This window comes from Anguilla rostrata, chromosome 14 (assembly GCF_018555375.3).
Source record: "Anguilla rostrata isolate EN2019 chromosome 14, ASM1855537v3, whole genome shotgun sequence".
In the NCBI taxonomy this organism is placed as follows: Eukaryota; Metazoa; Chordata; class Actinopteri; order Anguilliformes; family Anguillidae; genus Anguilla; species Anguilla rostrata.
In genome coordinates this window covers 34,456,639-34,707,165 of record NC_057946.1, presented here as the reverse complement: position 1 = coordinate 34,707,165, position 250,527 = coordinate 34,456,639, and the positions used below count along the sequence as shown (strand labels likewise).

The following is a 250,527-nucleotide window of genomic DNA, read 5'->3' as shown; positions in this document are numbered from 1 at the left end:
TGATTTTTGTCCCAGATCTTTGACCTCAGCATTTTCCTCTGAACTCACAGCTATTAGCAATAGCAACTGTTGGCTACTTTTAGCCTACTTGATGGAAATGTTTCTAAATATGGCAGTGAAATTGCCAAATCAGCAATGCCGCGAAGGCTTAGGAAATACACCTTAGTTAGCATGCAGTGTTTGTATAAGCTCTGCATAGCATTGGAAGTTCCTCAAAGGAGGAGCTGATCATATTTCAACCATATTGAGCTAGTCTGCAACATACAGACACCAGAGCCTGGGTTATTTCTGAACTCTCCTTCTTGTTCTGGGCTCTTAAAAAAATTACAGTTGGCACAGTTTTCATAAGGTCAAACGACATTAAGCCAAATTAACACATTCACAAAGAACAATTGTTGTTGTTAATTCTCAGGGCTTTTATGTCAAAATGTTAAAAAATAAATAAATAAAAATTTGAAGGGGCAAGGAAAACACAATGAAATGTCGCTCTGCTTTCCACTGCAGTTCCATGAAAATCCCATGTGTTGCAGAGTTTACGGTAGTACAGTCCCTAATTCATGTCTGAAACTGGGGTGTCTCATAAACTGCATGCTGTCTCTGCAGAGATGCTTCTGTGGATTTGTGATGACTTGCTCTTAATAGCTGCTCTGCTCCCAACACATTGAATCAAAGGAGGATATTTCAGGAGAAAAGAAGGCCAGGCTTGACAACCTCTCCTGCATGTTCTGCTGTCGATACCGAGATTTATAAAATCCTTTGACAGCTCTGTTGAGATACGAGACAATGCCTCCCTTTACATGAATCTGAACAATAAGCCCCCATCAAAGGCTTCATGGATAGGCAAAAAACTTCATAGGGTCTTTGTGCCTCAATATACATATGAATATGAATGTAATATGATTGCAATTGCATTGTACTGAATGTAGTGAATTAATGAGATATTTTTCAATGAATATGTCCAAAGGATAAAGTGCGCTGTGAAGCTTTAACTGCATGCAGATCAAAAGATACCACCTCTTCTTTCCTCTAATACTGTCAATATTGTGTGGAGCTCCAGTATGAGATGCCTTTTGAGACTAGTACCAGCGATTTCTAATTTTTGGCAGACATGAAGTCTCGTCTTCCACAGTTGAGGTTTACCAGTATTTAATGTATTTAAGGACAAGCAGTAGAAGCTTCTGTCCACAGCTCGTATCGCAGTACAGTAATTCTGCAAGCCTTTCGCTGTGTAATTCAGGCATTAAACTGTTTGAGCCCATGTCCCATTTCATGAGCAGATTCTCTTTTCTGTGGCCTAACTTAAAATGTGGCATAAAATACACATCAACTATTAAATGCACGTGTTTCTAACTTAAGTGAAGACAGCTAAATGCAAACAGTAACTAGTGATATTCCTCAAACTGGTGCCATATTTAATTTGATTGCAATGTTAATTAAAAAGGGTGTCCTTTTCATATCTATCTAATTGGATCCTCCAGGGTCTTAAACCACTCCTGGGATTCTCCCTCTTTTGTCACTCCACAAATCTATGCCTTTCTTCCCTGTTATTGTCCATATCAGAGTTTTTCATCTCATATATGAATCTGAATCAGAATATATCCATATTTAATATGTACGTTTTCTTTTGCATGCAAGGGAATACTATGTGTGTGTTTCATTGTTTGATGTTGTGCTTTTAAACTCAGCAGCAAATGAATTAGCTGTCAGGGACTCTGAAAATGTATCGACTTCTTGAGTGACTCATGTCATGTGGTTGACTTTGAATGCAGCTCTTTCAAAGAACATAGAAGACCGTTTCAAGGACATTTTTAGAAAGTGCTATCGAACGGCGGTGCAGCAGAGACAGATGAGTGGGTAAACAGCGCCCTCTAGAGGCACGGTGGTGTTCAGCATCTTAAAACCCTGGTGAGATCAGTGCGGCTGCAGCAGCAGGGAAGAGCACTTGCTCTGTACTGGCGATTCACTTACATGTCTGTGCAAAGCCGAGTAATCTTCAGTGGGGGACCCAGCGAGGCAGATCCGGTCAGGGGGTCCCAATTCTGGCACTGTTGGTTTTGCAGCTGTCCAAATTCTCATCTGCCTGAGGGGTGAAAAAGGCATCAGGGTTGTGCAGCTTTTTCTGATACATGCATTTCAATTATGTATTTCATATGTAATGCAGGTTCCACAACTCATTTATGTTTGTTAATAAACCATCTGTGTGTATCCCACATTGCAAGCTATACCGCCACCATTTATATTGTAGTTTATATGCATCTTTGCGAGATATCCTGTATTTTGTATCGAGCCCCATCTCTGCCTCTCTGAAAAAGTTTCCTGAAAAAAAGGTTCATCCCCAATAAATTTGATTCATAAATAGAAGAATCACAGATGAATTGAGAATGTGTTGAGGACATTCCCTGCTTAAATCAGATTTATACAAAATTTATAGCAGATAACAGTCAGGGTGATGTAAAGTTATTGCAATGAAGGAAGATGTTCATTCAAACCTAAAAAATGAAGGCTCAACTGAAAACATCAGGCAGGGAGAAAAATGTTACTTCTCCAGACATTGTGGTCAACAGAGAATTACTTCAGGAAGATCAGTGTCTGAATCACACAGGGGTCGGTTGCATCCTTTTTTATATTTTTATGTGTTGCGACATTTTGATTCTTTTGGTGGTGTCCAGGGATGAGTAGTAATATAAATACATGCATTTTCCATATGCATTTTCAATGTATTTCACATGCCTTGGGATTGCTAGGCACTGTTTAGATGTGGTCCACACTTCTACCACTGTGCCATCGTCAAACCAACAAGCCCTATAAACCTCCATCATCATGACTGTAGTCTACACATATGTTTATTTTGGATGTATTTTGTACAAGTTACATCTTGGTTTATGCTGTCCCCCATCCGTGCCAGTTTCTGTGGAAGAAGGTGAAATGATAATGAGAAGGTCTGGATTCAGGCTGTAGAGGGAATGTCCTTTGTGGACAGACTTGCGGAATGGCCCGGAAGGACAGAGCCGGCTACTCTATGCGGTCCTTTAGGGCCACAACCATGCACGGGCCGCACAGTCCAGTTTCAAACAGCCCCCCCCCCATAAACATTTTCCACCGATTGCTTCCAGCTCCTGGCCCCAACCCCCCTCCTATTTAAAGCTGTCAGTCAACAGCAGTGTTTTAAAACATGTTTTGTTGGATGCGCTCAAGAGGAAAAGAAGAAAAAAAACACCAAGGTTTCCTGAAAAACTCAACAAGCGCAAAAACAAATGAGGAAAAAAAAGTAGAGGCCGTTTACATAGCCAGGTTTCTTCAGCAGAATAAACAAACCAACATATAATTTTTGAAAGCACTTGCGATTGCTGTATTGGCAGTGAGTTGAAATGAACGAAAAACAGCTTGTTGGTTTCGCATAATCGTACATCAGTGCCCAAGCACGTATCCTTCTGGCACAATGCAAAAGGGTTTATGAACACTCGAGTTTGGTACTCGGGGAAAACCGTCAAAGGCAAAAAAAACCGTGCCTGCTATTGAGGAGGATGAACTGACAAATATAGACACTTTTATAGCAAAGCTGGTATTAGAGGCTCATACGGTGCTCTATCATTTCATAAAAGTGCCATTTATTGAGTGCACTTTAGTGTTTAGTTAAGAAAAGCTTCACGGGCCAAAAACCTTGTTTTAGTCTGCACTGGCCAAAGCATTTTGTAGCATCACAGACCGCATGCTGTGATTAGACATTGCAAGAGATTTAGAGGGGGCTTACGGTCATACATACACACATACAAACTCACTGCCATCAGATTAAGAAAGAAAGTGTCAGGCTGGGTGCGGGAATGGACCCAAACGCAGAGTAAAAACCGAAAGTCCAAAATGGGGAAAACAAAAGACTTTAATGAACAGAAACAGGGAACAAAGAGCCTCGCAGGGCGAATCTTACAAACAACAAAAATCCTCAAAAACTAAGAAGACAAAAATACAAAAACCCAAAAACGAGGGAAAACAGGGCAGGCAGGGCACAGGCAGGCAAGCAACGGGTAATCAGGACATCGCAGACAGGTAACAAACAGGGAACAAACCAAACCAAAAGATTCCAGCGCCTGAATCTGGGGAGAGGGAGACTTAAATAGAAAGACGCAGACGAGACACAGGAGGGCACGATGAGCAATCAAGCCACAGAGAGGGAGGGGAACACGAGACAAAACGCAACTAATAATTAGATAATGAGAAACAATAAAACAATCAACTGAACACAAAACAGAGGTACCGCCATCTGGCGGCCCAACAGAGAACAACAAGGGGGAAGACAACAGAATCCTGACAGAAAGGCCTGGGTGTTTATAGTTATGGTAATAAATGTTTACAACTGGGGATTAGTCATAAGACAGCAAGCCAAGGTTTTGGTCAGGGCAACTGACTTCACTTGCAATGTTTTTCTTCTGGTATGTCTATTTAATTTAAAGTCATCAAAAAAGTAAAATTCTGTTTCATTGTATGGCTTTTACACCGATCAGTCACAATATTAAAACCACCTACCTAATATTGTGTAGGTCCCCCTCGTGCCACCAAAACAGCTCTGACCGGTCGAGGCATGGACTCCACCTCTGAAGGTGATCTCTGGTGTACTTGGATTTCTGCACATACTTCTGTACTATATATTTGTATCTACTGTATATTTGTATCTGATATTTTGTATCTATTGTATATTTGTATCTGATTGTGTTACTTTGTTGTCTTTGATGCTGCAACAGTGCAAATTCCCCCGGGGATCAATAAAGTACACTACTACTACTACTTATTACATTATTGGTTTTTGAGGAAACATCCAATTTATATATTGCCAGCTTGTTGTGCACATAATTATGAACGTGTATATTGATGAATCTACTTAATATCTCACTGACTACAATTCAGACCAACTTTGAAGCTCATTTTAACCAGCTTCTACATGATTCTACATTAAATGAAAGCTGTTCGGAAACTGGAGGATCCTTCCTCAGTATCTTGTACCTCTAAATCATTCATAAAGGACACGTGTCTACATGCCTACTGTATCACAAGTTGAAAGAAATGCCAGTCTACATGCGTATTGTATCCTGAGCTCAGGAATTCGCGTTCAAAATATCCTGGATTTGTAGGAGTATAATGAAATAGCTAAATATGTGTGCCTACTAGTTATTTGTATTTCAAATGCACGGGTTTGTCTACACTTTGTGTAGATATGCATTCTTCCTGTCAGTCAAAAGCTGGGAAATATTTCATTTTGAAATGAACCGTAATGCCCTTTTGTCTCACCAGACAGAACTTATTCATGCGTGAGAAAGTAACGGACGAGTTTATAAGACGCCCACGGTTTATTGAAGGAACACAACACTACGGCCAGGCTGGCAAGAGAAACTCACCACATGTGAAACTCGAGCCACCAGACCAGTTTCTCGCTCTCGCTCTCTCTCTCTCTCTCTCTCTCTTTGCCAGCAGCTCTACGCGCTTCTCTTTCTCTTTCTGAGTCCCCGGTCTCACCGCAAGCAGAACAGAGAAGGTTTAGCGCTGATTGTCTGATTGCGCACGGCTGTGGCCCCAGGCCACCTTAGCCACTTCTCCTTGCTCTCCACCTGCCTTAACCACGCCCCTCCCCCACACCGCGCACGTCACAGGACAGTAACCATCTTCATTACTGCGAATCCTAATGAAGACGGAGAACGGTTAGGTACAAGGGCACAAATTCCTCAAGGTATTGTTCAATGTATCGTTAACAGTATTCTTCCTTTCTATTATTTATAATTAGATGTCGGCCTCAGTATGCATTTTAATTGGGGAAGTCCAGACAAGAATGTTAATGAGCTCTGCTAATTAAATATTCAACAACGAATATAAATAGCAGTGGTTACTGGGTAACCCCCCGAAATACACCGCTTGACTAACACAGACTCTATCAAATGCACGGGCACACACATATATAGGCATACATATTTTAGCCAATGCAATCATTTACACCTGCATTCATAATGCACTGGCACTCATGAACACACACAGTGCGTACATGCATACACAAACTTGCATGTACGCACTCAAAATATTATTCCCTTGCTTACAAAAAAGTCCACTTTAAATGTCAACTTATTCTGAAATATATTCAGAGTTTTCTTTCAAAGTCACACTAAATATGTGTGCACAGACAGGGGGCAAAAGACCATACAAAGTCAATATCCAGAGTCCTTCATCTTAGACTATACTTCATCCTGAAAGTATCTTTTCATTTAGATTAGATGTAGCTATTTAATCTTTTTTTTTTAATGCCATATAGCTGCATTTATAGTTATAATTGTAACTGGTGTCATACCTTTGATTTTCTCTCCATTGAAGAAAAGCACAACAGTGGCTTTATACAAATCTTTTATTGCATGATAAAATACTGCAGAAGAGTTCATCCTATTTCTGAGCAGCGTGTACACTATCTATTGTCTGTAAACAGGAAACTCATCTATACCAAATGCAGTGTAACTTATGCCTTTATTTAATCACACATGCTGTCCGATACCATTTTAATGACCTATAAAACAAGCCAAGTATACAAGTCTTTGTCTAAAGGCATCTCGTGCCAGTACAGTAGGCAGTGTTATGAAAGACACCCCCAGAGCGTGTGGAGGCCTGCTTATTGGGGGCGCGTGCGGTCACAAACCAAGCTGTTCGATCAGTCAGGTGCTGTCAGAACGGCCTTGTGGTGCATCTGCAGTGAACCCTTTTTAAGGACACGCGAGGCAGGCGCTGTGTTTGCCCTGCGGCCTGGCCTCACCCAGTCACCTACTGCTAGAAACAGGAACTGTCACAGGAAGTGCCAAGCGTGTCCGCCAGCGGACGGCCAGCGTGTAATAACAAACAGCCTTCCTCGATCCGCTCCTCTGAGGCCAGTGGTTTATTTCCCACTCAAGTATTGTAATAAAATTCCTGACGTGCTCCTTTTTTGTGTCTTCCCGTGCTGTTGTGGGTGATCTTGATCATGACCCCGCATCCACCCCATTCTCCTCTTCCTTGTTTTCTGTCACGGTGCGTAAACACCGCAGCCGGGAGAACGGTCTGTGCGCTAGTTTCCGCGCGGGGCAGCGTGGCGGTGCGGTCACGTTTAACAGGCGGCCTGCAGAGGACCTCCTCTGCTTAACGCGCTCCGCCCACACGCAGCTTTCTCGGCCGTCCCGCGCGGAAACAGTCCCTGACCCAGCCAGCCCACGGCACAGACTGCCCAGCTATTTCTAACTGCAGACGGGCTAATAATTCACCGGGCAAGGATCCCGATTGCGGAGACAGCGCGCGGAACAAGGGCTGGCTTTTCCTCTGTTAATGACCACATCTGGTACACTCCACCCTGGTCTGCTGACGTAACTGCGCTACGTAGCTTCTCTGAAAAGCAGAGTGGGCAGATCCATTTTGGCTCGTTTCGCTGTGTTTTGCCCATATGCCTCGCTATTTTTCCGCTTGATGTCTGTTATTCTCTCTCCCGCCCCCTTCGTCCTTTTTCCGCACTTCTCCTGTGTCCTGATCGTCCGCCTGTTCTCTTGCGGTTGAGTCGTGATTTCCGCCTGTCGGCTCCAGGTGCGCCTCATTCTCTGACGAAGAAGGGCCGGGGGAGTCTCCGCCTTCCTCCCACCAAGGCCGTTTGACAAAAAATAAAATAAAGTAAATAAATACGCGAAACGAGTCTCCGAGCCACACGAGTTTACAGCCCTGACACTCTGGGTGCGCGGGCCTGTGTTAAGCTTGTTTAAATGGCTTGCACAATTCCATGACCCCCCCACCCAAAAAGGAAAGAAATTACAACATTTCCACAAAACTTATGCAAGACCACTTCTATGTCTATACTCATTTGTTTGGAGCTAGTCTGTGATTCTTTTATAGAAATTCTTTTTTTTTTTTTTTTTGTAAAAAAGCAAAATATTGACAGAAACTTTTTTCCCACATTTGCATGTCAGCCATATTACCCCAGTCATAAAAAATAAGCATTTTGCTCTGTGCCACTAAAACATTCACACATATTGTGTAGCCACATACCCGCCCACGCTACGTAGTTCATACAGTTAGCTTTGCATTTGCAATGAGAAAGTCAGCCAGCCGCATCTGTTTTCCAAGTTTTAAAGCAAGCGCTATGTGTTCATTAGCAAACATGAAAGGAGCTTGACTATCATGAGCTAACCGCAGCTGAAGAGCCGCATGGTGACTTCTGTAACAAGACCAGGTCAAAACCTAGTATATGGCTGGATCGGCCGACCAATGACGTAACTTCATAACTCAGCCAACCAATGGTTTAACTTCATCACTCACTGAGTCACAGACATTCGCATTCATAGGGCTGGCCCCGCAGTTGCGGTCCAGCCAAAAATGGATCACTGCACATGCTCACTCCCATGTTCTCCAGGCCTGCTGACCAGCTGACTGGGCAGCTAACTCCCCATTCCTCAGCGAGCCACTCGGTCATTGCCCATTTTCCGCCGTGGTGTGAAGATGCATCTCTTCCGACGGTACACTGATTAACTCTATCACTACTGCTCCGCAGGGTTACTCCCAATCCCCGATCACCGCCTTATATCACTTGTTCTTGATTTTCTAGCACTTTCATGTTCTCACACTTCTATCTTCATCTTCAGCTCTTTTGTGTTGCACTTGTACTACCAACTTGGTGTTGTAGCTCTTTATCATTTCTCTTGTAGTCATGCCACATTTCTAGTTTCACTTACCATAACTTTACTGTTTCTTTCTTCTGAAATTGTGATACGTTTTTTTTAAACAGTCTTCTGTATGATGTGAACAGAAATAAAAGAAAATCATTTTAATTTCATCTTTATTTCTTTGAATACCTGTCCCCCAACCCTGTATCGCATGATTCATTGTGCAATTACTTATAACAATTTAAAATCAGATCTGAGAGAATACTTGCCTCTAATGAAGAAGCTTAGCAGCTGTCCTGAATCCAGCATCTACCAGCATCTTCTTCAAACACAGCACAGTACTACCAGAAATGAGGGAGGAAAAGTTTTCTCATTTAAAGTTTACTCCACAAATAAAGTTTACAGTATTGTATTAACCGGGACATGCTGCATTTCAGCCAAAAATAGTCTGTCCCACATGGATTGTGCCTTTGTCTTGTATTTCCCTGAGGCCCTGCAGAGTTTACCTGCCACCAGTAACTTACTATAATACATCATGGGGAAAGTAACAGGAAAACCAAGAAAACTCAGCTGAATATCATAACAAATGCAGCCATCTATATGGTTATCTTGCTCATCAATGTTATTTAAAATAAATGTAAATATAATGTCATGTACTTGCCCCTGTGTTTTGTGCTCTGTGATTGAGCAATGCAATGTTTTTCTTGTTGGTTGTCTATTGGTTGACTAAGATGATATCACAACTGTATTATTACTGCTTCATTATCCCTGCCTTAACATTGCTTATCTATTTTTCTTAGCTCATTTGCATGGAAATCCTTGAATGCCATTGGTCAGAAAACGCTGCTGTTGACTAGGTCCATCTCCTATATGGTCCAGGGTAGCATGCCTCCCAGCTTTATATAAACCACTGATACTCCCAGGACTGAAAAAGAAGCCTGAGCTTGTCGTAGTTCAATGAGTTATAGGTAATGACTCACAGAATCAGGTTGTTATGTGCAGGCTCAACCATAGTTGACAGTGCCACCTGCTGGATAAGTCCAACTGCAAACTGATATGATGTGCCTTGGGTCTGATGCTACTGAACCAGTGTGAGTCATTTCAACACCTAAAACATATAGGTTTGTCATTGGGTTGTGAAGGACATTTTATTTTTATTTAATTTTTTGCTTCCATCATATCCTCCATATAAATTCCTGATCTTCTGGTTCTGAAGAACAAGAAAAAAGTTAAAGTATTAAATGTTTTTGATATAAAACAAGTGTCTTGGCAAACATTTGTTGCATATATTTTTATATACATAATTATATATTTTTTAATATCGTTTATTTTATTATTATTGGATATCCCTTGTAGTGTAGGTTTCGGCAAATTAGAATATATAAAACATTAGGGCTGTCAAATGAACGCATTCATTTTGATTAATTAATTATTTTTAAAATAACGCGTTAAAAAAATAATGCAAATAATATTATTTAATGTTTATGTTAATTCTTTGATGTACCGATGTTACTGTAAGTTGCTGCGTGTTGAATAACACTACCTACATTGTCTAATAACCCAACCGTCGCATTTCGCCACACTGCCAGCCATTATGGGGTTCAGACCAGAGACTGTATAAAAGGTTCAGACACTCTCACAAACCGGCCCTTCAGCTGGAGCGGTCGGTCTGGCTCTGAGCCTCTGAGCGCAGCACTAATTTCTAAACGACAAGAGAGCACTCAGGGTGCCACTGACACCACCGGAGTGAATTTACGAACGCACCCCTCTGACACCGTGCGTCGCAACCGGGCAGTGCATTAGTTACGCATTGTAAATAGTTAAACAAGCACGAAACCGTCCAGACCCACGCGCACCTGTACAAAGTGTCATGAGTAAAACTTGGCTAACTATATAGCTAGCTATAGCATGCCCTCACCTCTGTAACGTTATTTGTTGTCCTCCGTGTGTCCATACATCTGTATCGGTGGTACGCGCCAACTAGGTAAACTAAAGTAGACGAAACGCGAACATGTTAGCTAAAGTAACTTTAGGCGATAAAGCTGTGCTTAAAAATCTCGTGCCGTTCGAAGTGGTGATTTTGGGAGATGCACCTGCGTATGTGTCCTACTAAACGAAGCACCACCTGCACATGCGTCCCACAAAACGTCCAGTTCCTGCGCGCCGTGGGAATAACACTGGTATGGCCACATTGGTGCTTAAATGATAATCTCATGTCAACTAATTTTTTTAAAAAAAGAAAGAAACTGTTATGGTCGCATTTTAGGCTAAGTGATAGGCTTATGTTCAACGATAAAAAGACATGATTTTGGAAAAATGATTGGAAATAAAACAATTTATTGATTTCTATTGCCTCCTTTTGATATTTCTATTCAATGCTTTACTCATGTGCCACAATAATGTAATATTTTTGAGTTGAAATATCTTCATTTGGGGGCTTTTCCAAGTTAATATTGATATATGCGATTAATTACGATTAATTTGATTAATTAATCAGCATATCATGTAATTAATTCGATTAAAAAATGTATTCGATTGACAGCCCTATAAAATATATAAAGTGGTGAAACCTCATACTGTATCTTTTGCAAGCCTGAAAGTCATTACTCAAAGAGAGAAGGCGTATCAGTTAAATTTCTGGCCGGCTTGTCGATTCTTCTTAGACATTGTCTTTACAAGCAGGGCCAGACAGACTAACATTCAGCTTAAAAAGAGAAAAAAAAGTTCTTTCAAAAACATTAAACATGGATCATGCTTTAAATACTTCTTCATTGTCAGCTCTAATTATGTGAAGAATGGCTGAGCGTTCTCCTGGGGAACCACCCCGGTCTTCTCACTGTAATCTGGACCCCAGACAGGAAGCAAGCGTGAAATGCACCCTCTATTTCGTCCCATCTTCGCATCACCAGCGGTCGCGATGACAGAGGTCTGCATTGTTTAGGTTGCTGTTGGAGTCCCTTGTTGCTGTAGATTCTATGTGACCTGTGCCATGTTGTTATTGATTTGAGACATATTTGACAAGGTTTAACTGATTTCAGACTGATTTGATTTGGCTGTGGACATTAAAGGTAAGTCTCCTCCACTTCCATTTGCATGTACAGAGAGCCACCAGTTAAACCGCTTGTGCCCAATCAGAGCCCTGAGCGTCTATCTCCAAAGCTCAATCACTCTGGAAGAACCCACCATGACTGTGGTAAGTGCAAAAATGTTTATGCTCAGGGCTCACTGCCCCACTCAGCAATGCACTCTCGACCTCTGACTTTGACCACCAGCGGTCATGCTGGGTTCATCAAGCTAGAATCGGTCAATCCTTCCACATTGCGCTGTTGAAGACCATCTGTTAATGCAGCCGCAAACAATCGCAGAGAAAAGGCAGCATTTTTTCCCCCTCAGTCCAAAGGTCAACGCATTCAATACATGGGGGCAGTGGACGTACTCTATGGTGATCAGAAGTTCACCGTAACCCAGTGGCAACCCGTTACCTACATTCCTTCTGCTAGCTTTTAAAATGAGCGGAGCAGAACTGCTTTGTCAGCAACATCTACCAAAAGCTGAGAGAGCACCAGCGGTATGTCTTTAAGCTGGGTGAGTACCATCTCCCAGTGGATCCAGTCTAATGACAACAGATGCATCCCACACGCTACTGTTGTGGTGGGGAACCAGGCGCCTGGCAGCGCTATGTTGCAATGACTCATGGGAAAAGTGACCAGAGGTTGAAGGAAGTGAACGCGCAGGGCGCACACCAGAGACAGGAAGATGGGTAGGCCTAGTCACCGTGGAGACCGGGGGTGTAGACCAGGAATAATGCAGACAGTAAAACACAAGCCTCCGCACAAACACCGATCTGTGCACAGCCGCCTTCAAGCATAACATGAAGGGCCAGAAATAGCAGCTGAGCCAATGATGAAATAAGGTTTTCGGTAACTGCAGTTTATTTTTTCAGTGCTTACGGCCATTCCAACCTTGCCGTTGTAATTGTGACATTGTTTGCTTTATTACACATGTGAATGCATTTAAAGGCAAATTTCACAAAGAAAAATTGTTGTTTTGTTCACCTTTCCATGATCTATAAATAACGACAAACTGAAGCTAAACAAAACAGAGGCACACAATTTTGGTCCCAGAAACACACAATTTTGGGAAACGATTCAGGAAACAGACAGCTGTATCAGCATTTTCGTTTGACTACACATTTCTTTTGAGTTAGCTTCAATTCTGGCTTCTCCAGCATTGAACTTGGTTCCCTACTGAGTTATGAGAAATTCAAAACATGAGTGAATCTCAACCCATATCAACACCTCCCCACTTCCCAACTTCGTCAACTCTGTTTCTGGGGATTTATTGTCCTGAATGTTTTCTTTTGAACCGTAATTTTAGACATTCAATCCTATTAATTAGCAGCTCAATGAGATCTCTAGCTGTTGAATGAGATGTGGTTTGTCAGGTTTGCTGTGAAAACCTACAGGATGGTAGATATCCAGGAACAGGGTTGGGCAGCCCTGAACTTGGGTGACACAGGCCTGAATTCAGTCCTGCTTGTCTGTCCGTGTGTGTACACTGCCATCCAGAATTATTGACACCTTAAATTTACATGAACAAAAAGTGCTGTATGAAATTCACTTGATTGTTTATCAAATGTTTTCAATGCTCAGTAATATGAAAGAAATATATGCAGTATGATGATACCATTGCTCAGAGGGACAAAAATAAAAGAAAATAACTTTTATTCTGAAAAATGTGTTACAATTATTGGCATTCCTGTGTTTACAATCATTGTGTGCCCTCCTTTTGCCAAGATTCCATTTTTCCATGCAGAATTTCTCCAGATCCATCAGAGTCTTTGGTCGCCCTTTGTGGACTCTCCTCTTCAATTCACCCCACTGGTGTTCAATGAATTTTATGTTAGGGGACTGGGATGCCCTTTGCAAAAGGTTAATGCTGTAGTCTGGAAAACAGCCCTTCAGCATCCACCGCCATTCATCACAGTGGTGATGAGGTTCTTTTCAGCATGTTCAGCATGACCATGCTTCTTTTTGCACAAAACAAGCCTGTGACCAAAAAGCTCTATTTTCTGTCTCTATATCTGACCACAGAACCTGGTTCCAATCAAAGTTGCAATGACATTTGCAAACTCCAGGCACTTGTTTGTGGTTTGAGAGCAGTAGAGGCCATCTTCTGGCAAACCTTCCAAATAGCTTGTTGGTGGAATCTAATTGAAGTTGTGGAGAATTGGTGACCCCAAGATGCAACCAACTTCTGTAATGTTCTAACTGTGATGCTTGTAAATTCTTTTCTGCCTCTTGAATCATCCTCTTCACTGTGCTTAGGTGTTCTCTACTTGGCAGGAAATGGGTGTTTTCAAGCATTTAGCTATTTTTTATTGTCATTGTCTGGTCTATGAAGGTCAACAACCTTGTGTCTCATTCCATTTATACATATTTCCTCTTACCTTCCTCATGTTGAAGGATGAATGGGAGAGTTTGCCATGTTCGGCACTCCAGTGAAACAGGAAGCCTTGGATAATCACTTAAGAATTCCTGTCTATAGGTGGCAAATAATTGTGACACACATGTTTCAAGAGGAAAATATTTTGTATATGTACCTTCACACAACACATATACTTCAAACTGCAATCTCGCCCTTTACTGCTGCTAGTTTTCAAATGGAATAATACATCTGGCAGTTTCCTGTAGTGCATGCCCTTACAGAATGTGTAATATATCGTAAATATGTTGATATTTTGGAATAATGATGCACAAACACACACGCACACACACGGCATTGTGACTTCTTCAGAGGGATCACTTGTCTGCAAGAGCCACAGCCGCTGTTTTGGAGCTGATCAACCAAGATACCAGCTCACCGGACACTCTGTTATGCGTTCATTTATTCCTTTGTTTAATAGGTACCACAGTTTATAGCCTTTAAGCCTCAAATTAATTCAATATTTAATTCAAACAAGATTAAATATATATAATCCATATATGCCGGGAGAGAAAAGTTTACAAGTTATTTCCAAACTATATAACCACAGAGCTTAATGGCTTTAGCTGTCCTTCATATTGTAGCTCTGTGCAGGCTTAAACATTTAAAGATGACATCAGCTCCATTAAGCAAATTTATAGACACCAGTTTAGTTGAAATCGTGTTTTTTTATTATTTCCATTTTAGAAAACTAGACTGGGATTAGGGCACTCAAATTGGCCTGAGGAAGGTCATAAAAATGGCAGCCAACTTGTCTGAGGCTTATCTTTGGCCCAGAGCAACCATGGGACAACAGACATAGCCTATGGCCCAGCAATGAACCATCCACCACAATAATGCAGCCAGTCAATTTGCAATGAGTATGTTTGCTGTTTGAGGGTACTGTCTATATAATGTTCATGTTATTTTTAAGCCTGTTTTCCAGAGCGAATGGACTGCAGTTGATTCATGAACTACTGTAAGTGACACATTAGATTTTCAAGTTACATTATCATGATGGATGGTTTGTTGGTGCACCATAAGGGAAGCAGTTAGTAGTGTAATGGCTGGACTGATAAATCGGGGGTTGCAGGTTTAATTCCCAGATGAGGCGCTCCATGTCTATCCAAAACCATTTCAGTCTGACAAATAATTGTAATAATTGTAATGCAATATTCCCTTGAGTACGGTACTCATCCTGGGATTCTTCAAGAAATACGTAACTGTTTAAACAAAATTTTTTTTAAAATTAAGCCGTGTAAGTTGTCCTGGATAAGAGCAGCATCCACAAGGAGGCAAAATATAACTAAGTAGCAGTTAAGTAAACTTCTGTTTTTGATATGTTTTTGATATTTAAAGTATTAAAGCATACATTTTTTCTCTGACTCACACATACATAACCTCATAGGTAAGCCAGACATCTGTTCTGTTAAATGAGCCTTTATCCACTGCTGGTGGATAGCTCATAACAACAGATCCTTGTTGAAATTAGGGTAGCATGACTGATATAAGGGAAAAACAGATTTGAAGTGAAATCATGAAAGGTAAAATAAAAAAAATAAAAAACTTTTCATCTATTTTTCATATAATGGAAAATCGACAGAGACAAAGTGACCGAGCCAATTTTTCTGTCAACAGTTATATATTTTCTTTGTAATTAATAATATAATGATTTATTTGCTTAAGAATTTGCCTGTGTTGTCGAGGGCAACTGCATGGGCAAAAACCACCAGATTTAGACAAGTTTTCCATAATGCATAATCCATACTGGTACTTTTTGACATCTTTCAAGCAGTAATCCACTGACTACTGTTTATATGGATGGCCTAACATGGTGCACAGAGCCTGAAATGAACCGTGCGGATAGGATGCAGATCATGGGACTAGCACAGCCCTATCGTCATGCAATAGAAACACACAGATATGTGCACTGGTTCAGAGACACCTGGTTTGGGCTGATGCAATGAATGACCATATGTCTTTTTTGTTGATGCAGTTTTTGACATAAGCAAGGTTAGTGTCTATGCACTGCTTATGGAGTTGTCACGTAGGGGTTATGAGTGAGTTACACAGCTTTTATGTGTGACCTTTCATTGAAAGTGCTAGCAGAAATTATTCGAATCCGCTTCAAGGAATGAAGAACCGTGTAACTACCCTACACTAAACCGCATGCATGTACAGTAGATATTTAACTGAGTCATCGTGCCACATATGGTAAAATTAAAATGAAGGCAGAGAACTCAGTATACCCTATATAGTAAACCTGTCACATGACACAGGAGAGATGGGAGAGACAAGGCACAACTGTGTCTGCATTTAGCTGTAATGCATACCGATTATTTTCTAAACACATATTATTGTTATGTAAACCCATATTATTTTATGCACCCATATTTTGGCAAAAAGGTTGGACGCTGCTGTAGGCTGGGAGGCCACTGGAAATCCTGGCTGAGGAAGAGGAAGGCCGCGATGGACGAAGGACCCGGGGATCAGGCACACCACGGGCGGTTGCCTTCGGTTTCTGTTTCTGGGAAACAAGAGCAGGGGTTATTCTCTACGTCCAGGATGGGTGGTTCCCTGAATTCCCCCAACGGAGGGAAGGAGTCTTCTTATTTTGGAGCTCCGACGCTCCCTAGGCTGTCTGCAGCTGGAACGAACAATTGCTCACAGCCGGGAATACCACAGTGACCAAATAATCGGCTCTCTCACCAGAGCACTATCCACGGTGCTGCACAGTGGGAGAGATGACTGGGGAGAGAGATTGTCATTGTCATGCGGAAACAGGAATGGGCCTTTCCCAAATTGCTGGGGAAGCACAGAATTGTCTAGAATGTGATTATATGCAGTAGCATTAAGAGTGCCTTCACTGGAACTAAGGGGCATAGCCCAAACCATGAAAAACAGCCCTAGACCAAGGGGTGTCCAGATACTTTTGGTCATATAGTGTGGATTGTTCAATGTTGTTATTCAGGATAGTTGGTGTGAGCTTGAATACACGCCCTGTTATTAGAGTATGTTCAACAGGGAGGCGAAGTACATGTTTTAATCTTGCAAGCCACGAGAGAGACGTCCTAAATCATCTTCCCAAATCACATTCCTTTCATAAAGAAGAGGTGTCATTTTCTTCTCAGTGTTCCGTACAGTTTCATTGTGACTGAAAGCGGGGGTTGCTGGGTTTAACCCTGGGCGCTGTGATGGTATTACAGAGCATCTTTGCGCTAGTCTCTTCGGAAGCAGCTGGTGGTTTAGCAGCGGGAGAAAACTTCGCCATTTCCAGACAGAAGCTCCAGACTGCTCTGTTGTGACATGGCCCAAGAGAAAAACACACTTTTTCCTTCCTCTTTCGCAGCATCTAATGCAAAAAAACCGCAATGCATACGCCATACAGTAGACCTTTTTTGGCTTGGAAATATTTATTTTTTGTTTCCTGCTTTGTCACCTGATTCAGTGTCACGTGTTATCTTGGTATTAAAAAGGCACAAGATATTCGTCATAATATATGCTTTTATTTACAGAATGTAATACTATGCTCCACTGATTACGTCAGCTGGAATAATTTAATTAGAGTCTAAAAAGCTTTCAACATATAATGGTGTACTGCAAGATAAATCCAATGAAGCTATGAAAAGAACATAAAAATTAAAATGATGCCATTACGCTACACTACAATATTGAGAAAGAAAATTATTTTGCTTTTAAATAAAGGTGTTAATTGTTAAACGTAGTGACCTACAAACATAGCCAGACTATTTAATTGTTGGTAAGTTTTCTCAAACTCAAAACTAAAAAAGTATTTTGAGAAGAAATAAATCATGACAGTAATGCTTTCTTCGCGACTTTAGATCTGTGTATAACTGGGTTAATGCTTCTATACCCTAGATCGATACACCAATGTGCTGATGTGCTAGGGATGATTAATTCCTTGAGCCTCCAGTTCGGAATATCTCACTCGATTCATGCGTGACTTGAAAGTTTGATGCTTTCCCCGCAATATCAGTGTGCTTCACCCAGACGAGTGTCGCATGTGACCTTGAGTAACGGTGAGGATACTGGCTTCATTACCAGATGGTCATAGGTTTGTGACCTTGGACGTAGCACTATGGCGCAACATGCCTTAACCTGTACACATATGCCATGAGCATGTACACAACCATCCTGATTGTCCTCTTGGCTGTGAGTGGCACTAAAAGGGCGACTGGGATCCACTTTGCATTCTTTGCAAGCAGTGCACAAAATTACAGACAGGAAGTGGTGCCCACTGTTATTAAAATTATTTATTCATCCCACCTATTGTTTTCAAAGATGTAGGTTGTAGGATGACTTTGGGCAAAGATGATGCTAATCTGAGTAGCACTCAGGTTACTGTACGGGTCACCTTCCCGTGCAAAAGTCCTCCTGCAGCAAGAAAAGCATATCCAACGGTTTTTAGTTTTCTTTTTTACATGTAGTACCAATTGGTAAATGTTAGCATTGACTCGGCCACACTAACCACAGGAAGAGTGGGAGAGGGGAGGCGGGACAGCGGTGGTAAACCTCATGACATCCCTGCAGCCCGCGCTCCCATTGGCTGCTCCCACACGCAGCAGGGTTTAAAAGGCTGCCCCGTGGGTTTTTTCGTCAGGATCGTAACAACCACGGCAACCCTTCATCCGGCCCCTCAGGAGAGCATACCCAGCAGCCCAGCGCACTCCTATTTCATTCTTACCCACGAGGCCTTGGGGTAAAGTATTGGCTTTTTTTTCGTCTTTTCAGGAAAGAAATGCATTTCTGCGCACTCTTCTGAAAATGAATTATGTGAAAAGGAAGATCCCTGCACTGGAGTGCAGCGCACCTGTTACTTTAGTGCAGATGCGGTTTATTTTATCAAAAATATAAGCTTTACTGGCTCATTTTAATTTGATTTGACATTTGCGTCAGCATTTATCTGCATACTGTATGAACAGGGCGTATTTTTTAATAGGGTAATTTGATAACTGACAATTTTACTCTGGCCCTAGAGAGATGACATCTTTTAAAATAAGACTAATATTTGCTGGAAATCCTGTGTTCTATGCTCTGTGAGTGTGTGTGTGTGTGTGTGTGTGTGTGTGTGAATAGTACGCAAGACTTTCATATCAATGATGAAAGTTAGTGTACGGGTTCTACACACATAGACACACACACACACACTGTGTAAACTGTATGGCTCCTGGTCCCACATGTCATTATGATTATTTTTTCAGCTGTGAAATGAAGACCATATATGTTTTAGGTAGTGTCTGCTTGTGACACATATTGTCTGTGTCACAGTCAGCCCCCTGCCTTTTTTTGGCGTGGAACGAGAACGCTCAGCGTGACATTGGGGGGGAAGAGGAAGCTGTGGACGCCTGTCTATAAAACTCAGCAAATTTGTCAATCACTCCCCACCTCTTATATTCAAGATCAAAACCTCAAAATTACAGTCTACAGCAAACAAATAACAATAATAATAGCAACAGCAAACTGACTTGTTGACACATTCGTGTTTTTAAAGCCCAGCTTTCACAGAACTGTTTCTGGTGAAAGTGTTTTTTTTTTTTCCCTTTCACACTACACCCTGTGTTTTTTAGGGATTTTTCGGCAAATTTGAGAGCACACCATCCCTTTCTAATGAGAAGCCGGCCTTGAAGCTAAAATAAAGTGCGCAACTTTTATGTTTGATTCCTTAATGTCTGCGGTTTGAGAGAATCCATATTTAACTGTGCGAATTATACTCTTGAAGAGATCATTATAGGCAGAGATAAGTACATATAGCTGAGCTTATACTTAGTGTTACGCAGTTAGGTTTTACAAAGAAAACAACCGGGATATGAACAGAGAAAGCTGGTTGCATTTAGCAGTAAAACCATGTCTTTCCCTGCCAAGGATATGGACATTCTAGCCTCGTTCCTTTGGCTCCGATTGCAGTGCCTTCTGCTCAGAGCAGAAAAACACCAGTGTGTGGGTTTCCCCTGGTTTAATTAAAGCTTTTATTGATTAGACCATTATGAGGTGATGCGCAAAAGAAAATTTCTCTCTCCATTGCTATGAAACATGCATTTCCATGGGCAGCCATGTGAACCAATGAGTGGAACCTGGTTCCTCTATTATGAATTTCCAGTGCACTGCAGTCTTGACGTTGCTTCCAAATTTTCCATTATGTAAAAAAACTGGTTTTAATCTGCCTCGGAATGATGTCCCAAAGAAATTTTCATAGAAGGAATGAGGTTTTTCAGAACATTTGAAGGTCATTTGAAGGTCCATAGTTATTATGGATTTGCCACTTTGAGCTGTCTGTCTCCCTGTTAAAACAAGGTCCACTCAACAGGAAGTTGGACGTTTCCAGTAGGCAACAAAGATAACAGTATTCTCCCCATTCCTCTCTTTTTTTAGGTAAATAATAGACAATGAAAACTGTGATAGTGTTCCTCGTCCTTCTTGCCACAGTCTACTGTCATCCGGTGAGTACAAAGAAAATGATTAGCCTGCAAAGTGACACGATCAACAAACCTGTGGTTTATTCACAAACACCAAAGTATTACTTGAATGTTATAAATTGGAAATGGGATTTACTTGAAGGTCCATTTGCTTGAGAAGGTGAACAATGTGCTAGTGGCTTTATACCGTGGCCAACACAACTCATTGCAATACTTCACCCCGCTCAACAACCTCACGAAGACATAATGCAATATGATTAACATGTATGGTTTTGACTCCAGGGTTGTTGACTTTGCATGGAAGCTGTCTGAATTTATTTTTTATTTTTTCTCGTTTTATAAATCTGAGAACTGTGAGCCGAGATGTCTGTGAAGGCTAATGTCCACATCCCAATTCCCCTGGGGGATTTAGCTAATCTTATTTTATCTCACCGTATCCCTTCTGATCTCATATAATGTCTTAATGAAAAAGTGACGGGGTTTTCCTCTTGCAGGTAAAACGATCGGCCAGTAGCTCAGACAGCTCAGAGGAAGTGGTGAGTTCTCATTTTTAGGCCTTCCTGTTTGCTCTGTGGTTAAAAATTACTGCCAGATTTCCCAGGCCTCCTCAGTATGTCAGGTTACCAAGGTAACAAAACAAAAAGACAGGAGAATACACGTGGTTTGTTTCTTTGTCCAACAAACTAATCTTTCTTCCAACAGAAATGTTCTCAGAATATTTTTCTCAGAAGCAATTTTAAGAAAGTTTATCTACCTTTCTTTAGGTACAATAAGCACTGTATCAGATTTGTTTCCAAGTTTTGGCTATTAAAATACTTAGCTGAGCTGAAAATGCGGCTTGTCAAAAGCATTTTCCGAAACTCAGCTAAGGATTTGAATGGCCATCTTTCTTTTAGTACAGGAAGCACAGTATGAGATTTGTTTACAAGTGGTACAAACACCCTGCAACATGTGCTCACACTGGTCAATGTGCTAAAAGAGTGTTGTGTTCTACACACAGGTGAAGGTGCTTAAAGTATGTTGTGTCCTACACACAGGTGAATGTGCTTAAAGAGTGTTGTGTTCAACACACAGGTGAATGTGCTAAAAGAGTGTTGTGTCCTACACACAGGTGAAGGTGCTTAAAGTGTGTTGTGTCCTACACACAGGTGAATGTGCTAAAAGAGTCTTGTGTCTTACACACAGGTGAATGTGTTAAAGTGTGTTGTGTCCTACACACAGGTGAATGTGCTAAAAGAGTCTTGTGTCTTACACACAGGTGAAGGTGCTTAAAGTGTGTTGTGTTCTACACACAGGTGAATGTGCTATAAGTGTGTTGTGTTCTACACACAGGTGAAGGTGCTTAAAGTGTGTTGTGTACTACACACAGGTGAATGTGCTAAAAGAGTCTTGTGTCTTACACACAGGTGAAGGTGCTTAAAGTGTGTTGTGTCCTACACACAGGTGAATGTGCTTGAAGTATATTGTGTCCTACACACAGGTGAATGTGCTTAAAGTGTGTTGTGTCCTAATACAGGTGAGGACTCTTCGTCTGCAGCTGAAAGTAGCCCCCGTGCTTCGTAAAACTGCACCTGCACAGGTAAGAGGCACACCTTCATCTCTCTGTGCACACACTGTAAACATGCTCAAACATCAACAGATTTAATCAGAATGATTCATAGAAACCAGCTTATTATCAGTGGCAAGAAAATATATACATATATACATACAGTTATATATATATATTTATCAATCAGCTGCAGATGCTGTCAATGTTTCTGATCTCAACATCTAATCCATAATGGTCAAGTTCATTCAGAACCCCAAACCATAATTTTATGTTGTTAAATGGAAAAAAGAAAGTTTTTGAGATTTCCTTTTTTTTTTTTTAGAAATAATGGTACCTTTACATCATTCTGACAAAATCTTCCATTAGTGGAGTTAGCAAGAAGTCAGGTTAAAATATTTCACTTAACGTTTGGTTTATTTGGTATCTGATTATCATTATTGGTTCAGATTATTGAATTTATCAGATTATTTATCTGGCAATTTTCATCCTTGATCAGAATATAGAATGTAGAATGATAAACCTTGACCATGTGTTGTAATTGCATTCCAGACTATGACGGCAGAGTCAGACGATAGCTCCGACAGCTCAGATGAAGCACAGGTGAGAGGTCTCTTCCTCATCCTCTTCCTTCTCACTTGATTAAATGCAGAAATTTTAAAAATATATAATAATATATGTACCAAGGGCACAAGTAGAAGCATTGCATTAGCGTAAAAGTTGACACAACAGCAGGTTGTTAATTTAAAATATCTAATTTCTTTGTTTCAGCTGTCATACACTGCATCAGAAGATGAGAATGTGAGTAACAGATCTGGTTACCAAACCTTGTGAAGTCCCAACGCCTGATATGTGTGTGTGTGTGTGTGTGTGCATGTGCATGTGCAAGTGTGTGTGGAGCATCATCAGTGAAGAACACAGTATGGGACAGAACACAGTGATTACTATAATGAAAGTCTGAACAAAAAGCGTTTGTCAAATCCACCAGGGATAACGGGTCACTGTATCATTCAGAATACTGAAAAAAACGTAATGTTTTATTGAGATTCTGTTTGCCACTGGTTTGATTATTTGTTAATACAGAAAGAATTATAGCTGTAAGAGCATACTATTTAAAAAAGGTTACTAATATAAGTATTCAATTAGATTTTTTTATTTTTTATTTATTTTCATTACACCTTCAAAATTATAAGGATTTCTATGACCTTCATTCCCATTTTGTTCATAACCTCCTGAGACCACTTAATACAAGAGTCTTGGATAACAAAATGTTGCAGTGAAAACACTTTCAAAAATATAATTTATTTAATTTTTATTGAGTGTCACTTTCAGCATTTCAGTGTAAGTTTCAGCATAGTGGAATATATTGTTCTTGAGATGAAGTCCATAGACTCATGTCCCTTACAGGGGACAAAGATGAATTATCAGGACTTATGAGTCCGTGCTCTAATTAGACTGAAGGTCCGTGCTGAAGATCCGTGTGGTTTTTATAACAGGACACAGACTCTGAAGAGACAGAGGAGTCCGAGGAGCCAATCACTGAGCCAACCACAGAGCCACCCACTGAGCCACCCACAGAGCCACCCACAGAGCCACCCACTGAGCCACCCATCCCTTTCGAAACCACTCTGCCCCCCGTCACCGACAGTGGCCGAGGGGACAACCTGGGCTACCCCAGTGACTACAAGAAGTCCATCGTCTACATGAAGAGCAAAAAAAACGATAAGGGCTCCTCTCCGTACAAGTATTACGACGTGGACAAGGCCGTGGAGAGCTTGGGCCTGGTGAGCAAGAAGGCATCTGTCTACGGCAGCAAGGGCGGGAACGACATCGAGAAGAATCTGAGAGTACACAAGGTGATCACATTTCTCCACATTCAGTCAATCATTTTTAGGTACCAGTGCACATTGAAGATAGATAGACAGACAGAGAGACAGGCAGACAGACAGAGAGACAGGCAGGCAGGCAGAGAGACAGACAGGCAGACAGGCAGGCAGGCAGGCCGACAGAAAGACAGACAGACAGACAGACAGACAGGCAGGCAGGCAGACAGACAGACAGACAGACAGGCAGGCAGGCAGACAGACAGCAGCAGACAGACAGACAGACAGACAGACAGGCAGACAGACAGACAGACAGGCAGGCAGGCAGACAGACAGACAGATAGAACTACATCACTGCATCAAGCCTGGAAATGAACACCCCAAGGGTCTGTGGCTGTACTATATGACCTACCTGGCAAGCTGTTCTACACACAAGACAATTACAGAATACTTCCTCCATGAAACTTCCACCTTTGTGTCCCCATGTTCTACTGATAGAACGCAACCTGAACATTATTTTGTAGGTCCCATTTATGAATGTGAAAACCTCAAATCCACTCTTGGCCTTAGACAGACATCTTGGTGAAAATGAAAGCTTTTAAATGTGTGGCAGCGTTTCGAGAAATGTCTCATTTGAAGGCTTAATTTAATATAAAACCGAAAATGATCATCACCAATTTCAGACACAATATTTAACTTTTTTACAGGCAAACCATTGTCAAAGATGAATATCAATAAGAAAAAATGTATTAGCAATGCTTAGCAATACGTAGTTCTAAAGGACATTCCCACCTCATATACTGAACAGAGCATAACAGATTCATGTTCACTGTGACTCCGCCCCCTTCCCCTTCCCCTTCCTGAAACTAGGCCCTGCAGGCACATGACGAGTTCCTGGAGGAGGGCACCAGCACCCCCGAGGAGGAGAGCCAGGGCCTGGACACTGTTGGCGGGACGGCGGAGGGGCCGACCCAGCGGCAGGCAGAGCCTGAACCCGAGGCCACCACCGCCAAAAGCGTGGGGACGGAGGAGGAGGAGGAGGAGGAGGAGAGCGCCAGCACGGCGGAGAGCACTAGCGTCAGCATCAGCGAGGAGGAGGAAGAGGAGGAGTCCGACATCGACATCGACTCCTTAGAGAGCATCGAGAGCCAGGAGAGGGACGAGGACGAGGCGCCCGTCGTCATTACCGCCAAGTAAAATGCCCACGAATCGCGGAACCCCCGCCCCCCTCCCCACCTGCCCCTCCCACAAAGATGCTGTCGACAGTGAAGAATGCGAACTCTCTCAGAGGGGCGTGAGGCGAAACCGGGGCCGGCGTTTCCGCCACCGCCATTGGCGCCGCCAGCGGGCAGAAACCAGGACGAACTGAAAACGCGGGGAACAGGCTCTTTGTGCCCTGTTACTGCAAATATCTGTAAAGAGTGTTACCGTTTCCAGCCTCTAACACATAATAATCCACAATTCTTTTGTATTTTACTTTGTTCTTTGCACAATAAATTACACTATGAGGTTCTTTTGTTGAAAGGTGTTTTATGAGGGTCTTGTCTTATTTGATCTTTTAAACAATTGCGAGACAAATCCCTTCAACTGCAACTGTCTGTTGAAAATGCATCAACAGCAATAGCTATGTTACTACTGCATTAGTCATGAGAAGGTTTCATTTATTCACATTAGTACAACACACACACACCCTCACACAGCAACAGCACAACACCAATATATAAAAAGTTTAGTTTATCAACATGGTAAAAACAAAAATGCTGCTTACATATCCCTTACAATACAAAAGGTTCTGTGTTTATAATAATAGCAATATTATTAATTATTGTTAAAAATGTGTGTTGATTTACTGATTACACAATTCAAGTAAACAAACTGTTAAATTCCATACTTGTAATCAAATTACACACTCAGTGTCTGTATCAATTACTAATCTTCCACTGAAATGCATTATTAATAGCTCCAATACCTGCTGTCCCTTTGAGAATTTATTATTCCGCGAAATAATTGCAAGGTGCCATAGCCCTTCCTTCCATTTTTAATAAAGTGCACTAAAGTTTGAAGTGAAGGCGGTGTCACCATAAATATACACTCACCGGTCACTTCATTAGGTACACCTGTTCAACTGCAAACTGCACCTGTTAACGCAAATATCTAATCAGCCAATCAAGTGACAGCAACTCAATGCATTTAGGCATGTAGACATGGTCAACACGATCTGCTGAAGTTCAAACCAAGCATCAGAATGGGGAAGAAAGGTGATTTAAGTGACTTTGAACGTGGCATGGTTGTTGGTGCCAGACGAGCTGGTTTGAGTATTTCAGAAACTGCTGATCTACTGGAATTTTCACACACAACCATCTCTAGGGTTTACAGAGAATAGTCTGAAAAAGGGAAAATATCCAGTGGGCGGCAGTTCGCTGGGTGAAAATCCCTTGTTGATGGCAGAGGTCAGAGGAGAATGGCCAGACTGGTTTGAGCTGATAGAAAGGCAACAGTAACTCAAATAACCACTCATTACAGAAGAGCATCTCTGAACGCACATCACGTCAAACCTTGAAGCAAATGGGCTATAGCAACAGAAGACCACACCGGGTGTCACTCCTGTCACCTAATGAAGTGGCCGGTGAGTGACTCATTCCATGCTAGTTAAAATAAATCATAACTGCAGTTGCTGTGGGCGTTGTTTTAAAGTTGCTTTCCCCCTGAAAGAGTGCTCTACATGTTCTTCCCTGGTAACCATTCCCAGCTTGGGAAGTAGTCTTGAAGGACAGAAAAACACAGTCCCTCAGAGGCTGTGACTTCATAAAGGCATGGGGTAGCCATCCAACCACAAGCCAAGAAGACGCCACAAATGTTTATGGTCTTTGACCACCCAGATCGTATCCCACAAACGGGCTGCAGTGGGGTAACAGTGTAACTTTTTTGTAAAACAACAGAGTAACAGTGTCCTTGTGCTGAAGGAGATTTCTTGTTTGCACATAAAGAAGGTCCATCCCAAATGATATTCTTTCAATATATTGTTTTGAAGGCACAGTTTCACAATTTCATAGGAAAAATAACAACATTCAACAAATTTAATCTTGGATGCACCAGACACATATAAACCCAATAATGCCAAACTGTACAGTTGCTTCCGACAGGTTTGTTTTTTCATTTATAGTCTGTCAATTGCATTTTACCCCATTTGTAAACCTTTAGAATTGGGAAGTGCTGCTGTCGTCACGTAAGGTGATTGCCATGGCAACTAAACAGTCGTTGATTTTCAATTATCTACTCCTTGTAGCTCTTCCTTAGCTCAGTTATCACTTGTTAGCAAGTGGCTAAATACAGCTGTGTGTCATCACTGCTAATTGAGGAAAGCCCTCCAAAGGTCTGCTTTGTTGAGCCCTCTTTCAGCTCACTGATGTTAGCTATTAATCAAGGCTTCTGCATTTCTCATCAGAAACTACTGGTATTTCATTCATTTTACTGTGATTTTTGGGACAGAAGAGTCAGCTGGCCTTTTGGATTTATGCATAATTTCAGACGGCATGAATAAACATACATTTTGACAACTGAAGCAGTCATAACTGTGTTTCCTTAGCAACTAAAGATTTGTAAGAAATAATTTGGTAGATCTCTTATTTAAATTTTTTTTTTCTTTGCTTAGGGCACTAGAAATTTTCAGCTCATGTTCTGGCCATACATGGTTTTTGGTTTCTTTCACACTGAGTTGAGAATTCAAAATCAGATTGGAAACCCCACAAACTATCCATTTGTAATGCTGAAGTGGGCAATCAATGGCGATAGAGAAGTGAAATAATGCAGTACAGTTCATGTATGTAAATCTGTGCAAATTATTGAAAACTGAACACAAATCAAGGATTCATGCACTCCTCAATGAATAGAGGAACTCCCCTACCCTGGAGGCAAGTGGCTTACCACTTTAGTCCTCGTAAGTGGCCAACCTCAGGTGTTGGCTGCTGAAGGGGATCATCACAGAAACATCTTTTGCACTCAATTTGTAATATACAAGTTTAGTCATTTACCCTTTGGCTTATGAAATGCACCTGGGATGTTTTTTGTGGGTGATGGAATTACATCCTGTGAGTTTAACATGTTCATCACTAGAAGACCATCCTGGATAGGATGGACGTCCCGCCCAGCATTGAGACAGTTATCCAATGAGTAGAGAGCTGAATTAAAAAACGTACGGCCTCTCAGCATCTGCCACAGGCAATGTCACGTGTCACACAGGCGCAATGAAGATGAATTTAACAGGAAATGGAAGAACAACAAACACGAGACAGCGCCGGTTCATTCCATATGCTATAAAAGCAATGGAACATTCGGAAAGAAAGGCTAACAATCTGCACTGTCCACAGAATGTGCCCAAAACGCACCCATTTACAGGTAGGATCGGCTGAAACATTGAAAACACAAAGTATGATATGTTTGTCACAGTGGGTGTGAAGAAAGTCAAGGAGTAGGGGGGGCTGACTCTACTCTGTGGTAATTCTATGGCCATAGCTCTCTGATGTTTAGCAGCTGACAAGTAATAGTGATATAGTGCAGTCAAAGTTGATCTGATAATGGTGTTGTGCTCAACAATATCCCATATTTTTGCTTATCCCATAACTGATCAATGATTTATAAAATCCTGGTAGAACCTGGTAGAATTAATTCATGAATTATAACAACACATGCTAATACATTTTCTTCCATATAATTTGATCCAAAGTGACTTACCAATGTGCTTTGAGCTTTGACAAGATAGCGTTGCGTCCACATACTTAACAGGAAAAAAAACTTCTGGTTACGTAATTTTTTCAAAGGGATAAGTGTAATCAGGGTAAGGTAAATAAGGGTTAGGGATGTTTACATTTTATTGAGGATAAATGCAGGTTAGGTTAAGTGTTTAGTCCAGAAATTCTCTGAAAAGATGGGCTTTTAGTTTGTGGCGTAAGTTGTCGTGTGTCTCTGGTGTTCTGGCAGTAGCGGGGAGGCTGTTCCATGACTTAAGTGCCGTGACAGAAGAGTTGTGATGTAGAGTATCCACTAGAACCTCCCAGAGATGGAGTTGCAGGGGCGACCTGTATCAGCTGAACAGAGTGGTCGAGTCAAGGTGTAGGGCTTAACAACTTAAGACAGCCTAATGCCAAACATTATTAAACCATTTCTCCATTAGTTGTATCATTGTCTATTTGCACAAAACCCTGGCAACTATCTTGCGATTTGTGGCCATGTAGCAGTTTGCCGCAGTTTTACAGCTATATTGGCTACGTTATGTTTATCATGTCTGAGCGTCCACAGAAACTTAACATTGACATATGACTCAAAATAACCCTGTATATATTGCAAACCACAATGTCTGGGTGAGTACGCCACTGGAGTGTCACATGATCCAAGTGAAAGCCCCGCCCCTTGTCCTAAGGAGCCCTCACACTCACACTCATGCAGAATTTTATTAATTTTTTTTATTTTACTTCCCTTAATAAGAGACTTATTTCTCGGGGGAGTGGGTTCAATTTTGTTTTCACACACCCACTTTTCTTTTTTTCTACACTGTAGCCTACTTCCTAGAATTGTTTATCACTAAGCAACAATCGTTTCATCAGCGGCAATAGTTCTGGGTCCCTGTGCTTTTGCCTCATACTGTAATATGAGATGCTCATACACACACAAGCCCTCAAAATGGTATCCGGCACTATTTATCTGGCATGGGGAGCAGTGTAGCATAATGGTGGGGAATTGGGCTTGTAACTCATGATAATGATCTAATTCCCAGCAGCCGTACAGCTATTTCACCCCTGAGCAAGGTACTTAATGTGAATCACTTGCATTAAATATCTGCTTATATGAGTGTATTGTTTATAAAAAAAATTATAATAATAAAAAAGAAAGAAAGAAAAACCGTAATTCTGGATAATAGTATCTGAAAAATGCCTTAATATGTTCTAACTATGTATTTAATATGAAATAAATGCATGTCACTGTGACACTGTAACATTCTTTTTTTCATTTATTTAACCAGGAGATCTCTTTAAGGGATATGGTGCCTGTGTCCCTTTTGTAGCTGTGTGGCTTCGAATTTGCTCACAATCATAACTGTTGCATGCAGCGCTGTTGGTCAGACTGCGCTTTTGGTCATACATGTGTTTATGAAATAATCTGACAACCACATGAGCTGAACATTATGTTCGGCACTTCGCCGCACATCCTGTCTTCAAGGTAAATCTGAGCCCCGGGACGTCATGTGAGGTGCTTTAAAAGTAGGAGTGCATTTCAAACACGAGGCATTGGCATGTGAAGCAGCGAATTATGAAACCACATGAAACTAGTGGTCGGCTGACTCACCCCTAGTAACATACAGTGGAATTTTTAATCAGCCAATAATAGATTGTCACAGATTTGAATCAAAAAGTAACCCAACACAACTGGGCATGTGCAAAGACTATTTTTCTAAATTTCCTCAAAAAGTGTTGAAGTCCTGCCCTCTGTCCAAAATATCCCCAGCCTTGCTTGCATTTCCGCTGTACAGCCTGAATGGGATAGGAGGCTGAAATGACTGTTATTAAGAGAACTGGCATGGTAAAAGAAAACCATGCTTACAAAACATTGTCCTGAAGGAGAGGTGCCACAAAATCCCCAGTTGACTGGTGTGATCTTTCCCTGACATCACGAGCAGAAGAGAAAGGTAAGAAAAAGGTGGGGGGACAGGTGCAGGTGTGAAGGCTACATGCAGTCAGTTGCAAAACCGTCACAGTGCACAGACCGCACAGAGCTATGGATGGGTAAGCGATGATCAGAGGAGAGATGTGTCTCTCACTGACCACAACCTGTAGGCCCCACACCTGCTGTTGGGTCTAACAGTAACTATAGTAACCCTGGGCTGAATACTGAACCCACCCTACACCTATCTGTGTAGGGTCACCAACAATTCCTTGCTTGCATACTGGACACGGCACAACACACATGCATTATTTATGAAGTTAATTACATTTGTGGCTCACCCGTGAGCGTGCCACAATTTGGCTTTTCTGTCCAAAATGTGAAAAATGTGTGGAGTCTGGAGACAGCTATTTCCTACATTACTGTACGGCATCTTGTGCATAGAAATGCCACTGCATTGTACAACCCAAAGGTCTAAATTCCATAAACTGCTAAATCAAAAATCACTAATAACATAAGTTGAGCTTGAGAAATAACTAGCATGCACTGGGGTATCCTCAGACCAAGACCTACAGATACTGAGGTAAATTAGGTCATTGAGAGTCACAGAGAGTGAAACCACTCTGCCACCACTGTGCGCAGACACCCTCCATGTCCTGAGTCTGACACTCAGTAATAGAGGGTTTGAACTTTTCAACAAAAACACGTGGTTTCAGTGAATGTATTTACACACGAGTGGGTGTTACTCCTTGGACTCAACACTAGGGGTCACTTACAGTTTAGTGCAATTTTCTGGCTAGCCTAAGATTATTTCACAGACATTACTGTATACTTCCATGCCCCACCTACAGCTAACCCTTTCTCCAGATGGACAAAGTACAACAGCATCCTTCAACAACTTCTCCCTGAAGGCCAAATTGTTTTTTGAAACAATGTGCATTAGCCAGACAATTTAAATGTACTATATTATATACTCATTCATTTCCATTTCTTTTTACAGTTCTAACTGTATTGCACTGTAGCTATAGTTCTGTCTTTTGTTTTTTACTTTTGTGCCAATTTCACAAATACATTTTTGTTCATTTCAGTATGAATTAATTAAATTATGAAATCAATAATGTCAGCAAAAGTAAAAAACATTCAAAAATTTGTTATTTTGCAGTCTTGCAGTGCAGTAACTGATTTTGGCCCCAAATGCAATGTTTACTGCATTGGCAACTAAAACCAGAAAAGTATTTTTCCCTTTTCTTGATAAAAAGCAAGATTACTTTATTTTGCATTAGAGAGATAACTGCTCTGAATATGTGATGTTACATTTATGATATGTTGATGGTTTAGCACAAATTAAATGGCACCAGGTGATGCAGTGTATTTTCTAATGTAGGCTGGTTTTATTGAGCTGTAATACTTAAAGACTGTGATGTTTGGCAGAAGACAAAATCATTAAAAAATGAAAATCGACATCCATTGTGAGAGTTAATTTTTTTTTTTAAATAAGACAAAGAATCACAGCGTCTTCACTTTATGGCAAACAGCGGATCGTGGAATAAACTGCGACTTTTTAAATACCGGCTTCCCCTTACAGCATAGAAAATGGGAAATAGATGATTTAAACAGTAAACAGTGAAATCCCAGGGGCCTGCCTGCGTGTAATTATTGCTGAATCAGGCACTCATCACTGCACCGAAGCCGTTCCTCCTCCCTGACCACTGTGCCTTCACTGTTTGCTTCTCTTTGTCTAAACTCTGCCCGTAATTTCAAGCCTCTGAACGGCTGTTATGCTGAAGCCCACATGGGAGAGGTCTGTAAATTTAAACAAACCTAACCCTCAGGGATGGCCCATATTTCAAACACATCTATCTGATCTATATATATATATATATGTATATATATATCTGTATGTGTGTTTTGGGCATGAGGCGCATTATATGGGTCATGTGCCTCATCTTGTGTATGGTTAATACCTCCGTGTCACCTGCGCAACAACCCACAGCCTGCGTCATCTTGACTGTAGTTTATGACTGCATTTAACCTGGAGGTGTTTCGTGTATGTTATACAATGATTGTATTCCAGAAGCTACATATTAGTGCATTTATGGCCATCTCCGCTTACTGCTGGTACATTATTTTATGGTGTATTTCCCCTTGCGTGTGTTTCAGTATGTTTCGCGTTGCGCATATTTCAGAAAGCTCTAAAGTCGTTTTGAACTCGCATACAGACATCACAATCACAATGTTTATGCTTATGTTTAAGTGGAGCATTAGGGCAGCCAGTCGAAATTATGGTGCTCTGCCCACGTGTACTCCCAAGACATTTCATCCATTTCATCCAAGTTCCAAGGTTTAGAGGAAAACATGCCAGTGCCCAGCCAGTGACTAGTCTAGTGACAGGTCACAAAGTACTGCAGGAGAACCAGTTACTATTTAATACCCCACAGGCCACACAGTGCTGCAGGAGAGCCAGTGAATATTTAACACCCTACAATCCACACAACAGGACAGGAGAGCCAGTGACTATTTAATACCCTACAGGTCATACAGTACTACTGAAGAGCCAGTGACTATTTAACACCCTACAGGCCACACAGTACTGCAGGAGAGCTAGTGACTATTTAACACCCTACAGGCCACACAGCAGTACAGGAGAGCAAGTGCTATTTAACACCCACAGGCCACACAGTACTGCAGGAGAGCCAGTGACTATTTAACAACCAACAGGCCACAGAGTGCTGCAGGAGAGAACCAGTGACTATTTTACATCCTACAGGCCACTGTTAGCTCCACCCATTTTTGGTATCATGAAGACTCAGTGTCTTATCAGTACTGTACGGAAGAGCAGGAACCTGGTGTGTCAAACCCACCGTATCATCTTCATCTGGTGATTAATCTGATGCTGCACCGTGATATTCATTCACCTTCACTGGCTATTTAAATGCATATTTATTAAACATTTGAAATAATTTCTTTGAGTATATTCTTCTGCTTTAAGACCGAGAAACATCCTCGCATCTGTTGAGGATTTTTTTTTTAAACTTTAATTTGTTTATTTGTTCGGTTTCTTCCATGTCAGCCCATAAAGGAAGAGAGACCTGCTGGTCTTTCTGATGCATCTGAAGCCACCTAGTGGTGTGTACTATTCATTCTTTGTTTTTGCCATCTATGTCCCCTGCTCTTTAAAAGCGCATATATTGTTGTGGTATGTTGTAATTAAAGGGATGTATACTTGTTGTTCAATCTTTTTTAGCCTTTAGGCTGTGTGTACTGTAATATATAAACTGGAAGTGGCTTCTACATAATACTTAGACCAGACCATAGATTATTTATTTAATCACATTACAATCACATGTTCCCAAGGACCTGAATTTATGGGACGCCGTACTGCTCTAGTGTGGCCATTGTCTTCTGTAGATAAATGCATGTTCCGTTACAAATATAAAAGTGATTCTGCATTGACACGCCTTGTGTCTGACAGTTTTATTTAGCTGTCTGTTCTTCTATATGTAAATGCAGTTGTTTTCAAAGTTGTTTTCTGTGTATGTATGTGTGTGTGTGTGTGTGTTCCTATTTGCTAAAGGAATTTCCCTATTCTAGTATTATAGTAAAGAAGTTTTGTTTTCAAACAGACCGAGGTTAAATATCGATTTATGTGTTAGTAAGCAACATTTTTAGGGATCTGCCTTACTATTGTTAACTTTTACCAGCAAATAAAGATTTAAAATGGCTAAATGTAATGTGAAGTATGATACATGAGTCAAATATATACTTGTTGTTTGATGGTGACATGGCATAGTGACATAGTGGTCAGAAAAGAAATGGCCAGTAACATCTCCTAATGAAATCGGTAGCAGCTGTTCAGATACAAATACACTCAGACACTCTGGATTCTGGATACTGGCAGCACTAGAGAGGGAAGGGACCAGAGTTTGGGCAGAAGCAGGCAGACCTCTCTAATCACATCAGCAGGGGTGGCCAATCATATCCAAAAAGGGCCGGTGTGAGAGCAGGTTTTTATTTTATCCCAGCACTAATAGACCTGATTCAACCAATTAACTAACTGTGGTCTTCAATCAAGACCTTGATAAATAGAATCGGGTGTGTTAGTGGTTAAGACAAAGACCTGCACCCACACCGGCCCTTTTCAGATAAGATTGGACTCCCCTGACATACAGGCATTAGGCATCAGGCATGACAGGTGAAATTTAAAGCGTATTCCATGTACTGTAGGGGGCAGGGTTGCAGCTCTATTTAGAGGATGTCTCATGTTGTACAATGCATCTGAGTCATCAACAATCCGACCACTGAGAGGTGGGTGTGTACAACTGGTCTTACTCATTTGGCTTTGTCACTTCTTAATAGTCACTTGGAAGCATCTTTTAGTGCTCAAGTTCTTTCCATATGCAAACATTTGCATATAACAATAATCTGAGAACTTTAATAATCTTTTTTTTATTTGCCTGTCATTAATTTCAAAAGTGTCATGATCATATCATATGTGTTTGTTTTATATTTTGTTGTTAGGAAACAAGGCAAACCCAACAGGGAGCAATTGTGCTGAAGAATCTAGGTGTAATCACTGATGCAGACCTATACTTTCAGCCTCATCAGAAATGTAATTAAGGTAGCCTTTTTCCATTTTAGAAACATTAACAATGCTAGGCCTTTCCTCTCAAAATCTTATGTTGAAAGGTTAACACACATTTTTGTTAATATTAGATAAGACTATTGTATCTCTGCTCTGACCTCTGACTATATATGTATACACACATTTTTATTTTTATTTTAGAAATATATATATATATATATATATATATATGCACAATACAAAGACAACGTGTGCTCAACCCAATTGATTAACTAGAACCTTGTTCATAGAACAATGGCTAAGAAACTTTCCTGGATAACCAAAACTCAAAATGTAAAAGCAAACCCCTGTCCCACGCTGTTCCAAAATCTAAAAGCCCAGGTTTTACACAGAAAGCAATACACAGGTCCATCCAATAAGTCTTCAAAACCCAAACTCACCACATTTTCCCCTGAGGACAAGCAGGGATTTAAAACAGTGTTCTTGATAGTCTCTGATCGTCTGCAGGTGTGTGTAATTCGGCTCGTTAGGCAACTAGGAGGGCCTTTCTTGCCCCCACACACCAGCTGTCCATCTCTCTTTCCCTTCCCTATTTTTCACAACATATATGCATATACCCACACATATATACATACACACATTCTGTACAAACACACATACATACACGCACATACACATCCATACATACAGACACACATACTGTGCATACATACATAAATACAAACAGTTCAAATAAAATGTATTGAGTACGTTATGGAATATTTGTTTTTTGGGCTCTGTACTACAGCACATTGATTTGAAATGAAAATGAATATTGTATAATAGTATACAATATAGTAAATGTCATGTAAAAACCCTATATCTCAAAAAGTAGAATTCTCAGGAACATCTAAAAACTGCTTCAGTTTTCCCCTTTACCAAAATAGAATTATGGTTTGGCCATGTGGTGTTTTGAACCAACTTTATTAGTTGTTGAGTGATGAAACGCTGACACTCCCTAGAGCTCAATGAGAACTGAGAATGTACATAAAAAACAAAATTACGAAAAAATGTAGATATAAGGTTTTTAATAACACTAATGTTGTATTTGGAGCACCACCAAGTTTAGATCAGTGCTGCATCCTGGATGTGTCCTAATAAAAGCTGTTTCCTTTGTATTCTCTCTTAAGCCTCCCTTAATTCTCACAATGTAAGGCATCTTTCTTATAGCGCCCACTGAACACAATGAGAGAACATATACTAATACGATGCTTAATGTGGTTAAATCTTGGATTTGAATGTTTGAATACAAGTATGACACACACAGGCACAAATGCCCGTGCACACACAGACACGCACACACGCATGCACACAGCACTGTTTCAGGTTCCACGCCTTCCAGATTACCTTGAAATTATCCATTGAGTTCATGCGCAATATACCACGAAACAAACACAGAGTCTGACACCCATAATTATCGTTACTGAAATGAGGTTCTTGTCTGGTGAAAACTGAAATAGACAGGAAATGATTTAGATTGGAAGGAACATTTTAGTGCTTAAGCTAATGCAAGGGGGCGTATGGAAAATCTTACATTTTTTAAATTAAAACAAGAGCAGTAACATGGCTATCTGATAAGAATTTTTTGTTTTTATTTTAATATATTTATGTTTCTTCTCCTTCTTTTTTATCACATTGTAAGAGTTAGTGACAGTTTCATACTTGCTTCTCTGAGGGCCCAGTACCTCCCATTTTAAGGCCTAACAGTTTTACTTACACAAAGAACACACAACACATCAGTGTGTAGGTGCCTGTAAGAGACTTTAATTTGACTTTAATTTAACAAGCAAATACAGAAGGCAAAAATGACAGTGCCCAAGAAGGACAGTTTCAGTGGTGGATCCTAACACAAAACACTACGTAGATCAAAGAAGCACATTTGCACATTAATTTTCTGCATCGACAGATTGACATCTATTATAGTAACCCATCAGATGTGTTCAGCTGGACTAACAAGTCTTTAAAAATATAGCTCTTAAGGGCCCACAGCCTGAAATGCCAAAACGACATTCTCCTATAGCTTTATGTTTTTTGGTCAGAAAATTTAAAGTATATTTTAAACAGGCAAAGACATTAAATGTGATAAAATAAACAAATGATTATGGACTGGATTCAACCACATTTGTACTTAAATTTTGCAGACATTTAATTTTTTTTGCAGGCCTATTACAGCTAAAGACATCGCTCAGGTATTGTTTCAATGATCAGAAACACATAAATGACAGATGTAAGACAAGAATCAATGTCAAGCCGTGTTTACCAGCATGGTATATCAAAACTACTTAGAAGTCGTTAAAATAATACTGCTATCCCCTCTCCTGGAAGTGACAGCAGCAGTGGTCTTGACAGCAGGGGTGGTTGTGACAGCAGCAGTGGTCTTGACAGCAGGGGTGGTTGTGACAGCACGGGTGGTTGTGACAGCAGCAGTGGTCTTGACAGCAGGGGTGGTTGTGACAGCACGGGTGGTTTTGACAGCAGCAGTGGTCTTGACAGCAGGGGTGGTTGTGACAGCACGGGTGGTTTTGACAGCAGCAGTGGTCTTGACAGCAGGGGTCTTAGTAGGGATTGGTGCGGCTGTTGTTCTTTTTGGGGTTGGCGGAGCCTTTGTCGGAATGATTCTGGTCTCCTCAGAAGAATCAGAGGATTGGGACGATTCGGAGGAATCTGAGCTATGACCTCCACGATGGCCTTTATGAAAGCCTCCACGAATGCCTCCATGGTGGCCTCCGTGATGTTTGAATGGGGGACGACGCCATCCAAACTGAGATATCAACAAATGAAAGCATTTTAACTGACTTGATCAATTGACATGATCAATTGCAAATTTCAATTGAAATATGTTGGTTGAGTTTTATTTACTTTCATTTACTGTATTTTATGTTTACTTAATTTTCCAAAGAGAAAATCTGTTATAACTGAGATTTCATTTTGAAGGGGAATTTAATACCAGGTAGAGAAACTGGAGGGACCAAAAGAATATGTTCCCAATAGCCAACATTTCAATTATGAAATAAAATGAATCTTACTGGTTTTGAAGTCACCATTGTGACAATCAAAAGAAGAAATAGTGCTGTCTTCAAAATCTCCATCTCTTGTATCTTTCTGTAAAAAGATGCATTGTTCAGAAAGTAAGATATTGTACCAAGAGGGCGAATGTAACACAATATTACAATATAACTCACATACACCCTTCACACATAACTTACATTCACTTTTAGTTATTCAAAAGACAGTATTACCCAGTCATTCTGTTTCAATAACAACATTGCCTATAAAATAAAGTTGATTTGGAAGTTGAAGGCCTTACCTTGAGTGTCGTTTAATTTCTCGTCTTCGGAATGCAACGAAAGGCGATATCGAAATTGGCTGTTGAAATCTATGAGCAGGTCTTATTTATACCCATGTGTTAAATGTAATGTGTTTGGATTGTTAATCCGTTAAATGCTTAGATACCAATCGAGCCAGATATCGCTTCTCAAATGACTATGTATCTTGTGCAATGGTCACCTTACAATTAATCATTCTCTCAATTACCACGTGTCTACTTTTTCAGAATTAAAAAAATAATAATTCCTATTAGTATGCAGCTACACAAATGCAGCTTTAAATGGGGAAGTGTTAAGCCATGGGATTATGAAGAGAATGTTAATCTTTTGTTAAAACGAGATGCTTTTGCTGAGCCATTGTCTTTTGAGAATGCGAAAACAAGATTTATTTCAGATGCCGTTCAAACAAGTGAGGTGTTCAGTCGCAGTAGAGATTCGATGCTGGTGAAATTACTGATCTATTTACTTTTTAAATTAAACTTGTTAAACTCATATTGTGCTAATGTCTCAGTTTACATACTTGCAACAAACCTTCTGCAACCGTTACCAAGCAGCAAACAAGAAAGCCACAACATAAGCAGGATGTCACACCCTTAGGCACTAGATGCAGACTATGCACTTGTGTAATGCAATTCACATATTTGATCCAACTTTTGTATCATTGTGTCATGAACTGTGAACTAAGTGACCTGATTTTTGTTTTAAAAAATGTGATTTTTGGGGCTGCTGTTGTGATTTTCACAGTTTCTCACGTGACTACATCTGGATTCATAGCATCTACAATTGATCAATCACAGGGCATGCCTTTGGCAGACGTATCTGTTGAAATTCATGTGCATATTACTGTGCCTGATGGTGAAACCAAGGATTTTGTAAGAGTTAGCAGCTCTGATCCTTACAGACAGTAAACACACACAGTGATGCCAACCAGTCAATCTGTATTAAAAAAAGTAATCAAATGCTGGCCAAAAATATTCCACTGGGGGTGGGATAGAAATGGTAGGGATAATGGGCAATAGGAGTGGTATAAGATCGGGTGGATTGGATTGGGAAATTTGGACAGGATTGTTTCAGCAGGCTGAAGACCTATACACCTTAAAGCTGCTTCCGGGCTCCCCTGCCAACCCCACCCCGACACCTTCCATTGGTACTTCATCCCAGATTTTACTGTCTTTTTATGCTTTTGCCGGTTCAGAATTGAAATGGGGCCGGAAGTGAATAAATTTTTAAGGTTTTTGTTCCAGCTTAAATGAAAAACTAAGCTACACACGTTTTGGCTACATGCACATGCTACACACTTTTTTTTTTTTTTTTGGAATTAAAATAACAAAACCAATGCTGCTGTCTAATATTTGTTAATATTTCTAAATTTTGTTTTCTCATTTTTCATAAGTTATGGGATCTGGTGATAGTTTGACCTTTGCTTATTTTAGGAGCCAGTAAATCTTGTTTCTGTCTGTTACTCCTGTTTTCAGGGAAACCATTTCACTCGCACAAAACACAAAAAAACACAAAGGATACCATTGTGGATCTGACTGTAAGAGACTTTAATGGGCTGCAACTTCATACAGAAGACAAGAGGGTTTTTCCCTAAGTATGTGACAAACAGCACATTCATACATTTGTTCTCAACCTCCTATCCTTTACAGCCTGATAACAGAGTAATAACCCTTCAAAGGAATCTATGTAATGAAATGGGAAAAGGGGGCCTTGGTGATTTATGATGACAGAACATTTGCTACTGCTTCATTTTCAGAAAAGCTTCAAATATATTTCAAATGGACAAAGCAGTCTAAAATTAACTACTAATTATGGACTTGATTCAATCTGCATTTGGTAGAAGCTGTGAACTTACATTTCCACAAACTTGTGAAAAGAAGCAGTTATATCAACATGGCTAATCAAACCTGATAAAGCACTAACTTAATTAAAGTGCTTGCAGGTTATCCCCACGGTTGTCAGGGGTTACGGTTGAAGGAGAGGTTGAAATATCCACAGTGAAACATTTAGTGATCACGGTAGATGTGCTTGGAGGTGTGGTTGTGACTGCTTGGGTGGTTGTCTCATCGATGAGGCGTGCAGCTGTCGTTGGCTGAGCTGTTGTTGCCTCCTCTGATGAATCGGATGCAGAGGAATCTGAGGAGTCTGACGCTGAGGAGTCTGACTCTGAGCTACTGCTTCTACGTTGCCTGATTAGGTAACCACGCCGACCAGCCTGCCAATGAGATATCAACCAGTCAAAACACTTGAATAATTGCCATATGAGCTGACATTTCTTTAAGGGAATTTAATGCAAACTAGAGAAGTTCGAGAAGTGACCAAAATTTGTTCCCCAAGGCTATCATTTTCAATTTGAAAACTGAATGTTTCTTACTGGTTTTGATGCCACTGCTGTCACAATCAAAAGAAGAAATAGTGCAGTCTTCAAAATCTCCATCTTTCTGCAAAAAAATGCATTGTTTTATTGCCACGCAGCAAAATTTTTATTCAGCATGCCATGAAAACCTGTATTCAGATTAAGAATATAAAGTTTTTGAACCATAAGGGCCAATGCAATACTAGTTTACAGCAAACTTTTCACATGTTATTTACATCTACTTTTGGCAAACATCATGCAGAGCAACCTATAACAACATCATCTTTAAAATAGAGTTGATTTAGGATTTGAAAGCATTACCTTGTGTGTTGAACTTTTCTTCTGGATGCAATGAAAAGAGGTGAATTCAAAATGGCTGTTGAAACCTGCGTGCGGCTCTGAAGTCAAAATGGCTGTTGACACCTGTGTGCGGGGCTTCTTATACCCAAAGCCAATGAGTAACGCAATACTGTATGTGTTTTGAGAGGTAATCGGTTAAATATTGAGACAGCGATTGCGTGGCAGGTTGCTTCTCAAATTGGGGTGTTTCTTGTGCAATGCGCAACCAAATTGCTCAATTCCTTCATTTACTGGATGGCTAATTTTCCCAGAAAAAGGCTTTTTTTCCACTTCTCATAGACAAAAGACGTCATTAGCATGCTGCCATACAAATATAGTTTTAAATGAGAGGGTGATATAGCCATGAACCACAGACTTCTATTATTTTCTGTCAAAACAATATGCTGTTAATGATAGCCATTGCATGGTAAGAATGTGAAAGAAACATATTTCCGACTACATTTAACCAATGCAGGCATCCAGATGCAATAAATATTTGGTGAGGCAGAGTGGAGTAATATAGAATGACTGAATGACTGTTTTGAGTTAAACCTGTATAGTATAGTATGGGTGGCAGTGTAGTATAATGCAACCGGCCTTGTAAACTGAAAGGTCACAGGTTCAGCTCCCAGGTTGGACACTGTCGTTGTACCCTTGAGCAAGGTGCTTATCCTACATTGCTTCAGTACATATCCAGCTGTATAAATGGATGTAATGTAAATGCTATGTAAAATCTTGTGAAAGTCACTCTGGATAAGAGCGTCTGCTAAATGCTTGTATTGTAGTAGTATTGTAGTGTCTATTTTACTTCCTGCCACTGTTGCCAAGTACAGTAGCAAATGAGAAACATGCAACATAACCAGGAATTTGCACCCTAAGATACTAAACACTGCCTAAGTATTAATTGTGCATTTATTCTATGTAATGCAAGGTTTTCAAAAAGTGGTTAAATAGGACCTTTAACTGCAAACCAACTCAAATGGCTCCTTTGTTAATGATTCCCTTGATTTCATGATTTTATTAGTATTGCAAAATATCTTACATGACTGAAAATGTGTTTGTAACATCTTTTTTGAAACGGATCGATCACATGGCACACAGTCATCAAAAATATTTGTTTAGCTTAACATGTCAGTTCTTGTGCCTGATGGTTAATCCAGGTATTTTGTAAGAGTTAGCATCCTGAAACTTTACAGACAGTAATTTCAGTGATGACAATGCATCATGGTTCCCCTCTCCCCTACCCAAAGCACTCCTATTTTACATGTCAGGTTTTTAGGAATGTTACCTCCATGTATTTATTATAATTAGTATTTCGTTCTCTTGGTTAACACAGTTAACGTGCGTTAAGTGCTTTATTGATATTGCTCGATACTTAGATTTCTGGGAGTGTTGTAAGTCTGGCATTGTCACTTATATGACTCACTTGGAAGTGATTACGTTCCTTCCCTCTGGATAAGAGTTACTGCTAAATGAATGCGATGCAATACAATGGAACTTTGTGGCTGAAACAAAATCTGGGCCTTTGATTGGGCCAAACACACAGGAGGTGATCTCACACACCGGCTCCTGTGTGAACAGAGAACAGCAGGGTGGGATCCAAGGACGCCTTACTCAATTGCTTTGGGCGGGACTGCCTGGATAGTGAGAAAGCCAGCAGACCTCATAAACCTGTCTGCCCCTCTGTCTGTGTGGCGGAGCAGGATCAGTCACTACGGAAACCTTCATTAAGAGGGCGGAGCCAAGAGAATCCTCTGGCCAGATATACCTTGGATGGAGACAGGTAAGACAGGATGTGATGTCATCACTACTGGACAGACAACACCTGTGGTTTATCACCAGCAGATGCTTTGCGGTAGGGCAGGGGTGAAACCGCTCCCCTTACTGCTTCCGTCCCTCCCTCCCTCCCCCACCCCCCCACTTCCTGAAGTCCACGATCATCTCCTTAGTCTTGCAGACGTTGAGAGAGAGGTTATTGTCCTGGCACCATGTTGCCAAGACGCTGACCTCCTCTCTGTAGGCGGTCTCATCGTTGTTGGAGATGAGACCCAGGATGGTGATGTCGTCTGCAAACTTAAAACACGCTGCCATCCGCCCATTCATACTTTGTCTCTAGGCTTCTGGGCTGCGTCCCGGAACACTCTGCTGCACACTGTGCTCCGACCTGGTCTCAGAGACCACCAAGCAAGGATCTCACTGCACAGGAGAGAGCAGGCACTGGTTCCAGTCCTGGTCCGCTTTCGCCTATACCCCGGACTGCACCGCCACACCCCGCCCTCTGGCCCGGTCCTGATCGCCGGTACTGCCAAGCTGGAGACTCGCTGGGTTCACCACCCTCACGGGACCAGCACAGTCACCCCTCTCAGGACCAGTGTAGAGTCACCCCTCACAGGACCAGCGCAGAGTCACCCCTCACAGGACCAGCGCAGAGTCACCCCTCACAGGACCAGTGTAGCGTTCCTCCTCTGGGACCAGTGTAGCGTTCCTCCTCCGGGACCGCCCTCCAGTAAGCCACCGCCGGACAGATGAGACAACACACTCATACAAAAATAAAAAACGTCAAAGAAAGCAAAAGCAAAAAACCGAAGCTAAAAATCCTCTCATGAGGAAGCCTGTTCATTCATCCAGTGTCTCTCCTGTGTTCTGCCTCTTACCTCCCCTCTTTATTACCTGGCCCTTTAACTCATTTCAATGAGAATCAGCTGCACCGCCTCCCGGCCAGTGCAACCAGCAATCAATCAATTACCCCGGCGTGCATTCCACACGCCGATCCCAATGAACTGATTCCCCCGTGATTCCAGCACAGCGAAACCGGCAGCTTGTCAGGCTCACCTCCTGACACTCTTGTGTGTCCTGCCGACAGATGATACCCAACAAATTGCAAACTGTGCTGAATATATTGAATCTGTTTGTGAACAGTGTAGCAGGTGGATATTGGTGTACTTGTTAACTCACTTTTTTTTTGTTTTTTATCCTGTTCATGTTAGGGTTCCATTCATGTGTTATTTAGACACCTTTCTCTTAATAGGGTCGCAATTAACCACTGATTGTAACATTAGTCAGGTGATTGCGCTAAATCAATGCCTATGGGGACCCCAGAAAGAAATGATTGTGAAGCAGGTCTAAATCCCTATAGGTCACATACAGTGAAGACCCCAAAATTGATGACGCTAAATTATTGTATAGAAATGCTACTCTTGTCTGTGATTCACAAAAATCTAAAGTGTCAATCACAAAACTGGAGATTCATACACATTCAAATGATAAGAAATGTTTTTGGTTTTTGTCTTCATTAGCTATGCAAACATCCTGCTTTGAAGTTTTTCTGTCCCTGTCTGATGATGTAACTGTTTGCTTAATGGTTTATTTCTCACAAGCCGTAACAGACGTCGACATGTTTAGTCATTATGTCTAGTCATTATGTCTAGTCATTTATTTGTCAACCACAGCGTCACGTCATCTGTTGTAGAAACCAGAAACAATGGAAATACCCACCTCGACACATTAGCCGGAAAATACCAACATTTTCCTCCAAGGCACATTTTATAACATAATCAACTGTTACTCACAATACAGTATATTTATCTATATTCTGTTTGAATAAAGGAACAAATTATGATAAATTCCTGGTTTAGAAAGTATAGAGTACAGGTCCTCACCTGACAGAATCTAATATCTAGCTTTATAGTGTTTTCATTGTTGACTTTCATTGTGGAATTGAGTGACTGGGCTGACGCCAATAATAAAATAATAAGAGTCATGAACCAAGGGTGATACAACATCCCTGCGTTAAACTCAGGCTGCGCCCTGGGGCTGCCTGTGTAAACTGGTATTTGCTGGAATCTCTTGATCAGTTCAGGTTGTTGAAAGCTTGTGCTTAATTTGTTTTCTCTTAGATTAATTAACATGGTGCAGGTTTGGCTTGTTGGACTTTGCTTTGCTTTTGTTTTGAACTGTTTATTTGTCAGGCTATAATATGATCAATTTAAAAACCATCTGTCTGAAGTAATTATAAATATTAGTTGATCTAATTAATTTAAACTTTATTCATGCTATGTACAATCATTATTTATGCAATGTGAAATTAAATGAATTAACCATTGGACACTGGGCTTTGAAAGTGTCTATTAAGAACAACTAAGAGCTTGGCATAATTCAAGATGTGCAACTGTGGTTGGAATGAAGACTCGCACAAGGAGAGGGACATGTGCTGGAGGCTGGGCTCCCCCTACTGATCGAAAGCAGCATTACATGTTGGGAAATCTTCAGACTGCTACCACCTGGCAGACCGGAAAAAAAGAATACTGACCACTTCCTGCAAACAGGGCTCTGTGGCTCCTGCGCTTAATTTAGAACCCCATGGGAAGATCTGAAGGGCGTTTTGGTGAACATTGTAATGAGTGAGAGCTCTCGTTGTGGATCAGACCTGGGTCAAATACATATTTGTTTTGGATTCAAATATTTTTCTACGCTTTACTGATCTTGTCTGGTGAGTTGGAACCAATGAAATACTCTCAGAAAGTGCAAACCCCGCCTTCTGGTTATTTTGGCAGGCTCAATTACACCAGGCAAGATCAATAGAGGTATTTGAATGGAAAACAAATACATATTTGACCCAGGTCTGTCGTGGACTGATTTTGGGGTTGACAGCCTAACCCCCCCCTGCCCATGTTAAATCCCTGAGTTATCCTGTGGTGTTTTGTGGCTTGTTTGAGTATTGAACTTTTCTACTGCTTTTCAATGTGTATCGGCTCTTAACAACCGCAATGTTTTAAATTTGATATTTTACATTTTGCTGCTATCTGCAATTGCTTTCTATTTGGGGGTTCAGGCCTGGTGTTTGCTCTGTTTGCTCTTTTTGCTCTGTCTCTTGCCTTGCTACTCTGTAAGGTGTCTTTGTGACAGTTCTATACAAAAAGACTGAATTGAACTGAACTGAAAAGAAATGTACGAGTGTTTTAAATATAGTCCTGACGGCCATTAGAGCTCATTGTTGTGAAAGGCCCATACGCACGTCTGCACACAACTTCTCCATTTACATTGAGAACAGTCACAGTAAACAAGTGAAAAAATAAAAACTTTTGATAAGACACGTGTGCTTTGTGAAGCCCAAAGGAAAAAAACAAAACTGCCTTCTTCTTCAGAATCAGTGGGAGGATTACACCTCTTATAAAACTGTACTTGCATGTCACACCACAGAAACTCTGACAAAACATGTTTCATTTCTGGAAAAGAATGCAGAAATTTAAGCGATAGTAACAAAAGCATTTTCTTTGTCACCTCTGTGGAAGAGCAGACAAGCACAATCAAAAAGGGCAAGTGTCCTACATCACGTTTTGAAAGTATTCACCCCGTGAACTTTTTCACTTTTTGTCTGTTACTTCTGTTAAAATTGTAATGCGCCAAAATATGTTTTCCTTCGCCAACGCAAATTCAAATTTATGATTTTTTATTTTTTTTAATTATGTGTAAAAGCTTTTTACACATTTTTTGTAAAATTTACAAGAATAGGCCCTATGGACTGCACCACACATTACAGCTCAGGATTCTTATTTTCACAGTAATTCGGAAGCCATCTAAATATTCCCATTTTAACAAACAGCATTTAGATTTGACCTTGCCACACAACAAAATTTGAAATGTTAAATGCAGAGCCATTGTATGCATCCAGTTTATTAATTATCCTGTGAGTGTTGTTTTCCACATTTACACAGATTAACAGTGTTTTTTGTCACATTTCTGTCTGACACCATTTTGGCATAACCTTCCAGGTGTGGATTCCTTTATTAGCTGTACCTGTAACTGTGCCTAATTCATTAAAAAGCTACAGTTAGGTTTCATAAATCACATTTCCACTATTATGAGGATTTTTAACGTTTGTCACAAATATTTATTTTTACAAGTACTTCACACATAATTCATCATTGACACTCAATGTAAGCAGAAACAAGCCAGACCCTGCTCAATGAAAACCATAGTTTTTATAATACGTGTTTTGTAGTATTTTTACGCCAGATTACTTTTTGCTGAGTTTTCCCATATGAATGCAATACCAATACTTTTGTGATGCCAGAAATCTATCATCTTAATTTATTTATTTATTATTATTATTATTATTATTATTATTATTATTATTATTATTATTATTCATTAGCACCATACACATAAAATGAAGCAGCTATAGTAAGCACCAACAAATCAAGACTCAAGCCATCCAGTGTCCAGATGTACATATGAGTACCCCATCAGTTATTTGCATATGGCAATATTACTGTAAATATTAATCCTGCATATTGAGAAAAATCTGAAAAGAAGAGATGCACATACATGGCTGCATGGTCTACATTTTCTCAAAGACCTCTTCTTGCCCTGTTAGTGCTTCCATGGATATACAACTTCACTGATTGTTTGTTTGTTTGTTTGTCGTGCCTTTTGGAGGGATGAAATTGTTAGGGGGTAAGACTGCCACCTACTTTACATCAATCACTCAAGGCCAGTGAGCTCAAAATACTGGAAGGAGAGAATTAGTTTTTATTTTAATCAATATCACAAATCTACATAGGTAACAACCATATCAATATAAACGAGATTAACACATTAGATCCTCCTCTCTCACCCATTCTATCTGTCTATCTCTCCCTCTCTCTCTCTCATACACACCTGGCTTGCACACACATTCTCTCTCTCCCTTTCTCATTTCATTTCATCTCTCAGTGCTTTATTGCTGACAAATATAGCACTTGTCCAAACAGTTTACTACACTTATCATAATCCGTTATATAAAAAAATAAAATACACACTAAATAATTAAAATAAATAAAAAATTACAAAATATCATAATTGTTAGGTGTCTGTTGTTCTGACTATCCTCTCTCTTGTCGTCTCTTCTCTCTCTCACACACACATTCTCTCTCCCTCATTCTCTCCTCTCTTTCTCTCCTACACACTCGCGTCCTCTCCTCTCTCTACCAACACATCACCATTCTCCTCTCTCGCTCTCTCTCATACCAACACACACACCCACACACACATCTCTCTCTCTCTCTCTCTCTCTCTCTCTTCTCTCCCACACACACATACACACACACACACACTGGTGTCTGTGGGTGACAGCAGCTGGTTTGAGGGATCGTTGTGAATGCAGATATCTGCTCTTTCCCATGGCTGTTATTCGCCTTGCCGTTGAGCTGGTCGGGTTGCCAGCTGGGTAGAGGTCACATGACTCAAGATTTCATAAATCCTGCAGACAGCAGACGTATGGAGGACAACGTCTTCACTGCCAGCCTGGCATTGCATCTGGGTTTAGGGTTCTCTGTACTCTGTGCTCTGTGTCTTAAAGACTGCACTCTGTCTTTAAGAATTACTGCTACAAAGTACAATATTCACCTGCTGTAAAAAAAAAACAAACTTCACAAAAAAAACAAATGTAAAGTTACGTTCAGTATATATCGTTTTATTTTCCTGGCACCAGTTAGGCTTGCTGAATTATGACTGATGAATTGTTTTCATCGGTCAAAATTAGGAAGGAAAAATTCAGTCACTGTGGTGGGAGAAAAAATTCCCTTGTGACGTCATAGATAAATGAATGGATCCTCTTTTCAGAAGCTCTTGCATTATGAGAGTAGCGTCTACATATTGTTTTTCATTCTTATGTATTTAGCGTTTGCAATCGTGAGATGCATAACTCAGCGAACTGAAAGAGTTTTGCACAGATTTCCTTTTGTGCAGAAATAAATCCAAATATGAACAAGTGATATGTTGTTTTGTTTTTTTTTGGTAGCACAATACAGGCATTTAGCATCTATTGTGTTTCTGTGTTTTAAAAAAGGAGAGTGGGAAGTTTATTTAATTTTTTTTTTTTTACCATTTACTCACAGTTTATTCAGAGAAAGCTGAGAGGGTTACAAAAAAAACATTGGATCACAGTAAAGAAAGTGCCATGTTGGGCAATTAAATGCCCGACCACACGGAGGGTCAGTGTATAGGTTGAGAGTAGGCCACCCTAACAGGTTGTGCTACATGGTCTACCATTGCGTTTGATATTGTATCTTACTGCACTGCACCAGCACCAGGGCCCTTTGACAATATCGTTAAAAATAATACTGTTCACACCCACAATATAGCGCATATAATAAGAGAGATGTATTTGTTCAATGAGTGTGCATTTGTATTTTTATTTGTCGGTTCAATATTTACCCCTGCGGCTAAGTTTGTATGAGATTGTATGTTACAGTTGCTGGTTCAATATATGTGTGATCATGGGGGCCTGTAAAATCATGTAAACATATTTGCATTTAAATTTTATGATATTGTCTGCTTTAGTACTTCAATGTACAGTTAAATACCAAAGTATTGGGACAACCCTGGCAAATTGGTTGTTTTCCCCTGTGCTAATAACATTTGTATTTCAAATCAAACAATGACTGTGTGGAAAAATGTAGAATGTCTACATTTATTTCATGATTTTGTACTATGTACAATGCCATTCAATGAGTCAAGTCCCCTTATTTCAAGCAAGCATAAGTTGGGACAAAGTAAGTTTAGACAATTTTAATAAATTGCAAGGTAAATACTTTGGTAAATGGATTAAATGGACTGTATTTATATAGCGCTTTTATCCAAAGCGCTTTACAATTGATGCCTCTCATTCACCAGAGCATTTAGGGGTTAGGTGTCTTGCTCAGGGACACTTCGACACGCCCAGGGCGGGGATCGAACCGGCAACCCTCCGACTGCCAGACAACCGCTCGTACCTCCTTTCGTTGCACACCCCTTAGATTTGATGACTGCATTGAGTCTGTGACTCTTGGACAGCACTGTGTTCATAATGTGATCCTCTGAGGTGCTCTGGCGAGCCTCTTTACCACTGCCTCTTTCAGTCGCTAGCTTCGCTGAGGTTTCGGACTTCACTTTCATTTTGAGCAAGTGAAAAGCACGTCAAACCAATCTGACACAACTGTCCCAGTGCTTTCGCATTTATCTGTAATTGTGTGTGTGCAATAATATACTTGCTATGTTTGTGGTTACAAACATTTTCAGTGTAAAAACAGGGCGAGATTCTCTCACTACTCAATTTGGTGCCAATCTGGTAAGTATGAAGCTCTGTTAAAAGTTACATAATTGTAAGATTACTCAATCAGAGTTGTAAAAATGTCTTTTTAATAGGGACGTGAAATGTCCTCTGCATGTATGGAATAGATCCAATATAGAGAATTCATATACAGTAATAATACATAGAGCATATAATGAATAATAGAAAATAAGAGCCATAAATGAAGACAATGATTGTTTTAGTGTATTAAAATAATAATAAATGTTATTTACACAAGGTTTTTTAAAATCTCAACATTTTTAATGTGACTTTAAAATTATACAAGCATATATCAGATAAATACTGCATAAACTGTATAAAGGAAACAGGTAAAATGAATATAACATAAGAAGTTCCAAAAACAAAAAGGAAATGTCATAGGGGTCAGGTTGTGTGTGTGTGTGATAGAGAGCCTGAAGATCCAGACCGCAACTGCTAGGCCCCAGAGGTGTGGCTCAGACAGAGATGACCGGGCAAGAAGATGGAAGATCAACAGGAAACAGGAAGTGCACACACTGCTATGCTACACAGCAGAACCTCTTGAGGTGGGGAGAGCGGAGCAAAAGGGACGGCTGACTCCCCGGCTTTGACGTCCAGTCGGATTGCTGGATGCCGTGGGGGTGTGGAGGTGACCACAAAAAACTAGTAGAAATGGTGGTATGACACAAGCTTGGGACAGTGAGTGAGTGAGTGAGAGAGAGAAACAGACAGAGAGAAAGAGAGAGAGACAGAGAGAAAGAGAGAGATGGACAGACAGAGATAGAGATAGAGAGAGAGATAGAAAGAAGGAGAAAGATATATAGAGAAAGAATTTGAATTTGAGATAGACAGAGAGGGGCAGACAAAGGTAGACAGAGATAGACAGACAGAGAAAGAGAGGTACACAGAGAGAGAGAGCAATAGACAGAGAGAGCGAGAGAGAGAAACAGAGAGAGAAAGAGAGAGAGAGACAGAGAGAGCGAGAGAGAGAAACAGAGAGAGCAATAGACAGAGAGAGACAGAGAGAGCGAGAGAGAGAAACAGAGAGAGCAATAGACAGAGAGAGAGAGCAGAGAGAGCGAGAGAGAGAAACAGAGAGGCATAGACGGAGAGAGAGAGGAGAGGGAGAAGAGAGAGAGAGAGAGAGAGAGAGAGGAGGGAGAGAGAGAGAGAGAGAGAGAGAGAGAGAGAGAGGGGGAAGAGAGAGAGAGAGAGAGGAGAGAGAGAGAGGGAGAGAGAGAGAGAGAGAGAGAGAAGTTTCCGGGGTGCGCTGGGCGTGTGAGCGGATGAAAGCTGCGTGGAGCCTGACCGCAGTAGTTGTTGTGCGATGAGCAGAGTGATAGGGAGACCTGCAGCAGTGGCGTGTGGTTTAGGAGCTCTCGTCGAGCCGTGAGACTGTGACAGCGAGCCGACGGCACGCAGGGGCCCCACACACACAAAGCCCCCCTGCTGAGAAGATGGCGAGAGTGAGGCCAGGTTATGTGCCACTCAACCAGCGGGCCGAACATCGCGTCTCTGATTTTGTTTTGTGTGAAAGGTGACAAAACCTGAAGGAGAGTGCAAGAAAGAGGGAGGCACATTTTTTCCCTTCTTTTGACTTTCTCGCGTTCTTTTTTGTACGCCGGCGTCCTGACCACATCAGCCACCCACACGCGCATTCGAGAACACATCAAACCTCCGTCGCCTCCTCTCCCCCTCTCTCTCTCTCTCTCTCCTCCACCACCTTGCACATTTGACAGCTCAAAACTCAACATTCTCATCCTCACCTCTAGTTGTTTTCTGGCTGCCTCGTGGTTGGCCAACCAATGTCACCCTCTTCCCATCAGCCTCTGAAACCCACGCAAGTAAACAGCCACACCGCACGCTCCTGCTCTCCCCCCTCCAGCCGAGTGATTCAACATTTTCCTTCCCACAATTCCTTGCAGCTGCAGTCACTCTCTCACTGTAGGCCTGAAGATATAGAAGAAGACAACAACACTGGTCTGTTCTTCTAAGTTAACTGCAATCAACTGGTAAATTTAATCAATTTAGTGGTGTAGATCCGAAAACCAGCAGATCATTTGGTCCTCCAATATCAGGGCTAAGAACCAGCTGTTCTAGATCCTTTGATTGGATAATTTAACTGATTTTAACTGCTATCATTTGTATGGCTTTTATCTTCATTTCACCCCAAAGCACAAATTCAAACACTTGAGGTTCAATATGAACAGTATTAAGTACAGTAAAAAAATAAAAGCATGCCCATTTTATATGAGGACAATATCATTTTTTGTAAACAGAAGTGATTTGATATCTGATTTGTGATTAGATATAATGGAAAAAAAAAATCACCTCTCAGTCAAAACTCACCAGTGGCCTTAAGGGTCTTTTGTTGTGGTCGGAGGGAAGCCTGATGCTGAAACAAGCACTCTGCTGGGTGTGAGATCCATCGAGTCGCAGTTTCTCCTCACTCAGACCGTGGGCCTGTATCTGATGGGTAAACTGCTTGCGCCTCTACACACCTTTTCCCTCCATCAACTTCTCCTTTTCCACTACTCTCAGACAGCCCCTCAGACACGCAGCACTTAAAACCTGCAGTATATTTCAGTTTAGGTTCACCATTGTCCACCATGATGTCAATCAAATTTAAATGTTTTTTATTTATTTTTAGCTGGACAGACACCAAACCTAAATATGGCACACACTATCTGGTTTTGGTTGCACCATTATGGTGGAAGATGTGCCATTGCACAACAGATTTTACTTTCCCTTATGGCAAATACGTCACCCGCGGACCATTGTGAGCAAGCTCCAGATCTGACAGACAGCTGTAGGCCTTTCCTTTTGCTATTCATTTGATGGGCCAGATGACAAATATTAAAGGTACTTCTGAAGAAAAACCACATATAACATTTCTGAAGAAAGGGGCGGAGTACGTGACGTACGGTCGCCAGGAAAAACTGAGCTCGCAGTTCTGGCTGTCAAACACTCATAACACCATTGTACGTAGCACCTCAGTTTCGCTCATCATCGTTCATTTTATTCCACTTCTCTCGATCCTTAGGGCAGGGCGAAGAATGTGTATTATCCTTTTCTGTTCTATTACCCCCCCCCCCCCCCCCACAGCCCGTTTGCACTATCTCATCAGTGAGGTGTCTGTTATCACACATTGTTGTGTTCTGCACTGAGCAACTGCATCTTTGAAGTTCATAGTTCACGGCTGGCCGAGGCAATTTAGCTCAACTGCTAATGCTGGTACAACTGACGAAGGTCTTTTCCATGGTCTCCCTTAAATAAACAAATAAATGAAAGAAAGACACTTCCTGTTGTGCGTGGTGTGGCTGTGGGATCTGCAAGAAAAAGGCTTAATTTATAAAAAATTGACAGAATCTCCAGTCGCTCTACAGATCCCTGCCAGCGATTGAAATCGAAAGGCAGGGATAGTAGAAAAAAAAAATAAGCGGGCAAAAGTCCTGGAGAATGTGAAGAGAAATGCAGTCGTTTGCATCACTGTACACGGTGACTGTCGTTTGCAGTCGTTTCTGACGGACGTGTCGGTGTTTGACCGAGGCGTGCGCGGGCGATGTCCTGAACAGCGAGCGCTCGTGGCGGCGGCGGCGGCGCAGGCGAACGGTATCCAGGTCACTCGGGCTCCGCCGCTTTCTGCTCACGCCGCCGCTCGCAGCGCCGAGGCAAAATAATCGATGCTGCGCGCGCAGCGGGCGGCGTGGCCTCGCTCAAACCCAAACCACATCATCTGAGTTGCCAGGAAGTGGTTTGCAGGCTTCTGGTTTGTTTTCGTCTTATTTGTGCTCGGTCGTAGCTAGGTATTTACGGAGCAGGGGGTGGGGTGGTGGGCGGAGTGGGGTGTTGGGGCGGGGGGTGGAGGGGGTGGGGTGTTGGGGGGGAGCGGCAGCGAGAACGATAAGGTGTTAGGGCCTTCGAGGTCTCTCGAACCCTGACCCTCCCGCTTGGTTAGGGCATGCTGTTAAATAGCTTCGTTGCGGTATATTCATTTAGCAGGCACTCTTGTGCAGGGTGACTTAAAGTGAAAAAGACCGTAAGGGCTTAATACCGTATATTATTATACACATAATAAATACGGTGCTGGCCACTGGGTGGCTCATTTGGTTAAAGCACCAGCCTGTGGGGCATGGGTGAGCCCCACGTGCTCAGACCAAATCTGGGCCATGCCATTGCCTACCGTTTGCCGGTAGCTCAACAGGGCGATGTGTAATTGGCAATTGTGTAGCCCAGGGTACAAGAAACAAACTATCTATCCTATCTTTGTCTTTCTCAATGTCATGTTCTCGATTTGTGTAAATAAATATGTTTTGATAGGTTTGATGTTAGATTCCACGTGTCAGCCGAGGGATGAGCAGAAAGGTAGATGGGTCAAGAGAGGTGGAGAGTGGCTCTTCTTCAACCTTGTTCAGTCAGCATGCCTCATCCGCACCCCATACTCTGTGTAATCCATATTCATTGCACATTTATTATGTCGGCATTTCAATATCTGTCCAAAAATAGAATGTTTGTGAAATATTTCATTCATGCATTTCATGCATATCACAGGGTTAAATACAGTTGAATTAAGTTGATTAAACGTGGTACTTTCATTATTGTGCCCACTTGAGGGTACCCACTGTCAGCCTATTACTCACCAAGAGATATCGCTCATACATACATGCAGAACAATGAAGACACAACAAAGCCAGCCCTTGCAGATGAGAATGGAGGAGGTTAGCATGTGTCTGCATCTTTAATACCCATAGCTAGCCTGTGGACTGCATGTCAAAGCCACATTATGACAGGCCTTCCGTCGGCTCCACTATTGTGGGCTGCAGTGTGAAAAGAATCAGGCTGGCAGCACCACGCATTTTGGAGGGAGACCAGAGATGACTGCACTCTCCTCAGTCAGCAGTATGTACATACATACTGCTGATATATACATTTATATATAGCAAATAACAGTTTAAGGAAAACAATAATAAAACAACTTAAACACATGTGTTCGACAACCTATTTGGGAGTGTATTGATTTTCTTCAGTCCTGAATCTGTCCGGTTAAAAAAATTTTGTTGTCTTTTTATGCAGTGGTTAGCAATATAGCACAATGTGAACATGGGACTTTTATTTTAATGGCATGCCTAACTATCTCTGACATAATGTGGCTGAAGTGCGTAAATAATTTCTCTAAACATGAAAAGCAGTCTAATTTTTTTGTTTGTTATAAGGCTGGGATTGCCGGAATGAAAATCAGCATACACAGGGGACACCCAGGACCGAGTTTGAATACCAGTGATCTAGAAGAACGCTGGTAAATCCCTCCTAAACTGATTAAATCAGGGTTTTAGAGGAGTGAACTTCCACACAGGCCCTTTGCAGATAACAGGTGAATTCCCTTTTAGGGTTCTGGGGGGAGAAATGAAGTGGGATTCCATGAATTGGGGTCTCCTAAACAGAAGTTGTGGAGAGACTTTAAAGACACTCTTCAGCAAAAGGAGGCAAAGAGGAAACATGACTGATGCTTTTAAATCCATGAAAGGGGTTAACAAAGTGAACCACAAAAGAATTTATCAAGATGTGTTCCATCAACGGAACAAGGGGACTTTTTCAGCACAAGGTAAATTCCACACCAGTATAAAAAAATATTTATATATTCACATAGAGAGTTGCAGATGTGTGGGTTTGATGAAGGTTTCAGTTCAAATTTTAAACGCCTCAGAGCATGAAAGTGATCACCCTGGTTTGAGCGGCCCCTTGCATTCCAAATGTGGCCACTACACCTGCCAGAGCAGCGACCACAAAGCTCAGCTGGCACTGAAAATAGTATGCTTTTCCAGTTAGCATGATGGTATGCTGATCCTGCTGGCATGAGCTGCTCACATGAGAGTATGCTGCTCCTGCGAGCACGAGCTGCTCGCATGAAAGTATGCTGATCGTGCTAACATGAGCTGCTAGCATGAGATTATGAGAGTATGCTGCTCCTGCTGGCAGCATTTCAGCAATGTAGAGGAGTTCTAGTTTGACTGGTCATCACAAATTGTAAAAAAAAAAAAAACATATATGTGATTAAAAGATGGTTCTCAAGGGCTGCCCCTGGTTGAAACCAGTTCGTTCAGAGCATCTATGCTAGTTCCCTTCTCTATCGACAGCAGAAGTTGGGCTAACAGCAGCTAGCATCAAACTCAAATCTGAGGCCTACAGATACGGTCCAATGATGACAGGACTAGCCGTGCAGCTTATAAAACAAGCTGGAGAGGCCTTTGAGCTGGAGTGGTGCAGAGACCTTTTTTGAGTAGATCACAGCAGCACAGCTAGTGGGAAACATTTGGGCGCAAAGATTAAGCGTCTCCCAGGAGAAGAATTTCAGTTGCCAAGGAGAAGCAGCAGCATTATCAACATTGACAAAAATATCTTGAGCCAATGCTCATACAGACGTAATGAACACTCATAATAATATTCTTCGTGTCAATGCATGATACATAAAAAGTAACTGAGCGCTCATAATTTCATTTGTGGTACAGCTCAGTGCAAGCACCCTTGTACCCTTCCCCCCCACCCCCCTCCCCCTCCGTTATGCCATCCTGTAAATGCCCTCAGAAACTGCTAAATATGCATTCCTATGAGTCATCTCAAGCTCAGCGCTCACTCAGAAAATTTGATCAGAAGCACTCCCAACAGCTCGGTGTAAGCACAGCTCAGCAAGCTGTTCATTGCAAATTCACACATGCATTTGATCACTTAAGTGATTGTATTATTGCTCCTCAGCCTGGGGACTTCAGACACATATGATGAGACTGCCGAATTGAAATCGCTAAAAACTTGACAAGCCACTGCCATTGTGCCTTTAATAGTGAATTACATACACACATACTTTCAGTCAGTTGGTCTTCAACAGTGCATTGCATTATGAAAGTAGATGGTATAATACGTCAAATCTCCTTTCAAACTTCCATATGCAGAAATTGCTGTAACAACATCGCATATCGTGAGCCTGACGTATGGGCACTGAACATTTTTGGAATGCTATGGCAGTATGTGGGGTAATATAATGGGTAAGGAGTTGGTCTTGTAACCTCAGCGTCATAGGCTTGATTCCCAGGTAGGACACTGCTGTTGAGCCCTTGAGCAAGGTACTTAACCTGCATTGCTTCAGCATATATACAGCTATATAAATGGATACAATGTAAATGCTATGTAAAAGAGTTTTGTAAGTCACTCCGGATAAGAGCATCTGCTAAACGTAAATGCCTGTAATGTAAGGATGGGCATTTTTAACTGAGTGATTAGCATGAAGCCGGGTCAAAGATGGCTTTCTACCATGCACTGTGGTTGTTTTTAGACTGTATCCAGGCATGCATGGACCGTGGCCTCATGCACACACACGAGAACTGCGATTCTGCACTCTCTGCAAAAAGCCAGCAGTGCATGTGCAAAGGGAAGTGCAAGAGAGAGCGAAAGCATGCAAGTTTGCAAGCATCTTGACTGCTGCTCATGTTACAGATTCCTGGGATACAATGAAGAGAGTGAAGAGGCAAAATACTGTAAAGTGAATTGTTGAATCGGTTTTCCAAAAACCATGTTTGCCACTGATCAGATCAGTGGATGGGATTGTTACAAATGTGCAGCACTGAGAGAGTCCAATGCAAAATGGCAGTCTTTGGGAGGGGGTTTTCAACTAAAGCACACAGAGTGAACCAAGCCGCTCTGACAAGACATGACAGCTCATAGTGAGATTGTTGGAGGGGTGGGGATGGGGGGGGGTGAATGTTGTGAAACTTGCTAAATGTTAATATTAGGATGAAGCTTTTGTAATTCTACCTCCCTCTCTCTGTTAGCCACATATATGCCAGCAGCTCTGCACAGAAAACTCAGAACACTCCCCTGTTACCTCTGAGAGGAGGAACACAGAGAACCATCTCTTATTTCAGGCCCTGGGACAGTAACAACAGCCCAGTGGAGCAGAGGATAGTTTCTTGGTTGTATTTAGAGTTTATCGCACAATCAGAGGACACACACATATGCGTACACACATACACACAAGCACACACACATGCACACACACAGACACACACAAACACACACAAACACACACACACCCACACACAGACACACACACACACACACGCACATACGCATACACACATGCACTGAGCTGAGTAAAACAAAGACTTGAAAATGGGGGTGGAGAGTCTTGGGGAGTCTCTTCATTCTCTGCTACAGCTGTCAGTAGGACATTTTGATTTCACAGCTGTGATGAATGCTGATGAGTTTCTGAGCACGAGAAATGACCTGAGAACATGGCAAAGATAAAAGCATTTAGTGGCTTAAACTTCATTTTCATTGCTAGTTCACACATTGTTTGTTTCCTGGACTTCAGCAGCAAAAATCAGGTCAAATGTAGTGGTCTTTTTTTTCCTCCACAAACACATTTGCTCTTGCAGATTGCACCCGGAATAAAGTGCTGACTCCATTTCAGCTGAACCCTAAAATGGTGTTTATGTTCTTTGTTTTGTTTTTCTTTTCATCTAAAAAGAATTTCCTGTTATCTACAGACCTCCAAAACCAACCTCTCTCTCTGTCTCACTCTCTAGCTCTACATTCTGTCTCTCTCTCTCTCTCTCTCTCTCTCTGTCTCTCTCTCCTCTCTCTCTCTCTGTCTGTCCCTCTCTCTCGCTCTCTCTCTCTCTCTCTCTCTGTCCCTCCCTCTTCCTCTCCTCTAGACACTGAAATGTGCGCGCTCAGGGCTCAGAGCAGGTTGCCGAGCGACAGTGACAGCAGCAGCGGCAGGCGTGGATGACTCTGGCCGACGGCGTCACAGTTCTTCCCCTCTCGCTCTCAGCTGCCGGGATTCGGGGGGAGAGATGGGCTGCTGGCCGTGGGCTCTCCTCCTCCCACTCATGGCCCGAGCCCAGAGTGGCACAGACGGAGGTAAGTCACGCACGTGCCCAATTCTCTCAGTCTGTCCGTCAGCTGTTGTTTACATTCAGGTAACTTCACATTCAGATAACCTTCCTTTTGCACTGTCATATTTTCTAGGGCTGTTTATGTGGCTCATATATTCATTATGTATTCAACTCACACATGTACACACACATAGACACACACAGGCATACGCACACATACACACCCACACCCTAACCATGTTTCTTTTTTTTTTTGGGGGGGGGGGTTTATTCTGCCTTTTTTTAGTGATTTGTTAACTCTGCCAACTTCAGCGCATATACCTTAACTTTGAACAATGAATTCAAGTGATTGTTTTTCTTAATTTCAGTGAGCACTGAACTCATTAAAATAATACAGAATGTGTAATATTTTCTCAAATTCATTCCTTACCATTAAAAACTCAGTATGCTAGTTGTTAGATGAAATTACCCAGATGTTAATCACAATGCATTTTGTAATTATACCATACTATACTACAGAAGGTGATCGCAAACTAAAAATATGCTAGCTTTAGTCAAATTCTATCTCATCCTAAAATAATGCAATTGAAAACTTTAAAATGTAATAAAATGCAGGTTTGGGTCACTGGCATATTTTAACACTTTATTTTCCCAGTTTCCACATTTTCAGCTGTTTGGATCCCACTGATTTCACCACAAGTCTATTACAGTATTAAATCAATCAAAAAATGTGACCCATTTTTTGCACATTTTTTGAAAATGAAAGCCTGTGAAAGTAAATGTATTAACACAGACAAAACATAGATTACTCATAATTACATATGAAAATAAACGGGCGGACATGGTGGCAGAGCGGTTAGCACTGTCGCCTCATAGCAGAAAGGTCGTGGGTTCGAATCTCGGCTTGGGGCCTTTCTGTGCGGAGGTTGCATGTTCTCCCCGCGTTCGCGTGGGTTTACTGCGGGCACTTCGGTTTCCTCCCACACTCAAAGACATGCACGTTAGCTACGCTCCTTGACCAAGGCACTTGCCTCAGAACTGGAGTTGGTCCCCGGGCGCAGCACAAGAGAGGCACCTGCCCACTGCTCCTAGGTAACTAAGGATGGGTCAAATGCAGAAGACAAATTACCCCCACGGGGTTCAATAAAGTATATCTTAAACAGCGATTACTCAGAAAAACAAATGTAAATACTTCAAATGGATAGGACCTGTCATGATCTTTGACAAACTTTTTCTTTGCCATTTAGATAATTAGTGTATAAATAAATTAAATGTATAATTAGCTCAGTGTATAATTGGTTGCCAGATCATGCGACTATGTAATTTATATTATATTAATAGCTGTTGAGGAGAGGCACAAATCTGCTCAAATTTAAACTCTTAAACTCTGCTTTGAAACAAGACAACATTGAAAACTGTGCGAAAGAAAAAGGCAATGTAGTGGAAGAGTTTCATATGTAAGTTCAGGTTGTGTTGTACAGTAAAACAGTAAAGTTTTCTGAAATTTTCATCAGCTGAACAGGACAGGGGTCTCTGATTCACTGAGGAGCCTCAGGGTCTGTAGGTTTTTTACAGTTTCCTTTCAATCAGCAGTCATTCCTGTTGAACAAGGTGTGTGCATTCTTTAGCCAATGAATGACTTAAGTGATGAAACATGGCACAAACTAGCTTACACTGTGGCCCCCTAGGACTAGAGTTCGACACCGCTGGCTGAGGACCGGTTTCCTTTTGCAAATCGTGTTGTTCAAAAGTAGGGAAGAAGCATATAGTCTGTGGCCCAGGTAAATTGATTCATGTGGTCTTTGTATTATTTCACGCACGTGCCCAATTCTCTCAGTCTGTTCATCAGCTGTTGTTTACATTCAGGTAACTTTACATTCAGATAAGCTTCCGTTTGCACTGTCATATTTTAAGGGCTGTTTATGTGGCTCATATGTTTATTATGTATTCAACTCACATCCACACACACATTGACACACACAGTCATACGCACACACACACACACACCATAATCAAGTTTCCTTGATCCTCCACAGTGGACTGCTCATCGCACATCAGTGTGAAACATGAGAACACCTTAACCTGTCAGTTTGAGGATGAGGATGATGTGGCAAACATATCTCTATGGTAAGGAAGATCTTAGATCTATAATGGTTTACATTTCAAAAAGGCATTTTGTTATCATCTTGTATAGGTTGTAAGATTTTTTTTCGCATCTAAAATTTCTTCTCACCGTGTAAGATCATTTACAATATAACTGCACAGATTACGTCTACAGTATGACCCTTTTGTATACTGTGGATTAATGCCATTACCCATCTATCTACCAATCATTACTGTAGTAACTCACTGAATTTGAAACCCATTACATAAGTTTGCAACTCAGACCTCAAAAAAAGAAGGAACAATGTTTAATTCACAGGGAATGGTAGGAAACATGATTACAATAAATATTGATAAGCAGAAGACTCTTCAGAGGTCTGTATCACGAAGCAGCATTATTGACTGAGTTAGCTGGATAACTGCAGTGGCTAAAACCTGGAACAGCTCTTTTCACTTCAGTCCATGTTCCAGATTTGAGAGCGTTTGGAGGGTTTGCTCAGTGCAGTTACCCAGCCCACTCGGTAATCCTGCTTTGGGAATCAGGCCCATAAGTTGGCAATGAACAAGTGATTTTAATGTGGTTGGGTAACTACATTAAATGTACAGTAGTAATGTAGTTACATTAACTGCCAGGACTCTCCTGGCGGTGGCCCATAGAGCTGACAGGACTCTACCAGGGATGCTGGCACACTACACCCCCTAACACCCCCAAATCAAATCACTTCTTGTTTATTCTTCTTTACACTACACCCCAGACCAAAGCAGCTATATTTATGGGCATGGATTGGAAAATCTAAAACTCTATCCTCCATGTATAGAAATTATTATTCAACTCAATATTGCATATTTTTCAGTATATGGCAACCTATTTTATTGTGTAATGAAAGAAATAACTGCATTTGCTGTCTTTGTATTTCTATCACAATCGTTTCAATCATGGTATACTATGCAAAGAAGGTGTACTATGTAAGTACAGAAGTGTTTTATCTGATAACCCTCAGCACCTTGCCAGACAGGCCATGCAAGATAGGACAACTGAAGGAAAACAGAGTCATATTTCAGGACTTGGAAGTTTTGAAGAAATATCAGCTTCGTATCCAGTGGGTAGATGGGGAACCCACTCATATAAAATATGACCTCAGGTCTATAAGTAAGTTTAATATTTGTCTTTGCGATTGTCCTCTGTTTTCAAGATTATGAAATGTTGATGGAAATGTAGCAAGGTACAGACTATATCAAGGCCTCATAACTGAAAACAAGAAACTCAGAGATATCTAAACAAGAGAGCTGGATTTCTGACACACTGTCACTCATTGGCAACATTGTCTCCAAGACCAATAACAAATCTTCCTGTCATGGGCAGTATAACACCTCTTAAATGAAACAATACTGTCACATTATTTGATTCATTTGACTCTGCATGCATAATATAACTTAAAAATTGTTATTTTGATTGTTCAGGATCACAAAGATTACCATTTTAATCCCTACTTTTTAATTTATGCCTCTATTGATTTTCCCTACAGTAAAGCCCAAGGCACCATGGATTATAAATGCAACATTTTTGGAGAAATCAGGAACAGTGCCTATATACATAGGAACGCAATACCACCTAGATTTCCTGGATGGCAAACTCATGTTTGATCTGGACATCGCAAGTGCTGAAAACACCGGGGTAGGAGTCTTAACTGTCTTTCTCATAATCCATCGCAAAGTAGGCCCATATGTTCAACTGTGACAGAGATCAGTCTGAAATGAAACAGATTTGCATTTTATCAGACCTGGGTCAAATACTTATTTGTTTTGGATTCATATACTTTTCTGTGCTCCATTGATCTTGCCTGGAGTAATTGAGCTTGCCAATATGACCAGAAAGCGCGGTTTGCACTTTTTGAGAGTATTTCATTGGTTCCAATACACCAGACAAGATAAGTAAAGCATATAAAAGTATCTGAATCCAAAACAAATATGTATTTAACCCAGGTCTGCATTTTATTTTGAGAAATATGTTCACATACTGGATAACTGGTTGTTATGGGTTTCTCAGGCCCAGATGAACATCGTTGTCCCTTTGTGATTTCCAATAGCTCAGAACGGAGGTTCCCTACAGCTTTGTGATTATTGAGCGCTCACATCTGAGATATAACACAAACTACAGCGTCCGGGTCAGGGCAAAGCCCTACAGGGACTACTTTAAGGGCACCTGGAGCGACTGGAGCCCGTCCGTTAGCTTCCAAACACCTACTCTGCAGGGTAAGCGCACAAAAAATTGTTGAGTGTCAATTCAACACTGTCAGTGTTAAATGTATTCTATCAAAATTTAATTTTGACACAAACCATTCTTTTTTTTTTTTTTTTGGTTATTTATTCATTATTGGTCCCACACAGACCCTGCCGACTCATTTCTGGTTTATACGCTCATTGCTGCTGCAATCATTCTGCTGCTCATCATCACCATATCGATTCTACGGTGGCATAATGTGTACGTCTTTAGAACTGCTCCTCCCACCCACACGCACACCCAGCACATTGGGGATTTCTGACATTATGGCAGTGCATCTGATTCACTGGCAAAGGCGGAAATTTCACACTCATTTTTCTACCTCACAAAATGTGTGATAAACGTAATAGGAATACATTCAAGGAAATCTGCTCTCCTGCAGATTCGTAAAACACAAGTTTATTTTTCAAACATTTCCATTCGAAATGTTGAGGTGGAAAACTAAATAAAACGGACTAAGTTTCACCCATGCCTGAACTGAACGTAGCAAATTACGAGTGAATGAAGATTTATTTTAAATCTACACACCATAGGACCATATTTTTGCTTAGTGAAGATGACATAATTAAGTCAAAATTTGCTGTAGTGCATACAACTCGAGATTTGGTATATTTTGTCGGAGAAAGGCTGTCATTAATTGAATTTAACTGTGCCTCTCATGTTTTAAATGTCTTTTTTTAGTATCAAATCATGCATCTGGCCAAGAATTCCAAACCCGAAAAACACCTTTCTCCAAATGTACAAGCCAAATAAGGTAAATTAAGTTCTTTTTTAAGAAGAAACATTATTGAGTCCAAGAGAGACCTGCTATTTGATTTTTCGTAGAATCGATGGATGAAGTGTTTTCTTCTATTCTTGGCGCAATTCACCTACCAGGATACCAGACATTTCTATTTTATGGGTTATATATATTTTGTGGTCAGTGTTGGAATCAAAGGATTATTCCCCAATGAGTCATAGCACTTTTTTGTCTCCATAACTTCAGTCTAAACCACGTCAGAGTCTCATCCCAGGATCGAATTCTAAGGCATTCGTTTCCTGACGTTCCAATGTTTCCAAGTCCAAACATACAAGGTCATTAGTTCAAGATTGTATCCCTTGTGACGACACTGGAATAGTCAGTGTCATGTGATAAACTGAATGTGTTTGAAGACAAACATCAAGAAAATCACTGGCTGGCCATTTTTATTAGGTTTTGGGTGTAATTTCCAAAACTATCCACTGAATAAGGATATGAAATGGGAATTAAAAGTGCAGGACTACAAAAGAACAGAAACAAAAACGAGCCCACAAAGATACAACCAAAGCTTCCACAGCAGCAATATGGCAAACCAATATCCTTCCCGCTCTATACCAGCGGATTAAGACTCATGGAGACTTCAGGCAGTTGGTATCAGTGAGCGACAGCCAGATAAAGGAGGGAGAGAGAAAGAGAGAGAGAGCTGCTCCTTTCACACCCTTCCTGGCACTGCACCCCTAGGTTCATTCCAATTGCTTATTTTATACTTCCTCATATCCTTGGTCCTTGTCCGACCCGGAATTCGATCGAGGTCCGTCATCTTTAAGGACATTCCATCAGTTAAATGCTCCTTGGATGAACAAGGAGCTAGGAGGCTACCAGAGGAGACTTCGGTGAGGATACACAAGTGCAAAACAAATGACTGACTTGTGGATCCTCTCCTAATCTGCCACGCCTGTAATTGACGTAGCTTCAAACCGATGCTTGCTTGAGCAATGACATTCCATTTGTCGAATACGTGTTGCCTCGATTCCACCGTAATCGTAACTCATCCTTGCCTCTCTTCCTCGTGTCATCTGTTGGGGCGGAGCTAAGGAGCGTGGAAAGGATGCTAGGAACAGACGCAAGGACTGAAAACAAGCGATTAAAATGAAACCTCTATATTTCAATAGGATTTTCTGCTTAAATAATAGTTAGGAAAAATTAAATAAAAAATGTACCTTACAGATGAACAGGGAGGGGAAATCTGTGCTAATGTTTATTTGACATAATAATTTGTAAGACCAAGTTTGACAAATGTAAAAAATAAATGAGTTATCAGGACACTGGCTGTAACAATTTTTTCGGTTTCAGGCTCTGCCTATCAGCTTCAACCCTGAGGTTTTCAGCGACCATATCATCCACCTGGTGGACCACATCGAGGCCAAGGGCATCGAGCTGGAGATTCGGGGAGGTGGGTGGGGTATCTGCGAGGTCAGGGGTCGGGAGAGGGAGGGACTGACCGCGTGGAATCCTGGCGACCTCGAAGGGAGCAGCTTCCCGCTGAAGCTGAGCACCGGGGAGACGGACGGAGGGGTGACCCAGACGACAAGCCTGCTGAACGGGGTGGGGGGCGTCCGTGCCAGCAGCTGGCCCAAAACCCCCTCAGCCCCCCCAGCAGGACGGAGAGAGGAACCCTACATCACCATGTCCAGCTTTTTTAACACCGAATGAGAGAAGAGGGAAACGGAACGGCAGTAATCAACATGGACGCCAATTTCCTGTCACAAGGTCAAGAAGCAAGAGCTCAGGGATGTATTTGAACTATGTATCTGCATTTGCATTTACAGCATATATTTCATAACCAATATGCATTGCTAACCTCTTTTTTGTATGGTTTATACATTTATACCTCTCACACCTGTAACAGCAATCTAGCAAAGCAAGAACTCCACCATTCTGATTGTAGCTTATGGATACATTTACTGGGAGGTATTTTGGCCATCCCTAGTTGCCTGGGTGCACTGCCACTATTTCACACCAGTTTCAAACACACGGTGTGTGTGCTGCTACTTCTATAGGCGAGTTCCGTCTGGGCAAAAACCAATCATGGTCCCACACCTACTCTGTCAGATTCACGCTATTCCTCCAAGGATCCCACCACGCAACCGGACACTAGCAGTAACACTGTGCTTTTTCATTGCTGGGGCTTTGATACAAGAGGAAAAATGAGTGACCTGGAGGGAGGATTGAGGAAAGGAAAGAGAAGAGCGAGGAGAGGGAGGAGGAAGCAGATAAGAGAGGGGGAAGAGGGGGAAGGAGGAGGGAGGCGGGGACCCAGAATGCCTGCAATCCCATTTTCTTCACACTCATATACACTTTCCACATCAGAGTATGACCCTGGGGACACCCAAAATAAATGCTGCTAGGACCAACCTGGACCATCATGACTGATTAGTTACTCTCTGGGCCACTTAGGAGCTGGGACTTGCTCTCATGGCAGTTATGTTGATTTGTATTTTTCTGATAGTTTTAGACAGGGATGTTCAGCTCCAGTCCTGGAGGGCCCTCATATATACTGGTTTTCATTTCAATTCTGACTTAATTTTATAAATAGCTGTATTCACTTGTTTATCGGGCCACAGTAAAATGTTTTCAAGGGTATATAGCCTATAGCGCTGTGGCCTCTTACTTAATCAAAATGTTTAAATCTAATTAATTACTTGGCTAATTAATATAATTAAGAGCAGGAGTTGGCATGAAATCCTAAAATGGATGGACCCTTATTGTGCAACTATGGTTTGAGACAGAATACATATACAGGTTCCAGTGTGTGTAGCAGGGATCTAAAATTCAAATCCCGTTGTGTGTTCACCCATTTAAGCACTAGATTGGCTTTAGTTTCTGCATGCCTGGTTTCCACGGCGTAAATTGGCTGCTAACTTAAAGGAAACAACAAAAGCCTGCAGATGCTGTGGGACTGGAATTTGAGACCCCAATGGGTTTGTTCACAGAAGTACTCCCAATGTAATAGACTGTAGGGGCGACATAGCGACATAGCTCAGGAGGTAAGACTGATTGTCTGGCAGTCGGAGGGTTGCCGGTTCAAAACCCCGCCCTGGGCGTGTGTGTCCTTGAGCAAGACACCTAACCCCTAACTGCTCTGGTGAATGAGAGGCATCAATTGTAAAGCGCTTTGGATAAAAGCGCTATATAAATACAGTCCATTTACTGTACCCTAATGTGCCAGAAGAATAACAGAAGACAGTTGACTGAGCTTCACTCTGCACACCCGTGCGCTTACAGTAAAACCAGGAATGGAACGCACTACTGCATACTGGGAGTGCTGTTCACGCCCCAACCATTAGACCTATCCCATCAAGCCTTTACTGTTTACAGAGCAAGATATACCATGTCAAGGGCAGATGTCAACCCATTTAGACTTTCTATGCCTGGTATCAATCTTTATTTGACTATTTAAAAAAGATTTTATGTGGGTAGTCTGTTGTTTTTGTTCTTTCGGTTTGTTGGTTCTGATGTGTCTTCTTTCTTTATAAGCATTGTGGATGTACAATAGATAGATTTCAATGCACAGCAATTCTGAATTTAACTGAAAACCTCTTTATTCAGCATTAAACTGACTGATGATTACTTGATCTGCTCCACGCGCACTCCATGTCTCTCTTATTCTGCTTTTGGTGTCAGAAGTTGAATTAAACAAACTAAACTGTGGTCAGATCATACGAAAAATGACAAAACATGGTTTATGTATAAAATGCTATTCGTGAATAATTGCATGAAAATGAACTCAGCTAAGGTTAATTACCCCATATGTTTTTTCTTGATATGTAGCATCACAAAGTGCCTTATCACAAATTCAAAAAAGATTGTAAAAATACTGTATGTTAGTTCAATGCCCATGACTTTTCAGATTTAATAAAAAAGTTCCATCAGTCTGGTGGTGGTCTGGTCCCTGTAATACCCCAATGGTGGTCTGGTCCCTGTAATACCCCAATGGTGGTCTGGTCCCTACATCACATGATGCTGCTTTTACAGGGACAAAACAGGACTTTATAACCTAGGTTTACACAGAGAGAAAGCACACACATCTCAACATGACTTCAACATCTTCTGACCCAATAACCAAGGGACAAGCATGGTAGTCTAGTCCATACGTAGGCACTCAATGACCTATGTCCTATGATAGAACTGCTTACAACAGAATGATAAACTTTGGTATAACATGGTTAAAACTTTTATTTGGCATTTCAATTATATTAACTATAATAACAAGAACAAGAAGAATTGTAATACAACACTGAAACAGTTTGACAATGACAACAGTAAATGTTGTGGTTTAAGCCAGGTTGCACGCATCACAGGCATTGTGGGGCCAAATAATAACTTAATGAATATGAGGAAAAGGAAAGTCTAGGAGCAGCAGAATTGCTACAATTATGACTCAAATAGAAAAATTGCAAAGCATGCAGATGTGGACCTTCACTGGCTAAATGTCAGGTCTCCACATGAACCCCGTTGAGCATTTCGCTCTATTTCTGTGTGAGTTATTTTGAGTCATTTTATCAGTCTATGAGTAGTGAGAGGATTCCTGCCTGATTCAACAAGACATTTATTATGTTCCTGGAAAAATTACAAGTGCACAAACCCTCAACTGATTATCTGTAGATATGAGATTATATAGTCCTCTGCACATGGAAAAAAAGTGTATGGGTTCTGAAATGTTTGTCCTGGACGCAAAGCAATTTCTAAAAAAGTCCCTTTTTTTGTACAGGTAAATATAAGCAAAGATTTAAAAATTATGCAGGGAGGTCCCACTGTGCCTGAAATGATTCAAACCTACAGGTTACATGTCTGCTTCACAAACTGCTGTGCTATACTGCAATACTTTTTCAAATTTCAACTGACTTCATCTGTTCTTATTTTAAATGTCAACATTAATTTTAAATGTTAACATTAGTCTGAAAAAAAAAGTAAAATCACTTCACAACATATTGTGCTAACTCTCTTGGAAAAGGCAAGCATTTACTAAGACGTTCAAAACAGCACTACGTAATCTTATAAAACGTCCTATAATTTCTGTCAAAAACTATTAAAATTCCCCCCCATTTTAGATAATCAGACAATATACATGTTTATACAACAGTAAAAGGCCCTCAAATCAAGTTTCCAAAAAAGTATTCAATGCAACATTCCTTTTAGTACAATCTTGGTTCATTGTTTCCATGCCACTAGCATTTTGTGGTTAACACAATTAAATGTTTTTCTATATTTAGTATATTTAGACAGTTAACCAAAGTACTTGTATAGTGCACCATACAGAATGCCCATTTAAAAGCATCCTCTGATCATTCTCATTATTTATATTTATGCACAATTTTAGATTTTACTGTACAATAATTATGTATTTTGCAAAGAGGCTGTTTACTGACCACAAAAGGGATTACAGTAGTACTGTGTGCATCTACCTGCCATCAGTGAAGTTAAGAAAGCAGGTCTTAGGAAGACTGTATTCTTAGATTTATTGCACAGAATGGTAACTTGCATACTGGCCAAAAGAGTGCAATTTCAGCCATTTGTTTCTATAAATGTAACCCACATAATCACTTAAGAGGTTCCCTCTGAGAGAAAAGAAACAGATGAACTAGCACAGACCAAACTGCCACAAAGGCAGTCAATGTTCATCACGAACAGTTGTCCCAGTTGTTTTCTAATCTATATCCTACTATGCAAAGAGGTCAATGCCCTGTAACTTTTTAGTATTTAAGGACTGAACATGACTGTCGGCAGACAATGCAAATCTCCCCAGTTTGTACAGCTGGTCTGGTTTGCTAACATTCACCTTGTCCAGGGCTGTCCAGACCTGTTCCTGGAGATCTATTGTCCTGTGGGTATTCACTCCAACACAACAAAGCACACCTCATTCAACAGCTAGAGATTTTGATCTGCTAATCAGTAGAATCAGGTGTGCAGATTAGGGTTGAAAAGAAAACCTACCAGATGGTAGATCTCCAGGAACAGGACTGGGCAGGTCTTTAGGAGTTGAAAAGCTCTATTGATTCTGAAATGCTAACAACTGTTAACAACGTCCAGAATAATTTCCTTCCTTTGCACAAAATGTCAAAAGCCCAAATCATAAAAATTAGGATTTTTACACCAAAATAATTTAAACGCCTTTCAATTTTCTTCATTATGTCCTAGCAGACAGTGTTAAGATAATAGTTTGCTTTATAAAAAAGACAGCACATGTTAATTGTCCATGAAGTTCCATACAGAATGTAGAAATCATAGTTTCCAGGCCGTCTTCATCATCAAAATGAAGTACACGTCACTGTCGATGGAGGCACTGACTCCACAGTAGTAGTTCAAAAACTCTTCTTTGGTGACCTTCAGTAAAGCAGGAAAGACCCAAATGTGTCTTACTGAATCGTAAGGTAACGGACAAGAGGCAGAGGACAATTCAGCACAAATAATAGATAGGCTCAGACTGTTGCATGTGATTACATAAAAAGGCACATTAACATCTACAGTCTACTGATTACGTTCAGAAGGAGGAAGACGTCCGCCATGTTTGACAAACCGATGCACTACTCAGCAATTCCATGTTAGCTACAAGAGTAGGAAAGGAACCAGGAAGCCAAAGAGTTGAACACAGTAAAACTGCCCAAAGAGAAAACAGATGTAGACCTGAGGTAACTGGCAGGGTTATTTTTATTACTAGTAACCTTATTTAAAGTTTTAAAAAAATGTCATTTTTATTGATTTTTTAAAATGGTATGACTTAAAACTGCACATGTATGTAAGACAATATGATTGCGCTTTGGAGATATGGACTAGCTAGTTGACCACTTAGTATTCTCCATTATCAACAGGACTGGTTCAAAAACTGTGAGGCTGACCAATTGAAATGACAGATTCAACTGAACATTAGTATCTGCAGTATCTACGATTTAACATATTTAAAAACTAAATTATTATTCAATGTTCGCATTTTCTGAATTATATTTGAAAATACTGAAAATATATCCAATTATCAAAATAGTTTTTTCTATTTCAGCCAGGTAACTGAGATGACATTCCTTGTGGTACCGAAGATAATCTGTCTCATATTCCTTAATTTGTCAGATCAAATTGCTTCTAGAAAGGTTAACCATTCCTGTTCCTCTATCTCCAAATATGCCATCATTCCAGAGTGCCAGGTCAACTTTACTGTAACTGTTCATATACTTTCTATTTAATTTTACTGTTATTGTCAGGAATAACAGCCATACAGGTCATATAAAAACATACCAATTGAAATGCTTACACCAGTTTCCTGACTATATGCTCAATAGGTAATTGCCTCTGCACAAAAAGGAGCGACTTTGAAAGGTGCACAGAACTGGCACAGTGTGCACTGTGACAGACTTAAACATCAAGCACACGGCAGCAGGACAGCTTAACAACTCCAAGGGCAAATATGCAGAGTCAATTTCTGCTGAGCTGCAAAACACCAACTACTGAGAAACAGGACAGTAAAAAAGCCACCATGTTAGGAGCAGAAAATGCCAGCAATAAAGGTTATGCAAAGACAAGGAAGGAGAAACAGCTGAGGAAATCATACTGCTTCAGCGCCGTAAGAGAGACTCAAACTTTGACACGCTAAAATGTTAGCCCAAAGAAACTAGCCCATCTGTGCTGTCAGGATCCCAGGGGTCAGGGGTCGTTACCCTAGAGATCAGGCATCAAGCCCTTTAGTTTAGTTTCCAGGCGGTTCTCATCATTACGATAAAGTAGACGTCCGTGTCAATGGACGCGCTCACACCTGCGTAGTAATTCATAAACTCTTCCTGCGTGACCTACAGTGGTGAGGAACACAAATCAGCATCAGCAGTGATGTTACACTGTATTACCAACAGGGGTGAGGAACACAAATCAGCATCAGCAGTGCTGTTACACCGTATGACCTACAGTGGTGAGGAACACAAATCAGCATCAGCAGTGATGTTACACTGTATTACCAACAGGGGTGAGGAACACAAATCAGCATCAGCAGTGCTGTTACACCGTATGACCTACAGTGGTGAGGAACACAAATCAGCATCAGCAGTGATGTTACACCGTATGACCTACAGTGGTGAGGAACACAAATCAGCATCAGCAGCGATGTTACACCGTATGACCTACAGTGGTGAGGAACACAAATCAGCATCAGCAGTGATGTTACACCGTATGACCTACAGTGGTGAGGAACACAAATCAGCATCAGCAGTGATGTTACACTGTATGACCAACAGGGGTGAAGAACACAAATCAGCATCAGCAGAGATTAACTGCATGCCTTCAATGATGTCAATATTTTGATATAATTTCCTTGATGAAAACATTACTCAATAAACTGGCAATCATGTTAAGAACCTGCACTCTGACTTTCCTTACTGTTCAGAAATATTCTGAAAACCAAAAACGTTGCTGGGTTGGTTAATGTTTGTACTGCCATCTGCAGATGGAACCACAGTATTACATTCAGCACAGATGAAAAACAATGCAATGTAACATAAGAAAAAGCAGCAAATAGTAGAACAATTAATAAAAACATCATATACATCATCAAATGCCCGCATGTACATTACCTGTCATACTGCACCCTTCCTGTGCTGGGCTGATCTAAATCACCAGCATGTTTCCCTTGCCTTCCAGATCAGCAGAAGTATGAAGAAGTCAAAATGTGTACATCCATTCATGTGTGTGTGTGTGTGTACATGTGTGACCATTTTTTCTGCAAATGGGCGTGCTCTTTGTGTAATAAGTCTAATTTTTCCTTCATACTTGCGCTGACATGCTTGTGATTCAGATCAGCCCAGCACAGAAAGGGTACATTGTCATTACATTATGATTACTTTTTCACATAGGTGATATGGGTGTTTGATAACTTTTTTCAAATGGGCTGGATTTATGCTGTCCTGACTGCAGTGGGAAGCTCATTACAGTACAAGGAGGCCAGAACAGACAGGAGACATCACCTTAAAGTACAGGTATGCTAAGGGAGGGGGGGGGCAGGTGCCCAGAGGTTGCAGAACGGAGAGGTCCGTCGATCCTTTAATGATATAACAGAGCTGTCCAATAGGCTAGCACCAATGTTTTGATGTGATCTCATATAGGTGTTTGGGTGAGGAAAAAAGCAATGATTCAATGCATACAGATCACTTCAGTTCAGACTGAACAACAGTTACACAGGACAACAGTAATTACGTGGAACACACTGCGCACTTCTCAATACAGCTCAAAACCTGAATAAGGAGTCCTGCTGAACAGTACATCAAAATAACTGTAGCACAAGGCCATTAGGGGGACTCAGACAAATAAGTATTATTTATCATTATTTATTCTTATTTTGGGTTGAATAAATAATTTATTTGTCACATGATGTTAGATTTATCTACTGTTGGTGAGGCATAGATGAGGGGTAATTATGCCATAATATACCATAGAAAACCATAGAATAGAAAGGGTGTACTTTCTTTTTCACGTCATTGTACCTGTGTTTGTCACTATGAGCTCACACCCTGAACCCACTAGAGGAGAATGGGGTGCCTCTACTGACCCTTCTTCCTCCCAAGAATTCTTTATATGTCCACACAAGGGGATCTCCCACAGAGGGACATTTCTCGTATAGGGAGATTTCCTACATAGGGAGATTTCCCTTGCCACTGTCACTCAAGGCTCACTTTTCTTGCTTTTTATTTCAGGTAAGAAAATGCTACCATACCTTGCCATCTTTGTCGTAGGGGGAATCAAAGCTGTCCAGGAACTTGCGGAACACCTGTTCCTCTGTCCACTCCCCGTTCTGGTACTTCGGGTGGTACTTAGCGTTGTACACCCCTTTCAGGTCATCGATTGTGATCACCCCGTCACCCGTCTTGTCAAGCTTCCGGAACGCCTGCATGATCACTTCCTTCCTGGCGTTAGACATGGGCGGCTGCAAAGACGCGAACACTCAAACGGCTACTACGATCCATTCAGCCAACACGCAACATGCATTAAAAACTCTGTAAAAATGCTCTTATCACTTAGACACATGTACGCATCTCAGTGTGATAATCTATAATAATAATAATAATAATAATAATAATAATAAAATACATAACACTTCTCCAAACAAACGTGCTTCACAGAAAACAAGACCAGGTCAAAACCTAGTATATGGCTGGACTGGCCGACCAATGGTGTAACTTCATAACTCGGCCAACCAAGGGTGTAACTTCATCACTCAGTCACTCAGTCACAGACATTCACATTTATCGGGCTGGCCCCGCTGTTGCGGTCCAGCCAAAAACTAAAGTTAGTATACTGTGTGGGTTGAACCATGGTAATGTAAACCTACTTTATGGACATGGAATATACTGCAAATATGCTGAAATAAAATACACTATCATCAAGATACTGTCACACTTCCAATATATGGAAGTGTGACAGTATACTATACAAATTATAAGTAAATTTTATCTGTGACAGGTATGTTTGTCTACTTTACCAGCCATTTTGGCACCCAACATTTGGAGGTCCTTTTTTATTCTACATATCTAGCTGTCTGGTAAAACAGTGAAATTGGCTGGTGAATTTTGGGATGTACCAGCCACAGTGGCCAGTGGACGAAAAAGCTAGATTCCTGCCCGGCATTCATATCCAAAATTGAGCAATATATTGATGCACTGACCCTGAGCGTAATGAGGAACTCGTCAAAGTCAATGAGTCCACTGCCGTCCCTGTCAAACTGCTGGAAAAGCTTCATGGCCTCCTCCTTTTCTATGAGGACACCGTAGTCATTCAGACCCTTCATAAACTCCTTCATGTCCAGAGTGCGGCTATTGTCGTCATCCATTATCTTGAAAGTCCTGAGCAGAGACGGAAACACATGCCAGTTTGCTTTCCCACAGTTTGCCAGGCGACTGGATATTGCTTACCCTTAAAGTTAAAAGTACTGTGGGTACGTGAAATTAATGTAGACAACAGGTCAACAACACGTTTACAACACGTGATTCTAGACGTCAGTTTCACATATTTTTGACCCATTTGGCCTTCCAAACTAGGACAGGATGCAAGGAAAGGAAGTAAGGACAGGTAAAATAAGAGATTGGAAATAGTTGCCGTAGGAGAAAGATTTGGGGCAATGTGGGTTAAGTTAAGTTAAGGTTAAGTAGGCGCACACACACCTGGGTTGTGTTGACAAATCAGCCCTGGGCTTAAAAGTCTACTTTTTTCACAGTAGCGGTCTGAGACAGGGAATGCTTATGCCGAGACAGACAGACAGACAGACAAACACACACACACAGACAGATACGGACAGACAGACAGATAGAAAATAAGACACCACAACAGCTTTTCAGGCAGGTTTCTTGTAATTAGTTTGTCTCTCTTGGACTCGCTCTCTCGGCTTGTCCCCAACCCGGGTATAAAAAGCAGGTAAGGTCCTTCCTGGGGCTAGCTAACTATTATCACCGATTTATTCCGGACTTTTCTAGTCTCACTATACCCTTGATCGACCTCACTCTAAAGGATTCCCCCGATCCGGTCCAGTGGACGAAGCGGTGCCAGGCTGCGTTTTAAAAAATAAAAGCGTACCTGTGTGGCCCCCCCTGTTGATTAGCCCTGATTTCTCTCTGTTGATTCTCCTTTAGACAGGTGCCTCGGATAAAGCACTGGAGGGCGGTGCTGTCCCAGGAGGTGGATGGGGAGAAACAATCGGTGCTCTGCATAAGCTTCATGCTCAGCCCCAGGGAGAGTCAGTAAAGTACCATTGAAAAGGAATGCCTCACCATAAAATGGGCTGTGCTGACTATCCAGTACTACCTCCCGGGGAAGCCCTTTGTCCTTTATTCTGATGCCCTCCCACCAATATCTCTCCTGGGAGGGGGCAATAGCCAAGCCGAATGCACCTGGGCTTCCTTTGGTGGTGGAAGAGTGTGGCAGGTTTCACTCCAGGTCAGGCTGCTTCATCCTGCTCCTGAAGATCCTGTAGGTTTTCATTTCAACTCTAATTTGGCACACCTTATTCTACTAATTAGCAGCTCAACTTTATTAATCTTTAGCTGCTAAATGAGGAGTGCTTTGTTAGGGTGGGAGTGAAAACCTATAGGACGAGTTGGGCAGCCCTGCTCTAGGAGAAGAAATCGGGGCAATCTGGGGCCACGCCTACTGGTTAAAGAAGTCGTACACAGGTACTAAAAGTCTGCTTATTTTCACAGTAGGGGTTTGAGACGGGGAGTCCCCACACTGAGAGAGAGAGTGAGCCTGAGTGAATGAGCTACATGGAACCTGGCTGAAAATCTGTCATGGTGTTGAGGTTCATTTTGTCTTTTTTTTGTTTCAGATTATAATTTCCCCCAGGATACAGTGAGGTTGAAAGGAAAAGATTTTCATTTGTTTACTTATTTAAGGAGTTCTCTCTCGCTCCATCAGCAACACGTAATTGCTGAAACACCTGTAAAAATCCAGCAGACATCACGTTCCTCCAGGACCGCAGTTTGAGATCGAAAAGCCGGGCTCACCTGCCGAGCCCCTTGATCCCGGAAGACCCCCGCGCCAAACACTGCAGTCGCAGGCGTTCCACAGGGTCATCACACGTGGACAGCTTCTGCTTGGCGTTCACCGCCATCTCGCGATCGTGCCGAGACGTTCCCGCCATCGTCTTCAGGGGCACACCCACGGAGAAGACAAGATGTGGCGTTTCACCAGGGAACAACCAGACGTTTCGAGAGCAATGGAGGGTACCGGACCGCTATAAACCAAATGAAACATTAAGAATTACTCTCAGAAACTCTGGCTGTAGTATTACTGTACGTATAGCTAAAGCCCAATGACATCAAATCTGATGGTGCAAAGAATAGACAAGAAAAACAAAAATGGAAAAAAAAACTGCAAAAAACATGTGAGGTACAACCATAAACATATACTTGTACAGTATGTTAGTAACCACGGTTAGTTTAGCAGAATCATGCAGTGCATTTAGAGTGATGTTTCTTCATGAAACCCTTTTTCCTGGTCCAGAGTTCAGCTCAACAGCAAGAACTCCACAGGAAAATGTTCAGAGTAAAATCAACTCTGAACAACGCGTTATCCTTTTTGGACTTGTATAAACTACGAATGTTAGGGCTGCATTAACACTGAAGGTTTCACATAAAGGAAACTCAGGGCAAGTTCTCCAGTTATGCTTTCTCATATTCAGGTTTGCCGTACAACATTTTTTTTTAAGTCAAAATGGGAATGCACTGCACACAGACACACACACTGCTATCATCTGTATGTGATACATTACAGATACAGCTTTATATAGCCTGTATATAGTTTTAAATCAATGAAACCGTCTAAAATTACGGGACCGTGTTTCTATTGTGTTCTTACCAACAGTTCTCCGGCAAGTACACTACTGCCTAGTTTTGCTAATTATACCAGCTGTTATACCTCTACAGACTAGCAAATAACAACACCGAAGTACATTTTAATAAGTCAATTCTTATTTTATCCTAGTCAATGCCAAAAAATAACACAAAGACTAACGGCAGCTATCCTTACAAAATAAGTTAACTTAGCAGAGTCCGCAAACAACGGTTCCAGTGCTAGCTAGGTTACAGGAGGGTGTTAGAGGTGAACTTGCGTGAATGAAACATGGCAATTACTAACCATTAACCAACATTTCCTTCCTGCAAAACTTAATACTTCATTTCCAATATAATAACGAAAGGTTTCTTACCTTGTTAAAATGCTTCAACCACAGATCTTCCTAGTTCGACAACAGGTTGTTCCGTTCAACGAACATTCTGTGGCGTTCCCCCAGCAAATTCTGTTTCCATGGAAATATACACATACCGTAGATGATGACGATAACCCCTCCCAGTCATGTGCTCACCCAGCATGTGTTGGCAGTTGATGTTGAAGCTCTGGGTCGCCATCTTTTGAGGCTTAAAGCCAGTTCAGGTGTATTGCACAGTTCAATGGCTCTGGTTCAGACCGGTTCAAACAGTGTATGCCCCTGAGTGATGCAGGTCAGTGAAATGCAGTAACTAATTACGCAACCACATGTTGTTCCATGTGGCAAAGAATGTCCTGCATCTTAACCTCAAAATAAATTATGAATTTCAAATGTTCAAGTGCAATAACTTTTTTACAAAGCAATAATGTTTTTCAGACATAATTTCAAATTACGTAGGGTGTTTTTAGTGAAATAAATGATGAACAAAATCACTGAGATTTAGAACACATTTTACTGATCCATGTGTGGTACGATTTTGCTGTCTGTGAATGCTGAATGATAAAGCATGTTGTAGTGTTATTTTTTTTTTTTAAAGTTTGGTAATCACAGAATTGAATAAATCTGTATCAATAATCATGCCACAAGCTGATACTGGCCAATATATCGGGCATCAAAATGAAGAATTCTCTGCAAACTACAAGTAATCAAACATAGACTGAAATTATTCCATGCCATTTAATCAGGGATGTGAATGAGACAATGAGATGGGAAGCAAAACGCAAAGGGGCCAGATGGAAGTGGGGGGATAACAGAAATACCAGGTAAGAGCAAGAGGGGATGGCAACAGTTCAGTGGGGGATAGCAAAAAGGCCTGACATTGCATTATTAGTACTGAACATGAACTGGCAGTTTGTGAATTAGATTTGTGCACTATTGTGACATCATAATTCAAGATCCAGCATTCTGGAATATTTTACAGAAAGAGACCCTATGATTCAAGTATTCTGTTTTTTTCCCCTCTTAAAGTTTTATATTTATGTAGAGTAGGCCTACTAAATATCTCATTAATTCAGTTTCATCTGTTTTTTTGTCTCTGGTCAAATGAAACTAGGGAGGCCTTCACATAAACATTTTATTTTGATATACATCACAACATTGCTATATGTTTTTTTCTTTAATTCCAAAGAACACCGTGTAGATCATAACCAATAAATGATCAAATTTCAGACTCAGAACATGTGTCTACCAAGGAAATACAGGTGCACAATTAAAAAAAGGAAGTCATGGCAATCTATCACTCAGGATTCTTAAACATTAATGTCCTTCAGTACAGCATATTCCCAGTTACAGTTTCAATTCTAAATGACAAGAAATGAACATTTAAAATCCCACAATTTCATATAAAGTAGAAAATAAAGAAAAAAGCAGATACAAGGTTGGCCTCATTTTCTGTAACAAGGTAATCACAAACAGGCATCAGATTACAATTTTTTGCACACCCGTGTCAAAATGACTTATTCATTCGGCGGTGGACAGAGTCAATATAGCTGCAATTAAATATTTACAATGTGTATCGCTCTAGACTACGCTATTTGTTACCTGTGCTATGGTCAACCCAAATGGGATGAAAATAGTTCATATCAAATGACAGAACGCTTCTGAATCACTGCCAATACATGGGGGAGGGGGAAAAAAATAAATGGTCTATTTACATGGAGTGCTGCATAGTAAAACAATTACATTCTACTTCCGAGATTTTGAGCACTGTGTTCAAATTCACCTCTTTGCAATGTGGTATACACTAAAGAGCCTTGGTATTGAAGTGTGAAGGCTACATATGTATTTCCCTGCCAATGTCGGTTAAATCAATACATCATCCGTTCTTTCAATGTTGCCATGGGAGGATGGTTAATTTGATTTCTCGGGAGTTTGTGCCAGGAAGAGCCGTGCAAACAACTTTGTGGCATTCCCGGGCAAATGACCGGCACAGACTGACACAGTGTGTTTTTGAATATTCTGTAAAAAGAAAAAAGACTTACAGAATGAGTCTGAAGACAGACATACCCAGTGCATTTTCAGTGCAGAAGAATCACTCGCTGTACAGATAAAATGCTTGAGTATGCAAAAACCAGTCATAAATTTACATAAATACATGAATAAGAGAAATATTTATGCCTTGCACATCCCCTTCAATATAATGATGGAAACCATCACACCCCTTCCAGCCTGAATAAGGATTTGTTTTTTGTGCAATAGTTCCCCAGTGGGTCCCTGGGGTCCTATATCTCAGGTATCTTGGTTGCAATTTTGTTTCAAAAATTCTCAATAGGACACAAGCCAGCTGATTGTAATGGATGACTCATAGCCTAAGCACCTTCTGCATCAGACCACACTGTAACTATGGTGACCTGTGGCACTATTCTCTTATCCTAGCTCTCCAAGATGCTCCACCTACGCTAAGCTCAGGAAAGGCTTCAAATTCTGATGGCCAGTCTATCTACAAATGTCATGATTAGAGACACTGAAGGGACGGCACAAACTGACGCATCACAAATCAAAAGAAGAAACTGGATGTGAACCCCTGCACAGGCCAACAAAATGGCTGCTCCTAAAGCCATTCTATAGTATTAATCATTATTTTCAAGATCTACCACGGTACACAGGCGCTAAGTTTCATAATAAATAAGACTCTTACTACCAGTGTTACCAGCTTTCAGCAGATAAGGTATGGAAAAATAGTGATATTACAATGCATAATAGCACAATTTAAATAATTAGCAGTATAAATCCACTTGGAACAGGTGCAAGTATTGACAAACAGCCATACATCGTATTAAAGTGAGGTTAGTCATACATTATTCTTCCATAAATCAATTCTTTATAGATAATTATTAGCAAAATTGTCCCAGTGCCCACTGTTTTATGCATCATCTCTTTCTCAACAACATTGCTGCGTAATTAACTATCATTGTGTTAACCATTCTACTCCATTCAATGACCATAATATCATGTTCATTTGGCAGACAAACGGACACAGAGCTAAGAACACAGTATACATAAAACAATTTATTGTTTTCTAAAAATGTAGATTCTAAAATAAGATTTGTATTCTCTTAAGATTATAAATGAGGAAATCCCATGCACTTTAGTCTTCTGGATCACAAGGAATTCTCATTTAAAATTTAAACAAATACAATACGGTGATCAAACTATGTAGCATGTAAATATTGCAAATTACAACATCATATGAAATTATATTAATTTCACAACAGGAGTGCTTAAGGAATAAAAATAAAAAATAAAAATCTAATGCAGCAGCCATTGCATGCGACTCCACCAGTTCTAATGTACTTCTTATACATCCATGGGTATGCCAGTTTTAAGCTACAAGTTAAATTGTTTTTTGTTGAAAAAAAGCTATAATTCCAATTATTCTTATTTAATAAAGTAATCATTTCTTACAGTAGCTAGAAATAACCTTTCATGAGAAGAAAAATTTGTTTTTTAGTCAAATATAATATAGTTACTGATCAATGTGGCTAAAGTGACAAGACACACAAAAGCATAACTTCCACGCAGAAAGAAGAAAGATTTTCAAGGCTCAAGTCAGAGCTAGTATTTCACGAGACAGTTTTAAGTGGAATGCATTTTTTTAAAGGGCAGTCTATAATACTGTACCACTGATGGCTATGGTTCCCCATGCAGCCTCATGATTGTGCCAATTTTAATCCATGGCAAATGTGCTTCCACAAAATTAACAGTAAAGTGATTGTCTCGTGGCAGCTTTATTGTTTAATGCTAAATCTTCCATCACACTCCTTCAGTTAAGGCCCGTTCAATAACAATATGGACCACCGGTTAACACAACTGACAAGCTTTTAAACGAGCAGATAACATTCTATGGCTAGATCAAACTGGCTTTCAAACCGTACAAACAGTCACTGATATAAAATCAAGGCAGTGCCTTGGCAATTTCAGCACATAGGTATTTACTGTAGACCTGTTATGTAGGTCCAACTTGAGCTGCACCATTTCAGTAAAACGCACTCTTCCTGGGCACTGATGAGCAACCAACTATACTTCTACTCTACAGACTCAGCGAGTACAGTTTTCTCACTCATAAGTCTTCTCATGGGCTATCTGAAGTCACCTATGATGCATGCCATCACTTTTGTAGTCTTATTATACATGTGCATTTTATAAAACAAAACAAAACAAGAAAGAAGTTTTTATGAGGACGCTGTCCGTCACTGTGCAGGTTCCACAAAAATAACATACTGGCCTGGCATACTGAAAAGTGCATGAGTCTGCATCAGCATGCATGAGTAGAATTTGCATGAAATTTGTTCCAAACACTTTTGCATGCTCATATGTACTTCCATTAACAACCTGTCTGGGGAAATGCCGGTAAATGTAACTGTCTCAAAGCTGCTAAATGGTAATTAAAGATTCCATCGAAAAAAACTTCACCCATACTTACAAATAGTGGATATATGCCTCTATATTAATTTATTCAAGTGTTTCAGCATTATAAGGCCAACAGCAGACATTTCATTTCCAATAAACACAAAAAATGCATTCTTCAAACAACCTGACCCATGAAATTCATGTTTTTGTTGTAACACCTTACTGTACTATACACAGAATAGTATATATTGTTGTTTGCACACAAATTTAAATTGTACATTAAATATCGCTGAACCGTTTCCACTACAGGGATTCTTCAAATTTTCGACAGCAAGCGCCTTCAGTGCATTTCAGTGCATGGAGATAGCATGCAAACATTTGTACAATTCTACAGCCAGGAAACATCTGTAGCTAGGTGTGTGCATAGATTGGAGGTCATTCCCATGCAACCTTCAGTTAAGAGTCATACTTTCTTTGTAAAAATGGGCAGACGGACAGATGATGTAGGAGGTCCCGGTGGTGCTGCCATTAAGAAGATCCACAGCCATCTCCGGTTACAAAGCAGATGGCTGGTAGGAAAACCAGTTTTCGCTACAGATGTCCCAGCTTGTTAAACAAACAGTTGACGGACGCTAATCGCCAATAAAGTCAATGTTAATCATTGATCGTATCAAGCTACGGTTGTGAAAACTCATTTTTGTTATCAGTAGGTGTCCTTGCCTTGCACACATGTAGCCTAGCAGACGGAAATTAGCATTACAGCTCACTTTGAATAGCTTTAGCAACCAGTGAAGAAACCTCCTGCGACTGAGCCGCTCAAGCAGCAGAGGCCGCATTCAAAATCATGAGAGTACTACAATGGCTGCCGACTAAACATCAAACAGCAAATAAGTCTGCGAATGACTGCTTTACTCTTAGGGAACGTCTCCAAATTACAATTCTGAAGTGCTCTCCAACGTTAAAGCCGGTCTGCCCTATCATCCCCTCGGTCCCTGCCCCTCACTAACCAGTGAGTACACACTGACATCATCAAAATGTGACAAACTAAATCAGTCACTGAAAGGGTTGTTTCGTTTGACACAGCAGCAACTTAGTCTGCTGCCTTAAGATTTTAGAGCACCAAAGATACCCTGCAAGAGAGTTGCACGTTCCCAAAAACAATGTGTTTTTGCAAAATGATCTAATCCAACAAGGATTGGAAAAAAAAATAATTCCAGTGAGCTGTGTGGTTGCTTCATGCACCAGAAAACAGCCGCTTTACCATGTAATATCCAAGCCAAACAGGCTGCATGTACTGGGGGGGGGATTAAATTAAATTAAATTAAATTAAATTAAATTTTTTTTTAAAGAAATTAAAAATAATAATAGTGTTAATAATAGTGTTAATAATAATAATAATAATAATAATGTATGTATGCCAATATTTGACAAATGCAAGCTACTGTATCTAGTTATATAGAAATGTCAGTATTTACAAACCACACCATTGTAACAAGCTTGCCCCATATTGCAACTACATTTACACAAGTATGTACAATTCACATATAAATACAATTTCAGAGAGTTGAATTAACAAGAAGAGGAGACAAAAACGACATTGTAGCAGGACAGAAATAAACAGATTGAAGCTTTTCGATTGGCCTTATGTAAATGACTCTGAGCAAATTCACCCAATAAAAATTAGAATGGGGTGGACCAATCACAAAGGTTAATTTGTGCAACTTCTATTAATAATGAAACCTATTTACACAGGTATGGAAAAAAAGAATAACTTCATTAAATCAACTTCATTCCCTCCGATAGATTTCTGACATTCAGAGATACAACAGAAGGTTTTTAGCCATACATGAATAAGCCCCATCGTTTTTTTTTCTTAAAAAATAACCAGGAAATTTAATTGGATCTAGACTGTTAAAAAAAACTGAAAACTAAAACTGAAAATGGACAAATCTGCGGGATAGATTAGCTATAATCCAGACTAGAATGCATTTCCTGTTGCTGTCATAGTGCTGACAACTGTGCACCACTCAAATAAACAGTCACCATCAACATCAGCAATGCAGGTCAAGCATTTATAATTATTAAGAAATGCCTCCATATAGCACATACATTTGCCCAATGAGCCCTTCCTAAACTTGTAAGCCATAACCCTACGAAGCGGAAGATAGACTGTTAGCTACCTCTTACTTCTCAGCTAACAGAATGTGCTGGAAGGTGCTTATAGCCCTGATGCGGTCTGGGGATCGGCACCTGTGAACCAGCAACTTTTCCAAGACTTTCTTTAATATTTTAAGTAAGCATGGCTTCATTTTCTCAAAATGTATTTTTGAAGAGAAGTTGGCTGAATGTTTTTTAGTGCTGTATGTGGAAAGGCAGTAGCTTCACACAAACTCTATCCCAAAACCAAGATGGCAAGACAAGGGAACTTTTTAATTCACTGGAATTTAATTTAAATATGTAAAAACCGCAATGTCATTCCATGGAAATTTTTGCAAATTATACAATTAACCAGTGAAAAAAAGTTTTAACCTAAAAACGACAGGGCTTGTCCATTGTGGAGCAAGTCCGTTCCTCAGCAAATTTGACCAAATACTTGAGACTTAAGTGGTAGCAGTCAGAAAGGAATTGGTTTAGTGAACGAAAACCAGGCTGCAGGAACGTGTTCCAATATTTGGAACATGAGAGAACCGCACCAATTCAACGTTGGGATATGCAAGATTTTGAGAGAGATAAAAATGCCATTGGGTGTGTGGGGGAGTGCACTGCTACTTTCCTGGGAGAGAGGGCCAGTTCTCTGGACACCGTCTTCCCTGTGTGGTGGAGGAAGGGGGGGGAGTGAGAGAGAGAGCCCGCCCTTCTCCCTCCTGCCCTCAGTCGGGGTCACACGTCATCAAAGATTCGGTTGCGGGACGAGGACATGGACAGGTACCGGCCCCCCGTGTGCCTGCAAGGCGGGACAGACAGAGGGGTAAGATATTTATATATTTAAAATGATCCATTTACTGAGCATATTTTTGTGCTGGTTTCAGCACTGGATGCAGCAATTATTAATGACTCCATTATAACGCGACCATACTTAACACGATGGCAATTCATGGACCCAAATTATTGCATTACAATGAGGTTCCCTGTATTTCCAGGTTAATCTGGAAACGTTATAGACACAGACAGGCAGACAGATGGACAGACACATAAGATGATAAATACATAGACAGACTGACAGATACTTAGTTAATCCCCCAGGGGAAAGCCTGTCAAAAAAAAAAAAACTTGCAGCAAGGAAAAATAACAAAAATACAATATGGTACAGGAGCTGTCGGGGCAGAATAACCTAACCAAATAAACTGGAGCAACAGGAAGACACCAAAAGCTGGTTTACTCGGTCACAATAAGTACGACACAAGTTGCGGGCAGCCTTTCACGAAGTGCTGCACTGTCTCTCAGAAGTTCTCACACACAGATGTAATGCACCACTAGGGGGAGCCCACTTCTGGTAATGTGCATGCATTTGACCTGCACCACATACAGCGAGAGGAGAGAGTGGAAATGAGTCATCAGGAAGAGGCCTGTTCTACCTCCCCGTCTCCAGCTCCATGTCATCGGAGGCCGCCTCTGCATTGAAGTCCAGCGGCTCGGCATCCTGCAGCAACTCAATCTGGTCTCTCTCCGGACGGCCACTAGACCGAGAGTACTTCGCTTCTGTCAAACGCACACAGGGGGAAGGGGGCACCATTTCATGGAAATGCGTTTCATGGGATTCTCCGGAATAACAAAAACTGCATCTTTTTTCACCACTTAACCAATATAACATGCTTAGTCATATGTGGCTTTGAATAAACTTTAAGTTTTTGAGTTAAGAAACACTCACAGTACAAGTGGATGAGAATGGACATCACAAAAACACTGACAATTTGCAGCTTGGTCTCATTAACGTGAGCTCGGGGTGATCGTAGATAGGTGCACTCACGTCGGTTAGAGTTGGCGTTGACCGTGTCGGAGTAGTTGGTCTCTTTCAGCTCGGCAGGGGCGTTCTTGTTTCTGGCGGAGTAGTCGTCCCGCTGGTTTCCATAGCGCTCTTTCCATTCCTGAGGCACAAAAAAAAGAAATTCTGAACCACCTGCTTCTGCAACTCAATGCCTCAGATGGACAAGCCTCCAGCTGTGTGCGATATCTCCATCTGTAAGTCCAAGTGCCCTCTCAGCACAGAAATGATAGATAAACACATACATAGACTGGATGGGTGAAAAGAGGCACTTACTCTTCGTCGGTTATCTCCATCTTCCACTCTCTGGCGTTTTCTTCTCTCTGCGTCAAAAACAAGCATATACTACTTCTCTTCTGAAACACCTACATTCTGTATAAGTATCTACCTAAATCCAACCAAAAAGCACCTCCTGGAAGCACTCTGACATCAATGGGCATTTAAGCTAAATCAATGACAACAAAAAGCTTTGTCATCAGATGGTAAATACAAGCTGCAGGAAAACAGTCACTCATCTGGAAGCCAAATGAGATCATGGCATCCAGATGATTTCTCTCTCAGCGAATACTGTGTGCGAGGGGAATGGGAGAAATGGGACAGACCTCGCCGGATGAGCTCCTTGCCCTCGTCCATGAGATCAGAGGTCATGTTGTTGTCTCCCATAAACTGCTGGAAGCCCAGGAGGTTGAGACAGCGTGTGCCCAGGCTGTGGGGACAGAGACAAACGTGCTTCAGTCTGCCTCCATGTTTGATACTGTACTGTATATCAGCCTTTTTGGTTTTAAATTACATTACTGGCATTTAGCATATCAACGCTTATGTTTAATTTCAGTTATTTTTTTAATAAAACAGCTGGGTATTTACTGTAGCAATGCTGATTCAGTAATTTTCTCAAGGGTACAATGACAGCAACCCCCCCACCCCCCCACCCCCTGGGAATTGAACCTGCAATGTCTGAATTACAAGACAAGTTCCTTAACATAGAATGGAACCACTATATGTGCCCTGTTTCAACTCACTTTAATGCCGGAAAACCCCAGCATAAACGGGAACAATGCAACTGTCTGAAAACTGGTGGAATGGCTCTCTCTATATAACACAATATTAATGATATGAATTACCTCATTATATTAAGGAACGTCACTCGACGTGAGACACATTACATTACATATTAAGCATTTAGAGACGCTCTACCGGCATTCCATTTACAGCGACCATACTTAACGTTTACAGACACCCTATGATAATGCTGGAGCTGTCGTTTCTAATACTAAAAGACTACATATTCCTAAACCCAACTTGCTTGCTTCCATCTCTCAAACTAATAATGCTGAACGGAACACACAAAAACCTTCCTAGCCTCTAAAAGAACATAATCAAAGTTGCTGATTTACCAAACTGAGGCAGCAGCGATGTATCAGACTCACCTGAAGTAAGTGGCGATGCAGAGCAGAACAATAAGCATGGGATAGTAGATGTAGAATCCGTTAGCTATGAAGGACAGAACCCTCATGGAACCCATGATCTGAAAGGGGCCGGCAAAACGGTTCGTTAATAGAAGCATAAAAGTGCTGTGGCATGGTCAGACTGAGTATCATTGTAAGTTTGGTCTTTTTTTTTATTTATCCAAGCAGGACCCATTACATTACATTACATTTATTTAGCAGGCGCTTTTATCCAAAGCGACAAACAGAAGTGCATATCAAGGTCATTGGAACAACTACAAAACACAGATTCGATAAGGTACAATATTCATTTTGTTATTGTTGTTCAGTTATTCATAGCCAAGAGCACAAAGTCCAGTTCCCACAACGAATATTATTCTGACCTAACCTACGCTAAGTCAAACTAGTGGGCAGTACAGGCTACAACATTAGGACGATAATACATTAAGTACAATAAGTCCTGGAATGGAGATGCATGTAGCATGAGTGGCATGAGACCCCTCCGCAGACTCACCGAGGTGTAGGCGGTCTGCTCCTTCTGCTGGTGCGAGATGGCCGAGTCCATGTGGATCAGACCCAGGAAGTTCAGACACAGAGGCGGAGTCAGACGGCAGAACAGCCTGCGGGGAACCACACAGGGGACGTCTAAAACAGGAGCTACTAAAACAGATCAGAGAGGCCCACCAGATACTGAAACCTCCCTTTCTGTTGGGAAGACACCTTTTCAGCACACCTTCTGTTTGTGCTGAAATACTTCAAGTTAAAAACATTCATTACGGGGTGTGACCAAGTATGATAAGATTCCAGGGGATATTCAGAAGCACTGAAAACTCCAGTTACCAACCAGAACACGGAAGCTGACCATTTGGGTTAATCTATGAAATCTGTGCTACTACAGACAACACCCAACTGATCTGAACCAGAGGGGTTCATTCATACAGACCAAGAAGCTCTGATTGCCTGTCCATTGATGACTAATTTCAACCAATGTCAGGCCCCACCCCCCTTTGAGCCACTAGCCAATAAAATGGGCCTGACTAGTAAATACTCCTCTGAGTGACATACATGCCGCTGAACTGGAGGCTGTAGGCATCAGTCTGGTGGTGAGAGGCGAAGTAGTAGTAGTTGAAGACTCGGATGCGGAACACGGTGGAGTACACGCATGTGCAGAGGAAGAAGATGGTGATGAAGCATGCCATCTAGGAGGAGGAGATTAAATATCATCAGGGAAAGAATGGGACTGTCAAATCACATGAGGGGCGTATGGATGTGGAAGATTCTCTTTCAAGCCACAAGGCAATGTCCATTCATAATAATAATAACAAAAAAAATATCACCTTCACCATAACAAGTGTATTACGTTACTAATAAATCATCATCACAATAAAAAATACATTATTATTATTGATAAGGAAGTTCAGAAGATAATAATAATAATAATAAGGAAGTTCAAAAGTTATTATTATTATAATTACTAATTATAATAATATTAATAATGATAAACAGCATTTATATAGCACCTTTTCATGCACGGCAGCCATTTTGTGCCAGAACACTACACCACACATCTGCATATATGACCTTTGATACTGTTGCTATAGATAACACTGTTGGAAACAGGGCACTGGCGGGTGTCCCTCACCTCTATGTACAGGTAGTTGTAATCGCGCTCTGCCAGCTGAATGAAGACGGCAAAGAGGGAGAGGACGGGCCGCGTGCTGAAGAAGGTGCACTCGGACCACACCACCGCCACGGAGAACAGGGACAGAACCACTGCCAGGACGCGGTAGAACCACTGCCTCAGGAGGCACTCCCAGTACCATTCTGAGAGAGGACAGAGATACAGGAAAATGCCATTTACACCTGTATGTAACACCTGAGACAGAAATACAGGAACATACCATTTACACCTGCATGTTACAGCTGAAACACAGAGATACAGGAACAAAGCATTTACACCAGTATGACACAGCTAGGCACAGACAGAGAGACTATATCATACATAGAAGCATGCGCACACACACACACACACTGTTCAGAGCGAAAGTTTAAAAAAGTTGTTTTCACAGTAGTTTATCTTTTTCACTGTACCATGCCTCACACCATGTCTACTTTGCAGAGTCAGCATGCCTGCTTTTAAACTACCTTATCTTAAGGCAGAACAAAACTACCTTATCACAGGAAGTCTCCACCATTTGCATTAGGACAGTGAAAGAGAGTTTGGAGTGTTCAGGCAGCCTTGCGACTGGAGATACACAGCACCCATTAATAACTATTAATAATCCCCACACAGAGTCTACTTAAAATGGCACTAAAGTCATATTTAATAATCAACAACAGAAAAATAGACAAAAACGTACATAAACGCACGACGAAAAAGTATTTTTCTTTCCTCTTGGAGGAAAGCCAGTTAGTGTTAACCCACTTAAGCCCACGGGCAACTAAAGTTGCCAAAGTCTCTACCCCTCTTTTTCCATGTGTGAATATTTTTTGGATGACTATGGATGCTTATGTAAGAAATCTCTGGGAAAAATCTGGGCATTAATGGGTTAAGCTCCAAGGATCTGTTAATGCTACAGAAAACAACTGAGTAATCAGACAGAGCCCACGATTAATCTGGATACAAATTTCACCTGTAAGGAAAACCACCCCCAAATATATAAAATGGTATTTTAACGAGAATACAAACACCCTGAGTGTGGCTCTGCTTTATAAGATAGCGCTCCAAGAAAAATACTGCAGATGACAAAGCTCCAGAACTCATGGTTTTGGTTACTTATTGTCTGCAGTTTCAAAAACACGTGATCACTTGTCCTCTGTCAATCAGTAATTTGGTGAGATGAACAACGGAAATGATTCTAGCATTTTTTTGTTGGTATAACCCGTTTTTCCTGTTAATATCTTAACAATACATTATCTGTATTCGCGGTTTGGACAAAGCCACCAGCGTGTTTCGGGCGGAGCGGTGTGCCCTCCTCCTCTGCCCTGGTGCTCCACTCACCCACTGTGGAGGTGTAGATGTAGCGGGCGAACCAGCCGGGGGGCTCGGCCGGCGCGAAGCTGTGGACAAACTGCCGGGAGGAGCTGGTCTCGTTTTTGGCCACGTCCTCCAGGTGAAAGGCCTGCTCCAGCAGGATCTGCCACTGCACCCGCGTCCGGTTGTGCCGCTGCACCGCGTAGATCACCTGACCGACAGGGCCGCCGCATCACATGATCACGCGCAGCCAATCAAATTACATTAGGGTAACAGCATTTATTCATTTAGCCAATTACAGGCTACACTGGCCCCTTCTTTTCGAGTCTCACATTAAATTGGCAGCGTGATAAATAAATGTGACGGACTCTGCGAATGCACGAGGTCTTCAGTGAAAACTCTTCCCCTGTGGTACCTGCTTATGGAGCTTCACCAGGCTCTTCTCACTGGGGTAGGTGTTCTGCTTGTCGTCAAAGTCCTCGTAGTCATCCATGTTCCTCCCCATCTTCTCTTGGTACTCGATGGGACACTGAGGCGGGGCAGTGCAAAAAGAGTCAGGATCCACTGCAATAACCTTATCATACAATTACATCTTCAATCCAATTTTGATATTAGGGTTGACAGAAACGGTGTACTGTGAGGGACATGGATGCAATACTGTTCTTCAAGGTCAGAACGAGCCTAGTCATGTGCCAGGCATCTTAGAGTACTATGAGCCTGACTAAATTTGATACTGATCTGAGATCAAAAGATTCACAGTCTTGTGCAGCTGGGGTTCCAAATGGGGGCAGCGATTTATGCCAACTAACAAACTAACCAATGACACAGCGTTGGCTAAAACTTGCAAGAACCAATCAGACTGCAGGGAAACCAATCTCACAAACTGCGCTTGCCTTTCTAGTCACTCCAAAGAGGAGACTACACATGGACAGGAGGGATTCAGGGGGACTGGAAACCCAGCGCTGCGGGGCCACAGAGGCCGCACCTCATTCCGCATTCAGTGCTTCGTGTGAAGTGCCCTTCATTTCTCGGCTTACCTTTCGCAGAATGGTGTCGATGTACTTCCTCAGGGGGTGGTTGTACTTAATGGCCTCACTAATTTTCCTCACCTCCTGTTCACAGTCAGAGAGACAGGGAGTAAGAACACATAGAATACACAATGAGGAGAGTAACCTCCCCTGGTTTGAGCCAAAACAGTGTTGAGGCTTCCACCTAGTCCAGGTTTGTTAAGCAGAACCTCATACTACAAAATCCACGTTGGCTATCCTTTAAGATACTGCTCTTCAAGGAATTTATATGACATACACCTGTTTCTGGAAGGAGCCTCAGTCAGAAACAGGTGCATGTAATTTGTTTCTGAAATCACATGAAGACATCTCCCTGTTTTTAATTCTTAATAACTTCTTTTACCTTTGACAGTGATTTCAAGCTTAACAAAAGCAACAATATGTGACAACGGTCCAGGGGTCAATGCTGTCTGCATATATGCAGTTTATATTCACAAATTTACATACGAAGAACAGTTTTTTCGGTTTTTGCTCATATTGGGAAGAACATCCTGAACGTTCCCGGTGGCCATTTTGTCACCTCCATTATGTCCTCCAGGTTCTCCTCGGCGTCGGCCTTCTCTGTCATCAGCTTGGCCGCTTTGAAGTAGGTCTTCATAAGCAGGTGACCGCGGCGCGCGCTGTTCCAGTAGGACCGCGGGATCTCCACCAGGCCGTAGCCTAGCAACAGCACCAGCAGGAACAGGCCCCAGGTGTTGGCCGCCGTGATCCCTATCGTCTGCAGCTCGTACCTGCAGGGGCCACAGTGAACCGAGGTCAATTACCACATAGTCTGGACTGAACCAGACAAGGGCTGTATTGGACTACTTATTATAAGTAAAAAACTGGATTTCGGTGGGGGGGGAGGGGGGTGGCAGTGCCAGAGCATGGCCAAGAAAATAAGAATAGGAGAGAAAGACGAGGAATAGAGAATTGGATAAGACAGAGCGGTGGAGAGGAGGATGCAGCGGAGGGAGTGGGTGCCAGAGCATGGCCAAGAATTAAGAAATAAGAATAGGAGAGAAAGACGAGGGACAGAGAATCGGGTAAGACAGAGCGGTGGAGAGGAGGATGCAGCGGAGGGGCGGAGCTCTCACCAGGACAGGCGCCACTGCGGGTGAATGGCCACGTAGATGAGCAGCGAGCCGAAGATGAGCAGGTAGGTCCCGTAGTAGATGGCGTTCTCGATGAGCGCCGTCTTGGTCTTCCCGGCGATGGAGAAACCGCCGGAGCGAGCGTACGACTGCATGAAAGGGAGCAGCAGCCTGGGCGGAGCCAGAGCAACGTGCGTCTCAAATGACCAGCCATCGATTTACAAACACCCTCGCTAAAATACAGCATTCATCTCAAATAACCTGGCCTTCATTTACAAACACCGTCGCTAAAATACAGCATTCATCTCAAATAACCAGGCCTTCATTTACAAACACCCTCGCTAAAATACAGCATTCATCTCAAATAACCTGGCCTTCATTTACAAACACCCTCGCTAAAATACAGCATTCATCTCAAATAACCTGGCCTTCATTTACAAACACCCTCGCTAAAATACAGCATTCATCTCAAATAACCGGCCTTCATTTACAAAACCCTACTAAAATACAGCATTCTCTCAAATACCAGGCCTTCATTTACAAAACCCTGCTAAAATACAGATTCATCTCAAATAACCGGCCTTCATTTACAAAACCTCTAAAATACAGATTCATCTCGACAATAACTAGCAGTCATTCAAAACCGCCGATGTTAAAAACAGTAATACCAGCACAAATGCTGCCTTGCATACAAAACCATGAAAATAGCATTCATTAAATAATGGCTTCATTTAAAGGACACTGCTAAAATACGCATCATCTCAAATAACCTGGCCTTCATTTACAAACACCCTCGCTAAAATACAGCATTCATCTCAAATAACCTGGCCTTCATTTACAAACACCCTCGCTAAAATACAGCATTCATCTCAAATAACCTGGCCTTCATTTACAAACACCCTCGCTAAAATACAGCATTCATCTCAAATAACCTGGCCTTCATTTACAAACACCCTCGCTAAAATACAGCATTCATCTCAAATAACCTGGCCTTCATTTACAAACACCCTCGCTAAAATACAGCATTCATCTCAAATAACCAGGCCTTCATTTACAAAAACCCTTACTAAAAATACAAGATTCATCTCAAATAGCCAGGCCTTCATTTACAAAAACCCTTACTAAAATACAAGATTCATTTCAAATAACCAAGCCTTCATTTACAAAAACCCTTACTAAAATACAAGATTCATCTCAAATAACTAGACTAAGCATGGTTCAACAGACCCAGGAAGTTAAAAAAACAGTAGTAGTACCAGCACAAAATGTCTTGTCATCTTGCAAAACAGATGTAAATCCAGTGAAAAATACAATTAAATTTAAATGTTCATTTCCATTTTTTAAATGTTGTTAACTGTTGTGCTGTTGTGATCACATGCATGTATCCTTCATACAAAGATATCTGTAACATACTTTACATTTCTGGCATCCAGTAGGTGCTCTTATCCAGACCCAGTGTTCACAAAAACAAAGCATAAGCGCTGGGCAGGAAGCCATTCATGTCTTCTAAACATGACGGCTTAAAAGCCAAGAAAACCACATTTCAACCAGCTTTGATTTATTAGGATATAAAAAATGCCATTAGCAGTGAAGGGAGCTGAAAGACATTTCCCGTCAAGAGATATTGATCTCTCAAACTCACAGACACATCACAGAACTTCAGAGGAAGTGTATCAGCATTTTGTAGAGGAGTTACATTCTATGCCCTAGAGAGACAGCTTCTGCCTTCTCAGCATGCAGTGAAGTGAATTTCAATCTGGGAATAAATGTCCTCACAGTGTTTGAAAACATCCTCACAGTGTTTTAAAATGTCATCAGAGTGTTAGGAAATAAATGTCTTGACAGCGCTTGTCAACAGTGTGCAGCAGGGAAGGGCTTATTGTTTCAGTAACCCAGAAAATACACAGGGACAGCCAAGTGTGATTCAAGTCATTCATGCACGAGTGATGAAGGGGTAGTCTGAGAATGGCAGAAATCACTGCATGTAGGGTTACAAACATTCTCTTGCTAAAATAAAGAAAATAACTCACAACTGAAGGTGCCTTGGTGATTAAATTTCTCACAGCTGCAGAAAGCAACCGTCATACAGCAAATTAAATTTTATATGTTATTCAGAAGAATGCAAGCTTGCAGTTTTTTTTTTTGTTTTCTCTTTCAGTGTGCATCACTGTAGTTCATTAATAGCAGTTCAAATGTGCATGACAGCAATAAATAGGACAGACCTGTTTGGTTGAAGCCTGGGCCGCACCGACTAATGAGAATACTCAGATTAGTTGGGGTAGCCCATGTTTCAGGAAAAAAGGTTTGGCCAACCCTATATGACAAGTGTGTGACCAACAGAGTATTTTTTTTTTGTTTTCGTAGGGTGTGTTCAAATACCAAATTACTGCCAAATACCTTTTCCATGAGAGTACAGAACTCATTCACACCCAATTTCCCTTACTCACAGACACAGACTACATATGTGTAAACTGTCTGTCACTGCTCCCCAGCCACACCCTACTAACCTGCCTGCCAAGATGGAATCCTTTTTATAGCATGTGCCAAACCTGGAAGATTTATTACTCAGAGTATACTACACCATTACCTTCCAATTTCCTCTATTATTGCATATTGTCACAGTAAATGGTTTCACATCTTAGACAAAGGGAACCTGAGTAAACACAAAACACTTTTTGCTTATTATTATTTCAATTATATTATGAAAAAAGTAATCAAGCCCCCACATCACCCATGTGAAAAAGTAATCGCTTCCTTAAACAAATTAACTGGTTGCACCACATTTCGCAGCAATAACTGCAACCAAATGCTTCCCATAATTGTACATCAGTCCTTTGCATCGCTGTGGAGGAATGTTAGCCCACTCTTCTTTGCAGAACTGCTTTAATTCAGACAGATTGGTAGGTTTTCAAACATGAACTGCTCATTTCAGGTCCTGCCACAGCATCTCTATTGGGTTCAAGTCAGGGCTTTAAATCGGCCACTCCAAAACTTGTATTTATTTTCTTTTCAGCCATTTCAGGTTTTGTAAAGTCAAAGTTCCCTGGCTATGGAAAATGAGACATTTGGTGGTTTTTGAGGAAACTAGGAAGTATCCACCAATTATTCATACTTCTCAGGTTTCTGTTGTGTCACAACAATTAGCCCTAGCTGCATTTCTGACCTCATGGTCACCAGCTATTCAGCTTTAAGACCTGGTGGCTGTCTGAAACCCATGGGCTCACCACCAGACACTCTATAAAGCATCATAAATGAAAAGTCATGGTTTTTGAGGCTGGTTCATGTCAATCTGATTGGTTGCAGCAATTTTCAGACAGTGCTGTTAGATGACAGTGGATGAGTTAATAGGAATCACCACCCACATTTGGAGCTTCAGGGACATATTCATCAGAAGTAGCTGACCAGTAGTTTACTAGCAAAGTGCACCTAGTTGGGTAGACGTTTGCCATAATTGCTTTTCCTTGGCCTTTTTGAATAAATGTGAACCGTTCTTTGAATTGTTCTTAAACTGAATGTGTATGCAGTTTCTTGTGTATAAACTGAGTACAATTTTTATCCGGTGACACAACACAACTGCTGCACATTCACCAGGCGAGACAATCAGGCTATGACAGCTGCAGTCTGTCTTCTGAGGTGAAAGAGTCACACTCACCATGTGAGGCACTGTGAAGTCCAGTACACAACCCTCCAGAAGACGGGCATGATCCCATCCGGAATGTAGCTCCATGGCTTGTAACACACCTTCGGAACGCTTCAAAAGGAAATCAAATAGACCAAGAAAATGAAGGAAACAGGCAATAAGCTGACTTTGCAAAATAAACTCTGCAACAACAACAGAGCCCACACACATTTACAGGAACTTCCCACATGAGAAAAAAAAGCACTAGAAAAAAGTGGAATATATTTTAGCCTTAATTTAAACTGATATAATGACAACATAATTGCCAACATTCTCTTGCTCAAATAAGGAACAAAACTGAGGGTGACATGGTTATCAGGTTACTTAAGTTTGTGGCACGCGATGATCATCCAGCAGACTAAATTCTGAAGCTTATTCAGAAGAGTGCTAGCTGGAAGTTTGTTCTTTCAGTGGCTTGCCTTATCTGTCAGCGGCAGTCATCATGATTTATCCATAGCAGTTAAAATGTTCATGACAACGGAAAATGGGACAAACCTTTATAGATTAAACACGGGAAGCCCCAGCTTATATGAAATAGTTGCCAACCCTAAATGAGCGTGCAACCAACTGTTTTCAGAGATAAAAAAATATATATATTTTCATTTTCCTATCAATTAATGAGCCATTCCCTGTGTTGTGGATAAACAAGACTACAAACTGCACTGTCTGAAATGTTTTGTAAAAAGGGTTTTTAATTAATGCAGAACTAATGATCACTCATTTCTCTCTAATGGCACTCTGAAGGCCATGTCATGCAGGGAAGTCAGAAAATGGAAAAAGAGATCATTGACATTAAAAATGAGAGCACGTCGAATTGAAAAATTAGATTGTGAGCAATCGGCCATCAATTAACATGCGCCAGGCCTCACGTCCTGGCTTCAGAAAAATGGCCCTGTTCTCTCAGAAACTCTGTTTAGACCGGTTCTCATGCAGGATCCTATGAAGCATGTTTTAGTGCTCTGAGGGGGGTTGAGATTTGGTGGCCTTTTTGCACAGGAAGACATCGGGCTGATGGGGAGCATTAGGGCAATGTGAGAGAATCACTGGTATCTCAGTTCAGAACTGGTTGCAGCTGAATTGAAATCATAAATTAGTTCCAGGCTGGAAGTACAGACTACTCTGCTGTACTGCGATTTGTGTTCTAGCCATATATTAAGGGGTTATTTTCAATCAGTGAGTGAATCAAAGCTTAAATTGGTTTCAAAAATACTTAAAACTGGAATGCATTTGTCACATCAGTTAAAAATCCTTTTAAAACATTAACAACACAATAAGATGCATATAGATTTTAAAAGATGTGAACACTGAACACACACACACATAAATAAATGTACAGTATGTATATCCTCATAGAGATTTGGGCATAGTGAATGTTCTTACTTAGAGCTGCTAACACGCCTTATATTTAACAACTACATTTATACAGCGGCATATTTACTGAAACGGATCAAGCTAAGGGAATAACCGCAATGCCCCATCTGGGAATCAAACCTGCAACCTCTAAATTAGACACCCAGTCCTGAACCGTTACACACACACATATATGTATAACAGTGCTTTTGACTGATGTAGAGCACTCTAACCTTTTAGTGGGCTGGACAGTGGAGTTTGTTGTTGTCTGGTTGGAGAAAGCTGAGGACACAGCAGGCAGGCCTATGGCTGCATGCTCTTTATTATCAATTTTGCACTGGTTGTAAATAGTCTGAAACAGGCAGACAAAGAACACATGAAAAAAAAAAAAAAAGATCAACCCGCAAACCAGACCAAAACCCCGAAGTGGCACTTCACTTTCTGGGAATCTCTGATATTATTGCTGTTTTTTGTGTATGCTTTTGATTGGCCCAAGTGTAATATAGAATATATCAGTCTGAGCCAAATGAAAACATATACTAAAACTGGAATACAGTACTTCTTTTAAATCCAGAAAGTGAACCATCAAAAAAAATTACCACATACATTAATGAGAAGGACGGAAATTTAGAAAGGTCAAGTGTGGTAATTATCTTGCAATCTGTTTGAGAAAACGCTGTGAATTATATTGCAAATACCAAAAACAGCAGGGGGAAGAAACCAAAATGAGACCAGGAGTCAATATTATGGCTCATTAAAGCTGTGTGGGCCAGAAAACTAGGCATCAGCTATTTTTTTATTGGATTATCAGTTTTTAATCCTTGTACACCAGCAGCAGAGTCAACAGGAGCATGCTGGTACAGTGTACAGAAAAACTGTTTGCCATTTACGTTAAACAGAAACTGAATAAACAGAAACCTCCTTTTTAAATGACAAATTAAAGACATTAATAAAACAAAGGCCGTTTAAGATTACATTTACCAATCTAGCAGACGCTTATCCAGAGCGACATACATGGATAGCATTTTTACATACAAATCATTTAAACAGTTGGATATTTTACTAAAGCAATTCAGGATAAATACCCCACTCAAGGAAAAAGTGTTTGTGCCCCACCTTGGACTCGAACCCACAGCCTTTGTGTTAGAAGCCCAGCTTTCTAACATCTCTACTACACTACAATTTTTTATTTATTACATTACTATACTGCAAGTCGCTCTGAATGAAACCATCTACTGAAAGACCATAATGTAATGTAATGATTGGGAAGTTCAGTTTATACCCCTTAAATCAGCATTACACAGAGTCAGGACAACTCTTCTGCGTACTTAAAGTACACAGCCACATTAAGTAACCTGAACAGCATGCATACTGAGACAGAGACCTCAAAACTAAAATCAGCTGCATAGCTAACTACCACCCCCCTTCCCCCCTTCCTCCACACCCCGACATGGTAAGCTGGGCACAGTAAATGCTAGGCACTCAAACATGGAGGACTTTAATGTGATATAGCAAAAAGCCCTGTTTAAGAGGACCGGTGGTGGAGGGAGTGAAATGTGAGATGCACAGACACAATAAGCCAAAGTAATAAGACAGGGATAAGAAGGTTGTGATATCACCTTACTGGTAGAAAACAGGGAGGAGCTCCACCAATCATGGAGCACGTTGCTAATAACCAGCAGAAAATGCGACAGTGACTGATGGATTCTTTCTGGCTATACTTCCAGGGATTCCTGTGGGAATTACTTGGAAGTAGCCAGAAAGCATCTACCAATCACTCTCAGTGTTGTTTACAACAACTGCTTCGTGATTGGTGGGGATTCTACTTTACAGTGATGTCATTACCCCCATTTTATTACACCTGACACGTGAAATCATGACGCCACGGAGGCAAGGCCAGCGTTGTAGCTACTGACCGTGCTGACGTCCAGAGGCAGGATGAATACTATAAGGAAGCACAGGTACCAGGCCAGCAGTGTGCCGAACAGTACCATGCGCTGCTGCTTGCGGAAGTCTCCATAGCGATGGAGGAGGAACAGCGCGAGGAAAAACACCACCACGATCTCGATGCCCAGCGCGGCGCCACTCATCCTGCCGCGCCGGCGTTCCCGCACGTAGATTCAAGCGCGACGCCCCGTCAACTAATTGACTAATTGAAAATGAAGCCCTCAGCACATTCACTTGGAAACACTGCGAGAAAAAATAAGAGTCCGTTTTTTCATTCCACACATTTTCATACAAAGAACAGTCATCATTACATGTAATATCAAAATTAACAAAAAAGGAAGCCAATGACATGACAACCCAACAAATTAGAAAATAATAGTAATGATACTAATAATATAAAGTGGAAAATACATATATAGCATATCAAATACATTAGAGTTGTTTCACAATAATATTATTACAATGCTTCAAAAACAACTTACACGTAGCATTAGATTGAAGTTGAAGTGGTACTATGTCTACTTGCATTGTCCCTGCCAAATAAACTAGGCTATATGAATGAAGATAACAGATTTAAGGACGTAATCGGGGATTCAGTTTCAATAAGAAATAATTAATTATATAAGCCTGGAGGGGAAAAAAGAGTTCGTCCATTTATTCTAGACCACTGGCTTCATACACAATATGCGACAGAAACAGCGAATTAACCAGACGATGAAATACAGAAAAGAATGTCCGAGTTTGCCATGCTGGACAAAAGAATGCATAATTCCGAGGCCAATAAATCAACCAGTGTAGGCTACACTGTAAGACCTAAATGCAGTTTTACTTAAACGAACCGAACAGTCTCAGCTTTAAAGTAAAATTAATACGTTATTTTAACTCGAGTAAAGAAAGAGTTTAAAAAACAGTGAATGGGCTACTAGTTCCCCTATTCAAATGGTTCAAGGCAGTCGGTTTCAATAAATTGAACTTTTTGTTTAACTCGCCCAGACCAGAAGCAACTGAAAAAGCAAGCATTTGTATTGATAAATATATTTCTGAGCCATTTAAATCATTCAAAATTTCATCTAACTGTGGTGGCGCACATAGCCACACTTTTATCAAATTCATACCTGCATTATTAGGCTATTGTTGTTGCTATTATTATTATTATTATTATTATTATTATTATTATTATTATTATTAATAATAATAATCTTTTAATATTCGAAGACTATAGAGACAGATAAATGTTAAGAAAACTGCAGTAAGTTGTCAAGTACCGCAAGTGAGTGTGAATTTGAATTTGAATGCCATTCGCAGTGAAGCATAAATATCGACCATTGCACGCTTGAAAGCTATTAGAAAATTAGACTGTATGAAAATATAGGTGCGGAGCAACCCGTTTTTCGACTTGTATATTATTAACCACGTTCCTCGTACTTGTAGCTAAACGTGGCAGGGCGCTTTACAGTGAAATCACTGTAACGTTAGTTAACATTAGCAAGATTTGATTGATTTCAGCTAGGATGGCGGATTTGAAGTTTTACCAGTTTTAGCTGGCCGGCTAGCAAACAAGAACACGAAATACACGAAAATAACCTAAGATCATGTTAATTTTGCACATAATTACAATGCTTTCACTTCTGCTAATACAACCACATGCATTTCTGTACGTGTCATTCCGTTTTGAAATGTATATTATTAGCAAGCTAGCTGTAAATAATATCGTAGGATCTAGGATAACATAATGGAACCATAAACTGAAATGTCACTTAAGAAATAACGATAACCTCGGCATATTTAGCCTTGGAAGCTAGCTAGTTGGTCAGCTGAACAGCTGGCAGTTATCTACATTATGTAGAAGCTAACAGATAGAAAATATACAATTAATCGAAAAACAACTGGACGGCATCAGCTGTACTACAGTATAAATTACCAAGCAATTCTCTGAGAGGAAATCTAGCGAGCTCCGGTTATAATCGCGGCACGGAATAATATAATTAGCTAACGTTGGCAATCTACAGACAATTTAAAGTGATGCGATCCAGGTTAACTATGCTACTGTTTGTGGACCAGTTAACTAGCTAAATATCATAGCTGGTCTTGCTATTCATGTGACTGCTTACTATGTTGCTAAATCAACATGCCAAGACATGATGGACAATGAATTGGTCTTAAATGCGAAAACAATACTGTGTATCTTCTTACCTGTGCTTAGTTGCCAAAGCGAACCCTGTAATGTTTCGCACAAAAATTCTTTATGGACGAGAAAATGGGCTTTAGAAATCCAGTGACATTTGTGGAGATGTTGTAATTAGCGTCATATCCTTGTTGCTTCCTGTATTTTTCCTCTTCAGTGGATTGAATTTGTACTTATTTGAAATAGTAGTGTATACCGCCCCCTATGAGCCTGGAGTGTGTATTAGATCAGCCTCCATCAATACCCTGCAGAATTACAATTAGGAATCCAGCATATTATAGCCAAGGCCCCATAAAGAGTTGCTTATCAATTTGGCATCCAGCCAATAATTGATTGATAAGAGAGATCCAATGGGGTCATTTTAATTGGTTCAATAGATTATGATATGTATTTCCAATTATCTTTAAGAAGGACACGTCAAAACCTTTGTGCACTGGGTCCATGAGTTTTTTGTTTGTTAAAAAAATTGTCCAAAACAAAATGGTACTACATGGAAAACACTTTTCCTCCAAATCTCCCCAAAAACTGAAAGTGGATATGCGAACAGGTAACTGAACAAATAAAATTGATAATAACTACCAAAACCACCTCAAGACCATCCAATTACAGTGGAGCCAATAAGAAAGTAAATCCATGTTCTGAGATCCAGAAAGGCGCATGCATCAGATAACATCAGAAAAGCGCAGGGAAATTGCTGAAAAAACATCTATTTGTCTTTTTCATGCTCCATTTAAATAAGGTGTTTCCAAGAGATCTGTAATCAAGGATTAATAACTCATGTCCATTTAAGAAAAACATTTTTTACAGTAACTATTATGGCAAAAGAAAAAAATGGAATGACTTGGGCAACACCCAATCAGCATTTCCTCCATGCATCCCGATAGAAATACCTTAAAGCAAGCCCAGTTATACATCTTGTCTTTTAAACTGCCAATTGTGACTGGCACTGTTCTTTTCCTCTTTTTATATGAGCACACCTGTGTGTTCAAATAGTATATTTGAAGCCCAATCCCAACTGAGCTGCAAAACTGCCTAACTACATGAGAACCGAGTGAATTCAAAAAACCATTCGATTCAATTTTTGCAATCAAGTGTATGATGCCCATGGGGACAAAAACGGAAGGAACCCAGTAGCAATCACTGGCCCTAGTGGAGACCGGGTCTTTGACTGACCCCGAGGCAGGATTTTGTTTTTGTCTTCACTGTCTTTTTATCGTTTTTATATTGAGGGGATGGTATCGAGTAGAGACACAGCCATATCAAAGCCTGCACCAACCACGACTGTAAAATATATCTGAAAGGAAAATGAGAGGTGAATGAAAAGCCATCGTAAAATGCAGACGCAGTGACGATACGCCTTCTGCAATTAATCCTTGCTATGATTTAATTCGCTCGCTCTCGAGTATTCGGGTTTCTATTGGACACTATATGTGTCAGTCTTTATAATGTAGCGTCAATTCCCGTTTTCTATTGGCCGTAACTGTAGACATTGTTTGGGGGATGGCCTCTCTACTGTTGCATCGTATCAGTGGGGAAACGAATAGGGGAGACCGCTTTGTTTTGTGGAAAAATGGAAAACAGTCGGCTGTAGAATTGTAAGTGAAATCGTTTTCAGATGTTTTTTCCTCACTTAAAGATATGTAGCATGCGTAGTAGTTATCACAACCGTTTATCTCATTAATATAATTCACCGAATGATCTAATAATCCCCTGAAGAATGCAGGGTGTATCCGAATTGTTTTGCTCGCTCGCCTCTGTTGTTATTCAAGTGCAATATACGTGCGGAAGTACAGTATAACTAGTGAAATAAGTTAGCTTGCAGCTACCCATCTAACCGTCTAAATCACAATTCAAGGGTAGCTAGCTAAGGTTAAATGTTAGCTGCTAGTCAGGAATATAACGTTATACAAGTGAAATTATACATCTCGCTAGCTATGTTAGCTTGTCAGCTTTGGTATACTTCGGTTGCTAGCTAGTAGGTTAGCTAGTGCTAGCTAGAAATGCATTGGGTTGCTAGATAGCCAGTTAACTAGCTAGCTAGAAGTTATGCACTTAACTTACCTGTTACCCAAACCAGGTCTGCGTTTTAGGGTTGAGCTTATGACTGCGGACATTATTAAAACGTGCGGCTGCTATCGATGCATATGATCTGAAAAACTTCTGATCACTACATCAATACGCCACTTAGCAAGCGTAGTAACACAGTCAACTAACCAGCGTTAGCCATTATTGAAGCTGTAAATGGTCTCTTTGTTTTCATTAGCTAATTAGATAGCACTATAGTACGGTAGCTATGTAGTCTACTGTTGAATAGTGTAACTGGGAGTGAGGAAAATCCTCTTGGCTACTTAACCAGCTAGTTCATAACGTTATTAGCAGGCCAAATTACCTGTTAAATTATCTGTTTATTGATACTGTTGAACGATCAGACCTGAAGTCAGGAAGTCCTGCAAGTAAAACGCTTCAGCCTAATTAAATGGAAGCCAATGCAATCTCTTTAATTCTCAAGATATAAATTCAGGGTCTCCCTTGACTGCCATCATCAGTCTGTTGTCTAGGACCTAGGATTTGACACAGGTTTTGATCAAATACTTTATCACCAGAGCACTGTGCACTTTGTGATTTGAGCATCATGGAAATTGAAATCTTTTCCAACGTCTCCATAAAATGTATCTCTTGCTTGAACAGTTGTTGAGTGGTGCTCAGATTCTTTGCATGGTCCGTAATAGGATCTAGGGTTAGCGTGTATATCTGAGATGCACTGAGGCAGGTAACTTTTTCTGCAGCAAAGGTTACCCTGGTGACTGAACTCCTCCCTCTCTGGGCATGGAGCCCACACACATTGCTACGCTGAACAGGAGTGACTTACCCCATTGTATCATTCTAGTGCTCTATTCATTTAGGAAATATTACGTAAAAAAACTTTACTGTTCTGCTTTAATACTTTTCAATATGCTTTTTGTTTGCCTTCACACTCGAGTGAATTCTAAAAAGGGCATTTGTGACAGTCAGACAGACAGAAGTCAAGTTGAGACCTTTAGGTGTAAGTGCAATGTTAACAATACTGGGCTAACTACAACCAATTGCAACCAACTTCACCCACAGGTATAAACCCCTAGACCACAGAGCTGCATTAGACACGAAGCAGCTGCTCTTCATCTCACAGAATAGGAGTAGCTGTTCCAGTTCAGAATAAGAGTAGCGGTCTGTGGTCTAAAGCTTTTAATTTAAGGTTTAAAGTCCTCCTAAATTGTTTGTAATGGCTTGTTTATTTGATTGGACAAGTCGGTGATTGACAGCTCATTTTAGTGCCACCCATTATGGGGTTCATGAAACCTCAGTCACTCCTTCCACTTGAGCAAGAAAGCAGAAAATGTCACTCGGTCTATAATAATATAATGAGAAGATTAATAATAATAAACTATTTATATGCTGCAGAAGCTTTTGTGCTGAGTTTTGCAGACCAGAGTGCATTTGAAAATGGCTGAATGCAGATCCAGCGTAGCTAAAGGTGGCATCGCCACGCTCGTGTCTCGCAGGTGGAGGAATGGGCTCCCTGGGCAGTCGGATTCAGGCGGCGTCGGCCGGGGACGCCGAGGCCGCGGAGGGGTCGCGCGCCAGCGTCGGGCGCGGCTGCGACTGCAGGAAGAGGAAGCGCAGCTCGCCGTGCCAGTGCGACAGCGAGGGTGAGGAGGAGGACTGCCTGCTCAACACACCGCGCAGGTGAGCGTGTTCAGTACACACAGCACCCATTACATTACATTACAAGCATCCAGAGCGACTTACGCAACTTTTACATAGCATTTTACATTGTATCCATTTATACAGCTGGATATATACTCTAAGCAATTCAGGTTAAGTACCTTGCTCAAGTGTATAATGGCAGTGTCCTCAGGAATCGAACCTATGACCTTTCGGTTACACTGTGCTACACAGCACCCCCTTCTGAAACTGTGTTTATGATATATCATTCTTCAATCTTGGAAAAAGGGTGTAAATTGCATAAAGTTTCGCATGGAGAATAATATTTTGGTCTTTATTTTATAATAAATTATTAAAAACCTGCTTTGTCAGGTGGCCCATATGTCTGTCTGTCACATGTTTGTCACTTACTTAACTGACCTACACGTGTCATTAGGAATGTTGTGGTAATGGCACCTGCTGACATATTACACTGTATGGCTTTCTGTTGATATTGTCATAAGCATTATATGAGTTTTTATGTGGTGCTATGTGGTGCTTATGAAAGAATTCTACAGCTGTTATGAAGGCCCATTCATAAAAAGTGTTATCATGTTTTCCTTTTACCTCAAACAGAAAAGAAAAAAGATATCATGTCATAAAACTTTGCATAGAGATTAAGATTTTTTTCTCTCCCAAGTTACTGAAATTGGGCGATGTGTATCTTATTGAGGTATATATATATATATATATATATATATATATAGATTTAGGTGGGTATAAAATGCAGTGCAGTTATCATATTTGTTGCCAGGAAACCACACACACACACATGTGCACAGCCTTCCCACATTTGATGTCATACAATGTGATACTGGGTTCACATTAGTAATTTAACAATTACTTGCATATTTTCCAGTTCCTGAAGACTTCCTATGGTCCTTTGTAATTGCATACCATGTGTTCTGTCCTCATCCATCTCTTCCTGTTTTGTGCTTACCCTGTCAAACTGCAACAGGAAGAAGTTGAAAAGCACATCCAAGTACATCTATCAGACGCTTTTTCTCAATGGGGAAAATAGTGACATCCAGATCTGTGCGCTGGGGCAGGAGTGGAACCTGCACAAGGTCTACCTGTGCCAGGTGAGTTAGGGGGTGAGCTCATTAGTATCAAACCATTCCATGGCAGTCCATTCCAGTCCTGTTCAGGATTCCACAGTCCTGGCCCTGGAGAGCCACAGGGTTTGCTGGGGTCCCCAGCACTGGTCCTGGAGAGCCGCAGGGTCTGCTGAGGTCCCCAGCCCTGGTCCTAGAGAGCCGCAGGGTGTACCAGGGTCCCCACCCTGGTCCTGGAGATTGCAGGTTCTGCTGGGGTCCCCAGCCCTGGTCCTGGTCCTGGTTTTGATTGTTTGCAGTTAAGCACTTAATTGATAGACCAGCTGATTACACAGTTACCCAACCTGGGTTTTTGAGTCCGATTTCAAAGCAAAAACAAAACCCAGTAGACCCTTAACCTCGCCAGGTCCAGGGCTGCAGACCCCTGACATAGAAATAGTTTTGCCTTACTCTTTTGAAAGGCTTCTTTGGCAGTAGTCTTCTCATTAGTCAGTCATTTTTCACCCCTCTATTAAAAAAAATGCTCCTAAACTGTCTATAGGCATTGTGTTTTGTCAGACAGTTGTAACAGTCTCTATAACTCTATCTTCTGTTCTCTCTGGCTTTTCTCTTTAGTCGGGCTATTTCTCCAGCATGTTCAGTGGCTCCTGGAAAGAGTCGAGTATGACCACCATTGAGCTGGAGATTCCTGACCAGAACATTGACACTGAGGGTGAGGGCTTTTTAACCGGTGTTCTTATGTGTGTCTTGTGTCTTCTACATCTTGGGCCAGCAGACAATTAGAACCCAGTAAAAGAGGCAAGCTTTATGTTAGCGATGTAATGAACTGCTTTAAAGGGTTTATTTGGAGCACTCTGCTTCTCTTCAAGAGTAAGAATAAATACCAATGTGTTCAACTCAGTCCTGCGGGACCCACTATGTCTGCTAGTTTACAGTTATAGCTAGTTTTTTTTATTTAAAAAAGTTCTCTTCAGTGGTTGTAATGAAAACCAGCACTCATACAGGGGACCCCTGAGCCAGGTTAGAGAACCCCTGCCGTAGAGAGTTTCAGCAGTGCTGTGTTAAGGTTTTCATAAATCCCTGTGATAGAGAGTATCAACAGTACTGTCTTAAGGTTTTCATAGACCCCTGCCTTTGTGTTTCGGAAGTGCTGTGTTAAGGTTTTCATAAACTCCTGCTATAGAGAGTGTCAGCAGTGCTGTGTTAAGGTTGTAACGGCGTGCTCTGCCTGCGCTTGCACGCTCAGCCCTGCAGGTGGCCTTCGGCTCGCTGTACAGGGACGATGTCCTGATCAAACCCAGTCGAGTCGTCAGCATCCTGGCCGCCGCCTGCATGCTCCAGCTGGTCAGTGCTGCATCAGTAACCCTGATCACTTTCTAACAAACTATTACTTATAGCATGGAAAGGGTGCAGGTTTGATTCCCATTGACAGCAAGGTACTTAACCTGCATTGCTTCAGTATACAGTGTATCCAACTAGATACTTCATAAAAATAAAAGAAAATGCGCAGATCTGTAGAAGTCATTCTGGAAAAGAGTGTCTGCTAAATGCTCATAATGTATGTAATGTAGAAGTAATTAAAGCAAGGATTAATTGATTTGCTAATTTGGCAGTGGAGAAGGAGCTTGACTCAAACTGAAATAGGCTTAAGATTTAAAATAGCCTGAAAGTTACAAATCAGAAGAAATGACCCATCATGTAAATTACTAGGCTTACTGTAAATAAATTGTTAGCTATTCTGCCTTTCATTCATATTGAGTTCCAAATACAGTACATTGGAAAAGTGTTAATATCTCTTTGAACGATTTGCCGATAATTAGCTTTATTTGGGGTGTAATACCTAGAAAGCATGGGGAAACGCAGACAGCTGGACAGACGTTAAATATGTTCACAGTCATGCTGCGAGTTGGGCATCGACCGTTCTGATGTCACTACAGTGCCTCCCGTGTCCGACGGCTGTGTTTTCCCGTTGTTCTCTGTGCAGGACGGTTTGATCCAGCAGTGCGGAGAAACCATGAAGGAGACCATCAACGTGAAGACCGTGTGTAGCTACTACTCCTCCGCTGGCATGTATGGGCTGGATTCGGTCACAAAGAAGTCAGTACCACCAGAATACTGTCCTAGTTTGGCACATTTTACTGTCAGTTTACACCTGCCTCTTCCTCATCTTTATCTGGCTTTCCTCTGACACTCTGCTTTATTTTTTACTCACTGTCTACATGTTTAGGTTGACTTGTTCCTATTCTTGTTTCTTCCTCTTTGATATTGTCAAATGACGCTGTGTCGTATATTATCAAATGATGTGTTTATGACTGTGCGTGTTCAACAGGTGTCTGGAGTGGCTTCTCAACAATCTTATGACCCACCAAAATGTGGAGCTTATGAAAGAACTAGGGTATGCCTCTTGATTTTGTACCTCCTTCCCTCATGTTGGCCAGATTCACGACTCGTTCTGTACTGAGCTAGCAGTGACAGAATGTAAAGGATTATTACATGATCACTGACTGGCTTATGTAGCTGCATAAATCAAGTTGGCTTTGCATCAGTTTTCAGATGGATCAGGACAAGAACAAGCTGGATTTAGCTCTAGGTTGTGAGGGTCACTTTCTGACCAGTTCCTGGTCCCTTGATGATCCTGTTGTTTTAGTGTTGTAGTAAAGCTAGCATTAGCTGCAAAGAACTTCAGAGAAACTTGAATTGTTTTTCAAAGTGTATATTTATTCATACACAGGATGTGCTTTTTTCTATTACTGATTCATCAGGAAATACCAATTTTTCGGGCCCTAAATGTCGCAGTCACTAGCGGAGATGTCATACGCATAAGGGTATGTCATAAGCAGACACACACACACAGAAGCTTTTTCACTTTGACAGCTGATAGCAGGTGAGAACATGCAGCAATAAAGCCAAGTACTAGTGGCCCCCAGAGAGGTTTAGGGGTGTGAGCGTCAGTATTTCCTGGCCGTTTGCACAGCTAATGCAAGGTGTTTCTGGGCAGGGTGGTGGTGATGGAGCAGCTGGTGCAGTCCTCTGATCTCTTTGTAATGCAAGTGGAGATGGACGTCTACACCGCCCTGAAAAAGGTAGATTGCAATAATAATAATAATAATAGTGTGTGCTTCTCTTAGATTCCACAAAGCGCTGAAAGCATAAAAGTATACGTAAAATAAATAAAACTGAAGAAAAGCCGGGTTGAAAGCACATTTTTTAAAGGGAATCCTTAAAAAGATTTTATTTCTATTCAACGTGTCAGGGCCACTGGTGCTGAGATGGATGGTTTGATCATTTGCTGCAGCTTGAATCCTGAATCACAGTAAATGTTTTCTTAACGCTGCACAACATGCTGTGGAACTAGGCTAGAGTGGCCTTGGTCTACCAATTTGTTTATCTGCAACGGATTGGATCAGTGGCGATTTTAGCATGGCATTTTCTGGTGGGGCAGTTTTGTATGACGTCACCATCACAAAAAGTAAAGGTAGCCAGTTAGTCTACGGTAGGCCTATTCTATCATATGGGCTGCGCTGTAAGTGCCAGGGAGCAGAAAGATTTCCAGACTGAATAATAAAATAAAGACTTGTTCAAACTTGAACTTAAGAAACTTCAAAAATGAAATTAAAATCACGCTTGACTTGAAATAGAAAACTTTAGCTAGCTATTATCGAAACATTTCTGCCCCTCCGCCCAACATAATTTGCGGGGGGTTTTCCCTGCTTACGCAGATCACGCTCACGTTGCTCTCCTAGCAACGATGGGGCAGAGTGTTCCGCTGCCCCAGAGCAGAGAGATAGGACAGGGAGCGCAGTCCCCAGTGCGAGCACACACATACACACGAAGGAAATTACTCCAAAACAGCACTATAAGGATTGTGAGTCAGGTGTATTATATTTATACACGCCAATTTCACCACTGAATCACTATTTTGTATTAAATATAAAATACACAAAATCCTCAACGTTCAGATGTTACGATAATCTTGCACCACAGCGCCACCTTTGGTGGGGCACTGCCCCACATGCCCCGAATGTAAAAACGCCCCTGGATCGGATACAAAAAGAATTCTGCATACTTAGTTCATGTTATATTTTTGGCTGTCAGTTGCCTAGTGCTATGCAGACTGATAAGTGATAAATGTTGGAATAAGGAACCATTTCTGACATTGATCTTTGAGCCTTTACATTCTCCTTAGCTTACTACATACAGAATCGTAAGTGGATAGATTTACATGGCTTGTATGTATCTAGATTACAAAATGGCATGCTTGATGCCATGATGTTAGCTGCATTCTTTCACCATTAATGTGCACTTTTAAATATACCTTATTTGTAGGGCCTGGAAAAGTGATTGAGCATGTGACCATCTGGCTGCTAAATAGATTTTCGGCAGTTGTCCTCCAGGTGTCCCTGTAGATCCCCTGACTACTTTCTTTTATAGCCTTTTTCTGGTCTTTTGTATGGGTATTTTTCCCATTATTGTTGAGACTTCAAAAATAAAAGCAACCTCTGTCTCCCTCTCTCTTTGTCCATCTTTGCTTCCCTCTCTCCTCTTTCTCCATCTACCTCTCTCTCCCCCTCCATTTCTCTGTCTTCCTGTCTTTCTCTCTCTTCCTCTCTCCATGTATCTCTCTCTCTCTCTTTCTCTCTCGTCCCCAGTGGATGTTTCTCCAGCTCTGTCCATCCTGGAATGGCCATATTAAGCAGCTCCTCTCTGATGCCGACAACTGGATCTGCAAGCGGAGGAGTGGTGAGTCCTCTGTCATTTAGCACTTTCCGGAATCTCGGGCAGACGGCACCACGGTGGCACGCTGCTGGGGAGCCACGCCCAAAGAATCACCATTCTGCCTTATTTTCAGAATGATTGGCGTGACCTATATTTCATGTGTTAAAACCAAATCATACTTGATGATGCATTGGGATGAAACTCTTCTTATCATTTAAGTGAATTGAGCCTTTTCGAAATGGAGAAGGCTGTGTAATGGTGGGGGAAAAAAAAATTTTTCCTGATGGACTGAAGTTTTTACTCTAACGCATTAAATATTATAGAGATTATTTTCAGATGAGGGGCTAATTTATTAAATTATGATTTTTTTGGCTTTGAGTTCATTGGGTTGGTGTCCAACCTGAACAGAAGGCTCAAATGGTTATTTATGCTTTATTCTTTTTCTCTTTTTTTTTTTGAGAGGAAGTGAATTTCTCTCTGGGCTAAAACCGTGAATGTTATGTTTTCCTGCATTTCCAGAGCTGGGGGAGGAGGAGGCTTTCCTCTGCACCGAGCAGGGGGCACCGTTCGCCCCCGTCTTCAGGCAGGTGCGACTACAGTACATCATCAATGACCTGGCCTCTGCCCGAATCCTCGAACGGGACAACATCCTGCCTCAGGGTAAGGCCATAGAGAGGGGGTGGTGGGGATTAAAGGACACCAGACATGGTAGCGAATCGGTAAGGGTGACCTTCAAATAATACGCAGCGGTTTCCCAAAACAGCTGTGGAGCTAGCTGTGGAGCTAAGGGATATATGTGACTTGAGTGCAGTTTATTCGATTGTTAATTTTGTGTCCTGTATCACAGACTGGCTGTCGGCTGTGTACAAACTCCAGTGGTTCGCCATGCTGCGGACAGAACACGACAACGACACCGGGTTAGCCTGCGAGCTTCACCTCACAATACACACGCTTTTCTACCTGTCCCATAGAGGACCTGGGGATAAAAACTGTTCTCTCTGGTTTAATGCTCCTACGTATCAGAAATAATCATGCATGGTTATATGGAGGAGGGTTTGGGTCAATTCAGATTTTTGGAATTAATTTCAGATCCATTTATAATTGCAATTTGAATTCTTTTCATTCTAATACAGATTTTTTTTGTCACCTGTTACAATTCAAAACCAAGAGATAGATTAATTACAATTTAATCAGCAATTCTGAATTAAATTCAGAACTGCATCCAATTCTGATGCCAGTCTCCCATTATTCCAAGATGAACGTTCTGTGGTTCTGAGCTGTATCAGGGATGCCGTTTCTCATGATCAACCATGAAATGCTGATTTTCACTGTTGCTGTCTGTGCAGCGATATAACCACGCCTAGGTCCGCCTTTCATCATGCTTGTGTAACTGACTGAAAACTGTCTCCCAAATCCTGGAATTTCTCTCATAGCTCTCTCAGGTTGTTTTTCAGTTGTGACTCGTTTGTCTTGATTACGTAGATTATCGTCGCGACAATAGGATTAATATTCAGCCACCTGTTCTGTGTTCTGTCTGTTCCTCAGGCCACAGGAAGCTAACAAGGATGAGTTTGATGTGAACAGCATGCGATGCGGCAGGAAACTGGCTAAAGATGGAGATGTGAGTGAGTTATCCCGCGTCCTGTGCTGCTGGCGCTAGTACCAAGCACTAGGCATTCAAGTAACTTGCGTCTGCCGCTCTGTGCAGTTTGTTTGAGTAACCGCTCTCTCTGCGCTACTGTTGGCGCTAGCACTAAACACTATGCTATGCTACACAATCGAGTAATTGTTCTGCCTTGCTTTATGGTTTGTTTATTTGAGTAACTGCTCTCTCTGCAGTACTGTTGGCGCTAGCACGAAGTGCTGTGCTATGCAGACGAGTAACTCGCGTCTGCCGCTCAGTGTGGTTCGTTTTGAGTAACCGCTCTCTCTGCAGTACTGTTGGCACTGGTAATAAGTGCTATGCTATGCATTTGAGTAACTCTGTTCTGCTGCTCCATGTGGTTTGTTTGAGTAACCGCTCTCCCTGCAGTACTGTTGGCACTGGTAATAAGTGCTATGCTATGCATTTGAGTAACTCTGTTCTGCTGCTCCGTGTGGTTTATTTGAGTAACCGCTCTCCCTGCAGTACTGTTGGCGCTGGACGGGCTTCAACTTTGGCTTCGACCTGCTGGTGACCTACACCAACCGCTTCATCGTCTTCAAGAGGAACACCCTGAGCCAGCCGTGCGGGGGGTCGGTTAGCCTGCAGCCGCGCAGGCACATTGCGTACCGGCTCCGCCTGGCCTCCTTCGACGCCAGCGGCAAACTGGTGTGCAGCCGCTCCACCGGATACCAGCTGCTCACCCTGGAGAAGGACCAGGTGAGAGGGGAGAGAGGCCTTATCTGCACACACCATATCTCTGCTTGACCTGTGGGCTCAGTGTCTGGTTGTGTACGCTTTGCAGAGAGACGTGCTCTTGAGTGCTTTATTTCTCCTTTTAATTGTTTAAATTAAAAATGCAGGTTTGAGTTAATATTATTGAGTTAATATTCTTAATAATTATTTGGAGGATGGAGGCAGGGATTCCACCCCTCCTCCCCCCAAAAAAAGAGAAAAAAAGGACGTAAGTCATGCATAGGCAAATCTCCCTCTGTGGGTGTGGGTTCGATCGATCCCCCACCACGGCACCTTCTGAGCTGTGTTCCCATCTCTGCCTGTTACCCTGTCTGCTTTCTACCTTTCTGAATAAAGCAAAAGACGAAAAAAGGAAGGCTCACTGTCCTCTCTTTTTAATAAAAATTTAAGTTTCCTGACCAAATAATACAAATAAGTATCCAACAATGCTCATGGCACAGGGAAAAATAAACATGTTTTGGAATATGATTTGGAAGTGCGTGACTCCGCCCTCCCTCCTCCCACAGGAGTACGTGGTGATGAACCTGGACAGCCGGCTGCTTGCCTTCCCACTCTACGTGTGCTGTAACTTCCTGTACACCTCACCAGCATCTAATCGCCGAACCGACGCCCCCGAGCCCGAGAGCAGTGCCCACAGCGTGTCCTGACCCCGGCCACGCTGTCTCATAACTCCTCCCACTGTGTGCCCTGACTCCACCCCCGTCTCCTAACTCCTCCCGCTGTGTGCTCTGACTCCGCCCCTGTCTAGGAATACCTGTAGCTGAAGTCCCTCCCCCAACCCAACGCAGTGTTCCCCGTCATTGTGCACGCGACACAGGAAGAGACCAAGAACCCCAAACACACTTTGCTAACACCTGGGCTGCAGGCTGAGCCCCGGAGCTACACATGGCTCAAGTGACTGAACTTTCAACTACTTGTAAAGTCTTTGTTGTTTTTTTTATAAATCACTAATTTACTTGAAGGTTTTTTGTTAATATTATTGGCGACCTTTATTAATATATGAACAGTTATGACACACTTATTTCCAAGTAGTGATAACTCAGTAATAACTGATTTTCTTTTTTAAGAATTATTATATATTTTCAAAATGCCTCTACCAGCTTTTGAGGTTCAGTGTAAATTGTGTAAATGTGATGGCTAAAGTTATTGAGAAGAGACTTACTGACAGCATAGCCTAAGAGCTATTTGGTATAATCCTTGTGATTTTTTTTATATATCATTGCTTTCTTCGTATACTGTATGTTTCCTCACTCGGAATCTGTAAAAGTATTGCCATTTTTGTTGTTGCAACCCAAGGATGGGATTTTATGGAATTTATATGGATGTTAATGTAGGGCTGTTACATTGTGAATCATCCATTTACCCCCCAATTGTGGAGGCTCAGCATTTATTTTGGACTAAGGTAATATGGGGAGACATTTCTGTAATATGTATTTTATTTTTCTATGTGTATACGTTTTATAAAAATTGTCGGTTTTGCGGTTTCATTTTCTATTAAAGCAGCCATTTTGTGTTTGTTGAAAATCCTGTTTACAATTCGAGCCTCTTTTTATATTCTACCTGTTGCTATGTATACACTTGTGTATAATTCATCTTGTTTATAATTGCACCATTTAAAATTTTGATATAATTATGGAATCATTTAGGTATAATTTTCCTGATACTCTTAAACATTTTAATTTAGCAGATGCTCTTTTTCCAGAATTACTTTTTTTTCCTGCGCTTATAAGCATTACATACAATCCATTTATAAAACCGTAAAGCACCATTTTTATGGGTAGAGTGGCACTGTCTTACCAGGGAATTGAATCTGCAACATCTGGGTTTAAAAACCCTATTCCCTATCCACTACTACACATCTACATCCTCTTGACTTTATAAGCCCAACATTTGGGTTCCAGCAATGCAAACCCATCAGCACAAGATGAACTATTTGTTCTTTGTTGATACATTACATTACATTACAGGCATTTAGCAGACGCTCTTATCCAGAGCGACTTACACAACTTTTACATAGCATTTTACATTGTATCCATTTATACAGCTGGATATATACTGAAGCAATTTCGGTTAAGTACCTTGCTCAAGGGTACAACGGAAGTGTCCTACCCGGGAATCGAACCTGCGACCTTTCGGCTACAAGCCCAGTTCCTTACCCGCTGTGCTACACTCCGCCCAAATGATTAATGTGAAAGCATTCATAAGCATCCAAGTAAATGCGATATCCATCAGGCCATCTTCCGAACACAATTCATATTTGATTTTGGAAATATCACCTGCAAGCACTAAAATTTAAGTCTCAGAAATCAGACCGTCGGATCTCTAGAGCTCTAGATCTCTTGCCTTACGTTCTGGTACCAGCAGCTAGTGAGCAGCGATAGGACACACCAGTTAGGAACCAAATAGAATGCTGACCAGAATCTCAGAGGGGCTGTTTTTACAAGTGTGATGTTTAAAAATACTGCAACTACCTGACAAACTGCTGACATCTGTACATCAGATATTTAAAAAATGTTGAAAGACTTAACTAAGTAGAAACTTTGGAAATACGGAGGCCATGTGGTATATTTCACTCCAATTATACTGAAAAACATTACAGTAAAAACATTCATTTGCACAACATATACAGACATTAGAAAACTCACTTGGGGACAGACATAATTTTAGGACCCTAAATATATCTAGAAGTATAAATGTATGAGTGTATTTTTCCTTTGTATAAATATTTCCTGGCAGTGTGTCATTAACTAACACCTGTGCCTCCTGCCTCGTGATATTAATGCAGTTTTGCTCATTCTTAGTGGTCTTTTCCAAAATCTTTTCAACATAATCAGTCGCACCTTTGAATACACAAAAACAAGGTACATTAAAACTTTGTTATTTGCATCTTTAATTTGTTATAAAAACAACAACATGGTACAGTACATTTTAACAGCATCACAGTGAGGACGTCTTGTTGAGGAGATCCAGTCAGGCTGAATTAAAACTCAACATGCTGCAAGGGGCACTTCAGTGTTTATCTGGTCTATGCTGTTACACATAAAAGTCAGCACAAAGCACTCTAAAATAGAAATGCATGGGCTACACAAAGGCCTTAATAATATGAGATATCACCACTGCCTCTCTAAAGGGGCTGTATCAGCCAATGTAAACTACACAGAAATGTGCAGAATTAAGGTCAAAAACATTTCTAGAGACTTAAGTCCATTGCTAAGTATAACCCATTCATTTATATGCATAAGGACCATGTCTGATCACTGACCTTCCAAGCTCATTACCACAGGCAGCAGACTTGTCACAGTTGTGATGCCATGTCACAGCTTGTTTCAACTTTACTATACAACTAAATGGATGATGATTATTATCGTTCTTTTGTCGGCATAAGGTTTTCTGCATGTGTGTAGTATGTATACCCGTTTATGCTACCACCTTTATCTCTGCTGAATGTGCGCTGGTTCTTGTTGAGAAGAGTTGCTTGAGACAGTCCAATGGCATATGTCTGTTGAGAAAAACAACTAAACGCAAAACCAACCAGCCTATTCAGAGCCCACTGTTGCCCCCAGCTTTATCCCGCGTCGGCTCCACTGTCTATCCTACTGTGTGCCTGTACCGCCGATACTTCTTTATAAATCTCCACAGGCTTTCTCCTCGTTCTGCCCGCTGGTCTTTGGTCGAGGGCTGAGGGTGTGGGCCTGCGCCTCTGCCCGTCCCGAGTGTCCGAAAGCCGACGCCCCCCAGCCCCTCACTGCGGGATCCCGCCCAGGCTGTCCTTCAGCTTGCGGGTCATGCTGGGCAGCAGGTTGACGTGCTCGTCCACGCAGGCGCCCACGCACCTCTCCATCAGGCCGCGCACGGCCAGCTCCTTGGCCCCCGAGTCGAACAGGTCCTTGGCCTTGTCGTTGCAGTGCATGGTGCAGCGGGCCAGGCGGTCCTGCGGGAGAGGGAGAGGGAGAGGGACGGGGGGGCCCCGAGACCCAGCTCAGGTTCGGTTTTGACTTTTAAAACTTTTTTGGAACCCTGTTATACCTTAGTTCTGAACTCCAAATCATTTATTTCAACATGATGGGAAGAAAGGAAGCTATGGATGAGAGATTTCTTCAATATCACAGACACCATCAGTCAGAAATCCCTAAAGTTTTTCTTAACTGTGCTTTCTGTAGCCTTTTATTTCTTCATATCATGCAACTCGTGAGACGGCATTAATTTTAAAATAACAGGATGAACCCTATTGTTACCTGGCTATATATCTATGCACTCTGTGGATGTCAGCCAGGAAGTAGCTAGAACATATCCTCTAATCACCCTCATTGTCATTCTATTGGTCAATACCGGCGTACTCCTTGATTTGTGGCACTCCTCTCTGTTTTCTACCAGTAAGATGGTGTCACGACAAGATTGTATTTTTCTGTATTATTTATCCCTAAAGCATAGGTGATGGGTATTCTTACCTGAAACCTCTCCAGCTCTGTGGTAACCAAACTCTGTGCCTGTGCCAAAGGTGCGTGGCAGCGTTCGATGCACTGGTGTACCTGCGACATGGAGTCCGATGGCCGATCGCAACAATCGGCGCTGCACTTGAACATTATGCCCTGAAAAGCACCAGTTGTGTGCAACATTAATGCTAGCATGTTCAAGCAGGCATTTTGGAATCTGTTTTACATGCTAATTCAGTTCGTCCAAATGCTGTGTTAAATGTGTCAACATGTTAATCGCTGACAACTAAAATGGACCTGAAATACTTGCTACATGCCACCTAACGAAGCATCCTCATCCAGGAACTTGTTTTCATTCAACTGCACTGCACCACACAGCACTCCAATATTAAAATGAAGCTGTCAGATCTAACAAGCACAAAACCGTGCAGACCCACGGCGCACCTGTACAAAGTGTCATCAGTAAGACTTGACTAACTATAAAGCAAGCTAGCTAGCTAGCTAGCTAGCTATGCCATGTCCTCACCTCTGTAACGTTATTTGTTGTCCTCCGTGTGTCCATACATCTGTATCGGTGGTACACGCTAAGTAGGTTAACTAAAGTAGGCGAAACGCTAACATGTTAGGGTTAGCTAAAGTAACGTTAGGCGATAAAGCTGTGCTTAAAAATCTTGTGCTGTTCAAAGTCGTGATTTTGGGAGATGCACCCTTGCATCCTACTAAACGAAGCACCACCTGCGCATGCGTCACACCAAACGTCCCTCTCAGGTCATCCGTGAGTGAGTCAGCGAGTGACCACAATTTGCCATGCATAGCCCACGGTGGCAGTTCCTGTGCGCCGTGGGAAAAACACTTATTTCATCATGGTCTGATTCTCAGGGGGGAGGTTTGAACAAATGTTTCCTGGTTTGAATGGCCCCATTCTCACCACAGACCATTGGTTAGAAAATGTTGGTTACGTCCTGAAAAGTGGACAGGTGTATCAGTCTGAACCACAGAGTTCACCAGGCTTACAGCAGGGAGGTGCAAGACTGTCATGAAAGGCTAATGAATATGTAACGACAGGCTAACTATTAAAATGTTCAAAAAAAGTGTACCTAATACTGCAGGGCCTGTGATGTTATAAGGAGTGTTTATGAATAAATTGTCCTAATGCATGAGCCTACATCATTATCTGGTAGATTATATATATATATATGTGTTTGTTAAATTACAAAATTGTTAAATTTACTTATAGATAGGCAAAACATTCGCTTTCATATTTTCTCAATGGTGAATTCTAATGAATATTTACAATCATTTTTGCAATTATGCATTAACGTAAGTGGAGTTTGTGCTTTTCTGACCTTCGATACATTTTTAAGATCAATTCGTTACAACGCGCATGATGTATAATGTTGGTTGCTACAAGTGTGCATTACTTAATTCACTGCTGTTGCTGTAGAAGAAGGTCACGCTCTGTGTGTGTAACAGTTCATCGATCGACTGTCCGAAATTAGTGGGCCTTTAATTGCCGACAGGGCAGGACGTACAACGGCACATGTCACTCTAGGCCGAAGCAAGGGCATTTAGCTCAGGGATCAGCTAGCTACATCAGTTAAGCACCCACGTAACTGGCCTAACGTTCCCTGAATTGCTGCAACCTTGCGAAACTTATATTAAATATTGTTTTCCATACACGTACAGGGAAAGACGTAGTGATAAAACAAAATGTGTATTTAAAAAATATGTCTTTGTTATCAAGAACTCACCAATAACCCAATGCAAGAGCTAACGACCTTTCAATTTTGCCTGTCTTTGCCATTAGCTACACAGCTAGCTAGCTCCCCTGCTATTCCAACTACTTAGTTACAAAACGTGACAACTTACTTGCATTTTGCGAATGTGTTCCCGTTCCAAACCCTGAACCATCTCCTCTACTGCATTTTGAACCCGAGCTTGTTGTGCTTCTGCCATACCGAATCTAGTAAAATGAACTAGCTAGCTATCTGACACTAAAATCGCTAGCGTGCAAAGCTTATATAGCAGAACAGTTTGTGTAAACCTTGGTGTAGCTCTATCAAGCATAGGCGTTTTACTGCACTATGTCACACTGGTATCAAACCAGACAGCTTATGCACGCCAGCTAAGGTCACCTCAAAATTCGGAACACATGGGAACCACTGTCTGATAACACTGGTTATAGCAGTCACACTCTTGTCGGGGGAATGGCGATGGCGAAGCGTGGTTCACTGCGCACGCGTACTACATTTAGACCAGGTGACCGCTTGTCGCACAATGTGACTGCTATGAGAACAGTTTTACAATTATATGCATATTACGCTGTGGTACTTCATTAAAAAACATTGAAAACATGAAAGAAATGTTAAAGTTCTAAAATACCGTAAAATATCGCGGAAATCGTTAACATGACACACGTCGAATTGAATAAGACATTTGATTCTTAAAAAATGGTTACACCAAGCGCAGATATACAAATCAGTCTAAAGATATACTCAGAGAAGCCAGTATGTAAAACGAGTCTGTACTGCGCATGACCCTTCCCGTTGAAACAAAATGTTGAACTCTATGACTTCCATTTAAAAATCACATTTTACTCATATAAAGTACTGCAAAATCTTTTAAATTAATGTTTGAATACCCCATCTAGACATAATTGACCCAATTCTAATTACTTATTTGATTAAAGTGTGATGTGATGTAATGTAATGACTTATCAGCCAACATTTTTTCTAAAGCAGGAGGCCCACAGGGATTTAACTCACATTAGTCCCCATAAGTACTGATAAACTCCATCATCTGAGTAATCCTACAGTTAGTAGTTAATTATAACCCTCATAAGCAGAGGTGGAAAATCCAGATTCAAAAAATAAAAGTCCTCCCCAGTATTTTGTTCACCTGGATTTGCTCATTTTTCCAGCCAGAAGGTGAAACTAATTAGTGAATTTAGCTGGATGAGTTAATGGATTATTTCATTTTTATAAGCCTACTTATTATTATCATAAATACCCTTTAAACATTTTTTGTGCTGCTGATATAACTCCCCTTTTATGTGTGTAGGGCACCTCCCACAAAAATAATGATACAGCAAAACACCACAAAAAATATGCTACTGTCACATGCTGCCGTATTAAGAAACCATAAGTCATGTGGGGTTTTTGATCCATGGTTAATTAGGTTTTATATTTGATATGGTTGAAGTTGTATTGAAAACCCTAGGTTGAAGGTTATTTTGATGCAGTTCTCAATCGCAATGAAATAGGCTGTGGTATGTGCTGGTATGGCCAAATGGGAGTAATTTCAACAACAGCTGCCTTATCAAGCTACACCCTTTTTATCTAAGCCACCCTAGATCAAAATTCCAGTTCTGAAAGATAACAATATATTTTCCGGAAAAGAGTTTTCTCACAAGTAAGTACTGATCTTGCGAGGTTCAAACTAGAATCCATTTTTCTGACTTCAAAGTACTGTAGTCTAGTTTTACATTAGTTACTTTAGGAAAATCGTTGGGATTACTGACTAAGAAACATGCGCACTCCGCTTATTTCCTGGACTTCCAAAGGGGTTCTATACGCTTCATTGGAAAACGAGTTGTAGTCTCGCAAGCTTATCTGTGCGGACATTGGATCTTGGCTAATGTTGACAATTCACTAGCTACTATCTGCAGACTTGTATGAACTCTACTTACAGATCGTGTGCGCCGTTAAGTTAACGCCGTGTTTGTTTCTGGAGACGGTCAGTATTGTTTAGAAATGAAAACGCTTTGACAAAACGACTACTTACAAAGGTAGTTAATTTTCAGATAATTATGTATAGTTTATGCTGAGATAACCACCATACCTTAGCCAGCGTCGTAGACACCAGTAAACTAGATAGCTAGACTAGCAGTTACCTTCCAGATTCAGTGCTGTATGATAGTTTGGAAGCCAGCAGCTATCGATACAATAAACTTCAACTTTAAGTTCAAGTTCGTTGAAGCTAAATTTGCCGAATGACCACTTTTAACTTGGCTAGCTAGTTGCAAACTGAAGAATAACTAGACTAGTTAACGCTAGTTCTTGTCCAATTCGCAAATCCCCTAGCCGACTAGTATTGAGAACGTTGTTTTCGTTTACGACATGTTTCGCGGATAATAAGACCCAAGTTACAACCAAACAACATGCTGTTGTTCAGTAGCTACCACTCGGCTGGATTGTTGTTACTACTTGGCAGTCAGCCGTAACTAGCTAGCACTTAGCTTTAGCTTAGGCAAAGTTGTTGTGTTGACTGGAGTGTCGTTACCACTCCGCTTTGCACGACCAGCTAATATCGTTCTGTTGAAAGTGACATCGTATAGATCAAGATAATATTACATTAATTTACGAAAACTTCTCCCGAATCTTTTTACACTGTGTTCTTCGGAAATTAACTTATAGCTACTAGCTAACTTGTTAAATTCATTAACTAACGTTACTCTTGCGACTTTGTATAATACTAATAATAATAATATTATTAATATTAATACTACAGCGTGTGATTAACTAGCTTAGCTGATGTTATGAGCTATTGTTACGCCAGCTGTGCTACCCTACAATTTATGTTTTTGGTGGCTCTGCCTTACTGGGAGTTACTGGGAGTTGCGCATTCAGGGTTTCCGACATAAATAGATATATTACCGATGGTGCTTGCACACATATCCAGTATGCTCCTTGTTATAGACACCTAACCTTTCTGGAAATATTTTTTTCTGTGCCTGAATGTGTACTTGTTTAATAATTTGCATTGCTAAGTAAATAGAGCCAAATATTCCCCAGTGTATTATAGACTATATCAACAGTGTTAAGTCATGACTCATTGACGTGAACAAATTTTGGTAAATTAATTTAGATTCAGTTGTATTTGGTGTAGAGTGAAAGAAACAGCGGCCGCATGTTTCGGAGAACGCGTATGCGTGTCGGGGCTCTCTCGAATTAGCACAGGATGTTGCAGAAATGAAGTGAGCCCAAAAATAGGACTGAACTTCCCAGCGAGGGAAAAATATAAGGTATAAATATTAATATCAAGATTATCTACTTGACTTATTTTCAGAAAATGCTTTTCCCTGGTGGTGGTGGTTGTAGAACTTGAGCATATGCGTGAACAGGGATACATTTTAAGCTTTGTTTTCTCTCTATAGTGAATACATAATAATGGGCTATTTGTTCTGTTCTTTGTACAGCTGCTATCGAGATCCCAGTGATGAAACGTGCTATATCAGGGGTGTGCAGTCCCATCCAAAAAGAGCCGGTTTGGGTGCCAGGTTTTTGTTTTAGCCCAGAACTACTACACCTGATTCAACCAAATACCTATTCATGGGCTTCAGTCAATGCCTTGATAAGTATAATCAGGTATCTCAGTGCTGGACTAAAAACAAAAAATCTGCACCGAAATTGGCCTTCGCTGGACATAAGACTGGACCCCTCTGTTCTAGTGTTTTTTGTTTTTTTTCAGATGTCTTTGCTTTTACCTGTTTTTACAGATGCCTATATTTTTAAATGAGTGCCAGGCCTAACCCAGGATGATGTTTAGAACTTTGCCAGCCAGAACACTCCTGTTCTTGGGGCTGTGTCTCACCGGGCGTCGAGGCTTGGCATCGGCCCCTGAGCTAAAGGAACCTCCGAAGAGAATAGGTAATCTAAAGCCACCAGTGATAGCAAACTGTCCCTCCTGTTAGCTAACAATATGTTTGTAACGGCACATTACTTTCTGCGTTTGTGTATTTTTTATTTCTTTGTTTAAGAATTTGGTTTTGTTGTATTTTAGACAGTGTCCTACTGAACATCCCAAAACGCAGCACCTAACATTAATGTATTAATGTATACACGCAAATAAATGAATAAGTAACAAATGATAAATAAAAAAATAATTAACTTGTGTATTTGTAATGGGTGCATATTCCACTGGCTGAACGACTTGTTCGTGGCTTCCTGTTCCTCAGCGGTGGTCGGGGGAGGCATCGGGGGCACTGCTACGGCCTACTACCTGCGGCAGGAGTTCGGGACGGGGGTGAAGATCGACCTGTTTGAGCCCGGGACCGTGGGAGGGCGCCTGGCCACGGAGGAGATCGGGGGGGCCGAGTACGAGACGGGGGGGTCTGTCATACACCCCCTCAACCTGCACATGAAGCACTTTTTGGAAAAGCTGGGTATGAGGCCTAAGGCTGCAGTAGCTTGTCTGAGTCGTTGACTTGGTCCTGGGGTTCCTGTGTGCTGGTCTCTGTGCCGGTTATGGCGCCTGTTGAAAAATGTTCTTCCAATATTAAATTAGTAAATTTTATTCCAGTGACATTCGTGTTCATGTTGGCCTGAATTTACCTTTATTATTCTGCTCCTGCACCCAGGCCTGTCCCAGCGAAAGGATGTCCCCTCCAAAATGGCCATTTTCGACGGCGAGCAGCTGATCTTCGAGGAGAGCGACTGGTTCATCGTCAACTTCCTGCGCATACTCTGGCGATACGGGTTTAACTTCCTGCGCATGCAAATGTGGGTGGAGGGCATCTTGGACAAATTCATGAGGTACGGTTTAAAACGGCGCCTTACTGGAGGGAAATGAGGTCAGTGCTGCAGAACTGGACGCTGTGCCTGCAAGGGCAACCTTGAAACACAAGGCGATTTGTGGTGCCTTCATTGCAAGGAAATCAAGGACCATTAAAATCTGTGAGAACAGTCAACCCCCGTTCAATACTTTGGAGACAGCAATCCCATGATGCACTGCTCAGTTTTGTTTATAAACAAATTTATTTTAAAAATGCTCAATCTTAATTTCCCATTTTCTTTTTTTTTTTTTTTTCACCTGAAGTTCCCTTTAAACACTGCAAATGTATATCAGGTTATATCAGGTGTGTAACTTCAAAAAAGCAATCAAACCTGACCATGATCCATTTCAAAATGAAATATAGTTTTATGGCTAATTCACTCAGAGACAGAGTTGGGGTCAGTTTGATTTCAGTTCAGTTTGGGAAATGATGTTTACCTCATTATCAATTCAATTAATTGTTTGGTTCATGAATTGAATTAAAATTTATTTCCAACATTGACTGAATTGAAACTGAACTGATTCCCAAGTGTGGTCGGAGCATGTTTTAAATGGACTGTTTACATTGGCTAGGTGCATATTCATTTGAATGCTCTTGTGTAAGTGTTTCTTCCAGGCATTATGTCCATCTCTTTATTTAGAAGGGGGAGAGGACCTGCATGCTCATGGATCCACCCCTCTTAGGGACCTGTCTGTTCATTTCTCCCTCCCCATACTGTGTTCTCATTCTCCCTCACCCTCAGGATCTACCAGTATCAGCAGTTTGGCTACTCCTTCTCCAGCGTCAAATCGCTCCTGCATGCAATGGGCGGGGATGACTTCCTCCTCCTGGCCAATCAGACACTGGAGGAGGCCATGCTGGGGGCGGGGTTCTCTCAGAGCTTCCTGAACGAGATCGTGGTGCCCGTGGCCCGGGTCAACTACGGCCAGAGCGTCCGCATCAACGGCTTCGTGGGTACGGGCAAGGGGATGGGAGAGCGCTGATGTCCAATCAGACGTTGCGATGAAAAGGCCGTTGGAGAGAATGTGGTCTAAAGGTCCAGAGGGCTGATGAAGCCAGAGAAGTGGAGATGAGATGCAGCGAGGATGAAAGGATACACGGAGAAAAGAACGGGCCGTTGGGCCGGTGTGGGCTTCTCGTTCGTCTCGTTTGTCTTGAGCCGGGCTGGGTTACAGTGCCTGTGGGTTTTTGTGCTTTCCTTTCAGTCAGCAGCCAGTTTTGGTCTTGGTAGGTCGAGGTGTGTGGAGCACAGCTGAAATGCAGTGGCATATCAGTTAACAACAGTGGCTTGTCAGAAGTTCCATTTGAACAATGATCATTTGGGTTAAATCTGTCCCAAGTACTGAAGGAGGTGCGGAATGTTCCATCAATATTAAATTTAAAGACCTTTGAAACTAATTTTAATTTGTCCTCAAAGAGGAAATTCCTTACCACAGCCAGTGCACATAATGATACAGCACATGACATATAATATAATACAACAAGAGCCAATATATATTGCATATATACAAGACAGTTGTGCAAAAAATAGAACCACAGGCCGTATTGCTGAATGTTCTGTCCTGCTACCTGGTGCCGAAGCTCTTGATGTGTGTGTGCTTATGACATACCCAAGTCCTCTGCTTCTGGTCGAGACCTTTAGCGTTTGAAAAATGAGTCCCTCCTGATTAATCACGTTAGTGCATTCCTGATGTACTGGTGTGTAGCTGACTGTGTGCCCGTGGTCCTCAGGGGCAGTGTCTCTGGCAGGGGCAGATTCGGGCCTGTGGGCAGTGGACGGGGGTAATAAGAGGATTTGCTCTGGACTGCTGTACCACAGTAAGGCAGAGTTGAAACCAGCGCGGGTTACCGCCATCTCCAGCAAACAGCGCCCCCTGAAGGCTGGTAAGAGCACTGAATGCCCAGAGATTCTTCTGATCGCCGTGCCAAGGGAACTTATTCATGAAGTGTCTCTAGAGTAGGAGCACTGACCTGGGATCGCCTGTATCCTAACCTAACCCGTTATGAACTAAAAGGGATCTGGGATCAGCTCAGTCTTTTAGCTCATAATGCATTAGGTTAGGATATAGCCAGGAGAAAACTGATCCTAGATCAGCACCCATATTCATGAAGGGTCTCTGATTGAGTGCTGATCTAGGATCAGTTTTATCCTGGCTATATCCTAACCTTATGCATTATGAGCTAAAAGACTGAGCTGATCTCAGGGCCTATATTCATAAACCATCTTAGCGTTTAGTGCCGTTTAATCTGATATGCAAATTGATGATGTATTAAAATATGGACATGCATACACACACAAACCCATTATGAACGTGAGATATTTTTTGTCCCCTCTGACTTTGTCTCTCTCCCCTTCTGCTTGCAGGGGGTGTGGTCTCTCTGTATGAGGTCAGCTATGTTGGGGATTCTGGTTCCGCCCACTCCCTTTATGACATCGTGATTGTTGCTGCACCCCTCCACCAGGGCCTCTCCGAGATCTCCTTCCACGGCTTCAACCCGCCCATCCCCTCCCACTTCTCTGGCCGATATCAGCAGACGGTGACCACTCTGGTGCACGGCCTCCTCAACACCTCCTTCCTGGGGGTCACCGACCCCCCCTCGGAGTTCCGGGTGTCCGAAGTCCTGACCATGGAGCACAAGGACTCGGTCATCCACAGCCTGAGCTCCATCGACCCGGTCCAGATCCCAGCCGGCTACTCCCGCCCTCCTGCCAGCCTCCCCAAAGTGTGGAAGATCTTCTCGCCCCAGCCCCTGACCGAGGCACAGCTCTCCAGCATCTTCCTGTCCCGGGACACCGTGCGGGAGAGGCGGTGGCTGGCGTACCCCTTGTACGGCCGGCCCCTCAGGAAGACGCCCCCGTTCGTCCTGCACGAGCGTCTGTACTACCTGGGCGCGGTGGAGTGGGCGGCCAGCGCCATGGAGATGAGCGCCATCTCCGCCCGCAACGTGGTGCTGCTGGCGCACCACCGCTGGCACGGCCAGCAGGCCAGAATCGACCAGGAGGACCTGCACGTGCGGCTCAGGAGCGAGCTTTAGGGAGCGGGGGGGGGGGTCTCAAAACTGGGATTGAGAAGCCCACAAGCTGGGGTCTCAGGACTGGGCTTGAGAAGCCCACACGCTGGGGTCTCAGGACTGGGATTGAGAAGCCCACACGCTGGGGTCTCAGGACTGGGATTGAGAAGCCCACACGCTGGGGTCTCAAAACTGGGATTGAGAAGCCCACACGCTGGGGTCTCAAAACTGGGATTGAGAAGCCCACACGCTGGGGTCTCAGGACTGGGATTGAGAAGCCCACACGCTGGGGTCTCAAAACTGGGATTGAGAAGCCCACACGCTGGGGTCTCAGGACTGGGATTGAGAAGCCCACACGCTGGGGTCTCAGGACTGGGATTGAGAAGCCCACACGCTGGGGTCTCAGGACTGGGTTTGATTTGGAATGCACTATACGGTGGTGGCATGCTTCTGCAGTCCTTCTCCTGTCTACTATTTTTATATTTTTTCATTACAATAAATGTTGATGTAACAAAGTGGGTATTGTGAGGCTAACTGATCAGGATTTGGGTAAATGGCGTATTTGTCAGCCCTAGTGCCTTTATTATGATAAACAACCCACATTATTCAACTAGAATTAATTGAGTGACAGATGGGCAGGGTGAGATTGTGGTTCAATTAAGAGATCAATGTAATATTGAAATGATTGACAGCTATCTTAATCTGAATGATTAACTGTAATTGAATGGAAGGGTAAAATTACTTAAAAATTGGGAAGCTGCATTTAAATTATGGTGTTGTAGACCTTTAAGCACTTGTGTTACAACCTGATCTAGGGGCAGACTGCAACAGGGTGAATGATAAGGGAAATGGGTAGGGAAACGTACTGCAAACCAGTCAGTAACTCTGGTCCTTATCTGCCTATCCAAATCTAGCTGGTTGCTGGTTAGTCTTTGAAGGTTGCTGGGCACAGGGTGGCTTTGGACGCTGAACTTCAGACAATTAGCTGATAGTCGGAAACTAAAAGGCAGAATAGCGTACCCCCTACGGAGCATTGGATCTCCACCCAGAGTAGCTTCAAAAACAATAAAAGGAAATTAACAAAGCAAAATAACTTATGTCCCGATGGAAAGATTTTCAGTCCAACTGGGAACACGCTAACTGACCGGAGCACTATACGGCGAGCGGGGGGGCAAAACCTGAGTCGAAGTCAAAACTTTGCACAGTCAAACACAAAATCCAGTCAGCAAATAAATCAGGGGCTAGGCGAGAATCGGAATTGAATGCGAGAGCGAAAGGTCAGAAACAAAATCACAGGGCATACAAACTAGAAGGGCTAATGCAAGAGTCCAAGGAAATGAGTCTGTTGTCATACACAATATCAATTCAGCAAACAAACCAGAAGGGCTGGACGGGAATCGGGAGTCAAACAAAGATGGGGTCAAATATGCAAAGTCAAAGGAAGCAATCACTGAACACACCACAGCAACCTCGAGTTCAAAGAGCTAGTCTCCGCTGGTAGGGGGAAAAGGGCGGCTTTTTCACGCAGAGCAACCAGATCCCGAAACGATTAATCAGATGACAACCGGATGGAAGAAACACACGCAAAAGCACCAGATGTAAACATAACTTACGCCTGGGGTCGTAGCACTTGTTTACACAAAAGGAGTTCGCATAAACTACTTTTTTAAAATCGTTTTTGTTCCCCCCGCTGACATACTTATATTTCTTAATGAGTGAATGGAAGCTCCTTTTCATATTAATGGCAGTGATCGTTTTAGAATACTGAAAGGTACTTGTCTCACGTAAAGGTGAATGAATGTGGTGTAATGGCAGGGTTTGTTAGATTGAATGTAATTTAGTGTACTGTACGTGCTGCGGGTTTTGTCTTAAGAGTCGAGCGTTCCAGAGTCCCCTGTGTTTCTCAAGTCGACTATGCACTGAACTGATGTAGAACTACTAAGTCCTTTCCTTGGAAACGCACAAAAGAGTACCAGCCTTACTGTGTATTGTCTTTTGAAAAATAAACTACTTTTGTCAACGACAAAAAAAAAAAGTTTTGTTATAATCTCAGTTTTTCATATTGAACTGTGATGTGTGTGTTGGCTGCAGAGAGTGCCAGTCTACAGTCACGTTTTGGGGGTATTTCACGAAGCAGGGCCCTGTTTCCCGAAGCAGGATTACCGAGTTAGCTGTGTAACTGCGCTGAGTAAAACCCAGAACCCTCCCAAATCTCCAAAATGGACTGAAGTGAAAAGAGCTGCTCCGGTTTTACTCAGCAGTTATCCAGCTAACTCTGCTGTGTGAAACCCCCCAGGATTCCTCTAATCCCGCTGCATGGAACAGGGCCCTGTTTGCTTTTAGATGTCAATATATGGAAGAATTCAATGTGAACAGTACGGTTGAACACAGCACCTGAATTACAGAACTTGAGTGTATGTATGTACACCTGCATAATTTGTAGAAGGCAGTTGTAAACGGACATTGTGCCTTACCACGTGGGTTGAGTTTTAGCACTGCTGCTGTGTGTGGAGTGGGAGACGAGGGTTAGAACCCTACCCCTGGATATTTAACACTTTGCCGCCTAGGAATGAAACACCACAGTATACTGGATGAGAGGAAGTGAAACTTACAAATGCATTGATAAACATGCTTCTCATTTGTCAAACAGACAGATTTGCCAGCCGTAGCTCAGATTTTTTATGCTGTTTCCCATTTATGAAAATTGAATATTTGTCACTGGGGATATTTACTGTTGTATTGAATTGATTGATGATGAACTTGGCATGTGTAGGTAGCCCCATTATCAATAGTAAGTATACTGAGCAGGAATTCTAGACTAAAATAGATGCCTATGGCTAGGGCGGGAAAGCCTTGATCTCCCGACGCCTCTAGGATAGGGGGAACCCCTTAATTTAGGAATACTAAGAGTTGTACATTTTCATTCATAGCACCATCTAGTGTTTACGCACGGTATATTAGTCGGAAGTGCGACTGCGTGCGCGTGTCGGCGCTTTTCAGACGTCCCAGTGTCATGGATACACAATGCGGGGATCTCTCTGCTCTAAGTATCTCTGACGAGTATCCTTCTACAGGTTCTGTTGAGCCAGTTCACAGTGCGGGCACGCCGCAGGGAGAGGGAGAAGACAATGCGGGTGGATTTGGGGAATTAGCAGAGTTGCCTATTGAAATAAACGAGAGACGTCCTACTTGTTTACGGTGTGGGTAAGTCGAACTGCTACATTTGCAGCATGCACCTCTGAGTACTATGCTTGTTTTTACGTGAATGAGGTTGTGTTTAAAGCGGCAATCACCACCAAAGCACAACACCAATGTGGTCAACACAATGTGAATTGTAGACATCTAAGTACTGCTACTGTGTTCTGACTGGAGAAAGTGAAATGACGTTATAGGCGAGTGCAATTCAATACAGGAAACAGTTGCGTGTCGTATGAGCACGTACTGTGGACGGCGTCATGTGTTACGTAGTTTGTTCGCTGATCATAGGTGCGCGCATGGACGTCCCAAACCGTTTCAAAGTATTTCCAAGGTGATGATTATGATGATAATAATAAACGCGTGTTCATATTATTATTATTATTTTGTCATCTTCTAGGTTATAATACGGTAGTTTAAAATACTGTGGAAGCAAATGGTTCGAGTTTTAGCAGTTTGTAGAAGGAACATGAAAAACAGGTCTATGTTCTGTTCTGTCAGAAATATGTGCTACTTAGTGCTTCCAATGTAAATAAGCAACGCGGAATGCAAAAAAACCTATATATATATATACAGTATATAATAATATAAAATATTTCACTTGATTTGTAAATTCTGTTGGGATCCATTCAAATACATGTGGGTGAATTTTAGGAGCTTTGCATCATGTGCCACTCTGAATATTTGTAGATAAGCAGATGGCTTGCAGATCAGCTGACCTTCTGGCAAAGGAGAAAGCTCTTTAAAATGCCTGCACAACATGACATTCGTCTTTGCTTGGTGTTCCTATCAATGTGTCAGCCTGACCTCGCTTGATGCTCTCTCCACTCCAGTCGCCCCCAGAAGGTGTGCTTGTGTCCCTTTCTGCCAGTGCGCCCCCTGGAGGTGTCCACAAGCCTTTACATCGTACAGCACCCTGCAGAAGTGAGTTGGGTTGTGGAAAACTGGGGGAAAGTGTAGACGGTTGGGATTGGCAATGTTTATGTGCAGCTTTGTGCAGGAAATGAATTTCATTCACAAAGGACAGTTTAAAATAATGATTTCAGTTAAGGAAATGTAAAAACTGTGCTGTTATATGCGCATAAAATGCCAGCCTGAAGTGTGGTGTGGTTACAGAAGGTTTGGTCGCTGCTGTTCATCCTGTGTGAATTGAATGAATGAAGATTAAGACTGCAGATGAGGTTTTCATTTTATGGATTTTATGGACACTGAACAAATACATATATCCTAAGTTAAATAATTGCTGCTATTTGCTGATAATTGCGCAGTGTTTTATAACTGTCTCAGTAAAATTTAAAGATGATATCAGCATGAAACATTATGGTGACAAATATCATGAAATCCGTTTTGTCTGTCCATTCTATACATGATATACATGCCAGAAATGTGGCAAAGATGTCTTGCTGAATTCCTGGACAAGTTCTTATAATGTGATTGTTTTCCTCCCATGTTTTATGTGCACAGGGTGAATAATTACGCAGCTCCGTGCCTCTTTGGCCCTGTTTTATCAGTCTGTAGCAGGCTTGTGTTTATTTGTGCGTTTTTTTCCCAGGAGAGTCGAGTGCTTCGCACTGTTCCTCTGCTGGCTGCGTGTCTTCCTCCTGAAAGGTGCAGGGTTTTTGTCGGAAGGCGATTTAACGAGGAGAGGTGAGTATCTTAAAGAAGGTATACAGCAAATTTTAATGAGAGGAATTTTCACTGAGAAGATTAAAATGTTACATATCGTTTTGATAAAATGTGCCAACAGTAAAAAAAAGAAAAAAACAAGAATGTTCTATTTAAAAAAAAATATGCAGGTCCTTTGCAAACATTTAGAAACTTTATTCATTCTATGGCTTGTGGCGCATTTTATGTTACCAAATTCCAGACTTCGAAAGAGATTGGAATATTGCATACAGGTCATTTTAATGCCAAACTAAGAAAGATTTTTTCAAAACTAAAGAAGTGAGCTGCTTTGCATCCGCCTTTAAAGGTTTTTTTTTTTTTTTTTTTAAATAATTTTGATGCGTTGTTGTTATGGGAACAGGAACCCCGAGCTGGCGGCCGTGTGCCAGGACCCCAGAACCCTAATCCTGTACCCGGGCTCGGAGGCGGAGAACCTGGAGGACCTGAGCGTGGACTTCGCGGCTGCCGCCCACAGCGTCATCATCATCGACGGGACGTGGAGCCAGGCCAAGGACATGTTCCACAGGAACGCGCTCTTCCGCTCGCCCAAGCAGGTGGCTCGGCCCTCGTGTCTGCACTTCGCCCGAAAACGCTTTATCTGTGAGAGTTTCAGATCCGGCCTCCCCAGGCTGGGCCTTACAGAGCTACAGGGTCTCTGCCGGTGTCTGTTTCTGTAACTTTAAATCAGCAGCCAGTTCAAACCCAAGACACCAGGCAAACTGAGCGAAGTGCACTGGTCTGCGTTAGGTTCTGAGTGACAGAACTGAAACTGCGGGACTTGTTGCTGTTCAGGACCAGGGTTGCAGGCCCATTACAGGAGTGCCAATCCATTTTGGGATTCATTTATTTGATCTGGCATTTTTTATGGTCATGCCCTACAGCTGCAGGCTGCATATGGTGAACATGTTTTATTGTGGTCTGGTACAGAAATGAACCAGCACTGGTGTGTCCAGCTAGAAAATTAGGCCAGAATATCTGGGATCAAAACCAGCACACACGCAAATGGACTTGTGCATCACCATGACAATGATATAGGGATATGAACAGCACAGACCGCATTTACGGTAACATTTTGTGAAAGATTTTCATTGTGTGTGTGTGTGTGTCTGTGCATTTTGTGTTTCAGGTGCAGCTGAATAGCTCTGTCTCCAGTCAGTATGTGATCAGGACTCAGCCTACCAACATGTGCCTGTCCACTCTGGAGTGTGCGGCTGTCACCTTGGCAATAATGGAGAAGAACAAAGCCATCGAGGAGGTGCGTCGTCATAAATCTGCTGTTTGTGAATTCAAGGGAACAAAACTGCTGAATGTATTTCCTTTCCTTCATTTATATAAACATTCCATGTACTTGTGTGCATGCATGTGTTTGTGTGTATGTATGTATGTGTGTGTGCGTGCGTGCATCTGGGTTTGTATCCGTGTGTGTGTGTGTGTGTGCGTGCGTGTGGGTTTGTATCTGTGTGTGTGTGTATGTGTGCATGCGTGCGTGTGTGTGCGTGCGTGCGTGTGTGTGCGTGGGTTTGTATCTGTGTATGTGTGTGTGTGTGCGTGTGTGCGTGGGTTTGTATCCGTGTGTGTGTGTGTGTGTGTGCGTGCGTGTGGGTTTGTATCTGTGTGTGTGTGTATGTGTGCGTCCGTGCGTGCATGTGTGTGCGTGCGTGTGTGTGTGTGCGTGGGTTTGTATCTGTGTATGTGTGTATGTGTGCGTGCGTGCGTGTGTGTGCGTGTGTGTGTGTGCGTGGGTTTGTATCTGTGTATGTGTGTGTGTTTGTGCTCCCCAGCTGCTCCTGAGGCCTCTGCAGGCTCTCTGCTCCTTCCAGCTGCAGCACGGGGCCCAGGTGCACCACAGCAAGGAGCACCTGCTGAGGAACGGCCTGTACCACAAGCCCATGCCCAAAAACAAGCGCAAGATCAAGAGGATGGAGCGCCTCGTCACCAATCAGAACATTTAGGGGTGGAGGGGGCGGGCCCTCCTCCCTGTCCACACCGTTGCCGTGTGACTGTGGGAACCAGTCAGGTCCCATAATAGCTGCGATCCAGTAATTACAGTTTTTCATAAAACAAAACAAACACAAACTCTCAGGCAGCCCCTAATGCACAGACATTACCTCTGTTCACACAACACGGATAAACTCTAGACAATGCACTCTAAGGTTTTAATGAAAGGGGGACTCCAGCCAAAAATCATTATATATTGTTGGTGCCTCCTTAAGAGTAATCTCTCATTTCTAATGTGTCACATATAATAATTTAAGCCACAACAAAAATATATACAGAACCCCCCCCCCAAGCAATGATGTCACGTAAACATAATGGAGGCCGAGGTCTGGTTGAAACTAAAACGAAACTTAACATCTTTAGTCACGTCTTAAATGTTGTGATTGCGAAATTGAGAAAACAATCACCCTTATGCCAATACACGGTGTTCTCCAGCCAAAAAGACATCTGCATTCATGCAAATGATGAAAAGGAGTTACATCCCGGTGACATCAATTCAAATGGTCTTTTTGCAGATACAGATGAGAGATTTGGTTTTGACTGGTCACACCAGTTACTCTGGAGGCAAGACAAAAAAAATTATAATATTTTGGTAGTGTTCAGACTAAGAATCTGTTAGTAAGTACACCTGCAGCGCAGGAGACGAGGAAAAACGTTTTTTGTTGTTTTTTTTGTTGTTTTTTTTTTACAGAATAAAAAAAGAAACCTGTCTAAAAAAAACTACCCTTGGTATCTTAAAACTTTATGTTAAAGTATTTCACTGAAATAACTGGACAAATTAAGCTTCAGTCAGCCTTCAAAAATGGGGGTGAAGCAGTCGATCAGTCTGACTTGTGCATCACTGTGAGGTTTTCACACACTGGGCGTTCACAGTGGACATTTTCCGGAGGGAAGTTAAGTCATCTTTGAGCCAGCGTGGAGAAAAACTGGAAAACTAATCCGGTAAGTCAGAGCAGCCATTAATCAGCCATAAAACAACGTTTTGAAATTCAGTTTTTTCTTTCTTTGGCCTTGTCTTACATAATCATCATTTTTCTCTTCAGTCTTGAAATACCTATTTTGAAATGATCTGTTTACTGGCCTAGCAACAGAATGCTTTACTTCCGATTGTCGATTAAAGAAGAGGTCTTCCGATGACAGGTGGCTGGCGCAAAACAAAAAGAAAAAAAAAACACCATTTTGCAGTGCAATTAAATGTGCTCCAGGTCACTGCTAGCATGCTGTAATTTAGCCTGCTGTCAAAGCTAGATTTTGCTAGATTTATAATTCAGACCAGTTCACAGTCAATGACAGTGGAAGAGTAGGACCACAGGGTGGCAATGTGGAACTTCTGCCAGTCAGTGAATATTACAGGAATTTAAAAAAGCCATCGCTGGTTTGAGCCAACATGGATTCAGTTCAGTTTTATTTGTATAGCGCTTTTTATGGAGACACTGTCACAGATGCTTTACTGTGGGAACACAAAAGAAAACTGGGAAGAAAAAAAAACAGACAATTGAGGTTAAAAATAAAAACAAAGAACAACCTGCCCGTGGGAAGAAAAGCAGTCAAAAGCTGGTGAGAAAAAACTCCCTGACGGGCAGAAATTTTGGGAGGAACCTGGCTATAGAAAGGAGCCAATTTTCCGCTAGCCAGTCCTGTGTAATGGTTTAGATAGAAGGAATGGTAACAGAAGTGTAATGAGGGATCTAGCAGAGCAAATGGTAAAATTTATTGGGCAGGTTACAGTCAGTAGAGAGATGGATAGTATGCGATTCAGAGGACCATGGTGATGCATTTAGGCCTACAGACTGCGTCATAGCCTGGGCTTAAACCAGGAGAGGGATGAGGCTGGAGCGGTCTGCAAACTCTAGGCGGGGGAAGAGGCAGAAGCCCCCAGGAATAAAACAAAAGGGAAGGATTAAGCACTGTATAATTAGGAGTTTAACTGCTGTGTGTGTAGAGACCTGAGTATAATGCGGAAAAGCCCCAGTGTGTGCTGTGCTGTGGCAGAAAATCTCAAAGATGTGAAGAAAGGGGGCGTATACATAACCAGAAGTGTAATCCTGAACAGACAGAGCCCCAACACAGCACAGAACGGCAGACGTGAGCGTTCACATGCAGTCACAAGGCAACAGCACCGTCAGCTGAGCTCACATAACAGCTCTATGGTCCTCATTGATCCTTCCCAGACATCGTCAACAAAAGGATTGACTAAAGAGGAAAGTTTTGAGCTTATACTTAAAGACAGAGAGTGTATCTGAAGCCTGAACATGCACACACAGATTATGCCGTAAGGCAGGAGCCCTCCAATTGTAATTTTAGATATCCTTGGAATTTTTGAAGTAGCCAACACCATGTGAGAAACACGATCTTGGAGGAGCGTAGAGGATAAATAACTCTCTAAGATATTCTGTAGCCAAACCATTTAAGCCTCGTATGTTCGTAGAATTTTATAGTAAATTCTCAGTTTAACAGGCAACTAATGAAGAGATGCAAGCATCTGACTGATGCCGTAGTGGCCACAATCCACATTGTGGTACTCCAAAGTTAACCCTTTAGTACTCAGATGACTCATTGTTTGCTCTTGCAAACTGAAATCTATCAGAGAGATAGGTCCATTGGGGCAAACTGACTTTTCAAGCCTGCAGAGAAGAGCATGTTGATCTGTAGTCCCAAAGGCAACACTTAAGTCCAGTAGGATGAATACAGAATGAATGAATACAGCCACAATCCAGGAAGAGAGACAAATCATTCTTTATTAAGGCAAGGGCTGTCTCAGTGCTACGATGCTTCCTGAACCAAGACTGAGATCTCTCATACACTGTTAGCCTGTAAAAAATGAGAAAGCTGTTGAGCTACACATTTCTCAAGGAACTTTGCTATGTTTGAATGGTCAGAAAAATCTATTTTTATTTATTTAATTTCATGTCTTGAGTAGTGGCTTTTTTTCTGCCATCTTAAAGGATGTGGGAACATAGCCTAATGACAATGAAGAATTACTCATGTCTAGAATTGGTTTGCCAAGGACAAGCAATAACTCCTTCAGAAGCTTTGTGGGTATGGGGTCTAGAAGGAAGGTGGATGGTTTGGAAGAATAAACTAATTTCATTAGTTCACTTGGAGGTTTGGAAGTGAACATTCTAAGGCATTCTGCGTGTCTAGCAGGCAGCTGAATATTGCCAATACAGCTCTCTCTCTGATGTAGAAGCGAATATCTTTCCCCTAATTCATGTTATTTACCACTAATAATTATTTTTTTTAATTGTTACTTCTAGATTAAACTGGAATTTGTGAGGTAAGTCTGGTATCATTATCAGTAGGTTCAGCAATTGTTTTGTAGAGCAACCGGGAATTATTCTTATTTTCTTGTATATGCTTGGAAGTAAGTAGTGGAAATAAGAGGACCTAGCTTTGGAAAGATCATCCTTATAAGTACCAAGACTCACCAAATAGAATACCTGTGAGTGGAATGCCATTTGTGTTCCAATTGACAAAACGTTAGTTTAACTGCATATGGGCAGTATACCAGTGGGTAAGTCACTTTTCCATAACTTTATTATTTTCTAATGCAACAACTACGTCAAGAGTTGTACGCAGAACAATACCCAATCCTTCTGACGGTTGATTGGTTGACAAGGAACTAGCTGAAGCATCTAAATCCAAGATAATTCAGTGTAGATGTAAGTAAGTTCCCCTCTTATCTTTTTATATGTTTGACTTTAGGCAATCAAACTACAAACCCAGATCCCTAGATTACACTACATTATGGATTCTTTGTGATTTTATTGTGGATTTATTGTGTGTTTGTTTTTAACAGTTTTGTCTTTGTTCTGTGGTTTCGTTTTTTATTATGTTTTATTTATATTAAATTAGTTTTATTATTTTTATTTATTATTATTTTTAGCAAATTGTTGTAATTTTATTGCTGTTTTTATTGTTTTAGTTTTCTTTCCGTGAACAGGGCACACATATGAAAGAGACCTTAGGTGTATGCCCTATATAAATAAAGGTTTATAAAATAATAATAATACATAAATGGCAAGTAACTGGCACAGAGTTAAATACAATAGTCATGTCTCATTCAATCTAGAATGTGCTTGTCAGGTAGTAGTAAATTACCAAGGAGCTGGAGCTAATTTAATCAAAAGGAAAATGGCACTGGAAGAGTGACAGCAGAAATGAAGAATGACAGGTCAGGTTTTAAGACCGTCACACAACGAATCACTCATTGAGAACAGCTACAGTATGAAGCAGTCTGCATGAATTTAATAACATTCTCCAGGAATTTATGGTATCTAGCTCGAGCCTGCAATGCAGTCTACGCTCGCAACATCACTTTCTGTAAGATGAAAAACTGGCATTGGTCACTGGCTGGATTACAAGAGCCGAGCATCTGAAGGATTCGATATTTTAAAGTGTTGGTGAGTTTTGTGGAGAGCTCTAAAAACTCTAAATAATCATGTCCGTCATAAATATCCTCTATGGATTGGAGCCACTGGGTGCATTCTAAGGCTATAAGTATATGCCCAAAGGAGGTAATCAGGTCAAGCTTGAAACAGAAATGCAAATATCCTATTTCCGCCTTTGAGTTTAAACAAGGCCAGCCATCACATCTCATACCATATTTGCCTATTAACTGCCTGTAAGTCCTTGTGCCATAGAACAGGGGTCATCTCTCTTAATAAAAACTATCTCTGCTATATTTGGTCCCACATTCCAGAGTGGGCCCAAATGTTATCTCTCAAGAGTTGAATTAACACTGGACATTTTACTGTGTACTTTTCATGTGAAATGGATCTGCAGATCTGTAAATAAAAAAAACATTCTATTTGAGATTAATCCATATGGAGAAATCTTATAAAGTGCTATTTGGATATGTATTGAAAAAAACCCAATTAAATATATTACAAAATGCATTGCAGTATAATTATTGCAGTCCTATTGATAAATTCCAGAACACAAGCTCTTAAACTGATACACCACGTGAATTGCAAATAAGGCACCGTAGAAAATTCCAATCTATCTTGCAAACAATAGGGTGTAAGGCAATATGATGACATCATGTCTGTACACAATCAAGGGGCTGTCCTGTGAAGGCCAGCGTGTTTTGGCTCAGGATTGTGTCCCAAAACATCTGACATTGTTGTCGATGATTAAACCAGCATTAAAACAAAATACCTTTTTTTTTTTAAATTCCGAACGGAAATGAATCTCTCTTTTTTCCATTGAGGGCATAAGCAGACAACCCCCACCCTGAGCTACCCCCCGTCCGCCGCCCTTTCCGACACCCCAACTTCAAATAACAGGGCATTTAGCACAAAGGGCCGATGGATGTTGACAACCCATGCAACAATGGGTCCAATTCACAGCTCAGATAAAGACACAACTGTCCGATTGCTGGGGCACAGCACCGAGTCACCGTCAGGTAGAAAGGAACAATGGCGTGGCGTCTGTCCACGCAAACCATGTGATGGGGAAACCAGTATAAGAAGCAGAACACAGAAAAAAGCCCAATATTTAATTCAGAACGCCATCTCACACCTTGGACACAACCACAGGACCGAATTAAGATGAGAACTCACATTCTGTTCCTTTTCTTAGCTGCTGTTGGGCTTCAACTTGGTAAGGAATTGTACTGAAAAAGAAAAGGCCTTCCTAATTGTAATTGTCACAATTGAAATTTGTTTATAACTTTTCTTCCAGTGTTTTAAATTTCATAAATATTTAAAATATAATTCACTTGCTGAATTTATAGAAACTAGCCTAATTTATGCACCCTTTAACATTTGGTTTGACTGGTAAATGCATGAATTAACTCTAGATCTGAGGCTATAGGGAGAAATAAGGAGAAATGGTTCAGTTGAGAGGATTCAGGATTTTTTAAATGAAGGTTTGAAGCACATTATATAGTTACTTCAAAGATAAATTAAGACCTTATACATTTGTCTGTCCTTTATTAAAAGTGTATGTCTAAAACTATCTATTTCAATCCAGCTCAGTCATTGCAGTATAGTGGATTACAGTGTAGTTTGTCAATACTCTTTGTGGGTTACGTAGAGACAAAATGGCAGACAGATAAATGCAAACGTCTGTCACAGTGACAGTAAAGCAACAAGTCTCATAGTGAGATGGACCGCCCACTCCAATTTTACTAATTAAACAATATTTAAAACCAATCAGACCCTTTCATTCTGCGCTCATTTCATGCTTCTTCCAGATAGAAGAGTAAAATTAAACATTGATAGTCATGCTTCACTTAAATTCTAGGGAGCATAATAACAAGTACAAGTAAGTACAATAAGTACAAGTTTTTAAAAATAAATAACTGATTTGGTAATACATGTGAAGCAAGGTTAGGGACAATTCGGTTTCAATTCAGACAAATCGGGAAATTGATTGAAAAGCTGTTCATGAATTTTAACAAGCCCATAATATTCTATTAGGTTTTTTCACTGAATAAACTGAATTTCAGTTCATTTTGAATTTCCTGAACTGAAATGTAATCGACCACAACCTTGCATTGATGTAATCAACAAGTTTTATCGTTTCTGCGATAGTTTTACATTCTTTGTCTTCTTCTAGCCATTTCAGTGTCCGTGGCATCGGATCAACACAGTCAAGATGAGAGCGATGAAGGTAATTTCTATTATAAACAAAGGTATTGTAATTGTGATAATAGTAATAATCATGATCAATATCAGTGCACTCTCCTCTTCTCATGGGAAATATCTATTGTTATGTCTGACCTTCATATTAGCATAACAAAATATTCAACGGCCCATGAAGGATACAGAATGTTATTGTAGTTTTGAATATCTCAGAACAGACTGCCGAATGTGACTTACCATCAGTTCTGTTGTAGTCATTGTGTATCAAATCTGGAAATGACTGAAAGAGGTTCCTGTTGAAAACGTGTGCCAAATTATGATATGTGAATGTACTTTACCTTTTAATCCATTGTTTGTTCATTGTTTTTTCACCAGAGGACATCAGTGAACTACAGAAAAGAGGTAGCTCACCTGTGTTTTCCCGTATCATCTATTGTTTGCTTACAATATTAAATGTACTTTTTAAAGTTGCATTGGCGAGTGTGTGCAAAATTTTAAAATAACTAGAAGAGAAATTTGAGCATTTGGATGCATGTAAATCATGTTTGAGAATTTTTTCAAATGTTAGGTAAGATTTTGCAAAAAGATTCATATATATTGGTGCCTTGCCTTCATCATGAAATGGTGTTGTATGGTGAAACAGTCATATATGCTTAACTCTAGAGTGTCACTACAGCTGTACAAGCTAATTAGAGTGGAACTTCCAATCAGAGCCTTTATTGGCTGCAGACCTGGGTCAAATACGTATTTGTTTTGGATTCAAATACTTTTCTGTGCTCTATTGATTTTGTCTGGTGTAACTGAGCCTGTCAACATGACCAGAGGACAAGGTTTGCACTTTTTGAGAGTATTTAATTGGTTCCAATACACCAGACAAGATCAGTAAAGCATAGAAAAGTAGTTGAATCTAAAACAAATACGTATTTGGCCCAGGTATGATTGGCTGTTCCTCTTTAATTAGCTGTAAGGTTATACATATAGTATAAAACATCATTTTATTCATGAAATGAATAAAATGATGAAATTCAGGCAAGTCAAAACATTTTAACCATTTAGCATCCTCTTAACTAAAAATGTTGCATGTGGATCTTTACTGAATACAATTATAAATTGTTTAAATCTATGCACCTTTGTTTTTAACCCAGAGGGCTGAAATAAGAATACAATACATTTCTATTATGAATGTATTTAAAAGGGACAATACGTCAATTCAACAGGACTTCATTCACATCGCTTAAGGCCCTACATTAAATCATAGAGGGTTGCGATCAAGACAGCATTTCATCTTTGAAATCTGATGGCAAACAAGTCACTTTGAACTTAAGCCCACAAAATCCTCCTTCAACTAAACTGCCGTATTTGTTTAATCCCTGGAGCTATTGTGTACAAGCTGTCATATTCCCGGACACTGAAAGACACTTCTGTTGTTCTTGTCCTCAGATCAGATGGAATTTGATATGACTGAAACCGAAGGTGAGAGCTTGCATAAGAAATTCAGACAATGAGGCGGAGTACAAGGTGGGAGGGTGAGGCGAAAGCTTCTGGGTGGTGTGTGTTTACGCACGGCTTGGTGGAACAAATGGAGCTTCAAATAAACAAAGTGATAAGTGCAGTGAATTATGTAGCTGACAAGTTAGCGTCTACCAACAATCTACTGCGACTAGTTTCATATCACACCTGCCCTTTAAGACCTGAATCAAATAATTACTTTGAATAATTTTCTGAATAGGTAGCCTAAACTGTTTAGACACTTCTAACAGACGATTCGAACAGTTCTAAAAGAAACATCTATTTTCACCAATATTCAGAACAAGATTATTCACATGACCATGCGTTTTTTTTTAGTTAGTGAAATGTTTTGTAGGAAAATTCTGAGGGATCAGCAGGAGAGTTTTCAAATTTTATTGGCATTTAAAGAATTGAAAATATTTCAAACATGTGTCATGTTTGACACCAGTCCGCTTTGCGCATTGCTTGTTTGTTTGTTCGCCTTTCCGGTACGCTAAAAGAAAGCCCTTTGCAAAACGGTTATAAATACATAACAGAACCAGAGGAACAAAACATCACTTTCGCCTCCCTAATCCCAGGCTGCCAGCACAAAGCCACATTGGCATCAGTTCAGGGCTCCGCTAGGCTCGTCATTACTGCGCTAATACACGAGGAGCTTTAACTGACACACAGGACTTGAGCACCCAAATGATCTCATCTGACTTTATTTTAACTTACAAGCTGAATCAGTGAATGCAACACATATCTCAGCTTATTAGCGTTTGTGACTTGAATATAATGAGCAACTGGAATTTATTTATTAAAGACCTCATAAAGGCCTTTAATAAATATATTCAGATTCCAGCCAGTTTGTCAGTGCACATATACACACGCAGACACACAAGTACTGTATATAACTTGAAATTATCCTAAGATGACTATGTTAAAGTTGCTGCTAAAGCAAGACTTTTTTAATAGTAAATGACAATTTTAAAAAACTATCGGTAGTTTTAAATATTTGCACATTAAATTCTGTCCTACCAGTAACAGCTGTTTGAGTTGAGCTGTCATGCATTTGGGCGGCCACAGGGTGACATATGGGCCCTGATGGCAGGCGACAGAGTGACCTCGGGCAGACAGTGACATCCACGAAGTGGGCCAGGGCCAATTACCCATGATGCATGCTGACGGACAGGCAGTTTCACACCTTCAGCTGACACATTCACCAGACTGGGAGCTCACTCTCTCTGGCTGCAGCACAGACATTGGCAAATAGGCCACTCTACATGCTCGTGCCTGTAACTGCAGTCCAATGAAGTCTGTTACAGGAAGAAACACACTGTATGTGTGTTTATGAGCCCAGCCATGCTCATTGAGAGGTGGTCAGGTGTAGGTGTGGGCAAATGCTGGATTTGCAAAAGCTGGTGAATGGAAAACATGTATGTTTTTATGTTCACAGATGATCAGAGCTACGAGGATGCAGCTCACCATGGTAATTAGACGCTCGTCAATGTATTTTTCAGCTCATACTTACAGTGTGTCCAATGTTCAGCAGTCAGCACTTTTGTTTCAAACCAGTGAATGCTGTCATACGAAATGTGGCACACTTATCTACGCTGGAGTTTTCTAAAAGGAATAACGGTCCTTTATTCCTAAAGAAAAACCAAAGTCAGGAGAATTAAAATGCAGTGCAGTCTCACTTGTGCATCAGTCAAAAGTTGCTCTACTTTCATACTTCCCCCAGTAAGGGGAAAGCACTCATTCCTCAGTCATTCCGCTAGTAGGACCATGTAACCACCTGAGTACACTAGAACTACTGAAAAGACAAAGTTTTAACATCAGATCAGCATGAGAAATAATCACCAGTAATGAAACACAATATGCACTAATTGTAATGTGCTAGGCAAAATGTATTTGCTAGCGATCTTAGAAATTTGTATTGCATCACAAACAAAAACTGTATTTCATATGAACACCCCCCTCCACACACACATACATGACCACACACACACACACACACACACACACATACAGACACACTCACACGCACATAAATATTACATGTATTACATGCTAACATTACATGCTAACATTAGAAATAGAAAATGAAAAATGAGTACTTGGAGCCTGTTTTTGTTTTTGATCCCGCGCTCATTTGGGGGCTCAGCAGGGCTACACACTTTTTCCACAACATACAGACAGACAGACAGACAGACAGACAGACAGAAGGAGCCACCTATCGGCCCAGGCCAGCTGGCAGGAGCAGCGTGTTCCAGGAAACGGCTTCATGCGTATCGTTTTTTTTTTTTTCTTCACCTCAGCCACACTCAGGGAAGCCTTTTACCTCTGGGCTACCCGAACAGAAGTGTGTTATGCGCTCATAAATATTTTCTGTTTAAGCATGAATAACTGTCAATTTGAAGAAAAAAAAAAACTTGCCATTTATATGCTTTTTCATTTGTCAAGGTTTTTTAATTTACCCAAGAGCTAATTCCAGAAATATTTCCAAGCACTGTCATCATCACAGACTACACTGCTTATAAGGAGAGATCTGATCAACATGTTATTTATTTATTTGTTTTTTAAATTTCCTTTTGGCAGAGGTGGATCAAGATGAATTCTCTGATGGTGAGTGAGCACCTGTCTGTTAAATGCCCGTAAAGAGCAAGGAGAGGCTGTTGTTGACGAATGATTTGTAGAGAACAGACTGAGCTTCAGGTGTTTTTTGTTGCATCACACAGTTAAAACTTAACAGGTAGCCTTTTGTAGTTATACTGTATATGCTTTTTAAATGATCATTTCTTCCCTTGAAAAAAAACATAAGTGGAATACATTGAAAATAATTTTTAATTAAAATATATTATTAAAATAATGTGACAATTCACAATATATGTGCAAATATACAAATTATTTTTTAATGGATATATCTTACAACTTACATATATCTTTTAAAAATATTTCACTGCTGTAAAATATATTTGTATATTTTTAGAAATAACCACATATTTACAATGTATTGTAATATATTTCTTTACTATAAGGGTTTTCCAAGTAAAACTGCTAATGATAGCTTGCACACTATAGCACAACAGCTGGATTTGTGACTGATCTTCTGTCTGGTTTGCTATGTATTTTACTTAATACCTTTAAAAAATGCAACAGGACTTATAAAACCCATCAGCAATTTTCATCTTAATTCTTGTTTTTGACAGATGAGGACAATGAGACCCCACAAGGACCTGAGAACATGGGTAGGGGATCTTTGTAAAACAGGAGGGTGTAATTGGATCACAGATTTAAAATGAGAATGAATGGGAGTGATTTCCCTGCATGTAATTTTTATCAAAACAAAGAAAGATTTATTTCATTCATCAAAAGTAAAAAAACACACTGAAAATAACGTGTGAGGACGTTAGCAAACACAGTAAAAAATGTTTAATTAATTATGAGTCCCAGGGGGATCACATGTACTCTATCAGATTAAAATTCACTATGTCAAAGTTGAACACTTTTTACTGTGTGAACATGTGACTGAATGCGTCCAAGAACAGTGAAGCAGAGAGAGAAACTCACAGCTGAAACATGTATTGCCCCCACGGGCAAATTAAATTGGCAAGTATACAAGTCAGTCTTCACATTGCTATATGAGTCTTTACAAATTCCATCCCCAATCCCAGGAATCAACCAATAGGAATGCAGATACAGCATGTGGCTGTATGATGATCATGTGCAATTAACGTCATATAGGTGCGCTGGCATTAACCCTTTCTTGGGTTCAGTAAATGCAGCAATGCAGCATAAGGAAATAAAGCCATTATTTTGGGTAGGCCCTCAGCATCCAGAAGTGGCTAACACTAAATGTGAATTAGAGTGGGTGAAAGTGAACATCAGTAATTGCAGTTAAGTCTTGAAATGCACGACCATGGATATCCACTCTTGCCCTTTTCCTAGAAACTGAATCTGAAGCGGAATCTGATGAGGAGGTGGATGGTGAGTAATCACAAAATATCTTGTATTTTCTTTTCCATGCAGCTACATTTCTTTTCTACATTGGCACTTTGTACGTGTGAGAGAGCACGTTTAATATATGCACAGCGCTCAGTGTTAAATGAACCCCTGACAGAGTAAATTTTACTGTAATAGAGTGCACGTGATCTCAACTGCCCTCAAATGACCTTAACTAAGAAATTTCCTGGAACAAAAACCAGCATAAACAGGGGTCCTCCAGGAGAACCGTTAAGGTTATTGAGAACAGGAGCTTTAATGACTTCCCTTAAACGTACTGTGACACAATGCAGGTTTGGCTCGTCGCAGTTTGCTCTATCTTTGAACTCGTTGATTCTCAACAAATGGGTCTGCTTTTGTGACCAGGTGTCCAAACTTTGAGCAATTGGTACCCCACTGATTTCCATATGCAGGTCTAGATGTACCCCGTGCCTTCATCCTAAAGGAATCATTTGTCTTACAATGATAGTTTGCAACAAGCCAAGCCCGCATTGTGTTAAAGTAAATTTAAAGGGAAAAATATTTTAAATAGCTTTCATTCATGAAAGGACTGGCTGCAAGAAAATCCAGGATAGATGAGAACCCATGTCTGAGTATCTGAAATAATTATTTGAATCATGTCTGCTTAGTTATAGTCGCCAGTTTTAAAAAAATGTTATTTTATTTTTTTGTGTTCAATACCACACTGCTAGATCAGGGGAAATATACCTTTGCCATGTGCCATCTCTGATCTGCCGTTTGATCAGTAACCCAGGACCAATTTAATACGGTACACTGTCCCAGGACCTAGACACTTAGCTCTCCAGGAACGTCGAAACAACTTTTGCATTATTGTCTCAGAACAGCACTTGCCATAGCAGCACAGAGGGGCAGATCATAGAAGCGTGACATTTGACGCACACCTCCTGTTGATATTCAACCGCTTCCACGTGTCACATAGTTTGTGTCTGAATCACTGGATCTGGTCTATGCCTTCAGCTAAGATCAGGGGAGTCAAACTCGAGCACTCCAGGGTCTACTGGTTTTTGATGTGTGTCAGCATGAGTGAATCATTTGTCATTGATTGACTAAAGAGACCAGATAGGACCGGATTCTCACGTGCTGTGTCTTGGACCCTCCTTCACGGAGTTGCCAAATACTGGTACACCCTGAAAAGTGGGCGGATTCCTGCCGGTGAACTGAACTGTGAACATTCCCCAGGGCACTGGTGCAAGGTATAAGCTTGGCAGATTCGGCTGCCACTCAGGTGATTCGCCTTATTCTTAGGCCTGTATGACCTGGTCACTCCAGGTTTCTGAGCTTCTCTCTTTTTTTGTTGCAGGCATGATGGGAAAACAAGGTAAGGGAGACATGTTTTTGTCAGTCATGCACTGTTCCATTTCCTTTGAACATTGAACAAGGTCTACGCACCATTATCAAATGAAGCCCCATTCAGCAGACTTGTCACCTGACTGATCCTACATGTTGACTTTTTGCTTTACAGAAAGGAACATCCTCTTTTGAGATATGTAGGAATGATTAATTCATCGCAAAATTACAGATAAAATTGTGGCAATACACCAAAAAAAATAAGTACAACCACAAACAGATGAACCAGGTCGACCAAGTCTAAGATTATATTTTCCCTTGCAGAGTTGCAAATAATTAGAGACAATTTAACAGTGGGAGTAAGACTTTTCCTTCCTTTCCAAATGCCTAGCGTACATAAAAGATGTAAATAACATTTTTAAAGTTCTAAAGTACACTGAGGTTCTTAATAAAACATTTCCCAGTGCAAAAACTGTTTATTTTCCAGTCCTATGACCATTTGAGGGGATAAGGGGTAGGTGGGAGAGGGAGATTCTCAAAACGTATGATGATCACTTTCAAGGACCACATTCAATTGTCAATACATGAGCTACAGCTTATCACAACTGCAAATTAGTGTTAAAAAAAAAGCGACATTTGACCCTTGTTTTGGATTATTTGTTCAACTTTTTAGTTGATGCCTATTGAAAGGTTGGGGATAATTCCACTTTAATTCACTCAATTCACAAAATGGATGGAACGTTTTAAAAAAATCTATTTGAACCCAATGAATTCACTAAATTAATTAAAATTCCAGAATGATGTCCACGATGTTCCATGGGTATTTTCGTTTGATTAAGTGAACTTCCAAAGGGAAAGCAGTTTGAAAGCTTTCAGGAGAGGATAAACACATCGTTTCACGTGAGGTTTATTACGGCAGAGGGCTTGAGAGGGCTCAGTTAGAAAGGGAGGGAGGCTATAGCCTGGACATCCCTGGCGTGTGTCTGGATTACATCATTGGTTGCATATGGCCAATATGAATATGCAAGTCTGGAGTAGAGGAACACAGAAGCACCGTCCTGTCAGGTCAGCCTGGGGTACAAAGGTCACTACCGCATTGTTCCATTTTTTTATTATTTCTTTTTCTCTTATGGGGAGAAGGATAAGAAAATAACACATGAGTAGGTGAGTCAATGATCAAAGGGAGATATATTAATCCAAAGTACACAATTTAAAACAACAACAACAATAACAATGATAGACAGTATTATATAATATATAATTTAAGCAGAATTTTAATTCATTTTGTGAACTGACTGAATTCTGAATTGAAATGTATTTGACTTAAACACTGCTTACTTGACACAGAATTTCAGCAGCATTAGAAATCTATTATTTTGCGAGCATATCAGTCAATAATAATTTTTTGTCCTTTGTTTATCTTGTTTAGCTGAAGTTGACCCTGGTGTTGCTGCAAATTTAGGTAGGTTCAAAGCTTCAGTTTTCTTAATAGACTGAACAGTGTGCAAATCAGAATAGTGTTTCCAGTTTGATAATTAACTACAACAGATGTTTAATTTAAAATTTCTGTTTTGAAATGGATACATGGGTCATGATTTTCATCATGTGTGAAATTTCTGCGGAAATAAGTGCGGAAATTTCTCTTGTATTATGTTGTGTTATAATCAGTTGAAAATGAAATGTTTAGCTTCAGATATGCTTGTCTTGTCACAGGATTGTATATTCGCCTCTAGATGTTTCTCTTTCTCGTTCCATTGTATCAAATGGCTGGATCTTCCAAAAAAAAAAAAAAATTCCACAGACAGAATCAAGAAACTTCCTTGATTCCCGATTTGAAAATAGGATAGATTCAACTACAGGTAGAGAGGCAAAACAAGAAACTGAAAAATATACCCCAGTGAGGGTATACATTGAATGAGTTTTTGAAAGTTTGCTAACAAAAGATTTCCTTTGATTGTGTAAATACTCTCTTAAAATAACACGTCTCTGTGAAATTGGCTGTTAAATTTATGGCCCTCACTTGCTGCCAAGACGTCCACCAGTGTCTTGGAATGAGTGGTAATTTTGGGTCTAGCACAGCTGTTGACACTTGTTGTCTGCCGTCCTCCTCCATTTTCTGATGATTCAACAAACAGGCAGCCAGCTCTGCAGTCTGCGGTTCCAGAAGACAAAATGGGACGAAATGCCACAGACATAAAAAAAAAAGCAGGAGGGCATGGCGAGGACTTTTTAAACAAAAACGGACTCAGAAGTTCTCGATAAATAAATAAAGTTTGCGGTGAATTATTGAAAAGTTGACCCAGCAAAGGTTACAAAAGAGTCAGAGGGACCAGACAAAACGTTAGCTAAAATGTTGCCAAAATGTTCAAATTCTTTTAAAATGTGATATTCAGGAATTTTACAGCGGACTAAAGGTAAAGTATTTGCAACAATTATTTAGACCAGGTCTGTGAGGAGAACACCTGATGTAAAAATGTTTAATTAAGCCGTTCAAAAGCCAGGGTGTGTGTTGTTTGCAGTTTATACTCCTCTTGTGAATGAAAAACCATCATAATTGTTCAGCTTTTCAAGCATAGTCAGTTCTCTGCAGTTCTAACCAATAGGGCAGGACTGAGTACAAAAGACAAATGGTGGCACAATGTTGAAATGGTTGTGGAGTATTTTTACTCTAGCTCTGGACTTAACCTTTCACCTAGACCTCTGTGAGATGTGGTGTCATAGTTTACCTGTCGAGCCAGTTGAGGTGTTTGTGTCATGCCTTAGGCTGCCTATTGACACACGGGGGTTCCCTGGAGAAAGCAGTCCTCAATGTGACTAACCTGCCATTAATGTTCATTGTCAGACTTCTTATCAGGCACTTATAGGCCTACTGTACACAATATACTCCACACACCGAATACAGGACACATGTGCCAGCGGGTCACAAGAAACTTCTGTAAATATCTAAAATATCCATCATTGCATGCAATAACTCTCTGGGCCAAATACACTAAAACTTAAATGATACAAAAAACAAGAAAAAACCATAAAGTGACCATTTAAATGTGCCTGGTCTCTCCACAGATGACGTCACTGAAGAAGATGACACGGAAGAAGGTGATTAGCTCGAATTTGATTCGTCTCCTCGGCTAATCCCTCAACCACAACCAGAACTAAGCACCCTGTCCCGTTGCTTGCTTGTTGCGTAGTCTACTGATGGTGTGGGTCAGAAGCTGTGAATTAATAGCCCGCATATTTCGCAGATTTCCCAAAATACTAGTAAGTGTGAATGGATGTCAGTGACACTGCTCTGGAGCCACTCCTCCATCTTCCAGACACTCGTTTGCAGACCTGCGTCATGTGATTATTTGAAATATTTTAACCCTTTAAAAGCAAATGGGCTGTATGGGTAGCGTAGAGGTATAAACACTCACCTACCACCACAGACACCCGGGTTCAATCCCCAGCAGTGGTACTTACGGCTTGGTCAGATGTTCCTACGAACATAATTGGCAGTGTTTGCAGGTGGGAAGCCGGTGAGGGTATGAGTCCTGATCGTTGCATTAGCGACTCCTAATGGTTTGTCGGGGCACCTGTTCAGCAGGGAGGGGATCTGATAGCGTGAACCTCCGCACTCTCCCAGTGAAACTCCTCGCTGTCAGCTGAAAAGAAGCGGCTGGCGACTCCACATGTATCGGAGGAGGCATGTGGTAGTCTGCACCCTACCCAGACCGACAGAGGATAGCGCGTCAACCAGGACCGTGATTAACACAGGGAGTTGGTATAATGACTAAATTGGGGAGAAAATGGGAGAAAAATTACAAAAAAAACAAAAACGTAATACTCGTCATTAGGCCTGCTAACCTCTTTAAAAGAAGCATCATTTTCCACCAGTATATATGATTCCAATTAAATTACATTAAATTACATTTCCTCTTCATATTATATTACCTTTAGACAGTAATTTGATTAGTAGAAAATTCTCTGATCAGATTTCACCGCCATCTAAAGGGTTAAAAGTATTTTGAAAAACGTAATTGACCCAGGCTGACTTTGTTTGTTCTTTGTTTATGACCATCTGTCTCGCTCAGTCTTCTTATCTTGGAGACTCAGGCGAGGCCATGTTCTTTCTTCATATCTTGGCATTGCAAACTTGTCTCTTCGATGCCTGCTCAGACCCATTCTAAATGACTGACTTTGCTGCTGCGTTTAACCTCTGGCTGTTGATGTGATACTCTTAAAAAGGGATGGAATTTGGCTCACGAGCTGTTCCAAGTATTGGTACTACGACAGTCCTCTCAAAAACAAAATAAACAAGTTTGATTGTTTGGTACACTTTAAAGTAGCCTAACATGCGCAGCTTCCCAATAGTTGTTTATTTAGTTTCTGTTTTTAATTTGAAAACTTTGAATACTTCAAATAATTAAAGTACTATTGTTTTTCAGAACCACATTAAGACCTAGTCAGGTAAATGGGTGTAGCAGCTGTCCGGTTGTCATTCTAAATTTACACATCACCATGTACATTCTGGTTTATGTTTATGGAGTGATTTAACGTGTCAGCTAGAATGCAAATTGTTGGTTAGCATAAATATAAAAGGATTACATGCGTTTTAAATTGAAGTTAGCCTACTACAATTGCTAGGGTATTCCAATAGGGCGTGATTATGTGCATTTACCTCATGATTGGCAGAACTGGATTGGTGATTCAGTGTGTAATAATCTGAATGCTCTTTTAAGTCAGAGCCATTGAGGAATATTTTTCATGGCACTTTGCTGTACTTAGTCCAGCGGCATAAACCTGCGACATTCTCCAGTCTAGTGTGTGTGCATCCTTCAGTGTGCAGTGAAATCATATTCACTTGGGTACATCATTACATTTTTAAACCTGCAACATTCTCTAGGGCGTGAGAATCCTTCAGTTGTGCAGTGAGATCATATTCACTCAAGTACATAATTACATTTAGAAACTGGAAATAGGCCAGTGATTTCCATTTATACTGCCAATGGTAGCAGTGTAGGAACCAAAATGGCTTCCTGAAACTGTTCCCTTTAAGACCAATCTCATAAATAAGAATTTAAAAAGTCAGATTTTAAAAATTGCTATCAACAGGTCTACTAGTGTCACTTGGCTGACACCTGTCTTGAAAAACTTGCGCAACACGTGACAATTGTTAGTAAATAGTTTCTTATTTACACTCACTCTGGAGAGGAGTTATATTTGGAATTTATAATAATAGACCACAAACCAGACTATTGCCAGACATTATGTCATTTTCCCTGTAGCTTGTCAGTATTTATTTTCTAGTCATGTCCACATTTCCTATGACTGAAATTCAAAAAGAAATCAAAAAAAAGTTACACCCCTAAAGCAAATACACAAACTAACTCACGTGGACCTTCTGTGCGAGAATTCAGTTTGCTCAGGACATAAAAAGGAACCTTTCAGGCAGCCGATGTTGAGTGTCCTTCGGCAAGGTGACATTGCGATGCATCCGTCTCTGGCAGCTGAAGAGGAGTGAAGGCGAAGGACAAGGAAAAGCACAAGGCCCCAGCACCCGCCCTGTTCCGTACCTTTCCACAGGAAGAGCGATGGACCGTCTCCCTCAGCCGCCTACACCTTTCCCAGTCAATAAAAACAATACCGGCCTCTGACTCGACTGCTCTCTGACTTCATTAGTCACACTTCATTTCATTTATTCATTTTATTTTTCAGTACTGTGGTACTCCTGAAAACTTATTTCATCCAACACGCACACATTACTGAAAACAACAGGAGTCAAAAAATGTGTTCAAAATTTTTTTTTATTTTTCGTCCATCACAATTTTTTTTTTTTCGTCCCATTTGTCAAAGCCCAGTAAATAGAGATTACTTGCACCTGTATATTGGTACAAATCTAACACTCTCCAGTCTGTTCTTTGGTACCTAAAAAAAATATATATAATAATGATAATAAGGCATCTACAGCGACTAATTGCTTGAGTGAATCCCAGCCAAGATGATAATACCGATCGCGGCTTCACAACAGCAATGTTCTCCTCAGCCCAGCAGAACCAACTGGTATTTGCATCCACTCTACCCAGCACAAGAACACTTCAAACAGCACCCAGACCGGTGAAGGCGTTCTTCCTCTGCACCAAACAAAATGGCCGCATGTTCCGAGCCCGATTCACGCGGTTCAGGGTCTTCTGAGACAATTCTGTCCCCTCGCCCGCCGGACACGAGGTACTAGAATGAGGATATGACGACTGAATTCAAGTATCAGGCTTACAGACAAATTTCAGCAGAACATAAAAACTACCACGCGTCTACGATTCGGTGTGGTCAAGTTCTAACGGAACTAAAATGTGTAATCATACATCATGTTAAACTGTTTATCCCCGTCATTTTGCATTTCATTTTGTTCTCTTAACCCAAAAAGCCTGTCAAAGTATCTATATTTGTCAGTAAACTTTTTTTTTTTTTTTAAACTATCCAATTAAAGTCTCATGCTTGCAAAGCGTTATAAACATCAGTGAAGCCTACGGATATACCTTCGGTCTCGAATTTGTCTTGCCATACGTAAAGTCCATCCTCAAGGTGCAAATTATTTTTTCTTAAAAATCGAAATTAGCTCAAAATGACTACACCCCATTCTCACTAATCACTATCAACTACTTTACATCTACTCCAAGAAATCTCTGTATCCCTTTCAATTAAAATTAATAATAACAGTAATAGTAGTAATTTTTAGTTTATTGATTTTATTTACTCATGTATTGAGAAAGACATTGTGTGTTCCTCCTTACAGGTCTTCAGAAAGGGCTGCTTGTTCAGACTCCTTTTAGGAATAACCCCATTTAAATTTTACCTTTTATTTTGTAAAAATCAGGTCCGACCACTATATGTTCTTTCTAATGTTTGAGGAGATGTTACTTTAGCTATAGGAAAAGATTGTGACATTCAACATTTCACTAAATCTTTCAGTTGGTGTGGCAGTAGTGTACTCGTGATAAATACCACACCCCTCCCCCTCACCCCCAAAAAGAAAGAAAAATTCAAGACCGAAGCTATTGAACTTTGAAGCTTAAATCTGTGTAGCGGCTAAATAAATAAACACTTTTCTACAGCAAGACCGGCCATAATATTTAGATAATATTGTATTTTAATTTCTCCCATTTGCCAGTTTAAAAAAAAAAAAACAACCTTTGGTTCAAATAATACCATACTACTTTGAATAATCGCCGTGTCGTGCATTTCAAAATCCCAATGGTGTTTATTCGACAGCTGCGTTAATTGAGTGCGGCAGCTAACAGGAGTAATACGGTAGCTGTAGAAGTTTCAAATGTCAGGTGGGTGAGATGTTTCCTTTGTGATGGCTGAACAATGGTCACTGACTGAGAGAATAGGGGTTTTATGGCAACAAATGCATTTAGCTGTCTGGGTGGCTTTAACTAGACAGACCCAACTCATTGAAACGGGAATAATAAAATGGATATGGGACAATGCTGCTGCCACTTTTTCGCACAGAAACCAGACAAGAGCCAATCAGAGTACACTGATGAGGAAACGGAATAGCCCAGACTGTGGCTGGTGACGATGCTCCTGGGAGCCCATCATCCCTACAGAGAGAACGGCCAGAAGACATCTTCCAGTTACAACTGCTCTCTGTTCAAAAAGCAACAGCACCAGTGTCTCATTTCTATTATATTTCCCCTGTCTCACAAGGGCACGCGATTATAATAAGTAACACGGTAAGTCAAGTACAAAAAAAATAATAATAATTTACTGGGGACTCAGCTTCTCTATTAATAATATTCATATGGTCTACCAGCTTGGGAAATCCCAGCAGCATGTGTGCGTATTACATTGTGAAGACACAGTACTTGAAACTGCATGAAAATTAAGGGCAACACTTGCAACAATTTAATTTACAATCACAAAAGGGTGCTTACTCTCGCGGTGTTTAAAACAGGCCATGTACAGTGCGGCAAGTTCCAATTAGCAGACGCGTGATCTGAGGGGGTGATGGGATACGTTTGGCCTCCAACGACACACTGTCAATCATTCACCTCAAAAATACTAGGTAACAGGGAGGGAGGCCTGCCCACTACCTGTTGGTGAAACTATTTTTAAAAATTATAGATAGCCAAATTCAGCACACGCTACACACGCGTCTAGAGATACCAACGCACTCGGTCACTCACTCACTTACACACACACTCTCAATGAAACACACGCACCCTCAATCAAACACAGCACACACACACACACACAAACAACTAAGCCAAGATATGCCCTTACTAGCTCACTAGAACCTAAAAAATACTGCTTATCCTAGGTATTAGCGAGTCACAAATAAAAAAAATTGCTAATATTGCATTGTTATTGCTCTTTTGTCAATCTTGTTATGTGTATAAAATAAAACTAAGAACTTACTTGTATGTACATAATTACAAAAATCCAAAAAGAAAATCAAGTCACTACATTCTAGCCTAACAAGAGCGAGGTGCCAACCGGCAAAATATACAGCAGAGATAACAAAGGTACAGAACAAACTAGCCAGACGAACAGAATGAGCAAACAAGTGTTTCTTTTTTTGTTGTTGTTGTTTTTTTTTTTTAAATACAGCCAGTAAGAGGAATGGAAGTCTCCCTCTCCTTGTTTGCCACCAATAGAAAGCTTTTGATGAACAGAGAGGTGGAGAGCCCCGGGATGGTGTTTGGTAAGGTGGGGGGGTGGGTTTTTGGAGCCGCTGCCGGTGCAGGGGGGTCCCGGGACTGATGGCGGAAGTGGGAGACGGAGGCCCCTGTTCCCGCTGGGGGCGGCTGTGGTGCGGAAACGCTCAGGTGATGATGACGTGGATGAAGAGAGCCATGATGGCGGCGCTGATGAGGCCGGAGATGGGCACGGTGACGAACCACGCCAGGAAGATGTTCCGGAACAGGTGCCAGTCCACCGCCTTCCTGGAGCGAAGCCAGCCCACGGCCACCACTGAGCCCACCTGCGCACACGCACACACACACACACACACACAGCGTCAGCACACACACACACAGCGTCAGCACACCTGTCGGTCTGCCTCCTCTCAGCCATGTCACTGTAGGCTGGCTCTGCTTCCAACCATAAACACAACCTCTGAACAATAACAAACTGTTAATGGTTTGATAATCGCAACCAATTACCTCTGAATTCTAGCAAGTTGTTCCTGGTTGTAAATTAGAAGGGGTCTACTGAGGGAAGACTTACACTATTAAGGTCCCATTGTGTCAGATAGTGATTATATACAGACAGGTGAAATCAATGGGTTCCCAATTGCTGAAAATGTGGACAACTGGTCACTTAAACCATTTGTAGTAAACAAAGAGTTCAGAGACAAAGTAAATGAAACAATATGTAATCATGCTAAAATGTTATGCTAAAGGAAAAAAGTTCCCTCAAAAACCTTCACTGATCAAGGGATTTGCTATAACAAAAACCAGTATACACACAGTGTTCAAGTCTGAGAACCCCTGAACTACAAAATGCGTTACCTGAATCATTCGGCTTAATCAGTCAGATTCAAATTTCCTATGTTTTTGACTGGCTTTAATGGAACACGGTAGAGAATCGACCTATAGTTGTGTAGTGACATCACAAACCCCACTGAGTTGACCAATCATAGTTTACCATCAGCAAACCAGACATACAGAACAGAGAGTCGCCCTTTAAGATATCCTCAAGCACACACAGTACACTTATTGGATCATTTCAACTACTCCCAAAATTGTGAGGGAACATACACCGCCTTAGACAGGAAATGAGTGGACGGTGGCGTTGGCATGGTTACCTTGCAGTGGGTGGTGCTGACAGGAAGGCCGATGTTGGAGGCGACGACCACAGTGACTGCAGAGGCCAATTCGATGCTGAAACCACTGCAGGGGAAAACACATTCCATTACAATGTTTTCCACAGTCCCACGCTAGCTTAACAGGGACAAACAGCTCTATATGCCAGAAGCACAGCACAGACACACTTAATATAAGGGTAGGAAATGTGGCCATTCACATTAAACGGATGAGTTCAAGTTAAAAACAAAAACAAATGAATTTCACGAATGGAACTTCGGAATGAAATTTTTTCCCCCCTCGTCACAATTTAAATGAACTTGCTCTTCATTTCATCAGTTCACACTTTTCTGACTTAATTTGCATGCAAACATACATTTTGTAAAAGCACATTTAATTGGTCTCGCTGAATTTGTGTGGGCATTATTTTATAGCAGTGCACCTGATTAGGCTGGCTAAGCTGAAAGCAGTACCTGAATGGGGTGTTGGGGGGCCAGGACTGCTAATTCTATAACTGTACATATGATTGGTTTGGCTGAACATGTACAGACATTATTCGTGTTATAGCAGCAGATCGGATTGGTTGAGCCGAGAGCGGTACCTGGAGGGGGTGATGGGGGTCAGGTCCCGGCCCATTGTCTGGATGACCCTGCGGCCCCAAACCCAGAGCCCGGCGCAGATGCCCACGCCTCCGTACAGCAGCAGCCAGACCGGTGTGGGACCAACCACCTTGCCACTCTGGTACACCAACCAGATGGCAACCAGCGGGCCAATCGCGTTACTGGGGAGAGAGACAGTGGGAGGAGTCAAATAAGCAAGCGCATAATGTGTAAGTCGGGCCATTACATCCAAGTCAACCAAGTCAAACCTAATTTGCATATCCCCCATTCAGCCCTAATTTGCATATGACCCATTTAGAACAAGCACTCCCCCTCCCAAACTTCCAAGAAATACAAATGATCACCATTACATAACTTCTGTTTCCCTGTCATAACAAGACACACAGAATGTTTGTAAAGGTATAAATCTACCTGTGAACATTCTAATGCTGAACAATCGCTTCTGGTAACTTGAAAGCAATAGAGTTCTAGAACAATGACATAGAATTTTTAAAAAACATGCCAAAAAAAAAAAAACCAAACTCTTCAAAAGGTTAAGACTGCATCTCCACACTACAGAGGTTCTACTCTACATCACATCTCACTCACACATATATATATACATATATACACACACACACACAAACAGACACACAGACACACACACACAAAGACACACATGCACGCACACGCACACACACACACACAAAGACACACACGCACACACACAATAAAAGCTTTAAGGCCCTTCATCACTGTACCTGACATCGTTGCCCCCGTGGGCAAAGGACCCAAAGCAGGCGGTGAGGATCTGCAGGAACTGGAAGAGCAGCGAGACCTCGGGCCGGTCCTCGGGAGCGGCGTCGTCCTCGGGCGAGCCGCGCCCTCCCCCCGGCCCGCCGGCGGCCCCGTCCCGGATCTCCAGCGCCACGGGGTCCTCCCCCAGCCCCAGGTCCAGCCCCTCGCTGGCGCCCTTCTCGGCCATGGAGTTGCAGTAGCTGGTGTAGCTGTCGATGCGCACGCGCTTGCGCTCCAGCGGCGCCAGCTCCTCGCCCAGGGGGCGGGGCTCGGTGTCGCGGGGGCGGAGCTCGCCGTGCGCGTGGATGCCGCAGATGGCCATGGTGTAGGAGGTGTAGCTGTTGTTCCGGCGGATGGGCCGCTCGCCCGACTCGCCCATGCAGTCGCCCACCTTGGCCAGGTGCAGCTTGTGCAGGAGCTCCTTGTACAGGCCCGAGTCCTTGTGCACCGTGTGGTACTGGCTGTAGCCGCTGCTGGGGATGTGGGCGGGGCCCGTGCTGAACTGGACGTGCGGGCTGCCGTTCTGGACTGGGGGGAGGAAAAAAACGGCAGGAAAAAAAAGAGAGTGAGGTGCAGTAGGGTTCTAAAGCTCTGTGAGGCAGCTTCAATGCACTGCACAGGGATGGGACCGTTCAGTGCAATTTCCATGTTTCAGTCAGAGTGCTGTATGTTAGTAACAGTAGGGTTCTTACTGTTGTTGTTGGTGCAGTTAGAGTGCTGTATGTTAGTAACAGTAGGGATCTTACTGTTGTTGTTGGTGCAGTCAGAGTGCGGTATGTTAGTAACAGTAGGGTTCTTACTGTTGTTGTTGGTGCAGTTAGAGTGCTGTATGTTAGTAACAGTAGGGACTTACTGTTGTTGTTGGTGCAGTCAGAGTGCGTATGTTAGTAACAGTAGGGATCTTACTGTTGTTGTTGGTGCAGTCAGAGGCTGTATGTTAGTAACAGTAGGGATCTTACTGTTGTTGTTGTGCAGTCAGAGTGCTGTATGTTAGTAACAGTAGGGATCTTACTGTTGTTGTTGGTGCAGTCAGAGTGCTGTATGTTAGTAACAGTAGGGATCTTACTGTTGTTGTTGGTGCAGTCAGAGTGCTGTATGTTAGTAACAGTAGGGATCTTACTGTTGTTGTTGGTGCAGTCAGAGTGCTGTATGTTAGTAACAGTAGGGATCTTACTGTTGTTGTTGGTGCAGTCAGAGTGCTGTATGTTAGTAACAGTAGGGATCTTACTGTTGCTTGTTGGTGCAGTCAGAGTGCTGTATGTTAGTAACAGTAGGGATCTTACTGTTGTTGTTGGTGCAGTCAGAGTGCGTATGTTAGTAACAGTAGGGATCTTACTGTTGTTGTTGGTGCAGTCAGAGTGCGTGTATGTTAGTAACAGTAGGGATCTTACTGTTGTTGTTGGTGCAGTCAGAGTGCGTATGTTAGTAACAGTAGGGATCTTACTGTTGTTGTTGGTGCAGTCAGAGTGTATGTTAGTAACAGTAGGGATCTTACTGTTGTTGTTGGTGCAGTCAGAGTGCTGTATGTTAGTAACAGTAGGGATCTTACTGTTGTTGTTGGTGCAGTCAGAGTGCTGTATGTTAGTAACAGTAGGGATCTTACTGTTGTTGTTGGTGCAGTCAGAGTGCTGTATGTTAGTAACAGTAGGGATCTTACTGTTGTTGTTGGTGCAGTCAGAGTGCTGTATGTTAGTAACAGTAGGGATCTTACTGTTGTTGTTGGTGCAGTCAGAGTGCTGTATGTTAGTAACAGTAGGGATCTTACTGTTGTTGTTGGTGCAGTCAGAGTGCGGTATGTTAGTAACAGTAGGGATCTTACTGTTGTTGTTGGTGCAGTCAGAGTGCTGTATGTTAGTAACAGTAGGGATCTTACTGTTGTTGTTGGTGCAGTCAGAGTGCTGTATGTTAGTAACAGTAGGGATCTTACGTGTTGTTGGTGCAGTCAGGTGGTATGTTAGAACAGTAGGGATTACTGTTGTTGTTGGTGCAGTCAGAGTGCTGTATGTTAGTAACAGTAGGGATCTTACTGTTGTTGTTGGTGCAGTCAGAGTGCTGTATGTTAGTAACAGTAGGGATCTTACTGTTGTGGTGTGTGGTTTGACAGTGGTTCTGGGTCAGTAGGTGCTGTATGTTAGTAACAGTAGGGATTTACTGTTGTTGTTGGTGCAGTCAGAGTGCTGTATGTTAGTAACAGTAGGGATCTTACTGTTGTTGTTGGTGCAGTCAGAGTGCTGTATGTTAGTAACAGTAGGGATCTTACTGTTGTTGGTTGGTGCAGTCCAGAGTGTGTATGTTAGTATACAGTAGGGATCTTACTGTTGTTGTTGGTGCAGTCAGAGTGCTGTATGTTAGTAACAGTAGGGATCTTACTGTTGTTGTTGGTGCAGTCAGAGTGCTGTATGTTAGTACAGTAGGATCTAGTGTTGTTGGTGCAGTCAGAGTGCTGTATGTGTAACAGTAGGGATCTTACTGTTGTTGTTGGTGCAGTCAGAGTGCTGTATGTTAGTAACAGTAGGGATCTTACTGTTGTTGTTGGTGCAGTCAGAGTGCTGTATGTTAGTAACAGTAGGGATCTTACTGTTGTTGTTGGTGCAGTCAGAGTGCTGTATGTTAGTAACAGTAGGGATCTTACTGTTGTTGTTGGTGCAGTCAGAGTGCTGTATGTTAGTAACAGTAGGGATCTTACTGTTGTTGTTGGTGCAGTCAGAGTGCTGTATGTTAGTAACAGTAGGGATCTTACTGTTGTTGTTGGTGCAGTCAGAGTGCTGTATGTTAGTAACAGTAGGGATCTTACTGTTGTTGTTGGTGCAGTCAGAGTGCTGTATGTTAGTAACAGTAGGGATCTTACTGTTGTTGTTGGTGCAGTCAGAGTGCTGTATGTTAGTAACAGTAGGGATCTTACTGTTGTTGTTGGTGCAGTCAGAGTGCAGTATGTTAGTAACAGTAGGGATCTTACTGTTGTTGTTGGTGCAGTCAGAGTGCTGTATGTTAGTAACAGTAGGGATCTTACTGTTGTTGTTGGTGCAGTTAGAGTGCTGTATGTTAGTAACAGTAGGGTTCTTACTGTTGTTGTTGGTGCAGTCAGTGTCCTTGGCCTCCTTGTCGTCACAGTCGTCGCAGCCCCCGATGGACATGGTGACTCTGCGCTCCTCGGCGGGGGGCGGCTGGGCGGGGGGCTCCGGGGAGGGGGTGGGGGGTTTGGGGGGTTCCTCGGGCACCGTCGTCAGGCACAGGGCCTCAGGGTCCCGTTTCTCCATCAGCGGCCTCTCGGAGGGGCTGCACTTGATTTCACCTGAGAGCGAGCACACGCGATATTCACGCCGTGAGCACAAGCCGGTCTTTCTCTCCCCTCTCAACCGGGAGCGGTCACGACCGCACGCCGCGTTCTGTGGAGAATTGTTCAGAGAAAGATGGCACGCCCTTATTTATGAACCATTTATGACCTGCCATGTTATGTTTTTTAAAAAAATGACCATTTTCAAATATCAGATGGCGCAAAAAGAACAAAGCTGGGGAAAAAAAAAAAAAAACTTTTGTAGAAAATTTAAATTTTCACCAAGGCCGTTAGGGACCACTGACCGAAAGGGTAAAAATCTAAGGACACTGCACTTTCGATGCTTGTAGGCTTGGAACCCGCGCTACAGCTTGGACAGGGGAAAATGGTTTCCCTTGTTATTCTGGGAGACAGCAGAAAGGCCACAGGCGACTGCTCACACAGACACAGACTGTGTGTTTGGACTCAGATGCCAACGGCGCTAGTCTGCGGCGGACCCAGTTCAGGTGGACGGCCAATTCGCTCAACTTCCGCAGTGCACTGTATTAAAATGGACACAATGTGATTTCAGACGTTTCCACATCCATCCGGGAGACAAAGGACAAGGGAAATATTCTCCCCCTCACTCGTGCCGGGCCCCGTGAAACTGAAGCCGTGGTTAAAACCAACAGGGCTAAAATGGCGGACTTCCAGCACACGCGTTTATAAAGACGCACCGAACAGGAAAAAACTGGAACCGTGAAATCTGGCACAAATTACATGGGAAAATGCCTTATGCAATTTTATGAGATATTATGCAATGCAAAAGAGTTTCCCCGTATTTCAATTCAGGTTCTCAATTAAGGAGATGCGTTCTGCAGCTACTGGTACACCGAATACATTCTTCTCAGAACTGTATTTACGTGTGTGAAAATGATCATGAGTCATCATACGCAGAATTCAACAGGCGTGTCTTCAACTGCAGTCTAGCCCAGGGATATTGGCTCTACCAATAACGGTTTACATTAGTAACAACCAATACAACAACGCAAATGGTAATTGGTCAATAAATTGCTATCCTTCTTGGTTCCCTGTAGGTATTACCAGGATGCAGTAACCACCAATCACAGTCACATTTTGAATCATTGTATTCTGTGATTGGTGGACCTCTCCCAGGACCTTTTCTGCAGCAGTAAGGTAACACCAGGAATCTCGTCCTTATTTTATCCTCCCTGGTCAAGTCCTCCATAAGAAATGTCATTTTTGGATGAAATATTGTTTAACTAGAAATCCTCTAGAGGAACAAAGAAAACCTCACTTACGCAAAGAATTACTCAACACAAACGGGAATGTATGCCTTGAGTTGAGTAAAGGATTTTTTCCTCAAGTTAATTTGCGAGATAAGGGAGTGAACTGGAAACACAAGGAGGAGACAACTCCATAAGCATTGAGGCGGGAGTCTGAAGGTGCGGTTCAAGGGTGAAGAAGCTCGAGTAACAAAACGAGTCACACGCAGAGCATGCTGGGAGAACAAAGACCGCGCCAAAGACTGCGTGGAATGCGCCCTGCCGCAGGAATGCCGCCCAAATCCGCTCCGGCGGCGGGCTGGGGGACGCACGCTTCTGCACGACTGCATCTACAGCAGAGCCGCCAGTCAGCGCTTCACACAAGGTCCCACGAAGAGTCAAAATGGACCTCTTCTACAAACAAACCCTAGCAGGAGTGCCAGCCTTTTTGGTGCAAACATAATAATAATAATAATAGTAACAGTAATAGTAATAATAATAATAATTTAAGCGTCTTTGAGTTCATGACAAGCGTTATGTTAAATAAATGTATTATCATTATTACTTAGCGCCCCAGCTCAGAGACATAGGGAGGCGCTTCTGTGCCCTCGCTGGAAAATGTAAATGTTCTGAGGTTAAGCACACGCCTGCGGGTGTGCAAAAACACCGCCACTCAGCTCACACTGCACTCCTACCGCCCCGGACTCACAGGGGAGACTGCAGTCATGAACTCACAGCACTGGTGAAACCAAGGTTTCTGTGCATTCACCGACCGTTGTCACGGTAAAGCTGAACCCAGCACCAGCCATGTTAAAAACACTGAATGCAGAGCTTGCCTTGTTATAAACACTCTATGCAGGGATACTCGGCTCAGACGCGCTGTCAATGTGGCCAGTTTTGCCAATGTGACGGGACTGCGTCTCCCCGGGTAACGCTTGTGCTTCTCTTCCACAAAATTGATTACATTAAAAAAAAAACATTTTTATTTAATCTCGTTGGGCCTTCCCATCAAAGACCTTCTAGATTAAAATGTGATTAAATGCTTAACATTCTCCCAGTGCGATTCTATGCCAATGTGCTTAGCGCCAAAGCAACAGTGCCCAGCTGTGGCTCCTCAGAACCAATCCAATACCGTATGCAATGCAGTAACAAGCAGATCAATAGCATACGCACACATATTTCACTGGCCTAATGCATGGACCTAACTGACAACCAGCACTGCAGGTAACCAACACGTCTCACAGGAATCGATGGATAACTGGCCACCAGCCAGAAAAAAATAAATAAATAAATACCATCAGACCAAACATTTTGTAATAACCGTATGCATTAATTTTTATTCCATCAGAATGCTGTCACTGACCTCTTTGAAAATGGCAGCACACCAGAACAATAAAAATCTGACAAAAATACCACTGCCAGGCCCAGAAAATAACCCCAACCCGCTTTCTGTCCCCAAATGTATTTTTATCAGGCTGTGCTGTGCTGTTCTGATACTTGGGTTTGTTCACTGAAAGTGGAGCAGATCTTACTATGTGGAGCAGCTCCAGTCTGTAGTAGGGCTTAACCCCATGTGATAGTGCCTTCCCCGACACCCTGGGGTAAGCACAGGCTATTCCCGTCAGCAAGGCAAGGACAAATTAGGGACTAACTCCGTGACCCAATTAGGTGGTCTTAGATTGTCTGTTGGACTTATAGGCCCCAAACACTTGAGATCAGTCAGTAAGCTTTTAACTTCTTTTTTTTCTTTCTTTCCTTGTGTAGATTCATTACAGCAAGGAAACAAAAAGCTTCTTAAGATATGATGGAACAAGAGAGAGAGAGGGAGAGGATTGCTTTCAGAGAGATGAGAGTGGAATTTTTAATAGGAGAGGGGTCATTTATTTTAAACTATATGGAGTCTCAGCCATAATCTACTTTACTTTTAATTGCTCATATCGACTGATGTAAATGATTATCAGTTTGTGTGTAATAATCCCGGAATGGAAGTGGCCTGAGAGATACATGCTTAAGGCAGACACAAGACACACTGAAGAATGAATGCATAACATACAGCAGCTAGGATCTGTGTGGGCGGGGGGAAAAAAACTGCAATTACACTCCCACATTTTCAAAACTCCATGCTCCTAAATGACAAAATTATACCAGACGGCTGCCATTTTCTGCACCCAAGTCACGCACAAATATTTTTAACTCGCTCAAATTTGTGGGGAAAAAAAATTCAAGTCAAGAATTGACTTAAATACCTGAACCCCCCCTCCACACACACCCGCCCCCCCTCAGGCCTTTCCTAGTCTTGCAGGAGCGTTTGTGTGGGGATGCGTTCTCACATTAACCTCCCGTTTATTTATTTTCTTTTACTTGTTATATTTAGAGAGTCACTTCCTCAGCTGTGCACACACAGAATCCTGATGTGCACTTCATCGTCTCCTCTCCCTCGCTGCTGCCGCAGCCGGACCGCAGCGTCTGGCCCGTGATCCACGGGGCTGTCTTTCAGAGGACCAGCCCCAGATACCCAGCTGCTGCACACAACACACACCCGTCTCTAAAAGCCAGACAGGTCCTTCAGCCCCGCTGCAGATCCAAAAACCGCACATGGCTACTGGCCACTGCCATCAGCCACCGGCAAAAAGAATTACCTTTCAGTTAAGGGTCAAATCGGGAATCAGCTAAGCTCTATGCCGATTCACATAAGCAGTGGTCAGAGTCCAATTCATAAATACGACACAGCCAACGAATAGGCCTCATAATAACATTAGTCTGGCCAGGTGCTAAAAATAGCAAGACCACATTTTCTAACCTCTGTGTTTATCCTGAATTCAGTAGCTGGGGGTAGGGGGGGGGGGCACAGTTATCGTATTTATAAATCTCTCTGGATAAGAGTGGCAGCTAAATTAATGTAAAGCAGCAAACAGCAAACAGCTGGACTACCCACAGCCAAGCGCCTTTACTGTAACCTCTCCTGACTTCCTGTAGGTCACATGAGCCTGCCTTCTCTTCTCCTTTATGTAATGACTAATGGAACCAAACTCATAAAGGAAAAAAAACTACAAGAGGAAACATCCACATGTGCTTGCCCGCAAATCGAGTTGAATGTGAAATGTTTTCCCAATGCGACAGAACAGGACTCTGGTTCGAAACAAAATTCAGGCGACTGACGCACAGCTTTGAATGCTAATGGCTACAAACCGAAGTGGCGCCACCACTGGACTCTTCCCTGAGAGTGAGCTCATCTGCTCCAGTATCCTTGACCTCAGACAGGCCTCTTTCTGTTAGCGACAGGGCACACAGGAACCCCGTGCGCTTTGCGGCGTTATCACCTGCCATTTAAAGGAGGTAAACGGGTCCATTCTTAGCCTAAATCCAGGGCTTTGTGTCCATGTTTGAGCAGCGTGCTCATGGGGAAAATGCTACTTATTTGAAATAAATGCATTTACAATTACCAGGAGTTATTAAATCAGGAAATACTCTTTTATTTCCTCAGGTGCTAAATGTCATAGCTAGGAACAGAGGGTTGGTGTATGGCATAAGCACACATGTTGAGAGCATTTTCCCCTCAGACAGCTGATAGCAGGAGTGAAGGTTCAACAGAAAAGCAAAATACTACTATTCCTGAACCAACCAGCAAAAAAAAAAAAACATCTCTCTTCTCTGAATTATGCAATAAGCGTGACCGGAATAATGTAACATGTAGCATTGCAATGCAAACTTCCCTCAGGCGTGCGTTCGTGTGTGTGTGTGTGTGTGAGCGCGCGCATGCGTTTGTGTGTGAATATCATAATTTTGCAGTTGACCCAATGGGAGGAAGACTTACGGTCAATCTTCCTCTTGAGGTAGGGGCAGACGGCGAACCAGACCACGAGTGCGGTGAGGGCGGCGCAGGCCAGTGATATGAGGAGCGTCACCCACCACGGGACGTTCGGGAACCCCAGCGCTGCGGGGGGAGAGAGAGAGAGAGAGAGAGAGAGAGAGTGTCAGGGACACTCCCAACACAACCAACAGACAAGGGACCAGACATTTTCACAACTGCTCACAATCAAAAAAGTGCACCGTTAATGAACTCAGGATCTGCACCTTGGCAGAAGCACCTGCTTTCAGTATACTTCCTTTCTCTCACTTATTCAAGCGATCCCTCCATTTCAGCAGTTACCTGTGTAACCGTTAGAAAATGGTAAAGCCGCTTGCTCGTGGTTGTGTGTTAGAATGCTGGACAGGCCCAGTTGCCCATCATTTAGGCTATTGTGCCTAGGAGAGATCTAAGTGATTGCGAAAGACATCATCAACCAGGGGCAACTAGGAGCGCATGCAAGGCAAAATGGACACATGTACAGGACTGACTTCTAAGATAACGGCAAGTCACCGCGGGCACATTAAACAGGAGCACAGTTCTACATCACTGGGAATAGTTTGTTAAAGGTTTTGTGTGTGTGGTAAGGGAGGGTGGGGGGGGGGGAACGGACCCTTAGCTTCTGCTGAAACAGCCCGTTCTTTTCAAGGCCGCAGTGCAGACAGCGTGTCCTCAAACACGCTTTTGTTAGCGTTCGCTGTAGCGTTTGTTTAAGATGGACCAGATAACCGGCTAATCCTCGCGCGGGCGCTCGTAACCATAACGGCCAGCGTCTGCGGCAGGGCCCGGCGCCCCTGCTTCTGCACTGCTTTTTGCCGGCTGCTGCTTCTTCTGGTGACACGGTGCCTAACTGATGCATTAAAGCGGGTGTTCACCCTAAACCTCGCCTCATCTGGCTTTATTTGGTCTAAATTTCTTGTGGATTTTAACTTTGAACTAGGGAGCCCTATCTACAGCAGTAAATACCCGGTTTTTAATGACATCACCGTTGTCTAATTAAAGCAGAGTTCTGGATCTCGCTGTTTCCATGTTACACAAGCCATATGAAGGCATACGTTAGACACCTCACTTATGTTTTGAAACGGCACTTTCTCCTGGCTGAAACAGAGCCGTTCCGAAGGTTCCATGCACAGAACAATCCCCCGGCACATGACACGAGGGCGCTGACGGCACCGGCCAGAAAAGGGCTGGATTAGCCTTAACCGCATTTAAAATGGAAAACACAGGACTTTCCCCACTTCCACCACCCTTATTAACAGAGCTTTCCAAACACAGAGCAGCTAGCTGGATGACCTCACAGGCGCGGCCCTCAGGCTCGTTCTCTCCCGGGCTTGAGACAGCGCCGGATACTCGCTAGTCTGTAAGCGGTGAGCCTGGACGGGCTCAGCGGGCCGTTCACATCATTATGCGTTATTGTGCTCTTAAATCCCTAAATAACAGGGCTTCTCACACTCGGTGCTGGGCCCCCCTGTGCGTGCTGCTTTTCATTCCAACCACAATTGCAACCCATGAATTGTAACGAGCGGTTAACAGTCCTTAATTACACACTTAAGGTAGCGTCTGTAGAAGGACGATTTACTGTCTTCAGGCCACACCATGTCAGAAATAGCTATTCACGCCATAAACAAAAGACAAAGCAGACAGCAGTGAGACAAGCATGCTTTGTGTTAAAACTGGGTTACAGGTGAAAAAAATAAACATAATAACGGAACAACTTAAACACACGTTTCCAACCACCTTAACTGAACGAGAGGTCACGGTTACAAAACCCAGGTCACACAACAGGCCCACAATGACCGTTACCTCACACAAAGCCTTTACAAACACACCTGAGCCGTGAATAGGGGTGATTTCAAACCTGGGTGGAAAGCTAGTTACGCAAGATCCTTTAGAAATGTCCCAGTACGTTCACCTCTCGTTAAATTCTGGAAAAGGTCCCGGGGTGTCGAAATGCCAGTGGTATCCAGACTCCTCTGTGAAGGCTATGCTCAAAGACACACCTGACTGCTAGACACCTTTCCTTACCAGGCAAGAGACTCTTACCTGGAGCTCCCGTGTACATGATGGAGAAAAGGTTGATTGCCATAGTGACTGCATAGAAGACAGGCAGGGCCTTCAAGCCATTGGGTACCGGGTCCTCCTGCAAACGACGGGTACATCATGGACCGAGTTAGGCCACCATATGCAAATCTGCGCTTTCCACAAGTCTTCATTTTTATTTTATTTTTAAAAACCTTCAGCAAGTTGCAAGAGTTTTCTCATTTGGCTTCAAGTGTGTGCACATGGAGCCTCTAAACAGCATGTGTTACATGCAAACTTCCACGATTAAAACTTTGTGACCAAACATCACCATGTGTTAAATGTCATCACTTAAAAAAATGCTACATGAGCATCACCTAATTTTGGTTCTTAGAGAATTTTATTGTGAAATGTTCTAAAACACCAAACACCAAAACTGAGCCTCAAACTGGGACACGTACCTTGGCACACGGCCAAAACAAAGACCTGGGAACCATTCTTTTAGGGTCACCTTGTGCATGGGCATTTGTGTGTGTGTGTGCGTGCATGCGTGTATGTGTGTGCATGTGTGAATAAAAAAACAAGGAGCAGCCGATGGGCTTTGCAGTCAAAACAATATAATAAAATAAATTGTCCCATCTAGGTTTAGCTAAATCTTATATGCAAATTAACTATATCAATGACCTCAATATGATGTTTTTCTTCTTCACCCCCCCCCCCCCCCCCAAACATAGTAATATGCAGAAGAGGGCCATTTTTTTTACACACTGTGTGGTGTGAAACGCGTGTTGTATGGTGTACTATCTCTGAATAAGGAGGAGGGGGATGGATGTGATTGGTTACTCTATTCGGTAGCAGTTTCTACAGTAAAGGCCGGTCCTTTGTGCATAATTAGCGCTGTATGTTTTCATCTCAAGCTGCATTTGTTCAGTTATCTTTGAAGCACTGTACAGGATATTTTCATGATGATAAGCAGAGGCAAAATAGCCCTTCAGACTCAATTCAAAAGCAAGGCCACAAAGAAAAACAGAACTCTCAGTCGCGCACCTTCGCCAGGATGAACATACGGATGAAGTAGAAGAGGATTGCAGACATGATGCCAGACAGAAGGGGAGACAGGAACCAGGAAGCAACTGCCAAAAGAAGGAAGAAGAAAGACAATTAACTGGATGAGCCACACAGCAGCCCCATATTTAGCCGCAGTTAAGGCCCCATTCTTGTTCTCGTGTGCATAGAGGCCTGGGATCAAATTCTCACCTTGCCGATTCAAAGCTTCACATTACGAATCAATTTAAGGACTTTTATCAAAAACAAAACAAAAAAAATCTAAAAAGGTGGGAAAAAAATCCTACCCTACAATTCTCAATAGGCAACAGTGGTATGGTTACGGGGCCATTTCAACACTCAGAAGCTGAATTGTGAAACATCATAACTGCATCACGAGACAGGGGCAATAATAACTGAACACAAAGACCTGAGTGCAACTGGAGAAACAGGGAGGAGCGAAACACTTTATGAATGATTTACTTTATCCAGTTCAGTCATTCAAACGGTTTTACTCAAGGATACGCAGCTACATTGTTCCACTGAACAACAAACAAACACAACCACACACCCCAATGTCCTTCGTCTTGACACCAGAGCCACCTCAAACAGGTTCAAAATGATTCTGGTTAAAACCAGTCGGAACTAGTTTTATCTAACCATACAGTAGATAAAAACAAATGATAGTAAAGCTGAAATGTATCAAGCAAGTATGCAAAAATTATTTTTCAAACAAAACCTGCCAACGATGAACTAGGCATGCTGTTAAGCATCCGTAAAGACAGGTTTTGCAGCTGTTTCAAGGAAAACAATTTACAAGCACATTCCGTGTTATTCCCAGTAAGACCACAAATTGCGTAATGCCAGCTAACACTGTAAATTTTAAAAAAAGAAATGACTTGCATTCACAAGGAAAAACAAACAGGCTACGAGCAGAAAACCATCAGCCTTGTAAACCTTTTAGAACCGGTTATTTAGAGCACTGGTGGCTCCGGGTTGGAAAACACTCAACTTGCACAAGCCCAATTTCAGCTCTCCCACCCACCCCCTCAGGCTGTAATAGGGGGGATTTTTCCAGTCGGAACCAGTCTGTCACAAAGCAAGGGGGTGGGGGGGCTGTGACTCACCAATGCGGAGCAGCTCCATCCAGTTGAGTCCTCGATTACCTCTGGCCACCAAGGAATAGCCGATAGTGGCACCCACAATGCAATGGGTGCCAGAGATGGGGAGCTTCAAAAACGAAGCCATCAGCTGCCACACAGCCGAACCTGAGAGAGAGAGAGAGAAAGCAACAGACAGACAGAAAGAGAGAAAGAGCGGGAGAGCGAGAGATAGAGACAGACAGACACTGCGTTTTAATTGCAGCCGTCTCGCGAGCGCAGGCACGCTGATCATTTCCATTCATGCCAGCCCTTTTGTTTTCCGAAACCACCAGAATCTTCAGCGGAAAGCTTGTGACCAGAACGTTTTCCACCACCAACACATTTCTCCAGTGTGACTCAACCCAACTGGCCGACACATCGAGAGCTCAGAATTACAGGGTCCTCACATTTCTATCAAAAATGGGTAAACAGTAGAGTGATCTGTCGTGCCCATTTTCTATAATATGCATTAAGTTACATTTTGAAAATGTTAAAATAGCATGTCCTTCAATACAAAATGATGCAATGCAATGGAGATTTTAAAGTTCTACACCTCAGAAGTTTCACTGCCAACAGACAGATCCCTAGAATTCCAAGCTCTCGGTATTGTAAACGAGTCAACCAGCACATTTAGAATTGTGCACCCAATGCCATTCACCTCCCACTGACACTGTGGGCAAACATGTAACAAAGTACAAAGTACACAAGACTTCTGAATGGACTCATTTTTTTGCATGAAGGTTTAAAGTCCTTATCCACCTAACGAGACCCTCGAGTCAGAGAGGAAAAAAGGAGAGGATGACACTGCTGAAGAATAGACGTACCTAAGGTAAGGGAGTTAGGCACTAATTTAAAGGATGCAAAAGCATGCAAAATAAACCGCTGCAACGGATTCTAACATTGGGCACCGTTTTATTCTACGCACAGAAATTAAACATAAATGTATGTCCTCAACAGGGACTCCCCTACTCTAATCCTGTAAGGCCAGGGGAGTGAAGGCTTCTTATTACTTAACACTGCACTGACCCGTTAAGGAGGTTAATTACACATTTACCTTACCCCACTGGGGTTAGCTCAGAAAGTGGGATAAAGAAGTCATCCAGCCAACTTGGAAATGCTCTCAATAAAATTCAATCTGACCAGACAAAAGGCCTGAGTCACTTTTCATATTCTATGAAAATGAAGTGGCCAACTTTTTAATCTCGCTTTGTGAAATGACCCCTAACGCCCCCCCCTCGCATTTAATGCATCCGAGATGTTCACTTGAAGCCAAAAACAAATACAGTCATCACCCAACACGCTATGTAAAGGTACTCAAACTATGTCAAGCTTTTAAATGCATCGTCTTAACATTTTTGGGGCTAAAGAAGCTATGGGCAGGTAGCCTGCACCAAACTGACAAACATGAAATCATGTAAAATAGACAACTGTAAATGACCAACTTTAAACGGTCTGAAGGCGGCCCGTGGAACTCACTCACCGAACATGGCGCTGACTGAGCCGGCCATGAGCAGGTGTTCCGTTCCGTTGTACATATTGACCTCGATGATGCCTTCGCGGATGGTCTCGCTGACCTTCGACCCCAGCAGCACGGAGCCCACCGTCTCAAAGATGGTGGCCAGGATGCAGGCCTGCCGGAGTGTGACCACGCCCGAGCCCACCGCCGTGCCGAAGGAGTTGGCCACGTCGTTGGCCCCCACAGAGAAGGCCAGGATGAAGGCGATGATGAAGCCCAGCACCAGCAGCCACAGGTAGTCTGGCAGGTAGGCCTGAGCAGCCGCAGCCACAGCCGCGGTGGTGGCCAACGTTACAGTAGCTAGAGTCGTCATATCTAAATTTTAAAAATTACCTTTGGAAATATTTCAGATAATTGGCACAAAATTGATGTTTGTGTGAATTTTGTGAATACAAAAAAACAGAAGGGCCTTCTGTCTTCTTTAAGAAGATTAGGGAAATTAAAATGTAAACAACGGGATGTGGTTGGCTCAGCCAAGAGACACGGGGCCGGGAAAGGGTGGTAAAAACAGAGGTTATTGCAACCCTCTCTCTGTGTGCTAGTTTCTTTTATGATTTGTTTGGTGCTGGGTGGGTAAACAAATTGAGCAGGTCTCCATTGTGCAACAGACTCCGAATGGTGACACTTCCTGAAAAAGAAATGATAGATGTCTCCTGTTACTCATTGACTCACCTCCTGCCCCCCCCCCCCCCCCAAAAAAAATCTTATCAACTGAACAGCCATCACATGCATCTAACAAAAATGTCATTCTTTTCTTTTTCTTTTCAACAAGTTACAGACCAGCCATCATAAAAGAGACTAGAGACTATCCTGCTATCACTGAATGACAGAACGCTAAAGCCCAGGAAGCAGTAAAAGAAAGAAAGGATGCGTGCGCTAGGCTAAAGCAAAACCATTTTGACATGAACAACTCCATCTCATTATAACCTTGGGAAGGACAAATGATCTTTTTCCTCCGCATATCAATTATGCTAAAATGTATTATCGAAACCTGTACTCCTACACTCATTAAATACAGACATTTTCCCCATTTCGTAGGGGTGCCTGACATTGGCTCTGGTATTTTTGTATATAATTTTTTTTTGTTTAACCAAAAATAGCGAGCAATTTAGACCCAAGAACCCTGGTGTGGCGAGTCAAGTGACAGCTGACAGTAAAAAGCAGCAGCTCGCAGCCTTCCAGCGCCCAGGGTTACACACCCGAGGACGCGCACATTCTCTACAGCACACGGTAACATTCAAATAAGGAAGTTACATAACACAGTGGTTCCCTCCCTCTTCTCTAGAATCCGGTTCAGACTGGTAAAGTGGAGCTTAATTTTTGTGCTACTGCTTAGACCACACTGCCGCCGTCTGATTGGGACCCTGCCTCTCTCCATTCATCAGACTCCCAAAATGGGACTCTGCTTTAAAAAATTTCTTGAAAACTTCTTGTAATACAATACCGATTTCAAAATTATATGATCTTGAATGATTATGACCAACTTAAAAAGTCTATGTTTTCATATGCAACGTTTGCATTTTGAGTGTTCACATGACCCAGTATTATCATTTGTGTTCCAGAACAGTTTTCTAGCACATTCTAGTAAACCAAAAAAAAAAAAAAAAAAGTAAAAAAACTGTAGCTTACTCCGAATACACGCATGTGCTCCTGTTCTTGCCCAAACCGAAAACCGTCCTGAATGTGTCACAAGATGTCTGGTCTTTGGAAAAGGAATTCTAAGTTTCCCTAACAAAATGTCACAGGTGCTGGAGGGCAAGAGTACAAAACGACATGTTCCGGGACGCTGTAAATGTGACCAATCAAAGCAAAGCCACATTATCTATCACTAGCAGGCAGGCCAGTTCTTCAGAAGTGTGGCTGGCTCCGCACTGATACTGTGTCATGTTACTGCTCATACGTAAGAGTGCCATGCTACTTTTCATGGAAGTGTGAAAGCCAGGACTCTTCAACTACCTTTCCACATAAACCACTTTTTAAATGGTGAACGCAGGCATTTCCTAATGCCAAATAAGACATTTAATCACTGGATGTACATCTGCATAAACAACAAGTGCATTCTTACAATGTGTAGCAATTAGGCCTGTGTCACATTCAGAATAGCCCTCATTACGTATTCACTTACAGCAGTGTTCTTGATCAATTCATGTTCTGTCCAGATCAGCACTTTACAACGCTTTGGGTCTAATTTTTCTTCCTCAGAAATGTGATCACCCCAAGTTAGCCTGCTTAGCTGTGTGTGTGCATTTCCATCATTCTCGTCATGCGGCTACACACTGCGTAACATGGACGTAAAGACTCAGAACTCGACCCAACGTTTAAAAATACCAGTAGTGGCAAGAAGTGAGTGACAGGTGTTAATGTGTACATACACGGAAAGCCTGTCACTGTCCGTGTTACTGTCCCTGGCAGCGGTAAGCTGATACTGTCCAGATGCTGACCTGGACATAGCCGCCATCTTTTTGATACATATGGAAACATATATGGGACTTTTTGCGGGTCTCCACAGGCCAAAGGGGCCAATGCTACGTTTGCAGTGGGCCCGATTTGGCCGCTGGGTTGCTAACAGAACAGCCCTGCTTTAAAAGAATTGTCCTGGTCAGCTACGAGGCTTCGCGGCCAATATAAAGGTCAGTGAACTGGCACAGAGCCTGCCTTAAATTGATACAGGAACAAAAGGCACTTTTTAGTTTGTTCTAGCACACGCAACTCTAATCCAACCAAAGAGCCATTAAGACTTGGTTTCTAGCTGCACTTACAACAGACCAAAGCCATTTCATCACATCTGACGGTAATAGCCATGCACACAAATCCAGGAACCAACATTCAACAAAAAAAGTACACACAAGAAGCAGCTGGTCTTTCACTACGTTTGGCAACAGGGTCATACAAGACCCACCATAAATACTGAGAATCCAAGACCAAGGCCAGAAGAGACCCCTTATAGTACCAAATGTCCAATTGCACAATCAAAACAAAAAGTAAAACCACCAGACGAAGAGTGGCCTCACCAGACAAGATATCGCCTTCAGAAAAAATAACTGACAGAATTACATACACACTCAGTTTGGTAAAATTCTCAACCCCTTAGTTATGCTACTGAAACAACACTATAACCTCATACGTTCCACACAAACATATTTGCTCAATATGTTTAACCTCGAAAGGTCTGACTCCGTTTAAGTGCAAAGTGCTCCAATTTGCTGGGTTTTTAATATTCGCTAAAGGGAGGTCAGGCACCTTTAGCCACTGCACAAAGAAGCATATCAAGCAACTAGAACTTCCTAGGTGACATAACGGTTAATAAAACAAGACTAGAACAGACTACACCCGGCACCCATGCTTGCATGCGACCTGTTTTATTACCCTCGTTTTATTAACCATGATTAACATAGGAAGTGCAAAGTATGACTGTATTGTTGAAACCAAATATCTGTATGATAACATAAATTATAATGGGGAGTTTTTGCAGGTATGTCTTGGGTGTTCAAGAGTAGAGACAGCATTACTAGCTCCAAGACACTCCAAACATTTACTACATTAAACATTCAAATATTTATCAAGAAATTAGTCAAAACTCCACCGCCATCCTCTGGACTGCATTCATTTTAATAAACGGCCTCATTATACGTCAGAATTCATGATAATACAGTGCCGACCGACTAACCAGTTATGCATGTGCTGAATACTGTTACTTCAAGCTAAATTTGGTGCTACGTAGCTTGCGATTTGCCACGTATTGTTGGTGCCAAATCATAACTAGCTAGGTATTAAACACATAGTATCTGTCCATTTATATAGTATATGGTTTCTGTACTTTCGGGTTTATCGCCAATACCGTGCGTACGTCAGAGTTCATTTATTATGTAATAAATATGGTGGAATCATTGAGGAACGGCTGTCGCAGTTGCTAAGGAAGTGAACCCACTTCACCGGCGTATTGATTCAGTCTACGCCATGGCCCGAGAAATCAAAATGGCCAGCGAGCTAGCTAATCACATGCACCTCCATTGTTCTTAGCTAATGATATGTCAACTTCATACACGTACAACCAACTACAGATTGTACTATTCGTCTCAACCTTCCATAATGCCATACTTATAAAGTAGTGTGGCACTTTGTGTCTGTCTGCAATGTTAGCAAGCGAAGTTTAAAATATAATACACAGAAGCACACGCTGCTAATGCTAGCCAACTACGTTAGCTAATTAACGTTATCTTCCGAGGCACAATACACGTTCTTAGAATATTGATTGCAGGCTAGTTGCCGTTAGTTTTGCGCAGATAAACCGACAGCAAAGTCATCACTAGTTTACTTTTTCAATGACAGCCAACAAGACAACCTCTCTCGCGAAAAAGAGTTTTATTATGAGAATTTCATCATCGGCCAACGTTAGCGGAACGGAGACAGTACATAGCTTGTGAACATCAGTTCGCATTTTGGCATGCTAGCTAACTACGTCACACCAGCAGGCTGCTCACGACGCAGACTAACTCAAGTTGGACAGTTTTCATTATCAAGAGAATGCTGCCATCATATTCTGTTTTAGATAGTAATAAACTTTATATCCGACGACACTCATAACTGACTACGTTACTGACTTACGGCGAATTGGAAGCTAGCTAGCTATCTAGCTAATTAACGGCGGACACGTGTCCACACTACGTTACGTTACTACGATTCTTAGACAGCTGGCTACCTAATATCTAGCCGGTATTGAAACAATAAAACATTAAAAATCTAAATAACCTAGTTGTTTAGCCAACATAGATAGAAACCATGCCTAATTTCTCCTGCGCTGCTCAAAAGGTATCTAACGTGAGCGAATAAGCCATCTTGTTAATGAAATAAGATTACTTAACGTTATGTTAGAAAATAGCGCTGGTCACTGTCATTTTTAGCAGGACAGTCGTTGGTTAAACCAACTAGCTAACTAGCACAGGAAAGGTCAGGTGGTAATTTGTCAATCCAGCTAGAAGCTAGCTAGTTACAGTAACGTTAACTGGCTTGCAACCTACTGCTGTGCGGTCATTAACTTTGTAGTCAACAACAGTTGAAGCAAATTGATATGAGTTCACATATCAACAGTAGTTAGCAAATTTAATAACAACCAAGTATATTTTCCACAAATGTTTAAAATATTATGACGTTCCGCTTTTCTGCCCTCACATCTGTCCCGCCCGTTTCTATAGTCAGATAGGGCGCGCGCGGGATAACTGGTACCCGTAGCCGGTATTCTGAAAACTTAGGCAAGTGTTGAGAAACACAACGAACGGAAAACCAGAATCAAACATACTGTAGCTATATTTACTAATCGTACTCGACACTTTCATTAGAAAGACAAATAATTAGCTGCGACAAGCGGCATTTACCAATGACTCACCCCGCTATTGGTGTCCACAGTTAGCAGAACAGTGCCGGTGACTGAACTGAAGAAGCAGCAGCGCACGCCTGAATCAATGAAAATGGGGCGGAGGAATGGACTCTCCCCCGTTACGTCACATGACCGTCTATCATGCGATCCGGATTACGCTGGACAGAACGGGGTTTCGTAACTTGTAACAACAGTTGACTTCAAATTTGAATCTATTAACCCAACAGGTTCTGTGCAAATTCAGATTTTATAACCGCCAAGAATATGTTACGCCGTTTTTGGTAAACTGAGCCACTTATGAACATCTCTGAATTTGTGGAGATAATGCACGTGTGTACCAGCAGACACAGCCTAAAGAAATTGATCAAACATATTGTCCGCTTTCAAATCAGAAACTAACCAAACTCATAGGCTAATACTCAACATAGTCACATTATTGCATTTAAAGTAAGAAAAACGTACTTCTTCGATTGGTGGTTTCCTACATTGCAACATAATTTTATGTAAAATGTTAAATACCCGTTCAGTGATGCAGTATTCCATGCAAATCCACCAGGCTCGTTTTTTGTCAAAAAATGTTTTGTCAACTGTTGAGGAGGTTAACGTTAGATAGCTAGATTATCCAAATTAACTAAAGTTAAACTACGGATCGTAGCCTATATAGCTACATCCGAGCAAGGGTATTATTATGATTGCTGGATTGGAATTGGAATCATCTAACTTCAGACGGCAATGAAACAACATTTTTGTTCCGAATACTGGTTTTTAAAAATACGTTTCTTTTAATAGTACCCCGTATGAATATCTTCCTATGTGTTTAAAGGGTAAAATATTTCAAATGATTGGTTGACACAGGTTTTTTAAAACATTTAACGTGTACGCAACATATGTTGCCTACCTTACGCCAACCCGATGCCTGACACAAGCAGTTTGCGCACCCCGCTACTGGGACCTAAAAATCAAAAGTCCCTAGTCGATATCTCCTGCCTTGACCCACTGTTTTATTAGAATCTGCTCCAGCCTGCATGCGCCTACTTCCAAACTTTTAAATGCATGACTGCAGTTAGCACATGCGGTTTTAAAATCATATAGCCCTAACTAACAGTCACGGTAATAAAAAGTTATAGCCACCTGCAATGAGAATGTAGAAGCTTTCCGTCAGGTTTCAGCAAACGAGTTTCTCTTGAAGGTATTGTGGACCGATGTTTGGGGACTCAGAGCTACACGTCCTATTTATATCATCCTAGGTTATGGCTTAACTGCTGTGTTTTGAAATTTGCGCCCAGACCTATAATTTACAGTACAACCCAAAATTATGAACCTCCCACCCTCCTCCTAAACAGGAAGTGCAGACACCTTTGAACTTTTAGTAACAGCACGATGTGTTTACTGTCCACCTATAACTTTTATAATAGGCTATTGCCCCTCTTATCTTCTCGCGCCATTCTCCTGATTTTTACAATACGTTGGTAATTAGAGCAGGGAAAATTTCCCAGCTAAAGCCCAGTTTATTGTTTCTGTTATTTTCCTCTGGCACTGGGCTTTTTTTAAAAAACGTACTTTTAATGCTTCAGCACAGCAGACACAATATCATTGGGTGAGGCTATACGGAGGACTGTTGAACAAAAGTCTGAGACACCACAGTCTTCACCATACCATTACTGCAACTCTTCTGCATAAGTTCCATCCTGTGTGTCACAGATGGATCACCTCGATCTGCAGATGGAGAGACTTGAGTCCATTTCTGCTCAATCGGAGTGGCAGAGTAGTAGGCTATAATATGTAAGTAGCTGGACTTACTGTAGCGGGACTGCAGGTTCATATCCCAGCTGGGACACGCTCATTGCACATTTGAGCAAAGTGTTTAACCAGAATTTTTTTTTTTTCAGTAAAAAATATACAGCCGTACAAACGGACTGTGTGTCGGCCTGTAGAAAGCAAGATGTGTTACCCCCTCTGAATTATGGTGTCTGCTTATTGCAAGTGTTTGAAAATGAGGGGAGTCGAGGGTGGCCCTCTGAGAAGTGGTTTCTGATACAGAACTGGGCTCTGTTGCCAAAATGCTGTTTAGTCGAGATCTCCCAAATTATACTTAAGTGTTTATTTTGTTTACTGGGATGCCCCCCGTGACTCATCAGGCCGACCACAGTATTTCATCATACTCTTGAATTGGTATTGTCTTTTTGATGGGAGAGTATGGGTTCTCAAGAATTGCCTCTGCCGCTTACGTGACAGAACATTCAAATTAGAGGCATTATGGGGTTGGTGAAGGCAATTTTCATGGGACTGTTTTCGACAACCCCCCCCCCCCCCCAACCACCACCATCACCATCAGTAGGGTGCCCACAATGTATCCAAGCAGCAGGAGACTAGCTATTCTTTCAGATGTTCTAACTGTCTGTTATCATTGCCCCTATCCTGGGACCAGGGGGACCGGGGATTCTACTTGGGGCACTCAAAACACTACTTATGGATTATTTTATTACAAGGTCTCCACACATGATAGAGCAGGTTAGTCCAATAATGCTCAACATTTTGACAAGTCTGTCCTCAGCCTATCTGGCATAATGAATCTAGTCATACTTGCAGCCTTCCATGTTTATCATTGCATTGAAATTGCATTATTCTTTTGAAATTATCCAATTTAATTTTGTGATATACAGGGTAGTTTGACTGAGCACACTTGCCATTTTGCAGCTATGCCCTCTGAATGCCCCTGTAACTGTTTAGGACAAAGGGCATCTCATATGGGACAATATAAAAATGTTGACTGAAGTATGGGGTGTCCCAGTTAATAGAGAATTATTGAAAACCAAAACAAGACATTTTGTGACTACCCAATCCTTTTTTATATTTATTTTTCACTAAATCAGCCATATTTTAATATAACCATTGGCGTGTGTGTGTGTACACCGAGTATGAATCAAAAAGGTGCCTAGCAGCCATGAACAGTTGGGGTGCCCCTTTGCTGCTGAGGGGTTAACCTCAGGTAAGAAAGCAGTGTGGTATTGGGTTTAGTACCAAGTCACACATTGGGGATGGGGGGGGGGGGGGGTCCAGGGTTGTCAGGTTCCTCTGCTGTTTCCGCTGGCCTGTCTTTGTTTCTCCTTCTCTCAGGTGATGTGCTGGCTGACAGGAGGCTGAAGAGGGAGTGGTCCGCAAAATGGAAGCACCAAAAGGCTTCGGTGGCCGAGACCAGGTTGGATTCCTCCTTTCGGACTGGGCATTTTGTTTGGTTTGCGCTTACAATGCTAATTGGCTTATGTATTATTTACGTATATTACATATATTAACGGATAGTTTTTTTGTTGTAAGTATTTGAATGATTTTACTTCATAAAATGTTAATCCACTTTAAAGCATTTGAGGCATGTCTCCTCTGTGTGGCGGCTGTGGCCTGTCAGTTGCATGCACACCATGCACACAATGCCATATATGGGGATGCCCTCCAGTTCCCACGTCCTAGCACTCCTATCCTCTATATTCATTTAGGGCGACATAGCTCAGGAGGTAAGACCGATTATCTGGCAGTCGGAGGGTTGCCGGTTCAAACCCTGCCCTGGGCGTGTTGAAGTGTCCTTGAGCAAGACACCTAACCCCTAACCCCTAACTGCTCTGGTGAATGAGAGGCATCAATTGTAAAGCGCTTTGGATAAAAGCGCTATATAAATGCAGTCCATTTACTATTTTGTATTGTATTTATCTGTATGGCTCCATGCTTTTCCCTCTATTTAAAGACTTGTTATGTATATAATCTTTATATATTCATAATTTGTATTTTGGTTGCTGGTTAGCATAGTTGACTCGCATTTGTGCTTTAGTTATGATGCATATACACTCGCTGGTCTGGAATATACAAATATAAATCAGGTGGATGCACTTATGTTTGTGTACACTCTAAGTCCCTCTGGATAAGGTTGCTGCTAAGTTAATACAATGTATTGTGATGTAACAAGAATGAAAGCTGAACCCTTTCCAGGGTTTCCTGCAGTAACCACAACACAGTTCTTTCATTTAATACTGTCCTGTCTGACTCCATGTTAATGCACCAAAAAGATATAACAATGCCATCCAATAGAGATTAAGTACTTTTGATGGTAAAATAAAAAAGCGTTGTAAGTTATACCCTTATATAATATACCCTTTAATAAAAGCTGAAAATATTTTTATAAAATTGATTTCTTGTCCCTTGATATGCACATTTCACACAAACCTACGTTCATGAAACCATGAAATGTCGGCTTACTCTACAAAGCGAATGTATTGGGGATTTGAACACCAGCCGTTCCACGTTGCCTACAGTTCAGTAGTCCGGCAGCCTTGAGGCCAAATTAAGGTCACTGTATTGTCGCCGCAAACGAAATCGTGGTTATAGTTGAATTTCAGGGCCGAATTCTTTCTCTTAGACATCAAAAACGGAACCAAGCCGTGGATTTTCGGACCAGGTATCGGCAAAGATGCATTTCACCTTTCAAACAGGTCAAGCATGGCACACCCTTCGTCCTTCGTCGCAGCCAAGTTGATGTAATGTGCGTCATATAATCTTGCTAGCCAGTAAACAGATTTAGAAAATTTAGACAGGCAATATGCGTGACCTATCAGACGAATGCCTACATCACTGAAGGCCAATAGGAATAGTTTATGGGAGGAAGTTGAAAGCGCATGGTCAATGTTCAGCTAGCCTGTGTATGGAAAGCATGTGAGGAAATGGGGTTAGTAAAAGCAAGTCTGTTAACCAAATAATCTATATTTATAGTGCAAGATAATATCCATGAGCGTTTAGCTCGTAAACAGTTCCCAAATTTACTAGCTGCATGCTACTAACGGATGTTACTGATCTTTCTAATCAGCAGTAAACAAGCTAGTATCTGTAGCTAGCCTGGCTAGCAGGTTTACAAGCTAAGGGGTTTGAACGATTTTGCAAGTGTGAGGCTAAGCTACTAATGCTATCTTGCATAGATATGTAGCTACTGAGTTGAATCCACGCGACAAATTGGAGGTTGTTTTTGAGTAATAAGGTTGTTGTCGAAGTGCTACACCTTTTGTTGAGTGTTTTAAGCAGCAGATATTTAGCACGAGGCGTGTGTTGTTTACCTTGCGTGCTAGCTAGCTAACTTGCAAGTAGCTTTTTTGCCTTTTTGCTTGTGACTCATAACTGTCAACGAGCCACGGTCGTTAGCTAGCTAGCTAGCGTTTGCATCCATACCATGCTAATGTGTTAACTGGCTTGAAATAGATTTCTAATTTTAAGCGTTTTGGCATTTAATACAGCTGAGCACCTAGTAATGTATTGCTATAGCTAACTAGACAATTACTCTATTTAATTGTATTTAATATCTACCTTCAACGCCAGACCGCTGATATAAGCTGGTCTTTAGCCTCAGAGGGTGGTGTACACACACAGCTATGTTTCAGTCTGTCCAGAGACGCCCGATCTGCGGAATAAGGGCGCACACGGCTCGGCTTCCTGGCCTACACACAGTTTGTAGTGAGGGTGTAGGGAAGGCCAGTGGTCCTGTAGTTAAGAGAGCAGCGGCATGGCTGGGTCGACGTATGGGTTCCGTGCTCTCTTGGCTGCACAAAGCAGGAGTATGTGCAGGTGAAACGGGATCAGAGAAGACACGAAAAGGCATGGTGTCCTTACTTGCAAACCAGTGCAGTTTCGTTACGGGCCAGAGGTTCAGACGCGCTTGGCAGATAGGTGAGCTCTACTCGAACCTGTACTCCGAACGTTCCCGAATGAGCCTGGTGAGCACGCTGTGGCGCCGCTTCCAAAGCAAACACGCGCGCACTAGCAAACTAGTTGCAGCGCTGGCTGGAGTCTTCATGTGGGAAGAGGAGAAGATTAGAGACGAAGAGCTAAAGAGGTGAGTTAATGGTCAAATGTTATTTATCCTCGATATAGCGTGATTGAGTGACCTTTGCCTTTGTTACGCTGGTATCAAACTCCTGCATACCACGAGGTGTGGGGTTTATGTACACTAGGCCATATTCAAGGGCATTAATTTTGGAGGACAGTCAGTGTAGAGGTGACAAATAGTGTAGCTTGGCAGTGCAGCTTTTTGGATATAGGCCTAGAAAAAGTTCCACCCATACACTCGGGGTGAAATGTCAAAGTCTTTTCTAAACAAAAGTTCCCATTCTGTCACGTGCCTCTTAGAAAACCGACGCTGTGCATAACAGACAAATATAAACCTCATATTTCTGTTACATTAATTTTGTTTGTAATTTGATCTCAGGTTAATGTTACCATGTGCTGTGAAAAATTGGAAATAACGAAGCATCAGAAGATGCTAATTTCACTCGCTTTTAAAAATGTATGGGGATCTTTGGTGGAAAGCTGAAGAATGGAGACTCTCTGCACTAGTCATTTCATGTTCAAGTAATTATTGTTTTATAATGCAGGATAGTCTCTTGGCTGGCAGTCAAGCCTGTGACACATGTGCCGATCCTATTAGGTGACAGCAAGCTAGTTTACTAATGTAGTTGTTCAGAAGCAGGCAAGAAATAAAAGGAACTCTATTACCAGGAAAGCAAGGACGGAAATTTAGTATCGTGTCTGGTCTGGTAACATATTTTTGAGTTACGGCACTGTTTCCCTGAAGAGTCATTAATTAAAATTTACAGTGTGCAGGCTCAACAAGGCCTCAATCTGTTTGCTGGTTCCTTAGTGTGATAGTCTTTTTTAAAAACTTCTTAAAGTCCATGCCAGAGAGAACCAGGTCCCTCTTTTGACTGACTGTATTTTAGCTCTGAGATTTTTATATTGTGTTCCTCAGTCTGGATGGTCTGCTTTTGTTACTTCCTGTGCTGAATGGCCAGCTTGGTGTATAGAAACTTTGCCACCACACCTGACCGTTTTCTTGAATGAGTGTAGAATATGGATGTCATTGGTCAGGGCTGGGCCATCTTGGGTCAGGCAGGATAAAAGGGGGTTGGATGACCCAATGACTGGCCTTTCAGTCTCCTGACCAGTTCTGAAAAAATGTACCGTTGTATAACCTTAGAGATGGGGACCGAGTTGTCAACTGGGTGGGTATGTAACTGGGAGCAGCATACTCTGTTACGTCTTACCAAGCTTCCTATTACAGGTGATGCAAAAAGGGAAGTATTAAAATGAAACTGGGCACAAATTTTACATATCAGGAAGAGCCCTGTAAGGTCAACAGTGTAATGGAGGCCAAAAGAGGCAAAAGATTAGTGGATCACTGAAAAAAATGGAAACAAGTGGCTGCTTAGAATTGTCTAGATTTGGAAAGCACAGTAACCGTACAGCAACATACTCGGTAGGTTATTCTGAAGAGCACCGTGTGGCAGGTTGGTTTTTAAAGTCTCCTGTTTTGTATTTCAGTGTGTGTCCTAGGTATTGATCCATTGTATTATTGCAGTAAAACCTGCAGGACCTGGGGAAATATAGGGCAAAGGGCAGTGTGTAGGACCACACCACCTTTGGCAGAAACGTGTAACATCCCTGCTAGTATGGGACTATTTTAAACCCCATCTGTGAGCAGGGCTGTGCAGGGCTGCCATTTTGGGAGCAGAAAATATTAATTGGGATGCATTACAGTGCTCCTGAATGCTCCTAAATTTTTGAAATGGCAGAAATGTTAGCGTAGAACCCTGTGTGAGGCAAGAGTGGCAGCCTCTACGCAGTATAATCCTGGCTTATCAGATCAGAGGGACATGTCTGTGTGGATTGGATTGAGGTGCGTTCATAAAAGGGTTTTGCTACGGTCACTCTAAACGGTTGCGACCTTTCGCTACAGCCAGAGTCGTTTACTCTGTTCAGTGGGTGTCTCAGGAGTGTTATCATGTCTAAGGCACTGCACACACACTTGTTTTCTTTAAGTATTCATGAAGCCAGGCCAATATATGGGTATACTTACTATATATATAATATATGGGCATGTAACTATACCTACATTTTATACATTTACAAACAGCAGCGCATCATTTCCTTTTCATATGAAGTATGTCATTTCTAAACATGAGGGCTGAAATAATAATCAGGGATTAAATAATAATTACATGAATATGTGGACTTTCATGTTTTGGACAGGAATGATAAGATAGGGATGGGAATGACCTGTTGTCACTTGTCACATAGAATTCATAGAGGAGCTCACCTTCACTCAGTGTGCATTGGTAACAACTAATCATAGAAAGCCGGTGGTGATTGGTGGATGACTTCTGGTCATACATATTCGATACCGAGAGGCAGGGATCATCAAAGCACGATCCTCAAGGGTTGAGAACACATGGTTTATCTCCCGTCCTTTACCTGGGAGTCAGGCGTGAAGACAGTCTGACCAATCAGTAGCACTAATTGTTCAGTTCATTACCTGGGAGGAAAGAAAACCAGGGCTGGATTTAGGTTTGAGGGCCAGATTTGATGGTCCCCAGCTGCGTCTCTCTGTCTGTGTGCAGGTGTGCCGGGAGCCTGAAAGTGTTCAGCTGCGTCTCTCTGTCTGTGTGCAGGTGTGCCGGGAGCCTGAAAGTGTTCAGCTGCGTCTCTCTGTCTGTGTGCAGGTGTGCCGGGAGCCTGAAAGTGTTCAGCTGCGTCTCTCTGTCTGTGTGCAGGTGTGCAGGGGAGCTGCTCGCCGTAGAAACGGTGAAGAGTCGGGGCACTTCCCGGGAAACAACCGCTGAGCTCCAGAAGGACGGCTGGGAGGTCGTCATGGAGAAGAAGAACTTCTGGGTGTGGAAACGGCCAATTCAGAACAGCCATTTGTACGAATACAAAGGTCAGCCATCAACGCACCACACGTCTTTTGGGCCTTCTTTTGGTCAAATTGAATTTGAATTGTGTACACTTCATTGGGGGGGGGGGAAGCATTGGGCTCCTCGCTGAAAAGTAAATGCATCTGGTCCCGATCACAGTTCAGAACTTTTATGGTTAATGTTGGTTCATCACAAGGTGATATTATCTGTAATCATGTTGCGGTTTGGTAATTCACAATAACGTCACATGATTGTTGACTCCAGAGGCACAATTTGTGGGGAAAACTATATTGGAAAATACTCAGCCTTCACCAGTCCATGTAATTCTAAAACAATGGTGTTTAAGAGTAGTGGATGATCATTGCAGGCATGCTGACCATGCTGGCACAAAGATGCAGATCTTCGATAAATTTAAGAAGCTTCTGAAAACACAGCATTGGTCCACAGGCCTACGAGACCCTCTTTTGTTGTCAGAATGAGTTTTTCCTGTCCAGCACCTGTGTTTCTGAGGTTCATTTCTGTTTACTGTGTCATTTGCTTATCACTTGGCCCATATCCATATTAATGATAGTATATGGCTGTGATAACAGGCTACACACGTACTTGGGCCCCCAATACTGTGGTTAAGCGTTGAGCCTGAGCGATCTGTGTCACTCTCTTACCCCTCTGCAGTGTTGGGAACGTACACAGACATCACCCCGAGGCAGTTCTTCAACGTTCAGGTACAGTGGCTGTCCGTGCCTGTGCTCCTCCACCGTCCATTTTGTCTGCGGTGCACAGCCCTGCTGCTTGTGTCTGTGTGCGGGGGCGGGGTTTGTGCGCAGGGGCGGACCCTGTCTCCCTCTGGCCCCGCCTCACTGTCCCTTCCCCCGTGTTGATCCAGCTGGACACTGAGTACCGGAAGAAGTGGGACGCCCTGGTGATCAAGCTGGAGGTGGTGGACCGAGACGCCACCACGGGGTCCGAGATCGTGCACTGGGCCACGCACTTCCCTGTAAGTCCTCGCGCGCGATAGCTCGGGCTGAACGATGACGCACCGCTGCCTCGCAAGGAGGAGGGGGAAACCGCTGCTGTCCGAAACGCTGTTTCCACAGTCTGTTATCTGAGGAAGAATACTCAGTTACCAGAGAAACACAGTGCTCAGAAATGTTACATTAATACCTTTAGGGACCTTCAGGAAGCACAGACAAACACACACACACACTGCCTACTATAGCCTGGATCAATGTACTCAATTAATTCAATATTGACTAACATGGATGTTTATTTGAAGGGTGGAAGCAGCTACGTAGCCACTGAGCGATACACACGCCCAAAAGCAGAGGACCTGTGGCTCTCCAGGCCCGTGGCTGGGGAGCCCTGCGCTGTATTAAAAGTGCAGCTGTTGTGTACAGAAAGTGGGGTCCTTCAAGTCATGTGTTTGCACAGCCAATAGGAGCGTGCTGCTGTTTTTGTGTCCTGTGATGGGCTCTTGGCACTGTCGTGGTGCCCTTGTCCTTCTGTCCTGACCTGAATGCAGGTGTCTGTTCGACTTACTGAGATAGTGCTGATGACCATGCCTCGGGACAGCATATACTGTACCGACTAAATATACACTGAGCATACAGTACATAGTCAGACTGACTCGTTATTTTCCTGTCATTTCAAACTCAAGCTGTGTTTGTAATTAGGGCTGACCTGTCGGTGGATTTCATGTTGACGTTCAGCTCTTAATTACTTAATTAGCCCTAATCTCATGACATTTTCGAAAAAATTTGAGTATCCTTAGTGAAAATGTTTTGCTGGGGTCTGATGCAGGGGTGAAGCAGCGTCGGTGTAAACGTATTTTAAGAGCACTAAACCAGTATTTGGTTTGATCAAAAACCAGAACCTACATGTGCCCTCCAGGACTGAATTGGTGTACTCCGCCCTTTCAAAAGTAAAAGTATTTTGCTGCTCAATGCGAGTGCTCAGTTTTACTCTGAATGTATGCTGGCAACTCCAGCAAAATTAAGCACTTTAAATGAATTTCCAGCCTTTGAAACTAAACAGGAAGTCCGCTGCAACCCAGACCGTATTTGGTCTGTCAGACGTTCCACGGTTCCCGTGGAAACCAGAAGCGACTTCCTGTGTGCGAGTACTGTAATCTGTGCTGCTGTGGCACTGTGGAAGGTGCTTATGCAGGAGCGGGCTGGATATGAAAATGAGTCCAGCGCTGACTCTGCGCTCTCTTTAACCAACTTCCTGATAATTTGCACGTCAAGGGCATGTTCAGGTAGCCGTGACCCAGTTCCTCCTTATTTGCTTCCTAAAAGAGAAGCATTTCATCCGAATTTGGAAATGCTTCGGTAAGCAGTGTTTTAGAACACCTCAGTGTTCTTTAAAAATTGCTGTGCGGAAGCGAAGTAGATGGGTCTTTTGCTTAGGTGGCAGGTTGAGAGAGCCCGATTAGGAATTTAGCCAGGACGCCGGGGAATCACCTGTATTTTGCGATGGGTGTCATGGGATCTTTAATGACCACAGTGAGTCAGGAGCTCGGTTTAATGTCTCATCTGAAAGAGCTAGCATGCAGAATAATATCAGGCGGTGTCCTGCGAATGATTCATGACACTGAACAGAACAAAAAAAAAAAAAACACAGCACCCTTTCTTTACGTATGAATTCACAACACTAAAACTGATGACTTCCGCTTATTAAGTCTTTGCACAGGCTCAATGATTCACAAAGCGGCAATTTACTGGTGTAACTGAATAGCTAGCTTGACAAAAAGGAAGTATAAAAGATGCCTTTTAATGTAGGATCACCGTTGGCTGTGTCTTATTAGCACTTGCAAACCAAAGTCTGAAACGAATTGTAAGATGACCAGTTATGCTTCCACAGTAATTTTGTTTGCAGACGCACTGCCACACGTGAATTTGATGGCTTAGTTACCCAACAATGCTCCAGTCACATCCGTCGCCTCTCCAGCGATTACCACACAAGATGTTGAGTGCTCGCTGTACTTTTTTTTTTAATTGCCTACAGCATGTTAAAGGAGTCTCTACACTATACTCACGTAAGAAGAGCGCTGATCGTTTTGGTTTTGTTCCGTGACCACACACAAATTTCTTTGATTGCAAGAAGACGGCTTTTAGGTCTTGGGCTATATGCAGTAACTACCCCTTTATCCGAGTAATGGTTTTTTTTCCATTAGATACTTTATAATATTTCCGGACAGTCCCTGTGGTCATAGCTGAGGGACACGTGCTTCCTGTTATCATCAGCTGCTGCACTGGTTCCTCTGTTGTGGGTAGTCACTTCTCTTGTTCTCTTATTTCTTTTTTTATTGGTGGTCATTGGTTATGATGGTTGTATTTTACTGTGCTGCATTACAGAAGATGGCTTATAATGTTTGTTTCATCTTTTTGTTTTACTGTGCTTCATTACAGAATCATAGCATCATAGCAGGTACAGCATCATATATGCAGCACAGAAATAAGAATATGTTGGGGGGGAAAAAAACATGTAATCTTGCTACAGTAAGAAGAGGGTAGTTCTGCCAATAATATGAGGAACTGGGGAGCACACTAGGTTAATGTGACTGGGCAGGACGGGTCAGTGTACCTAAAGTTAAGATGGAATATTTTGAGGGGTCAGTGAAATACTGACTCTGTTTATGCCAAAACGAACGCTGCAGTAAAATAAATCTGCTTCCCACAGGGGTGCCGTAGGTTCAGTGGCTGGATCTGACCTTTTAAAGAGATTCTCCAGCTTTTCGTGAGACTGTTTGCCCCTGTATGTGCATGCGCAGGGTGTCAAAGTGGCAGAGTAACTGAAGTGCATGTCTATGATCCCAGTGTTGACTGCTTTTCTTCAACGAAAAGCCCACCACCAGAAATACTAAAGGGGTGTCTGATTCTAAGAAGTAGATAAACACCGGCAGCTAGGCAACCTGCTCTATCCGAGCACTGGGAGTTCAGACATACTTCTGAGACATTAGAGAGGAGTGGGCCAAGCTTTGTGCAGAAATTATCTGTGGCGAAGGTCGCCCCAAATACCAGGGTATAAAATGAACATCACCCACCATTGATCACACATGAAAGTCATGTGTATATTATGAGTTTATCTTGCTCCTCGGTTACGTAGCCATTCTGCACTGTACAGTGAGTTTAGTATTCGGTTAAATGGACTGTGTCCGTTTATATCGGCTGATTCCTGTGTCAGTGATGTTGGGCATTCTCAGGCACACTAGCACAGTTCTTTCACATGGTCTCACCTGTGCCTACCAGCACGCTTCATAGAGACAGTGAGCCCCAAGTGCTGATCTGGGATCAGGTCTCTAGCTCCTCCGTTGCCTCAGATTAGTGATGAGTGAGCGGGTGAGGCTTCATGAATCCAAAAATGGGTGGAGCTACTATGAGCGGATCGTTGCTTACTCGTTGAGATCAAAATATTTTGTTCCCAACAGCAGAACAAAAGTGGTACATCTGATCTCACTGATAGCATGTAGCGGATCCATCCTTTTTTTTGTTTTATGAAGCCACATTCTTCCATCACTATCTCAAATACAATAAAATAGTGCGGGATTAGGATATGGCCTATCGACCAGTCAACCACTTTTATTTTTATATGGCACTTTTTATCCCAATGTGTTCCTTGTTGCCGAACTGGTATGTTTTGGCACGATACAAAGCCAGACACAATTAATTCAGCTACAGACAGATTGCATAAAAGCACAATAAAAATTCCTCCACAGTCTGGTAGCGTGGCAATTTTCCGATATATTATCAAGCCCTGTATTCGTCGTTGGAGAGATCCACTCTTGCCCTTGGAGAGCCAGAGGATGTGGCTGACTCGTGTTTTAATTTTTAAATCGGTAAACGGGTCAGCCCCAAGAAACCAGGGGAATAGAGTGGTGTCGTGTGGCTCCTTGGCCAGCAGATGGCACTGTTGAATCTTGCTGTGCATTAAATGGAATGCTGCGTATATGATTGTGATTGTTAATGCAATCAGTAGTGTGTCTCCTAAGTTTCTGGAATTTGCCCAGTTTTTAGTTTTAATGGTTGTCTTGTTTTTTTTAAAGACCTCCTGTCATGAATTAGTGTTAAATGACATTTTTGATTTTAGTTTTAAGATGGATTTTTTTGCCCCCACAGTATCCGTTGTATTCGAGGGACTATGTGTATGTGCGGCGCTATGATGTGGATCCAGAGAACAACCTCATGGTCTTGGTATCCAGGTAAGTTTATAGAATTTTTAATTTGGCAATTTTCAGATATTTTTTCTCCCCCTAATCTGGAAAATGTTCATGGTCTTTTTTTTTTTCAAGACCATGAATGCTTCATCCAGGGACTTGACTGTCATAAACACATACGTACACACCAGGCATTTAGCGTTCTTTGACAGCTGGTAGCAGAAGGTGCTCAGTAATGATGCCATGTGCTAGCAGCTCCCAGAGACGCTGAGCGTCTGGAGAAGGCTAACCGTGTGATTATTCAGGGAATAATGGTCAGCACTGCAGTGGGCCTCGCCCCTTTACCCCCTCCTCTTCTGTCATCCAGGGCTGTGGAACACCCCGCTATTCCAGAATCCCAGGACTTCGTCAGGGTCCATGCTTACCAGTCTAAGATGGTGATCCGTCCGCACAAGTCCTTCGACGAGGTCAGGTTCCACACAAGACCATCTCTGATGCTATATGCTAATTTCATCTGCGTAATTTCAGAAAACACCATTTTATGAGCTTTTATTTGCTGTCAGATAATACAATATGGAAATTATCTACAAAACTTTAAAAATCCTTTATTGATCATCTTATTAAATAACACAGTCAATAAAGGATTGTTGTAGTTGACACAATAGGCTGCAGCTTGTTTATTCGAGCTGTTTTTATCAGGTCTTTATCATATTTCCATTAGAATGAAAACAAAACGATTAAATCTCATTTTTGTTACCCTTGCCAAGAAAAGAAAGCTTAATCAATGTTTTTGTCAAGATACTTAAATGAATGGCTTTTGTACACTCTCTGGGAAAACGATGGATAATATAGCTGGGTTTGGAGCCATGGTTGGGTGAAGGGTTAGGATCGGTTTCAGTGCCAGTATGTCGGTGTTTTGAGTCGGTGATGGATGAAGGACCGTGTGCTCTGAATCTCTACAGAATGGCTTCGACTACCTGCTGACCTACAGCGACGACCCTCAAACAGTGTTTCCTCGGTACTGTGTCAGCTGGATGGTGTCCAGTGGTGAGTGTTTTCTCTGCCCTCCATTTTACTGCAGGTTCACAGCATTCGTTTGTTTGTTTGTTCATTTGTTTGTTTGTTTGTTCATTCGGTTTGTTCATTCAGTCATTCTTCCTGCTTGTGTTTTCTACACACTGCAAATTTTTCTCATAAAAAGCCAAAGTGCTTAAAGCTTCAGTTGGCAACACTGTCAAAAATCTTCTGACAGAAACTTTTTTTTTCTCCCCCCTATATAAATGCAAACTTCACTAGAAGCTGTGTGCAAGTGTTTTTCTGTCTGAATTTTTGGTATTGTTCTCTCCAAGCACCTGTGGGTGCATTGGCCAGGTGTCCAAACATTCTTACTTTTCTTTTCTTTTTAATTCAGAAAAGGTTTACTGGTTTATACTGGATTGCTAAATACAAACTCATAAATAGTACGTCAAGCTACATCCAAATTTTGACCTTGCTGTAATCTGTTCACGTCCTCATATCAGTTTGTTTTGAGCCAAGTCTCCACAGTGTAACCAAAGCAAAATGCTCTTGCTTGCCCATATCTTGGATAAACTCTTGACAGGATTCACGTTCTATTTTATGTCGAAGGCCACAAAATATGGGCTGGTTCATTTTCGGCTTTTTTGTCTTCAGCTGCAGCTGAGTGAAAATGGACTGGAAGCTGCTGTATGTTGAACTCAAAATGGCCACTTTCCTGTTAATGCAATAACAGGCAATTTCACTGGGAAACCTACATGAGTTTGTGTGTTTTACAATGATGTTCTACAGATTAGTAATGAACATGTCTGTGCTGGGAAATTGATGTGACCATCAGCAATTGTAATTTTGAACACAAACTTATCAACATCAATGAGAGTCCTGTCCTTATAAATGACCTGTAGTGAAATTGTCTTGCTGCTAAATTTGCAAAATATTTGTTTTTTACATGATATGTTAAGAGTACAGTTTAATATTAAGTGAGGAGTTCTGCTGAAGTCCATAATAATAAGCTAAATGTTAAGAACTAAAAATCAAGTGTGTTAATGTAAGGTATTACTAAATGAACCAAAATAACCCATATCATTTATCCAGTTGTCCCTTACTGAATGTGCAGTCCGAGAGCGCCATCGTGTGGTCAAGGCGTTTTTCGGCTCCCTCCTGCTGAGTTAACCGGTTGGCCTCCTCTGCCCACAGGGATGCCGGACTTCCTGGAGAAGCTCCACAACGCGGCCCTGCGTGCCCGGAACCAGGAAGTGGGGATGCAGGACTACATCGGTGTGGTCAAAACCAATGACAAGGCCTCCCCGCCCAACCCAGACCGCCTCGGGGGGGAAAAGGCCCACCCTGGCCAGATGTACGCCTGAACAGAACCAGGGTGCGGAAAATGTGGGAGGAGCCTCTTGATCGCCACCACTCCCACCAGCATCCCATAAAAGGGCTTCTTTTTTTTCATTTTTTATAATGGTTTGACTTTGTGTTTATTTTGAATGAAGTTGATGGACACGTACGAGGAATGCAGCTCCCACCTTTCTCCGCCTCGACACACAAATCCAGAGGAAACGACCGTGCTTTTCTGCGAACAAAAAAGCGCTTGAGACCTTGCAGCGCAGCCTCCCGAGATGTTCGGGAAGTCTGGAGACTTCAGAAGGCTTTTGGAGATGAAAAATGATTGACCCAAAAGTATCAGGACTTCTGCTTCTCTGCATAAATGAAAGACTCTTTCTTTCGCTCTCTCTCTCTCCGTGGCCTGAAGCCGGCTGCTTGCTCCGCACACACTCCGTCCCCACCTCCATCTTGTGGTTAGGCGGCTGGAACAGCGGTTTCTCATCTTGCATCCTGGTCTCACTTTTGTCTCATTAACATTTTTTTCAGTTTTTTTTTTTAAACAAACATTTCATAGTAATCAAGTGGTATCGGGTCACATTGACAGCTTGGTTACGGGCTTCATTTCTGTTACAAATCACAGCAGATTGTGGGGGCAAGGGCAGGGAAGGGAAAAAAAACAAAAAAAGCAAGCGTAATCAAATGGACCAGCCGTTGGGAGTCTCGCTCGTCCGCGTGGGCTGACGCTCTAGCCGGCCCGAAAGGCGTGAGGAGCGCTTCCGATCCGCGCGTTTGTGAAAGCCGAGTTTTTGCCGTGGAAACGTCGTCCCTGACCACGGGGACGTGGAACAGCTCTGTCACCCCAAACGGCCTTCTGTGAACACCGGCCCCCTCTGAAGGGGGGGAGGGGGGGGGCGTGTCTTACAGCAACCGCAGCTTCCTCAACCACAGCGCCTTCTCCACTACCAACACACCCCCCCGCGAACGCGCTTGGACTCGGAAAAGCACCACTCCGACGTGCGGCTGCGTCTTCAGCGGCTTTCAGATGGCTTCTTTTGAGCTTTCGCCGGCTTCTCCAGTACACAGCTTTTACAGAAATATTTCTGCTCGCTGTTTGAAGATTTCTACAGGTTGACTCTTTTTTTTCCACACTCATCCTCTTCCCCTCCCTTGTGTGTATTGAGCTATGTATTGAGCACTTGGGTTTAAAAAAATATCAGTTAATTCCGGTACTCGTGCTCGCATGCTTGTGTGTCATTAACGCAAATTAAATCAACTCCTCTTCACAGAAGAGCTCGAGTGAGCAGGTATGTCACTTCCTGTGCAGACCGCTCGTCAGTCTTCTGCTCGTGAGCTGAACACGCGTGACTGACCCGTTTTTCTCCTGTTCTCACGCGCGGAAATGTGAATTCTGTGTGCATGAATCTCGCTGGAGTAGGCTACCGGCAACCGTGTCCCAGCATCACGGACGGGGCTCGTGGCAGTTTTGAGCAGTTGTGCACTTGGGGATAGAGTTCGAGCACGGGTGGAGAGAAGAATGTCTGTGTCAAATGCACTTAAAGGACTGAAAAATCCATGACAGAAAATGCTACTGAAATGATGAATTGATTGAAATAAATCACATTTGTTACTCCTTACCTCCTACGTTGTGTCCAGGTGTTGACGTTTGAATGATTTGTTGACGGCAGGAGGTCAAATTTGAGTCTAACATCTGATTCAACCCCCCCTCTGATTTATGAAGATGTACTGATTTTTCCATCGTAAGTGTCTCGGGGGGACACTAGTATCTTGCTTTGTTGCTGAATATTCTCTCCTGGCATCAACTGTCAGAGCACACTAGCTCTTATGTGTGCATGCTTATAACATGCTTAGAGCCTGTGTTCTCTGCCTTGAGGTGAGACGTTTGGGGTAGGAAAAATATTTCATATCTTATATGGAAAAGGCCACATCCATAAGTGATTGGCCCTTGACGGTTACAGGTTTTGGCTTCCAGGAAATAAGAACTTTCATCGAATTTGCACCTTCAGCAGGTGCGCGGTGCCGTTTTGTGTGGGTTCAGACTGCTCAAGCTTTCACCGTTTACCAGTGGCGCGTCGGTCATGTTTTCTGCGTTTTACCCACGATTCCCTATAAAATGAGCCGACGCAAAATCAGCTGCCACAAAAAACTAAATAAACATTTTGAGACCGAAATGACAGCAGAGAGATGGAAACACAGAGGAAAGAAACGGAGTTTAAGAGAACCTGCATTTCAATGTAAATTCTGTTTAAATGTGACCGCAAAGAATCCGTCGATTGGGACCGTCCATAGTCTTAGTGACATCACTCCGGCCCGATTTAGGGCAGCACAGCGCAGGTAACATTGTGCCTGTGTAGGACCGTCCCACCAGGGCTTCATTGGAACCATGTCAGCTGGTTTTGTGTGGTTAAAAATGGTGATTGAGTAACTACACATTGGCCTCTGATATATGACATGATGTTATTAGACGTATGCTAACACCCAATTCAGTGTAATTCTGGAAAGCTGGAGTCGGCACTCTGGCTGTGATGAATGTTTAAACTTTTTTATTGTTGTGGTTTTCTGCTGTTTCTCTGCTTGTCCAGTGTTACAAATGAGGTTCTTACAGAATTAAATTTTTCTAATATTGCACAAATCGCTGTGTTACCTTAACATTCACATGCTAAACATTCAAAAACCAATTCCTCCAAATAATCTTGATTAATGACAATGTAAACACTTAATAATAAAGATTACCTGCCTGCAAATCTATCATTTTTTGTTACCCTTTTAACCTGCAAGGACATGAACCATCTCATAACTAATTTAATACATGTAATACATGGTAACATTAGAGATTGTGGTGTGTTTTTGTTGTTAGTCGTTGCAGTTCCCAAAGGAAATCCAATGAGTTTAAGAAAATTAGTATTGTTTAACATTTGGTTTGAGTTTTCCAGGTTTTTAACTTTTTTAACTTTCTTTTGATCATTTATGCCATAGTGTGTGTTTTTGGAATTAATGATTTTATTGTTTCTAGTTGGAAATGAATGCCGTTGTTTAAATGCTTAATTTATGCAGTATTATAGCTTAGCCAAATATGTGAAGTTGTTGGTACCGCTTGGTCCTGTGCCTTCACATTTCTGTTTTCCCCCAATGAAAGCACTAAATTAACTGTGTGTCTTTGAATTTCTGTACAGTCAACTGTTGGAACTGAGTTGTAAAATGACTGTTTTTCAGAAGGGGATGATGGCTTGGAGTTGAAATTGAGCACTCATTTAATACATATTTGCTATATGGGTATGCAGTGGTGCTTGTGGGGACGGGGGTAAGGTGCTTTACACACAAACGCTTTTAGTACCTTAACTTGGATATCTCAGATGTGCAGTCGCGCAAGCACATTTTTACATGCTTGTTAATGGCTGGGTTGAGGTTCCTGGTAAAAGTGGTTAATAAGGATGTTTTTGTATTGACTGCGTAATGGCTGTCTTTGGTACGCAGGGGGAAGTTGCCCAAGTTCTGTGTGTCATTTAAGGCCGCTAACTGTAAAGTGGTAACTGTTGAGGTGATACATGAGTGTCCAAGCTGTTAAAAATGGCTTTAAAACGGGACATGCTGTGCCTCACACTGCACCTCGTTCTATTAGCTCAAGGGCATAATAACTGTGCCTCAGCTGGGAATCAAACCTGCAACCGCTGATTTACCAGTCCAGTTCCCTAACCATTACACTGTGGCATACTCTTCTGTGGTGTAATTTGTATCCTTGGCTGGCTGTTTGCAGCCATATTTTTGCATTTGTCACCCATTGATCATTCCCAGTTTCTTCCCCAGCGATTACTTTAAAATGGCATTATTGATGGCAACTCTTGAGTGTTGCCTTTTTGTATTTCGTCTCTCTACGATATCTATGGTAGGCTAGCTATACTGGCTCCATCTACCGGCTAGCATACTGCCTTCCCTCCTCCTCAGATGACCTTTGAAGATTGTACTGTCATTCCATGGCCAACAGTTGTTGCACCAGGGATTGGTCCTGCCACCTGGCCTGCCACATGATTGGTCCTGCCACCTGACCTGCCACATGATTGGTACTGCCACCTGGCAAATGCGATTAGATGATTCCTGTGTCATTCTCCCTTGAGGTCCAATTGAATATTTTAACCTGCCCCTTAAGCTCATAACTTGCCAAATAAAGCTTGCTCGCTGTATCTTGTTGCAATAGGTGGTTCCAGCTAATAAAAAAAATATCTGTGATTGGATGCTTAACTGTCAATCAGATTTGTAATCCTCCATTCAGGCAGTGAAAGGCTGTGTCCGAAATGGCCTCCTAACCACTGTGTCCTCAACATATGTACTGCTAGACATACTGCCTACTATTTTAGTATGTGATGGGCAGTGGGCAGCAAAAAAAAAAAACCTCCATACTATTTTCCAACGGTACTGCGGAAGTGTCGGAAGACGTCCTGAAAATGTAGCAAAGATTTTACAGGGATAGCTCCGCCTCTTTCTCTCTGCTTGTGATGGGGCCTCCTAAAAAGTGTGGTTTACTTCCTGAAAAGTGTGCTCCTGAATACTCTCAGTGAAACCCCAAAAATACCTATATCATCTGGGGATTTTAAGTACACTGCATCTAGAGAATTTCATCTACTCAACGACTTTCTCATCCGGTGTACTCAACTTATATACTCAGCAGCAGGCAAGTAAGCTGTTTCCTGACGTGGCTGAAGCCTTTTACCATTCTAAAGAAAGATTCCACTGCAAAGCTGTTTGCAAACCTTATTAAACTAATTTGTTTTCATAGCTTCCAGCAAAAAAAAATGTACTTAAGCCTTTAGATAACATCATGAAGTTGGTTGGTTGGTTGGTTTACCACTGTGTATGAAAGTATGTGTTTACCAGCTGCTCAGTCCACAGATGGTAATTGATCCTTTGTGTGTATCCTATAAAGGGAAAAATTCTTTCTATATAATTTTGTGCGCGTGCATTTGAATAGATGTGAAAGACAAAAGTAATTATCTTGTCACGTTTGACTTTCGTGTTGAGATCACTGATTGAAGAAATTGATTTTATTGTGAGGGGGTTGCTGTACAAGTCTGAAATAGACTTCATGTATTCAAATTGTGGATTTGAGCAAATATATGCAATGTTTGAGAATGCTTAGCTTGCCAGTGTGACGCATTCAGTTGTCTGAGGTGCTGCTTTAGAAGAATGCTGGTGTGGAAAAGACGTCTTCAGTATGTGAAAGCATTTTGTTTCTGCCATTGTTTCACGGTTGAACCATTTCCAAATGTCCCTTTTTCATCTTCTGGCTTCTCCGTATAAAAGCTGCTCAGCGCATGGACTGGAACATGGTCACGCAGTTGACACCTTTTGCTGTGAACGTTGTAATGGTTTCAGTCTACATGTAGATGTTGCTATGAACCGTTAAAATATCACTGTAAGTCTGAAATAAAGCCAACACGTTTGTAAAAGTTAATTTGAGAGACTGTATTTTATTTAATTTGATCACTAAACAGACCTGGGTCAAATACGTATTTGTTTTGGATTCCAATACTTGTCTAAACTTTACTGATCTTGTCTGGTGTAATGGAGCCAATGAAATACTCTCAAAAAGTGCAAACCTCGTCTTCTGGTCATATCGGCAGGCTCAGTTACACCAGGCAAGATCAATAGAGCACAGAAAAATATTTGAATCTGAAACAAATGCATATTTTACATTACATTACATTACAGGCATTTGGCAGATGCTCTTATCCAGAGCGACGTACAACAAAGTGTATAACCATAACCAGGAACAAGTATGACGAAACCCCTAGAGAGAAGTACCGGTCCAAGTACAGGGAACAACCGCATAGTTCAACTTGGACCCTGATGGTTAAACTGATTAACACTAACAACGAGAACGGCAACAACGCAATCTATGGAAAAATAAAAATAAATAAAAATACAAGTAGTCGTTAAGACAGGCGCAACAACTAAGTCACCTATGAAACAGCTGCCTAGTTACAACCCTAAGTTTAGTCATTTACAGGGGGGAAGGGAGGGATGGGGAGAGGTGCAGCCTGAAGAGGTGGGTCTTCGGTCGTCGTTTGAAATGGGTCACAGTCTCAGCTGTTCTGACCTCCACAGGGAGGTCATTCCACCATCGTGGGGCCAGAACAGACAGGAGACGTGTTCTGGAAGTGCAGGTGCGAAGAGGGGGAGGTGCTAGGCGTCCTGAGGTAGCAGAACGGAGGGATCTGGCTGGCATGTAGGGTTTGAATATCTTGTGAAGGTATGCTGGGGCTGATCCCTTGACTGCCTGGTATGCTAGGACCAATGTTTTGAATTTGATGCGAGCTATAACAGGCAGCCAGTGGAGGGTAGTGAGCAGGGGAGTTACGTGGGAGTGTCTGGGTCTGTCACTAAAATATATGCATGACATGAGCTATTCTGATTGGTCTGAATAAATATGGGGAAAAACTGATTTTCATTACAATTTTATGACGTTATATTTACTCTAAAAATCTTAGAGTATCTTGGTAATACACACACTAAACCCTTCTTGAAACATTTTTGATGGAAACACAAGGAAAGATGGCCTGCCACCATGCATTAATATAGGCATTAAAAGTAATCTGAAATGTTATTTTAAAACATTGTTCTCATTGTCTTTTCATTCTTTTGCAGTCAGTGGAACACCCTTTTTAGAAAACAATATTAATATATTTGTTTTCACAGAGGTCAATGTACAGTTGCAGCCTGCAGATGAAGTAATGTTCACTTGGATGGGGGAAAAAAACCTAGATATTACTGTGGAAAGGTTGTCAAAAGTATTGAAACTGAGTGTCGCGGAGCTATGCGGTTAACTTGCTGCCGGACTAAATATTGCACTGGCATTAGTAAACGGCACGAGGTAAAATATGTAAATTACCAAAGAGGATTCTGCCTGTGGAATGCACTGGAAGCATTTTTTCCGCTCTCTGGTCGTTCCTGCATATATGGCTTTGGTCCAGCAGGTGGCGACAGATACCTGGATGTGCACTTCTTTATCCCACCGAGCTTGGTACTCAAAAGAATGGTTTAAAAAAACCATTGGCTGCATGTGTCCCAGATACTTCACGCATTCGCTGTTCCTTCCCTGTGTCGGCATTTTGGGGATGTGCATCCCACGAACATGTTTCACGAATGTATTTAAAATTATTCATGTTTTTTTTTTTTTTGCTCATGTACATGGCTGAATGTAAAGATATGTCCCTTTCAAAGAATATATACACTTAACTAATATTTAAGAAATGTATTCAAAGCTCTATGTTTCTGTATCTAGACAGGCTATTGTTTAATTATATTTACATTTTGTGATTGTGGCCCTCGCAGCCTTTGATGGGCGACAATGCTCACCAAGAGTCACATTTACGGTTCCTTATCCTTCATATAGTGGATGATATGTTGTGACCAAGAGAGTGACAGTGTGAACAAAATATAACTTCTGGGACACCAGCTTTTCAACACACTGTACTTCTGCTACTTGCTCTAATAAATTGCACACACGAAAGTCTAGTTTGACAAGTTTCTAAACGTTTGCAATGTGGAGTTTTGACTTTATTGTGTGGTCCTGCCGATGACAGTTGTCCTTATTTGCAAAACGCTGGCGGACGGTGATCCTATTTGTGCGTGCTTACCGGGTTGATTAGCCTACACAGTGTTGCGTTGTATTCACCAGACTCTCTTATACCGAACGTCTATCCACCTGAGTCATGGACGCTACAGTGCCAGACCCGGTTAACAATGTTCCCAGGCCTGGGTATACGTTTTTGTTCGCAAAGTCTGCAAGTTCAGGTGAGCTCCTCCTATGAAACGGAACAAATGAGCTGTATTACAAATCTGTTCGCTGAAGGTGCTCTACTAAACTGCTGACACAAAAAACTGTTCACGGTGCCGGGAATACGGCGCAATTTGGAACACTGCCTTCGTTTTCGGACGCTCGCTCCCATGCAGCATATTAAACATCCGGTGGTTTTTATGTCTTTAATGCAGAGATGGCAATAACGCGCTAGAAGTACATTTATGAGCATTTACATGTCTCCGCATAATACATTTCCAGCGCTTGGCAAGCAAAGAATAAGGGAACATTTTCATTTTATCAACCGTTTTTCATGTTGCATAAGCTCAATTGGCTCTTTCAAATAAAAACTATAGCCTACCCCTCGTGGAATAAACCGATTGATAGTAGGCTAATATCGTTGTATGTTCCAGGCTTTACATAAATAAAAAATTGCAATATCAAAAACTCCTTTTCTGGAAAATCTACATTTTTCATTTCAAACTGTTTACCTTACGATGGTTTACATTACATTATTTTTAAAGAAAGATTTCTGGCTGAGCCAGCATTCAATTTAATGTAAACCATAACCCATTTACCTTGACTTCGAGATGAATCTTGAAAACAACTATTACATCTCCCTGAACACAGAACACGGGTTCATTTTCTCTGGCATGACGATGCACTTACTGAGGTCTATACATTCAAAATGGAACATTTCAATCAAAATTAAATTTTATTGTATGGGCACTACCTAGTTACGATCTGTTTATTAACCGTTAGTAGTACATTTTATTAATGAACGTTGCAGTATTATAGTTATAGTTTTTTTAATATGAAAAAAATAAAATTGGATCTGCGCGTTACATTGTGAAGGTAGCATTTAAAATAAGAAATTTTATTGAGCCAAACCATAGCAATGAATTTTCATATGTCAGTTGTTCGTTTTATTAGATGCAAATGTTAAACTTTCTTATATGATGTTATGACGTTTCAAGGTCAAACACAATATTGCATTGGTGCAGTATTATTATTAATATTATTATTTTAAATGTATCCTTAGGTATCTATCTGAATGGGTACCGCTTTCATCGGAGTCATAGCAATGGTGTAAGGGAAATGTAAATTATTTAGTTATTATTGGCCTCTAAAATAATTAGTTATTTATTGGCCTCTAAAATAATCTGAAGATGGATTAAATAAAAAATTGTCCGTACACCAAATCAAAGTCCACAGCAAATTGTACGGTTTGTTCCGCTTTGATTTCTGCCAGGAATACTAAACACTGATGGTACCAACATATTGCTCAAGCTTTTAATATAATTGCAATTCTCCTATTTTTATTTCTTCATCTAAATAAAATATTTTTTTAAAACTGGGTAGTAGGAGGGCTTCTGGTGGTGACTAGATAAATAAAATACCAAGATGGGTAAAGTGTGCGAAGATTATAGTTGAGACCAAAACAAGAACCCTGTGGGTCATACAAGGATCCGTGTGGAGAAAACTGCAGTCAATGGGAATCTGCGGGTGGATTTATGCATCGCTACTCTGGAAAATCACAAACGCCTCGTCTGCAATGTCCACGTTCTTTAGCGTGAATAGGTGTTTGTTATAGACCAGTGGTGTACTGTTTAATGCCTTAAATAATAAACACATTTTTATTTATTTATGTATTTTATTCATTTTAAACCAAGGGAAAGGGGGACTGTAAGAATATCACCATGTTTCAAAAGATTCTGCTGCATTTGACAAATAAGGACAAGGGACACAGAATGAAATTTAAAAGGGGCGATTTTGTTGTTATTTCTGAGTAAATTCACTCCTTCAGGACTTTAGATTTTTTATTTTATCTCCTAATTATAATTGTGTATATTTAGAAGCAAACAAAAAAAATGGACTGAAATATTCTTCTACCGATTTTCACATATAAATCTGTAGGCCTATAGATATACACATTTTTAAATGAACTGCTGGCGACACTAGTAGCCCTTCCTCAGTTAGCGGGTTGGGGTGTCGGTCCTGGATATATTCTTAAGAGACAAAAAGTAGTGCGCAGCTCTCACAAAAAGGATCTACTACCCAAAGGCTCTGAGGAAGACTTTAGTCGAAACGCCTCCGCATTGTAATTATTAATCTACACAATAAATAACATCATAATCATTTGGGTAGTAGAATCTTTTTGTGGGAGTTTTAGGCTCTTATTGATATATATACATGGATGTATTTATCTGCATATATATAACCAAGGGGATATTACAAAAAATATATAATATTTCCAACATATAACCCCTTGAAGTGTTTTTATTATTACTGATATTCAACAGGAGATTCTGCAAACGCTAGAGCGTACACCCTGAACGCATGAAGTCTCGTTTCACGCGAGGACCGGCTGGAGACGAAGAGCGGTCCTGAATCTGAGGCGCGCGTTGGGAGAGGAGAGTGCTCGCAGGGCTCCAAAGTGCTTGGCAAAACCATGCTCGAGAGCGGAAACGCATGGTTAGATCAAGCACAATGGAGTCCTGGGCAGGCGGGAAGAGGCCTTCCACAGCGGCAATGCCACACAACTGTTTTGTTTTAAAGAAAGAATGAATCCATTTTTTCCAGGTCTAATGCTCTTCTGGCCCTGTTGTGTGTATCTGCAGGCTTCTCTGGATAAGGGCGTCCTCCAAATGGCAAAAGGAAAATGTAAATATGAGAGTGGAATTTTTTTTTTTTTGGGGGGAGGGGGGGGGGAAATGGTTGCCTACATTTTGTTTGTGAAAATGCCTTGTTTCTTGCCTTCATTCCCATTTCATTCATCCTCTTGTCTTCAATAAATTTTAAATCAAGGCTGAAGGTTTTTGTTGCCTCACAGCAAAGGATTTTTGGACATTTAAGCTCTTATCTGCATTATTAATGCCAATTTGGTTATGAAAGTGAATTTGGGTTGCTTATGTCCTGCTAGAATATTGACAGTAGCAGAGACATAAAGGATTAATTCTCTGTCTCTTCCAGGTAAAGTTTGTAAAGGGGTGATGGAGTCAAACGAGTGTCGCATACAGCAAAGAGAGGACCTCAGTATGGCAAAGCCGCATATCTGCAAGGTAAAAAAAAAAAAAGGATTAGTCATAGGTCATGTTCTCACTGCGGAAATTTTTGGAACCGCCCTTTCTGCGCATTAACTCCGCCTTCCTTGCCTCCTCACAATGTAACATCTTTTAAAAAACATTTAAAAAATCAGCTACCCCTCCATCTGCCGTTGGAAAAGGGGTACTTTGAAAAACATAATTTTACAAAAAAGTTGTGAAAATGTAAAGTTAAATTTTTCCTTTTTTAAATTCCCTCCCTACAGACGTAGACAGAAACACAAGTGAAAAAGCACTTGTGCTGTAGTCTCATTAGAGAACATCAGGGGTTCTTTCAGCAAGCTTTCTCTCTGTCTATTTCCAAGTGGAACAGAAAATGAATGTAGTAGTCATGTCTGATAAAACAAAAAGAGGAAAGCCCTAAAAGCTATGGAAGCATTGTTCCGTTGTTACTGCAAGCTCACACAAGGATTTGAAGAAGAAGAAAAAACCCCTCCTTACTTAATGGTCTAAAAGGCTGTTAAAGAAATTGGATTCGAAGAGGGGAGAACCGCCAAATCATCCTTCTCATGAGGATGTGGTCTGAAACGCCCTAAATGAATTACGTCTCCAAAAAATTCATTTGAATTCCCCTTGGTGAATTTGATAATCTTGTTAACCTCTTACTTTCTTATTTCCCCTGAGGGTCATTTCTTTAGCGCACAAATGATCAGAGAGCTGATCTGCCCCTTTGCTTCAGGTAGTGTTTGCGACGACACAACCTTGTATGCGAGTGTGAAGCGGACACAAACAAATGGCCAGGGACGATGAAGTGAATGAACAAACTATGTACTCGGCACAAATTTGAACGATGGATCGGTGACAATGTTGACGTGGATACCGCAGAAGAGCTTGATCCATGAGGTGTAGATCATGCGTTTTTTTTACATCGTTTGGATGAAAGATGGAGCAGGATGGCTAAAAGGCACCGAGTAACCTTGTACCTTCAGGGTTTTAAAACTTACCTTGATTTTGTCACATTTGTTGGGCTCCGCTGTGGTTCCCTCCATTCATCTTTGATTATTTTATCGCCTTACCTGTTTCATGCTTTTTTTTTTTGGTCAATTTCTGATTAAGAATAAGCACCTTCCAATTCCTTAAATCAAAGCCGTTCTTCCTGTGACCTCTGCCGGGACATCCAAGACTGTGGTGAAGACATGGATCAGGAGGGGAAAAAGGAATTAAGCTCTGAACATATTAAAAGCAAATGGAAGATTGTCTTATGGAAAACACAACCAAAGAAACAAAAACTAAAAACCTACCTATGTGTTGGAGGAAGAGACTTCAAAGGAGCTGTACCCATCCCTACAATGAACCAATGTGTGCGGCAAACTGACGGCGTTTCCAGTTTATTATTATTTTTCCCTCACCTTACGGCTGGATTCTTACCCAAAATGTTCCTGTTCGTCTCTTGCCTCCATCTGTGAAGACCGGCCCCGATGGTTCTCCAGGATCCACGCCCCATGTCCCATGGTCGTGAAGGACAGGGCGAACCTCAACGAGAGCGGAGAGAGGAGTGGAAGGCGAGAGGGAGAGAGGTACTGCTTACCGATGGAGAGGCTGGACTAGACTGGACTGGACTAGAAGCTGACTGTCTTTAGTGCGTCTCCTAAACCCCCGCCCCCCCCCCCCACCCCCCAACCCACCCCACCCTACACGGGCTTGGTGAGGGGGTAGCGTTCTCTTAGGGGAGATGGGTGGGCGCTGAGGGAGACTCAGAGGAAGGAGGGGGCACTGGTCCCCTGCTTTATAAATATTAATACAGTGTCTCCTCTCCGCAAGGGGGCAGGGACTTTAATTTCATTAGAGGGGGAAGTGCTTTATTCACTTAATGGCTTTTATTAGTGGCCCAACTCAAACTGTTTCATTAGTTAAAGTGCTGCTATAATTTACAGGAGAGAACGGGTGTGTGTGTGGGGTGGGGGGTTGGGAGGTGGGGGGGGGTTGGGGAGGGGTGGGGGGGAGTCTGGCTGGCCCTTCCTCTCTGGCGAGCGAAAAAGTCTGCTCGGGTTCCTCGGCTGTCCCGCAGTGAAAGGGAAAAGGGAGAGGGATTCTTCCGAATGTGTCTCTATGCGCGGGCCGCTGTGGGCTGTGTAGTCGCTCACACCATGACGCAGCATTACCAGCAGCACAAACACACATGCCTTCTGTTTGGGCTTAATTTCTACCAAAGGCTTTTCGTCAAAGCCATTAAATTAGTCATCTTGTTGAAAAATGTGTTTGCAAAATTTCTAAATGCCCAAACCTTTCAGCTAGACACGTACTAAAATAATAAAAAGGATGATTGAAAAAACACACATGAGGACTTGGGAGATGCATGAACATAATTCATTTTGGACAGGCAAGTTTTATGTCCCTGGACAAAAGATTGACTGAAAGGCAATGGCTGTTGTCATTTATTTTGCTCTTGTCCACACCCACTCGACCAGTCAAGCTGCCGAACTGAGCACTTAGCTGTGACTAGCAACAATGGAGGCCAATGGCCCCCCAAGAGCGGGGGTCACGCTAGGACTGCAGCACCCCGGCGTGCGTTAAAGCTAAACCGCACCGTGTGTGTGAACCGCAGTCACTGTGGTCCTGACATCACCACACATCACGCACCGCTGAACCACAGCATCTCACCTGTTAGCATACATGGTAAATGAGCATCCAGACACTTCCTGTGCAGACTAAGCATGTTGATTTTCACACACGCACGCACGCACGCACGCATGCACACACACACTGATGCACACGGGAGGTGCTGGGAGTGAGCTGGGGGATGATACTTAATGAGCCTGCCCTACTAGTTAACTATTGGCTGCGTGTTATTTTCCAGTAAAATATGGTCTGATATCCAATCACTTTGGCATTTGATTATTCAAACTACAGAGATATTAAAGGTGTACTGTACAAAGCAGATAATTTCTGCTTTAGATATAATAATAATAATAATAATAATAATAATAATAATAATAATAATAATAATAATTTCTCTGCAATGAGGACAAGGTTGATGATGATTGTTATTGCACAAACACACACAAACGCACACAAGGCGTGACACACGGCTATGTCATGTTGCCTGACTTCATTAGCCTGCTGTGCATATCAGACCTTGCTGAAAGCCTGAAACGAAACGCAGAGAACGTGCGACTCGGAGGGAGGAACGGCCACCATATCTTCAAGCGCCACCGTCACCTGCACGTAGCGCCGCACCTCGAGCCCGTGCTAAGTTAGCAAGATTCCGGAATGTTCATTTAACACACCGCAGCCTGCAGCCGGTCTGTCTGCTGAGGGCTGTGCGATGATGTCACCTCGCTGTCGCTGACCCTCCCGCTGCACACTTTCACGAGTCGTATAGATTTTCCTCTCAGACAGTGTCTTTCCTGGGAACGGCCGACATGTTGCGCAGACAGCCTGCTGCGAATGTTTTAACGCACACAGCCTCTTGCTGTGAATCGGTGGACTCTGGATTGCCTGTGTCTTCTGTAAGCGCTGACTAGAAGCTCAGCCAAAAAAAGTAAAAGATTCAAAGGTAAAAATATAAAGCTGGGGGTGAAAAACTATAAGGATCTTTATGTATATTTGCCACCGTATTAAAAAAACATTGTATCTCCATTTTTTTGTTTGGTCCATATACAGCAAGCTTACATCATACTTTGCGTTCTGTCTTTGTTTCATAGATCTGTGCCTAATAACATGTTTTCTGAATAAACCATTTAACTTGCAATGTAATGTAATAATAAAACAGTTGTTAATTTCCTGAAGTTACTCTTGGAGATACAAGGTTTTTTTATTCCTTTTTTTATATGCAAAAAAATAAATAAATAAAATAAAAATAATAAATAAAATTCTATGGCCTAACACCTCTACAGGAAGGAAACAGTTGTACAGTTCTGCATGATGGATGGGTATAAAGAGATCCATGTGATCCCTGTCCTACTCCATGTCAGTCATAATCACTTTACAAGACTTGAAAGGCGAAATAGAAACAACAAATTTAAAACACAATTTTAATGGTCTTTTATTTATATCCTGCACTTGGATATTTGGCAACACAATATTAATCATTTTTAAAATATTGGCTCAAAAACTCCATAAGCAAAACCACAAAAATTCCTGAAGAAGATCACCAATGAATGAACACCATTTGAGGAACGGTTCATGAAGCATGTTTATTTTGTCAAAAAGCAAAAAAGGCAGTCCTGGATTACATAGTTCTGTCCTTTACAGCATGTTTCAAGGCATGTTGTAATTTAGGTGAATATGGCCAGTTCTTCTTGTCCTCATCTCAAGGTCATCTCTAGGGTATGGAGCCATGTCTTAAAGCGATGGTTCAGTTCTGGAGTTTTTGATGATATTACAGTTTTAGTGTATGCTTTTACGCCTTTTATTTTATTTTATTTTATTAGAGTTTTAGTACATGCTAGGCCAGACAATTTTTATGTGCAATCAAGGATATTTTAGATACTTATGCATAATGTTCTGACAAGCTGCCAGCTGTAAAGCCTTAATGCCACTTAACAAGCTTCTTTTGGACTTATTTGAAGTGCATTTTCTTTTGCTCTAGACCACAAAGCCCGAGTGCCCTACACCAGCCAGTGTGAAGCCGGAAGGTCACCAGAAACCTCTGTAAGTATCTAATTACCTTTTTTTTTTTCGAATTACAGCCTTCATTTCCCACAAAACCATTTGCCACTATGCATACACTAATACTCAAAATGGCCAAGCTGTAGGCAGCTTTGAAAAAACCAACCTACAAGAGGGATAAAAAAGAGGTGTAAACCACAAAAAAAGAGAGATGAGAAACCTGTGTTACATATGACATACACATAGATAGTTCACATACAAGTTTATGAATTACTATCCCTCCATGACAAGATCTCCCTAAACCATGAGTGACAGCTCTTTTTTATCATCAAAAATTTGTGTTACCCAGAAAGAACGAGAACCTATTTGGAATAAAAAGGATACAATCTCCAAAAAGCTTTTTAATCACAGAAGTCTAGTAGGGAGCTGCCAACACAAACATTCTCATACTGGTGTACTGCAAGACTACAACAGTGAGAGAAAAGAATAGGTGCGCTTGTGGATTTACATGTCAAACTAAATCAGTGTACTAAGGTGCATTTTCATGCTGATTCTTCATGTGAAGAACATTTGCGGTTTTGTATTATCAATAATAATCCACCATGATACATAAAGCCTTTCGAAGGCACCATTTTTCCATACTTTCCACATAGACCCTATAGAGGACATTTTTCTACTGATACCCCAATGTCTGTAGCAGCTGAACAAACACACATCACATATGGCATGAGAATGTCACAGCTACCTGAACACAGCTGAATCCAGACAGAAAAAGTGCTTCATTAGGGAGACATAGTGTAGCCAAGAATGATGCTGAGAGACTTTTATAATCCAAAATGTCTATGCATCTTGCCAACGTTCTAGCCCTTACAGACGGTTTTCCTGTTCTAGTCGATTTTGGCATAGAAATCATTGCTGATTGTACTCTTCTGCTTTCTCCTGCAGTGTTTCATCCTTGGACGCGGCCAGCCGTGTGGCCTAGACTCGCAAAGTTCGGCGTTTCACTCACACTGCGTCTGCTAATACTGGGTGTGAAAAATCTTCTCTGTTCAGCTAAAGATTGCCTGGCCGTATGATACATTTTCCGAGCAATTACACCGGCAATAAATCACACCAGGCGAGAGCGTGTGTACAATTATAGCCGAAGAGTCGAGACGGTAAGAAAGGGTGATGTCAACTTTCGGTCACGTCACTGATCGTTTGATCACCATCCCTTCTCTACCCTAGTTTGCCCCCGTCCCACCCTTTTCTTTGGCCAAAGACAGAAATAGAACCGTTATTCTCCTATCGGAATCTGCGTGAGACGGCGATCTAAATATAGAATTCGTGTTACGCTCGGGTATCTCTCATCTCTTTATCTCGTCTAGCTCTCGCATACTGGATTAGTCTTTAAAGTCATTCCCACTTCTGAACGGCCCCTGGGGGTATTTAGCGGTGTCTTTTTTAAATCTCATCCCGCAGAACATTTATGAACCGCGGGATTCTTCAGCTATTTATTTGCGGTGGTCAGATACTTTTATAAATGGTGCACACGAGCCTAACATTTAACATACTCTATTTATGAAACAATGTGTGAGAGACATGTATTATCCACGTGTGTAATCAAAGGAGATATCTTCATAAAATGCTGTTACTTATTGTTCTGTCACTGGCCGGAGGTACTGGATGTTGGCACTGCACTGATGCAGAATTGGACGTGGGTATCATTTACAATTTTTGAATAATTTCGTCTTTATAACCAAAGGGCCAGGAGTACGCCTGAGGTAAGCCAAATTGGGTCCCCAGGGCCCTCTGTTCAGCTTTCTCGTTGATCACATGACTGTTGTGCAGATGGATTTGTTCTCTTAAAGATTACATTGCGATGATAATGTAGGCCTAATTGAATGCCCTCTCACCACCATTTTAATCACAAAATTAAGTGGTTGTTTCACTTCATGAAGATTTTTTATTTTGTTTTGGTCTATGTTTTTAATTGGCCCAATCAGCGTTTGTGTATGATGAAGACCAATTTTTATACTGAAAAGGTTTCTGACAAGCTACAGACTTCACAATGGCTGGTACTGACAAATACGTCTTAAGTTTATGGTATAAAGCAAAAATACAGTTCAAGTAACTCCAAAGCAGCTTGTAGAGTGAAGTTCTTTCCAGAGTCTGTACATTTGAAAACATACATTTAATAGCGTATATTCACAATCATAAGTATCCATTTTAATACTGTGTTGCTATTACTTTCCTTGAGTGCAGCGATGTCAGGCTGTCTTTGCCATTGGAAATAGTTAGGACTGAAAAATAAGATTAAAAAATAATCAGGTAATATTCACAAATGTAACATCTGGAGGCATAATTTCATTGTACAAGCAGCTTCAGAGTTATCTGAAGTGTGTTTTCTTGTTTTAAAGCATGAAATTGTGAATGCCCAAATATCAGCTGGTAGGGCTTCAGAAACTGCAAGCATCTAACATACTCATTGCGCACAAATTATTATTATTTTTTAAACACACTAAAAGTGAAATATTAGAAAAAAACAGAAAGCAAACAGTCCCTTTTAATATCAGGGACTATGAAATAGGAGTGAGACAATTATGACATCACCTTCCCGGGAGAAAACAAACTGGAGCTCCACCAATCACAACAGAAAACCAACAGAAAAACAGCAAGACACTGTTAGATACTTTCTGGTAAATACCCAGAGGGAACCAGGAAGTACAGTCAGATCTCAATTACATTGTATCCATGAGTAAGATACCTAACCTGAATTGCTTAATATATTAATATATTTGTTGGATTTGTTGAATAGACTGACGATCAGTCCAGGGTGTATTCCTGCCTCTTGCCCAATGCATGCTGGGATAGACTCCTGCACCCTCCTGCATCCCTGACCTGGATAAGCGGGTATAGATAATGGATGGATGGATGGATTTGTTGAAAGATGGTGATGCACTGGTATACCCAGGCCCTGGCATCGCAGGTATGTAATCTTCGGGTCTGTGCTGTGCAGTGATTGGGAAGAGGATTTACCACACAATCGTAATCATTTTTCTTCTTCCTCTCTTTCTATCCCTCCATTTTCAGGTTTTATAAATCTGAAAATCTTGTCATGGCTTAAGAACTAAGTGCAAGGGGGAAAAAAATCAATGCAAACTCACAGCGCAAATGGATGAGACGTGAATAACTCGTTTTGAACATTCAAATTTATTTTACATTTACAGTTGAGGATGAGCTCCACCTGTACAGGTGTGTCTGAGGCAAATAGTTTCTCTGAAATACCTTTTCATACATTTAAATCCTAAACTTCTATGGGGTTGGCATGCCTTTGTCTAAAGACATTTGCTAATGCTCAGAAACATTTTGGTTTACTTTGATCGCAGTTACCAGAGATCTCATTGGGCCTGGTTTATTTTGGCATAAATATATTATAATACAACGGGAAAAGGCCTCCTATAATCATGGACTACAAAAATCAGGCTTAACCCTGCCGTTCATTAGATAAACAACGCTCATTGTACCATCAGTGAACAAGAATTATCACTGACCTCTCTGGTAAGAAGAGTAGTCATGGTGCCAGTTGCCCATTTAAATTACAACTGACAGGACCATTTTATGCAGTTTATTTTTCCAGACAGGCTTCTTCCCAAGTCAGTTGATCATCAAAATCTGACTCATTTCTATTTAAAAAATTATTTTCAGAATAGATTTCACTCCTTCTCTCCAAGGTCCATGCGAGATTAAACTAGCATCATGAATGCAAACAGCATACATATTTACCATTATGACTCCTGCGTATGAACCCCAAACGTCCTCAAATCATGGTGCCATCTATGCCACGGCTTCCCAATCTTGGAATGAAGGGATGCCCTGTGTACGCTGGTTCTGCTGGCACCCATCAATTCAATCCAAGATTAATTCCAAGATTGAACTGAACAGGTGTTTAAATCTCCCCCTCAATAGACATTAGACGTGCCTAGCTGAAAACAATTAACAGCCTGTCACAATTCAGGGGATGCTGCTGTAAATCAACAGCGCCAAAGCAACTGAAAGCCAAAGGAAAACCAGCATCCACAGGGGGGGGCTCCAGGGTGGAGTTTGGGAAGCCCCATGGCGGGTGTTCTGGGGTATGGGTGGTGGTGGTGGTGGTGCTCTGGATCGTGGTACGGGTGGAGCTGGGTTCAGATCCCTTCCTTTACTTCTTGACGAGCTGGATGACATCCTCGTCCTCCAGGACGTGGTCCTTGCCCACCTTCTGGGGGTTGTGCTTCACAGACATCCCCCATACCAGAGCACTAAAGGGACACACAGAGTCACATAACGTTCATTTAGCCCAAAGTGCTTCACAGAAAACATAAACTAAATCCAAACGTGATGTAGTGCGGTATAGCACTGGAACTACGTTGGAACCTACTGCAGTTAGCAGATCTACTCTGAAGCGCTGTGCGACAGCTTGTGTGTCGATGGTGCAATACAAGAATGCCAACGGCCATTACAGCACCAACGGTCTGACATTGCGGTTTAGTCTTTTCCAACACTTGTTCCATAAGCAGTCGACAGCCAGGTAAAATCCTGGGCCTGAAGCCACTTGGTTCTCAGGAGCTCTGGTTTTGGTAAAACAACTCAGCAAACTCAGTGTAAATTGGGCAGCTGAGTTGCACAGGTTTTTCTAACACAGTGTAAATCAGCGCTGCTTGCAGCACAGGTACTCTAACACAGTGTACATCAGAGCTGCTTGCAGCACAGGTATTCTAACGCAGTGTACATCAGAGCTGCTCGAAGCACAGGTACTCTAACGCAGTGTACATCAGAGCTGCTTGAAGCACAGGTACTCTAACGCAGTGTAAATCAGAGCTGCTCGAAGCACAGACGTCGCTCACTATTTGAATTCCTTGATGAGGTTCTTGTGGATCTTCAGGCAGAAGTCTTCCACGGCCGTCTTCTCGTCTGGAAGCACGACGGGTGCCGTGTAGTCAGGAAGCTGGCCTTTGGGCTTGGTGTAACTGAAAAAACCAACAAATAAATAAACCCAACGACCTCCACATTCAGCCCCATAATTCAGCACCCACTCATTCACTGTATAAATCCCAGTACTACAAGTATCACACACTTTGGCACACGACCACTCAGTTATGGAGTCCACATAAATCACTGAGCCATTAGCGCTGAGAGCGTTATGAAACCTTTGGGCGACGTGTGTAGCTACGGCACACCACGCGAGATTTAAAACAGGTGGGCAATGGAGGAATATTCATTAATCTTATAATTATGGATGAATCAGCAGTAGCACTCGAGTAAGTCACTTAAAACTTTCACAAATTATCATAGACCCTCCCTCGACCGTTTTCCCCGTCTGCTGTTCCCGCAGTGCCACCTGCTGGACAGCCGAGCAAGTTCCACTGCAGGGCTGACACAGACCCGGCCGTGCTGCGGCAGGCTTACATGCGCACGAGCTGCAGGTAGTCCCAGATCCTCTCCAGCAGATCGTCAAAGTTCCAGCGGTGGTGAGCGGAGATGGGGACGCAGTGCGGAACCTTGTAGATGATGTCCAGCTCCTCTATGGAGATCTGATCGATCTTATTCAGCACGTAGATGCAGGGGATGTACACGCTACAGAGAGGGAAAGGAGAAGAGAGATGGAATGAGTATAAGCTGGCTTAGGAGGTGCATGGTGCATAGGGTTAAATGAGATGGAGGACCAGGTTTTCCCAGGTGCTTTAGAGGTCTATTAAAAACCAGACAAAAGAGTGATCGTCATGTCTAGGTGATGTAAACCTTAAAGCAGTCGAAGAAACTCTAGGGGCCAGTTTTGCAGACATAGATTAAGCCTAGTCCTAGACTAAATTCAATTTTGAATGGAGATTCTCCGTACAAAACTTAATTTAGTCCAAGACTAACCATAATCTGTCCATTAAACTGGCCCTAAACGTCTCAACCAGAGGCCGAAGACTTGGGCATGTCATCAGCACACACGCTAACAGCTTTTTAACTCAGACAGCTGATAGCAGGAGAGAACGTTCAGTGATAAAGCTGAACTAGTGTTCCTTCCCCACCAGAGGCATTTGGGGTCTGGGTATCAGTACGTCCCGATTAATCAGGAGAAACTGCATCCTGTGACCCCCGTGAGGGGGGTGTCTGGGGTGTGTACCGGTTGCCCTCCACCACGTCGATGAGGTCATCAGCCGTGCAGTCGCCGCGCAGGGTGATGTCGGCGTTGTGGATCTTGTACTCGGCGAGGATGCTCTTCACTGTATCTCCGTCCAGTTCGGTCTGGGCGCACTGCAGGAGGGAAATTCAGAGGGTGAGCGAGCAAGTGAATGAATGAGAGAGAGAGAGAAAGAGCGGTGTGCTGTTACCAACATAACTTGTGATTGGTTGAGCTTCCTTTCTATTTTGTGTAAAGTTTTCTTTTTTAAATTCCCCCCTCAACCACTTCTGTTTCCCAGTCTGAATGTTTGAATCACTATCTTAATCTTAAACCCACCTACATTGAGCCAATGTGATTGGTCAGAAAATACTGGTTAAGGCTCTGAAATTACATTGCCAGTTTTTGCCAGGCTTAAAGCAGAGTCTAATTTCTGCAACCAGGAGCGTATAATTATGTGTGGATAAAAATACGCTCCACCCTCCAGCCAAAGGACCACAATGCACTGTTCATAGAGGGACAGATGTGCTCTGCCTGACTCAAAATTCCTACTCTGACCAAAAGATCTGGCCATGATTCTCCAAGGCTAGGGCAACCCCCCCCCCCCCCCACCCGCAGTGCTCAGTACCGTGGCGGTGAAGTTGATGCCGCCCTTGTCCTTCTTCTTGAAGCCGATGTTGGGCGGCTTCTTGTTGAGCCGGATGCCAAAGCCCTCCAGCTCGTGCTCGATCAGCTTCTTGTGACCAAGCGGCTTCAGCACGTCCAGCACGATCAGGATGAGGTTGCAGGTTCGAGCCACTGCGGGACGGAAATGGCGCGTCACGCTAGTGTTAACGCTCACACTGCCCTGACATCTCCCTTCATGGGAGCCGGTTTCACTTTAAGGATGATGAAACTGTGGATTGGTCCACGGATTTGGTAAGGAATCCAGACCATGCTAGGGCTAACTGTACCTGCAATGACCTGCCGGCCCCTGCCTTTTCCGTCTTTGGCTCCCTCGATGATGCCAGGAAGGTCAAGCAGCTGGAAAACAGAGTGGCATGACAACCAGGCAACTCAATAAATAAAGTGGTTCTGCAATTTAGGCAACATTTAAAAACGTTATTGTTATTATAATTAAGGAATTTCAGTACCCAACCCTCACCCCAGAAGCATTTAAGCCCCTTTCACACATGGAACCTGCAACACTGCTGGGTCCAACTATCTGGATTAGGTAGTGGTTTTCCCCATTCACACACAGGTCTCCTATACAGAAAAATTATGCGTCAAGTCTGTTCTGGATTGACTAGTTCTGGATTGTGGCGAAAGATTTCTGTAAACCTTGCTAGGTCATGACCCGGCAAATTGAAGCAACCTCTGACAAAGAAAATCAACTCGGGGTCCAGTTCACAAAATACCTATGTAGAAAACTGCTGGAACATTTATGGGTTAAGGCGCATGTGTGAAAGGAGCTTCAATGTCTATTTTCACACCTGAACAGACTACACCAAAAGGTTAAAGATAGTATTAAGAATATACATTAAAAGGTTGAAGACAGTATTTAGACTCTACACTTAAAGGTTATACACAGTATTAGGATTATCCATACCTAAAGGTTACAGGCAGGATAAAGACTAAATTGAAAGGCTATACGCTGTAAGAGAATATACCTGAATCTTGGCTCCCTTGTAGCGGATGACCCCGGGGACGGTGGTGAGGGTGGTGAATTCATAGGCTGCCACCTCGGAGTACACACCTGCCAGGTTGCTTAGCAGCGTGGACTTGCCAACGGATGGGAAACCCACAAACCCGATACGGGCATCTCCGGTCTTCGCCACATCAAACCCTGCGAGCAAACACAGCTGACAATGAGTGTGACAACGTGACAGCAGTGTAGTGTAATGGATAGGGAACATGTTTTGGGGCTCAGAGGTTGCAGGTTTGATTCCCAGGTGGGGCACTGTCATTGTATGCTTCTCTCAGATGCTTGAATTGAATTTCTTCAGTAAAGAAAGTATCCAGCTGTGTAAATGGTTTGTATGTACAAAAAAATGTAAACTGTGTATGTTACTCTGGATAAGCGCCTTTGCTAAAGGCTTCATGAAAAAGTAAAATATACAAGGCAGTTTAAACCATCCTGTTTTGGTTTGCCTGTATGAATTTTCACTGATGTGAGTGTACGGCACCAGACAATGGCTTTGTATTCTTAACACTGAAAGTTCTGCAGCTCTGCAAGTGAAAACGAAACATTCCAAATTTGTGCATCTTCGGATAATCAGTTAAGGGGAGTGACTAAGTATGAAACAATGGACAAAGTACCAAAAAGTCCTGCAGCCAGTCAGCAGCAAACAAGCAGAGCGGAATGAAGAAATTCAGGCAGAAGTACAGTACGTGGTGGGTCTAAGGAATAAGTTTACACTGGAACACAGCTGGAAATAGGACTGAAATTTAAAATTTCATGACAGAATGGGAATTGGAACTGGGCTCACCTTCGCCGGCTCCACCGCCGCCGCCCCCTTTGGGTGTAATGAGTTCCCTCCTCAGCTTGGCCAGTCGGGCCTTCAGCAACCCGAGATGGTGAGCAGTGGCCTTGTTCTTCTGAGTGCGGGCCATCTGAAACACGCGTCAGCGCTCAATGACAATGCGTAGGAGCCGTACGGTTATCACCCCAGTGCTAATGGGACTGGTATCTGAGATATGTCCAGAGCAGAATCACAGTTGATACGTTGTGACAGAGACATGTTTTTCACTAAGAAAATCTACCAGCTTCAGTTGAGAACAATCGCAATTCTCCAACAAAAGCTGCAAAGGTATGGTACATCCGTAATTGAAACAACTGCCAAGATTGTTTTGAAAATGGTTAAAGAGAGTTTAATGGGGAAAAACATGTTATTTTACTTTTAGTGCAATTTCTACGAATGACAACACTTATAAGCTAACTCATAGCCTGGCTACTTCATGAGCCATTGCTAATATGGCAAGCCAATCTCTGGCCATGGGTAGCCAGTCACTACCAGCTTAAACATTAGCTGTCTAATGAATAAACAGTGAGCAGAAGAACTGGTTAGCAACATGGCTAGCCGGCGAACGGTTACCTAATCACTAAGCTACCTAGCGACGTTAGCTGAGCAGCTAACTGGGTATGCTGATGCAGTCCTCTCTGAATTGTTTCCACGCTCCCCCACCACGTACATCACTATTATTGACAAAATGTTACTTATCTATATTCAGTACTCAATACTTTATTTAGTAACGTTAAATAAAGATCAGGGGACAACCCACATGAAGCGCAAAAAAGCTCAATTTGTGACAGCTAGCTTCCCAGCTAACATTTCCTTACGATCATGCATGATCAATAGGCTACGTTACCATACCTCAGACTCGATTTCCGCAATTTTTGCAAGCAAACTCATTTTCGTCGTGTAGTGATATTCAGCTGGAAAATGTAAGATTGTTCGCTAGCAAAGAACTAGTTACTCTGCATATATATATGTATTATTAAAATATTCTATTTAATTACAAAGATCCAACGTGCTCCTCATTGAACCATCAAGTAGAGCCAAGGCATCGAACTCTCGCGAGGTACACATAGTTTCACTAAACTGCTTTTCTGACAGCACCCCATGTGGTTTGACTGATTCACTGCAGCTTAAAGGCACGGACTGCGAAACGATTTTCAATACAGTCTATGGTCCGAAACCGCTTATTTGCCTTTTGTTGAATAAAGGCGCATAAAGGTTGAATACAACTTGTATACTAAGTAGTTGGCAAGTACGCTGTTTTTTTGGAGACGGACATAGTTCACTTTCTTGAGCCACTTTCTTGGCCAACAGATATCTGACAGAGGTTGCAATGTGTGAACACTGCCATTTATTTTAAAGTTAAGAATTAACTATAGATACATTATCTTCTGTATGAACCCACTGTTCAATTTCTTGCATTCCTATAAGAAGGGAGACACATAAGGAAATGCGCAGTTCAAGGTCGCATAAAAACATGTTGCAGCAATATATAAGTAAGATTAAAACCATTTGGCCTTCTCTTACCATGTTCGTTTATTACCTGCAATTCACAGAGGGAAGTATGTTTGATATAATATATAATATTCTCTGTAACTGGAACTAATGCACTAGTTGCTTTTAGAACATGCTTTCCAAGAGAATATATTTTAACTGAAGCCATAGGAAAAAATGGAACGGAATAAAAATAGCTAATTGTGCATATAAGACACTTATATTAAATTATTTGGATACACACCCTGTTCAGGTCCTTACCCCGTAATGTTGCAAAAGCACTCATTTGTTCACCCCTCTATGTATCTACTGGGAAAGAGACAAAGAAAAGTTAAACTTTACACGAGTTAGGTATTCATACTGAAGCTCTGTGACGTTTGCCCCCTAACTTTTTTAACGGAATAAGAACCATGACAGACGTGGTCTGCCAATCCATGAATTCACCATGGTAAACGCACTGACTCTCTTGGTATGTGCTGTTCTTGTTTCTTAAAATTAAAGTTTCTTAAAATATCTTTGGTAAAATCTTTTATTGGAAATACTGATATTGTAGCTTACTCTGGAATGTGAAATTTCAGTATGGCTAACCTTTAAATAAGACTCAATTTCCCAGTGGAAAAAGAAATGTATATAAATAAATTACTGCAAGCTGCGTTAATCGTTCTCCATAAGATTGTTTGCTAAATGCCTAAAATGTGCGCTGTTTATGGTAAGCTTTGATTTAAGGTTTGGATGAAATCAAATTTGTCCTTAACTTTGTTAATAAAAATAATAATAAAAATAATATGAAGAATTCTTATTTCTTCACAAGCAGTTTGGAAAGTTCGTTCTGGTGACTGCTGAACTCACCAAACTGTTTGTGATGGACAAAACCTAAGACCTGAATTTAAATTTGAACTAAAGTTTAAGAACGCATGTTGAGTGAATCCTGGTCTATCTGTTTTTCTGTGGGATTTCTGTGTCGGTTTTTCCTGAGCAGGTGGGGAGTCCGCGGCTGATAGCTGCCATCCTGGCTACAGGGATCGGAGGGACGTTCCAATATGGCTTTCATATATCTGTTCTTAACTCCCCATCTTTGGTGAGTAGGCCTATTTGTGGGAAGGCCGCTTCACTTAGTTTGCCCCTAATATTGTGTATACATGTGAACTCATATCCACAAGAAAAATAAGGAGATGGTATTCTACTTAAACGTCTGCCACACCACTTGAATAGGATACTAATCACTTTGAATGTGATTCTGGAGTTGAATGCTGAATGTAGGTTTTGAAGCTTGAAACAGAATTCTTCAGAGGTATACATTGCTCACTATTGTTGTGATGCATGTGTTTTCACAAAGTGGACTACATAAATTGATGTGTCAGTTCTGATACATATGCAGGGCTCTACATGAACATTTTTTCCAAGGAGCAAATGTGCTCCTAAGGTGAAACATTTAGGAGCACACTAATGCATACCAATTAGTAGATGTGCTCCTAAATTATTTTATTTACAGTTACCACACATACATTTTCAGGAGCAAATGCTCCTATAATGGGAGCACTCTAGAGCCCTGATTACTTTTCCAGCCTACAAAAAGATTTCAAGTACATTTGGGGGACGGTCTACTAAGAATGTTGTTTGTGTTTGATTAAAATATTTTAAGTAATGTCTTCGAACATGTTTTTGGTTCCAAACAAATTTTATCAAAAGAAGACACAGAAGGTTAAGTTACAAGCATACAAACTTACAAACTTTCTGGTGATATCCCCTGATAGTTTTAATTTACTCACAAAAACCATAATTGAGGATATATGTCAAATGAAAGTATTAAAATGGCAGATGTTACATAGCTAACATTCCTGATAGATGTAACTACAATGACTATCCACTATTCAATTTTTTTTATTTGAATAACAAAACTTTATAATATTCTAAGGTTATTTATCCAATACTTTTTGTGATTTGAGGATCACACTTCCTTTTTGTAGTTAGTTTAGTACTTATGATTAGTAAATTTCAGACGATCAGAGGAAGGTTACATAACATAACATGACATAATGACGAGAACAGGCCATTCAGCCGTACAACAATGCTTGCCATTTTCCTGGCTAAATTAGCGCAGCTTGTCTTGTTCAAGTAGCAGCCAATTATTGTGAATGTGTATTTTAGTGAAAGGTCAATTAATTACAATGAATTTTTTGGGGGGCATTTTGGGGTAAAATAATCTTAACATTACATTTCCTTCACTTTTCATAGGTTTGCTTAGCAGACAAACCTTCGTATAATTTGTCTCTTTCATTCATAAAAAACTCTTTTAACTATCTCTTACATCATTCTACAATTACTAGAGTATACATGGGCATTCTGCAGAATATCCACCTGGAATAGTTATATACATTAGATACAATCATATAATAAATAATGTACATTTTCTTTTCACAAATGTGCATGTTTGTAATAAGCTTATTGAGACAGTCATAGGAGCTCTTGGAAGATGATTTGCACCTGTAATCTTTTTATAAGCTAAAATACATTAGGAAACTGTTTTCTGCAGATCTAAAAGCAAAGGGTAGTCGCTTCCTTATCTCAGCTGAATTGGAAACATCTTAAAATTCACTTTGTTAAAACAGAACATTATCATCGTGGTAACTTATTCACAATCTACGTTAGAATAATCGGTTGACCCGATAGAATGATTAGTGTAATCATTCACCAGTCACCAACTGCATTTCTCAGTGAATCAGATCACGGCATTACGTAAATGACTTAGCCGGTTAACATCAAGAGACTGTCTGTTTCCATTTTAATCGTGAGGGTGCTCTGCACATATGCATCAGTTTGGATGAGTCCCGAGCTTCTTCAGGACAATCATTTACTCTTTTATAGTCGGCCAAATCTGCTGAGTCATCTCTCACCAGGTCTTCCCCCTGATGTGAAACCCCCCCAAAATATAATGGAACTGTTGCATTATCAGTGGTCCACTGATCTGGGCTAATGATAGTCTTTGGAGAGCAGAGGCATGCAAGTCGCATATAGGAGCCATTGACTGATAGACCATGGTAGCTATAGCTCCACCCATAATGGAATTCATGAAGGCCTGCTGTATAATCACCACTAACTGATTACAAATACTATAGCTTTAGCCCCCCCCCCCCCTTTCCCCATTGAAGTAACAGAGTCATGGAACATTTGCATTGTGCCTTCTGGCTTTTGGTCATTATTTCCAAAATACATTGTGAAAAATGTATAAATATAATGAGAAGATGATGACATTAACGGAAGTTCATCCCTGGTTTGACTGACAGTTCATTAAGGAGCTGGTTAACCGGACCTGCATACAGCGGTATGACCTTTTCCTGGAGCCCTGGGGCATTACCCTCATCTGGTCCTTCATCGTTTCCATCTTCTGCATTGGAGGCCTGGTAGGGGCACTGTGTGCGGGACAACTGGTCCTTATTTGTGGAAGGTATGCTTTCGGGTTACATTGCGCCTTTCCATGATTCAGAACATTTTTACAACAAATACACGGACGTGCACAGTGCAAGAGTGAAGTATAACTAGAGACAGTCTGTCTGTCACTGGCTTGTCGGGGTTAGAGTGGCATTTGCTGGAGCCTGATCACATAGGCACAGCTGCTTAGAGCCATACGCAATGTGCCACTGCTACATTGACAACATTGGTTTCATTTACTACTCTATTCTGCTGTTGATTACCTTGTTCAGATGCACTGTCAATGGATATAACCGTTATAACAATGTTTATTTTTGAAACAAGTCCCTCCCTCTTTCCTCCAGAAAGAGGTGCCTCTTGATGAACAACATAGTGGCCATCGCCAGTGCGGTGATGATGCTGACGAGCGAAAGGGCAATGTCTTTTGAAATGATTATTGCTGGCAGATTCCTGTATGGAATTAATGCAGGTAAGCTTGAAAAATTATTATGAATTAATTCTTATTATTATAAGAAGAAGAAGAAGAAGAAGAAGAAGAAGAAGAAGAAGAAGAAGAATAAGCACACATTTTTTATCTGAATTTTCCCATTTTATGTCAAATGTCAATCACCCATCACTCTTGCCAAGGATGTGACATCCAGTGGCTGACAATACACTGTACTCTGCCATATAGGCTGTAGGGATACATACTGTACATAAATGGATATACACAAATGAGATATTCTTTCCTGAATTAATAGTGTTACTATTAATATTACTATCAGCATTAGCATTTAGTCTTGGTATCAGTACTAATGCTGTTCAAATGTTACCTGGTAAAAGTTTTACTTGGTGACTTGAATCTGCATGAACCACTGAAATGCAAAGTTATATTACATTACTGCAGATTCTCATGGGCTGATGATTGACTGGAGTTTTAAATGTTGTACCTTTAGATTAAAATATTAAAATTTCACTTGCAGTAATAATTTGTATTATTGATCTGAGTGTGGTGCAGTGTCCCACACTGATCAGATGGGTTAAGTGTCCGTTGTCTCCCTGTGTGACACCCCAGGCGTGAGTCTCACCGCTCACACCATTTACATAACGGAGTGCTCCCCCCGGAGGCTGCGAGGGATGGTGGGCGTGACCGTCTCCAGCTTCGTTTCCATGGGGAAGTTCTTCGGTCAGCTCTTGGGATTGAGGTCAATTTTCTTTAATGGCGTTGCGACTGAGTGTGCTGGCTTCTTTCTGTCATTAAAATTGGTTTATAGCAGTGATGTCCAATCATGTGCCATGGAGGGCTGAGAGTAGAGTGGAATGTTTTCATTCCAACCAATCACTACTCCTACTGATTTCACTAACTACCACACCTTCAAATACAGAGGAGGGAACTAATTCATGACATCAGAAGGTGAAGTGATTGGTTGGAATGAAAACCTGCATACTCTCAGCCCTCATGATTGGACACCACTGGTAAATAAAGGATATGGTAGCACTGCCCTTTCAGACCAGGCTCATAGATGTGCACAGTAAGGTGTGGAAAGGACTATCTATCACACCAGATGTTAAACAAAGGCTCTGATCTGCTATGGTCTTTAAAAATCCCATGGCAATTTTTGAGATTAGGATTGTTAACCGTGGCAGCATGGTGGTGCTGTGGGTAACACTGTCGCCTCGTAGCAAGAAGGACATGGGTTCAAATCTCAAAATCTCGGCATGAGTCTTTCTGTGTGGAGTTTGTGTCTTCCCACAGTCCAAAGATATGCAGGTAGGCCAATTAGCAATTCTAAATTGGCCGTAGGGATGAGTAAATGTGAGTGAATGAGAGTGTGTGTGTGAATGGAGTATGTGCACCTGTGATAGATTGGTGACCTGTCCAGGATGTACAGTATTCCTGGCTCTTGCCCAATGCAAGCTGGGATAGGCTCCAGAACTCCCCGTGACCCTGACCAGGATATCAATGCCAAATTCAATGTTGCATCAGGTTAAAGAAAGTTACAATGAAAAAAAATTGGCCATATTAAAGTTATTCATTGTCAAAATGAGATTCATTTGATTTTGGGGGAAGGAGAGCTTAGAGAAATATTACTTTACCTGTATCAGTGTAACTGACCGACTCCCACAGGGAGCTGTTGGGGACGAAGGAAAGGTGGCCTTGGCTCCTGGCCTTCAGTGGACTGACTGCTGCCATCCAGCTCCTCGCCCTCCCCTTCTTCCCAGAGTCCCCCCGTTACCTCCTCCTGGACAAGGGGGACCGGCAGGGGTGTGAGAGAGGTGAGGCTCCACAGTAGCCCCCGAAATGTCCAGATTCAATTAGATATTTAGAAATGAATTGCATTATGAACATGCAAGTGTTTATTTGTTGACTGGTTCTCAGTCTACCGTTACCTTCAGTGACCAATAATACCTACTAAATTAGCTGTTTTCACTTTGTTGCTTACAATATTTATACAGTAAATTTCACTCAGAGCCCACCTCCATTTATCCCACCTTGGCCCTCCACCCGAATGGTCTTTATGTACTCTTTAAAACCATGTCTAATTAATAAATAAGTGTTTTGCCACGTAAAACGAAATAAAAAGAGTGAGTTTATCTGAGTTTATCTGAGTTTATGTGTGTGTGTCTCCATTAGCCATGCAGTGGCTGTGGGGGAGCAGAAGCTACGACTCGGAGATCGAGGACATGCTGAAGGAGAACGTGGCTCTTCGGGGCGGGCGCTCCCTCAGCGTGTTGGAGTTGGTCTTCAGGCGGGCCGAGCGCTGGCAGCTCCTCACCCTCCTCGCCACCTTTGTCACCTTGCAGCTCTGCGGCATCAATGCAGTAATTCATATCCCCGCCTTATCCCCTTTGAGCTGAAAAGCTAAACTAATCCTATTCCCACCTCAGCCAGCTAAAAGGCCAAACTAATCCTAGATCAGGCTCTGCATTCATGGTGTTTCTTTCTGCATGAGTTCTGATCTAGGAAGAGTTTTCTCCTGCCTTCTCCGTATCCTTTAGCTCATATTCGCTATGAGCTAAAAGGTTTGAGAGCAGCTCCCCGGGGCATATTAGAACAAATGCTCTTCCCACTGTTCCTGCAGGTGTACCTCTATCCTGTGCTCGTTGTTCCTGCCGGTGTATCTCAATTTGGTTCCCTCTCTTTCTGCAGGTGTATCTCCATTCTGTTCCCACTGTTCCGGCAGGTGTATCTATATTATGTTCCCGCTGTTTCTGCAGGTGTATCTCTATTCTCTGGAAGTGTTTGTCGCTGCAGGGATACGTCCAGACCAGGTGCACTATGCTGCTTTGGGAACCGGCCTTTGTGAGGTCACAACTTCCTTGGCATGTGTGAGTTTCAAAATGTATTTCAGTATATATAAAGACACAAACACAAAACGTAACTCGCAAATATAAACTACACATCATGACATCATGACCATTGACCCTGAACAGATCTATTTTTTCTCGTCATTTCATCCCTGTCTATAGACTGCACATATTTTGCCCATCCCTGTCTGTAGACTTCACATATTTGGCCCATTCCTGTCTGTAAACTAAACATGTATGGCTGATCCCTGGCTGTAGACTGAACTTGTTTGGAACATCCCCATCTGTAGACCACAATGGTTGATTCCTGTCTGTAGACCGCAGATGTATGGCTGATCCTTTGTTGTTGACCAGTTTGCTGTGATCGAGAACACAGGGAAGAGGATTCTGTTCTTCAGAGGTTACATGGCCATGTCCACCATCTTAGTGCTTCTCACGGTGACCCTCAACCTGCAGGTAATAAGACTGTAACTGGATACTTACCATCATGGGGGCTCTTGTAAAACTCATATCGCAAGGGTCAATGTGCAGCACATTACCTTGAGTAATGAGTATGTATGTTTGAGAACCATGTGGCAAAACTTTTATGCAGGTAGAATGTTGGCATGTTGGTCATATTCAAAACTGCTGTAAAGCAAACGTTGCCCTACATATTGATCTCTCACACTATTTAATATAATACAGTCTTTTTATGAGAGTGGCACTTGTATATGGACTCATCTGTCCCGAATGGTTGAGGTGAAATGTTTTATTTGTTTAATGCTCAGATAAATGGACTCAAATACAATTTGCCTGGCTATAGTTATTTTTGTTAGTCCTTTTTTATATGACGTTCAGCAGTTATCTTTCTGATGGCCTGCTATTCAGTGTGTTTGTGCACCAAAGGTAATTATTACATTTTTGTGAGGGATTTTGAGGAGCACAGTTTACACATTTTCTAAAATAAAGGTTTTTCAGCTTTTTCTCCCAAACCGATCTGGTTGAAATGTAATTAGGAAGAGCAATCAATTTATGGATGATTTGTGCAGTAGTCTGTACAGTTTAAGTAGGCATTTTATCAGAAGCATTCTTGTGTTATAAAAATCAATGTAATGATCTTGATATTTCTCAGGGACAGGTCACTTGGATGCCATACTGCAGCATGGTGCTGGTCTTCACCTTCATCTTCTTCTTTTCAAGTGGACCAGGTATACAAAGTGGGAAAAAATAATAAATATTTGAGACAGAAAGGCCTTTCACAAGCCTAGCTGAGCCAGGATGTGTGTTTAATTTTTACCCAACAGAAAAAAAAGTTTAAGTATTTAAATAAAAAATACATTAAAAATGTAACGTAATGTAAACATGTTGCAATGTCAATCTTTTCAATAATTTTTATTTTTATTGAATGTCCCCTGTGGTGTCCCTTCCCAGCATTTTGGGTGATTTTGACGTAACATATCTTGGAGTTCTGAACAACCACAGTTCCCTATTGTGGAACCCTAACCCCAACCCTAACCCCAACCCTAACCCTAACCCTAACCCCAACCCCAACCCCAAGCCCAAGCCCAACCGACAGTAGTCTAAAGCAGGGGTCTCCAACCCTGGTCCTGCAGAGCCACAGACTGCTGGCTTTTGTTCTTTCTCCATACTTAATTGATCAATTAAAACAGTGAATTATACAGTTGACTGGGTATGAATCGGTCGCTGTTTTTAAGGATGCAGACAGAAACCAGCAGGGACCCTGCTGTAATACGTGACCAGGGCACAAGACCCCTTTAAAGTGATGCACATTGTAGTGACTCGAACATCTGCTGTGTTGTAGCTGGAATAACGGCCTCCTTACCCGGGGAAATCTTCATGCAGTCGTCCAAAGCAGCCGCGTTCACCATTGCCTGCTGCATCAACTGGACAGGCCTGTTTCTCATTGGGATGCTCTTTCCCCTGGTGGTGGTAAGTAAAACTGCCTCCATTTCCACACAGACTGCACCTTTAAATCTGACCCCACCCTCCCACCCCATGCAGTAAAATTTGTAGTTCAATGTGTAGTAGAACGTGCGCTAGAATTTGCTGTAATATGTTAAGTAGAATTTACAGTAAAATGTTCAGCAGGAAGTTCAGTCGAAAACATAGTAAAACATGCAGCAAAATCTCTAACCGAATAAAAATAAAATCAGGTGGAGAAGCATGGCCCTTATTTCAACTAACAACCTTTTTTCTCTCATTAAAGAGGCTCACTGGTTTTTATACGATTCCACACTGGTTTAAAGCTGTCAACTGATTAATTAATAATTTTGCTGTGTAAAGTGAAGTCTTTATGCTCCTGTTTAAAATTTGAATCCCCCATGAACATTTAGCTTTTCTGCATGTAACATAGTTCCCCCACAGTTCATATAGCTCACAGCAGATTCTCTCTTGTGTGCGCAGGATGGAATGGGCCCCTACAGTTTCCTCATCTTCCTCGGCTTCTGTTCCTTCACCGGAGTGTTTGTGTGGCTGAACGTTCCGGAGACGAAGAACAGAACGCCGCTGGAGATCACAGAGGAGTTTGAGAGAATGCACACCAAAGGTCCGAAGCATGAATTTGGTAAACAAGGGCATGAGATGATTCGGACAGTCCTCACAACAAAACTCTGAGCCTAGACAAAAGTGGAGCCCTCTCATTTCATACATGTGCTTTTTTGTTCTCTGTACAAAAAAAATAAAAAATCCACACGTTGCCGTGTGGAGATGTACGTTTACGTGCCATCAATTAGAGTGTGACTGCAACCGTGGTCCCGGAGTCTAGGAGATATTACAGGTCCATCAAGCCTATAATTGCATTTGCCATAATTCTGTAATTATATTAATCACAAGCCTTAATGAACACAGGTGACCATGTACACGAGGTACACTTGCTCAGGCTCAGGCTCTTAATAATCCATTCAAACTCTCGCGATCAAGTTTGGATGGAAAAAAAAACTCCCCACAACACTACTGATAATGAAAGCTAGGGGCCTATCCTGAGCTGTTAGAAAGTTGTGTTATTTTATCAGTGCAATCATTTTGTTACGTTGATGACTTAAGTGTTTCGTTAATTGACTCGATATTGATTACATTATTTTTAATTCCTGTTAATATAAAAATGCCCTATTTGAGATGATTTCTGGGTCTATAGTTAGGGTTAGGCTTGATGTTAGGAAAATGATATGTCTTAGGACTGAGTCAAGATCAGGGTTGTGTTCATGAGCTTGGGAAAAGGTAAGGACAAGGGTTACTCTTTGATTTTGGATGAGATGTAACACTATAGCCATATGTATTTGCATATTTTTTTGGTGAAATACTTTTTTTTTCCAAAATAAATGACTTCAAACTCAATTCTTTGTATTTATTTTATTGAATTTATGTTTCAGTTGTTTTTAATCCATTTTAATTTGCAAATCAGATATTAAGTGAATTTCTCTAAGAAGAGCTTGAATTAAGTTTTTGGGTTCAACTTGAGGTTTGGCTAGGGATAGGGTTCAGGTTAAGAAAAAGACTGAGCGCAGCTGCAGGAGTACTGAGAGTCCATACAGAGATTCCATCATCAGAACCATGCTGAAAATATGCTGCCCTTCTGTGTTACGTGCGCTGAGACAGATTCAGTATTCTTCAGATATGTGTCGGCGAAAACCTGACTGGCTCTTCCTCTTGAACAGGTGTGTGTGTGTATGTTTGGGTCTGCATCTGTTTTCTGGGTTTGCGAATGCATGTGTGTGTGTGTGTGTGTGTGTGTGTGTGTGTGAGTGTACTTTGTCGGAAGCTTACATGAGTGTATTAGTTACCCAAGAGCATATTTAAGTCCAGAAGACATATTTTAAGCAGTTGCTGGTTTTTTCTGGGACTTGTACCCATTGAATTGCCTTGCTTCCCACTCTCAATAGCTGAGCCGTGTACTGGCTTTGAACACTGTATTATAAATGACCCTGTAAATGGACTGCTGTAGCCTGATATCTGTAGCTTGAAGACAGTAAGGAGCCTGAGGCCAGAGTAACCACAAGGAGAGGAAAATTAATGTGTGAGTAAATGTGCGTGCTGTTTTAGTATGTCAGATCTACAGTTGCGGTCAGGTTTCATGGTAACATAACATGTGTGGGATTTTTGAGTTTGTAACTGTGCTCTCTCACTGTGTCCGTGTGTGTGTGTGTGTGTGTGTGTGTGTATAATGATATTCAATATTAACAATATTTGTTACAAGAAATCAAATATCTCAGATAAGAGATCACTGACACCAAAAACAGCAGTAAAATGCCACCAAATAATGTTTCCCAACATATAAAAGTTTCATATTTCTTAATAACAGTTTCTCTTCTTTCAATGGTTTCCAGCAAATAAATAGTGAAAAAACAATTGGTCATCCAAATCACAAACTTACCCTAATACTCATCTTTCCCAAACTTCTAGGCACAACCCTAATTTAGCCTCAGCATTAACTATTACCATTTTCCCAACCCTAACCCTAACCCTAACCCTGGAAGAAAACTCATTACAACAGTAAAGGCTGATATTGTGGGCCAGAAAATGTAGTTATCGTGAATAGGACAATCAACCACACAGGAATCTATGGGATTTTCCTAACTAGAGATATGGCAATAGGGTTTTACGCGGTTGTCGAATATTTGTCGAATATTTTAGAATATATAGAATTGCTTGTAATTGAGGTCACGTGCGTCGGTTAGGAATTTTAGGAATTCTATTGATTTATTGTTTTAATGGTGTCATTAGTTTCAGGTGCATTTGCACAATAATAGGGCTTTTAGAGCGACGCATAGCGTCGCTCCGTCACATTTTATGCGCTCCCTCCCCATCCCAGTATGCTCTCTCCCCTTCCGAACCCGCTTCCAGCGTCGCGGGCCCCCACGACAGAGAAACCCATCGAACCTCCGCGACCTGCAACCAGCTACCAGCCAGAATGCCACCCTCGCTGGGGGACTCTGGAACTGCCAGTCGGCAACCCGAAAAGCCGACTTCATCTCCGCCTACGCTTCCCACCTGTCTCTCCAGTTCCTGGCCCTCACAGAGACCTGGATCAGCCCTGACAACTCTTCTACCCCAACCGCGCTATCCTCCTCATTCTCATTCTCCCACACACCCCGGCCATCAGGCCGTGGTGGTGGCACAGGTTTACTTCTCTCCCGCTCCTGGAATTTCTCTGTTCTCCACTCTCACCTCTCTCTGTCCAGTTTTGAACACCACTCTGTACATGTGACTCACCCATCTAACCTGTTTATTTCTGTCATCTACCGCCCCCCAGGTCCCCTGGGAAATTTTCTGGATGAGCTTGACATCCTGCTCAGCTCCTTCCCTGAGAATGGTGCCCCCCTCATCCTCCTCGGAGACTTCAATATTCACCTTGAAGCCTCCCAGTCTGCAGCCTTCCTTCCACTACTCCACTCCTTCGACCTCTCCCTCCAGCACTCTCCCCCAACCCACAAGGCTGGCAACCTCCTCGACCTCGTATTTTTGAGGAACACCACCTGCACTGGCCTAAACGTCACCCCTCTCCATACCTCTGATCATCATTTTGTTTCCTTCTCACTCCCCCTTCCCTCCCACCCACACCCCTTCTCTCCACCCAGCCCTACCGTCTCTGTCCGCCGTAACCTGTGCGCCCTTTCTCCCTCCTCTCTTGCCCCTTGTGTCACTGCCTCCCTCCCCCTCTTGATGTCTTCTCTGCCCTTCCCTCTGACTCGGCCTCTGACACCCTGCTATCATCACTCTCCACTGCCATTAATACCCTCTGTCCTCTTGTCTCCAGGCCCACACGCCCATCTCCTCCATGCCCGTGGCTGACTGACGTTCTGCGATCTTCCAGGACTGCCCTGCGTGCAGCAGAGCGGAACTGGAAGAAGTCTAGAATGCCAACGGACCTCTCTGCCTACCAGTCCCTACTGAACTCCTTCTCCTCAGCAGTTGCCACTGCCAAGGCAACATACTACCACTCTAAAATACACAAATCTATTGCTAACCCCAGGCAACTGTTTTCAATTTTCTCCTCTCTCCTCAGTAAACCCTCACCTCCAACTCAGACCTCCCTTACTGCTGAAGAATTCGCAGCCTTCTTCGAAGCAAAGGTCACACTCATCCGCAGCTCCCTTGACCCTCCCGACTCCCCACCCTTCCCTCCCCCCATCCCCTCTATGACCCTCCCCACATTCTCCACCTTCTCCCCACTCTCTCTCCCTGATGTCTCCCAACTCTTGCTCTCCCACCGTCCCACCACCTGCGCCCTTGATCCCCTCCCCTCTACCCTCCTCCAGCTGATCTCACCAGAGATCATCCCCTTCATCGCCAACCTGATTAACTCCTCCCTGACTTCTGGCACCTTCCCGTCATCTTTCAAAAGAGCCCACATCACCCCCATTCTGAAGAAACCAACACTGGACCCCTGCCTCACCCAAAACTACAGACCGGTATCCCTTCTTCCATTCCTATCTAAAACTCTCGAACGTGCTGCGTCTAACCAACTTTCCTCTTTTCTTTCTAAACATAACCTCCAAGACCCTCAGCAGTCTGGTTTCAGACCCGGTCACTCGACGGAGACTGCCCTGCTCTCCGTCACTGAGTCTCTCCACGCAGCACACGCAGCATCCCGTTCATCTGTCCTAATTCTTCTTGACCTCTCAGCTGCCTTCGACACCGTTGACCATCCTACACTTCTGTCTTCCCTGACAAAATTGGGAATTTGCGGACCAGCCCTCAACTGGATTGCGTCCTATCTCTCCGGCCGCTCCTTCCAGGTTGCCTGGGCCGGTGCAGTATCAGCTCCTCGTCCCCTCACAACTGGGGTCCCTCAGGGCTCTGTCCTTGGTCCCCTCCTCTTTTCTCTGTATACTAGGTCCCTTGGCCCTGTTATTGCCGCCCATGGCATGTCATATCATCTCTATGCAGATGATATTCAACTTTTCTACTCTCTCTCCCACAGACACTCAGGTCTCCGATCGCATATCCGCCTGCCTGAGTGACATCCAGAGCTGGATGACCAAACACCAGCTCAAGCTCAACACAAACAAACGGAACTTCTCCATATTCCTTCTCTTACCTCTCCCACTTCTCATCTCCCCATTTCTTTAGGAGACACTCCCCTACACCCTTCACAGAGTGCCCGAAATCTTGGAGTTGTGCTCGACAACAGGCTGTCACTCTCTGAGAATATCGCGGCAACCACCCGGTCGTGCAGGTTCATCCTATACAATATCCGCAGAATAAGACCACTCCTCACCAATTATTCCACACAGCTCCTGGTCCAGGCCATGATACTGTCACGTCTGGACTACTGCAACTCCCTCCTGGCTGGTCTCCCAGCATCAGCCACCAGACCCCTTCAGCTCATCCAGAATGCAGCAGCACGTCTGGTTTACAACCTCCCTCGTGACTCCCACGTCACTCCCCTCCTCATCTCCCTCCACTGGCTACCAGTGCAAGCTCGCATCCGGTTTAAGACACTGGTGCTTGCTTTCCAAGCAGTCAAGGGGTCAGCTCCTGGTTATCTGCAGAAGATGATCAGACCCTACAAGCCGGCCAGATCGCTCCGATCGGCTACTACAGGGCGGCTGATTCCTCCCCCTACACGAGCAGCAACAAGGTCTCGACTCTTTGCAGTTCTGGCCCCACGATGGTGGAACGATCTTCCAGTGAGGGTCAGAACAGCAGAGTGTCTGAGCACCTTCAAACGGAAACTCAAGACGCACCTCTTCTCTGTGTACCTCTCTCCTCTTCCCTAAACCCCCTCCCATAACTATAAAAAAAAAAAAAAAAAAAAAAAAAAATTTTGTTCAGACTATCTTGTTTCTCCTTATTGTATGCATCATAGTAAAGGCTTTTTATCTACATGTTGTTCAATGGACTTAAGCGGACTTGATCCTGAGTTTGGTTACTCTGTTGTAAGTCGCTCTGGATAAGAGCGTCAGCTAAATACCTATAATGTAATGTAATGTAATGCAATCTTATCACTGACCCCAGGAATGGTACTGCAAGGTGCATAAATGAATTATCTTTTGATAGCGGATCAGAGATTTTCCACAGTAAAACAGTTTATGGTTTTGGTAAATTGCTCTCTTCATTATTCAGCATAAGTATTTTTGTTGTTTCAACACATACTATTGCCCACAATACATCACAATTCCTGCTACTGCCCAGCAGGTGGCAGTGTCTCTCCTAGCCAAATTGATGCGTACAGTAACATTACTGAGCTTGTATGGTGCTCTATATTACACCTCTGAATAGTAATTTCTCCATTGACATCACAAACACCAGACTCTGGGTTTTAAACTTGAGAAGAAAGTGGTTTCAAGTTCCATGAAGATTACATCATCACCCACTTTGTCCATGGTGGGACATGATGCATATGTTCACAGCAAACTTTCTTTTTTTTTTTTTGAAGCTGTTTTGAAACTTTTGACACTTCCTTTTTATCGCTGCCCTAATGGTCCTGTGACGGGTGGCATATTCTTTTTATACCCATTTCCCAAAAACATAAGTTTGTTTATGGCTCAGTTTGATTGTGGCTTAGATTCTTATCTCTGGATGTTTCCACAGTACTGCAAAATTCCCCTTAGGCTTTGAGAGCTGTTAGATGAACTGTGTTATAAAGAAGTTAGATTAAGCTATTTGATACTTTGCTGAAAGATGGTCAGACTGGGGTGGATCAACAGCTTCTTTTTTCGACATGTCCAGCCAAGTGGGAAAATGAGTCAGAAATCATTAAAAGGCTTTCCCTGAGAAGGCACAAGAAAGTACAGTCATTAAAAGTATTATACGGTCATTATTATATTTAATAACAGGATAATAATGTCCAGTCATTTCAGCCATAATATAGCCATTATTATTTCATTTTCATGCCAATAGCATGCAAATCACACTGTTCCAAGTGTGACAGCAGAAATGGTTTCTTTTATAACATTGACAATAAATAGACAAGTTAATAATTAAATACAATATACAGCGTCCAGGGCTCCATAACTTTCCCATTATCCACTTGGGATTTCACTCTTGGGGAATTCCCATAGCTGGATCAACAGCTGGATCGACTATCAGTACCAGGTACTGATAGTCAATCCTGATAAGGTCCCATATCTTAGAAACCTGAGTTTATCTAGTTTCTAGTAGCACTAATTGTCCAGTATGGCATGATAATTATGTGCTGGTAATATATGAGCTCTGTTGAACCTTACATTTTTTGTTGTTGTTGCATAAGAAAAAAATAGGCTAAACAGTTTGTTTAAAATTGGCCCCAGTTTCTACTTCACAACTGGGCTCCTGTGAAAACAGCCAATCATTTTCACCCAAGTCATTTGCATAAACCCACGGTTGATCCACTTATTCTAAGGAAAAGGTAAAGCCAACCTTTTTGTGATTTAGCATCTACAGCCATAGAGTACAATTACGAATGAACGAGAAAGTGAAATTTCAAACATATACCAAAGCAAAACTGACCACGCTAAATGTGCTGTGTCAGGGCATTTTGAATCTTTCCAGCTACAAGTATCATCAGCTACAATAGTAAGAGTATGGGCGTCAGCTGTCAAGGCGCTTTACAGTGCTCTAGCTCAGTAGCTTGGTATGGGATAGGTAACCTATAAAAAACTTACCATCTGGACAGTTCCTGCAGGACCCTTGAACTGGCTCCTGAATTTCCTCAAGAATCCGCAAGAATCGACTCTGGTTCAAACATATATGATGAACGGCTGCCAGGTTTGTGGACCGTGGGTGTAGGGTTAGGGTTAGGTATGTTAGAGATGGGAGGAGATCTCGTGTAATTCCCAGCCAATCAATGCAGAGCACAAAACCATGCAGTTCCCAGCAAAAATGATCTGTTCATCTTGAAGGGTGAGAGACTCACTGGATTTATACTTTTTATTTTATTTTAATATTTAAAGTATTGGAATATTTTGTCCCTTAAAAACATCAATGTGTTTTGTAGACTTTGTGGAATAATATTCAATTGCCGAAAAAATAGTTTAATAAGGGACCTTTGAGGCCAAATATGCATTTATGTGCAAATATGCATTTCACATGAACTTGAGGGGTAGAATAATGTGCATGCTGCTGTAAAGCAAGAGACTGTATGCTTAAGCCCTGGGTTGGATTTTGGCTGCTGGTGAACACACGAGCAAGGCACTTAATTCATTCAGAAAGCATGTGGGTGTACATTGCACATACCCACGTGTGTACAAGTCTATTCAGCACATTATCAAAATATGACTGAACAGCATATTAATTAGCTATATCACTGACCACATGCACACAGTCTATTGGATAATAGTCCTTATTTCAGGTTACGGTCAAAGCTGTTTACATATGGCATGAAATATGGGAGTTAATATACCTGTATACACGGTCTCTCAAATGAGACCTGTTTTTTTATTTTTAGTTTTGCATAATAGGTAATGGTCAGAGGTCATGCTCAACTGAATATTTGCTGTGGAGGTGTGTTCTTTTATCAAAAAATCTAATTGCATCTACATTGTCTTTCATAACATAAGTGCAGTTGAATTAATTGTTGGGGAAAATCTTGTGGGGGGCCTTGTTCACCTGTGTGTCCACAAAAGTTTCCAGTCATGGTGCGAGTTCCTTTATTTGCTTTGTGTAACAAGTAGATCATATATTCATGGCCCTCGGTGAACAGATTTCCCAATAGTGCTGTCACTGTGCCAGGAGCTTCACTTGGTCCTGCCCGGCTCGTCTGTGCCTAACGGTCACAGTTATCTGAGGTAAACTAAATGCTGTAATCACGCTCCCTTTACAATTTACAATTTGGTCATTTAGCAGAGGCAATTTAATCGAGTCCTTCCAAAACCCTGGGTGACACTAGCGCCCCCTATGGGGCTGCTGGCCACAGTCAGCACCGGCACTGTCCAGATTCGACACCCGACTGTGGGACCCATTCATACCCATCCATAACAGAATGAACCACCCACCCACCCGCCAACCAATTTTGTCGTCAGAACAAGTATGTTCATGGCTGTACTAATATTTCTGTATGATGAAGAATTTTGCCTGCAAGCCTTAGACTTAGTTACGGTGCTGAGAACAGCTCTGCTACAAAACGGGTCTGTTTCTGGAAAACTTAGTAATAAATAATCAGAAGACTTGTTGAGTTCCTGGTCCTCGGCTTTGGGAGAATCAGTATCTCCCAAATGTGGCACTGGGACCCCATCACGGGAAGGGGCTGAGGCCAGTAATGATATGCACAAGAATAAAATTAAATTAAATTACTGTACATAATGCACTTTTGCATTGACATTCGCAGCACTTAAATTAAGCAAAGCAACTGTTGCACAGTGTACTGCAACCACAGTGAGAACCCGGCTCACAGTAGAGCAGGGGTGAACAGGCAGGCAGTTAGCGTACCTGGCAAAAGGAAAGAAAGTTTCTCGAAAATGGCACACCCCTTTTTCTCAGAATTCCACAAGGGGATTTTTTTTATGCGTGTGCTGACTGCCAAAACACGCGTATAAGATTGTCAGCTTCCATGAAGGACATAATGTAGATTAATGTGTAAGCCGGGAGCAGGAATTGAAGGCCTCGTAAATGTTAAGAAAACAGCTCAGTACCACAGGGTGTAAAAGAGTCTATAACATATTCTCCTAAAACCCCATAATTCCTTTTTGTCCTCTGCAGGGGACACGAGGCTCTGGTCTTAACCTCAAGAGCCATATATTCTACTATGCTGAAATGTGCACTACAAGGGACATTCAATAAAAATAAAATAATATTATTATTGAATGGTTTCAATTGTTACATTATATTTTCACTGGAATATGTTTTTGCCAAAAATTGGTTTTATGTCAAAAAATTCCATTACTAAAACATTTTATTCTAGATCTCAGGGGGATAAATTAAAACAACCATAATTATTGTCTACAAAACGGCCATATGGTGGTGCAGCGGTTAGCGCTGAAGGAGGTTCCGGGTTCGAGTCCCGGCTGGATCCCTTCCGTGCGGAGTTTGCATGTTTCCCGTGGCCCCGCTGGATTTCCTCCCACACCAAAAGACATGCATGTGAGGTCAGCTATACTGCACTCCTGCCATTGCACTTGACCAAGGCACTGGCCTGACAGCTGGAGCTGGACCCGGGCGCTGCGCCGTGGCTGCTCCCAAGTAACTAGGATGGGTTTAAATACATGAGGACAAATTACCCCATGGCCTTCAATAAAGTACAGTACGCCTTGCTATATATCAGGACAAGAACTGCTATTTGGTTTCAGAAATGGCCATGGGCTGGATCTCATGGCATGCAAAAGCACCTTTTTGGTTAACAGGTAGGGAACAGTAATTTAATTTGGGGGCTGAGACACCAGGGTGTGGACTGTATTCAATCAACTTTGGTCTTTGACTTGCAAGTCAACACAAGTGCCATGCTTTCTCTTAAGAACTGCAGTTTGGAGAGTTTGTATTAGCAATTGCCAAATGTGTCAAACTGTGAAAACAATAATAAAAGTAAGTTTAATAATTTAATATAATGATAAAGGAATTCTAGTTGACCTGAGTCATAAAGACATTTGTTCACCATCAATGTGCCAAAATGAACCGACTGCAGTGCTTTAGAATCATGGTACAGCATGCAACGGGACATCCAAAAGCAGGTACAGTATATACTACAATGTATAAGAGATCTGTGAATGAAGAAAAAATAAATCTTTGGTGTAAACATTCTCAGTTTATTTCACATGCAACGAAAAGAAAGTGACTACTCTTGCAAGAGGGCAATATTTAGGGAAAAAATATTACATTACAATGGAAAAACTGAATCAAAATTCGGGATATATTTATTTTGTTGGCTGAACTTACAATAGCTACTAAGCAGGCATGTGCATGTGGCCTTGGTCCTTGCAACAGCCTGGTCCCGCATTAAGAGAGAAAAATATTTATGCTGAAAAATCGCATGAGAAAAAGAATACCGAGTGCCACTGGAGACGGATTAAAAGCTGGAGAAGGCACTTAAGTTTGGCTCGTCCGTCCTTTCACACGGGTAATTGTTTCCCTCGTGGGCACTCTCCCCCCACAACCACCCCCGCCCCCCCCCCACCTGAAGCGGGAAAGGGAGCTGAGCGACAGCCAGCCAGAGTCGTGCAGGTAGGGACAGGTGCCTGATTCCCGACAAAGTGCTCCTTTTCCTGAGATCAGTACAGAGATATGGCAGGCAGGGACAGTGCCTTTGGCAAACGTTTTGTGGGGCAGCGTGCCAATGCTAGCAAGAGCAGAGAAATAAAACTGCCACTGTAAATGGCTCTGCTGCAGGGCAGAAACGATGTGCATGCCGTTTTCAGAGAGCAAAACGTGTCGCACCTCCAAGTCTTTGCAACAATTGCACCTGCACATAAACTGTAACCCAATTACTCATTTATCTGGTGGGCAGATATGGAGAGACGGAGTGTGGCACAGTGGGTAAGGAACTGGACTTGTAACCGAAAGGTCGCAGGTTCGATTCCCGGGTAAGGACACTGCCGTTGTACCCTTGAGCAAGGTACTTAACCGAAATTGCCTCAGTATATATCCAGCTGTATAAATGGATACAATGTAAAATGCTATGTAAAAAAGTTGTGTAAGTCGCTCTGGATAAGAGCGTCTGCTAAATGCCTGTAATGTAATGTAATGAGAGAGAATTTGGCTGGAAATGACCAGGACACTGTGGTTGCCACCGCTACCATTTTGAAAAGTGCCATGGGAACAAGGCAATAGTGAATCAGGACCTTGGTTTAATGTTTCGTCCAAAGGTTAGCTCCTTCTACAGCTCGGAGGCGCCCATCACTCTTTTGGGACGTTGGATTTAAATTTGGTCCAGAGAGAACAGTGCTCCCTAGTGGCCCGACGGTACTCTTCCAGCTGCAACTTCCTCATCTCACCCAGTTTCATGGGTCTCTGCTGTTTCTAAGCTGACTTCAAGATGAAAGCCAATATTCAGCCAGACCTATAGGTCTATAGTTTAACAGTTGCAGAAGAGAAAAATTCAGGTTTAAAGAAAGTAAAAGTTCTTAACAAAAAAGGATTTTTACTTTCTGACCCCTGGATTTTTCCACCCCTGTGGAATTGCATGACAAAGGGTCAACCATACATCAGCATGCTTGCTGAGGAGGAGTCAGCCCTCACCAACAACACAATGAAAAAGTTTAAAAAGGGTGCTATTAGCAAAATGGTAGAATTAAACCATGCAACACATGCTGTTGGTTTGGTTCATTATAGATGTCTTAATTTAACCTCAAAATGTACTCCAAGCTCCCATTCCCACATAGCCAGGTTTGGCAAAGCGGGCCATGTTCTTTTCTGGATTTCACTTCAACTTCTCCATTTTAATTATATAGTTAGCCCAGCAAGGCCAGTGAATGGCATGGGTACAGTGTTATTGTGCCCATACTGTATGTGAAATGTTTGAATGTAGTCTAATCTTAAAGTGAACTGGCGTTGGTATGTACGGCTAATCAGCTCATTGCTCCAGGTTTTTTGGTGGAAAAGAGAACCTGGGTGCAGATTATCCATCCAGGAATGGAACTGGACATTTCTGCAATATAGACAGACAGTCGAGTGTGGCATTGTATTAGAATTATTAGATAACTGGGTTTTGTAACTCAATGGTTGTGGGCTTGTACAATTAAAATCTTTAATGCTGAGTATCTCCCTTATAGCACTCCAGAACCAAAACAAAAAAAAAAAGTTCTAAAAGATGTTATTCTCTTGATGCTATTTTAAAGCATGAAACATGATACAGAGCAGAGAAGAAAAGAAAGATTTATCTCTTGACTGGTCAAGAACATATTGCTTTCAGTGCCTGGGCCATGCTTCATTACTCAGTATTAGCGAATTCAGATATCTTGTTTCATGCTGTAAGGCCTGGTGTTGTCTTTAGCCAAGCGGCCAAAAAATGATAAAGAGGTTGGCTGAAAGCTGTTCAAAGGTCAGAAATGCATCTAGTTTTAACAGAAGAAAGGGGTTGAAAGGATGGTTTTGCAGTGAAATGTTTGACAGACACGGTTAAGGGTATATGGTATTTGAGTTGTATTCAGGTTCTATTGTGGTCTGCAGTGTAGACATTCACACGCACGCAGACACAGACGCATGCACATGCACGCACACACACACACTCACACACACGCACACGCACATGCAGACGCACGCATACACACGCATACACACACACACACAAATAAACTACTGTATAAATGGCTTGCATGGAATGTAAAATGTGTATGTCGCACTTGACAAGAGTGCTGATAAATGTACTTTGGTGTATCACTTTCCTACATTGATGGGTGTGCTGTGCAAGTTTAGGCATAGACCTTTTCATGGTTTTGATACTGATTTTGACTCATGTCACCACGGTGTAACATGTAGAATTGGGTTACCGTTATTCCTTAGTATAATTAATCGGTTAGCCTTTGGTAGAAAACTCACTTTTACTTGGCCCACATACAGAAAAGAATGATGGTCCATGGGTGGCCCAGATCCGTTTGCCAGATCCAGACCATTTTTGGGCCACAACTTTCAGACAAATTTTTGGGCCATTTTTTTAAATCTGGCGACTGGATCTTGACCACTCTTGGACTTTCGTTCCTTCAGGCTGAGTGAAAGTGAGCTAAGTGGGCCATTGCTAGGCCAGACCAAACCTGCTATGTAGGTCATTTGTATCTTTTACATGCATGCACAAGTCCTATGCATGCATGAAGTAAGAAAAATATGCACGTGGGTAATGTGACCTCATGTATTAGACATTGCTGAATTGTTCTTGTGGCCTGATTAGTATTTATAGTTTGTGTCTAGACACGCAGCCATTTTCAGGACACAGGAAACGAGATTCTGTGAAAGTTTACGAAAGTCGCGGTTAACTGATGAAAAAGGTGTGTAATTGCACTGCAGAGGTTAGCATTCATACCTCCGAGTTAGTCAGCAGAACACAATTTTACACAGCTCATCACTTATAACAGTAACAGACTTGTCAGCACTAACCCTTCACCTCTTAGAAACTACAGATATCTGCCAAGTAAATTATACACAGATATGCCTGGGAACAAGATTCATTTTCTCCTAAGACACCTCAGTTCATTTTTGTCCCCTGTAAGGGACCTGGGTTTCTGGTCTTGATCTCAAGAACCATATATTCTATAATACTGAAACCTACACAACAAGGGATATTAAATGAACATAAAATAAGATTATGGATTATGTCCAAAACACTTGGATTGTGTCCAAAAAAAATGAAACAACTTCTTTTTCTGCTGGGTATTATGGGAGGATATTAAATCTGTGTTATTACAGTGCTGGACATCCTGACATCCACGGATGCGGATAAAGAACAGGAAAAGCTGTGTGGATGCTGAAACTGCTGTGGAAAGTATTTCAGGGAGCCAAATGTTTGCTGCTCCTGACTGTTCATGCTGCAGGAACTGACCGTCGCTGTAAAAAAGAGTTTTTTAAAAAACACCTCTCTCAAAGAAAATGTCCAATGCTCCCCTCCATACTGTGCTTTAGATCCAGACTAGTGTCACATAGGTACACTATATGACCAAAAGTATCTGGACACCCCTTGGTCTGGGGCTGTTTTTCAAGGTTTGAGTTAGGCCCCTTAGTTTCAGTCAAAGCAAATTTTAATGGTACTGCATACAATCACATTCTAGACAATTCTGTGGTTCCCCAACAGTTTGGGGAAGGCCCTTTCCTGTTTCCGCATGACAATGTCCCTGGGCACACAGCAAGGTCCATATCGGAATGGTTTTGTCAAGAACGACGTGGAAGAATTGACTGGCCTGCACAGAGCCCTGACCTGAACCCCATCCAACAGCTTTGGGATCAATGGAAAACCAATTGCAAGCCAGGCCTGATTGCCCAATCAGTGCTCACTAATGCTCTTCTGGCTGAATGGAAGCAAATCCCTGCAGCAATGCTCCAACATCTAATATAAATCCTTCCCAGACAAGTAAAGGTTGTTATAGCAGCAAAAGGTGGACCAACTCTATATTAATGGATTAATTTTGGATGAGATGTTGGATGTCACGTGTCCGCATACTTTTGGCCATGTAGTGAACTTAAGATACTTTAGCTACCAGTGTGTTTCCTGGAGATTGCTTAAGAGTTCAAGAGACCTCTAATCCCACCAGTTTTCTTCTTTAATAGGATTGCACATTTTGCCCAGTAGCATCTTACGATGAACATTCTCAAGGATCTACAGGAGTGCATTCAGATTGTACAGGTATCTAAAGAGATGGAGTATTTAAAATATGCATTTGACCCAGGTCTGTTTAGAACAGTCTTCCACAGCATTGGGTTGTGCTGCTTAGCTGAGGGTTGAAGACATGTGGTGAACTTTGTACCGTGGGAAAGCACCTTTTGCTAATTAACCTGACATGATCAAAGTCCTATTGTAGAGGCTCGGGACCAGGTAACATTTTTCAAATTATACTTAATAAATTAATATACTTATTCTTCAAGCCATGCAATGGCATTGCCCATGTCTCCCTTGACCAATCTGTCTGTCCCATGATAAGTTTGTCTACCTCACTTCTCTTGGCACCTGTCTTTATCCAGCTTTTCCATAATGGTGAGATTACATTACATTAGATAACATCACAACCATTTTGGCAGTTACTCCTATCCAGAGTGACATTCAGAACACACATCAGTGTACAACATCAGTTTAACTCTCAGGATTACAACAATGTGGCATCGCCAAGAAGGCACAATGGCCCATTAAAAATCAATATGTGTAATGTTAACCTAACAAACAAAAATTTGTGTTGTTACTAAAGAAAGAACCACTAGCCCTTTACACAGACCTTTACACACCAAATGGAAACCCAAAGAAGGAAAGATAAACAGAAAGGGTTATCTAGAGGGGGTCAGGGGAGCCAAGGTGTAATCTGAAGCGGTAAGACGTCAGTCAGTCCGTGTCAGACGATAGGAAGGGGTTCTGCTATGGCTGCAGTGGGACAGCCAGGGAGGCCAGCAAGAAGGGAATTGCAGTAGATGGGAGTCAGTCAGTGTCGGGTCTGAGGCGCGGGGGTTGTATTGGTGGCGTGGAAAGTGTTGTACAGAAAGAATCTGAACGATCGACAAACTGCCAGGATGTTCTCAGAGTGGGTCAGTTTGCTGTTGAGTACCAGTGCAAGATTCTTGGCAGATGAAGAGGGTGACATGGGATAGCGGTGCCATGCTTGGTGTAGAAGCGATACGAGGCCTCCAGGGATAGTATATCCCTGTCATCTAGTCACCGTACATAATTGTAACGGGAAACCTGTGAACCAGATCTGACGAAAACGTTTGTGTTTCCAGAAGCATAAGCCACCGGTAAGGTTCTCCCATTGGAATTAGATCATAATTGACGACATGCACGGACAAGCACGCACACGCGTGTTCACATACTCACTTGCATGCTTTAAGCATTTTATACACACGTTTTTGTCAGCTATTTATTTATTTTTTTAATAAATTTAGAAGGCACATGCAGGTCCTCGGCTTATTTTAACATCGAGCACTGATTTTCATTCTGCAGCCCTCCAACTGGGCTGTTACCATGGCATCATAGAAGCACCCCTCATGTCCATGTCATGGGAGGGTATCTATATCCCTCCCAGAGCGGCCCTTGCATTTCTGTTTTTTGACTCTGAGGAAGACGTCGTTGACGTCGAAACGTCAGTCTTACTCTGTTCAGTACAGCAGTCTTTTAGCCTGAGCAATGTGTGGTGCAGTGTTCCTTACTTTGGGTTAGCCCCTGTGAAGTGTCCGGGTAAGGAGTTTTTTTACTCTAGTTTGACCGTCCTGGCTGTTGAGCACCAATACAGACCTCTTTTATTTAGCTGGCTTAAACCATGTGTTGGCAGAGTGCAAGTGTCTTATGAACAAGAGTTGCTTTTGCAGTTACCTTTGGGTACACTGGCTGCAATTGACACCAATGCAGGCAGGGTACAGGTGCGTGTAGAAGCCCTTAACAAACAAAATGTGGTAATACCACCGTACAATTTTATAAAAGTGCATAAGCAAGATGTCCGCTGAGTGGTGTAACAGATCATTGAAAAAAGAAATCTGAAAAACAATCACAACACGTGGGAAACTGGGACCTGCGGACCTAAGAGAACAAAAACCAAAAACATACAGTATATTGCATGTGCACTTGATGATGCACCCTCCCCCCTCCCCCTTCCCCCCCAAACCTTCATTTGTGAGGGCAAATGCATTGTTTTTACATTACATTACATTACAGGCATTTGGCAGATGCTCTTATCCAGAGCGACGTACAACAAAGTGTATAACCAAAACCAGGAACAGGTGTGTCGAAAACCCTAGAGGGAAGTACAGTTCCAAGTGCAGGGAACGACCGTGTAGTTTAATCTGATTAACACAAAAAAACAGCAACAAATCAGTCTATGCAAATAAAACAAGCAATATTTGAGTAGGCACAAGTGCAATAACTAAGTCAATAACTTTGACTTGACATAAGGTCCCCTCAGCCCACACAAGCAGGGAACCGTAGGATTGCAGGAATGCAGTCTCAGAAGCACGGGCCACAGCCCCCCTGAGGAATAACCTGCACACAGATCATATTTCAGATTCCCTTTCACAGAGAGAGAGAGTGAGGGAGAGGCGTACCCTTATCAACAGCCAAGGGCCTTTTCCCGGAGAGGGCGGAGCCAAAGGCCCTCCAAGGTGAGAAACGAAACCGAAAGCCGCCCAGGTGAGCATATAAACCGCGCGCGCTCCGCGACTCCGGTTATTACCTTCCCTCAACGCGAGCGGCGTGAAACAGAGCAACGCAAATGGAGAAGAGAAGCAGAGCGAGCGCGATGCTCAGAGCGGCAGCCGCTGTCCTCCTGGCGGCCTCCGTCCTCTGCAGCTATGCAGCAGGTAAGACTCAGAACCACTTTTCACAGTAAGTAACACTGTTGGATCACAAGGTGGTCCATATTTCTCCGCCACTATTCATTTCTGGTGGCTTTTGATATTTCAGTCTTTGTGAAAGTTTTTGATTGGCCCAGGCAGTTTTTTGTATGCATTGAAAAAATGTATATATTTACAAAAACATATGAAAACATAACTTGCTGTACAAAACTGCTTTTTGTAGTTCTGCAACATGTATTTTCTTGCTTTAGACCAGGGGTCCTCAATCCTATCCAGAAAGGGCTGGTGATGGTGCAAGCTTGGTTGCCTGCACCCACACCAGCCCTTTCCGGATAAGATTGAGGAGCTCTGGTCTCTGCTTTAGGCCATGAACCCCCAGATGCCCCGTACCAACCCCCATCAGAAAAGCTTTTGATTGCTGTCCTCTGAGCTCAAATGCCTTTTACACAGCTATGCATTTTAACCCAAAATGAAAGTCCAATCCAATCCACTCCACTCCAATCTGATTTAACTGATTGTCTTCCTGCAGCGAGCACTGAAGAAGTCCTGGACTGCTGTTTGTCCACCAAGAACAAGCCCATCCCAAGCAGCATAGTGAAGGGCTACAGTATCCAGACCAAAGCTAGCGGCTGCCTGATACCTGCAACACTGTAAGTGTCCTGTTTGACCGCCATTAGTGCAATTAATGAGTTTGTCAATCAGGAGCACGGACTTCCTGGGCTGCTGGGTGGCTCATCCTGTTAAGGCACTGTTCTAGTGTGTGGAGGGAGCCTACGGTCTGATGCCTAGTCCAGACCGTGCCAGTGCTACAGTACCGTTCAGGATCATCACTCTTTACTGACCCCTGCTGGTCACTTGGGTGCCCACCACCCACCTGCTGAGCTGCACGTGAAGTGTTTTCCTCCGCCTCTAGTCCCCCCCCCCCCCCCCCCCCCCCAGGAGGGAAACCAGGAAGAAATGTTATGTTCAGTTTACTTTCCATGACCTACAACTGAACCTGGTCAAACACTGCATAATGATAAGCGAATAAAAAGGAGCTGATATTGTGTTACCTAGGATATGATTCCTGTATTACATGTTCACAGTTGAGTGTATGTGAGCTAGAACTGAACCTGAGCCAATGCTGCTGCTTTCAGATTCATCACTAAAAAGGATTTGAGTCTCTGCGCCCCTCCTGCCAGCAGAAGCAAATGGGTCAAGAAGCTCATCAAGAGACTGGACAGGAAGGCGAAACCAAAGAGGAAGAGGGGTAAGGCGCTAAAGCACAGGGTACACACTGTACCATCCAGCCTCCTGGTTCTAGATGTCTTGCAACTACTGTCAGTCAATTTAAAGAAAGCAAATGTTCAATAAAGGTCATTAAGAAAACTGAAAGAAACTGAAATATGTACTCAAACTCGTTTGGAAATCACCAGGATTTTTTTTTAACCCACCACACTGAGATTTATCATTGCTGTACTTCCCACACTCAAACCGACAGGCCAGACCATAGCATTTCCGGTAAATTTCCAAGAAAAGAAGTACATTAGGCTGCATTCGAGGCCATCTCTCTGCTTGTAGTAACCTCTTTAAACGTGTCTTCCCCACAGGAAAAAAGAATTAGAAGAACACGAAAGGTCACTACAGCTCTTCGAGGTCAGAAATTTCCAGGTCTTTAGTCTGACGGACCCAACTGGTACTAAAATGGAAGGACATGAGTTTCGTGTTTAGTGGCTGGGAGTCTTTGGCCCTTACAGCAGAGCATGGGTCACGTCTGGAGTACCAAGAAAAAAGCCACACACAAAAGCTAATAGCCACATTAAGGGACAGTGTTTCCATTTTTTTGGATATGTACAGTAACCATTTCAGCTAAGCTATCAGCTGAACAGCTTGGCAACACAATATGTGAATCAATTAATCTATGTGGTGTGTGGGGAAATCAGTTTTGATTATTTGGTCCTGGTGTGTTTTTCGTCTCATACTTTTGTACATACGTTATCAAAATAAGCTCTTTTTTATATCATGTATGCAAATATTGTGAAAAATGCTGTGAATTTTGTATTATATTTGTTGATTTTTGTGTAATAAAACATTGATCTAAGCACTCCACCTGGCTTTTTTATTTAACATTTATTTATAGCACCAGTCCTGTGTGTTCATACAGCATTCTAGCCATGCTATAACATAGTACTGACTAAACCAGTTCACCATTTTATATAATCATGATGCTGCTGTATAATTTAACTTGACTACTTAACAGCAAAATGACTACAGTATGTTTTAAATGTAGCCACAGCCACGACTGTATTCAAAATATACCCCGGCCGCTCCTGTATTATTACTTAATCACAGTCTATGGATTTAATTGTTTGACCGCAATGCAAACTTTCAGATAAATGCAATTGTTTATATTTATCTTCACAAGCAAGTTTTGACATGTTCATGAACCACTAAAAATGATGCATGTGTTTATAAAGAAGATAACTGACACTTATTTTAGTCAAATAGACATTCTCATAAGAGTCTTTGTATCAATTAGAAAGTGTGATGTCCAAGTAATTAAAATAACAAAAGTAGTGACAGACAATGACACAGAAGTGACAATCAAATTATGTAAGAGTACCAATTTAAGTTAATTTAGTAAGTAATCAAATGCCTACTTTAATAAATGAGGGGGAAAAAATCCCTTCCTTATGAATGAACGCTCCAAAATACTACTCACGACCTTGTACCATCATCAGTTTATGATCATCAATCATCTACCAACGTGGATGAGCTCCACAGTCTCCGATCGAATGCAGACTGTGCCAGTGCCAATAGTGGCCAGAAGCTCCACAGGCCGAATGCATCACCCAGGGTACGGTTCAGTAGGTTAGGAGTTTGCGTTTCTTCGCTGTCTAGTGACCCTCGAAGGTCAATCACACCCCCTCCTGAAGGCATGCAGGTTACTCTTTCCACACTGTTCTTTCAGGCTTTTGGTTCATTCTCTTCTCCAGTGGCAACTTCAGAAAGGATCACAAATCACAATTATGTTGTCCATTGTACAATCAATCAATCAATCGATCAATCATCCATCCACCAATCCATCCACCCTTGCTTTTGTTTAGCAACTCTTACAAGCAAATTGTCACACTGTTTTTACAGTGAGCCTGGTGTCCACAGTGTTTCAAGGTCTTAGTTACCACATCACAAAAGTAAGTGTAACGTCGGCTGCAATAATTCATGTTGAAAATGTGTTTAAGGAGACATTTTTTTTTCATTAAAGGAGAGC

General features: G+C 42.0%; 14 protein-coding genes and 3 long non-coding RNA genes across 27 annotated transcripts; 9 read left to right on the top strand and 8 right to left on the bottom strand.

Moving 5' to 3' along the window:
- The first annotated feature begins 18,725 nt into the window (after window positions 1-18,725).
- spp1 (secreted phosphoprotein 1) lies at window positions 18,726-25,420 on the top strand. Its single transcript, XM_064308734.1, has 8 exons — window positions 18,726-18,825; window positions 20,496-20,563; window positions 21,034-21,075; window positions 22,056-22,118; window positions 22,638-22,688; window positions 22,857-22,886; window positions 23,582-23,941; window positions 24,779-25,420. Exons 2-8 carry the CDS (start codon window positions 20,510-20,512, stop codon window positions 25,103-25,105), a joined length of 927 nt encoding a protein of 308 aa, XP_064164804.1. The 5' UTR covers window positions 18,726-18,825; window positions 20,496-20,509; the 3' UTR covers window positions 25,106-25,420.
- An 11,505-nt stretch (window positions 25,421-36,925) lies between these two features.
- Window positions 36,926-38,602, bottom strand: LOC135240071 (uncharacterized). Its single transcript, XR_010325577.1, has 3 exons — window positions 38,491-38,602; window positions 38,210-38,285; window positions 36,926-37,944 (listed from the first exon to the last, which is right to left on the bottom strand). It is a non-coding gene; the product is annotated as an uncharacterized LOC135240071 (long non-coding RNA).
- A 1,430-nt stretch (window positions 38,603-40,032) lies between these two features.
- LOC135239926 (uncharacterized) lies at window positions 40,033-41,388 on the bottom strand. Its single transcript, XR_010325529.1, has 3 exons — window positions 41,187-41,388; window positions 40,884-40,950; window positions 40,033-40,724 (listed from the first exon to the last, which is right to left on the bottom strand). It is a non-coding gene; the product is annotated as an uncharacterized LOC135239926 (long non-coding RNA).
- Window positions 41,389-58,963: 17,575 nt separating this feature from the next.
- il7r (interleukin 7 receptor) lies at window positions 58,964-68,220 on the top strand. Its single transcript, XM_064307639.1, has 8 exons — window positions 58,964-59,187; window positions 61,199-61,289; window positions 62,267-62,415; window positions 62,792-62,940; window positions 63,353-63,518; window positions 63,654-63,747; window positions 64,228-64,300; window positions 65,639-68,220. Exons 1-8 carry the CDS (start codon window positions 59,121-59,123, stop codon window positions 65,996-65,998), a joined length of 1,149 nt encoding a protein of 382 aa, XP_064163709.1. The 5' UTR covers window positions 58,964-59,120; the 3' UTR covers window positions 65,999-68,220.
- Window positions 68,221-68,503: 283 nt separating this feature from the next.
- On the bottom strand, window positions 68,504-78,154 carry capslb (calcyphosine-like b). 4 transcript variants are annotated; one of them, XM_064307641.1, is made up of 6 exons: window positions 78,012-78,154; window positions 76,810-77,039; window positions 74,979-75,156; window positions 74,031-74,240; window positions 71,992-72,120; window positions 68,504-70,669 (listed from the first exon to the last, which is right to left on the bottom strand). In XM_064307641.1, the coding sequence occupies exons 2-5, from the start codon at window positions 76,944-76,946 to the stop codon at window positions 72,016-72,018; spliced, it is 630 nt and encodes a 209-aa protein (XP_064163711.1). In that variant the 5' UTR covers window positions 76,947-77,039; window positions 78,012-78,154; the 3' UTR covers window positions 68,504-70,669; window positions 71,992-72,015. The 4 variants fall into 4 exon arrangements, with proteins under 4 accessions (XP_064163711.1, XP_064163710.1, XP_064163713.1 ...); XM_064307640.1 differs by having other exon boundaries at window positions 68,504-72,120; XM_064307643.1 differs by lacking the exon at window positions 71,992-72,120.
- A 578-nt stretch (window positions 78,155-78,732) lies between these two features.
- lmbrd2b (LMBR1 domain containing 2b) lies at window positions 78,733-102,280 on the bottom strand. The gene is made up of 18 exons (XM_064307001.1): window positions 102,129-102,280; window positions 99,905-100,178; window positions 98,222-98,340; window positions 96,612-96,710; window positions 92,963-93,130; window positions 92,407-92,617; window positions 91,857-91,931; window positions 91,235-91,348; window positions 90,847-91,030; window positions 89,488-89,669; window positions 88,911-89,044; window positions 88,360-88,465; window positions 87,828-87,925; window positions 87,003-87,106; window positions 86,677-86,723; window positions 86,386-86,503; window positions 85,994-86,117; window positions 78,733-85,362 (listed from the first exon to the last, which is right to left on the bottom strand). The coding sequence occupies exons 2-18, from the start codon at window positions 100,076-100,078 to the stop codon at window positions 85,299-85,301; spliced, it is 2,121 nt and encodes a 706-aa protein (XP_064163071.1). The 5' UTR covers window positions 100,079-100,178; window positions 102,129-102,280; the 3' UTR covers window positions 78,733-85,298.
- A 1,317-nt stretch (window positions 102,281-103,597) lies between these two features.
- Window positions 103,598-115,554, top strand: gmcl1 (germ cell-less, spermatogenesis associated). The gene is made up of 14 exons (XM_064309408.1): window positions 103,598-103,715; window positions 105,660-105,843; window positions 106,820-106,943; window positions 107,532-107,628; window positions 108,163-108,260; window positions 108,901-109,013; window positions 109,246-109,311; window positions 109,915-109,999; window positions 111,566-111,656; window positions 112,152-112,292; window positions 112,480-112,549; window positions 113,178-113,253; window positions 113,761-113,994; window positions 114,537-115,554. The coding sequence occupies exons 2-14, from the start codon at window positions 105,668-105,670 to the stop codon at window positions 114,675-114,677; spliced, it is 1,512 nt and encodes a 503-aa protein (XP_064165478.1). The 5' UTR covers window positions 103,598-103,715; window positions 105,660-105,667; the 3' UTR covers window positions 114,678-115,554.
- A 1,348-nt stretch (window positions 115,555-116,902) lies between these two features.
- fam136a (family with sequence similarity 136 member A) lies at window positions 116,903-120,694 on the bottom strand. 2 transcript variants are annotated; one of them, XM_064309410.1, is made up of 4 exons: window positions 120,333-120,694; window positions 118,990-119,060; window positions 118,479-118,619; window positions 116,903-117,961 (listed from the first exon to the last, which is right to left on the bottom strand). In XM_064309410.1, exons 2-4 carry the CDS (start codon window positions 119,023-119,025, stop codon window positions 117,773-117,775), a joined length of 366 nt encoding a protein of 121 aa, XP_064165480.1. In that variant the 5' UTR covers window positions 119,026-119,060; window positions 120,333-120,694; the 3' UTR covers window positions 116,903-117,772. The 2 variants fall into 2 exon arrangements, with proteins under 2 accessions (XP_064165480.1, XP_064165479.1); XM_064309409.1 differs by lacking the exon at window positions 118,990-119,060 and having other exon boundaries at window positions 120,333-120,692.
- A 994-nt stretch (window positions 120,695-121,688) lies between these two features.
- pcyox1 (prenylcysteine oxidase 1) lies at window positions 121,689-128,543 on the top strand. 4 transcript variants are annotated; one of them, XM_064309406.1, is made up of 7 exons: window positions 121,689-121,874; window positions 123,961-124,111; window positions 124,420-124,626; window positions 124,822-124,996; window positions 125,759-125,970; window positions 126,748-126,900; window positions 127,382-128,543. In XM_064309406.1, exons 2-7 carry the CDS (start codon window positions 124,000-124,002, stop codon window positions 128,050-128,052), a joined length of 1,530 nt encoding a protein of 509 aa, XP_064165476.1. In that variant the 5' UTR covers window positions 121,689-121,874; window positions 123,961-123,999; the 3' UTR covers window positions 128,053-128,543. The 4 variants fall into 4 exon arrangements, with proteins under 4 accessions (XP_064165476.1, XP_064165474.1, XP_064165475.1 ...); XM_064309404.1 differs by lacking the exon at window positions 121,689-121,874 and adding an exon at window positions 122,018-122,198; XM_064309405.1 differs by lacking the exon at window positions 121,689-121,874 and adding an exon at window positions 122,018-122,250.
- Window positions 128,544-131,002: 2,459 nt separating this feature from the next.
- Window positions 131,003-137,750, top strand: dtwd2 (DTW domain containing 2). The gene is made up of 6 exons (XM_064306846.1): window positions 131,003-131,232; window positions 132,057-132,147; window positions 132,776-132,870; window positions 133,250-133,442; window positions 134,015-134,143; window positions 134,670-137,750. The coding sequence occupies exons 1-6, from the start codon at window positions 131,042-131,044 to the stop codon at window positions 134,838-134,840; spliced, it is 870 nt and encodes a 289-aa protein (XP_064162916.1). The 5' UTR covers window positions 131,003-131,041; the 3' UTR covers window positions 134,841-137,750.
- A 2,599-nt stretch (window positions 137,751-140,349) lies between these two features.
- LOC135238795 (uncharacterized) lies at window positions 140,350-153,910 on the top strand. The gene is made up of 12 exons (XM_064306847.1): window positions 140,350-140,490; window positions 141,451-141,504; window positions 141,852-141,878; window positions 142,917-142,949; window positions 144,424-144,456; window positions 145,566-145,592; window positions 146,177-146,215; window positions 146,916-146,954; window positions 148,291-148,308; window positions 149,707-149,739; window positions 151,341-151,373; window positions 153,764-153,910. The coding sequence occupies exons 1-12, from the start codon at window positions 140,439-140,441 to the stop codon at window positions 153,775-153,777; spliced, it is 402 nt and encodes a 133-aa protein (XP_064162917.1). The 5' UTR covers window positions 140,350-140,438; the 3' UTR covers window positions 153,778-153,910.
- A 133-nt stretch (window positions 153,911-154,043) lies between these two features.
- slc20a1b (solute carrier family 20 member 1b) lies at window positions 154,044-180,224 on the bottom strand. 4 transcript variants are annotated; one of them, XM_064306843.1, is made up of 11 exons: window positions 180,072-180,224; window positions 173,531-174,194; window positions 172,036-172,176; window positions 170,912-170,997; window positions 169,889-169,985; window positions 167,813-167,932; window positions 162,524-162,751; window positions 159,423-159,987; window positions 158,664-158,843; window positions 158,065-158,149; window positions 154,044-157,239 (listed from the first exon to the last, which is right to left on the bottom strand). In XM_064306843.1, the coding sequence occupies exons 2-11, from the start codon at window positions 173,877-173,879 to the stop codon at window positions 157,081-157,083; spliced, it is 2,010 nt and encodes a 669-aa protein (XP_064162913.1). In that variant the 5' UTR covers window positions 173,880-174,194; window positions 180,072-180,224; the 3' UTR covers window positions 154,044-157,080. The 4 variants fall into 4 exon arrangements, with proteins under 4 accessions (XP_064162913.1, XP_064162912.1, XP_064162914.1 ...); XM_064306842.1 differs by lacking the exon at window positions 180,072-180,224 and adding an exon at window positions 178,950-179,108; XM_064306844.1 differs by lacking the exon at window positions 180,072-180,224 and adding an exon at window positions 178,939-179,031.
- A 3,363-nt stretch (window positions 180,225-183,587) lies between these two features.
- stard7 (StAR related lipid transfer domain containing 7) lies at window positions 183,588-200,619 on the top strand. Its single transcript, XM_064306840.1, has 8 exons — window positions 183,588-184,806; window positions 187,520-187,683; window positions 188,333-188,382; window positions 188,544-188,654; window positions 192,775-192,857; window positions 193,180-193,279; window positions 193,775-193,859; window positions 195,024-200,619. The coding sequence occupies exons 1-8, from the start codon at window positions 184,346-184,348 to the stop codon at window positions 195,191-195,193; spliced, it is 1,224 nt and encodes a 407-aa protein (XP_064162910.1). The 5' UTR covers window positions 183,588-184,345; the 3' UTR covers window positions 195,194-200,619.
- On the bottom strand, window positions 188,422-190,821 carry LOC135238792 (uncharacterized). The gene is made up of 2 exons (XR_010325210.1): window positions 190,684-190,821; window positions 188,422-188,742 (listed from the first exon to the last, which is right to left on the bottom strand). It is a non-coding gene; the product is annotated as an uncharacterized LOC135238792 (long non-coding RNA).
- Window positions 200,620-213,793: 13,174 nt separating the features above from the next.
- On the bottom strand, window positions 213,794-220,311 carry drg1 (developmentally regulated GTP binding protein 1). Its single transcript, XM_064307844.1, has 9 exons — window positions 220,104-220,311; window positions 219,219-219,342; window positions 218,400-218,575; window positions 217,704-217,773; window positions 217,379-217,548; window positions 216,754-216,884; window positions 216,048-216,215; window positions 215,486-215,608; window positions 213,794-214,900 (listed from the first exon to the last, which is right to left on the bottom strand). Exons 1-9 carry the CDS (start codon window positions 220,140-220,142, stop codon window positions 214,801-214,803), a joined length of 1,101 nt encoding a protein of 366 aa, XP_064163914.1. The 5' UTR covers window positions 220,143-220,311; the 3' UTR covers window positions 213,794-214,800.
- An 801-nt stretch (window positions 220,312-221,112) lies between these two features.
- slc2a11l (solute carrier family 2 member 11, like) lies at window positions 221,113-230,792 on the top strand. Its single transcript, XM_064307843.1, has 12 exons — window positions 221,113-221,211; window positions 221,722-221,820; window positions 224,027-224,187; window positions 224,516-224,640; window positions 225,226-225,355; window positions 226,279-226,427; window positions 226,786-226,973; window positions 227,370-227,480; window positions 227,814-227,915; window positions 228,571-228,646; window positions 229,261-229,388; window positions 229,863-230,792. Exons 1-12 carry the CDS (start codon window positions 221,188-221,190, stop codon window positions 230,070-230,072), a joined length of 1,503 nt encoding a protein of 500 aa, XP_064163913.1. The 5' UTR covers window positions 221,113-221,187; the 3' UTR covers window positions 230,073-230,792.
- Window positions 230,793-247,125: 16,333 nt separating this feature from the next.
- ccl19b (chemokine (C-C motif) ligand 19b) lies at window positions 247,126-249,357 on the top strand. The gene is made up of 4 exons (XM_064308625.1): window positions 247,126-247,283; window positions 247,807-247,927; window positions 248,414-248,526; window positions 248,867-249,357. Exons 1-4 carry the CDS (start codon window positions 247,196-247,198, stop codon window positions 248,878-248,880), a joined length of 336 nt encoding a protein of 111 aa, XP_064164695.1. The 5' UTR covers window positions 247,126-247,195; the 3' UTR covers window positions 248,881-249,357.
- The last annotated feature ends 1,170 nt before the right edge of the window (window positions 249,358-250,527 follow it).

Excerpts from the sequence above, each read along its gene's own strand:
- spp1 (XM_064308734.1), top strand. The coding sequence starts at position 20,510 with ATGAAAACTGTGATAGTGTTCCTCGTCCTTCTTGCCACAGTCTACTGT. Across the intron at positions 21,076-22,055 it reads CAGACAGCTCAGAGGAAGTG|GTGAGGACTCTTCGTCTGCA; the intron begins GTGAGTTCTCAT and ends GTCCTAATACAG. Across the intron at positions 22,887-23,581 it reads CTGCATCAGAAGATGAGAAT|GACACAGACTCTGAAGAGAC; the intron begins GTGAGTAACAGA and ends TTTTTATAACAG.
- il7r (XM_064307639.1), top strand. The coding sequence starts at position 59,121 with ATGGGCTGCTGGCCGTGGGCTCTCCTCCTCCCACTCATGGCCCGAGCC. Across the intron at positions 59,188-61,198 it reads CCAGAGTGGCACAGACGGAG|TGGACTGCTCATCGCACATC; the intron begins GTAAGTCACGCA and ends GATCCTCCACAG. Across the intron at positions 63,519-63,653 it reads CCAAACACCTACTCTGCAGG|ACCCTGCCGACTCATTTCTG; the intron begins GTAAGCGCACAA and ends GGTCCCACACAG.
- capslb (XM_064307640.1), bottom strand. The coding sequence starts at position 76,946 with ATGGCGGGAACGTCTCGGCACGATCGCGAGATGGCGGTGAACGCCAAG. Across the intron at positions 75,157-76,809 it reads GGGATCAAGGGGCTCGGCAG|GACTTTCAAGATAATGGATG; the intron begins GTGAGCCCGGCT and ends GTCTCTGCTCAG. Across the intron at positions 74,241-74,978 it reads AGTTCCTCATTACGCTCAGG|CCGCCCATGTCTAACGCCAG; the intron begins GTCAGTGCATCA and ends GCGTCTTTGCAG.
- lmbrd2b (XM_064307001.1), bottom strand. The coding sequence starts at position 100,078 with ATGAGTGGCGCCGCGCTGGGCATCGAGATCGTGGTGGTGTTTTTCCTC. Across the intron at positions 96,711-98,221 it reads ACTGTCCAGCCCACTAAAAG|CGTTCCGAAGGTGTGTTACA; the intron begins GTTAGAGTGCTC and ends TTCCTTTTGAAG. Across the intron at positions 86,724-87,002 it reads CAAGGAGCTCATCCGGCGAG|AGAGAAGAAAACGCCAGAGA; the intron begins GTCTGTCCCATT and ends TTTTTGACGCAG.
- gmcl1 (XM_064309408.1), top strand. The coding sequence starts at position 105,668 with ATGGGCTCCCTGGGCAGTCGGATTCAGGCGGCGTCGGCCGGGGACGCC. Across the intron at positions 106,944-107,531 it reads ACAAGGTCTACCTGTGCCAG|TCGGGCTATTTCTCCAGCAT; the intron begins GTGAGTTAGGGG and ends TTTTCTCTTTAG. Across the intron at positions 107,629-108,162 it reads CCAGAACATTGACACTGAGG|CCCTGCAGGTGGCCTTCGGC; the intron begins GTGAGGGCTTTT and ends TTGCACGCTCAG.
- fam136a (XM_064309409.1), bottom strand. The coding sequence starts at position 120,419 with ATGGCAGAAGCACAACAAGCTCGGGTTCAAAATGCAGTAGAGGAGATG. Across the intron at positions 118,620-120,332 it reads AACACATTCGCAAAATGCAA|GGCATAATGTTCAAGTGCAG; the intron begins GTAAGTTGTCAC and ends GGTGCTTTTCAG. Across the intron at positions 117,962-118,478 it reads CAGAGCTGGAGAGGTTTCAG|GACCGCCTGGCCCGCTGCAC; the intron begins GTAAGAATACCC and ends CCTCTCCCGCAG.
- pcyox1 (XM_064309406.1), top strand. The coding sequence starts at position 124,000 with ATGATGTTTAGAACTTTGCCAGCCAGAACACTCCTGTTCTTGGGGCTG. Across the intron at positions 124,112-124,419 it reads GGAACCTCCGAAGAGAATAG|CGGTGGTCGGGGGAGGCATC; the intron begins GTAATCTAAAGC and ends CCTGTTCCTCAG. Across the intron at positions 125,971-126,747 it reads CCGCATCAACGGCTTCGTGG|GGGCAGTGTCTCTGGCAGGG; the intron begins GTACGGGCAAGG and ends CGTGGTCCTCAG.
- dtwd2 (XM_064306846.1), top strand. The coding sequence starts at position 131,042 with ATGGATACACAATGCGGGGATCTCTCTGCTCTAAGTATCTCTGACGAG. Across the intron at positions 131,233-132,056 it reads CCTACTTGTTTACGGTGTGG|TCGCCCCCAGAAGGTGTGCT; the intron begins GTAAGTCGAACT and ends TCTCCACTCCAG. Across the intron at positions 132,871-133,249 it reads AGGCGATTTAACGAGGAGAG|GAACCCCGAGCTGGCGGCCG; the intron begins GTGAGTATCTTA and ends TTATGGGAACAG.
- LOC135238795 (XM_064306847.1), top strand. The coding sequence starts at position 140,439 with ATGAGAACTCACATTCTGTTCCTTTTCTTAGCTGCTGTTGGGCTTCAA. Across the intron at positions 141,879-142,916 it reads CAGTGAACTACAGAAAAGAG|ATCAGATGGAATTTGATATG; the intron begins GTAGCTCACCTG and ends TCTTGTCCTCAG. Across the intron at positions 142,950-144,423 it reads TGATATGACTGAAACCGAAG|ATGATCAGAGCTACGAGGAT; the intron begins GTGAGAGCTTGC and ends TTATGTTCACAG.
- slc20a1b (XM_064306843.1), bottom strand. The coding sequence starts at position 173,879 with ATGACGACTCTAGCTACTGTAACGTTGGCCACCACCGCGGCTGTGGCT. Across the intron at positions 169,986-170,911 it reads GTATGTTCATCCTGGCGAAG|GAGGACCCGGTACCCAATGG; the intron begins GTGCGCGACTGA and ends CGTCGTTTGCAG. Across the intron at positions 167,933-169,888 it reads CATGTACACGGGAGCTCCAG|CGCTGGGGTTCCCGAACGTC; the intron begins GTAAGAGTCTCT and ends CTCCCCCCGCAG.
- stard7 (XM_064306840.1), top strand. The coding sequence starts at position 184,346 with ATGTTTCAGTCTGTCCAGAGACGCCCGATCTGCGGAATAAGGGCGCAC. Across the intron at positions 184,807-187,519 it reads AGAGACGAAGAGCTAAAGAG|GTGTGCAGGGGAGCTGCTCG; the intron begins GTGAGTTAATGG and ends GTCTGTGTGCAG. Across the intron at positions 192,858-193,179 it reads CTCATGGTCTTGGTATCCAG|GGCTGTGGAACACCCCGCTA; the intron begins GTAAGTTTATAG and ends TCTGTCATCCAG.
- drg1 (XM_064307844.1), bottom strand. The coding sequence starts at position 220,142 with ATGAGTTTGCTTGCAAAAATTGCGGAAATCGAGTCTGAG. Across the intron at positions 218,576-219,218 it reads CGGCGGTGGAGCCGGCGAAG|GGTTTGATGTGGCGAAGACC; the intron begins GTGAGCCCAGTT and ends GTTTGCTCGCAG. Across the intron at positions 215,609-216,047 it reads TACCTGCAGCTCGTGCGCAT|TTACACCAAGCCCAAAGGCC; the intron begins GTAAGCCTGCCG and ends TGGTTTTTTCAG.
- slc2a11l (XM_064307843.1), top strand. The coding sequence starts at position 221,188 with ATGGTAAACGCACTGACTCTCTTG. Across the intron at positions 221,821-224,026 it reads TTCTTAACTCCCCATCTTTG|TTCATTAAGGAGCTGGTTAA; the intron begins GTGAGTAGGCCT and ends TTTGACTGACAG. Across the intron at positions 227,916-228,570 it reads CGGTGACCCTCAACCTGCAG|GGACAGGTCACTTGGATGCC; the intron begins GTAATAAGACTG and ends GATATTTCTCAG.
- ccl19b (XM_064308625.1), top strand. The coding sequence starts at position 247,196 with ATGGAGAAGAGAAGCAGAGCGAGCGCGATGCTCAGAGCGGCAGCCGCT. Across the intron at positions 247,284-247,806 it reads CCTCTGCAGCTATGCAGCAG|CGAGCACTGAAGAAGTCCTG; the intron begins GTAAGACTCAGA and ends GTCTTCCTGCAG. Across the intron at positions 247,928-248,413 it reads TGCCTGATACCTGCAACACT|ATTCATCACTAAAAAGGATT; the intron begins GTAAGTGTCCTG and ends TGCTGCTTTCAG.